Below are 255,383 nucleotides of genomic sequence, written 5' to 3' on the forward strand. Positions count from 1 at the left end.
TAGACCACCAAGAATTGGGCCTTGGTTCCAATGTAGAAAACAGCTAAGAAAGCAGAACATGAGCGATGAAAGGAGCTGAAGATTTTTTCACTCATAAACTTTTAATTTTTTAAAAAAAGATAAGAATATAATAATATAGGAGGAATACAGAAAAGGTTACACGTAACAATTCATGCTATTATTTAAAAATTACTATATATTAAAGGTAAAGGTAAAGGTATCCCCTGTGCAAGCACCAGGTCATGTCTGACCCTTGGGTCTGACCCTTGGGCCCTCCAGCGTTTTCGTGGCAGACTCCATACGGGGTGGTTTGCCAGTGCCTTCCCCAGTCATTACCGTTTTACCCCCCAGCAAGTTGGGTACTCATTTTACCAACCTTGGAAGGATGGAAGGCTGAGTCAACCTTGAGCCGGCTGCTGGGATCGAACTCCCAGCCTCATGGGCAGACAGCTTCAGACAGCATTTCTGCTGCCTTACCACCCTGCGCCACAAGAGGCTCTATCTATATTACACAATATATATATACTAGTAATTAAGCCCGCTGCAGTTTAGATACAGCGGGCGCTAGGGTGGCAATGGGGGTGGGGGGTGGCTGTGCGGGCTGGGGTGGGGTGTGCGCGGGCGGTAGGCTTTGGATGGGCCGGGGCGAGGCCGTCCCGCGCTGTCTGGCGGCTTCTTGGGATGTCTTTGCGGGGCAGGAGCTACCTGATGTGTCCGTGGTCGTGGAGCGCGGCCGTCAGCTGCAGAGTTGAAGGGGTGGATGTCGTGGCGGCGGCGGCTCCGGCGTGGCGGCGGCCTGTGGCAAGCCAGCGGCTGGCCGCAGAGGCGGAGGCCGTACCGTCGCGGCGGGCGACATTGGTTGCGGGGCCAGCGTTGGAGGTGCGGGGCTGGGCGGCTGCAACTGGAGGCTTCACGGGGCGCCGTGGAGGCGCTGTGTGTGGGCGAAAGTGGGCGCGGTGCTGGCGTGGCTGTCGGCAGGGCGAGTGCCGCGGGGGAAGGCGGCGCTGGGTCGGGCGCTGTTGCGGCTGTGGCCGGAGGCGGAGGCGCAGCCGCAGTAGGGAAGCGCATGGGGCGTGCGAGGCAGGCTGGCAAGGCAGGGAGGCCCCGGCAGCCGCGCTCCACGCGACTGCCGGGGTCTTTGTCTGGCAGCGGGCCGACGCAGCGAGAGGCGCTTTGCGCCTCTCGCCACGTCAGGCCGCCGGGCAGGGAGCCCCCAGCAGCCGCGCTCTGCGCGGCTGCCGGGGGCTCCCTCGGGTAGCCGGCTGACGCGGCGAGAGGCGCTTTGCGCCTCTCGCTGCGTCAGCCCGGGAGCAACTGCAAGCCACGCTGCCGATTGGTCCCTCCGATTGTCTGTCCTGAGGAAGGGTCCAATCCGGACCCTTCCTCATCACAGACAAATCCCACCTCAAGAGCCCTTAACCATTTATTTATTACTATATATATTACTATATATTACACAATGTATTAAACAGAAATGTTCTTCCCAATGTGTTCCTCATTATAATCTTCACAATGATCTTTACTTCAATTTTTTCCTTTTACTATCATTACTACCTATTATACCTCTCATCAAGCACGAACTAGGACCACTACCAAAATGCATTTAATGGGGGGAAAGGCCGTTAGATATCTTGCAATAAGAAATAGATCAGGAAGATTTAAGACAGGGGTAGTCAAACTGCGGCCCTCCAGATGTCCATGGACTACAATTCCCAGAAGCCCCTGCCAGCGAATCTGGAGGGCCGCAGTTTGACTACCCCTGATTTAAGAGATGCGGTGAACCACTAGCAGTCCAACAAGGACGGGGAAGGAGATGGCCCAGTTTGCTGAGACTCCACCTTTAGCATTGTTGCACGGTTTCCCCCCATTGTTATAAGGCTTGTAATTATAGCTCCCTCCAGTCCCATAATAGATTAATTCAGGTTTTGGCTTGGGTCTCCCCAGAGGTTTTAGGGGTTTATGCCATAAAGGAGGGCGTGGGGCAGGGTTGGGCTTGTTGCCAGGGCGGGCTGGGAAGGGACGGGATGGGACCCGACGAGGATGAGTTTGGTTCTGCTGCAACTGGGCTGACCCAGATCCCTGCCTATCCTCTTCTATTTGGATCCCATTCACTATTTCCTGCATGCTTATGTTTATGCCTGTTGTTACGGTGGGGCAGAGCATACTTCCAAAGCCTTCCAAATTGGGCCCAGGAGGAGACAACCCCTTTGCTTTCTGCACACTTTGAGCCAGGTTACTCCTTTGAGGATCCTCCAAAACTTGTGTCCTGAGAGTCTTCCAAAAGCACCCGTTGCCAATTGCTGGTCGGGGGACGGTGGGATGCACAGCACTGTTGGTCATCTCCCAGATGGTTTTGGGTGCTGTCTCCTCTTCCAGATTCTCCAGCTGCTTGGCTGTTCCAGATGAGACGTCATGCCTACTTTCCCTGGGCTGAAATTGTGCTGCTGGGTGCCCTTTTGCAGAGGCTGTAGCTGCAAGGAAAAGGCAAGCCTGAGTAACGCTTTCAAAAGAGAAGTTCAAGTCTGGTGGTCCAAATGTCCCTGTCCTAACAATTATTAATGTGGCATTCCATTCCTTACCCCAACTCTAAAGGCAATCTTGCATGACCATTCAACACTACCAGGTGGAATGAGCTCATGGAACATCTCTGAGCCCTGTTGGGACGAACACAGTTCTGTAGGGCAGTGGTCCCCAACCTGCGGGCCGCGAAGGCCACGGCACCGGGCTGCGGCTCCCTCTCCCCGCCCCCCCCCCACAGTAAAAAACATCCCAGGCCGCAAGCTTGCGGCCCGGGAAGCTTCTTACTGCGGGAGGGCGGGGAGAGGGAATCAGGGCTGCGCTGCGCACTGTAAATGCGCGGCCGGGCTGTGCATGCACACATGCGCCATGCATGACCGAAATCGCGCATGCGTGGCACTTTTGCACATGCGCGGTGTACGGGCAAGGCCTGCGCATGCGCGATGCGTTGGCAGGGCAGTTGCCCTGCCGGTCTCCAGCCTCAGAAAGGTTGGGGACCACTGCTGTAGGGCTTGTAAAATAGAGCTCTCCCACCAGTCTTTTGGTTGGGGACAAAGCTAAACAACATCTGCCTATTTCATGGCTCTACCCAGCCACCTCTCAGTTACCAATATTGAGTATCAGAGGGACCTTTTGCTTCTTTATGCCCCGTGCAGGGCTCTTTGCCCTGTGGGTGCTAATCTGCAGGGGATCCCCAGCCCCAGGGACGTTCGCCTGTCTTCAACCAGGGCCAGGGCCTCTTCAATCCTGGCCCTGACCTGATGGAATGAGCTCCCGGGTGAGCTGAGGGCTCTGTTGGAGCTGGCACAGTTCCGCAGGGCCTGTAAGGCAGAGCTCTTCTGCCAGGTCTTTGGTTGAGGCCAGAGCAAGTGAGATCGGAGGCCCCTCCTCCAGCTGGGCTAGTCTAACAGTCTGCGCCAGTCCATCAGGCGACTCGCCACCTCCTCCCATGGCTGGCTGCAGGACTGGGGTGTGGGGAGGGTTATTATTTGCCACCAATCTTGTCGTGTTCATATGCTGGACTTTTAATGTGGGATTTTATCGGGGATTTTATTTTACCATTGTTACCGACCACAAACCATTCTGGGAATATGGGACTAGAAGTCTAATAAATTAATAAATAATAAAATTAAAATAAAATCACTGCCAGACTCTTGCCTGGTCTGAGGATGAGAGGCCACGGCTGTTGTTAACCTGTTGTGCCAGTGACTTTTGAAAATTAATTTAAAGTTTCTTTGTTTTAACTTCTGTATTTAAACTTTTATATTGTTCACCACCTTGAGCCGTTTCTCCTGGATAGGGCGCTGTAGAAATTAAATAAATAAATACCACAGAGGTGTGCTAGAGATCGTAATCAGGAAGGAGGCAAGGTCTCAGAAAAACAGCATGGTTTATTTGGCCAAGAAGCTCTACTGGACGGTTCTTCTCTCCACCAAGAGCAGAGAGAAAATGCCATTCAGGACATAGACCACAACTTATGACAGACATGAGTATTAGGTACTGACAATGAAGAGAGGAGGTACAACCGAACTCCCTTGGCTCCCTTAGTCACAAGGAACATTTGAACTAACGATCAAAGACTTACCTTCTTTGTTCTGAGCACCAGCCGTGCCTAGAAGAGCCCAGAGAAAGAAAATGTTCCGTAGGGATAACATGACTATAAAAGATTCCCAATCAGGATTCGGTGCTCCAGCCCAATGAGGGGAGAGAATGACCTGTCGATAAATACAGAGCCACAGAAAGGCAGGCAATGTCAAATCACCCCTGAGCATCTCTTAACTTGAAAGGGCTATTACAAACTTTTCATACTGGAAGTGGGCTGTGACTTGACAGCCAATATATCTATATCTATCTAGCAAATGAGCCTCTTGTGGCGCAGAGTGGTAAGGCAGCCGTCTGAAAGCTTTGCCCATGAGGCTGGGAGTTCAATCCCAGCAGCCGGCTCAAGGTTGACTCAGCCTTCCATCCTTCTGAGGTCGGTAAAATGAGTACCCAGCTTGCTGGGGGGTAAATGGTAATGACTGGGGAAGGCACTGGCAAACCACCCCGTATTGAGTCTGCCATGAAAACGCTGGAGGGCGTCACCCCAAGGGTCAGACATGACTCGGTGCTTGCACAGGGGATACCTTTACCTTTACCTTTTTATCTGCAAAGATTCTGACAAGGCTGGGTTTTATACCTTGCTTTTCTCTGCCGCAAGGAATCTCAAAGCAGCTTACAATTGCCTTCCCTTCCCCGTCCCACAACAGGAATCTATGAAGTGGGAGGGGCTGAGGGACTTCTGAGAGAACTGGGACTGGCCCAAGGTCAACCTAACAAGCTTCACATAGAGGAAGAGTGGGGAATCATACCTAGCTCTCCATGTTAGAGGCTGCCAATTTTAAACACAATACCATACTGGGTACTTTCTGGTACCCTTCATGTAGTTCTTACAAGCCCCATCCCAGCAATTAAAACCTTGCTTCAATTGCTGTCTTGAAAGCAGCAAACTATGCCCAAAGGCATGAAATGAAGCCCCTTTTTCTTTTTCAGGACGCTAGAATTTTGAGCAGGCTGGAGAGGGATGGAATGCTTTGTTTTATAGGGTGAGTTGTTCATTGTAGAGCGGTTTCCAATGGATGTTCATTTGATTTGGTATTGTAGTTTTAATTTCATGTTAGTGTACATCTTGTAGAATTATCAACTGAGAAAGGTCATATCGACAGAAACAATGATTTTCCTGTGAACGCTTCAAGCAATGAAATGAAGTAAAAGACTTTGGATAACAGCATTCGTAGAAATTATTATACCTCGAGCCATTATTTGCAGAGGCATTTTTGGGTGTTCATATATCTCTATGCGAAGCCTTTTTCTAATTGTCCAGGGCAGGGGTAGTCAAACTGCGGCCCTCCAGATGTCCATGGACTACAATTCCCAGGAGCCCCTGCCAGCAAATGCTGGTAGGGGCTCCTGGGAATTGTAGTCCATGGACATCTGGAGGGCCGCAGTTTGACTACCCCTGGTCCAGGGCATTGTACTCCATTGAGTTTCCTGTCCTCCTGAAGCTCCACCCCCAAATCTCCAGAGTTTTCCCCACCTGGATCTGGCAAAGCTCCACCCACCCCCGCCATGACTAGGAGGGACTTGGCAATCCTATTACGCATTTATTTCTATTTATTTATTACATTTTTATACCACCTTCCCTTGTGGCTCAGGGCAGTTCACATGGAACATGAATCCCATTTGGCAGATACAACACATTCTGCAAATCAAATTCTGTAGCTGCACCAACACTATCCATCTATCCATCTATCATTTAAATGTATTGCCCGCCTCTCCCTGAAGGCTCAAGGCGGGTTACAACATCTGAATAAACCCCCCAATAAAACCCCCTTAAAACAGACATAAAAACCAAACCAATACAAATACAATCCAAAGCCCCAGGGGGATAAAGAGGCTGGGGCAAAACCTCATCCCAGTCCCAACAATCCCAGTAATGCGTTCTAGAGGGGAAGGGTGAACAGAGGGCGCAGATGGAAATCGCTACCATCAGTTCCCCCACTCACTGAACATTTAATCATTAACTTATTATAAAAGAAGAAGGGAAGTTTGGAAACACTGAAAATACATAAGGGTGCATTCATTTGTCTGCTGTACATTAAGCAGAGACTTCTGTTCATGTTTTAGAAACTTTTCAGGAGGGAGGGGGTTCTGCAGCAAGCGTCCTTCTTGAATTTGCTTTCATTCTTAATGTTTAAAACAGCATTTTAAGCAACATATGATAAACCGTTTATGCACTGGAGGTTTCATGCCGGGCTGCAGGCTGGAGTTTTAGTCGTGGCAGGTTGCCCCACCTCTTCCTGCACCCACACAGGGGAGCATTTGGCCTGGTGCACCTCATCTGCCCCTGATTTGTGCTCCTTCACAGGAGCTGGGGCAGTGAAGTTCCCAGTGCATAAATGGTCATAGTGAGGCTTGGCATTGGAGCATACTGAATCTGATGCTTAAGGTTGCAAATGTTAAATTCCATCTTAAGCTTAGATCTATTCACATTTGGCCCCTGAAATTTTCAAAACGGTTTGAAATGGCTGCCTCGTTTCAAATGCATACAAAATGACATCCCCATCTGCCAGAGGCAGGAGACCAGGCAAATTGGACCTAACTTCTACTTGTAACAAGATAGTCCCAAACCAAACAAAGACAAATTACCAGGCAGGTGCTCTTCAGAATGCCAAGGATTCACTCATTCTCAGGTAAGGCACTTGGAGTAGGCTTTCAATTCCATTCCCTCAGCTTCCTCTGTAACCCAAAATTCATCAACAGGAAAAGCTATGGCCTCTCAAGTAGATAAACAAGCACAGTAGACCTGGTATACCTTATATAGCACCAGAAGGGAAGTTAGGTGAGTTTAAAACAGATTCCTGGTGGATGAATTTTATTTACCAAACTGAAACAAAGGAATAAAGGGGAATCCCATGTGATGCACTACTCCCAGATGCACTACTTCCTGGATGGTAATTCATTCCTGACTTTAATTGTTTGCAAAGATATTTGACGTTTCCTTCTCAGCTGTGAGCTTGTTAGCGGATTAACTTGACAATAGTGAGTGGAAAAACAAAGCTCTTCATTCTCACAGTGTGAGGTGAGTGTTCTCGGGGAAACGTTACAAGTAAAGTTTGTGGGGACACATGAAAACACCGCAGCTTCCTTATACCCAGTCATAGTTTTGGTCTAGCAAGAGCCTGAGTGGGATTGTAGTAAGATAGATTCTAGCGGGTAGTCATGTTGTCATGAAATAGCAGGGAGAACAATTAGTTCAGTTTCCGTCTTCTAGTGCCGCCCCACATTGGGACTCGCCTGCCCCTGGGCCCAGCAGAAGGCCGCAAAGCCCCCTTTCAGGCCACCTACCTGACTCTGTTCCTGCCTTCCTCCCATCATTCCCTTTATCCTTTCCTTCCTTCCTTCCTTCCTTCCTTCCTTCCTTCCTTCCTTCCTTCCTTCCTTCCTTCCTTCCTTCCTTCCTTCCTTCCTTCCTCTCTCCTATCTGCCTCTTTCTCACTACCTGTTCCTCTTCTTCTGTCTCTATCTTCCTCCCTTTTTTTCTGTCTTTCTCTTTGTCTCTCCTTCTCCCTTTCCTCCTTCCTTCACCCCATCCCTCCACCCACCCACCATGCTAGAGCCCACTGTATTTTGGCCACAGCGGGCTTAATATCAAGTTCTCTATAATGGGGTTCCCCGCTGTTACCTGCAATGCATACACACATGTTCTGAAACATGTGAGTATGTAGCAACAGGGAATTGCTGAACGAGAGGTTGGTAACAGTGTTTGAGGATTGTTTACCAATGTTTACAAGGTGATTACGCCCTTAAGTGCTCAAGGCAGACAACAGATAGTTATAGTAAAATAATAACAATCTTTATTGGAAGGAAAATAATAAAAATATAGGGACTCAAAGGGGGGGGAGGGTTGAAGTCAGTATATTTACCAATCCTGGAGAGTGTGGGGGCAGAGATATGACACAGCCAGCCATTGGCATGAAGTGTGATCTGATTAGGTCCTGATCAGATGCACACTTTGGCTTGGGAAAGCCACTGTCCGTATAGGTTTTTGGGAGAGGGAGTATGTGACTGAGACCAGGTGAACACAGTATGGAGTTTTCCACAGGGCAGGATATTAGAAAAATGTCTCCTCTAGGTTAGGAGATAGGTGCTTCATGGGTAACCCATTTTGCCTCATTGTGTCTAGAAGTTGAGAAGTAATTTCCCTTGGCAGATAGACACAGAGTGGATTATAGATGAGAGATCGAGAATCTTGCCTAAGACGTTTTTAGGCAAACAGAACTCTGCCGGACTCCTTGCTCAGCAAATACAACAGGGTAGGGGGTCAGTGAGAGGTGAACTGGACATGTCTTGGATTGAGGCTGCTAGGTCGAACTTGTGGCAGAGAAGATGGAGTCTGGTTGTGGCAGATTTTAACAGTGCTTGGTTTGGCATAAGCCTAGACTACGGATGATAGCCACTGGTTGTTTATAAAAGCTAGCCAACCTGTAGGGCAGGGTCCTGCCATCCTTAACATGTGCCCCCCTTCTGGAGTGAACTACTGTGAACTTTCACATTTGTTTGCTCCGGACCACCGTATGCTGAGAATGGCAGAGCCTAGAACAGGGGTAGTCAAACTGCGGCCCTCCAGATGTCCATGGACTGGAGGTCGCTGCTGGTCTTGCTCCATACCACCCAGAAGAATGTTTTACAATGAGCAATGGACTTGACACCATCCTTAACACTACCCCTTGGAACTAGCACATGCATGCTTTTTCACGCTTCGTGCCATGGCCAAAGTTTGTTTTGGGGGGCATCCTGCACTCCCCTCTGCATTCAGGAGGACCCAGACGTCAGCATGCTGGGGTCACCAGGAGGGCCATCTCTCTAGCAAAACTCTATGGTAAGTTAGCTTCATTATCATACAGTTCCGCAAAAAGCCAGAGCATCATCCCCTGAGATCTCTGACATGCTGATGTCCCTTCTGTGTGATGTCAGCATGTTGGATGCTCTTTTGGAGTTCAGGTAAGTGCAGTCCCCCCGCAGCAGGTTAGTGACATCAGTGCATTTGGAGAGATCTCCCCCACCAGCATTGCCAGGCCATGAGTGGAGATGAGCAGCTGGGAAGAAGGCAAGGAGCACATGGAGAGTTGCCAGCTAGGTGACGGGTTGTTCTTTTTCTGCCTCTTTTAATTGAGGCTGCTCTCTCTCCCTCTCTCTCTCCCCCCCTTTGTGTGGGACACTCTGGGTGGGTGGTTTGTAGCTTTCTAGAGAGTGGTTTCCATTAAGTGTTGTTCTTTTATTTGTGGCTGATTGAGGAAGTATGCTGCTGAGGAAGTAAGCCCTGCTCTGTGCTGGGCTGTGACTCTGTGAGCTAAAAGGGTCCTCCTTGCCAGAGGTGTGAACCACTGGTTCACGCTGAAGTGTGAGAGCCAAAGGGCTTTTGGCCTGTGGGATGTCCCTTAACCCCTTAATCTTATAGACAAAGATAGAGTGAAGGAAACTGTTTGGGAGACAAGAGTGGATACTCAAGGTCCAGATCCAGTCACCTAAGAAGAAGACGACAAAGAAGAATTTTATATGCCACTTTTCTCTACCCAAGGAGTCTCAAAGCAGCTTACAGTCACCTTCCCTTCCTCTCCCCACAACACCCTGTAAGGTCGGTGGAGCTTAGAGAACGTCTAACAGGACTGCTCAGTCAGAACAGCACTATCAGGAATGTGATGAGACCAAGGTCATCCAGCTGGCTGCATGCGGAGGAGTGGGAAATCACACCCAGCTCACTAGATTAAAAGCCACCACTCTTAACCAGAACACCACACCACCCTGTGCCATGTTTGTTTTCCTCCCTGAAGACAAGATGGAATACCCTTATCATAAATGTGAATTTACATTTAAATAATTAAATAGTGATTTAGGATGGGAAAAGAAAAATCAAAACCTTGACTCCGATCTGGTCTCCAGCAGGGAGAGCACTGATGTGATATGTGCTCTCCATGAGGTTCTTGTTAGGAACCAAGCTGCCACCCCTTGGACCAGCTGGAACTTCTGCAACAACCTCATGGGTAGCCCTGCGCAGATCTAGTTACAGAGGTCTAGTCTGAAGGTGACAGTTGCATGGATCACCCTGACTAGGTTGGGTCATCGGGTATGCTGTAAGCCGCCATGCCTGGCACGGGTGGAAAACTCCCAGCATGCAACATCTGTCACCTGGGCCTCCATAGATAGGGAGGCATCCAGAAACACCCCTAGACAACTGATGGGGATTGCAGGTGTCAAATGCAACCCATCAAGGTGTACCATATCACCCTCCGTGTGTTGCAGGCTCATCCACAGGACCTCTGCCTTTGCCGGATTTAACTTCAACCAGCTCCACTTGAGCCAATCCACCATGGTCTCCAGGCACCTGCCTTGAGCCACGGCTGAAGAAGCCTTGGTTCTAGTTGACGCCAGAGACCACCAACAAGTTGGTGTTAGAAGACAGCCACCCAATGCCAGCTCTCAGTAGTTTGCTGCTCTGCTCCCAGCCTTGATGGGGAAAGTCTTCTCAGATTCAGTTGGGCCTCAGCCTGCATACTGAGTTATTGGATTCCTTCACTGCTGTTTGTGGGGCCTGCTGGGTGGCAATAGGTGTATGGATGAGTTCTGCTCCGTATTTACCAGAAGATAGTTGCAGAGAGCAGCTGTGTCGGCTTGCAACTAGATTTCCGCTCAGCAGAGCCCGAGAGATGAAAAAGCTCTTCACAGCCTGAGATTTAAAGATATCTGACAAAGGGAATTTTGAAAAACTTCTTGGTCTCTTAGGTACTGCTGGACTCGAATCTAACTGAGGTTGCCACCTGTGATTTGGGGGGTGGAGCTGGGGGCAGGTGGGACGAGAGGCAGGGAGGAAACTCAATGGAGTCTAAGACTACAAAGCAATGGTTTTCTCCTGGGGAACTGATTTCTGTCGCCTGGAGATGAGCTGCAAAACCAGGGGGTCTCCAGGTCCCAAATCTAGCTGTATTTCCAGAGAGAAATGATGTCTGGAGGCCAGGCACTGAGCAGCCCTCCCTCACTATGCCCATGATTTTGGTAGGCACACAGAAAGTTGCTTCCTTGTTTCACCATTGCTCCTCCATGAGTGCTAAGCCCAGGCCCATAGCAGGTGTGTGTGTGTGTGTGGGGGGAGGACATGAGTACATGGCTGATCAGCCAACATTATATTTCTCTGCTTTACTTCAACACCTGATGGGAGGCTGCCTCTGTGAGACTCAGATGTGGAAAGCATATCATGAATTTCAGCCTGGGAAACTTGGGGAGGAAATCCCAAATGTGGAAAGCCTAAAGTTGACTTGAAGCATCCAAAGTAAATCAAAAGTGAGGCTAGAACAACGTATGTTTCCTAATGCGGAAACGGTCTGAGAGAAATTTGGTTCTGGGCTGTATAAAGAGAAGCCAAGAGAACATTTAGTGTGGAAGGTCCTCTGGAACAGAAGGCAGCAGCACTTGGGAGGAGCATCCAGCTAGCAAAGCTGTTTGGAATCATATTGACGTGAGGGCTATTCTGAGATTATGGGGGGAGATATTAACCAGGTAGGAGGCTCTGGCACGGTCCCTTTTATTCAGTTTTCACAATGGGGAGAATTTAGACTGAGAAACTGTGTGCTGCAGCTTCACATTTCTTCTCTGAGTGTACTGGAAATGTTTCTGTGTATGTATGTGTTGATTTAGGAGCCTCTTGTGGCACAGAGTGGTAAGGCAGCAGACATGCAGTCTGAAAGCTCTGCCCATGAGGCTGGGAGTTCGATCCCAGCAGCCGGCTCAAGGTTGACACAACCTTCCATCCTTCCGAGGTTGGTAAAATGAGTATCCAGCTTGCTGTGGGGTAAATGATAATGACTGGGGAAGGCACTGACAAACCACCCGCCCATACTGAGTATGCCATGAAAACGCTAGAGGGTATCACCCCAAGGGTCAGACATGACCCGGTGCTTGCACAGGAGATACCTTTACCTGTACCTTTATGTGTTGATTTTTGTTTTACCTTATCTGATTATGTATTTTTATCCAGATCTGCTGGCCCCAAAATGGGTGCAAAGATGGGGTATAAATCTTGTTAATAAAATAAATGAATGAACCCTTGCCATGACAAAACAACCTACTGTTACTGCAATGATGACCCAAATGTCATTGGAAGAAATATTATATTTGAATCATCTCTTGTAAAGTCAACAGGCATACTACAATCAGAAAGGGGAAAAGAAAGCTGCTACAAATGTTACCAATAAAACTGAGAAATAAAGTCATGCCTGGTTTTTATAACATTTCCACATGCTTCTGTTTTTTTCTACACATTATTAAACAAAAATTCATAGGGGATGTTTTAACATCCATGCTCCTTTATTCTTTCTAAATAAGTAATTATTTATGAGGATCATATGATTGGGGGAGTTATTTGCATATTGTGGACATTCAGAAGTTGGATGGGGCAAACTGGGCCATGGAGGGTCTTTTCTCTCTAGTTGCAATAGCTTTCAAAAGCAGTATTTCTTTTATACTGCTCATCCCACCCTCAAATTAAATCCCAAATTCTAGATTTCACTGACTCACATCATTATTAGAAAATCCAGAACACAATTATGCAAAAAAGAGAAACTGTTCAAATATATTATCTGCTTGCATAATTTACATGGGTCACAGAAACAAGTTTTTTCTTAGCATCAAGTTGGGATCGGAAAATTAGCAAATCATTTATGAGGACTTTGACCCTGTTTTTAATCATGTGGTCTAGATACTTGGGTTTTTGTTTTAAACAGATGTGGAATTCTGTGCCTGACAACTGTGCCTGCCAGTTTAGTTTGCTAAATCTCAGTACCAAACCCTCACCCCAGATGAATCTGGGAGAAAGAAGACACACTCAAGTCTGTTGCTTACACAGCAAACAATTTTATGAAGAACATTATTCTTGATGGGAGCCTGAGAGTTCTCAAATTTCTCTCCCAAGCTGGCACACTGAACAGATACACAATTCCTTGTTATTTTATTTCACCATTACGAATTGGGCATAGATTTAAGAGAGCAAGCCGATGTTGACTCGATACATTTTGCAGATATTATATTCCTCCCTACCCCCTTTTAAATCTTTTCTTTCCCTCTGATCTCTTAGCACCATTACCCCCATCAAGGTTTGTGTCAGGGTCTCTCCCTGAGTAGATGGTTTATACCTTGTTTTCCTTTTCTCTCTGCTAGGAACGTGGATGTCCTCTAAGCAGAAGGGAGAATCAAGTATATTAGGGTTCAAATGAGGGAATGTTTTTCAAAACAACAGTAAAAGTCTTCGGTCTCCCAGATTGATCTTGGAGAAAAGGGGGGGGGGTGTGCTGGGTTTTAGCCAACTTCCTGACACTAGTAACTGTTTAAATCAATTCTAAATTTAATTTTACCTACTGTTATTGTATATTTTATATCTTTGTACACCACGCGGAGCCAGCTTGCAAAGAGGGCATCAACAACCCAGGCTCCTTCTTCCTGGACCTGATTGCAATTTCACCGAATGCCCCATGATGGCATCCGTTTCTAGATCAGCGTCCTCTAGACTGATGTCCTCTCTTTGCTTTCTAGAGCTCTGTCAAGGACATTTTTGGTGTCATTGCTCACATCTGTTAGGAATCTACGCAGCATGTAGTGGGTGGTGAAAAATGAACAGCCTCCTGACAACAAGGAGCCAGCAAAGGGGAAGCGATTCCACAAACAGTATTCTACGATCATCAGAATGGCTCCCATGAGGTCAGGAAGCTTCCAGAGCAACACGGGCACCAGCTTTCTGGATGTCATCACTTCTTGAAGTGTCGCCACCGGCTTCCCGACATCCCTCGCCAACACGGTGAGCGACAGGTCATCCAGGCCAAAGACTCTGTAGCACTGCGAGCGGAACTTCACAAAGGAGAACATTGCGATGACGAAGGAGAAACCTGGCACAGGCAGAAAACCCAAAAGCCCTGAGTAGAGGACATAGAGCCAAATCTTGTCCTTCATCATGGCCTTCTTCCTCTCTAAGACAGGCTCACAGAGGGAAGGCAGCCTGGAAATGAACGCTTGCCTCTTCAGCCACAAGAGGTCGCTCTTCAGCTTCTCCCACAGGAGGGGGAAATCAAACCTCTGGGAGTCCCAGTTGGACACCAAGAAGACTTGAGGGCCAATCACACTTTCGTCCTGCAGGCACGTCATGCAGTTCTCCCTGATGCGTTGGAGGACCTTCTCTTCATCGTAGCCAGAGGGCTGCCGTCTCTGAGATGCCTCCACGTCGAGATCTGTTTTGGCCCACACGAAATAGAATCTCTTGCCCATTGTCTGGATCTCATGGACCAGATCGGCGTGGACGGTCCGGAAGCGCTGGTAGCCGACGATGATAAAGAAGTCAAAGCGGTTCAGATCCACCCAATCAGTGTGGGAGACGAAAGAATCTTCCCGCCCAGGTAGGTCCCAGAGGGTGACCTGTGGGAGTGTTGGATGGGGGTAATCCTTGGCCTTTGTAGTCGTCATTTGGATGCCAGTCTCAGCGGCACCCGGTTCACCAGAGCGTTTGCCCAGCATGCTGTTGACGAAGGAGGATTTCCCCGAGCCTGGCTCACCCACCACGGCGACACTGAGCGGCACATCGGTAAAAAACTGCAGCGGTTTTGCCTGCACTATGGAGATGGCATCCGACAGCTTCCCCTGATGAATAGCGACCTGAAATTCTTCCATAGTCTTAAATCCGGATGTTCTGCAGTGAAAAGAAAGAGGGATGTTTCGGCTTCCCTGAGTCCTAATTCCATTTTAAAAATATAGAGACAAGTATCCAAAGATAGAAATACAGGTTAAGAAGTACAAACTGTTTCCACATAGAAGTGCCAAAACATATTTCGGCTAAAAGCCTTCCTCAGTAGTTAATTTCAAACTCAGCATTGCATAAAGTAAAACATAAAGATATATAAAAAACTCATCATGTGCAGATTGGACAAAAAAATCTTATAAAATGCAATGCAAATATTATACTCAGATGTTCAACCATGGAATAGGGTTATTTCTTAACCCCAAATTGCAATATGGGCAAATCATTCCGCTGTGCAATATTTCATATGGCCATGGATCTGTTTCAGCCTGATCTGCAATGGTCAAAATTATAATGGAGTGCTCAGATATGCTCTGAACAGACCAAAAAAGACCCCAGTTCCAGGTCTGGCTAGATCCCAGAGGAGTTAATGAGCCAAGAAGAGAAAGGAGCTGCTTTGGTGTGAGGCTTGTGCAATGCTACCTCCTTGGGTTGCCAACTGGCCTGGAGAGAAACAAAAACCATCTGCAACTTCAATGGGGACTCCAGGGCATGCCATTCAACGACCAAGGACAAGGGTTTTGTTTGTTTGACGTCTGCCACCTTGGGACCTTGACCGGGTAGAAAAGGGGCACAAAAACGTTTCTAATAAATGGAGGGATTTAATACCGTGCCTCAACTGGCCGTTTTCAAACTTTTTATTCGTGGGAGGGTAGTAAAAGGGAGGGGGGCATATTTCTCCCGGCCTGTTGGCTACCTGCCCATTCAGATCCCTATAGGGAAGCCCCAGTCCGGGCTTTCCTGTCTAAAATACCGCCGGACTGTGGGAACCACCCTTCTTTCTTTCTTTCGGCCCACCTCCCTATCTCCCTCGGCCGCGCTTGCAGCCACTTGGACGGGAATCGGGTCCCCTTGGCAGCCACGGGCGCATCGACGGGCGGGCATAAGCGATCCCTAGACTAGAGCACCCCACGCCCCGTATTGCACCGAAGCCCCCTCCCCGCAAACACACACAGAAGTCACCCAAACTCCTGCAACAAGTTGAGCCGCAGCCGCCGACTCGTGGGGCAAGGAAAGCGGCGGCTGGCCAGCCTTCGATCGCCCAGCCCCTTCGGGATCCCCCTGTTCAGGTCGGCAAAGGCGACACGGACCTGCCCTAAAACCAAACCGGAGGTCCTTATTTCTCAGCCCCCCTCCCCAGTGGGCGTCTGGGGCCCAACGGGCTTGAAGCGCCGCCGCTGCTGCTCCGCGCAGCCCGGCGAGGACACCCGGCGCCTTACCTGTCTCCCCAGGTGAGCGACTGCGGGCTGGACTCTCCGTTCCCGAGGCTTGCCTTCCTCCCGTTCCTCGCCGGCTCTTCCCCTCCTCCTCCGATCTTCAGCCTCCGCGCTGCCCTCCCGCCGCCTTCGGAAAGAGAAATCGGTTCGGCTCCGCCTCTGCGGAGAGCCACCAGGGGGCGCGAAAACGCCGGACGGATCTTGATCCCCCCCCCCCCCCCGGGCTCGGCAGTGGCCGGATCTGGTCACCGGATCGGACCGAGGAGGTTGGACAACACAACAGATTCCTGCAGTAGAGGGAGGGGGGGGGCGCATTCCGAAATTTTCCAACGTGGATTTGACGTAACGAAAGCGAAACCGCTGGGCTTCGAGCCCCTTGCGGGGAAATGGGCTGATTGAACGCCCCAGCGGCTTTCCTGCAGCCAGTGTGAAATGTCAATGGTGTCGCGCGGCCGCCTCTAGCGAAAAACAACCTTGTTTGGCAGCCTTGGAGAGTCTGCAGCTGGTCTGTTGGCACCGCTTGGATTTCTATTTCAGATCCGAATCCTTATCGCATTCATTTGCTGTTAGGTTCAGGTGGGTCCCCCTGTTGGAGCAATAGAATCTAGTTTCGATGTGATGCGAATATAGCATAATGCCAGGTACTATAGAGGAGGCGTAGTCAACCTGTGGTTCTCCAGATGTCCATGGACTACAATTCCCATGAGCCCCTGCCAGCAAATGCTGGCAGGGGCTCATGGGAACTGTAGTCCATGGACATCTGGAGGACCACAGGTTGACTAGCCCTGCTATAGAGTAATACCAGGAAATAGAAGCGAGAAGCAAATTAATGCAGGAGTCATGCAGTATTGAGAAAATATACTGAGATGTTATATATATATAGGCTACACATCTTTATTTTAAAAGAAAACCAGAATTTCTATTCGCTACTTAAATGGAACATAGGGTAAGTTGCTGTGACTGATCATTTCATTTATGGCTGTTGTGCGGAATTTGGCTATCTGCTTGCATAGAGTAGCACATTCTGCTGGATTTTCCTGTGTGGAACACAATAATCTACTTCTAAAGTGCACTGGAAGTACATTATCCAGTGTGTGCAGAATGGGTCCTAGTTTTTTCTTGGTCAATATGGCCCATTACATCCCTGAGCAGAAGAAATTCTGTATTAGAGCAAGGTGCCTCATAAAGAGAACATCTAAAGAAGACATGCTCTAGTGCAGAGGTGGCTAAGTGATGACTCTCCACATGCCTATGGACTACAATTCCCATGAGCCCCTGCCAGCAAAGGAAAGGGCTAATGGGAATTGTAGTCCACAGGCATGTGGAGAGCCACTGTTTGGCCCCCACTGCACTAGCAACTCCAGCTCCCCCTGCCACAAGGCAGAGCCTCTCAGCTCTTGGGATTTTCTTAAAGTGCCTTGCTGGCATATGGGAGGAGGTTGCCCCTTGTTTAAGGTGATCAGATTGTCCCACTTTGGAGGGACATCTGGCGGTACCTGGCAAATTGTACTTATGTTGAAATTAAAAAATATGCTTGCTAGCTTTGGCTTGTAGAACAAAGTTTTATTCCAGAGGTACCTTTAAGGCCAACAAAGCCTTATTCAGGGCAGAGGCTTTTGGGTGCATGGTCGTACATACATGTAGACTCCTTGAATAAAACTTTGTTGGCCTTAAAGGGACCACTGGGCACAGCATTCGTTCATTTGCTATTAGTTTTGGTTCTTCTTGCGATCAAGTTGTAGCTAGTTCATGGCGTTCCAGTGGGCTTTCCAAGGCAAGAGACGCTCAGAATTGGTTTGCTGTGCCCTGCCTCCAGGTCATGACGCTGGTATCTCATGACTCTCCATCCAAATACGCTTACAGTGTACATTTTATTTTCTTTTAAAGACAGGCCTACCCATTTTACAGTGCGCTTTTGACTATCTTGAGGTAGAGAACACAGGTATGTGTGCCGCTGGTTGTTCATAACAGCTTGCCAACCTGTAGGGCATGGTCCTGCCATCCTTAATGTGTCCCCCCCCCTTCTGGAGTGAACTACTGTGAACTTTCACATTTGTTTGCTCCAGACCACCGTATGCTGAGAATGGCAGAGCCTAGGTTAGAAATGTACAGAGAGAAGAGGGGCCATCTTCTGCCACTATAAAACCTAATACCTATTAAACTGTTGCCAATCAAAACCCAAAAAGGGGTGTGGGGAGAAAAGGGGTCGCTGGAGGTCGCTGCTGGTCTTGCTCCATACCACCCAGAAGAATGTTTTACAATGAGCAATGGACTTGACACCACCCTTAACACCACCCCTTGGAACTAGCACATGCATGCTTTTTCACGCTTCGTGCCATGGCCAAAGTTTGTTTTGGGGGGCATCCTGCACTCCCCTCTGCATTCACTAGGACCCAGACGTCAGCATGCTGGGGTCACCAGGAGGGCCATCTCTCTAGCAAAACTCTATGGTAAGTTAGCTTCATTATCATACAGTTCCGCAAAAAGCCAGAGCATCATCCCCTGAGGTCTCAGACATGCTGATGTCCCTTCTGTGTGACGTCAGCATGTTGGATGCTCTTTTGGGGTTCAGGTTCAGGTAAGTGCAGTCCCCCCACAGAAGGTTAGTGACATCAGTGCATTTGGAGAGATCTCCCCCACCAGCATTGCCAGGCCATGAGTGGAGATGAGCAGCTGGGAAGAAGGCAAGGAGCACATGGAGAGTTGCCAGCTAGGTGACGGGTTTTTCTTTTTCTGCCTTTTAATTCAGGCTGCTCTCTCTCTCTCTCTCTCTCTCTCCCCCCCCCCCCCCCGTGTTGGGCACACAGGGCCATTCCGCACTCGTCCAAAATAGCACAAAGGTTACAAATTGAAATCACTATTGTTTTGCAGTTATGCACAACGTCGTCGACAATCTGCAACATTCCTGAAACCGATCCGCAAAAAGTGCTTCGTTGTAGCGCTTTCAGGGAAATCTCAAAAAGTGGATTCACCCCCCCGGAAAGCGCTACACTCTTGCAACCAATCTGCAACACTAGCGGAAAAGTTCTGTGCGTTACCATTGTTGCGGTTTCTGCAAAGTCCCCCCCTGGCTCTCTCCTCTGATCTTCCGGTGAAGCGATCGCCATTTTTCTTTCTCTGAGTGAGCGGAGACCAACGCACCGACGAGCCTTCGTTTACCCAGCGAGGCTTCCAAAATAAGTCACCAAGCACGAAAGAACACACAGCCCCGTTTGCTGTTTTATTTTCCCTTTATTTTTCACTGTATTTTTGGCCGAAAATCGCGCCCGTTCTGGGGGGGGGGGGGTTAATTTTTTTTTCACTCGGGGAGAGCGTGGCAACGATGAAACGGCAGCTCAAACACCACCTGCTAGCTAGATGGGTCTCTCTGTGGCAACGAATCAACGCAGATTCGTTGCAATGTGTGTGTGTGTGTTTTTTTAAACTTCCTTAAAGGGAAAGGGGCTTTTTGGGAGCATGATAATGGCCACCCATTGGCTGCTTGACGGCCAGGGGCGGGACAAAGCTTGGCAATATCGCTTCCTGGCTAGCGATTTTTGCCGAGACTGGAAACCTGTGGGAAACAATAGAAACACAACTGGATTCCACTACAAAGCCAGGTATGCATAACGACGAAGGGTCCTCCTTGCCAGAGGGGTGAACCATTGGTGCACGCTGAAGTGTGAGAGCACGCTGAGGTTGGCCTGTGGGATGTCCCTAACCCCTTCATCCTATAGACAAAGATAGAGTGAAGGAAACTGTTTGGGAGACAATAATGGATACTCAAGGCCCAGATCCAGTCACCTAAGAAGAAGATGACAAAGAAGAATTTTATATGCCGCTTTTCTCTACCCAAGGAGTCTCAAAGCAGCTTACAGGCACCTTCCCTTCCTCTCCCCACAACAGACACCCTGTAAGGTCGGTGGAGCTTAGAGAACGTCTAACAGGATTGCTCAGTCAGAACAGCACTATCAGGAATGCGATGAGCCCAAGGTCATCCAGCTGGCTGCATGTGGAGGAGTGGGAAACCACACCCAGCTCACCAGATTAAAAGCCACCATCTTAACCAGAACACCACACCACCCTGTGCCATGCTTGTTTTCCTCCCTGAAGACAAGATGGAATACCCTTACCATAAATGTGCATTTACATTTAAATAATTAAAGAGTGATTTAGGATGGGATAAGAAAAATCAATGTAATATGTGCTCTCCATGAGGTTCTTTCTTGTAGAGCCTCTTCCATGCCAGCAGGCAATCTGTGCTTCTCATCGGCTGGCCTTTACCACCCCAGGCAGGCAGGAGAGAAGTGAATTGGTGAAAAGCCTCTTTCAGAAACAACGCTTAAAAGACGCTTAAAGCACCCAAGAGGCAGTTCACTATGCAGAGCAAAATCAGTTTTGTGGAGTAAAAATTCACTCTTCTGTGCAGAGATCAGAAAAACAACGATGTATTTAGTGAGTTTTCATCAGCGTATCCATCATGCAGAAGAGGCCCTGGTTGGGGATCCGTGACCCAGATCCTCACATTTGTGTTGGAGTCAACTGTCCTCCCTTCTCATGCCCTGTGGAAGTCCCCAAGCTCAGGAAATTTCTTTTGTTCTCTCTTGAGAGATGAATGGCCAGATTTTCTTCCCAGTGCTGTTTTCCTGTGTGGTCATGGAAGCAATGGCATAAGGATTTTCTCTGAGCTATGTAAACTACCTTGAATGTTATCCTCCTTCCCATGAGGATCATGGGGAAATAGGGTTGCCTACTGGATGGGGGATACGCTTCTAGGTAACACTGTGTGTGAACGAGACCTTGGGGTACTTGTGGATTGTAAACTAAACATGAGCAGGCAGTGTGATGCGGCCGTAAAAAAGGCAAATGCCATTTTGGGCTGTATCAACAGAGGCATCACATCAAAATCACAAGAATTCACAGTCCCATTGTATACGGCACTGGACAGACCACACTTGGAGTACTGTGTGCAGTTCTGGAGGCCTCACTTCAAGAAGGACGTAGATAAAATTGAAAGGGTACAGAGGAGAGCGACGAAGATGATCTGGGGCCAAGGGACCAAGCCCTATGAAGATAGGTTGAGGGACTTGGGAATGTTCAGCCTGGAGAAAAGGAGAGGGGACATGTTAGCCCTCTTTAAGTATTTGAAAGGTTGTCATTTGGAGGAGGGCAGGATGCTGTTTCCGTTGGCTGCAGAGGAGAGGACACGCAGTAATGGGTTTAAACTACAAGTACAACGATATAGGCTAGATATTAGGAAAAAAATTTCACAGTCAGAGTAGTTCAGCAGTGGAATAGGCTGCCTAAGGAGGTGGTGAGCTCCCCCTCACTGGCAGTCTTCAAGCAAAGGTTGGATACACACTTTTCTTGGATGCTTTAGGATGCTTAGGGCTAATCCTGCGTTGAGCAGGGGGTTGGACTAGATGGCCTGTATGGCCCCTTCCAACTCTATGATTCTATGATTCTAGGGTTCTTTTCCTCCCAAGTATGCCTGGGAGCAAAGGAGGATAACCACCTTGTGGCTGACTCCGCCTCTTCTGGCAGCCATTCTGTGGTTGGCTCCACCTCTTCCCACAGCCAATTTGTGTTTCCATTCACTATCCCATGTCACAATCCCAAAGGTGCCCACAAGCTCAAAAAAGGCTGGGGACCCCAGTTTAGACATGGGAAATGAGAGATAAAACCCAAGGATGGGATGCAGAGAGTGCAGGCAAACATGGCAGTGATGGGTATAACCGGACAAACGAACAAAAATAAATGTGATACAACTAAGTTTATTGCTTATTGCCAAATACAGTGAATCACAAGTACAAACATCAACATTAAAACAATCTAAAACATTAGGTAAAGGTAAAGGTATCCCCTGTGCAAGCACCGGGTCATGTCTGACCCTTGGGGTGACGCCCTCCAGCGTTTTCATGGCAGACTCAATACGGGGTGGTTTGCCAGTGCCTTCCCCAGTCATTACCATTTACCCCCCAGCAAGCTGGGTACTCATTTACCGACCTCGGAAAGATGGAAGGTTCAGTCAACCTTGAGCCGGCTGCTGGGATTGAACTCCCAGCCTCATGGGCAGAGCTTTCAGACTGCATGTCGCTGCCTTACCACTCTGCGCCACAAGAGGTTCTCTCTCATTAGAATAATCCAGCCCAAAGAGGACTATTCAAATAAATGTATTGCCCTCTTACCATTCTCCCTCCCCTCCTTACAATCTGTCTTAAAAAATACCTGGGGTGATTGCGCTACAAAGCTGTTTCTAACAAAAAAAAAAATTCCCCCAACAGTCTGACTCTCAGAGGGTATGTGGAATACATACCTGTTCTGGGGCTACTTGGTCATGGCCCACTCCCTCCCTTGCAAACACGCATACACACAGAGAGAGACTCTCTTCCCCCCATTCCTGTTCCCTTCGCCCCATTCCTGTTGGTTTCCCAACCTCATCCTTGGTTCCTCCCTCTCCCTCACTCGCAAACAAACACACACATACACAGACTCCCTTCCCTTCCTGTTTCCCCTCTTACCTGTTGGTTTCCCAACCTCCCCCTCCCTTCCATGCAAGAAAACCCAAACAAACACAATCTCTCTCCCTTTCCTTCTGCCCTTCCTCTTCCTCTTCCTGTTTACCTTCACCTTGGGCCTCCACCAGTGCTGCTGTGGCCTCCGACATTGCCTCGGTCCCCGCTGGTGGCATAGGAGCTAGCTAGGCCCCTGGGGGTGATGCGGCTGCTGACAAGGCCTTGGGGGCAGGCAGCCACTGCCACGGCTCCCACGGGTGGCACAACAGCTGGCAGGATGCTGCCAGCCTCCTCAGCTGCTTCAGCCTCCTCAACATCTTATGCCAGGGGTAGTCAACCTGCGGTCCTCCAGATGTTCATGGATTACAATTCCCATGACCCTCTGTCAGTGTTTGCTGGCAGGAGCTCATGGAAATTGTAGCCCACGAACATCTGGAGGGCCACAGGTTGACTACCCCTGTCTTATGCCATGCTCCATGGGCAGGACTATGGATGTTATGTCCACATTCGTATTCGTTTGAGGAGGCATGCCAGAATATGTTCCACATCAAAAATAGCGGCAGTCTTCCAGGTTGCACCGCAGCAGCGTTGTAACGCAATACCCCACTTGAAAAAAACTACACACATACTCGGTATACTTGGGGGGGGGGAGTGATTGAGGGCACAGAATGGTGGAACTAAGGGATGCGATAAAAAGGAAGGTGCAAGCAGGCACCAATGGGGGGGCGGATTTGAAAAAAGGGAGCAAAGCATGATGGGAGGCTGCCTCTGTCGGGCTCAGATGCGGAAAGCATATCATGAATTTCAGCCTGGGAAACTTGGGGAGTTCTGCTCCGTATTTACCAGAAGATAGTTGCAGAGAGCAGCTGTGTCGGCTTGCAACTAGATTTCAGCCCAGCAGAGCCCGAGAGATGAAAAAGCTTTTCACAGTCTGAGATTTAAAGATATCCGACAAAGGGAATTTTGAAAAACTTCTTGGTCTCTGAGGTACTGCTGGACTCGAATCTAACTGAGGTTGCCACCTGTGATTTGGGGGGTGGAGCTGGGGGCAGGTGGGACGAGAGGCAGGGAGGAAACTCAATGGAGTCTAAGACTACAAAGCAACGGTTTTCTCCTGGGGAACTGATTTCTGTCGCCTGGAGATGAGCTGCAAAACCAGGGGGTCTCCAGGTCCCACCTGAGACTGACATCCCTAAATCTAGCTGGATTTCCAGAGAGAAATGATGGCTGGAGGCCAGGCCCTGAGCAGCCCTCCCTCACTATGCCCATGATTTTGGTAGGCACACAGAATGTTGTTTCCTTGTTTCACCATTGTCTCTCCGTGAGTGCTAAGCCCAGGCCCATAGCGGGTGTGGGGGGGAGGAAAGGAGTACATGGGTGATCAGCCAACATTATATTTCTCTGCTTTACTTCAACACCTGATGGGAGGCTGCCTCTGTGAGACTCAGATGTGGAAAGCATATCATGAATTTCAGCCTGGGAAACTTGGGGAGGAAAGCCCAAAAGCGGAAAGCCTAAATTTGGTTCTGGGCTGTATAAAGAGAAGACATGAGAACATGAGAAGACATGAGACCTGATTGCAATTTCACCGAATGCCCCGTGATTGCATCTGTCTCTAGATCAGCGTCCTCTAGATTGATGTCCTCTCTTTGCTTTCTAGAGCTCTGGCAAGGACATTTTTGGTGTCATTGCTCACAGCTGTTAGGCATCTACGCAGCATGTAGTGGGTGGTGAAAAACGAACAGCCTCCTGACAACAAGGAGCCGGCAAAGGGGAAGCGATTCCACCAAAAATATTCCACAATCATAAGAATAGCACCGAAGAGGTCAGGAAGCCTCCAGAGCAACACGGGCACTAGCTTTCTGGATGTCATCACTTCTTGAAGTGTCGCCACCAGCTTCCCGACATCCCTCGCCAACACGGTGAGCGACAGGTCATCCAGGCCAAAGACTCTGTAGCAGTGCGAGCGGAACCTCACAAAGAAGAACATTGCAGTGACGAAGGAGAAACCTGGCACAGGCAGAAAACCCAAAAGCCCTGAGTAGAGGACTTTGAGCCAAATCTTCTCCTTCATCATGGCCTTCTTCCTCTCTAAGACAGGCTCACAGAGGGAAGGCAGCCTGGAAATGAACGCTTGCCTCTTCAGCCACAAGAGGTCGCTCTTCAGCTTCTCCCACAGGAGGGGGAAATCAAACCTCTGGGAGTCCCAGTTGGACACCAAGAAGACTTGAGGGCCAATCACCCTTTCGTCCTGCAAGCTCGTCATGCAGTTCTCCCTGATGCGTTGGAGGACCTTCTCTTCATCATAGCCCGAGGGCTGCCGTCTCTGAGATGCCTCCACGTCGAGATCTGTTTTGGCCCACACGAAATAGAATCTCTTGCCCATTGTCTGGATCTCATGGACCAGTTCGGCGTGGACGGTCCGGAAGCGCTGGTAGCCGACGATGATAAAGAAGTCAAAGCGGTTCAGATCCACCCAATCAGTGTGGGAGACGAAAGAATCTTCCCGCCCAGGTAGGTCCCAGAGGGTGACCTGTGGGAGTGTTGGATGGGGGTAATCCTTGGCCTTTGTAGTCGTCATTTGGATGCCAGTCTCAGCGGCACCCGGTTCACCAGAGCGTTTGCCCAGCATGCTGTTGACGAAGGAGGATTTCCCCGAGCCTGGCTCACCCACCACGGCGACACTGAGCGGCACATCGGTGAAAAACTGCAGCGGTTTTGCCTGCACTATGGAGATGGCATCCGACAGCTTCCCCTGATGAATAGCGACCTGAAATTCTTCCATAGTCATAAATCCGGATGTTCTGCGGTGAAAAGAAAGAAGGAAGTTTCGGCTTCCCTGAGTCCTAATTCCGTTTTAAAAATAAGAACCTGTTTTGCAATAGATTTTTTTTTTAAATTGAGTTATTGATAGCCTACCTTCCTTTCTGAGACTCGAGGATTATACAGGGTGAGTCAGTACGATCAACAGGGTGGGATGTCCGATAAGCAGTGCCACAGGATTAGGGTGGCAGAAATCCAGAAATCTAAAAACAGAATTGGAGCAAAGTATTAACGTGGCACATTAAATGATTCAGAAATACATAGCAGTCTCTGACTTTACAAGCAAGCTCTATGTATAGTATGTAGACTACTGTTGATCTAAGTAACACCATGGATCATTTGGGACACAAACTGAATGTGCATATGGTCAGAAGCCAGAACGGGCCACCTTTCTGCAGCCAAGCAGATCAGTGGAAGTTCAGGGGTTCACTTTGGGCCAAGCACACTCTCTCAGCATACCCTACCTCATAGGGTTGTTGTGAGTATAAAAGGAAGAAGAGGGAGCAACGGAATCCACTTTCAGTTCCAACTGGAAAGAAAAGCAGGCTACAAATTAACACGGGCCCTATTGGAGCTTACTCAGTTCCGCAGGGCCTCAGTTTCTGTAGGTGCTTTTCACCTGGCTATGCTGGGGATTGAACCTGGGACTTTCTGAGTGCCAAGCAGATGCTCTGCCACCAAGCCACAGTCCCTCTTGGTTTGTACTTAGTTGTGGCTCCCATGATGTATTCTCAGAATTCCAAATGTGCCTACAAGTTCAGCAAGGACTGATCTCTCATCTGAGGCATAAAACAGTGCCTGCCATTCTGGACTTGGGTGTGTGAAAATGACCCCCCCCACACACACACACAACTCAGTAGATGGGACCAACAGCCCTTTTCATCATAAAGACTAAATTGGGAAGGTAAGTTGTTTTATATGTGCCCCCCCTCCTACCAAAGAACTCTGATTCTTTTCTCAGCTTGTCCCGAAGCATTAATCACACAGGAAAACCAGTTACAAGTGGGTGGCTCTGTTGATCTGTTTGAGTCCAGTGGGACCTTCAAGGCCTACAAGATTTTTGGACTATAATTGCAAAGGGGAACTTTAAATTTCTAAAGTTGGTACCCTGAAACTCTTGTTAGCCTCTAAAATGCTACAAGGCTCAAATCTAACTTATTTGTTCTACTTAATATTTCTGGTAAGGCCTTGGAGGAAGAGCATATCTCATGTTTTAAGTGCCAGGGTGGCTGTCCCGCCCTTGAATGCCTCCTCCACCAACCGGCTTGCATGACTGTTCAGCGGCCAGCCAATTGCCTTCTGTCCCCCACCCCTGACCACACCCTCCTATTTCCACTTCCCACTGAGGCTCGGAGGCTGCAGATCCCTGCCGCATGAGAGCTACCCCTGCTGGTGAGTTCCCTAACAGCTGCCTGTAGCCTTTCCAGGTCCTGGGGAAAAGAAGAAACTGTCAGCAGAGTTCTTCTCCCCCCCCCCCAATCTAGCACCTGTGGTATTCCTGAATGCAATGGGCTTGGCCCCTAGTTCACCAATAATCCCAGTCTCAGGAAGAGTGTCAGGATCAGTCCCTGCTCTCTGCCATGTTTGAGTTTCCAGTGAACCTAAGAGACTCCATCTTGGAGTGCTGTGCCTTTACAGAAACATTCCCATGTAACCAGAATGCTAATGCCTGTAGTTTTCCTTTGATTCCCCCCCTCCTTTGATCCTTGCATTTTCACACTGCATAGTGTCCCAGCTGTGATACAATGTTGCCCAGTTCCTGTAAACATCTTATCTGCTATCCCGAGGCGCCAGCCTGACCAAGGCCGTGCTAACTTCAACACCTTGGCAGGAAGCCTGGGATGGCACCTGGGTGAGGGGTCTTCCCCCCTCCTTTGGGAATGCTTGGGTTTAGGCGGGAGAAATGTATTGATAACTGTTTGCTGTCCTAGTATCGAACAGTCTTGACTTCGAATGTTATAGTGTACAGATCTACTTCCAATTAAAGCTTTCTTTCTATAGAAGTTTGTTTGTGAATTTTGTCTGCGCTTGACAAAGAGAGGCACAGAGATCTGCAGTTTTGTTTGCAAGTTACATGAAGACATGGCCAATCTGTGCACACCGTATACTAGATACTTCTTTACACATGTGTTCATTCTTGTGTTCCATTAAATGTATGTACATACTCAACATTTGACTGAAACCTCCTGTTTCTCCAGGTATGAGCCCCTGGTTTCATTTGTGGAGCCAACACATAGAATCATAGAGTTGGAAGGGGCCATACAGGCCATCTAGTCCAACCCCCTGCTCAACACAGGATCGGCCCTAAGCATCCTAAAGCATCCAAGAAAAGTGTGTATCCAACCTTTGCTTGAAGACCGCCTGTGAGGGGGAGCTCACCACCTCCTTAGGCAGCCTATTCCACTGCTGAACTACTCTGACTGTGAAATTTTTTCCCCTGATATCTAGCCTATATTGTTGTACTTGCAGTTTAAACCCATTACTGCGTGTCCTTTCCTCTGCAGCCAATGGGAACAGCATCCTGCCCTCCTCCAAATGACCATCTTTCAAATACTTAAAGACGGCTATCATGTCCCCTCTCAACCTCCTTTTCTCCAGGCTGAACATTCCCAAGTCCCTCAACCTATCTTCATAGGGCTTGGTCCCTTAGCCCCAGATCACCTTCGTCACTCTCCTCTGTACCCTTTCAATTTTATCTACGTCCTTCTTGAAGTGAGGCCTCCAGAACTGCACACAGTACTCCAGGTGTGGTCTGACCAGTGCCATATACAATGGGACTATGACATCTTGTGATTTTGATGTGATGCCCCTGTTGATACAGCCCAACATGGCATTTGCCTTTTTTACCACATTTGCCTTTTTTACCACATGTGAACACAGGTTGGATAGATTTTTGACATGTGAACTGGGCTCATCTGTCATCATCTTCCTGGCGTTTTTTGAAGGTCAGCCACAGTTGCAATGTGGCAGGTGGGTTGAGAACAGTGTGGGGGGGGGCGGGAGAGGGGTTGATCAGAGTGTTACTTCAGTGGAGGAAGACCCTTTTCTCTCCCCACCCTGCAGTCTCAATAACCAGCTGCCATTTGCTTTTAGCATCCAGTGGTGGCAGTGCTTGTTCACTGTAGAAGAGCCAGCCTTTAGGCCCAGTGGGACCAAAAGAGGAAAGGAAAACAGAACCCTGCACAAGACAAGTAGCCAAAAGAGGCCGTGACCAAAACCCAAAATTAACATATAGCTAAGTATAAAGTGCGAATGTACAAAATATCAAGTATATTTTTATTATACATTCAAAAGTGTAAATGTCATTTAGAAGCCATATTCTAAAGGTTCTGCACATATACCTCCTTTACCTAATATAGAGACAAGTATCGAAAGATAGAAATACAGGTTAAGAAGTACAAACTGTTTCCACATAGAAGCGCCAAACATATTTCGGCTAAAAGCCTTCCACAGTAGTTAAATCCAAACTGAACACTGCATAAACTGAAACATATATATAAAAAACTCATCATGTACAGATTGGACAAAAAATCTCATAAAATGCAATGCAAATATTATACTCAGATGTTCAACCATGGAATAGGATTATTTCTTAACCCCAAATTGCAATCTGGGCAAATCATTCCGCTGTGCAATATTTCATATGGCCATGGATCTGTTTCAGCCTGATCTGCAATGGTCAAAATTATAATGGAGTGCTCAGATATGCTCTGAACAGACCAAAAAAGACCCCAGTGCCAGGTCTGGCTAGATCCCAGAGGAGTTAATTAGCCAAGAAGAGAAAGGAGCTGCTTTAGTGTGAGGCTTGTGCAATGCTACCTTCTTGGGTTGCCAACTGGCCTGGAGAGAAACAAAAAACGTCTGCAACATCAATGGGGACTTCAGGGCATGCCATTCAACAAGGAAGGACAAGGGTTTTGTTTGACGTTTGCCACCTTGGGACCGGGTAGAAAGGGGGCACAAAAACGTTTCTAATAAATGGAGGGATTTAATACCGTGCTTCAACTGGCCGTTTTCAAACTTTTTGTTCGTGGAAGGGTAGTAAAAGGGAGGGGGGGCATTCTTCTCCCGGCCTGTTGGCTACCTGCCCCTTCAGATCCCTCTATGGAAGCCCCAGTCCGCGCTTTCCTGTCTAAAATACCGCCGGACTGTGGGAACCACCCTTCTTGCTTTCTTTCGGCCCACCTCCCTATCTCCTTCGGCCGCGCTTGCAGCCACTTGGACGGGAATCGGGTCCCCTTGGCAGCCCCGGGCGCATCGACGGGCGGGCAGAAGCGATCCCTAGACTAGAGCACCCCACGCCCCGTACTACACCGAAGCCCCCTCCCCGCAAACACACACAGAAGTCACCCAAACTCCTGCAACAAGTTGAGCCGCAGCCGCCGACCCGCGGGGCAAGGAAAGCGGCGGCTGGCCAGCCCCCGATTGCCCAGCCCCTTCGGGATCCCCCTGTTCAGGTCGGCAAAGGCGACACGGACCTGCCCTAAAACCAAACTGGAGGTCCTTATTTTTCAGCCCGCCCCCTCCCCAGCGGGCGTCTGTTACCCATCGGGGTTGGAGCGGCGCCGCTGCTGCTCCGCGGAGCCCGGCGAGGGCAGGAGCGCCTTACCTGTCTCCCTAGGTGAGCAGCGCGGCTCCGGGCTGGCCTCTCCGCTCCGCTCTGGTCGCTCGCTGGCTCTTCCCCGCCTCCTCCAACCTTCAGCCTTCGCACTGCCCTCCCGCCGCCTGCGGAAAGCGAAACCGGTTCGGCCCTGCCTCTGCGGAGAGCCACCAGGGGGCGCGAAAAGGCCGGACGGATCTTGATTCCCCGCCCTTGCTCGGCAGTGGCCGGATCTGGTCACCGGATCGGACCGAGGAGGCTGGACAACACAACAGATTCCTGCAGTAGAGAGGGGGGCTCATTCCGGAATGTCCCAACGTGGATTTGGGATGCATGACCGGCGCACGCGCGGCTCCCCTTTCGCAGTGGGCGCTGGGAGAACGAAAGCGAAACCGCTGGGCTTCGAGCCCCTTGCGGGGAAATGGGCTGATTGAACGCCCCAGCGGCTTTCCTGCAGCCGGTGTGAAATGTCAACGGCGTCGCACGGCCACCTCTAGCGAAAAACAACCTTGTTTGGCAGCCTCGGAGAGTCTGCAGCAGGTCTGTTGGCACCGCTTGGATTTCTATTTCAGATCCGAATCCTCATCGCATTCATTTGCTGTTAGGTTCAGGTGGGTCCCCCTGTTGGAGCAGTAGAATTAAGTTTTGACGTGATGTGAATACAGCATAATGCCTGGTAGAATAGAGTAATACCAGCAAATAGAGGCTAGAAGCAAATTAATGCAGGAGCCATGCAGTATTGAGAAAATATATTCAGATGTTATATACATGGTCTATACCAGGGGTAGTCAAACTGTGGCCCTCCAGATGTCCATGGACTACAATTCCCAGAAGCCCCTGCCAGCAAACGCTGGCAGGGGCTTCTGGGAACTGTAGTTCATGGACATCTGGAGGGCTGCAGTTTGACTACCCCTGGTCTATATGTTTCAATTTTAAAACAAAACCAGAATTTCTATTCTCTACTTAAATGGAACATAGGGTAAGTTGCTGTGACTGATCATTTCATTTATTCCACAACCTAATGGCTGTTCCGCAGAATTTGGCTTGCATTTAGTAGCCTTTGCTGTTGGATTTTCCTGCGCGGAACACGATAATGTATTTCTAATGTGCATTGAAAGTACATTTATCCAATGTGTACAGAATGGGCCCCAGTTTTTTCTTGAACAGTATTTCAAGTTACATCCCTAAGCAGAGGAAATATTATATTAGAGCAAGGGGCCTCATAAAGAGAACATCTAAAAAAGACATGCTCTAGTGCAGATCTGGCTAAATGATGACTCTCCACATGCCTGTGGACTACAATTCCCATGAGCCCCTGCCAGCACTGGCAGGGGCTCATGGGAATTGTAGTCCGCATGCATGTGGAAAGCCACTGTTTGACCCCCACTGCACTAGTGACTCCAGCTCCCCCTGCCAAAAGGCAGAACCTCTCAGCTCTTGGATTTTCTTAAAGTGCCTTGCTGGCAGATGGGAGGAGGTTGCCCCTTGTTTAAGGTGATCAGATTGTCCCACTTTTAGAGGGACATCTGGGGGTACCTGGCAAATTGTACTTATGTTGAAATTAAAAAAAATATGTATTACAATATTATTTTTGCATTCTGTGCATTCTATGAAACTTTTTGTTGCTCCATATAGACCAAATTTCTAATCAAGAACCCCACACACACCGGTCAATGGTGTTCCGCTTTACCAATGTTAAAATCTGGTCACCTTACCCTTGCTAGCTTGCTAGCTTTGGCTTGTAGAACAAAGTTTTATTCCAGAGGTACCTTTAAGGCCAACGAAGTCTTATTCAGGGCAGAGGCTTTTGGGTGCATGATCGTACATACATGTAAAGGCATACTCCTTGAATAAAACTTTGTTGGCCTTAAAGGGACCACTGGGCCCAGCATTCGTTCATTTGTTTCGGTTCTTCTTGCAATCAAGTTGTAGCTAGTTCATGGTGTTCCAGTGGGCTTTCCAAGGCAAGAGATGCTCAGAATTGGTTTGCTGTGCCCTGCCTCCAGGTCATGATGCTGGTATTCCTTGGTGGTCTCCATCCAAATACACTTACAGTGCACATTTTATATTTTTTAAAGACAGGCCTGCCCACTTTTCAGTGCGGTTTTGAGTATCTCGAGGTAGAGAACACAGGCATGCAGGTTAGCAAGCAAGCAATATAAAGAAAAAAGAATCCTGTAGCTCAGAGCCAAATTCTCCCTCACTGTCCTGCCTGGAGTAAAAAGGACATAGAAGGCTTTAAAGCAGTGGTTCTCAACCTGGGGGTCGACTGACCCTTTCATAGGGGTTGTGGCAGGGCAAGCAGCTTGGCTGCGGGGAGGGGTGCTACCCACACAGCAGCCTTGTGGGGTAGATCGAGATAGAGCATTCATTTGTCTGGAGCAGTGGAATAGAGAGAGATTGGCATGTTGGGACAAGAGTCAGAACTGAACTGAGAAACCCCAGAAAAAAAACCAAAACATTTATATACAATCATGTACAATGGATCTTCGCGCCATTGGTCAGTTTCGGTTTAATTTCTGTGAAAGAACCCTTACATCATTTTATGGTTGGAGGTCACCACAACATGAGGAACTGTATTAAAGGGTTGCAGCATTAGGAAGGTTGAGAACCACTGCCTTAAAGGTTAAATCCGGAATCTTAAACCTTATCTGGAGCTCCATTGGCACCTGGTGTAGCTGTTGGAGAACTGGTTGTACGTGCGCCCTCCAGGGGGCCCTTCATAGGACCTGTGCAGCCATGTTCTGGACCAACAGTAGATTCTGGATCAGGGATATGGGAAGGCTCACATCAAGTGAGTTACAGTAATCTAATCCTGTAAAATGCACTTGAAAGCTCACACCTTGAATAAATCGTTGTTGGTCTTAAAGATGCTATTGGACTCTGTTTTTTTGTGCTACTTCAGACCAACACGGCTACTCACTTGAATCCATCCTGTACGATGGTCTTGTCACTTCGTTGCATCATTCTAGCCTGTCAGCTCCCAAGCTGCAAACATAAATAAAACCCTTTGCCAGTGTAATGTGACTATACCATCCCAAGCTGACAGCCTCTGGGATTAGGTGGGCTGGGAGACAACGGTGCCCCAAGACTGTGGAATGCCAACTGCAAGGGTGCTGAAAGGGACCTTATGGATTCAGGCCTTTATTTATTGAGTGATTTGTCTACATATGGTCAACGTTGACCTACCCACCTCATCCATAATGGCCAATGAGGGCCCTTGGGTGGGTGTGTCCACAGCTATGCCTCCCAATCATATCCTGCACAATCACATCACTTCTGGGATTTCTCAAAGCCTGAAGAATGTTTCAAGGGTCTCTCAATAGTAAAAAAGTTGAGAAAGACTGATCTAGGTTGTCAGAGGAAAATGATACACAAATAGAAGAAGAGTTGGTTCTTATATGCCGCTTTTCTCTATCAGGAGTCGCTTTCCCTTTCCTCTACCCACAACAGACACCCTGCGAGGGAGGTGAGGCTGAGAGAGCCCTGATATCGCTGCTCGGTCAGAACAGTTTTATCAGTGCTGTGGTGAGCCCAAGGTCACCCAGCTGGCTGCATGTGGAGGAGAGGGGAATCAATCCTAGGTCGCCCGATTATAAGCCTGCGCTCCTAACCATAGCAGCTGGAGTTAACAGTCACAATATTTGTGTTTATTTTTCAGAGCAGGTGAATGATCCAGAACAGCCATGGGTGGTAAAAGCTCAACTCAACCAAGTCTGGACGTTTTTGAAAAAAACACAATTGACATTGCTGTTGCAGGGATGTGGGGTACTGGTAAATCGTCCCTTGTCAATGCTCTGCGGGGTCTCTCAGATTTTGAGGAAGGTGCAGCCGAAACCGGTGTGATACAAACCACCCTAGAGCCAAGGCCTTATCCACACTCCATCTTTCCAGATGTAACAATATGGGACCTACCAGGATTTGGGACATCTATTTCAGAAGCTGAGGAATACCTCAGATGGGTAAATTACAGCCAATATGATATTTTCATAATTGTTTCCAGTACTCGTGTTACTGTCTATGACATCCAGTTGTCCTGTGCAATTCGGAAAATGAAGAAGCAGTTCTACTACGTGCAGTCCAAAATGGACGTCAGTATGACATATGAAAAATGGTGTCCAAACTTCAATGAGGTAGCAACCCTTCAACAAGTCAGGAAATATTGCCTCGATCGCTTGGCGAAAGCTGATATTTCTTCTTCACAAATTTTTCTTGTTTCCTCTTTCTACCCGAATAAGTACGATTTCCCTCTTCTCTGGTGCACCTTAGACAGTGACATCCATGAGCTCAGGAAATGTATCTCAAGACCAGCAATTCTACCAGACATGAGACACCATGACAGGTATGTTGAGCTTAGTTAAGGGTTTAATGTTTATGTTGATACTAGGGACGAAGCCCATTGTACCCAGGAATGCAATGGGTCCTAGCACACATGCCTGCACTGTGGCTTTCTTGGCTACTGACCCTCCCCCCTGTCCTGTTCCTGCTTGATCTTGAGATCCAACGTGTTGGACGTGATTAAACCGTTGTTGTTGCTGTTAGGTGCGAAGTCGTGTCTGACCCATCGCGACCCCATGGACAATGAAGCTCCAGGCCTAGATTTGCCATTGCTTTCCTCCCCAGGAGCAAGTGTCTTTTAATTTCTTTACTGCCGCCTCCACATGCAGTGATCTGGGAGCCCAGGAAAATAAAATCTGTCACTACCTCCATTTCTTCCCCATCTATTTGCCAGGAGATTAAACAGTAGGAGACTCTAATTTCAAGAACCCAATTTGATCCCCCACGCCTCCTCCATGTACAGCCAGTTGGATTGCCAACCTGTAGGTGGGGGCTTCAGGACTAACAATTGATTTCCAGGCACCAGTTCTTCTGGAGAAAACAGCTAGGAGGGAGGGAGCGCGTGAGAACAGAGGCTGCTCTGGGTTCCGTGGGGCTCCTTGCACCCACCCTCTTGACTCTTGAAGCCTCACCTCCAAATGGCAAAGAACATTCCTAACCCAGTGGTCACCAACCTCCAGGTGCGGCCTGAAGACCTCCTGGATTGATATGCAGACTATAGAGATCAGCTTCCCAGGGGGAAATGGCTGTTTTGGAGAGAGGATTTTGATATGATAGCTCATCTTCAGGCAACAGTCCTTCTGGTAAAAAAGGGCTGCTTGGGAGGGGGACTCTGTGGCCTGCTTCACAAAGGTCGAAGGATGCCAGCCACCAGGGGAGACCTGGGCATCCCTCGGAAGGAAAGCTGTTCATCAGATGCAGAGATTAATTCCCCTGGAGAAAAGGGCTGGTTGAGAGCAACACATTGGGGCTTCCTCTGTTTCCACACAACAAGTTCTGAGGGTGGCAGAAGGCTGGGGGCAGAGGGCTGACTCCTTATCAGCCATCCCTGGCCAAGGGCTCCCTCCCAATAGGAGCTAAGGTACAAGGGAGGGCCATTCCTGGCTGAGGACCTATCAGGTAGCAAGTGACCTGTCATTTTGGAAAATATATGGTTTATGATGGTATGTTTTTTAGATGAATAAAAGTTGGATTATTTTTTTAAAGAAGGCATTGGGGAGGGAACAGCATGGATCAGTTTTTTTTAATGTAGGATTTGGCTTCCCTGTCACCATTTCTCCAGGCACCTCCCCCCAAAAACAACATATAATTCAAAGGAATTATTTAAAAACAATTATTTAAAATATTTTTAAAATATTAAAATGCCCCTCAACATTTGAGTCCAATAGCATCTTTAAGACCCCAGTAATAGTTTTATTTGCAGATATATTTCTAAAAATTGTAAGTATTACAGGAAAACATTTCCCGTGTTTTATGACAATGCTAAAATTAAACATTAGAAGTTTTCCATTTGGCAACACTACATATTGGTATATATATCAATTAGGTATCTAGTGGGCATTCTGTTTTTCTCGGACAGCCTTTCTTAACATTCTTACCATTGAGAACCTCCTAAAATAGTGGTCCCCAACCTTTTTCTGGTTGAGGACCACCTCCGGGGTTGAGGGAAAGCTGCCGGCCCAGCCACGCACATGCACGTTTTCTCCAGCAGGTGGCACTAACTCACATGCGCAGAATAGCTGCACATGTGCGTTTTCGCCAGCAGGGGGGACTAATGCACATGCGCGGCAGCTCTGCCCGTGCACGATAGTGTCCGCTGGCATGCCGGAGGCGCACCTGCCTCTGTTGGTATAATGTACCAAGTGACAGCTAACAGCGTGAAGGTGATCAAACTGATCTAACTGACAGGTACTGATCATGTGAGAAGTGTCAGGTGCACAGGAATGACACAGCACAAATGCTTCTATTGGCTGGATAGAAAGCTGATGCAACATTAGAGAAGGTTGCATGTACATAGGTTGTGTATAAAAGGAATGATGGGAAAGCTGTTCTTCCCTCTCTGAAATGCCATTGTGCGCGCAGCACTCTGCTGGATAACATGTAAATATTCTGTACATAAAATAACTGCTAAGGAACCTACAAACCTGTGTTGTTTGTGTTCTTCTGTCACATTGAAGTGACACACCACTACAACGGTTTCCGCTTAACAGCAACGCTAACAGGGCTATGGGCCCAGAGGTTCCAGAGGTCCCAGAGGTTGCAGTGGTTGCAGTGGTGAGTTTGTGGCAGTGGTGTTATCCTGAGTGCTTGGATGTCTGCTGAGGAGAAGCAGTTGTCTGCCGGTACGGAAGGTACGGAGGCAGGCGGGAAGAGAGACGTGTTGGTGAGTTCTCCAGCTGCGATGATGAGCACAGCTGCTATCCCCGTGGAGAAGCTCAACTCGGAAAACTACAATGTGTGGGCGCTGCGGATGAAGCATTATCTAACCAGAGAAGGGCTCTGGAGGTATGTGGAGAATCCCCCTCCCAAACCGAGTTCACAGGAAGAGGTGGCAGATAAGAGGGCTCTTGCTACAATTGTGTTAGCTGTGGATGATCAACAATTGCTGCATATCTACAATGCCGACTCTGCGAGCGAGGCATGGACTGCTCTGAGCAATGTTTATCTCCAGGACTCGGCCGGTACGCTGATATCTCTGTCAAGGAGGTTGTATAGAACTCAGATGCTGCCAGGTCAGTCTGTGAGATCACATATTGATGCTCTGAGTGAGTGCTTTCGTAATTTGGAGCTTAGAGGAAAAGCTACCTCGAAATTGGATCGCATTTTCATTCTGCTTTCATCTCTGTTACCTGAGTTTGAACCAGTCGTTTCCAGCCTGGAGGGCTATGAAGCAAGTGATTTGGAATGGAGCCAAGTCACTGGGCGACTACAAGATTTTGAGTCCAGGCAAGTTGCCAAGGGAGTCTTATCTGTGTCTGGGCATATGGCCAAAGGAAAAGAGTATTCCGGCTCCCAGGTGGCTGCTGTCTATGTAAAACCAAGCAACTTTCAAAAGCAGGAGAAGGTGTCTGGGAGAGTGAGAAAGTGTTGGATTTGTCAGTCAACGGGACACATTGCTCGTTTCTGTTCAAAAGCTAATTCCCAATCGGTGAAGGATGTTACAAATAGTGCCCAAAGGATAATGGGTACTGCTACGATCAAGCTCGTGAACACAGCATTACCCTCAGGAGGGGACTGGGTGATCGACAGCGGAGCTACAGGGATCTTCTGCAATGACCAGAGGCTGCTGACAGACATTCAGACATCCCAGCTAAAGGAAGTGCGGCTGGCTGATGGACAAACAAGAGAAGTTGTCTGTATGGGTTCACTATATCTCCCACACCTTAATTGTACTTTTAAGAATGTAATGTGTGTTCCCTCACTTCGTTCCAATCTCCTAAGTGTGTCTGTCTTAACAAGTGAAATGTTTGATGTCATATTCACTAAGAAGGGGTGTTCAATTTGGAAAGAAGGAAAGGAGTTGGTGCAGGGGTGTTTGTCTGATGGTGTGTATCTGTTGAAGGAGACTTCAGAAAGTGCACAGGTTGTTGATAACACTCCCATTCACAATAATTGTATACATTTATTGCACCGAAGGACTGGGCATATAGGATACTCAGCATTGAAAAAAACCTTAGATATTCTTGGGGTTGGTGGCAATATCTCGGAGTGTACAAATTATTTGGATTGCCAGGTGTGTAAGGAAGTAAAAGCCAAGGCGTTTCCAGTGGCTAAAATAAGCACAAGAGTAACACATAGACCTCTTGAGCTAATACACATGGATCTTATGGGAAAGATGCCATCTAGTGTCTCAGGACGGCAGTACATGCTTTGTATAGTGGACGATTATAGCAGGTTCTGCTGGACACTGACTATGAGGCACAAGTCAGACACATTCAAACTATTTAAAACCTGGTGTCTTAAAACACAAAAGCAGTTGGGGTGTCAACTGTCCTCCATACAAACAGATTTTGGGGGTGAGTTTATTTCTCAAGATTTTGAGCAGTGGCTGGAGAAAAATGGCATCAGCCATAGGATAGGAAATCCTGGGTGTCCCAGTGAAAATGGAGTGGCTGAAAGACATATAGGCAGACTGCAGACAGTCATGTGGTGTATGTTAAAAGACACAAGGTCTTCTACGTGTCTGTGGGCAGAGGCTGTCAGTGCGGCCTGTTATGTATGTAACCGTGTGTGGTCAAGTTCTGTTAATCACATTCCATACTTCCTATTGTATGGAAAACTGCCTAAGTTGAATCACTTGCGAGTATTTGGGTCTGGGGCTTGGGTGTCCATTCCCAAAGCAAAGAGAACTAAGGCAGGGCCACGGTCAAAGTTTCTGAAATTCATTGGCTATCAGTCTGGAATGAAGGCATATCGTTTTCAAGAGGGACAAACTGGAGTGAGGTTCAGCCGTTCTGCTTCATTCAATGAGCAGAATAACTGGTCTCACATACAGAGTCCTGAAATGGCTATGCTGCCAGTTACTCCAGATGCTGGTGAAACAAATCACAATGACCAGGGAGGTCAAATGCCTGTTCCATCTCAGCAGATGCAGGCAAGCTCAGAGACTAAGCCAAGTGTCAGAGCAACTCTGAGAAAGACTGCAGGGGTTCCACCAAACCGCTTGCAGTATGAGACTCTGGGAACTCCAGTGATAAACTTTGTTGGCACACAGGAGCCAGAGAGTTTCAAGGAAATTCTGAGTTTTGCAGAACCAGAAAGGGGCGCCTGGCTAGGAGCCATGCAGGCGGAATTTGACTCACTGGTAAACAACGAAGTATTCACAGAGGCAGAATTGCCTGAAGGAAAAAAAGCCTATATCTTGTAAATGGGTTTATCGTCTGAAGCAAAAGGCAGACGGTTCTTCACAGGCAAAAGCTAGGCTTGTGGTGAGAGGTTTTTCACAAAAATTGCAGAACTGATGAGAATGTATCTGATGTATTCACAAAGCCTGTATGTATAAACAAACATGAACTGTTTAGTAGCATGTTAGGACTTCACTCTGTTATCTGAGGAGGGGTGTTGGTATAATGTACCAAGTGACAGCTAACAGCGTGAAGGTGATCAAACTGATCTAACTGACAGGTACTGATCATGTGAGAAGTGTCAGGTGCACAGGAATGACACAGCACAAATGCTTCTATTGGCTGGATAGAAAGCTGATGCAACATTAGAGAAGGTTGCATGTACATAGGTTGTGTATAAAAGGAATGATGGGAAAGCTGTTCTTCCCTCTCTGAAATGCCATTGTGCGCGCAGCACTCTGCTGGATAACATGTAAATATTCTGTACATAAAATAACTGCTAAGGAACCTACAAACCTGTGTTGTTTGTGTTCTTCTGTCACATTGAAGTGACACACCACTACAACGGTTTCCGCTTCACAAGCAACGCTAACAGCCTCTTCCCCCCACTCTCACAGCAAGAAGCTAGCCGGGCTGCGAGTGAAGTGGCCACTTTGGCAGCCGCTTCACTCGGGGCCTGGTGAACTTCTCGCAGCAGGAGGGTGGGGTGGAAAGAGGCAGGTATGGTTGCTGGCGGACCGGGGGTTGCCGACCCCTGTCCTAAAACATTCCTCAGGCTTTGAGAAATCCCAGAAGTGGCACAATCATGCAGAATAGGGTTGGGAAGCTGAGCTGTGTATGCACCCATCCAAGGCCCTGCCATTTCCCACCCCCTCCAGGCTCATCATTGGCCATGGAGGGGGGTGGGGGTTCAACATGGATATATATGGTCATATCACCTGATAAATGTTTGACAACCTTTATATATTTATATTTAACAACTAGCATCTAATATTTAATATTTAATTTTTTTTTGTATTTATATACCGCCACCTTCCATTCGGACCCACAGAGGTTCACAGTAAAATGATAAAAACAGTATGGCCCCATTAAAACCCATTAAAATTAACATTAAACACTAAATATTAAAAGATGGCATACAATGTTCTAACCCCTCACCCTCTCCCTCTGTCCAGCTATAGAAGGTCAAAAGCTCTTCCTTGTTGGGTGCGAGGGTCCAGATGTGCCAGTACAAATGGATAAAATTAACTCCCACGCATTCAGGAAACACTTCTAGGGCTGTCAAGAAACCCCAGGATTTCACAAAACCCCAGCTGAGAAAGCATATTCTAGGGGGTGAAGAGTCCACAGAATGGTGCCTTATGAAGTCAAGACATCATTTTTGGCATAGAATTGGAAATGATGTTACTGGGTTGCTGAATGTTCTAGGGTTCATTCAAAACTCTATGGTAAATCCATAGAGTTTGGGTTGAATCCTACAGTGCCTGTGGCTTTCATTTAATGACCTGAATTTTAACAAAACCGTAGACAAAACAGCAAATAGATAGCTGCTGCACTTCAACATCATATTGAAAAAATAAATATGGAATAGAGATAACTTTCATATTGCTGTCTTTTCTTGGATGAACGACCTATTGGCTTTAAGACTTAGATAGGAAAGTTTTAATATCTATTTTACCCTACCGCTAAATCCAGATTCTCAGGGGGAAATGATTCTGACCTAGCAAGAGAACTGTTGCAACATTGTCTGTCTGTTTGTTTATTAAATCAGATCAGCTCATCAAGGACTGAATGTGATGAAAAAAAATACATTTGACGTTGCCATCACAGGGGTCTCAGGTGCTGGAAAATCATCGCTGGTCAACGCCCTGAGAGGCCTGTCAGATTTTGCAGAGGGTGCGGCCCAAGCTGATGTCATAGAAAGAACAACTCCCCCGAAGGCCTATTTGTACCCTACGTTTCCACATGTAACTTTATGGGACCTACCAGGAATTGGAACATCGAGTTTTAAGGGAGAGGAATACTTAGAAAAGGTGAATTACCACCAGTATGACTTCTTCCTCATTGTGGCGTCGAATCGCTTCACTGTCTATGACATCCAGCTGTCCCGCGCAGTTCAGGCAATGGGGAAGAAGCTCTTTTACGTGTGCTCCAAAATGGACATCAGTATTCAGAATGAAAAAATGAACCCAGGCTTCAATGAGGAAACCACCTGTCAAAAAATCAGGAACTACTGCCTCAGTAATTTGGTGGAGGCTGGCATTTCCTTTCCAGAGGTTTTCCTCGTCTCCAGTTGGTATAGGGAGAAGTTTGATTTCCGCTTCCTGCAAAGGGCTTTAGAGAATGTAATGGAAGAATTCAGGAGACATGGCTCAGTGGCTTGAGAGACCTGAGAAGTACGTCCAGTTTAATCAAGGCACAAAGATGTTTTATTTGCTGACCTGTAATTGGGTAAAAGAACTCCGTCTTGTTTTTCCATCCCAGTTGTCAAGTGCTAAAAGAACTCACAGCAAAACTTCTGTAATAAGAAAGTTTTAATGGAAGTTTACTTCAGTCACTATAACTAGCGAAGCCAAATCTAACCTACAATACAAATGCAAGCCCTTTTCAAGACAATTCTCCTGCCCAAAACTTGAATGTTCCCGGGGGGAGGGTCCCCTCCTCTTTTCCAGGTGCCCAGCGAGGCACCCAGCCAGGGTGTGTTACATTTAGCGCGTCCTTGGACTGCCTGGCGCCTATTGACAAGATACACGGTTATTGTTACAATAAGCAGAGCTAGCTTACAAGGTTCAAAAGACAAACAGTTCACAGCGGGCACTACAAATCATGATAACATGAGGACAGCAGACAGGTTTCGGTTTTAGGCAGACAGCAAGAAATTGTGGGCTTGGGTTACACAGAGAGCCCAGCATTTAATACAGAGAATATAATAAAATGGAGGAACCCTTATGGCAGAGAACAGGCACTGATCCTGACACCAGTATCCCTAGTTTGACAGGGCTATGGGGGTGGCATTCGTAGATTTGCATGCCCAAATGGGCAGGCGGGGGGAGCTGGGGGGCTAGAGATTAAGATGGAACCATGCTTCCTAGGTGTGTAGCCTTAGCAAAGTTTGACAGATGTTAATATCATTGTGTACTCAATAAACAACTTTTTGTCAACAAAGTCTGCTTATTGGGAGCAATCAGCTGGACTGTCACACTATCATAATTTCATTGTCAGAGCCTGATTTGTCAATTAATGTGCTAGAGCAGGGGTAGTCAAACTGCGGCCCTCCAGATGTCCATGGACTACAATTCCCAGGAGGCCCCTGCCAGCGAATGCTGGCAGGGGGCTCCTGGGAATTGTAGTCCATGGACATCTGGAGGGCCGCAGTTTGACTACCCCTGCTCTAGCACATTAATTGTAGTCCATGGACATCTGGAGGGCCGCAGTTTGACTACCCCTGTGCTAGAGAGTCATTGATGCGCTAGAGCAGTGGTTCTTATCCTTTTCCTTGCCGCGACCCCAACTTCGTTGGCGTCATTGGTGTGCGCATGCAACAGTCAAGGCAGCATGGAGGCAGCCAGTGCCATGGCTCTGTCGCCTCCACTGGCTCCCGGCCGCCTCCAGCACCTGCCTCTGCCTGCTGCCACCACTCTCCTCCACCTGCTGTTGGTGCCTTCCGCTGCCAGGCAACTCCGCCACTGCCGTGGTCGCCAGCAACAGGGCAACTCCACGGAAGGGGCCAAAGGACCCCAAATGGGGTCGCAACTCCCTGTGCTAGAGAGTCTTTTGACTGTTGTCCTTTTAACCCTGTCACCTATTGCATCAGGGCTTCCTGCCCGGTCCCATGCCCTTCAGATGCAAAACTGGCTATAAAGGTAGACCAGAAACTCACCATTTTTGTTGTCACGTTCAAAGAAACCTACCCTGTAATACGGGCTGCCACTCCGGACCCCCCTCCCGCAGTTCTTCTGGATTAAGTAAATATTCATCTTCCACCTTTTATTTATTAGGAACCTGTATGTATGTGCTTGTGCGTGAACTCTGAATGTACCAGAAGGAGTCTCAAAGTGGCTTACATTCGCCTTCCCTTTCCTCTCTCCACGACAGACACCCTGTGAGGGAGGTGGGGCTGAGAGAGCCCCGAGATTACTGAAGAAGAGAATTGGTTCTTATATGCCGCCTTTCTCTACCTGAAGGAGTCTCAAAGTGGCTTCCAATCACCTTCCCTTTCCTCTCCCCACAACAAACACCCTGTGTGGGAGGTGAGGCTGAGAGAGCCCTGCTATTACTGAAGAAAAGTCGGTTATTACATACCGATTTTCTCTACCCCGAAGTATTCTCAAAGCAGCTTACATTCACCTTCCCTTTCCTCTCCCCACAACAGACACCCTGTGAGGTGGGCAATGCTGAGAGAGCCCTGATATTACTGATATTATATGCCCCTTTTCTCTACCCAAAGGAGGCTCAAAGTGGCTTACATTCGCCTTCCATTTCCTTTTCCAACAAAAGACACCCTGTGTGGGAGGTGAGGCTGAGAGAGCCCTGATATTACTGAAGAAGAAGAGTTGGTTCTTATATGCCCCTTTTCTCTACCCAAAGGAGGCTCAAAGTGGCTTCCATTCGCCTTCCATTTCCTTTTCCTACAAAAGACACCCTGTGTGGGAGGTGAGGCTGAGAGAGCCCTGATATTACTGAAGAAGAAGAGTTGGTTCTTATATGCCCCTTTTCTCTACCCAAAGGAGGCTCAAAGTGGCTTCCATTCGCCTTCCATTTCCTTTTCCTACAAAAGACACTCCGTGAGGGAGGTGAGGCTGAGAGAGCCCAGATATTCCTGCTCGGTCAGAACAGCTTTATCAGTGCTGTGGTGAGCTCAAGATCACCCAGGTGGCTGCATGTGGAAGAGGAGCAAAGAATCCTGCTTGGCTCGACAGATTAGAAGTCGGTGCTTCTAACTTCTACACCAAGCTGGAGGGGAGCTCCAGAAGGGGAAAATGGCTTCCGAAGCAGCTATTCCCCACAGGGGACATGACCTCTGACATCTGGAGATCAGTTGTAAGTCCAGGAGGTCTTCAGGACCCAGCTTGGGGTTGGGAGTCATAGCAGTGGATAATTTGGGATGTCTAGTTTGGGTCCTGATTTAGTGAGATATGTAGAGTCCAGTTCATGAGTCAGACTGTTTGTACAGTTCTTTATTACTTGCCACCACACACACAACCGGCACACACACACACAAGTTCTAGGAATGTCCCATTTTGAATACCATACCCAAATTCACCATTTTGAGTTCTAGTTCAGGTCCCAATCATGATCACATAGAACACATATATTTAAAAGTTGGACTATTTTAAAATGTACTTCTGAGTATCTTGAGATCGATTCTGCCACAACCACACCGTGGCTCTCATCTCCAGTCATTGGAAATCAGTTCACCCGGGAGTAATCTGCATTACAGAAAAATTGGGAAAACACCGCTAAAAATGACGTAGTAAACTCTGCGCATGAGTCATTTCCCCCCACTAAACCCACCGAGTTATAATTCCCTCTGCACAGTTAACTCTACCATGGGTGCTTTCAACATGTTACCACCGTAGTTTCCAAAATGCACTTTTCACCGACTGTTTTTCCTCTGGCCGCCTCGGATGCTCTGTTAGCAATGCAGAACTTCAAATGTGTTATTCAACTCCTCCCCAGTAACGACATGCGCCAATAGGCAATGGGATAACACCTAGTCTGTCCCTTGCCCAATGAGAAAACGGGAAGCTTTGCTCTGCCAACACAAAAATGCACAAAAATCAGGCTGCTGATTCCTGGCCTGAGAGATGTACGTTTGGGCTCAACCCAGGCCAGGGCCTTCTTGGTCCTGGCCCTCACCTAGTTGAATGAGATCCCGGAAGAGCTGCAAGCCGTGCAGTTCCAAAGAGCCTGCAAAACAGAGTTCTTCCAACCAGCATTCAGTTGGGGCCAATCACCATCACCAATAAGGGCCCTTTCCCATCCTAGACTGGATCCAAGCAGACTGACTGATTATTACACGTGGCAGCTATAGTGAGCGGATTCATTATTACAGCCTTTAAATTGTTTTTACTGTTTTCTTGAATTGTTTTATCAAATTGAAGAAGAGTTGGTTCTTATATGGCTCTTTTCTCTACCCGAAGGAATCTCAAAGCAGCTTACAGTCGCCTTCCCTTTCCTCTCCCCACAACAGACACCCTGTGAGGGAGGTGACGCTGGGAGAGCCCTGATACTACTGAAGAAGAAGAGAATTGGTTCTTATATGCCGCTTTTCTCTACCCGAAGGAGTCTCAAAGCAGCTTACATTCACCTTCCTTTTCCTCTCCCCACAACAGACACCCTGTGAGGCAGGTGAGGCTGAGAGAGCCCTGATACTACTGAAGAAGAAGAAGAATTAGTTCTTATATGCCGCTTTTCTCTACCCGAAGGAGTCAAAGCGTCTTACAGTCACCTTCCCTTTCCTTTCCCCTCCACAGGCACCCAGTGAGGGAGGTGAGGCTGAGAGAGCCCTGATATTATTGAAGAAGAAGAATGTAGAGATTCGGCCTGAGGGCGTTGGCAAACCACGCTCTCTAAGGCTGCACCTCTGCATCTAACCTAGACCAATCAGGATACTACAGCACAGCAATTACCTCATATGTTAAAAGGATTACTTGAAGCCTATCAGTTTGCTCCACGCTACCTCGCAGGATTACTTGAAGCCTATCAGTTTGCTCCACGCTACCTCGCGGGATTATTTGAAATGATTTACGTGTATGTATAAATAAAGGATTCCCCTCTGTTCGAGAGGTCTTTCGCAGGAAATCCTTCTCCGTGTCATTCTTCCTCATTGCTTCCCGACAAGTGGTGACCCCCGACGTGATTCCAGATCCTGTGCTCACTGCGACCAGAAAAAGAGTCTTCGTGCACGATCAGCTACGGCTCCCTGGTGAGTATGGGGGAATCATTGTCTAAGGAACAGGTAAAGCATGCTGACAAATTGAAACAGGCAGTGAGACAGTACACAGGAGAGGCGATTTCGGTGAAGGACCTCCGGGAACTGATACAAGAAGTATCTTGCCAGTGCCCGTGGTACCCTTTAGCAGGGACCAGAAGACTAGGAGACTGGGAAAAAATAGGGAGGGAGTTAAAGGCAGAGCCCTATGCTCCCATGCTGATCTTATTGACATGGCAGAAAGTACACAAAGCGCTGGAAGTCATGAATTCAGAAGCTGGAAATCTGCTATTGAAAAATATTGCACCTTCACACCTTCCCTATCCCACTCTCTTACCAGTGGCCGTTACACCGACCACTCCCAAACCTCTCGCCTCGCAGCCATTAAGGACTGGGGGCCACTCCCAGATCGCTAACGCGATTCAAGCTGCCCGTCAGGCCGGTCAGCTCCATCTCTCTGAGGACTGGGAGGGAGAAACCCCAGCGTGGGGAACCACGCGTGGGGAAGGGGAAAACAGGCAGATCCCGTTAACGTGGGAAGCCATTCCCTATTCAATTCTGCGTGAGTTGAACAAGGCTATAAAGGAAAATGGTTTACAATCCTCTTATTTTCAAGGAATGATAGAGGGGATCACTAATGTTAGGCAGAAAGTCTCTGAATTCTTTCTTGAGTTCATCAAGCACCTTACAGAGGCACAGATTAATAATCAGGAAGCCCAAGCTGAATTGCTCAAGAAATTAGCTAAAGAAAACTGTATTTCAGAAAATAGATGCATTATTCAGGGTTTGGGCCGTGATCCAGATATTGCAAGCATGATAAAATCTTGCTGGGATTTTGGCATAGGTGACTACCAAGCTTCTTTTGACTCAGGGTAAAGCCATCGGGAATATTGTTCATTCTCCAGATGCTTGCAACGATCTTTATCAGGGATCACTAATTCTTAGTCACCGACCTTATTAAAATTTTTGTTCCTCTTACAAAGTATGCATTTTCTCTAGTTTTTCAGCTTTCTTCTCTTCTACAACGTGCTTTGGAAAGATTTTGTAGAACAGGTTTTTTCCATCTCTCTACAGATTTATATGGTCTTGTTCTTATAAGCAAGCATTTTTAGAAGCTATATGCATTAAACCACAATCTGCATTAGTATTTTAGGGTACTTGCTCAAGCACCCTCACCTTCTGAGGTTAGATGGGTGGCAGCCTGAGAAAGGATCTTTTCAGTTGTGACACTACAATGATGGTATTCCATTCACAAAGAGATTTGCTTGTTTTTCTCAATCACTGCACATGCCAGTGGATTAGAACTGAACTGTTGTATTTGGCTTTGCATTAATGACCTCTTTTCTTATTTCTGTGTTTTACTCAGTTGTTTTCAATTGGCTTATATAATGTATCAAATAATGTTTTCATGGTTTTGATGATTAGCCACCTAAAGACATTTTAAAATTTAAAATTTGGCTGTAATTGATAGAGCCTCCAGCTGCAGTAGCAGGAGTGCTGTTTAGCGGTTTGGAATCAGGCTCTTTTTCCAGTTCCTACGCTAGGAGCTTAGTTAGAAACTTATCTTGCTTTCTTACCTATCACCCACTAATCTACACAACTAAAAGGTTTTCCGTAGCACAGGAATGATCCTTTGTTTACAGCCCAGGAAGAACTTTAGCTTTTGTTTCCTGACCCCCGCTTCAAGGAAGAAGGGGGGGAGTGGAGTTCTGTCTTAAAATTTTTGATCAGCAGTTAGGAAGTATGCTCACTGAAACGCTGCTATGCCTCAATAGAGCTTTATCAGTCAGAGCTGTCTAGCTGCATAATATTTATAAGTCAGGGTAATGCCTGGCTGCGATGGAGATAGAATTTTTTATATAAGACAAAATCCTTTTGTCTTTATTTTATGTTTTGCTACCTTTTGGGTAAAAGCAAGGCACAGAACCTCTTTGGGGAATGTGTCCACAGTTTTTATTACATCAATTTTTTTATGTGTAATTAGCAGTTAGAATATTTTCTTTTGGTCAATTTTTTTTGGGTTGTCTATTTAAAGGAGGACCTAAATTTTGTTTTTGACTCAGGCTACCTGATTTATATCAGACAGGCCTAATCTTTCACAGGTCAATTGTTTGTTTGGTCACTGGAATGTGTGGAGATTAGCTCTCTCTTGGAGCTCCAGCCATTCCAGCCCTCAACAGGAGATGAGACTGCCTCGTGGAGTCCCTCTCTTTCTTTGAATTTGTTTGGTCCAATGCTTGAGCACTATGAAAGCTCTAAGCCTCCAGGTTTCCTTCCAAATGAGTATTTGCTCTATCTTGTTTCTAACGTTTTCAGTTGTCATTTTCTTTGAAAAGGGTTATTACTGATGTCCCAGTAGACGGCCTAACGGTGTTTACGGATGGATCTCCCTCACCAGGAGTCTTAACCTGGCAACAACCAGATGGTATATGGTACAGTAAGTTTACAGGTCTGCAGATAATCAGCCACCGGTTGGAACTGGCAGCAGCAGTGTTGGCCCTGGTCTTTCTGAGTCTCAACTATTTAATTTAATTTAATTTAAATTCTGATAGTTTGTATCTCTGTAATCTTTTATCTGTAATTGAATATTCATATTTGTCTCCAGTATGTGATGAACAACTATTAAGTGTGTTTTTAGCTGTACAAAAATCACTGTAACAGTGAACAGCTCCAATGTATGTAGCTCATGTGAAAAGCCTTTTCCTGGTTTTCTCACTGAAGGAAATGCTTGAGCTGATTCTCTTGTTTCATTTGTTGTTCACTCTCCAATTGAGAGTCATGCCTTGCTTCATCAAAATGCAAAGGCATTAGCCAAGGAATCCCGCTTTCCTTTGGCAGAAGTTCAAGCTAATGTCCACTATGCGCTAATCAGGCCTCCTATCCGACTACTGGGGTGAACCCCCGTGGATTTGGAGCTAACCAAGTTTGGCAGATGGATGTCACTCTTTTTCCACCCTTTTCCCCTTGGAAGCATCTCCATGTAGTCATTGATACCTACTCTGGGTACATCTTTGCTACCATGCAAAAAGGAGAAAAAGAAAAACATTTCCATGCACATTTACTCTGAGCATTTTCAGTCATGGGTGTTCTAGGCACCCTAAAAACAGAGAATGCGCCTTCATATTGCTCTACAGCTTTTGCTCAGTTTTGCACGCAATGGAACATCAAACATGTCTTTGGAATTCCCTATAATTCCACGGGTCAAGCTATTGTAGAGCGTGCCAATGGGAAACGCATGCTCGACAAACTAAAACAAAAAGGGGGAATTGGGATTTCCCTTTTAGACAAGGAATCCCTGCTTTCAAGTACTTTGTTTACTCTAAATCATCTTAATCTTATTTCTTTTAATTAATCTTATTTCTTTTAATTCTCAATTTTTAGCTAAGACTCAGCATCATTTCCAGACCGGCGTCCCTCTTCCTCGGGCCCAGGATCAATACCGTCGTTTACCAGACCCGAGGTGGTACGGGCTAGTCCCATTGATTACCTGGGGCTGGGGCTACGCAGCAGTTGCCCTTCCCTCTGGGTGGGTTCCTGCTTGTTGTGTCCGCCCTGCACTTAATGGTTGGCATCAGGGGTTAAGCAACCCAATTCCTCAGTTCAACCTGCAGCTGCAGGAGATGGAGCCCGTGGTCAAGAGAAAACGGGGAGGGAAGACATCCAAACCCCCCAGTGACTTGGGGTGCAATAAAGGGTCTGTCTGATCAAGCCGAGCAGCAACTCAAGGACCAAGGACTTCCAGAAACTCTGGAAAACTTTCTTGCTGCTGTTATAACAGCTTTACATTTTAATTCTGTTGTTATTTGGTTATGTTGTATGTGTGGGTTTTTACCAAGTGGGGTTGCCACTCCGCATTATATGTCTGCGCCTAATCACTGGGTCCGCCATGCTGCTTATATGTTTCAATTTCATGGGAAAAATGTGTCTTTAATCTATGAATCCCGTCTGTCGGTAGCTTCTATGTCATTTATCCCCACTCCCTTTAATTCACCTGAGATGGTGCTGGCTGAATTACAAAATGTAGACAAATCAAAGTTATTTGCAGGGAACTTTTCACAAGTTAAGCGCTTTCAACAATTTCGATATCAGCACACAATGCCAGGTGTCTGTTTTTGTTGTCATGCAAAAAATTCGGCATTTCATAATCGGACACCCAAAAATCACAGTGATAAAATATGGGTAATGTGTTGCCAATCCCATGAAACTTTTCAGCGCCGAAACATGTATCGGGCTTATCATTGCCTTAAAACAAAAAAGGGGGAGATGTAGAGATTCGGCCTGAGGGCGTTGGCAAACCACGCTCTCTAAGGCTGCACCTCTGCATCTAACCTAGACCAATCAGGATACTACAGCACAGCAATTACCTCATATGTTAAAAGGATTACTTGAAGCCTATCAGTTTGCTCCACGCTACCTCGCAGGATTACTTGAAGCCTATCAGTTTGCTCCACGCTACCTCGCGGGATTATTTGAAATGATTTACGTGTATGTATAAATAAAGGATTCCCCTCTGTTCGAGAGGTCTTTCGCAGGAAATCCTTCTCCGTGTCATTCTTCCTCATTGCTTCCCGACAGAAGAAGAGTTGGTTCTTATATTCCACTTTTATCTACCTGAAGGAGTCTCAAAGCGTCTTAAAGTCACCTTCCCTTTCCTCTCCTCACCACAAGCACCCTGTGAGGGATTTGAGGCTGAGAGAGCCCTGATATTCCTGCTCGGTCAGAAGAGCTTTATCAGTGCTTTGGGGAGCCCAAGGTCACCCAGCTGGCTGCATGTGGGGGAGTGCAGAATCAAACCCGGCTCGCCAGATTAGAAGTATGAACTCCTAACCACTACACCAAACTGGTTCCCTAAGACAGCTATGCCAAGAGGGGCATTCACAGAAACTGAACTACAAGTAAATAAACCTAAGAAGCGAGCTACAATTCACAAAAGCTCACGTGGAAATTAATCTTATTGGTCTGGATTTTAACCTCAGTGAAGAATGACCTCCCTGTTTACTCTATCTCCCTGCTCCGCTGGTCAGGAAGAAAGGCCGAGGCTGAGTGGATTCGCTTTCTCTTTCCCGTCAGTGGCTGCCTTGACAAGAAAAAGGCTGTGGATATGGAGGGAAAGTGTATGCTATCTGGCTGATAGTAAAGAACTGCACAAACAGTCTGACTCATGAACTGGACTCTACATATCTCACTATGTCAGGACCCAAACTAGACAACACAGATTATCCATTGCTATGACTCCCAACTCCCAGGTGGGTCCTGAAGACCTCCTGGACTTACAACTGATCTCCAGATGTCAGAGGTCATGTCCCCTGTGGGGAATAGCTGCTTCGGAAGCCATTTCCCCCTTCTGAGCTCCCCTCCAGCTTGGTGTAGAAGTTAGAAGCACCGACTTCTAATCTGGCGAGCCAAGCAGGATTCTTTGCTCCTCTTCCCCATGCAGCCACCTGGGTGATCTTGAGCTCACCACAGCACTGAGAAAGCTGTTCTGAGTGAGCAGGAATATCTGGGCTCTCTCAGCCTCACTTCCCTCACGGGGAAATGGAAGGCGAATGTAAGCCACTTTGAGCCCCCTTTGGGTAGAGAAAAGGGGCATATAAGAACCAACTCTTCTTCTTCTTCTTCAGTAATATCAGGGCTCTGTCAGCCTTACCCACCTCACAGGGTGTCCCTTGTGGGGAGAGGAAAGGGAAGGTGAATGTAAGCTGCTTTGAGACTCCTTTGGGTAGAGAAAAGGGGCATATAAGAACCAACTCTTCTTCTTCTTCAGTAATATCAGGGCTCTCTCAGCATTACCCATCTCACAGGGTGTCTGTTGTGGGGAGAGGAAAGGGAAGGTGACTGTAAGCTGCTTTGAGACTACTTCGGGTAGAGAAAAGCGGAATAAAGGGATGAGCTTTTGTGTGCACACACACTTCCCCGGATATAACTGTGTGCACAGAAAAGCTTATACCCTGGATAAAACTTTGTTTTAACCAAGATGCAGAGTGCTCTTTGAATGCCACTCCTTATGGAGTCACAAGTTTTGATGCTTTTAAAAATTAATCTCATTCCTGATTTTTTTGGGGGAGTGCACTTTAAAGTGGCATGCTTTGTGTTACAACTTTGGGAGAAAAGTATTTTTGGCATCGCCTACACGCTTGTCCGCCTATTCGTTGCTCCAGGGAGGCAGTTGTGAGGGTGAGACATTGGAAGCAGAGGTAGCGCTTCTTCACCTCCACACATTTTTTTTGGCTGGTGGCCTGATGGTTGCTCTCCCTTAGCTCACACTAAATAGGTTGGGGAATCCACTGTATGACCGTTTATGCACTGGGAACTTCAGTGCCCCAGCTCCCATGCAAGAGCACAAATTGGGGGTGGATGAGGCACACCAGGCCAAATGCTCCCCCATGTGGGTACAGGAAGAAGTGGGGCAACCTGCCATGACTAAATCTCCAGCCTGCAGCTCGTCATGAAACCTCCAGTGCATGATCGGTCCATGTAATTCCCCAGGTAGCACTTTAAAATGGAGGATGTAGTGATCGGTTTTCTAGAGAGATATGGAATGTGGCCGACTTCATGCAGAGCGCCAGGAATATAGCGCCTTCAAAGGCTAAGTATTACGCTAAATTTATGATGTGCGGAAAGGGCCTCTTGCATAAAACAGTGTTGGTCTTAAAGGTGCCACTGGACTATTCGGCTGCTTCAGACCAACATGGCTACCCACTTGAATCTACCCTCTGTGGCCTATCTGTAGCTGCCAAACCAACTGATTTCCATATCAGGGCGTTTAGCTAAACATAATTTCCCAGTTGGAAAGCTGCTCTGTTTGCTCCCCTCCCAGTTCTGGCTGCTCAAAGACCTGATTTACAAGAAAGCGAAACTGAAGCCAGCCAGCTTGGCTTTTGATTTCTGGCTACTCCCCTGTTTGATCAGGAGATACTGTGAAAGGTATGTGTGTTTATATCTGTCCTCCAGGGAGATCTACAAGGGCAGAGCCTGGATTCAGTGCAGACTGGCTTGCCAATCTCCAGCCAAGACTTGGAAATCTCCAGGAATTACCAGTCTCCAGACACCGGTTTTCCTGGAGGAAATAGCTTAGGAGGGTTGGCTTTATGGCGTTATACCCCACTGATGTTCTCAAGCCGCATCCTCCCCAATCCAATTACTTACCTCAGCTTGTCCATCCCTCCCCATGACTGGGAGCAGGAGAAGCTACACATCACGTCTTCAGGGTTTCTCTGCTCAGTGGGGCTGCAAAGGAGAACAGCTCACCCATTGACGTCTCCACCCAAACTGGCAGTGGTGCAGAAGGCAACAATTTGTGAGCTGATACTAATTGCCATTGCCGATGAGCAGGTGGTGGCTGGATGTGTCTGGGATCAGAACTGATTTCCAGGCAACAAAGATCAGTTCCCGTGGGGAAAATGGAGGCTTTGGGGGGTGGGAATCTATGGCATTACACCCCCTTGAGGTCCCGCTACTCCCTAAACGCCACACTCTTCAGAGTTCAGACCCTGTCCCCAAATCTCGAGGTATTTCCCAACCCAAGTGAAGAGGACTGTGAGCCTCTGAAGCAAGTTAGCAAGGTGTGTGGCTTTGCTTGCCCCTGGCCTAAGGTGGCCAACCTCCAGGTGATGGCTGGAAATCTGGGTTTATAATTCATCTGCAGGTGACAGAGCCTGGTTTCCCTGGAGAAAACTGTCACCTTGGAAGGTGCACTCTATGGTATTATTCCCTTTTGAAGTCCCTCTCGCCATTTCATCTTGGTTTTATGAGGAAGGATATTTTTATATGTACTGGTTTTTATATTGTTTTTATTGGATTATATTTTGGCTTTTTATGGAGGGATGTAACCTGCCTCAAGCCTTTTTTTGGGGGGGCGGGTAATAAATAAAACAATATTAATAATTAATAAACAATAAATAATAATTAATAATATACCCTTCAGGCTCCATCCATAATATCTCCAGGTCTTTCTCAACTCAGAGCTTGTAACCAGTAGTCTTCTGGGCAGCCTCTCCTCCCCCCGGGAATTTCCCTGCAAGTTAAATGGCCTTTCCTTCCCTGCAGGGTTTAATTTTCCGCAGGAAGAACAAAAGAAGGGTGTGGAGCTGAAACGCCCAACAGATTTCCTTCTGCTGCCCGGCTGACTCTGGCTGTTCTTTCTCTTAAAAGGCAGCAAAGACCACAGAAGCATTTTACGGGGCAGAGGACTCTCTCTCCAATACCAAGCCTCTGTCCACCCTGTGAGTTTACAGGCTCTGCCAATTCGTCAAGCTCTCCAAGAAACTTTGATTAGGAACGGTAAGAAAGGCTCCCTTTGTGGTTCATCCTCCTCTCCGCTTCTCCTGTCTTTCAGTGGCTGCTCATTTGTGATCAAAACTGTTTCAGATAGTAAGTTTTCTTTTCTTTTTAAAAGGTGGCTGCAAAGCCTGATTTCACTGAGGGCTGCAAGGTCAAAGAAACAAGCAGTGTCTTTTGAAACAATGAATTCTTTTGTATTGATAAATCCAGTGGCAGAACAGCCCTGCAGTGAGATTCACAGCCAGTCTGTCTGTTGTGTCCAGGATTCAGTTTCAACAATGTGGTGTAATTTTAGTGTGTTTCTTACTATTACTTACTGTTTGTGGTTCATGAACTAGACATGCCATGAACCATGAACAGAACTGAAGCCCTTTCTCCCAGTTTGTGCCCATGCCTAACCATGTCTGGTTAGAAATAATTAGAAATGAAACACGGAACGACCAAAAACAACGGCTTTTCAGTAGGGTATTTCTGGGTATCTGTGCCCATTAGTGTTGATGCACACTTGAGGCAGGAACTTTCTGTTCTAATTTGTTTTTCAAACAGTTACAATATACCAAAAGATCACCAATTGTTTTGCGCTTACAGAATGATGTCTTATAGTAAGATTGCCTTCTGTTAAACTGCTTTGGGTGCAAGTTTCTTTCAGAAAAGTAGGGTAGACATACTATGAATAAAAATGGTACAGGCTTAATGCATTTGATAAAGGTTCGTTGTTCTACTCAGGGAGCCTAACTGAGTGAGGGGAGCATTATGTAGAGGCGTTAACGATCATGATATTTGTATTTATTTTTCAGGTGTACCTTGTAGACGAGCCATGGGTGGGGAAAGTTCAACACCACTGGTAAGAAGTGAACCTGAAGAGAGGTCTGCCAGGGAAGAAGGAAACCTCTCACTTCTGACTGCCTCAGGAAAAGCCACTCTTGACATTGCCATCACAGGGGTAACAGGTGCTGGCAAATCATCCCTTGTCAACGCCCTACGGGGTGTATCCGATTTTGATGAGGCAGCAGCCATAACTGACGTGATAGAAGTAAAAGCAGAGCCAATGTGTTATCCACACCCCATCATTCCAAATGTAACAATATGGGACCTACCTGGTACTGGGACATCTGATTTCAAAGCCAAGGAGTACCTAGAAAGAGTAAATTTCAGCCAATATGATTTCTTCATAATCGTCGCTTCGGAACGCTTCACCATCTATGACATCCAGCTGTCCCATGCAATTCAGAGAATGAAGAAGCAGTTCTACTACGTGAGGACCAAAATGGACATCAGCATTAGCAATGAAAAACTGAATCCCGCCTTCAATGAGAAAGCAACCATTCAACAAGTCAGAAAATATTGTTTTGGTAGTTTGGTGGAGGCTGGTATTCCTTCTCCGCAGATTTTCCTTGTCTCCAGTTGGTTTCAGAAAAAATACGATTTCCCCCGCCTGCAAAAGACCTTACAGAATGAATACAAGACTCTGAGGAGATGTACCTTAAGACCAACTGACAAGTATGCTGGGTTAAACCCTTGATTTGATTTTCTGTGAACAAAAAGTGTGTCTAAAAATTGTAGTCCTGGTACAGGATTGTGGCAGGCAACAACATGAATCAGTATTAACTACAAACACAATACCTTTATTGGCATAATGCAGGTTAGCAAGACAAGCAGAGATAGTTAAAACACATCAGTCAGTTTGAATTTAAAAACTGAAGATAGAAATTCTGCCATAATAAAAGTTGGCAGATCTCTTGAATGGTTTCTCCATTTGGGTAGAAGAGGTATAATATTCCTTCGCTGGACAATAAACAAGGGACTATCCAGTAAGATATGTTGAATAGTGTCAGGGGAATTTGATTCGCAAAGGCATCGTCTATTTTCGAAAGGAATCTTGGCAAATCTCCCTTGTAATACTTTGGATGGAAAGGTGTTGAGCCGAGCAGGTGAAAATGCCCTGCGATAAAGGGGATTTGCCAAGTTATAGAAATAAGCTGGCATGATCCCATGCTTCACTTGGAGACCAAGAGCATGGGTAGAACAAGTTGCCGGAACGGTTGGATGGATTTTTTGAAATTCCTGACCAAGAAGCCTTTGTTTAATTTGGCACATAACGGAAGACTCCTTCAGAGATAAGATGTAATCGTAGTAGAATTAACTATTTTTCTATCTTTATCCCAATTTAGAAAGCTGCACAATACTTTTAAACATAATAAAATATATCCTATATATATATTAAATATATATAAATGAACTAAATGAATTTAAGCTCTACTCCCATATGGCAAAATAAATGCACTATTTCACTTACTGTTTCCTCACCAGTGATACTTACGATTGCTGATTGGTGAAATGGCCATTGGTGGAGAGAACAGTGATGACTCTCTTTTCCAGGGTGTGGCTCCAATCCCCACTAGGGACACATTTTAGAGTTAGAAAGGACTTAAGGCAAGAGTTCCAGTTGCTGAATCTCATATCCTTATAGAGCAGAAAACTGACCAACAAATTTTCAAGTTTATCTTGGGACGCATTTCAGCATTATGCCGAACACGTCATCAACTGCAAAATCTCTGTAGATGTACCATCTGTATCTGTACATCTATATCTATATCTATCTATATCTATACATAGAAATAAAACAGTAAGAGGGTTCTGGGAGGAGTTGGCACTCATAGCCAACCAGTCAGGTACGTTGTTCCAGCTTTCCCATCCCTGATTGGCCATCCGTCCAACAAACGGGCAATCGGGAAGGGTGTCTCGCTCCTGGCTACATTCCTCTCCAGCTTCTCCCATATGGAAGAAGTGCCAGCTGGTGCGTGGGAGCTGGAGGGAGGGTGTGGGGCCTGGGATTGTGAGCCATGTGGAAGTGGGGATGGGGAGGGAGGGAGCCCCACACCACTGCTTACCCCTGCCCTGAGTAGCCCTGGCCGTGGCCTTGCCATGCATCGGTGGTGCTGCGGGGTCAAGCCAATCCCAGCCAGTGCTCCTGCCATCCCGTGCAGCTCCGGCTGCGTCCTTGCCAGTCTGTGGCGGGGCTGTCCAGGGCAGCCAGGGGAGGCATAGAGTCCCCTCCGTCCCCAAAATGCTCACCAAGCACTTCCCGCTGCCACCCTGAAAACGTCCACTGAAGCCTCAGTGAGACTTTTTGGTGTGGCAGGGGGAGGCCTGGAGTCCCCACCAGCGCCTCTTTCCCCCCCCCCATAAACGCCATCCGAAAACCTCTCCAGGCATTGGCTGGCCTCTCGGAGGGGGGGGGGCTCTAGCACCTGTTGTATTTTGAAACACAACAGGCTTCTTTGCTAGTAAATCTATAAAACCTATTCTATTTTGAAGGGCACCTGGCAGTTGCATTGGATAGTTCTCCTAGTAAAATTCCTACTTTTACTGACGGCTGCGGTTATTGTTAGATTTATTGGTGTTATCATTGACATCTGTCTTGTGCTCCTCCTATTTCAAGTGGTTCCCTGTTCTTTTTAAGGCTGGCATTCTCTTTCTATTTTTTTTTTTAAACCTTAATCTGTTTTTGCATAATAGGTGATGGTAGAGCTTTCTTAAAACTTCCTAAATATATTACACCTTTCTTTTTGTTTCTTAGATCAACCAAACCATCCCAAGGAATTGGAACGCATTTCAAACTTCTTCCAAAAACCTTAAAAACAGGCCTTGCAACACTGAAGGATACTCTGATGCATAGAAATCTTGAAGAGGTGACTGAGGAAGTTCGTCAAGAACTGGATGGATTACAAAACGTCAGGCTTGACATAGCCATCACAGGGGTCTCAGGGGCTGGCAAATCATCCCTTGTGAATGCCCTGAGGGGCATGACTGATTATGAAGAAGGTGCAGCCGAGGTTGGAATAACGCAAACAACGATGGAGTGTTGTGCCTATCCACATCCCTCATTTCCGAATGTAACTATCTGGGATCTGCCAGGAATTGGGACACCTGAATTTAGACCACAGAATTACCTAAAGAAGGTCAATTTTACCCAGTATGATTTCTTCATGATTGTCAGCTCAGAACGTTTCACTGAGAATGACGTCCTCCTGGCCCGTGAAATTCAGAACATGAAGAAGAAATTTTACTTTGTGCGCTCCAAAATGGATGCCAGTATAGCTGCTGAAATTAGGAACCCAAACTTCAATCTGGACAGATCCCTTGAGAAGATACGAGAAAATTGTTGTCATGAACTGACAGAGGCAGGAGAATCTAATTCAAGAGTTTTCCTCATCTCTAGGCGAGATTTGAATAGGTTTGATTTCCCGGATCTCCAAGAAACCTTAGAAGATGACCTAGATGAGCTCAAGAGACATGCTCTAATTCTGTCTATGCCACTTTTCTCAAGAAAAATCCTCAAAAAGAAAATGGCTGCTATGGAGTCCCATATATGGAAATTTGCTTTTCTATCCTGTGCTGTCGGGTTAATTCCTGTCCCAGGGCTTTCTACGGCTTGTGATCTTGGTATCCTGGTAATGGCATTGCTGTATTTCTACAAAGTCTTTGGCTTGGATGAAGAGTCCCTTCGCAGAGCTGCCAAAGTATTCGGCAAAGATTACCGAGTGCTGAAATCTGCAATAAAAAAGTCTCCGATGTCCAGCGAGATTACGCCTACACTTGTAGGTAGCCTCTTAGGCCGGTCAGTGCTTTGTGTAAGTCTGGCAGTAATAGAAGTGGTCTTCTATTTTGTACCAGTTTTGGGTTCTCTGTTTGGAGGAAGTAGTTCCTTCGTCACCACATTCTTCATGCTGAAGAGCTTCCTGAAGGACATTGTAGAAGATGCAGAGAATGTACGGGCAAAAGCTACTGAGCCTTAACCATCATGATGTCCAGGCACCAAGACACCGGTTCGGAAAAAGAGTCACAGGACCAGAACTCAAGAATGAACAAGCAAGGACACTGGATTAGAATTTCAGACTTCAGATCAGAAGCTTATTTTTCTTTTTATTGATAACCAAGATCATTGAACCTTCAGTATGAAATAACAAATAAAATAATTTCTGTCTGGTTAGTTCCAGACCTGAAGTGTCCTTTCCTGTCTTCCTGCTTTTCCAGAGAGCCAGTCAGGGCCTCTGAAGAATGGTAGAGTGCCAGCGTGGTGTAGCGGTTAGGAGTCCGGACTTGTAATCTGGAGAGCCGGGTTTGATTCCCCGCTCCCCCACATGCAGCCAGGTGGGTGACCTTGGGCTCGCCTCAGCACTGATAAAGCTGTTCTGACTGAAAAGTAGTATCAGGGCTCTCTCAGCCTCACCCACCTCACAGGATGTCAGTTGTGGGGAGAGGAAAGGGAAGGCAACTGTAAGCCATGTTGAGACTCCTTCAGGTAGAGAAAAGTGGCATATAAGAACCAAATTTTCTTCTTCTTCTAGTACTCAAATCCTAATTTTTAAATTAAAAAAATGCCTACTAGTAAATTGTATGTTCTTGTGACCTTACTTTACTTGTTTTCCACAACAACACTTAGTCTGTGACAAGCCTTTTAGCATAGGTCACCTAGAGCCATGACAAATGTAAGAAATGTTAGGCTTTTATTTCTTTGATTTCTATACCAGTCTTTTCATTTCACTAATAAATCTAACTTGCTATTCAAGTAAAGTGTGTGTTCTTCTGAACGGGCTTGACTTGAGACCCTCTCCTTCCTCACATTTAACGCCTGGGTTCTCTCAACTAAGAACGGCTCCCAGGATCATTAGGGAAGCTAGTGGTTGAAGACTCAAATCTCACCGAATGGCTTCTCAGTGGGATCTCCCCATTAATCAATGCCAGTCTGACAGTTCTGTAGCTCAGTAGTTGGAAGCAGGCTTCGGTTTAGGGTGGAATCAGGTAGATTCAGGTCCAGATGGAAAGCTGAAATGGTTAGATTCCCATCAAATCCTACCTCACACATTAATCCATGCAGTGCTGGGGAGAGGAGAGGGGTAAATATTCTTTGGCGAACCTCAGGGGCATGACAGATGTTTGCAGTAATTTACCTGGGGCAGGTATTAGTTTATCTGGCCTGTGATTTCCTGGGATGCTCCTGGATTAGCAACAACATTGGCAGGGGATGAGGGGTGTGGGTTGGGTTGGGTTGCCAGATCCAGGTTGGGAAACTCCTAGAGATTTGAGGATGGAGACTAGTAACAACAGAAAACTCAATAGAGTAAGGTGAAGGTAAAGGTATCCCCTGTGCAAGCACCGGGTCATGTCTGACCCTTAGGGTGACACCCTCTTGTGTTTTCATGGCAGACTCAATACGGGGTGGTTTGCCAGTGCCTTCCCCAGTCATGGACGGCTGAGTCAACCTTGAGCCGTCTGCTGGGATCGAACTCCCAGCCTCATGGGCAGAGCTTTCAGACTGCATGTCTGCTGCCTTACCACTCTGCACCACAAGAGGCTCTACTCAATAGAGTACAATAAGTCAAACCTCGAAAGCATCCATTTTCTCCTGGAGAATGAATCTTTTATCAGGAGGTGAGGTGTAATTCCAGCAGATCCCCAGGTCCCACCTGTAGGCTGGCATCCCTAGGAACCTCCCACCTTACCCACCTAACCCACCTTACAGTCAGATGTACTCTCAAGAACTCCCCTTAAAACCCACTTCTTGTGGCTTGGATTGCTATGAACTCCTCAGACTTCATGTGTTGTCGATCACATGATCCTGGTACACACGGAGACTGAAGAAGGGGCAAGCAGGGCCTTTGTAGCCATCTCCTCTAAGGAAAACAGCCTGAAAAACAAAAACAAAACTTCTGCTTTCCCAGGGAGGTGGAACGGCAGCAGCAGGGTAACAGGGGCAAGAGGATGCATTGAAAACTGCTGGGTTGATCTGGCTTTATTCTCCAGAGGGAAGAAACACAGAAAACCTTTGCTGAGTGGATGCTGCTACATCTGCTTGTCTTCCATGGCCATATCCTAATTAGGTACCCACCCATGGGTGCTTTAAAAAAATTACAAACATTGAGAGATAGCAGATCCTTCCTTAACTTAGATCACTCACCTGGTTATGCCCCCGCCCTCTCTCTGACTCTCTCTGTTGCAAAATTTGTTCATGGGGAACCAACTCTTGTTTGCAGTAGGAAACATGCTTGCTGGGGTTTTTGGACTTTTTTGCATGGTTCTACTGGGATTGCCAGATCCCTTGGTTGCCCAGTCTTTATGTGGGATTGCCCAGAAGCTATATGATGAACAGCTGCAATCCCAGGAGATCTCCAGGAACCACCTGAAGATCATATAAAGAAACACCATTGGTTTCTCGCAGAAATACACCCAAAAGCAAACGAAACCAAGAGGCAAAAAATGGTATCTTCTTGATCTTCTTGATACGGTATCTTCTTGAACGGGGTCCCGGGTATTCAATCCCGCTTTCTGTTACTTCTTCAGGGCTTGCAATTGTAGTCTTAATATAAAGATTTAACATCACCCATATGGTACCTGGTCCACGTGATGCCATAGCAGGCAGCCTTCTGGTGTCTCCACCTGGTAGGAGATGGGTCCTGTAGCTTGTGTGACCATACCCAGTACGCTTGCAGCCAAAGCAGGATGCGAGGACTATGGACACGCATCTCCTTTGTGTCTCTGGTGGCAGCCTTGGCCAACAGGGCTTCTTCAAGGACCATTTTAAATTTGGGATCCTTCTGGGCGAGGACGTAGCACTGCGTGCGTTCCTCTCAGAGTCCACAGAGTAGGCGGTCCCACAGCATTTCTTTTGTGTCGTGGAAATTGCAGAACTGCGATGCACTGTGCAGGGCAGCCATGAACTCAGCCACAATCTTACCTGAATCTGGACACTCCATGCTATTAGGAGTTCGTGTTCTTTGTAAATAATATTCATATGGACTCTCTATGACCTTTTATGCACAGTGGCACAATGCCCCGCTGTCCCCCATGTACGCATGGGGTCAGGGCATGCTGGGTTGCCCTGGGGACAGGAGGGCCGGATTGCTGTCGGCCGAGGTAAGCAAAACAGTGGTGTGTGTGTGTGTGGGGGGGGGGAGGATCGCCCCTGCCAGCTCCATGACTCCACAGAGCCCTGAAGGGACACTGCAGGTCGGGGCTGGGAGGACCAAAAGACCCGGTGCCAGTGATTATGCACAGCACCGGTCCGCCTCAGTCTCTGCCGGCCCCCGGAGTACCCAGGAACCTGTGGAAGTTACCGCGTTTCCTTAACGTGGGCCTTCTGTAGCCCTGGGCCGGGATGCGCCTGCACTGGCGGCAGCGGCGAGCATCATCGGGGATTTCCCCCCAAGCGCTGCCACCACCAGCACGGGCATTATGGCCCGTGCATAATGTGCCTATGTCATGCATTTGTGCAGGACTTGTAAACTACTGCAAGCATTCTCGTGGCAGAAAAGTGGTTAATAAATAGGACAGTTTTCAGTTGGGGAGCTGCAAGAATGACCCTGGTCATAGGGCCACACCCCCAGCAGAAGTATTAAAAGAGCAATAAAGCTGGGAACAGAGAGTCAGACACCAAATTCTGTTTTGGCACACAAAATACATTTTATATGGGAGCATGTCAGCATAGCCCACAGCTCAATAAACACAGAACCACACATCTAATCTATACCCTTCACCGATTGTAGAAAGTTCTCCCGTTTCCCCCTTTGGTTCGGGTACTCTGGGTTACACTCTGTCCGTCACACCTATTGTTACTTAACCCCCTTTCTTAATATTGGAAGGGGGCAATATATTTCTTAAAAATGGCAAGTTGAGGAGGAGATTCTAATATGTATTTCCTCAGTGTGCATGCCCAAATGGATGTCTATCTCATGATTTTTGTACTGCGGTCTGGATTTCCCCTAAAACTCCTTGCATTCCCGGTTCTAACCAGTGTTGGTCAACTGTCTGTTGTACAGGTGGGCTGTGGTTGGATGTTAGCACACCCTGTTCCAGATGTCAGGGGCTGTGTTGTGCAAAGACTGTTCCGGCCCCCCTCTGTGTGCACGGCAGTTAGCTTCCTCCTAGACACTTCAGATTAAATAAGCTCAAATCTTGGTGTTTGTTTGTCGATTCATCTATAAATGCCACAAGCAAAATGGATTTGACACTCTTATCCTGGCATTCTGATCTGCCCCAGAGGATCAACACTATCTGGAAAAGCCTCAAACGGCTGGATTGTTCCTGTAAATCCCTTTCGTTTCCTTTCCAGAGGGGTGGAGCAATGGGAGGGAGTGGAGCTGAAACTCTGAACAAACAGCTTTGTTTTTACTGCCTGGTTGCCTTGGACTGTCCTTTCTCAGAAAAGGCAGTAAAGACCACAGAGGCCTCCCCCTCCAGAAGCAAGCCTCTGCTTGCACTGGGGGTTTAGAGGTTCTGCAGAGTCTTCAACCCCTCCAAGCAAACCTTGATCAGGAACGGTAAGCCAGACTCTCTCTTTGCTATTCGTCCACCTCTCTGCTTCTGTGTTTCAATGACTGCTGGTTTGCGATCAGGGCTGACATTGTTTCAAATACTAAGGTTTTTTCCTTCAAAAATAAAGAAGAGTCATTTTTATACCCCACTTTTCTCCACCAGAAGGAGTCTTACAGGGGCTTGCAATTGCCACCCCTTCATTTCCCCACAACAGACACTCTGTGAAGTAAGTGAGAATGAGGGAGCTCTAAGGGAACTGCTCTTTGAGAACTGGCCTAAGTGAACTTTGAGTAGCCCAAGATTACTGAGCTGGCTGCATGAGGAGGAGTGGGGAATCAAACCCGGCTTGCCAGATTAGAAGCCATTGCTCTTAAATGTGAAAAGTAGAATTCAAATTTTTTTTTAATGGATGGAAGCACCAAGATAGGTTTTTGCCCAGCAAGGCTCTGATTGGCTATTGGAGGTTTGCGTGGCTAAGCAGATTTTTTTAAATTACTTTATCAGCCACTCCCACCACGGCTCAAACACTGAAGGTAAGCTGTGGCAGCCATTTTGTGACTGCCAATGTGGCAATTTTATGGCAGCCATTTTGCGACTGCCAATGTGGCAATTTTATGGCAGCCATTTTGCGACTGCTAATGTGGCTATTTTATGGAAGCCATTTTGTGACTGCCAATGTGGCAATTTTATGGCAGCCATTTTGTGACTGCCAATGTGGCTATTTTATGGCAGCCATTTTGTGACTGCCAATGTGGCTATTTTATGGAAGCCATTTTGTGGTTGCACCATCATAGTATGTCAGAATTCCGAAGGTTCCCACAAACTCAGAAGGGTTGGGCACTCCTGATCTGGATACTGGGAAAAAAGGAAATCACTAATGGATTTTTTGCTTATCATGAAGATAATATATCTTAGTTTTAACACTGATGCATCACCCTGCTGTCTACTTGTTATTCATGCTAGGCCAACATAGGTCCCATTCCTGCACCATCCCCAAAACCTTTTCTGTCTTTAAGAGGGGAAATATTTGACGGCTGACCCTTGGTGGATTTTTTACATCCTTTCATGCAAGTACTCTTTAAGCTGGAGGGGTGCATGATGCATGAATGAATAAATGCTTACAGCCAGGCTTCTCTGTTAATGGAATTTATTAGACAGCATGAATACTTCTGCTTAATTCTTCCTGTATGCCAGAGAAATAGTGAGTGTTTCAATAAGTAACTGTAACCAAAAGGAAGTGTATTATTACCAAATTTACCTCAGTCAGAACCAGTAATCATAGATTCATAGAGTTGGAAGGGACCACCAGGTTCATCTAGTCCAACCCCCGTAAAATGCAGGAAATTTGCAGCTACCTGCCCACCCACAGTGACTCCAATCTCATACTTTGATGACGCTCTCCATCTGTTTGTTGTTACAATTAACCCATTGAAGAGAAAAAGAAACCCGTCAGACGTGCATACGTTAAAAAAAAATTCTTCATCTAACTGTAATTAAATGTCTTTAATTATTATTCAAAGGAGATGGAACAATTACTCCAAGAGAAGAAAAACTATTCAAGGGAAAACATAAGTCCCACCTTTCCCTCTGGGATTTTGGTGCCTGGGATTTTGGTGAAAGCCTAACAGGTATCACATAGATTTTTCTCCTGTTTGACAAGCAAGGATATTGATTGAAAGCAAGAACCCAGCCTAAAACTCAGTTTTTACAACAACCCTTTATCTGTCCAAAGGGGCAAAAGTCCTATCAGAAAGAAACTTAGTGACTTTGAGCTTCTTATCCTGGAAGTTGTAAATGTAACAATGAGAATGTGAATGTCTGTATCTACCTTATGGCCCTTTACAGTGTATGTTGGTGAAAAGAATAAATGTAATATACAAGGCTGCTGAATACAGATTCCTAATATTGTCCATGTAGCTCATTCCTATATACTCTTAGAATCATAGAATCATAGAGCTGGAAGGGGCCAAACAGGACATCTAGTCCAACCCCCTGCTCAACGCAGGATCAGCCGTAGGCATCCTAAAGCATCCAAGAAAAGTGTGTATCCAACCTTTGCTTGAAGACTGCCAGTGAGGGGGAGCTCACCACCTCCTTAGGCAGCCTATTCCACTGCTGAATTACTCTCACTGTGAAATTTTTTTTCCTGATATCTAGCCTATATTGTTGTATTTGTAGTTTAAACCCATTACTGCGTGTCCTCTCCTCTGCAGCCAACAGAAACAGCATCCTGCCCTCCTCCAAGTGACAACCTTTCAAATACTTAAAGAGGGCTATCACGTCCCCTCTCAACCTCCTTTTCTCCAGGCTGAACATTCCCAAGTCCCTTAACCTATCTTCATAGGGCTTGGTCCCTTGGCCCCAGATCATCTTCGTCGCTCTCCTCTGTACCCTTTCAATTTTATCTACGTCCTTCTTGAAGTGAGGCCTCCAGAACTGCACACAGTACTCCAGGTGTGGTCTGACCAGTGCCGTATACAATGGGACTATGACATCTTGTAATTTTGATATGATGCCTCTGTTGATACAGCCCAAAATGGCATTTGCCTTTTTTATCGCTGCATCACACTGCCTGCTCATGTTTAGTTTACAATCCACAAGTACCCCAAGGTCTCGTTCACACACAGTGTTACCTAGAAGCGGATCCCCCATCCAGTAGGCATGCTTTGCATTTTTCTGACCCAGATGCAGAACTTTACACTTACCTTTATTAAATTGCATCTTGTTCTCATTTGCCCATTTTTCCATTGTGTTCAGATCTCGTTGAACTCTGTCTCTATCTTCCGGAGTATTTGCCAGTCCTCCCAATTTGGTGTCATCTGCAAACTAGATGAGTAGTCCCTCCACCCCCTCATCTAGATCATTAATAAATATGTTAAAAAGTACCGGGCCGAGCACCGAGCCCTGAGGTACCCCGCTACTCACCTCTCTCCAGTCTGATGAAACACCAAGTCAATAGGCTTCAACAAATAGGCTTCTTAGAGCTCCTGCAGTGTTTTCGTCGGTGGCAACTGCTTTCCAGGATCTCCATCAATGAAAGATCTTGAATCTTGAATGAAAGAAGCAGTGCCCTTCTGCTTCTTCCTCTTGTCACCCCCTTCAGTGAGAGTGTAATAGCCTTGGGAAAGGCAAAGCTCTGTTACTTGAATGTACTGTGTAGGGCCGTTTACGCACTAGGAACTTCACTGCCCCAGCTCCCATACAGGAGCACAAATCAGGAGCGGATGAGGTGCGCTGGGTACAGGAAGAGGTGGGACAACCTGCCAGGACTAAAATTACAGCTTGTAGCCCGACATGAAACCTACAGTGTGTAAACTGTCTAGGCGCAGCTAGCCAGAAGGGGAGATGCACTTAAATGAGCAGAAGGGGAGATCCACTTAAACTATCATATCCATGATAGTTAACTGGGCTCAGGAAAACATATTTTTTCTAAAATGTATTGTATGGAATGACAACATATAATTTACAAGCATGTCAAAGCATTCTCCTTGTCCATAATTCTCTCCTTCTCATAGTAGGCAACTGACAGAGGGTGGAGCAGCAGAGAAAACTAGCCTTCATATGGTGACCTGTCTCCATCATTATGCTGATGCCAGAACTGATGTCAACTGTTTTGGGATAGCAGTGTGACAATTTGGGCAAAACCTCTATGGTATATTTGGCTTCTACCACAGAGTTTTTGCCCAAATACCAGTGTTGCCCCCAATGCCCTGGAAGTGATGATATTACTTCCAGGACATGTGGGAAGGTGATATGCTGTATCTCTCTCTTTTTCTGGGTTAATTCCCCTGGCTGGCCATCTTACTGGCTGTGGGGAGGTGGGAGTCTGGGGTGGAGTGGGAGACCCCTGCCTTCATCATGGGATCTGGCGGCCTTATTTCATTGCTCTCCTCGCATTCTGGTCTTCATCAGAAGAGGCGGCGGGTGTGCTTGCCCGCCTGCAGGGAAGCCGCAGTGGGTGTTCTTGGCAGCTCGTGGGGAAGCTGTGGCGGCAGCGGGGGGGGGGGCCTTTCAAAGTCTGTTCTTATGAATGGGCTTTGTGCCTAGTAATATAATATTCTTATTAGCACGAACCAAAATTAAGCTTGCCCACCTGTGGGGAAGCTGCGAACTCACGGGGGGGGGGGGGAGGGGACCAGGGATGGCTTCCTCGTGGCCTGCCAAGCACACCCGCCGCCACTTTAAGGCGGCGGGTGTGCTTGCCCGCAGGCGGGGAAGCCACGGGGTCACTGGGGAGGAGGGGGCTGAGAAGGGCTTCTCTGTGAGCTGGCAAGCACAACCGCTGCCTTAAAGAGGCAGCGGGTATGCTTGGCAGCCTGTGGGGAAGCTGTGGGGTCACGGGGGGTTGGCAGCCTGTGGGGAAGCTGTGGGAAGCTGTGGGGTCACGGATTGCTTCGGCAGTGCTTCGCATGCCATGTTGATGCGGCTGCGGTGGCGGTGGGGGGCCCCTTTAAAGCCCGTTCTTGTGGCTAGTAATATAATGTTCTTATTAGCACCAACCAAAATTAAACTTGATTTCAGAGTACATTGAATTCATTTTCAAGTTGGGTGTGGGGAAGAATTATAAAGGGCAAATATTGTGTCTCAAAATGTTATGCTAACCTTTTAGCAGTCTCCTCGCAATTCCCATGGAATAGTAAAATCATTGGAAGAATCCAAACTCTCGGCCTCGATCCGAACCATCTAATAGAACTTGGCCTTAAAACAGCCAAAGCTGTCGTATGGCAACATCTTATTGATATAGATTCTCAGTAGGAATTCTCAATTCTATAGCACTCTGAAAGGATGGTCAGGAAATACTCCGGCTCCATATCTCATAAACACCTCAATAGTAAAATACCGTTGGGACTTCTCAAGAGCACGTTTTAACTCATTCCCTTCAGCTTCCCTCGAGGGCAGGTTTCTCAATCGTCCACTGGAGTTTATGCCCCTGTGATAATGCCCGACCTGAGACAATTTCACATATCTTACTATATTGTCCTTTTTATGAAAGCATCCGAAAATATCTAATCCGACCTTTACTATCCAACTACACTAGACATTCATCTTTACCATCCCACAATAGTGACACTCTAGTTAAATTTTTGCTAAGGGATAAAGGCCCACTTATTTCTAACATGGTAGCAAAATTCCTTTACATCTCTACTAGAATTAGATCAAAAAGAATGTCTGAATGATAGTAATGGATAGGCCATCTTATCACTTGGGTTAATGGACTGTTCAAGAAGATGTATTGATTCCTTGTCCCTGCAGTTAACTTCCTTGAGGTTTCTTCCCCCTTCTTCTTTATAGGTTATAACCCTTCCCTCCCCCCCCCCCCCAGAATAACATATTATTTGTTTCCAACAACAGCATTGTTTTTAGCATTCTTTTATTCTTAATACTAGTAATCAAGCCCATTGCAGTTCGAAATGCAATGGGCGCTAGCAGTGAGAGTGGGTTTGGGGGGGGGGACTACCTGCAGTCTTTGGGCGGGCTTTGAAAAGGGAGAAGGGGGAAGGGTAAGGGACACGCTCCCACCCACCCACCCACCCACCCACCCACCCCCTCTCTCAGAACCCCCCCCCCCGAAAAGCGCCGCCGCGGTCCTCCCTCCCAAGGCGAGTCAGAACCCCAGGTCCACTCACCGCCCTTGCGCTGGTCCTGGCTGGTCTCTGCTGTTTGTCTTCGGCCATCGCACTTCCTGGTTCGTGGGGCTCCGTTGGGTGGCGGGGCCTCCCCCGAGCGGCGGTTCTTTTTTTGTAGCTTGCAGGAGTCCGGGGGTTCCCCCAGGCGGCGGCCTGACGCGGCGAGAGGCACTTTGCGCCTCTCGCTGCGTCAGGCCGCCGGGCAGGGAGCCCCTGGCAGCCGCGCTCCGCGCGACTGCCGGGGGCTCCCTCAGGCAGCGGCATGACTCGGCGAGAGGCGCTTTGTGCCTCTCGCCGCGTCAGGCCGGAAGCAACTGTGCGCGGCTCACAGTTCCTGGGGCTGGGAATCGGAGGGACCAATCGGCAGGCGCAAAGCGCCTGCCGATTGGTCCCTCCGATTGTCTGTCATGAGGAAGGGTCCAATCTGGACCCTTCCTCATCCCGGACTCATCCTGCCCCAGACCCCCTTACTGTTTTATTTAGTCCGTGGCGCCTGCGGCGCCACGGGTGGTTTACAGATATTTATGTAGCAATACTCTTGTATTTTTTCACAACACATATCGATTAACTTTTATAATTGATTGCAGTTTCTATACATGTATTATTTATATGGGTCAATTGACCGAATAAACATACTGTCTCTCTGTTTGTCTGTCTGTCTGTCTGTCTGTCTGTCTGTTATGCAAAGCCCTTTCATAAGACCCCATGCAGCAGAGGAAAATTTTAAAGAATGTGATAGAGCAAACATTGTCACATGGTCACTGGGTTCTGCTGGACACTAGTACATTGTGCTAGTTCTGCTGGGCTTGCAAAAATACCTGTGCCCCCTTCAGTTTCTATGAAGAGATCCTTGGGAACTTTGATTCTTTTCTGCTGGACTTCTATTGCCATGGCTTTTGGGAGAGATTGTTTCACCCCTTTCACTGGAAACAATGGAGTGTGGGTACCTTCTTGGGGGAGCAGTAATTGATACCCTGTAAATCCAAAAACGGAGAGCAGGTAGAAGAAAGTCAGCAAGGGGAGTCTCATATACTGATGGAGGCAGGATTATATCACTTCACAAACCACAGGAACTACACTAGTTTGTTTAAACCCTAAATATTCATGAAAGTTTGTGGTTGATGAACTGGACACACCATGAACTATGAACTGAAGCACTTTCTCCCAGTTTGTGCCCATCCCTAGCCACATCTGGGTTACCTTTGCCCTTGGAATTTAAATAAGGGATGACCAAAGATATGACCTTTTCAGTAGTGGAACCAGGTAGTTGGTAGTTGATAGCAGGTTGTCTGCCTCTGTTAGTGTTCCTACACACTAGGGCGAAGGAACTTTCCTCCTGTATTTGAACCAAGTTTAGTGGAGTTTTTAAGCTCCAATTCGTTTTTAACCAGCTACAATTTCTTGTCCTTCTAAATAGTTGTTTTATAGGAAGATTGTCTCCTGGTAAGCTGCTTTGGATGCAAGTTTCTCTTAGAGAAATTGGATATACTTTTATAAATGAAAATTGTCAAGATCTGTATCTAATGAGGGTTTTTCCTCCCTCTACTGAGTGTAATCCAGATAGTGAGAGTAAAATGTGATGGGAGCATTATATATAGGAGTTAAGAATCACAATATTTGTATTTATTTTTCAGGTGAAAAAGCACCATGGGTGGGCAAAGTTCGACACCAGTGGTAAGGAGTGAACCTGAAAAGAAGCCTGAAAAAGCCACTCTTGACATTGCCATCACAGGGATATCAGGTGCTGGCAAATCATCCCTTGTCAACGCCCTGCGGGGTCTATGCGATTTTGATGAGGCAGCAGCCAGAACTGATGTGATAGAAGTAAAAGCAGAGCCTGTGGGTTATCCCCACCCCACCATTCCAGATGTAATAATATGGGACCTCCCAGGAATTGGGACCCCTAAATTTAAAGCCGAGCAGTACCTAGAAAGGGTAAATTACAGCCAATATGATTTCTTCCTAATCGTCGCTTCAAATCGCTTCACTGTCTATGACATCCAGCTGTCCCATGCAATTAAGAAACTGAAGAAGCTGTTCTACTACGTGATGACCAAAATGGACACCAGCATTAGCAATGAAAAACTGAATCCAGCTTTCAATGAGGAAACAGCCCTTCAACAAGTCAGGAAATACTGTGTTGATAACTTGGTGGAGGCTGGCATTTCTTCTCCAAAGATTTTCCTCATCTCCAGTTGGTATCCAGAAAAGTACGATTTCCCCCTCCTGCAAAGAACCTTAGAGAATGAAATGGAAGCTTTAAGGAAACATATGTTAAGACCGGCTGAAAAGTACGTTGTTTCATGAATCTTTTATTTGATTTTCTTTGCGTTTGAACAAAAGTGTGCCTAAAAATGCAGACCTCCCCACATGTCCCCCAAAGAGCCTTAAGATCAAGTAGTCAGAACCTACTCAGGGAGCCCGGCCCCAAAGAAATAAAATTGAGTGGGTTATGCATTCACAGTTTTTAATCGTCAGATCTCTGACACTGTTAAATCTCCCCTATTTAAAATGCCCCTTCCAAAAACACAGGGTTTTTTTTTTTTGGGGGGGGGTTACCTACCATAGTAGATCCAAGTCATGGATTCTGCACTTGAGAGCGCTTTCCAAAAGTGGGAGAGTACTTCATCCATTGTTCTCAGAGCTCATTGGTAGGCTGTGGTCAGCAGCGAAGTCACCTGACTGACACATGCTGCTGGCAGAGCCTCATGGGAATCGTAGTTCATGGGCTTTCCATTCAGGCATTGATGTAAACAGCTCAGGGGAGGAGTCAAAAAACACAATATGTTTATGCATGCCAGAAACAACGTCCCTGGGAGCAGCTTACAAGGACTGCCACCCCCTCCCGCCACTGCCTACCGCCTGCTGCTATCACCCACTGCTGCTTCTGGCGTCCGTCACCTTCCCCTGCAGGTACAGGCTGGGCCCACCTTGGCCTTCTCTGTAGGGAAAGGGGCTTCCCCAGGCAGACCCAGCTTGTACCTGCAGGGGAAGGTGACGGACGCCAGAAGCAGCAGTGGGCAGCGGCAGCAGGCAGCACCGGCAGGTGGCTAGCAGCAGGGGACTTATCGCAATGGCTGCCTCCATACCACCCGGACAATTTTGTGCTTGCTTGCGCGCCAACCCTGCCACCACTGCTGGGGTCACCATGGTTGAGAACCGCTGGGCTAGACCCTTCTCGGTCCTGGCCCCCATCTGGTGGAACCAGCTCCCAGAGGAGTTCAGAGCCTTGCCCGAACTTCCACAATTTGGCAGGACCTGCAAAAGGGAGCTCCTTCACTAGGCATTTCCTTGAGGCCGACCGACTCAGAGCATCTGCTGGGCCCCCCCTCAGATGCCCTTCCATGACTGAACCATTTGATCTGCCCAGGGATATGTCAGTGTTGTTATTCAGTGTTGTGTTGCGATTGTTATGCGAGAAATTGTTGTGATGTTCATTGAAATTTGTATAGTGTTATAGATTGTAATAAGTTTGCATGTGATATTATGCAACGTTCCATGTAAGCTGCCCAGAGCAGCAAAGAATGGGCAGTATAAAAAATCCAAATAAGTAAATAAATAAATAAACATTTCTTTTTGTTTTCTTAGATCAACCAAACTATCCAAAGGAAGTGAAATACTTTTCATCCTCTTTCAAAAGGCTTTAAAAATTGACCTTGCCAAACTCAAGGATGCCCTGATGAATAGAACTGTTGAAGAGGTGGCTGAGGAAATGCAACAAGAATTGGATGAATTACAAAACGTCAGGCTTGACATTGCCATCACAGGGGTCTCAGGGGCTGGCAAATCATCCCTTGTGAATGCCCTGAGGGGCATGACTGATTATGAAAAAGGTGCAGCTGAGGTTGGAATAACGCAAACAACGATGGAGTGTTGTGCCTATCCACATCCCTCATTTCCGAATGTAACTATCTGGGATCTGCCAGGAATTGGGACACCTGAATTTAGACCAGAGGATTACCTAAAGAAGGTCGGTTTTAACCGGTATGATTTCTTCATGATTGTGGGTTCAGAACGTTTCACAGAAAATGACGTCCTCCTGGCCCATGAAATTCAGAAAATGAAGAAGAAATTCTACTTTGTGCGCTCCAAAATGGATGACAGTATAGCTGCTGAAAGCAGGGACCCAAACTTTAATCTGGACAAATCCATTCAGAAGATACGTAAAGCTTGTTGTTATGAACTGACAGAGGCAGGAGAATCTGATCCAAGAGTTTTCCTAATCTCCAGGCGAGATTTGAGTAAATTTGATTTCTCAGATCTACAAGAAACCTTAGAAAACGACCTGGATGACCTCAAGAGACATGCCTTAATTCTGTCTATGCCACTTTTCTCAAGAAAAATCCTCAAAAAGAAAATGGCTGCTATGGAGGCCCTTATATGGAAACTTGCTTTTGTATCCTGTGCTATTGGAGTGGTTCCTGTTCCAGGACTTTCTTTGGCTTGTGATCTTGGCATCTTGGTAGGAGCATTGCTGTATTTCTACAAAGCTTTCGGCTTGGATGAGGAGTCCCTGCACAGAGTTGCCAAAGTATTTGGCAAAGATTACCGGGTGCTGAAATCTGCTATTAAAAAGTCTCCAATGTCCAGTGAGATTACATCCGAATTTATAATTGGCCTCTTAGCCCGGTCATTGGTTTGGGCAACCCTGACGTTAACAGAACTTGTCTTGGATTTTGTACCTGTATTGGGCTCTCTGTTTGGAGGAGTTAGTTCCTTTGTCACCACATTCTTCGTGCTGAGGAGCTTTCTGAAGGACATTGTAGAAGATGCGGAGAACGTTCGGAGAAAAGCTACTGAGCCTTGACTGTCATGATGCCCTGGCCAAGGACCCAAGTCACGAACTGGTAAAAAATCCCAGGTGCAAAATGCATGTTATTATTCACGGGACCAGAACTCAAAAATGAGCAAACAAGGAAACTGGATTTGAATTTTAGATTTGAAGCTTATTTTTTTCAATGGATTCCCAAGATCATTACAGTATGAAAAACAAACAAAAAAATCTGCTTAGATAGTTCCGGATTTGACTCCGCCTTTCTCCCTCCCTGCTGGTCCAAAGACCTCTGAAGAATCGCCAACTCAAATCAGAATTTTCTTTAAAAAATGTATACCAGCTAATAATCCATTCTTGTGATCTCACCTTGCTTACTTGGCATAGCAGCTCTTAGACTGTGACAAGCCTTTTATAATTGGTAGTCCATTTGGTTGGAAATGTAACCAATTTTGGTCTTTGAAGTCTTTGATTTCCTTTCCAGTATTTGCATTTCATGAATAAATCTGACTCAAGTAAAGTGTGTGTTCTTCTAAGGAGATTTGATTTAAAACCCTCTCCTGCCCCCACATTAACACCTGAGTTCCCCCAGCCAAGAAAGGCTTCCAGAGCCCTTATTAAAGGGGATGGTTGAAGACTCAAATCTCACAGAGTGGCTTCTCAGTAATCGATGCCAGTCTCTCTGTTCTGTAGCTCACTAGGTGGAAGAAAGCTTTAGTCTGGGGGTAGACTCAGGTCCAGAGGTAAAACTGAAATAGTTAGATACCCATCAAATCCCATGTCACCAATCAATCCATGGCACTCTGGGGGAAGGAGAGGGGTAAAGATTCTTTGGATAACCCCAACATGACAAATGTTCCACTAATTTACCTGGGGCAGACATTAGTCATCTGGCCAGAAATTTCTGGGATGCTCTACGTTCAACCCTTGGGAACAAGTATTATTATTGTTATTAATTTTCATAATATCACCACTACAATCGTCTTTTGCCAGTCTCTGACTGAGACTCTAGGCAGATTACAAAATATTACAAATTCAGTCAAATGGCACAGATCTTGGATTTATAAAAATGCCAGTGCAGTGGAGAAAGATTAAACAGCAGAAAAAAAATGCAAGTAAAGACTTAAAAAACCCATCTTATGTAAAACCAAAAACAAACAAAAGAACACAGCAGATTTAAGCAAAGGTCTACCTAAGGCAAACTTTCTCAACTAGGGTTTCCTGAAGCCATAGGTTTCTTGACAGTCCTGGAAGGGTTTGCTGATTGGGTGGGAGTTAATTAATTATTAATATATTTTTTAACATTTGTAAAGCATTTATGTGGTGCAGTGACCATATATGGTCATGTTGACCTGCCGCTGCCAATGGCAAATGATAGTGCTGGTGGGGATGGGAAGAAGAGGGGCCCTGGGGTGGATATGTACAGAGCCATGCTTCTCAATTATATTCAGTATGATTGAGCCACTTCTTGAAGCTTGAAGAATGTTTCAGGGGTTTCTCAGCAGTAAAGAAGTTGAGAAATGCTCACCTAAGGGGGCATATGGATGATACACGGACATGAAACAGTTTGGGGTTGCTAGGTCCCCTCTCGTGACTATTTGGGGGCTGCCCGGTCCTGGAGATTTGGGGATGGAGTCAGGGGAGGGCAGGGGACTCATTAGGGTGCAATTTGTTTTGTAATTCCAGGGGATTACCGGGACTCAACTGGAAACTGACATTGTTGGTGTGAGGATCTTCATTTACCAAGAAAAACAAACTCCTGACTTGAAGCTAAAATTTTCATTTATTGAGTAGGAAAGCACACTTGGCAAAGAAGAAACAAAGTTCCATGTATTGTTTATGTTCCATGTGAACTGCCCTGAGCCTCAGGGGAGGACAATATATAAATGAAAGAAAGAAAGAAAGAAAGAAAGAAAGAAAGAAAGAAAGAAAGAAAGAAAGAAAGAAAGAAAGAAAGAAAGAAAGACATAACTGTATATGATCATATTCTTAAAATTAATTAACACCCATGTAATCGGAGAAACCCTTCCAGGGTTGTCAGGTAACCCCAGGGTTTCATGAAACTCTGGTTGACTGTTGAGCCAGTTTGGTGTAGTGGTTAGGAGTGCGGACTTCTAATCTGGCATGCTGGGTTCGATTCTGCGCTCCCCCACATGCAACCAGCTGGGTGACCTTGGGCTCGCCATGGCACTGATAAAACTGTTCTGACCAGGCAGTGATATCAGCGCTCTCTCAGCCTCACCCACCTCACAGGGTGTCTGTTGTGGGGAGAGGAATAGGAAGGCGACTGTAAGCCGCTTTGAGCCTCCTTCGGGCAGGGAAAAGCGGCATATAAGTACCAACTCTTCTTCTTCTTCTTCTTCTTCTTCTACACACTGGAGGTTTCATGCCAGGCTGCAGGCTGAAGTTTTAGTCATGGCAGGTTGCCCCACCTCTTCCTGCACCCACACAGGGGAGCATTTGGCCTGGTCATCTCATCCGCCCCCAATTTGTGCTCCTGTATAGGAGCTGGGGCAGTGAAGTTCCCAGTGCGTAAATGGTCGTTGAGAAAACCTGCTCTAGGACATCTGTTCAGGCCTTCTGGGACTTATTGCTGCAGAAGAACAAGGAGGTACTTGTTTGCTCATGCCTCTGTTGGGTTTCTGGGTGCAACAAAGAAAGTTAACTGGGTTTGAGAAGGGCCATGGCCTTTTTGGCCCTGTTCCCGGCCTGGTGGGACACTGTCCCTGGGGTGATAGAGGCCATGAAGGACCTGAAGCAGTTCTGCCAAGCCTGTATGATAGAACTGTTCTACCAGGCCTATGGTTGAGGCCTTGGAAACACCTGATTTCAGCTGGCCCCCTCCCTATATCCATCAAGTCAACTCTGTTAGGAATATTTTTTTAAATATATACATACATACTGCCCCCCTTGGACTAACTGGCCCCATCTTTCCAGACAAACTGTGACATCAACATGGAGCAAACAACCTCGTCTCTTTTTTATATCTTGGCACTTATCCGAGATATATCTTAATGTATTTTCAATGTAAATTATTAATAGGATTTCATTTTTATTTTGGATGTACTTTGTAAAATACTATCACTTATATGGAATCTGTATATCATGCATTTGTGCAGGGCTTGTAAACTGCTGCAAGCAGCCTTGGAGCAGAAAAGTGGTTAATAGACTAAATTAGTAAATACTAAAAGGATGGTTTTCAGTTGGGGAGCTGCAAACCAGGGGTATTCTTGTTAAGAATGACCCTGGTCGTAGGGCCACAACCCTAGCTGAAGTATTCAACTCTGATGAAACTGGAAACAGAGAGTCAGACACCAAATTCTCTTTTGGCATACAAAATGCATTTTATATGGAAGCATATCAGCATAGCCGACAGCTCGATAAGCACAGAATCACACATCTAATTGATACCCTACTCCAGGAGTAATCAAACTGCGGCCCTCCAGATGTCCACGGACTACAATGCTGGCAGGGGCCCATGGGAATTGTAGTCCATGGACATCGGGAGGGCCGCAGTTTGACTACCCCTGCCCTACACCGACCGCAGAAAGTTCTTCCATTCTCCCTTTTGGTTCGGGTACTCTGGGTTACACTCTTTCTGTCACGCCTATTCTTATTTAACCCCCCTTTCTTGATACTGGGAGGGGGGAGGGGGCAGTACATTTCTTAAAAATGGCAAGTTGAGGAGGAGATTCTAATAAACATTTCCTCAGTGTGTGCACGCCCAAATGGATGTCCATCTGATGATCTTTGTACTGCGGTCTGGAGTTCCTCCGAGACTCCTTGCATTCCCGGTTCTAACCAGCCTTGGTCAACTGTCTGGGGCTGGATGTCAGCACACCCTGTGTCAGGGATCAGGCCAAGCCCTGTCAGCGAAGTCCGTGATAAATTAACATCCAGGATTCCCAGGCAGTTGAAATCCAAAGTATCGCCCTGTGCAAGCACTGAGTCATGTCTGACCCTTGGGGTGACGCCCTCCAGCGTTTGCATGGCAGACTCAATACGGGGTGGTTTGCCAGTGCCTTCCCCAGTCATTACCGTTTACCCCCCAGCAGCAAGTTGGGGACTCATTTTACCGACCTTGGAAGGATGGAAGGCTGAGTCGACCTTGAGCCGGCTGCTGGGATCGAACTCCCAGCCTCATGCGCAGACTGCATGTCTGCTGCCTTACCACTCTGCGCCACAAGAGGCTCGTGAAATCCAAAGTAGCTTTATTAAACAGACAACACGAAGGACACGAGTCAAGGTCTTGGCAGATACCAAGGCAGAATACACATTAGGTGATTCTTATAGAGGTGATCCAATAGGGGAGGGGTGGGTTAAGGTTTAGACGGGAGAGCATGAGATACCAAGAGGTGCAAAGTTTCCCAGCCGAGTCAGATGGCTCCCCTTTGATCGGAACAGTTACATTGCTATTTCATCTCCGCCGGCTCAACACGGTCCTTGGAATTACAGATGGCTGGGCCCCACTGGGAACATCAGTGAAATGCAGAGGAGGCTAGGAGTCAGGGAAGCATTTACAGCTTTACAAATCTAGTCCAGGAGGACCGCAGGAAACACCAGGGAGGGGGGCGTGAATCGGGGTTCATGACACCCTGTTTCAGATGTCAGGGGTTTTGTTGTGCAAAGACTGTGCAGGCCGCCCTCTGTGTGCACGGCAGTTAGCTTCGTCCTAGACACTTCAGATTAAATAAACTCAGATCTTGGTGTTCGTTTGTTGATTCATCTATAAATGCCACAAGCAAAATGGATTTGACACTCTTATCCTGGCATTCTGATCTGCCCCAGAGGATCAACACTATCTGGAAAAGACTCAAACGGCTGGATCGTTCCTGTAAATCCCTTTCATTCCAGAGGGATGGAAAAATGGGAGGGAGTGGAGCTGAAACTCTGAACAGACAGTTTTCCTTTTACCTCTGGTTGACTTGGGCTATTCTTAGAAAAGGCAGCAAAGACCACAGACGCTTTATAAAGGGAGGAAGGAGAGGCCTCCCCCTCCAGAAGCAAGCTTCTGCTCGCACTGGGAGTTTAGAGGCTCTGCAGATTCTTCCACCTCTCCGAGCAAACCTTGATCCGGAACAGTAAGCCAGACTCTCTCTTTGCTATTTGTCAACCTCTCTGCTTCTGTGTTTCAGTGACTGCTGGTTTGTGAACAGGACTGACATTGTTTCAAATACTAAGGTTTATTTCATTTAAAAAAAAGAAGAGTCATTTTTATAACCCACTTTCCTTTACCAGAAGGAGTCGAAAACAGGCTTGCAATAGCCTTCCCTTCCTTCCCCCACAACAGACACCCTGTGAGGTAGGTGGGACTGAGGAAGCTCTAAGTGAACTGGTCTTTGAGAACAGGTCTAACAGAACTTTGACTTGTTAGACTTTGTCTCTTAGCAAGAGTCAGCCACAGTCTGTCATTTAAAGGGTTAACTATTTGTTTACACTTGTTGCTAGTGGGGACAGAAGAGTGAGTCATGGGGTCTGTTTATAGATATGCAGATTTGCTTAAGGGCCATTGCCTCATGCTTGTTTACCACCTTTCCCCTATCCAGTTACCCCTATCCTGTTAGCTAATAAAATTGTCTTTTAATATGTATAGTATAACTGCCTTGTCTGGTCTCATCATTTATACATTAACTATGCAATTTTTCTTACAACATAAACTCCCAGATTACACCAACACGACTAACCCAAGGTCACCCAGCTGGCTGCATGTGGAGGAGTGGGGAATCAAACCAGGCTTGACAGATTAGAAGCTGCTGCTCTTAAATCTGCAAAGCAGATTTCTTTCTTAAAGAGAAACAAACAAACAAACAAAAAGAAAATGGATGGAACCATCAAGACAGGTTTTTGCCCAGCAAGGCTTTTGATTGGCTATTGGAGGTTTGATTGGCTATGCAGATTTTTTTTTTAATTAACATTATCAGCCACTCCCACCACAGCTCAAGCACTGGGTGACTGAAGGAAGCTTCGGCAGCATTTTGTGACTCCTCATGTGGCTATTTTATGGCAGCCATTTTGTGGTTGCACCATCATAATTCCGAAGGTTCCCACAGGCTCAGAAGGGTTGGGCACTCCTGATCTGGATACTGGAAATAAAGAAAATCACAAATGGATTGTTTGCTTATTATGAGGAGAATACATCTTAGTTTTTACACTTATTCATCACCTCCTGTCTTCTTCTTGTTATTCATCCTAGGTCAACATAGGCCCCATTCCTGCACCATCCCCGAAGCCTTTAAGTATGGAAATATTTGATGGCTGACCCTTGTTGGATTTTATACATCCTTTCATGGAAGCACTCTTTAAGCTGGAGGGGTGCATGATGCATGAATGAATAACTGCTTACAGCCAGTCTTCTCTGTTAATGGAATTTGTCAGTCAGACAATGTGGATACTTCTGCTTAAGTCTGCTTGTATGCCAGAGAAATAGTGAGTGCGTCAATAAGTAACTGTAACCAAAAGGAAGTGTATTATTACCAAATTTACCTCAGTCAGAAGAACCCATAATCATAGATTCATAGAGTTGGAAGGCAGGAAATTTGCAACTACCTGCCCAGCCATAGTGACCCCAATCCCATGCCCATGCTCCCCATCTATGTTTCTTGATACAATTAACCAATTGGAGAAGAAGCCCATCACTGTAAGTAAATGTATTTAATTATTATCGAAAGGAGACAGAGCCATTTTTTTCCAGGACCTGATCAATGTTGTTTGATGACCCAGTGTATTAGTAGATTTTCAGATTCCATATAATATTCTTATTAGTGTCAGAACTCCAAACTTGAAGACAAGAAAACTTCTATTTGGTAAGTTTCTTTATTCTCAAGCGGAAAGCATCACTTGAAGACAGAACTAAATGCATAAGCAGGGGTTCACATATATAAAACGCCAGAACACCCCCTTTCCCCTCCCTCCCATGGGAAGGTGATGACTCAGGTTTCAAAACAGAGTCAACATTCTCCTTAATCAAGGTACCATGCACAGAAGGGCAGTTGAGCTGAAGGGAGTACAGCCTTAGTGTGGGAAGCAACTAGAAATGCGGCCTTGAGATGTGAAGGGAACCAGCACTGTGATGCATCACATGTCAGGCAAACCATACAGTATCAATCATCATTTACAGAGACCAATTAAAATCACGTGACAGAATGCCCAGGCTTCTGACAATTAGCACCAACCAAAATTAAACTTGCTTTCAAAGTGCATATAATTATTTTGCAAGTTGGTTGTGGGGAAGAATTATAAAGGGAAAATAATGTGTCTCAAAATGTTATGCTAACCCCTTGCATACATCTCCATGCAGCAGCGGAAAATTTTAAAGAATGTGATATAGAGCAAACATTGCCATATTGTCACTGGGTTCTGCTGGACACTAGAACATTGTGCTAGTTCTGCTGGGCTTGCAAAAATACCCATGCCCCCTTCAGTTTCTAATGAAGAGATCCTTGGGAACTTTGATTCTTTTCTGCTGGACTTCTATTGCCATGGCTTTTGGGAGAGATCGTTTCATCCCCTTCCCTGGAAACAATGGAATGTGGGTACCTTCTTGGGGGAGCAGTAATTGATACCCTGTAAATCCAAAAATGGAGAGCAGGTAGAAGAAAGTCAGCAAGGGGGGGTCTCATATAATGATGGAGGCAGGATTATATCTTCACAAACCACAGGAACTACACTAGTTTGTTTACACCTTAAATGTTCATGGTTCACGAACTGGGCACATAATGAACTATGAACTGAACTGATGCACTTTCTCCCAGTTTCTCCCAGTATCTGGGTTGCTGTTACCCTTTTCAGTAGTGGAACCATGTCTCTGGTAGTTGATTGCAGGTTGTCTGCAGATTGTCATACACACTAGGAGGAAGGAACTTTCCCCCCTGTATTTGAACCGAGTTTAGTGGAGCTTTTAACTTCTAATTTCATTTTTAACCAGCTACAATTTCTTGTCCTTCCAAAAGGCTGTCTTATAGTAAAATTGTCTCCTGGTAAGCTGCTTTGGATATTTATTTATTTTTCACATTTATATACAGTCCTCCCCGAGGGCTCGGGGCGGTTTACATAAAACTGAGAACTATACAAGAAACCATATAAATAACTATAACATTATTATGCAACTTTAACAGCAGGGTAACATTATAACATTAAACAATAATAATACAAACAGGTCCAGGAATCTTGATGGACTTCTGGGGGGAGGGGGAGGGGGCAGGGGCCCTGCTGATGTTGTTGATCGATTGTGCCTGGCCTCAGCCAAAGGCCTGGCAGAAGAGCTCCCTTTTGCGGGCCCTGCGGAACTGCTTTAGTTCCGTCAGGACCCTGATCTCCTCTGGGAGCTCATTCCACCAGGTGGGGGCCAGGACAGAGAAGGCTCTGGCCCCTGTTGAAGCCAGGTGGACATCTTTAGGGCCAGGGACCACTAACCTGTCATCTGCATATTGATGACAACCCAGCCCAAACTTCCATAACAGTTCTGCAAGAGGGCGCATGAAAATGTTGAATAGATCAGAGGAGAGAGCCAGGGGGAGGGACTTTGCAGAAACCGCAACAATGGTAACGCACAGAACTGTCCCGCTAGTGTTGCAGATTGGTTGCAAGAGTGTAGAGCTTTCCGGAGGGTGAATCCACTTTTTGGGATTTCCCTGAAAGCGCTACAATGAAGCGCTTTTTGCGGATCGGTTTCAGGAGTGTGGCAGATTGTCAACGACGTTGTGCATAACAGCAAATCAGTAGCGATTTCAATTTGCAACCATTGTGCAATTTTGAACGAGTGCGGAATGGCCCTCACTTTTGGACCTGCAGCATGAAGTTGCAAGTCACAGAATTTGCTCGAGGCATTTGTAGGGCCATCTCTGGACCTTGCCTCTGCAGGAAAGCTTCCGGATTACATCAGTAATTACAAGTGCTTCTATCATAGCAAAGGTCATTTGAATGCAATTTGGGAAACTGCGGTTGCCTTTTCGCAGCTACAACCATCAATTCACAGAAGCTGTATGAACAGCCCCAGTTCTAACAAACTGTCTTCAGTCAATGCTGCTGGACAACAAGCCAATCAGCAGCCACCAATCAGTTCCTGAATGCATAGGTGGGGGGCTGTTGTTAGTGGAAAATACTCTAGGAAGGAATAACTTAGTTAAGGGCCTCTGGTTGAGATAAATATTTTAATAAATAAATATTGTAAAGATCTGCATCTAATGAGCGGTTTTCTACCTTGGGAGCCTAAAATAAATCCCCCCCTCCAAGTTGAATCCAGATAGTGAGAGTAAAATGTGATGGAGCAATATATAGAGGAGTTAAGGATCAAAATATTTATATTTATTTTTCAGGTGAACCGAATCTCCTAGAAGCACCATGGGTGGGCAAAGTTCGACACCAGTGGTAAGGAGTGAACCTGAAAAGAAGCCAGGAAAAGCCACTCTTGAGATTGCCATCACAGGGGTATCAGGTGCTGGCAAATCATCCCTTGTCAACGCCCTGCAGGGTCTATCCGATTTTGATGAGGCAGCAGCCTTAACTGATGTGATAGAAGGAACAACAGAGCCTGTGGGTTATCCCCACCCCACCATTCCAGATGTAATAATATGGGACCTCCCAGGAATTGGGACCCCTAATTTTAAAGCCGAGCAGTATCTTGAAAGGGTAAATTACAGCCAATATGATTTCTTCATAATCGTCGCTTCGAATCGCTTCACTGTCTATGACATCCAGCTGTCCCATGCCATTCAGAAAATGAAGAAGCTGTTCTACTTTGTGTGGTCTAAAATGGACGTCAGCATTAGCAATGAAAAACTGAATCCAGCTTTCAATGAGGAAGCAACCCTTCAACAGGTCAGGAAATACTGTGTTGATAACTTGGTGGAGGCTGGCATTTCTTCTCCAAAGATTTTCCTCACCTCCAGTTGGTTTCCGGAAAAGTACGATTTCCCCCTCCTGCAAAGAACCTTAGAGAATGAAACGGAAGCTTTAAGGAAACATATGTTAAGACTGGCTGAAAAGTACGTTGTTTCATGAATCTTTCATTTGATTTTCTTTGCGTATGAACAAAAAGTGTGTTTAAAAATGCATACCTCCCCATATCTCCCCCAAAGAGCACTAAGATCAAATAATCTGAACCTACTCAGGGACCCCGGCCCCAAAGAAATAAAATTGGGCAGGTTATGCGCTCACAGTTTTTAATCATCATCAGATTACTGACGCTTTTAAATGCCCCCTTTTACAACACAGTTTTTAATGTAATTTTGCTTACCATAGTAGATCGAAGTCATGGATTCTGCACTTGAGGAAGCTTTTGTCTAAATAAATAAATAAAACAAATTGTTCTGAAAATTCAATGGTAGGCGGGGGTCAGCAGCAAAATCAACTGACTGACACACGCTGCTGGCAGAGCCTCATGGGAATCGTAGTTCATGGGCTTTCCATCCAGGCATTGATGTAAGACAGCTCAAGGGAAGAGACAGAAAAGACAGTATGTTTATGCATGCCAGAAACAGCATCCCTGGGAGCAGCTTACAGGGATGAATCTGGCATAGCAAGTTTATAATGCTGCAAGGAAATGATTCAGAAAATGCCATGAAGGGTGAGTGCCATGCATATTCAAAAATACTCTGATGGCTTTTCCATGGCAAAACCACCATGATTAAACATTTGAAACATCTTTTTTTGCAGACTTTTAGTGAGTTTTCCTGTTGTGCATAACTGACCCTGGTCTCAACAAGGGCCAGGGCTTTTTCAGCTCTGTCCCTGGCCAGGTGGAACAATTTGCTTGATGAGATCAGGCCCTCCGAGACCTTCAACAGAGGTGAGGGCAGGATTTTCCTAAGACTCCCTAAATAAATTACCTATTTGTTTCTGTTTCCTAGATCAACCAGCATATCCAACGGAAGTGGAATACTTGGCTTCTTTCTTAATAAAGCTTTAAACATTAACATTGTCAAGATGAAGGATGTTCTGAGGAATAGAAAACCTGAAGTGGTGGCTAAGGAAATTCATCAAGAATTGAATGAATTACAAAAAGTCAGGCTTGACATTGCCATCACAGGGGTCTCAGGGGCTGGCAAATCATCCCTTGTGAATGCCCTGAGGGGCATGACCGATTATGAAGAAGGTGCAGCAGAGGTTGGAATAACGCAAACAACTATGGAGTGTTGTGCCTATCCACATCCCTTATTTCCGAATGTAACTATCTGGGATCTGCCAGGAATTGGGACACCTGAATTTAGACCAGAGGATTACCTAAAGAAGGTCCGTTTTAACCGGTATGATTTCTTTATGATTGTGGGTTCAGAACGTTTCACAGAAAATGATGTCCTCCTGGCCCATGAAATTCAGAAAATGAAGAAGAAATTCTACTTTGTGCGCTCCAAAATGGATGACAGTATAGCTGCTGAAAGCAGGGTCCCAAACTTTAATCTGGACAGATCCATTCAGAAGATACGTAAAGCTTGTTGTCATGAACTGACAAAGGCAGGAGAATCTGATCCAAGAGTTTTCCTAATCTCCAGCCGATATTTGAGTAAATTTGATTTCTCAGATCTCCAAGAAACCTTAGAAAACGACCTGGATGACCTCAAGAGACATGCTCTAATTCTGTCAATGCCACTTTTCTCAAGAAAAACCCTCCAAAAGAAAATGGCGGCTATGGAATCCCTTATATGGAAACTCGCTTTTTTATCCTGTGCTATTGGAGTGATTCCTGTTCCAGGACTTTCTTTGGCTTGTGATCTTGGCATCTTGGTAGATGCATTGCTTCATTTCAACAAAGTCTTTGGCTTGGATGAAGAGTCCCTCCACAGAGTTGCCAAAGTGTTTGGGAAAGATTACCAAGTGCTGAAATCTGTTATCAAAAAATCCCCAATGTCCAGTGAGATTACAATCCAATTGGTAATTGACCGCCTGACCCAGTCCCTTGTTTGGGCGACCTTGACGACAATAGAACTTGTCTTGGATTTTGTACCTGTATTGGGCTCTCTGTATGGAGGAGCTAGTTCCTTCATTACCACATTCTTCGTCCTGAGGAGATTTCTGAAGGACATTGTAGAAGATGCGGAGAACGTTCGGAGAAAAGCTACTGAGCCTTGATAGTCACGATGCCCTGCCCCAAAGACCCAAGATGCCAACTGGTAAAGAGTCCCAGGTGCAAAATGCATGGAATTGTTCATGGGACTAGAAATAAAAATGAGTAAACAAGGAAACTGGATTTGAATTTTAGATTTGAAGCTTATTTTTTTCAATAGAGTCCCAAGCTAATTCCAGCATGAAAAAACAAAAGAATTCTGCCTAGATAGTTCCGGATTTGAAGCCATCTTTCTCCCTCCCTGCTGGTCCAAAGACTACTGAAGAATCACAGAACTCAAATCAGAATTTTCGTTTAAAAAGCTAATTCCAGCATGAAAAAACAAAAAGAATTCTGCCTAGATAGTTCCGGATTTGAAGCCATCTTTCTCCCTCCCTGCTGGTCCAAAGACTACTGAAGAATCACAGAACTCAAATCAGAATTTTCATTTAAAAATGCATACCAATCTGTTCTTGTGATCTTACCTTGTTTATTGTGCATAGCATCTCTTATACTGTGACAAGCCTTTTACCTTATATTATTGGTACCTAATTTGGTAAGAAATATAACAAATTCTTTGATTTCTGTACCAGCATTTGCATTTCATGAATAAACCTGATACAAGTAAAATGTGTGTTCTTCTGAGGAGGTTTGATTTGAAACCCTCTCCTGCCCCCACGTTGACACCTGAGTTCCCCCAGCCAAGATACGCTTTTAGGGCCCTTAAGGAAGGGGATGGTTGAAGACTCATATCTCATAGAGTGGCTTCTCACTTGGATCTCTCCCCAGTAATCGATGCCAGTCTCACTGTTCTGTAGCTCCCATCTCACCAATCAATCCATGACATGCTGGGGAAAGGAGAGGGGTAAAGATTATTTGGATAACCCCAAGGACATGACAAATGTTCCACTAATTTACCAAAGATTTCTGGGAGGCTCTGAGTCCACTCCTTGGGAACAACTATTATTGTTATTCGTATTTGTAGTATCACTCATGAGAAAGGCAAGGTTAGATGAGTCACAAATTGGGATCAAGATTGCAGGGAGAAATATCAACAACCTCAGATATGCAGATGATACCAGATGATATGCAGAAAGTGAAGAGGAACTAAAGAGCCTGGGCAAAAGTTGGCTTGAAAGTCAACATCAAGAAAACAAAGATCATGGCATCCAGCCCTCTCAATTCCTGGCAAATAGATGGGGAAGAAATTGAGGTAGTGACAGATTTTATTTTCCTGGGCTCCAAGATGACTGCAAATGGGAACTGCAGCAAAGAAATTAAAAGACGCTTGCTCCTGGGGAGGAAAGCTATGGCAAATCTAGACAGCATTCTAAGAAGCAGAGACATCACCCTGCCAAAAACAGCACATCTAGTCAAGGCTATAGTCTTCCCGGTTGCAATGTATGGCTGTGAAAGTGGGACCATAAGGAAGGCTGAGCGTCAAATACTTGAGGCTTTTGAACTCTGGTGCTGGAGAAGACTCTTGTGAGTCCCTTGGACTGCAAGGCGAACAAACCGGTCAAGTCCTAGAGGAGATCAGCCCTGGCTGCTCCTTGGAAGGCCAGATCCTGAAGATAACACTCAAATACTTTGGCCACCTCATGAGAAGGAAGGACTCCCTGGGGAAGAGCCTAATGCTGGGAGCGACTGAGGGCAAAAGAAGAAGGGGACGACAGAGAATGAGGTGACTGGATGGAGTCACTGAAGCAGTCGGTGCAAACTTAAATGGACTCCGGGGAATTGTAGAGGACAGGAAGGCCTGGAGGATCATTGTCCATGGGGTCGCGATGGGTCGGACACGACTTCGCACCTAACAGCAACAACAACAAAGTATCACTACTACCACCACCATCGTTGTCTATAGCCACTCTCTGACTGAGATTCAAGGCAGATTACAAAATATTACAGATTCAATGCAACGGCACAGATGTTGGATTTAAAAAAATGCAGGTGCACCGGAGAAAAATTGAAAAGCTGGAAAAAATACAAACCCATCTAATGTAAAAACAAAAAACAAACAAAAGAACACAGTAGATTTAAGCAGAGTGTGGCGCAGAGTAGTAAGGCAGCAGACATGCTGTCTGAAAGCTCTGCCCAAGAGGCTGGGAGTTCGATCCCAGCAGTCGGCTCGAGGTTGACTCAGCCTTCCATCCTTCCGAGGTCAGTAAAATGAGTACCCAGCTTGCTGGGGGGGAAACGGTAATGACTGGGGAAGGCACTGGCAAACCGCCCCGTATTGAGTCTGCCATGAAAACGCTAGAGGGCGTCACCCCAAGGGTCAGACATGACCCGGTGCTTGCATAGGGGATACCTTTACCTTTACCTTAGGCAAGCTTTGTCCACTAGGGTTTCCAGAAGCCCTGGGGTTTCCTGATGGCCCTGGAAGGGATTGCTGAATCATTGGGAGTTAATTGATTTTTATGTATTTTTAACATTTGTAAAGCATTTATGTGATGTGATGATCATATATGGTCATGTTGACCTTCCCCTGCCAATGGCCGATGATGGGCTTGAAGGGGATTGGAAGGAGAGGGGCCCCGGGGTGTGTGTGGGGGGGGGGGGAATGTGTCCGCAGCCATGCTTCCTAGTCATATTCAGCATGATTGTACCACTTTTGGGGTTTCTTGATGCTTGAAGAATGTTTCAGGGGCTTCTCAACAGTAAAAGAGTTGAGAAAGTCTGACCTAAGGCAAATCATCTGTCTCAGGGGGCATCAGGATGATACATGGACATGAAAGAGTTTGTGGCTGCTATTCACTATTTGGGGGTGGAGTCAGGGGAGGACAGGGAACTCAATAGGGTATAATCTCTTTTGTCTTGTAATTCATAGAATCATAGAGTTGGAAGGGGCCATACTGGTCATCTAGTCCTACCCCCTGCTCAATGCAGGATTAGCCCTAAGCATCCTAAAGCATCCAAGAAAAGTGTGTATCCAGCCTTTGCTTGAAGACTGCCAGTGGATTCCAGGGGATTGCCAACTGGAAACTGACATTGTTGGGGTGAGGATCTTCAGTTACCCAGAAAAGCAAAAAATTTCATTTTTAGGAAGGAGCCTAAGGAAGCCCAGTGGGCTCCATAAGCAGTTGTGAAAAGATTTGAGGAATAAAAAAGAGTTGTTTAGGAAATGGAAGGAAGGCCTTATTACCAAGGATGAGTATAAACAAATAACCAATAATTGCAGGGGGGGGGGTGTTAGAAAAGCTAAAGCTCAATATGAGCTCAGGCTAGCAAGAATTGCAAAACATAACAAGAAGGAGAAGAAGAAGAGTTGGTTCTTATATGCCGCTTTTCCCTACCCAAAGGAGGCTCAAAGCGGCTTACATTCGCCTTCCCATTCCTCTCCCCACAACAGACACCCTGTGGGGTGGGTGAGGCTGAGAGAGCCCTGATATCACTGCTCGGCCAGAACAGTTTTATCAGTGCCGTGGCGAGCCCAAGGTCACCCAGCTGGCTGCATGTGGGGGAGCGCAGAATCGAACCCGGCATGCCAGATTAGAAGTCCGCACTCCTAACCACTACACCATACTGGCTTCTTTAATTATATTTCAAGCAAGAAAAAGAATAGGAACACCATAGGACCACTGCGAGGACAAGAAAGTGAAATGATAACAGATGATGAAGAGAGGGCTGAACTGCTTAACTCCTATTTCTCCTCAGCCTTCTCTTGTGAGGGAAATAGTGATCAGTGTGGCAAAAATGTAACACAGCATGGGGGACGGGATTGGTGGCCTAGGTCACTGTTGGAACAGTCCACAAACACCTAGTTTCTTTAAATGAAACAAAGTCTTCTTGGCCAGATGAACTACACCCAAGAACATACAGATGTCATCTCTGAACCTCTGTCCATTATTTTTGACACTTCTTGGAGAACAGGTGAGGTACCAGACGATTGGAGGTGGGCAAATGTTGTCCAAATCTTCAAGAAAGAGAAAAAGGGGGATCCAGGTAATTATCGACCCATCAGCTTGATATCTGTAGCTCGCAAAATTTTGGAACAAATAATCAAACATTCAGTCCTTGAGCAGCTGGAACTGAGAGCTGTGATTTCTAAGACTCAGCACAGGTTTCGCAAGAACAAGTCATGACAGACCAACCTTATCACTTTTTTCGAGAAAGTGAATAACTTGCTGGATCAGGGGAATGTTGTGGACATAGTTTATCTGGATTTCAGTAAAGCTTTTGATAAGGTTCCACATGATATTCTTGTTGACAAGTTGGTATAATGTGGTATGGATCCTAATTCTGTCAGGTGTTTCCCGGCCACGAAGGCTATGTCCCGGGGCCGAAGCGTCTCTGCTGGGCTCTCCCATCAACGGAGGCGACTTCGGGGCCGGGACAGAGTCAGGGTCAGCGCTGCCCCCCTGCCACCGCCTCCCCTTCCCTCCCCACCCCGGTGCCTACCTCTCTTCTTGGCGGGGAGGCAGCAAATGGCGGCGGTTGGCTGAATTCAGCCGATGTTTGAGGGGGGCGGATCAGGAGTTGTGAAGCGCCTCCCAATTCATTAGTCAGGCGCCAAGGGACAAATCATGAGCCGCGCTCTGCACAGTTCGCAATTGGTCCCTTGGTGCCGGACTGACAATTGGGGGGCCACGGATTGTCAGTCCAGGAGAAGGGGCCAATCGGCACCCTTCTTCATCCCGGACAGGGCCCGCCCTCGGGGCCTTTACTGTTTTATTTTATCCGCTCCACAGGAGCGGTTAAAGATTATTTGGATGAGGGATTAGAGGGGATATTTATTAAATTTGCAGACGATACTAAACTGGGAGGAGTAGCAAACACAACTGAAGGCAGTAACAGAATACAGGATGATCTTGATAGGCTTGAGAAGTGGGCTAAACTGAATAAAATGAAGTTCAATAGGGACAAATATAAAGTTCTGCATTTAGGTAGGAAAAACCAAATACACCAATATAAGATGGGGGAGACTTGTCTTGGCAGTAGTATGTGCGAAAAGGATCTAGGAGTCTTAGTAGACCATACATTGAACATGAGTCAGCAGTGTGACTCAGTGGCTAAAAAGGCAAATGTGATTTCGGGAGTATCGGCCCTCAGACCTCCGAGGCCCTCACGGAAGTGCCAGGCAGCCGCCCAGCCGTGGCATCCTTCCCATGGCCCTGGCAGCATGCTCACTCGCCCACTCTCCTCCTGTGCCCATCCCCCTCCACGCAGCTCACCTGCCCTCCCGCAGCCCGGGGAACATGCCGCTCGCCCGCCCTCCTCCCAAAAGGGAATGCCACCCTCAGGGGCGCTACAGGCTGTATTCTCTCCCAGTGATCCTCAGTATCTAAATGGAGGGGAGCTGTCTGATGTGTAGCTGCTCCCGGTTTGAGAAATGCCTGTTCTTTTCACTTTCTCCATGCCCACTCCTATTGCCCGGACCATCTCAGGGTTAATTAAAGTCCAGGTGCACCCTCAGTCCAGCACCCCTTGAACTCAGATCCTTACTGCTATCTCCAGGTCAGAAAGAGTCACGTGAGTTAGCAGGGGAGAGATGGGACTCACTGATCTCACACCCCTGGCCGAGACCTGCTGGTGGGACTGTCTCACAGCAAGTTGGCCTTGTATTTCACTAACTTGCGGCTCTCAGCTGCTTCCTCCTCGGACGATGGCGATGCCAGGTGTTCAACCAGTGGAGTCCGGAGCACACAAGCTGCTTAAAGAGGCATCTTTTAGCCCCCAAATGGGTGGATGGCTTCTTTGAGGCTGGCGAAGAGCCTGGCACAGCACCTCCCACAGGCAGCTTCACACCTTTCTTTGATGGACAGTCAGTGAGGAAGTGGCTGGTTCCCTAGCATCCCAAACACAGCAAAGAGAACAGAGCAGCAAAGAGAACAGAGAGGGCTAACCCTTCCCATATCATGACTTTGGGCTGGAAAGTCACCTTCTGTGAGGGGATAGATGAGCATTCTTGGGAGCTTCTAGAAACTTGCATTAAGCTTGCTAGCTCTTCTCCATGGCAGCCGGCTTTGCCAAAAGAGCTTTGAGTAGGCTTCGAGCCACTTTACAAAGCAAGAATATCTTGTCAGTTTTGTGACTTCTATAGCAGATCTATGAAAAGAAGAAATTGACCTTAAGGATTAACAAGTACATGGGATTCCTTGTCACTGATGAGTCCCAGCAGAACTAAGAGTGCTTTGGCAAGTCGTCTTATTGAAAGGAAAAGATTTCTTCACCGAAGACTTTGTGGCAGCATCAATTCCAGTTTTTTTTTCTTCTGTTCTTTGTATTTTCTAACTGGATGGTCATCATTGGTGTTACAATTTTGCCAAAAGATTTGGCAGGGTTCTTTTTGGATCTGGAGACCATGAACATACCAGCAGATAAGAGAAATGCTATCTTTGATTGATAACAGTTAGCAAGCAAATGAAATTAGCAGTTTAACATCTATACAACAATATGGCATCAATACATGCCAAGCAAATCTATTGGGAGTCCAGTTATGACAACACAGAGAGTGACCTTGGCCAAGGAGTGTGCAGCAGCTGGGCCCAGTATGCACTGAAGCTCCCCATGCTGAGACAGCACCCCACTTTTTATCCCTAGTCTTAAATCAGGTTGATTGATTACACCTGGCTCCAAATACCTTATTCCAAGGATGCATAGCACCTGGGCCAGGTGCCATTAGGAAAGATAACAGCAGATGAATCCAATCCAACTTGGGACCCTTCTTAATGTTCTACACTTGTAAGTCCTTCCCAATTACAAGGAATTTGAGAAATGTGTTTTTCACTTAAGAAGAAGAGTTGGTTCTTATATGCCGCTTTCCTCTACCCGAAGGAGGCTCAAAGCAGCTTACAGTCACCTTCCCTTTCCTCTCCCCACAACAGACACCCTGTGTGATGCGTGAGGATGAATGACAGAGCCCTGTTATTCCTGCTCGGTCAGAACAGCTTTATCAGCCCAAGGTCACCCAACTGGCTGCATGTGGGGAATCTAACCTGGCTTGCCAGATTACTTGTCCGCACGCCTAACCGCTACACCAAGCTGGCTCACTTAAGATACTGCATTTCTTCATGAATCAGCAAAAAAGGCAGAAGCGAAACATATATAAGATGTGAGGAAAGGCAAGATATGTCACTAGCTTCTAGGGACAATATCTTCCACATCGCTGCCACTACACAGCCCTGGAAAGACGCAGATTCATAGGGGACTGCACAGAAACCACAAAGAATATTTCCAAGGTTAGTAACTGCTCCCCTTCAGAAGATACCATGGCATGATGCTGACTCTGGGGCAGGTGGTTGGGGTTGGGTTGCCTGATCTGGGTTGGGGAACTCTTGGAGATTTGGGGATGGAGACTGGGGAGGACATTCTATGCCACAGAGTCCACATGCCAAAGAATCTGTTATTTCCAGAGGAACTGATTTCTGTAGATTGGAGGTGAGCTATAATCCCAGAGGATCCCTGGGTCCGAAGAGTAATGTAGTGGTCAGAAAATTGCCTTGGTAAAGAGTTAGGGTCTGGGACCTACTGTGGCCAATTGGGGCCTATCACTGTAAAAATGCTCTGGACTAGGTAGGTTCTACACCACACATCATATTTAAAAGATTATACTTTCTTTCTGCTTTGGTTAAGACTTGTTTCCTGATTTCTGTAGTCCAGACCCTTCTTGTATTGCTCATGGGGTGCCCCTTGGTTGGATCCTACTTGATTTGTACCCTGTGATCTGTCTTGAGTCTCAGCCAGAGAGGCAGTCCATAAATAACTACATCAGAAAAACAAATAAATTAAGAAACAAAATTCTGTACAGGGCAATCTCAATAAGAGGGATGAATGCTGGGGGGAGCTTATTTCTGGCTGTAAAGGGTCCCTTTCCTTATTCATGGTGATATGGACAATGCATGACACAGATGCATCACATGAGAAGACACAGGTATGAAGTTCTGGGCTTAGGGTTGGCAACCTCCAGATGTGGCCTGAAGTTGTCCCAGGACTGCTCTCCAGATGTCAGAGATCAGTTCCCCTGGAGAACCTAGCAGCTTCCAAGGGCAGACCAAACAGCCTCACATCCTCTACCCTCACAACTCCAATGGCCCCCAGGCACTGTCTCTAGTCCTCTAGGAAATCCTCAAGTCAGAGTTGGCAACTGGGCTATATCTGAACAAGCCATGGAACTAAAGGAGAAAGCTTTTGATTGGGGAAAGTTCTGGCTCACAATTGAGGTTGTTTGTGTCGTTCTGGGATGCTTATCAGGTGAGAAGTCATGCTGCCTACTGGGCTCACAGACTTTTCTTGTCAAGGCAGCCGCTGACAGGAAAACGAAAGCTAAGCAGCTCAGCCTAGGTTTCTGTTTTTTGTAAATCAGGCAACTGGGCAGTGAAAGCGTGCAGGAGGAGTAAACAAGGCAGCATTCCTGAGGGAGGGGTGAGCTGAATGTCCTTTTCCAGGAGCTGGCACTGGCCAGCCCTGATGTGCCATCTGTGCCTTCTAGATTCTGTTCCTGGCACCACTTTGCTATCTGTTTCAGATGCTTTGGAAGGGCCTGAGCAACCCCACGCAGAACATTCCCCCCCCCACCGCGCTTTTTCTCTGTTTTATACATTTCATTGTTTAACATGAATAACATAGACCAAATTGAAGAAATACAAGAAAGATTATCAGGTTGCTACAGCATCCACCTTATTATTATGGTACTTTATTAAACTGCTTCTTCACAAAGGCCATATACAGGTGCCAATTTTTCTGAAATTTTTCTGGCAGTCTTGTTTTTACAAAGCTTGTCAATTTTACTCTGTTTGCCAGTTTTGGCAAGCCAGCCAGTAAATCCTGGTGTGTGTGTGTGTTTTTTTTTAGTTAATATTTATTGATTAGATATATACACACACACATAAGATTGTCATTGATTAATTGGTTCTCTTGAGAGATTCATCCCCCCTCCCTCCCTCACCTCCATTCAGTCATTGGTTAGTTTGATAGTCCGCGAAGAGCTTCCATTGCTTCTGGAATTCATTTTCCGGTCGGCTATTGACTAATACTGTCAGTCTTGCCAATTTAGCAAAGTCAGATAGCTTTTCTAACCAAAGTTCCCCACACAGAACATTTTGATTTAGGATCACACGTTTATTCAAGGCATGAGCTTTCGAGTGCAGGCACTTCTACTCAGACTAAGACAGTGGAAATATAAAGTTAATTCTGTCAAATTAGTAAACTGTGTCACAACATCCAAAGACAGCCTTATGATAGTTGCCAGCTCAGCTTCTACTTCAGGAATGTTTCTCACTTTGGGGGAGACAGATGGGGCAAGCGACAAATGGTAAAGTGCAAGCCGTTTGTCACTTGCATGGACAGTTTTATTTCTCCTATGTTTTTGTGAACTACAACTGAATTCAAGGGGACTGATTGGCTGTTTTAGCAAAGAGTGATCATATGGCTGTATTTGGATGTTGTGACACAGCTTGCTAATGTAACAGGATTAACTTTATATTTCCTGTCATGATGGAAGTTCATAGTCTGAGGAAGAGTGCCTGGACTCGGAAGCTCACGCCTTGAATAAATCTTTGTTGGTCTTAAAGTCCTTGTGCGGAAACACCCTAGGTGAGAGTTTTTTCAGCTCTCTCCAGACTAGATCAGTTCCCTTGGAGAAAATGGTGCTTTGGAAGGTGAACTGTATGGTATTGTATGATACCCCACTGAGGTCTCTATCTTCCCCAAGCTCCATCCTCCCAATTTTTAGAAGTTTCCCAACTTTGTTTTGATGATTTCCTGGTTTGGAAAAATTAACAGCAGTTCATTCTCTCCCCCCCTCCCCAGCTCAGGAGGACAGTCGGGTAGATTCAGGAGGAAAGTCAAGGGAAGGAGGAGGCTGAATTTCATCCTCCCTACTGTCCGGGCTTGTCCTTGCTCTTAGCTATATTCTCATTTAACCTTTTAGGGCGCAGACGTCTAAGTTTCAGAATCCAGCCTGCTTTTTCTTCCAAAGAATTCTGTCATCCCGTCTGTCAGACCTGAATAAAACCCCAAAGTCCTCAAGTTTATGATTGTGCTCTAAGACAGAGGTAGTCAACCTGTGGTCCTCCAGATGTTCATGGACTACAATTCCCCCCTGCAGTGTTTGCTGGCAATGGCTCATGGGAATTGTAGTCCGTGAACATCTGGAGGACCACAGGTTTACTACCCCTGCTCTGAGAAATGTTCTACCAGAGGAGCATGAGTTTTTTAATGAGCTACATTGCCTGTACATTGCGAGTCCTCATCTAAGAGGCCTGCTTGTCTTGCCAGTATAAATTTTACGACATCCCCAGGATGTTGCATAGACCACAGGATCACCATTGTGTGTTGTGAATTCTTCAAGATAATATTTTTATTGTCGGTAGGGTTCATGAAATGTTTGGTAGATTTTGTGTTTTTGCAAGAGTAGCAATGCTTATAAGGAAAGTTAACCAATGGAAGGCTGGATCCTGGTAAATCAGATTGTGCATGAGTGTTGCAAAGAGATCTTTCTGACTCTGTTTTTTATAAGCAACAAGAGGTCTTTTCTTGGACATAGGAACATCATCCAGTATGTTCCAATTCTTATCCATGTTGTGCTTTTTTTTTTGAAGTCTGCACTTATCTGTCCCACTATATATTTCTGGTAAGGGCATGGAGATAGAGCGTGTTGGCTTAAGCACCAACGCCTACTCAGGGTGGCTGTCCCACGAGTGCCTCCTCCTCCAACCGGCTTGCCTGTCTATCCAGCGGCCAGCCAATCACCTTCCGTCCCCCACCCTTGACCACCCCCTCCTCCTTCCACTTCCCTCTGAGGCTCGGAGGCTGCAGATCCCTGCCGTGTGAGAGCTGCCCCTGCCGGTGAGTTCCCGGCAGCTGCCTGCAGCCTTTCCAGGTCCTGGAGGGACGGGCAGGCTGTTCACAGAGTTCTTCCACTCCACCCCCCTAACCTAGCACTTCTTGTATTCCTGAATGCAACAGGCTTGGCCCCTAGTAGAAATATAAGTTAAATTACATACAAGCCTTCCAAGGTCACCTTTTTCTCACCTCTTAAAATTTCACTTTTTTCTAAAGCTGTTGTTTTGGTGTTTCTTTGTTGAACTTGCTGTAGGTATGCTTTGTTTGTTTTTCCTTTCCTGAAGCCTCACTCTGAAAGTCCTGGGATCTAGTAACATTTCTCCTGATTCTAAGAAGTTGATCAAACGGTAAATTATTACTCACATATGGTGGGTTGTGGCTGTCATGTCTAAGAAGGGAATTTTTGTTAGTAGGTTTTCTGTGCAGGCTTGTAAAATGACCACAGTTTGGTCATTTTCCTTGAGAACAATAATGTCTAATGTGTATTTATAGAGAACCAAACCCAGGTATCTGTGTTTGCAATAGGGGTCCCCAGTGTGGTACCTATAGGGGCTGGCTCTTTCTCTTGATTTTGTAGGATCCATTTTGCAGCTGCTCCTGCCACCTTATGTTGGAATTCCAAAGATGCTTGTAGGCTCTAAAAGGATGGGGACCCTGGAATCCGACCACCGTAGGGACCATCTTTCTTGCTACATATGAAGTTTTAGAAAATCAAATTAATCTTCCAGTTTACATTCCACATCTGGATATACCATTCCCAGCTCTAGGTTGGGAAATATCTGTAGATTCTCCCCCTGAGCAGAGGATATCTTATTGTGTTTCCCACTCTGTTCTCCAGGGAGGCAGGAACAAACTCCTCCTCCTTCCCATCACCTGACACGTGTGCTTTTGATTCTGCCTTCTTCCTGCCTTTCAAAGGAGAGTGCTGGATCTCAGTCTATCCGTGCCATTATTCTTTAGCTTGCTACTTTCTTTCAATTTTAAGGTTGTTTCTTTCTCTAGGCTGTTTCCCTGATAGTTTTCTTCGTAGCTATTTTTTATTTCCTTTCTCTCTCTTTAGCTTATAGCCATTACTTCAACCCACCCTCCAAAGCAGCATTTTTATCCAGGGAAACTAATCTATATTGTCTGATGATCAATTGTAATAATAGGAGATCTCCAGGTTCTGTATAATATACTCTTCTTAGCACCAATCAGAATTAATTTTACTTTCAAAGTACATTTAATTCCTTTTCAAGTTGGGTGTGGGGAAGAATTATAAAGGGAAAACAATGTGCCTCAAAATGTTATGCTAACGCCGTGTATAAGAATCCTTGCAGTAGAACTGTGATAGAACTGGCATTGCCACATAGGCACTGGGTTCTGCTGGACACTAGTACATTGTGCTAGTTCTGCTGGGCTTGCTAAAATACTCCTGCCCCCTTCAGTTTCTACTGCAGAGATTTTTGGAGACTTTTATTATTTTCTGCTGGTCTTGTATTGTCATTGCTTTTGCAGGGGGATGTTTCCCCCCTTCTATTGGAAACAATGGAGTATGGGTACTTTCTTTAGGAAGCAATGACTTGTATCCCATAAATCGAATCCTCATCAAAAATTGAGTGCAGGTAGAGGAGCCTCTTGTGGCGAAGAGTGGTAAGGCAGCAGACATGCAGTCTGAAAGCTCTGCCCATGAGGCTGGGAGTTCAATCCCAGCAGCCGGCTCAAGGTTGACTCAGCCTTCCATCCTTCCGAGGTCGGTAAAATGAGTACCCAGCTTGCTGGGGGGTAAACGGTAATGACTGGGGAAGGCACTGGCAAACCACCCCGTATTGAGTCTGCCATGAAAACGCTGGAGGGCGTCACCCCAAGGGTCAGACATGACCCGGTGCTTGCACAGGGGATACCTTTACCTTTACCTAGAGGAGAGTCAGCAAGAGATTCCCTGTTTGGGGTCTCTAGTACACCAATGGAGGAGGGATTCTATCACTTCACAAACCATAGAAACGCCACCCATTTATTTAACTCCTCAATGTTCATGACTGTCTGTGGTTCATGAACCAGACACCTCACAAACCATGAAGTGAATTAAAACACATTCTCCCAGTTTGTGCCCATCTGTAGCCATGTCTGAGTATCTTTGTCCTTATAAATGAAACGAGTGATGGCCAAAGATACAGCTTTTTCAGTGGTGGCACCATGCCTCTGGAAGCTGTTTCCAGGTTGCCCGCCTCTGTTACAGTTCATGCATACCAGCAGGGAGGTACTCTCCCCCTGTGTTTGAAGTGAGCTTAGAGGGTTTTTAAAACTCTGATTTTTAACCAGTTACAACATACCAACAAATCACTTATTTTTCTGTCCTTACAAAAGGCGGTTTTATATTAAGACTAGCGGCAAAGCCTATTGCACCCAGGAATATAATGGGCGCTTAGAAACACACCTGCACTGTGTCCTTCCTGTGTGGTGGCCCTCCTCCCCCTGCTTGAACTTGAGATCCAGCATGGTGCTGTAGTTAAAGAGAATGAGACTAAATCTCAAGGACTAGGTCTGACACCCCCACTCCAAGTGCAGAAAGCTGGATTATTAACCTCTAGGTAGTGGCCTCGAAATCTTAAGGAATAACAACTGAACTCCAAAGAACCAGTTCGTCTGGAGGAAACAGCTGGAAGGAAGGCAGGCTCTCCCAGGTCCCCAATTGGGGGTAGGGCATGCTGAAGTGTGTTCAAAGGCTGCCCTGGTCCAATGGGGCTAGTGGGAGGAATTTCCTCCATGTTCTGCACACACACTGCCCCCCCCCCCCAGTATGTACAGAGGAGTGTTGAAAGGCCCCACTGGACCCTAAGGGTTGGTGGGCAGCTTTTCCTGAATCTCCCACCCCCTGACTCGGGAGAGTGCAAAGTCTACACTTGGTCCCATTGGGGTTGCAGGGGGCTGGACCCTTTCTTCCCCCTTCACCTCCAGGATCTTGGGCAGGCATAGAGGCCACGCTCAGTGTCTTGGGGCTGGATGGCAGGCCAAGCCTCTTCCTCTCTCCCAGCCACCCCACTCTCTGGTCCAGCTTACCTTTGGGAAGTAAGCCAGCAGAGGGGGCTGGCTTTTATTCCAGCTGGTAGAAGGATGAGGAGGTGGTGGAGGAGGCTGAGGGTGGGACAGACCTGCCATTGGCCCTTCATGAGAGAGTGGACACTCCTGAGGGCCAATCAGGTATGGTGTCTGTCACACAACTTGAACTTCATTATAGTTAAAGACTAATTAAAGATGGTTAAAGATAAACATAAAGATCCGCATCTAATAAGAGAGCCTTAAGTAAATTGACCCGCCCCCACCCCAGTTCTATCTAGTCTCAGAGTAAAATATGATGGCAGCATTATTTAATGGAGTTAAGAATCACAATATTTGTATTTATCTTTCAGGTGAACTGAATCTTGTAGAAGAGTCATGGGTGGGAAAAGTTCAAGACCAGGGGTAAGGAGTGAACCTGAAGAGAAGTTTGTGAGGGAAGAAGAAAATCTCTCACTTCTGACTGCATCGGGAAAAGCCACTCTTGACATTGCCATCACAGGGGTATCAGGTGCTGGCAAATCATCCCTTGTCAACGCCCTGCGGGGAGTATCCGATTTTGATGAGGCAGCAGCCAGAACTGACGTGATAGAAGTAAAAACAGAGCCTGTGGGTTATCCCCACCCCACCATTCCAGATGTAATAATATGGGACCTCCCAGGAATTGGGACCCCTAATTTTAAAGCCAAGCAGTACCTAGAAAGGGTAAATTACAGCCAATATGATTTCTTCATAATCGTCGCTTCGAATCGCTTCACTGCCCATGACATCCAGCTGTCCCATGCAATTAAGAAACTGAAGAAGCAGTTCTACTACGTGCGGTCTAAAATGGACGTCAGCATTAGCAATGAAAAACTGAATCCAGCTTTCAATGAGGAAGCAACCCTTCAACGAGTCAGGAAATACTGTGTTGATAACTTGGTGGAGGCTGGCATTTCTTCTCCAAAGATTTTCCTCATCTCCAGTTGGTTTCCAGAAACGTACGATTTCCCCCTCCTGAAAAGAAGCTTAGAGAATGAAATAGAGGCTCTAAGGAGACGTATGTTAAGACCGGCTGAAAAGTACGTTGTTTCACGAATTCCTTATTTGATTTTCTTTGCGGATGAACAAAAAGTGTGTTTAAAAATGCAGACCTCCCCATATGTCCCACAAACAGCATTAAGATCAAGTAGTCAGAACCAACTCCGTGGTCTCTGGGCCTACAGGAGTAAAACTGGTCTCAACCAAGTCTCAAAGGTTTTAAAATCTAAATTATCCAACCTCTCTCTATGACTGTTCTATCCTGTATATCCTATATTGGATTGTTTTAATACACGTTGTTACTTGCTCTAGGCTGCAGAGGGAAAGGTGATTTAGAAGAATAAAGTAATAATAATAATAATTTTGTAGCTTTACCCTAATTTTAAAAGCTTTACAATACTATTATTATATTATGACAATTAAAGAACTCATATATATTTAGTATATATAAATATACTAAATGCACTTCCACATGGCAAAATCAATGTACTTTGTTTTTCCTCTCTAGGATTTAAATTTAAGTGACGTGATTGCTGATTGGTGAAATTACTATGGGCCTGGCTGGAAATTGGAAGGGAGATTTCCAAAGCATACCACAGTCGTGACTCAGGGCAGGCCATGGCAAACCATCTCCGAATGTTTCTTGCCTGACAGCCAGACATTCTCAGAATCTCCTGGCACGCTCTTAGAATCTCCTTGCACGCATGCCATATGATAAATCATAGAGAGCTGGCATGGTGCAATGGAAGCTTCTAATTCTCTCTTCCACATGGAACCAGCTGAGTGATCATGGGTTCAACACAGCCCTGATAATGCTATTCTCACAGAGCAGTCCTGTCAGAGCTGTCTCAGCCTCACCTGAGTGCCATATAAGTACCAAGTCTTCTTCTGTTCTGACCAAACAGTAATATCAGGGCTCTCTCAGCCCTACCTCCCTCACAGAGTGTCTGTTGTTGGAAGAGGAAGGGAAGGTGACTGTAAGCTACTTTGAGATTCCTTCAAGCAGTGAAAAGCGGGATATAGAAAACCAACTTCTTCCAAATAAGTCAATCCTGTGGGTGGAGAGAACAATTATGATTCTCTTTCCCAGGGTGTGGCTCCAATATACCTTGGGGCTACATTTTAGGATTTATGTATTGATTGATTGATTATTGATTTATTGGATTTTAATACCGCCCTCCCATATGGCTCAGGGGGGTTCACATAAAACATTGTAGGGGTAACACATAGAACAGTCTAAGCATATAGCAGTCATAAAATAACATAACAATAATCCAATAATTACTGTTCTGGAGTAAAAGAATTTCAGTGTCTTTGGCTAACAATAATATGGGATGGGAAAGAACTTACAACTTGAGTTCAAGTTAAAGAATCACATCTCTTTTTGATGCTGAAAACAGATCAACAAATTATCACATTTATGTTTGAATGCATTTCAACATAATGCATAACACGTCAACAGTTTCAGCGGCTCTGTTTAGAAAGGCACCTGGTGGTTGCATTGGATTGTTCTCCCAATAAGATCCTTGTTCTGGTGGCTTTTCTGTTAACTGCTGATGGCTGCTGTTATCGCTAGATTTATTGCTCTTTCGTGCCATTGATATCTTTCCTGCACTGCTTCTACTTCCAATGTTTTCCTGTTCTTAGGCTTCTAAGGATGGCATTTTCTTTCAAGTTTTTAAAACTATAATCTATAAGCAGCCTTGAGTACTCACTTAAAAAAGAGATGAGGGCTGGAACTCCCTAAGACTTCCTCAATAAATTACATATTTCTTTTTGTTTCTTAGATCAACCAAACCATCTAAAAGAAATGATATTAGTTTCATTCTTCAAAAAACAGGAAAAGCCACTCTTGACATTGCCATCACAGGGGTATCAGGTGCTGGCAAATCATCCCTTGTCAACGCCCTGCGGGGTGTACCCGATTTTGATGAGGCAGCAGCCAGAACTGATGTGATAGAAGTAAAAGCAGAGCCTGTGGGTTATCCCCACCCCACCATTCCAGATGTAATAATATGGGACCTCCCAGGAATTGGGACCCCTAAATTTAAAGCCGAGCAGTACCTAGAAAGGGTAAATTACAGCCAATATGATTTCTTCCTAATCGTCGCTTCAAATCGCTTCACTGTCTATGACATCCAGCTGTCCCATGCAATTAAGAGACTGAAGAAGCAGTTCTACTTTGTGTGGTCTAAAATGGACGTCAGCATTAGCAATGAAAAACTGAATCCAGCTTTCAATGAGGAAACAGCCCTTCAACGAGTCAGGAAATACTGTGTTGATAACTTGGTGGAGGCTGGCATTTCTTCTCCAAAGATTTTCCTCACCTCCAGTTGGTATCCGGAAAAGTACGATTTCCCCCTCCTGCAAAGAACCTTAGAGAATGAAACGGAAGCTTTAAGGAAACATATGTTAAGACCGGCTGAAAAGTACGTTGTTTCATGAATCTTTTATTTGATTTTCTTTGCGTTTGAACAAAAGTGTGCTTAAAAATGCAGACCTCCCCACATGTCCCCCAAAGAGCCTTAAGATCAAGTAGTCAGAACCTACTCAGGGAGCCCGGCCCCAAAGAAATAAAATTGGGTGGGTTATGCATTCACAGTTTTTAATCGTCAGATCTCTGACACTGTTAAATCTCCCCTATTTAAAATGCCCCTTTCAAAAACACAGGTTTTCTTGGGGGGGGGGTTACCTACCATAGTAGATCCAAGTCATGGATTCTGCACTTGAGAGCGCTTTCCAAAAGTGGGAGAGTACTTCATCCATTGTTCTCAGAGCTCATTGGTAGGCTGTGGTCAGCAGCGAAGTCACCTGACTGACACATGCTGCTGGCAGAGCCTCATGGGAATCGTAGTTCATGGGCTTTCCATCCAGGCATTGATGTAAACAGCTCAGGGGAGGAGACAGAAAACACAATATGTTTATGCATGCCAGAAACAGCATCCCTGGGAGCAGCTTACAAGGATGAATCGTGGCATAGCAAGTTTACAATGGTGCGTGGTGCGTGGAAAGTTTACAATGGTGCTTCATGGTGCCATGAAGGATGAGTGCCATGCATAATGAAAAATACTCTGATGGCTTTTCCATGGCGAAACCACCGCCATAAGCAGTGCTGCAGCAGTGGACGGCGGGAAACAACTGTTGCGGGCAGTGGGCGGCAGGCAGCAGTGGTGAGGGGCCGGTGGCAGAGGAGACATGGCAATGGCGCAGGTGCAAACAGTTGGGGTGGCATGGAGGGTGCCATTGCCATGGCTCCTCTGCTGCCACTGACTGCCACCCCCTCCCGCCACTGCCTACCGCCTGCTGCTATCACCCACTGCTGCTTCTGGCCTCCTTCACCTTCCCCTGCAGGTACAGGCTGGGCCCACCCTGGCCTTCTCTGTGGGGAAAGGGGCTTTCCCAGGCAGACCCAGCCTGTACCTGCAGGGGAAGGTGACGGCAGCCAGAAGCAGCAGCGGGCAGCGGCAACAGGCAGCACCGGCAGGTGGCTAGCAGCAGAGGAGCTATCGCAATGGCTGCCTCCATACCACCCTGACTGTTGTGTGCTTGCTCGCGCATCAACCCTGCCACCACTGCTGGGGTCACCATGGTTGAGAACCGCTGGGCTAGACCCTTCTCGGTCCTGGCCCCCATCTGGTGGAACCAGCTCCCTGAGGAGTTCAGAGCCTTGCCCGAACTTCCACAATTCGGCAGGACCTGCAAAAGGGAGCTCCTCCGCCAGGCATTTCCTTGAGGCCGACCGACTCAGAGCATCTGCTGGGCCCCCCCTCAGATGCCCTTCCATGACTGAACCATTTGATCTGCCCAGGGATATGTCAGTGTTGTTATTCAGTGTTGTGTTGCGATTGTTACGCGAGAAATTGTTGTGATGTTTATTGAAATTTGTATAATGTTATAGATTGTAATAAGGTTGCATGTGATATTATGCAACGTTCCATGTAAGCTGCCCAGAGCCGCAAAGAATGGGCAGTATAAAAAATCCAAATAAATAAGTAAGTAAATAAATAAATAAACATTTCTTTTTGTTTTCTTAGATCAACCAAACTATCCAAAGGAAGTGAAATACTTTTCATCCTCCTTCAAAAGGCTTTAAAAATTGACCTTGCCAAGCTGAAGGATGCTCTGAGGGATAGAAATCCTGAAGTGGTGGCTGAGGAAATCGAACAAGAATTGGATGAATTACAAAACGTCAGGCTTGACATAGCCATCACAGGGGTCTCAGGGTCTGGCAAATCATCCCTTGTCAATGCCCTGAGGGGCATGACTGATTATGAAGAAGGTGCAGCTGAGGTTGGAATAACGCAAACAACGATGGAGTGTTGTGCCTACCCACATCCCTTATTTCCGAATGTAACTATCTGGGATCTGCCAGGAATTGGGACGCCTGAATTTAGACCACAGAATTACCTAAAGAAGGTCAATTTTACCCAGTATGATTTCTTCATGATTGTCAGCTCAGAACGTTTCACTGAGAATGACGTCCTCCTGGCCCATGAAATTCAGAAAATGAAGAAGAAATTCTACTTTGTGCGCTCCAAAATGGATGTCAGTATAGCTGCTGAAAGCAGGGACCCAAACTTTAATCTGGACAAATCCATTCAGAACATACGTAAAGCTTGTTGTCATGAACTGACAGAGGCAGGAGAATCTGATCCAAGAGTTTTCCTAATCTCCAGGCGAGATTTGAGTAAATTTGATTTCTCAGATCTACAAGAAACCTTAGAAAACGACCTGGATGACCTCAAGAGACATGCCTTAATTCTGTCTATGCCACTTTTCTCAAGAAAAATCCTCAAAAAGAAAATGGATGCTATGCAAGCCCTTATATAGAAACTTGCTTTTGTATCCTGTGCTATTGGAGTGGTTCCTGTTCCAGGACTTTCTTTGGCTTGTGATCTTGGCATCTTGGTAGGAGCATTGCAGTATTTCAACAAAGCTTTTGGCTTGGATGAGGAGTCCCTGCACAGAGTTGCCAAAGTGTTTGGGAAAGATTACCAAGTGCTGAAATCTGCTATTAAAAAGTCTCCAATGTCCAGTGAGATTACATCCAAATTTATAATTGGCCTCTTAGCCCGGTCATTGGTTTGGGCGACCCTGACGGCATTAGATCTTGTCTTGCATTTTGTACCAGGGTTGGGCTGTCTGTATGGAGGAGCTAGTTCCTTCGTTACCACATTCTTCATGTTGAGGAGCTTTCTGAAGCACATTGTAGAAGATGCGGAGAACGTTCGGAGAAAAGTTACTGAGCCTTGACTGTCATGATGCCCTGGCCAAGGACCCAAGACACGAACTGGTAAATAGTCCCAGGTGCAAAATATATGGAATTGTTCATGGGACCAGAACTCAAGAACAAGGAAACTAGTTTTGAATTTTAGATCTGAAGCTTATTTTTTCCAGTGGATTCCTGAAATCATTGAAGTTTCCAGTATGAAATTTTTAAAAATCTACCTTGATAGTTCCAGCTTTGAAGCTGTCTTTCCCCCTTCCTGCTGGCCCAAAAGGCCTTTCAGTGGCTGCTTTCCTTCCTACGGAACCGGACACAGAGGGTTGCGGTTGGGGAAGAGATGTCATGCCCCTATCAACTTCCTTGTGGACTTCCTCAGGTGCAGTCCTCTCCCCCACAGTTTTAAACATCTTTATGTGCCCTCTGGTCAGCTGGTCCAGAGTTTTGGGTTGGGCTGTCATCAATACACTGATGACACCCAGCTCTGTCTCCTCATGGACAGGCACCAGAACTCCACACACCCCCCGGATACATTTGCTAGGTGCTTGGAAGCCATAGCTGGGTGGTTAGAGAAGAGTCATCTGAAACTTATCTCCTCCAAGACGGAGGTCCTGTGGCTGGGAAGGAAGGGGTCAGAACAGGAAGCGTGATTGCCCAACCTAGCTGGGGTGCATCTTAATATCTTGTCCTGTGCTAGGAATCAGGGAGTGATCCAGGATACCTTCCTTATTATGGAGGTCACAGGTCACAAGAGTAGTGCACCTGGCATTCTTCCATCGTCACCAGGCAAAGCTACTAATACCCACAAAGCACTTGGCCACAGTGATCCATGTGACCATCACCTGCAGAATTGACTGCTGTAACTTGCTCTAGGCAGGCCTTCCGTTGTTCTTGACACAGAAATTGCAGCAGGTACAAAATGCAGCAGCTAGGGTCCTCACAGGAACATCTTGGAGGACCCACATCCAGCCAGTGATGAGGCAGCTGCATAGGTTATCAGTTGCAGCCCAAATCAAGTTCAAGGGTTTGGTCTTGACCTTTAAGGCCCTTCATGATCTGGGACCCACATACCTATTGCCTTGTTCTCCCTGCAGGTACTTTGCAGGTACTAATTTTTTGGTGGTTCTTAGCCCCCAAGAAGTTCACCTGGTCTCAACCAGGACCAGGGCCCTTTTGGTCTTGGCCCCAACCTGGTGGAATGGACTCCTGGAAGAGCTGAGGGCCCAGTAGTAGCTTTTGTGGTTCCTCAGGCCTGTAAAACGGAGTTCTTTGCCAGGTCAATTGGTTGAGTCCAAGGTCCAGAAGATCTACTTGGAGCCCTTTCTCAAATTAGAACAGTAGAAATGAGTTTGATTTTTTTTTTTGCTGTCAGAGTAGCTATCTTGTAAAGTTCATGTTTTTAATGTTGTTATTTGATGTGGGATTTTATTCTGTAACCCGCCACGAGACGTTTTACGAGAGTGCAGGTGATAAATAAACAAACAAATAAATACAATTAACCCCTGGGTCCTTTAAGCCAAGATAGGCTTTCAGGGTCCTTAGGGAAGGGGGTGGCTGAAGACTCAAATCTCACAGAATGGCTTGTTAGTTGGATCTCTCCCCAGTAATCGATGCCAGTCTCACTGTTCTATAGCTCACTAGGGAGAAAAAAGCTTTGGTTTGGGGGTAGAATCAGGTCCAGAGTTGAAACAGTTAGATATCTATCAAATCCCATTCACAGATCCATCCATGGCATGCTGGGGGAAGGAGAGAGGTAATGATTCTTTGGATAACCCCAAGGACAAAATATTCAACTAATTTACCTGGGGTAGACGTTAGTTCATCTGGTCTGAGATTTCTTGGATGCTCTCAGCTCATTCCTTGAGAACAACTATAATGTTATTGATATTCATATCAACAATCTATAGCCAGTCTCTTACCGAGAGATTCAATCAAACAGCACAAATCCGATTTAAAAAAAATGCTAGTACGGTGGAGAAGGATCGAAGAGCTGGAAAAGGAATTGATTTGAAAACCCTGCTAACGCAAAACCCCAAACCGAACCGAACACCACAGCAGATTTCAGCCAAGGACTCCATAAGGCAGGCTTTCTCTACCAGGGTTTTGTAAAGACAACATTGGTGGGAGAAGGGACATGACTTGAGATTTTTTGTGATACATCTATTCAAACAACACATTAAATCCAAGAGATCCTAGAACACTTTTGCCATTAGAATTTGCAAGTAGAATCTTTTAGACACAGTAGAAACACGTGGTTTAAATTCTTCTTTAGATCTATCTTGTTTTTAATGAGGTTTTTTGTGATTATCATTATCTGTGGGACCCCTGTTGCCTTATCCCCCCCACAGGGCTCTTCGCTCTCTGGGCACTAATCTATTGGTCGTTCCTGGCCCCAGGGAAGCTTGCCTGGCCGTGACCAGGGCCAGGGCCTTTTTGGTCCTGGCCCTGACCTGGTGGAATGAGCTCCCGGGTGAGCTACGGGCCCTGCGGGATCTTTTAGCATACCGCAGGGCCTGCAGAACAGAGCTCTTCTGCCAGGTCTACGGTTGATGCCAGGCGGCAAAAAGATCATGCCCCCCTCCCTACATAAGTAGCGGTAGCGATTTATATCAGTGCCCTCAGTTCACCCTCTCCCTGCTCGTATGTGTTTTATGGGATTGTTCGATTGGGTATGCATTTTCTGCTGCAGTATCTTTTCTGGTATTTTTTGACTCAGGCTTTTGTATTGTATTGAATGGATCTGTATGCCTGTTTTAAGGGGTTTTATGGGTTTTTTAATTGAACATTGTAACCTGCCTCGAGCCCTCATGGGGAGGCAGGCAATACATTTAAATATAATCATTAGTTTTGTAAGTTTTGGCAGGATCACACCTTCTTTCATTTTGTATATTTACTCTTATGCCAGTAATGAGCTTTGTATCCCTTCTAAGAAGTACTTTAGAGCAGTGGTCCCCAACCCCCGGGCCGTGGCCCCGTGCCGGGCTGTGAAGGCCTTGGCGCCGGGCCGCGGCTCCCTCTTCCTGCCCCCCCCACAGCAAGAAGCTCGCCAGACCGCGAGAAAATCGGCCGCCAAAGTGGTCGATTAGCTTGTGGCCCAGCAAGCTTCTTGCTTCGGGAGGGGGGGGGGAAGAGAAGCTTGCCGGGGGCGCAAACGCGTGCACAGCGTGTGCGCATTTGCACCCCCGCCAGATGCGTGTTTGTGCTGGGGCTGCCGCATGTGTGCAGGACCCCGGGTCGCCCTCTCCCCCCACCCCGGCACAGCGGTCCGCGGCCTGCAAAAGGTTGCGGACCGCTGCTTTAGAGCTATTTTCTAAACTTTGAATGGGTAAGTTCACTTTATTATTTCATGTGTGTACTGTTAATCGAGCCCTTAGCAGTTTTTCATTGTAATAAGGAATACTTTTAAAATTATGTTTCCTTCAGATATTTAGGATTAGAATATTTTGAATGGGATCAAAGAAGGTTTATTTCTCTTGTTGGTGTGTTGTGTATTTTTACATTTTATAATATACTAGAGGCAAAGCCCACTGCACTCAGGAATGCAACAGGTGCTAGCACATATACCTGCACTGTGACCTTCCTGGATTGTGGCTCTGCCTGCTCCCTGATGGATCTTGAGATCTGGTGTGGTGAAGTGCTTAAAGAGTAGCAGACTCTAATCTCAAGAGCTGGGTTTGATTCATGACTCCTCCTCCCTATATAACAAGCTAGGTTGCCAACTTCCAGGTGAGACCCTGGAAACCTTCAGGAATAACAACTGATCTCCAAGAAAGAAGGAGAACTAACCAGGAAGGAAGGAAGGGAGGGAGGGAGGGAGGGAGGGAGAAAAAGAGATAAAGAGAAAGAACAGATGAAAGGAAAGGAGAAAGGAAGGAAAAAAAGGGAGAAAGGATGGGTGAAAGAAAGGATGAAAGAAAAAGAAAAAAGAGTAAGAAAGAGGAAAAGTGGTAGGAGGTGTGGAAGGAAGAAGAGAAAGGAAGAAAGAAGGGAAGGGAGGAAAAAGGGAGAAAGGAGGAAATGAAGGAGAAAGGGAGACATGGAGGAAGGAGAAAGGAGGGAGGGAGGATGAAAGAAAAAGGATGCAGGGAGAAAGGATGAAAGGAAAGATGAAACAGAAAGACAGAAGTAAAGAGAAGGAAATAGCCAGAAAAAGAAATGAAGGAAGGAAGGAAGGAAGGAAGGAAGGAAGGAAGGAAGGAAGGAAGGAAGGAAGGAAGGAAGGAAGGAAGGAAGGAAGGAAGGAAGGAAGGAAGGAAGGAAGGAAGGAAGGAAGGAAGGAAGGGTTTAGTTCTGGAGAAAACAGCTGCTTTCGAGGGGCATTGGCCTTCCTACCTGCCAATCAGGTATGGCCAATCAGGTAGGGTCTGAGTTGTCTGCACACAACTAGAACTTTATCATGTTTAGTGCTACACGTGTGTTTTGTTTGGGGGGGAAAGCATGTAACTATTTACATATGTTATCATTTGGAACTAGAATAAGAGTTTTGAATAGAATTAAGGAAGGCTGAATCATCCTGTTGAGCGACACTCCCTTTGGTGAGTGGCTTGAAAAAGAAATTCTTGGAATGGGGCAATAGATATAGCTGGCTCCCCCATTGCCACAACCACCAACAGCCATCAACAGCCAGGATCTTCAACATCAGTTCTTCTCAGCGTCTTCAATCAAAACAAATCGGGGAGAGCCGTTGAAATGAAGGGACTTTGGTTGTTCATGTTTAATTTCGGAAGATAATCTCTGAATATAATCTCTGAATATAAATTTTGTTTGTAGAAATTGGAATATTTTGTTAACATAGGACATCGGATTCCAGATATTCTGGATTCCTTTTCTGATGTAGTTCTATTGCACACTCCCCTCTTTTTGGTTTCTGTCCAGATGTGTCCTGAAGTTCTTCCAGGGCTCCTCTCCAGGTGTCAGAGATCAGTTCCCCTGGAGAACTCAGCAGTTTCCAAGGGCAGATCAAACAGCCTCACATCCTCCATCCCCACAACCTCCACCCTCAAGACTCCCACGGCCCCCAGGCACTGTCTCCAGTCCTCCAGGAAATCCCCAAGGCAGAGTTGGCAACTGGGCTGTATCTGAACAAGCCATGGAACTAACGGAGAAAGCCTCCATTCCACGGGAGGGGAAGATTTGATTGGGGAAAGTTCTGGCTGAGGCTGTTTGTGTAGCTCTGTGATGCTTATCAGCCGGAAGGCATACTGCCAGCTTCTGGGTTCATTGACATTTCTTTTCAAGGCAGCCTCTGACAGGAAAACGAAAGCTAAGCAGCTCGGCCTAAGTTTCTGTTTCTTGTAAACCAGCCGACTGAGCAGTGGAAGCGTAGAGGAGGAGTAAACAAGGCAGCATTCGCAAGGGAGGGAACAAAAGGGCAAGCTGTCTGTCCTTTTCCACAGGAGCTGGCAACACACAGAGGTCATCCCAGGTTATCTCAGGGGAGGTCAGTTCAGAGTTTCCTCTGGCCAGCCCTCATGTGCAATCTGTGTCCTCCCAATTCCTGAAGGGCCCGAGCAACCCCAGAAACAAAATTTTGATTTAGGATCACACGTTTATTCCTTGGAGTATCTGCAAACTGAGTCACGGCTCACAAACACTGCTGTCGGGATACAATGTGTCAAGTCTTTAAGGCGCCTCTGGATTCATTTGTTTGGGGACGGGAAGTCAGCAGTGGACGTAGGGATGCCATCCTCCAGGTGGGACCTGTTGCAGCTCATCTGCAGCCTTGAGAGACCAGTTCTCTTGGAGAAAATGGTGTTTTGGATTGTATGGCATGGTATGTTACCCCATGAGGTCTCTTTCTTTTCCGAGCTCCATCCTACAATCCCAAACTGGACCTGCTGGTGGGCAGGGGGGAACTGACCACCCTAGGTGCATGCCCTCGGTCAAACACCCTGTAGAAACATGAAGCAAATCCCACCACTGATGACTAAATGCACACTTTGTGTAGACGTGGAGTTTTAAACCATCTCTCCTAAAGGCCTGTTTCTTTCCCAAAGACCACAACACCGCAACTCCTTTCCCACCATCCCAATCCCATCACTCTTCTACAGGGAAAAAATAATCCCTCTCCTCATCGCCATACACTTGGGACAGGGGGTGTCCACAATATTTCAAGTACTGAATTCCCATATCCTGAGGGCGTATTTTCCAAAAACAATTAAAATGCTTTGTTTTCTTTTTAACCGTTTTTCTCTGGTTTTTGGTGTGCATGGGGCTGCGGTGGGGTAAGTCTTGGCCAGCTTTGGGGTGGGAAACACCTGGAAACTTTGGGGGTGGCGCCAGGAGATGGGATTTAAAATGGGGAGGGACCTCAGCTGTCAGGGGCTCATGGGAATTGTAGTCCATGGACATCTGGAGGACCACAGGTTGACTACCCCTGATCTAGTCCATTCTCTCCTGCAGAATACAGGAATACAGGTGGAACACAACATGATAGTAGGGGTGCCAACCCCCAGGTTGCACCTGGAGATCTCCTGCTATTAAAATTAATCTGTAGATCAGTGGTCCCCAACTTTTTTATCACCGGGGACCACTCAACACTTGACAATTTTACTGAGGCCCGGGGGGGGCAGTTTACTCCTCTACTCTCAACCACTGCCCTAACGCTGTCTGATCGCTATGGTAATGTTTAAACATCCCTTCAAAATAAGATGCAGACACGCCACAACAATTTACATAAGGAACATTTTATTTTCATGGAAATTTTAACTCATGACAATGACAAATCAATGGGAACCCTGAGCTTGTTTCTCTGCAATGAGATAGTCCCATCTGGGAGTGATGGGAGACAATGACACCTGAAGTGTGTTGTAAAGGGCCGGAGGGGGGGGGGGGAGAAGGCGTCCTTTGCGGCCCACCTCCAATTAGTCGACAGACCGGGGATCGCTACTGTAGATGACGAAGATCAGTTCCTCTAGGGAAAAAAAGATTTCTTTGGAGGGTAGGCTGAAAGGCATTATTCTCTGCTGAAGCATGTCCCATCCCCCACCCCCCAGAATCTACTCCCCCCCCAAATCTCCAGGTATTTCCCAACCCACAGCTGATAAACCTGTGCCAAGGGGTCCACTCTCCAAAGCGCCCTTTTTCTCCAGGGAGACTCATCTTTGATGTCTGCAGAGGTGAAGTGGCATTTCAAGAGGGCCCCAGGGCCTGCCTGGAAGCTGGCAACCCTAGCTAGTCCATCCAGCCCACCAGCCTTTTGTCGATGAAGAACTTTCTGGCTTCCCTCCAGACAAAGACCAGCTGACTATGGCAGCATTGTTTGTTTATTGAATGCCACATGATGCCAGTTGTGCTAAAAAGACACAGGAGGTAAAAGGTAAGAAGGAAAAAAACATACTGGATACAAAATGACATCTTTAAACCGCTCTACAGGAGTGGTATAAATAAAATATTAAGGCCTGAAGGAGTGGGCGCTGTTTGGGATGTGGGGGGTAACGATTGGCACAAAGCCTCCTGATTCGACCCTCCGCTTGTCAGTCCGGAGCCAAGGGGCTGTCAGTCCGGGGCACAGTGCAGCTGCCAATCGCCCTTCGTGGGCGCAACAGGGCTATGAGGCCACAAGAGAGGACTTCGAGGGGTCCTAGCGACCGCTGTATACCAGGTACAGCGGGCTTAAGGACTAGTTGTTAATAAAATCCATTCTTAAAATGTTATATCTGGCACGTAAAATCATTGTCAAGCCATCTTAAAGCCATTTAAAGATCCCTGTTTAAAAGGGACAAGGTAGATGGATCAAGCACTTTATTTTGTTTTCACATGCGACTGAGGTAGCCCTATGGATGTTGCACAGGATTAGCTACGTTTGCAAACAATGGTGTTGCCTTGCCATAGGAGAAACCGGGGCTGATTGGGCACTTACTTTGTTCATTCTGTTGTGGATCCTGCTGAATCCAGATTGATTTGAACTCCTTCCCCCCCCCCTTCCCCATTGAAACAGAAAAATGTTCTGCATGTAGTTAGGGGAGTTCAGAAGGGGGGGGGAGTAAAGCACAGCTGGAGTCTTTTTCTTTTCTTGAAGGGGGGGGAGAGGATTGGAGGCAGCAGAGGAGGGAGAAAAAACCCACAAACGTTAGGGCTTCTTTAACAAAAGCTTACAGCTTATAGCCTTGGCTGTTTGGTGCTTCTCTACCACGGAGTCAGCCCTGGCCAATCAGGGCTTCTCTACCACAGACCTCAGCAGCAAAATGCGAAGCAGCTGGAGATCCACATGCTTTCTCAACCCGATTCTTCAAATATTGATGGTTATTTCCACTCCTAAATATTGCAGGATAAAGATAGGGTCACTCCGGATCAATCATGCTTGTTGATGAGGGAAAATTTAGATCGGACAAAATCAAAATGGAAATCACATTCAGTGGAGGTGGCAGGGACTGAATCAACCTGGGATTGGAATAAAAGCTCCGTGCAGACTCCACCCTAGTTTCCCCCTGGTTATCAATGTCATGGATTTCCTTAAGAAGTGTGTGTGGGGGGAGGTTATTAACTTAGAACGAAGTTCCATCTAAAAAGAACATCTAAAAACAATATGTTCTAATGATCCCAACTTGCCCTGCCCAGAGACAAAGCCTCCCAGTTCCTGGGATATTCTTGAAATGCCCTTCCAACACTGCAGGAGGGAGGGCATCACTCCTCGCTAGAGTAGGGGCCCAGCAGCATTGATTCCGATTTATTCATTAGGGTTGCCAACCTCCAGCTGGTGGCTGGAGATCTCCCAGCTTTACAAAGGGACTTCAAGCTTCAGAGGACAATTCTCCTGCAGCAAATGGCTATTGGGAAAGGTGAACTCTATACTATAAGGAGGTCTCTCTCCAGGCTTCTCTCCCCCCAAATCTCCAAGAATGCCCCTACCCAGGTCTGGCAATTCTATTTCATATGCACCTCTGCCCATTCCTGTGTATAGAAAATGATGCCATCTTCCAGGTGGGGAAAAACAGAACCTTTCCAAGGCAATTGGTACAATAAATTTTATATGTCAATAATTTTTTAAGGACCAACCAAAATGGTTTCTAGATATACTCCGTTTTCACAATCTTTCTTCAGTGGTTGATTCCTAAATACAAAATGTATAAATTAATAAAATTAAATTTAAGTTTTAACAATGCAGTAAAGAATTACTCCCGCATACCTCCATAACCAGTTTGTAGTATCACACCTTACCTTATACTCTTATCAAGCAATTTTTATATATATAAATCGACCACCGGCTCTGTAAAGTATTGTGGGGAATGTCAGTCTAGTGTCCCTTTAAGAACGTTGCTGTGGGGCCTGTTAAGATTTTGTATTTATACCTGGATAGTAGCCCTAGACCATTGGAAATGTTTTTTGACTGACATTCCCCGCAATACTTTACAGATCCAGTAGCAATTCCTTGGGTATATAAGGAAGAGACTTAAGAGACAAACACTGGCACATTCGTTCCTGCCCACCCACTCACAATCTGCCTAAGTTCAGTGGATGTCACATTTCCTCTTTGGGCTATCCCTCATCCCCCAAAAAACAAATTAAGAAGAATTGGTTTTTACACCCCTTTTTTTACAGCCCAAAAGAGTTGCAAGGCAACTTACAATGGCCTTCCCTTCCTCTCCCCACAATACACACCCTGCGAGGTAGGGGTGGCCGAGAGAGCTCCAGCAGAATAGCTCTAACAGGACTGTGACTGGCCCAAGTTTACCCAGTGGGCTGCACGTGGATGAGAAAAGAAATCAAACCGGCTCAGAAGCCGCTGTCCTTGACCACTACCCCAAGCCGGCTCTTGAGCCAGCCTCTTTGTTGTCAACGGAACGGTTATTACCATCGCTTTTCAAAGATTTCTCTCGCCTTTCTCCTGCAAAGAGTCCCCAAAGGAGCTGACGCATTTCCCTCCGGTTTATCCTCAACAACCACCCTGCGAGGGAGGCTCGGCCCCGCGTGCGAGAGAAGCTCAGGGACCCCCGGAGAGCTTCCATAGCGAAAGCGATCCCTGGGCTTTGGCCGGGCGCTCCGATGGCTGCGCCTCGCTCTCCCTCCTCCCTCTGGAGGACCGAAGCTGAAACTGACCAAGTCGCTTTCGGTTTCGCTCTTCGCTTGCTCGCTCTGGTTTTCACGGCTCCCCAGAGCGCAGAGAAAACAGAGGGGCTTCGGACAAGTGGAGAGAGAGAGAGAGAGAGAGGAGAGAGGAGATCTTCCCCGCCACCCCAAACCCACCGCCCGCCCGCTGCAGTCCTGTCCTCCCCGAGATCCTCCGGGCACGTTTTGCTGGTAAGCGGATTCCGCTTGCTCTCCTCCTCCGCCCGCCCTGCCTTCCCGCTGAGCCTGCAGCCGAGGTCCGGTGGCGCTTTTGGTAGACCGCAAGGACTCTGCCCCGCGGCCATCGCCTGCCCGGTTCGGGGCAAGCGGCAAGCCCCGGGCTCCTTTGGACGGGCAGGACGTTGTCGCCTCGGTGGGGAGAGACCCGGAGCGGAAGTGTTGGCGTCTTCTTGAGAAAGAGCATCCCAGTACGGCGAGGCAGCCTTTGGAAACCAGCCGCCACCTTTTAAAGAAGTCCGATATTTAGGAAAAACGGGAAGGGGAGTGGGGCAGAGTGCGCTTTGCAGGGTCTGAAAACCTGATAGCGACATATAAAGATCTATCTGCCAACAGGGGTGCTGTTTTCAGGAGCCAGGGGGGCCATGCTTAAGAGCCCCCCCTCCCCCCGTGTGAGGTAGCCATCTTTTTTACAAAATAGTATATTGTTAAGAGCATTTCTTAGCGGTATAAGGCCATGCCCACTGGATTAAAAGGTTTCCCTTTTGAAAATCAAAGTTCTTTGTGCCTTTGGGACACTCAAGAAGAATTGTGTGTGTGTGTGTGTGTATGTAGTTGAGTCACCTCTGACTTTATTATGTATTAATTTGATTTATTCGCCATCTATCTATCTATCTATCTATCTATCTATCTATCTATCTATCTATCTATCTATCTATCTATCTATCTATCTATCTATCTATCTATCTATCTATCATCTACCTACCTACCTACCTACCTACCTACCTACCTACCTATCAACTTACTTACTTACTTACTTACCACCACTCTCATAACTGCCTTGTGGCGGGTTACAGTTTGTCTGTGTTAAAAGCGCCATTAAAACCATTGCAGACGTTCAACCATATACAAAACGGACTCCTAAGACATTTAAAAAAACATGGCAGTCTACAACCCACTAACCCTGCCCCCCCCCCAATCTAGTACAGGAGTGGGAGGAGGGAACGCAGATCACATAGCGGGTGCTTGCGTTCTTGACACTGGGGGGGGGCATCTAATCTTCCTTGCCACACCGGTCTCAACCATAGACGTGCCAGAAGAGCTCCATTTTGCAAGCCCTGCAGAATGGTGAAAGCTACTACAGTGCCTGCAGCTCTTCCAGCTGCTCATTCCACCAGGGACCAGGACCTAGAAGGCCCTGGCCCTGGTTGTGGCCAGGCATGCTTCCCTGGGGTTGGGAAAGACCAATAAATTAGTAACCGCAGAGCGTAAAGCCCTGCGGGGGGCATAGAGCGAAAAGCAGTCCCTCAGATATGTGGGAACCAGACTGCGGAGGGCCTTGAAGGTCAAAAACAGAACTTTGAACTGGATCCGTGTGGCAACTGGCAACCAATACAGCTGCCTCAGGACAGGCTGGATATGGGCCCTCCAAGATGTCCCCATGAGCAGGGGTAGTCAACCTGTGGTCCTCCAGATGCCCATGGACTACAATTCCCATGAGCCCCTGTCAGCAAACGCTGGTGCATTTAGCACCAGCTGCAATTTCAGGATCAAGGCCTAGGGAAGGTCCGCATAGAGCCTTACAATACTAAAACAATAAAACACAACACAAATTGAATTCAAAAGCACCTATATTTATATTTGTATTCGTATTTGATTCATATTCATATTCATATTTATATACCACCCTCCCCCGAAAGCTCAGGGCGGTTTACAGGCAACAGGAAAAAGATACAGATAACATGAGGTAACACATGTAACAACAACAATAACAGTACAGCAACTATAATCCCAACATGATAACAGCAATGATAATATGATAGAACTGCAAAGGAGCCTTAGCTCAACTCTTACTGGGACCCAGTGGGTTAGGCAGATTAGTGGCGGTCGTAATGGGGGGGGGGGGCTGAGGGCCAAGTGGAAGCGACCAACAAAGATTTATTCAAGGTGCGAGCTTTCTAGTGCAGGCACTCTTCCTCAGACTAAATGGAACAAGGATCATAAGCATACAGATAGAAGGCAAACGTAAATTGCGGCAAATTAATAAACTGTGTCATAACATCCAAATTAAGCCATATGACAATTCTTTACTAAAACAGCTAATCAGTCCTTTTGAGTTCAGTTGTAGTTCACAAAAACATGGGAGAAACAAAACTGTCCATGTTAGTCATTAATGGCCGACACTTGTGAAAAGAAATAATTAAAAGAGATGAGTTGTTGGTCCCATCCGTCTCCACCCAAGCAGGCAAGTGACAAGCGCTGCCAGCAAGTTATCCTGTCCTGAGACTAGAGAGATTCGAAATCCAACGCTTACATCCACATTCCTTACAATCCCCTCTTCTTAAAATAAAAACGTTATTTGGGACAATGTGACTGTAATGTGGTGTTTGTAATATGTAATGTCCTTTCGAATCTAACTCTCTGGTCTCAGGACAAGAGAACTTGCCAGCATGGCTTGAAGAGAAGCTTCTATGCTTGGGTGGAGGCAGATGGGGCTTATATCTGTGCTCTCATGAACCTTGTTCCATTTAGTCTGAGGAAGAATGCCTACGCTCGAAAGCTCACGCCTTGGAGAGCCAGTTTGGTGTAGTGGTTAGGAGTGTGGACTTCTAATCCGGCATGCCAGGTTCGATTCTGCAACCCCCCACATGCAGCCAGCTGGGTGACCTTGGGCTCGCCAGGGTACTCATAAAGCTGTTCTGACCGAGTAGGAATATCAGGGCTCTCTCAGCCTCACCCACCCCACAGGGTGTCTGTTGTGGGGAGAGGAAAGGGAAGGCGACTGTAAGCCGCTTTGAGCCTCCTTCGGGTAGAGAAAGGCGGCATATATGAACCAACTCTTCTTCTTCCAAATCTTGGCTGGTCTTCAAAGGTGCTATTGGACTGAATTTTTGTTGGGCTGCTTCAGACCAACACGGCTACCCACTTGAACAATAAAACACAATAAAACATTTCTTACAAAATTACGGTTACCCAGCACATGAAAGCTTGTGCCTTGAATAAAACTTTGCTGCTCTTAAAGGTGCCCCTGGACTCTGTTCAATCACCCAGCATGGCAGCAACGGTAATCCCCCAAGAACTATACCCACCCAAACAAACCCCCTCCTGCCCAAACCCCATGCCTCGACGGAGATGGTGAAGGCATGTAGGTGTCTGGTTGTCTCCCTAAGTGGGGAGGGGGACACCCCACGATTTCCCTTGCCCTGGCCTCAACCAAATGTCTGGAGGAAGAGGCTCTGTCTTGCAGCCCCTGCAGAAATTATGGGGGATCCTATGAGCTATTAATAGCAGCCTTGCACGAGACTTGTGACTGTGACTTCCTTAACCGAATCAATCCATCTCAGCTTGAGTCTTCCTCTTTCTTCGCTGCCTTTGATTTTTCCTTGTTTTACAGTCTTTCCCAGTGGAGGTAGATTCAGGTGCGTGGCCATGTTGGGGTGAAGCAGCAGGAAAAGAGGGAACCATGGACCACCAAAAAGACCAAGAGCTCTAGGTCAAATCGAGCTTGATCTCTCCCTAGAAGCTAAAAGGACTTCATGGGGGCCGTCAGGAAACCCCAGGGTTTCACAAAATTCTGACTGAGAAAGCCAGATCTAAGGTCCTCAGGACCTTCCTCAGGAGGTGGTGGGTTCTCCATCTTGGAAATTTTTAAACAGAGTCTGGATAGCCATCTGACGGAGAGGCTGATTCTGTGAAGGTTCCAGGGGGTGGCAGGTGACAGTGGATGAGCGATAGGGTTGTGCGTGTCCTGCATAGTGCAGGGGGTTGGACTAGGTGACCCATGGGGTCCCTTCCAACTCTATGATTATGGGAAAGGCCCCATGTCCAAATAGGAATGATGAAATAAATAAATCCTGTGTTTCCAAAGAGCAGACTTCTGGTAGAACTGAATTTTAAATTGTCAACGATAAGAGTAAAATGAAAGGACTGGAGCCTTTTGAAAGTGCTCCTTATCAAGTTGCTGTGTTCCCTAGAGCAGGGGTAGTCAACCTGTGGTTCTCCAGATGTTCATGGACTACAATTCCCATGAGCCCCTGCTGGCATCTGAAGGACCACAGGTTGACTACTACCACCCTAGAGGACCCTGGGCTATTTGCCTACCCATAGAGCAGCCCTTCTCAACTTTTTTACTGAGGTATTCTTCAAGCTTCGAGAAACCCCAGTAGTAGCACGATTGTGCAGAATGTAGTTGGGAAGCTCACCTACCCGGGGCCCCTCCCCTTTCCAACCCCTCCAGGCCCATCAGTGGCCATTTTAGGAGGGTGGGAAGGTCAACATGACCGTACATGGTCATATCCCCCAATAAATGCTTAACCATTTTTTAAAATATATTAACATTAATTAATTTCCACGCATTTGGGAAACACTTCCAGGGCCTTCAGGAAATCCTGGCTGAGAAAGCCTGCCACAGAGGAACGTCCTAAAGAAAATCATCTCCCAAGAAACACCCAAACCCAGGGTATCAACAGGAAGTCCTGTCGTGAATGGCATCTAACCAAAGTAAACAATCCCAATGCTTGTGTTTATTTTTTAGGTCAACTGAAAAGCAGCCATGGAAGGTCAAAGTTCAACACTAGTGTCAAGTCCTGCATTCAAAGAGATGAAGACTGAGACAGAAGATTTTGAAGACTTGACAATTGAAGTTAATCGCGGATTGAGTAAATTGGTGAACATTGCCATCGCAGGGGTGCAGGGCGCCGGTAAATCGTCCCTCATCAACGCTTTGCGGCGCCTGTCAGATTTCGATGAGGGTGCAGCCCCAATTGATGTGACCCAGGTCACAGATGATCCACAGAGTTATCCACACCCTGTGTATCCAAATGTCGCATTATGGGACCTGCCAGGAATCGGGACATCTAATTTTAAAGTTGAGGAATACCTAGAAAGGATAAATTACGGCCAGCATGATTTCTTCATCCTTGTGTTCTCTGAGCGCTTCACCACACAAGACTTCCAGTTGTCCCGAGTGATTCAGAAAATGGGGAAACGCCTCTGCTACGTGCGCTCCAAAATGGACACCAGCCTTGAGAATGAAAGAAACAAGCCAGACTTCAATGAGGAAGCCACCCTTCAAAAAATCAGGAAATATTGCTATGATAATTTGATGGCGGACGGCAATTCTTCCCCCAAGGTTTACCTCGTCTCTAGTTGGTACTGGGATAAGTTTGATTTCCCCCTCCTGCGAAAGACCTTGGAGAATGAAATTGAAGAACTCAAGAGATGTGCCTCAATGTCAGAGGAGGAGGAACCCAAGAGGTATGTTGGATCTAGCTAAGGTTCAACAATATTTTCTTGGCTGATGTGTTGGCTCAGTGGGGCTCTTGGCTCAGTGGGTTTGAGAGCCCTGACCTGGAGGGCCCAGTCTAGTTACATTTTATCGTATTTCAGAATCTAGGCAGGAGTGGCCCTGGTTAGTATCTGGTTAGAATCTAGGGAGGAGTGGCCCTGGGAGATCACCAAGGAAATCCAGGGTTGCTATGCAGAGGCAGGCAACGGCAGCTAGTTCTGGATGAGTGTTTCCTTGAAAACCCTCAGATTGCCATAGACTGGGGACCTGTTTGATTGAAAACCCAATCTAGTTAGCCTCTCTTTCCCCCTTTTCGGTATGGCCTTTGGTGCATTCTTCAGTGATGCTTTGCAGATTGTGTCTCCGTGTGTCTGCTTCTTTTATAACATTAATTAATTCATTCAGTTTATAGCCCATGTAAAGGAAGGTTTACGGGATCCCCCTTCAAATCTCTGTGGCTTCACCGATTGCAGAGGGCCAGGAACCATGCTGGGACCAGCCAGTTGAAAGAGAGAAAGGATTTTACTTGAGAAATCATTCCGGAGTTACATAAAATCAGAGGGCCAGTACAGGCACACAGTGTGACAGAAAGCAAAAGGAGACCATCTAATGCAGGGGTAGTCAAACTGTGGCCCTCCAGATGTCCACGGACTACAATTCCCACAAGCCCCTGCTAGCGAATGCTGGCAGGGGCTTGTGGGAATTGTAGTCCGTGGACATCTGGAGGGCCGCAGTTTGACGACCCCTGATCTAATCCCATCTCCCCCTACAGCTGGGAGATGGGCGAGGATTAGACATGTTGTTCTCTAGCAAGATCCCTCCTGATGGAAATTAGGATCTGCGAGAATGAGGCTGGCTGTCTGAAGAGCCATTGCCATTTCTATCCCGTGGGGCCCCTTTTTGAAGTGTTGAAATAAAGCAATAGAAAAGATGTGTTGCCCTGTCCATTTGACTTAGTGTTGTTTTGACTTGACCCGCACAGGAAGAGACTGGCCTTTAAATCAGGGGTAGTCAACCTGTGGTCCTCCAGATGTCCATGGACTACAGTTCCCGTGAGCCCCTGCCAGCATGCTGGCAGGGGCTCATGGGAACTGTAGTCCATGGACATCTGGAGGACCACAGGTTGACTATCCCTGCTTTAGATGATACACTGTTTGAGTTGGCGTCATGGAGTGTTTGTGTTGGGGAAATTAGATGCGAGCTAGCTAGTGTGTTTGCAAACTTAAATGGTCTCCGGGGAATGGTAGAGGACAGGAATGCCTGGAGGATCATTGTCCATGGGGTCGCGATGGGTCGGACACGACTTCGCACCTAACAACAACAAAGCCAGTGTGTTTGTCTTGGGGACCTAGAGGCGCATGGTGGGTAACATCATAAGAAAACGCACAATAAAACCCCAAATAAAACAGAGTAAGATGCATATAGTGGAATCACTGAAAGATCTTGATTATGGCCTGATTGTCCAAAGGTAGGGCTAGCTTGGCTGCTCCCTTCAATAAGTAGGTTGATGCCCCAACTTCTTCTGCTAGTTCGCTGTCTTTTAGTGTGACAGTGGATTTGTCCATTTAGCCTGTTGAGACTTGCAGAAAGAAACTCATCCTGCATCAAAATGGAAGGAAGAGAAAGCCAAATCACAAATGGAGGCTGGATGGCAACAGAGTGGGAATTTCAACCCAAGACTTCCCAGTCCGACACTTAGTTATTCTGATCCATGTGCAGACTTGGCATCCGTGTCTGGTTTCTCAGTCTATGGAAAAAGCAGAATATTGAAGCTTTGTCCAATGCTGTCATACATAAGTTCTGAATGTTCTATGTTTATCAGGGATAGTCCTTCCTTCCTGGTCCCTTTGAAAAGGTCAGCACTTGGACATTCATCAAGATCCAGATTCTGCTCCACCCATCCATCCACCCATCCACCCACCATCCATCAGATTTCTATACTGCCCTCCCCTAAGGCTCAGAGCGGTTCACATACAACATTGCAGGGGTAATACATGGAACTGTCTGAACATATAACACAGTCACAATATAGATCTTGGATCTGCAGTGTAAAACCACACACATTCATACATACATGAACACTGTGTGCTGTGCAGTGCACGGCATGCCCTTTCGAGTACTTTGTAGCTGCCAGGGTATATTTTGCACAAATGATAGCTTTCTGACAAATTATTTCCTTTCTCCAGTATCTCCCAAGATCAAAACCTATGTTGGTTTTCAAATGAATGGAGGACTATTTCTCACGGAGGAAATTCATGGATTGTACATCAGATCCACTAAAGCCTATCGCTAGGTAGAAGTTACGAAAGTGGGGGAGGAACGCGCTGAATAAATAACTGTCTTCCTTTCTAGGTTTAAAGCAGCATCCGTGATGAGTGGAATTGCTGGTTACTTCTCAGGGTTTCCCTTTGCCAAGCTGAAGGATGCAATGGCGCAAAAAAGTCTTGAAGAGGTGGTTGAGGAAGTTCACCAAGAATTGGATGCATTAGAAAATGCCAGACTTGACATAGCCATCACAGGGGCATCAGGTGCTGGTAAATCATCCCTTGTCAACGCCCTGAGGGGCATGACCGATTATGAAGAAGGTGCAGCTGGGGTTGGAGTAATTCAAACAACTATGGATATCCACGGCTATCCTCATCCCTTATTTCCGAACGTAACCATATGGGATCTACCAGGTATCGGGACGCCTGAATTTACACCGCAGAATTACCTAAAGAAGGTCAATTTTAGCCAATATGATTTCTTCATGATTGTCAGCTCAGAACGTTTCACTGAGAACGACGTCCTCCTGGCCCAGGGGATTAAGAAAATGCAGAAGAACTATTATTATGTGCGTTCCAAGATGGATCTCTGTATGGATTCCGAGAAAAGGAGACCCAACTTCAATGAGAACAAGACCCTTGAGAAGATAAAGAACTATTGCTGTGAGAATCTGAGAATGGCAGGAGAGCCTTCGCCAAGGGTTTTCCTCATCTCCAGGAGGCACGTGAATATGTACGATTTCCCTGTCTTGCAGGAGACCTTGGAAATGGAACTAGATGGACTCAAGAGGCAGGCGCTTATTCTGGCTATGCCTATTTTCTCAAGAGAAATCCTGGAAAAGAAGGAGGCTGCTATGGAGGCCCATATCTGGAAAATAGCCCTTGCATCTTGTGCTGCTGGGGTCGTTCCTGTCCCAGGGCTTTCTTTGGCCTGCGATCTTAGCCTCTTGGTAGGAGCGCTGCTTAGGTTCTACAAGGCCTTTGGGTTGAATGAAGATTCCCTCCGAAGAACTGCAAAGCAGGTCGGCAAAGATTACCAAGTGCTGAAATCCGCCGTCAAGAAATCTCCAATGTCCAACGAGATCACTCCAGAATTTGTAGCTGGTCTCATGGCCAAGTCGCTGGTATGTGGGACCCTGATGGTGATAGAACTGGTCTTTAATCTTGTGCCAGTATTGGGCTCTCTGGTTGGAGGAGCTAGTTCCTTTGTCACCACTTTCTACATGCTGAAGAACTTCCTGAAAGATATTGTGGAAGATGCGGAGAACGTTCGGGCAAAAGCTGCCGAGCCTTCTGAGCCCGGCAACACAGGATCAAAGACCCTCATTCGGGAAGTGAGTCCCGGAAACGAAAAATATGAATGAGCGCACAGGATCAGAACCTGAGCACAAGAAAGACTTGCATTTCTGGCTGGTTTTTTCCCCCTTATAATCGACACCCAAAGAGAACAATAGAACCGAACAACCTTGTGTGAAATGAAATTTTCTCTGCACGCATTTCAAGAAGAGGACTTTTCCAAGTGTGCCGGTTCAATCAATCTGACATCCGGAAGCCCTTTGAAGCATCTTTGCTAATCCACATGGCAGATCTGGGGCTATGTAGAGCAGCACGAGCCACAAAGCTCTGAAGAGAGGGTTCTTGCATCACTGCGTGCTGGCTGATAGCTCATTCTTGTGATACTTTTTCCAACTAGGTATGGCCTGGCAACGGTGGTAAATGGGAGGAGGTGTGGGAACTTACTGGGGAAGGGGGTTGGGATCATAACTTCTATGCAGTGATGCAGATTCTGGCAAGACTTCCGTTGTGACCCAGAAGTGGTAGTGCATCAGGGCAAGGGTTTAGCACTCACCCCTACGGCAGTGGTTTAGCACTTGCCCCCAAATTCCATGGTTTTTATGGAGTTTCAGGCCATGTGTTAGAGCAGTCTTCCCCAAACCCCGGGCCCTCGGAACTGGGCCAACGGGGGGAGGAGGGAGGTGCTGGCACCAATGCGCCAGCAGGCGCGCCTCCCTCCCCCTGCAGTGCTCGCTGCGCTGGGAGCGATCGGCCGCTTCGGCAAATGAATAACCCAAGCCTAGCCGCGCTGCGGGAGGGGGAAGGTCTGAGCACAAGCGCGCAGGCACGGCAGCTCCGCGTATTTGTGCCTGCCAGTGAACGCCACGCTGCACGGGGGAGGCGCCGGCACCGGCTCACCAGCAGACGCAAACGTGCAGGCGTGGCAGCTCCGCACCTGCGTGTTTGTGTCTGCCGGTGTGCCGGCGCCCGGGCCCCTCTCTCCCCTCCCGGTCCCCAGGCCTCCCTCTCCTCCTTCCCCCCCCCGGTCCCCAGCCCGAAAAAGGTTGGGGACCACTGTGTTAGAAGGTCACTGCAGTGCCACAGCAACTCTTCTGGTTTGTGCTGGAATTTGCACCAAGTCTAACCACCTGAGCATCAGGTCTCCCACCATGTGGGTAAGTGCTAGGCCCGTTTCCATCTGTTAGCAGGGTAAATAAGTCATAGATATGCACACACTGTATTTTAGGATAAAGGAGATAAAAGGATTTATTTATACTCTGATATTTATACTCTGATTTATACTCTGATATTTATACTCTGATAGTGCAAAGGGGAGATATGAACAAGTGTCTGTCTATATGGCTACCTAAGAAGAGAGAGAGGAGAACTTTCCGAGAAGAAGGGAGATATTGTCCTAAGAGTAGCAATCTAGGAACAGACAAGAAGGCACACTTACCAGATAGAAAGGTCCTGACTCCTGAACTCTCTGACCTATCTAACAGTCTTCTTGCTGCCCCCTTCAGGGTCTTCTCTTCTTCTCTTTGTACACCAGACATGGTCTATTCCGACATCATCAAGGAGCATGACTGCCCTCAACATGCAAAGTGGCCCTGGATGCTTGAAATGATGTTTTGTTTATTGTAGTGAGCAGCTTAGATCCACTTAATGAAGGAACTCAACATATTTATTTACAAATTGCACATCGTAGTCCTACAGGCCCGAACTGTATTATCTCCAGATCTTACAGCATCAACTCCTAGTTCTTCCAGATTCTTCCAGGAGCCAGATGGCCTCTATTCTAAACATTCACTATTCATTAGCTGTATTTTTAATTTTATTTTTATGGAAAACATAGAAAAAATGTATAGCTAATACCCATACCTATGCAAACAGAATAAATATCTAGTCCACTCAAATATTTTCTAAAACATGCACCGAGATATAGATTTGAGGACTCAAGGGGGGATTATGCATTTGAAAAAGAGATGGATTTTTTTTGTTTATAATTTTAGAATATTAAGTTTATGATTTTACATATAGAACCATAGGATCATAGGACGTGGCCATATCCTGGCTCAATATGGATAAGCCTAAAGTAGCAATCCCCAACCTGTGGGCTGCGGACCACATGTGGTCCGTCGACTAATTGGAGGTGGGCCCCCCCCCCCCGGCCCTTTACAACACACTTCGGGTGTCATTGTCTCCCATCACTCCCAGATGGGACTATCTCGTTGCAGAGAAACAAGCTCAGGGTTCCCATTGATTTGTCATTGTCATGAGTTAAAATTTCCATGAAAATAAAATGTTCCTTATGTTCATTGTTGTGGCGTGTCTGTATCTCATTTTGAAGGGATGTTTAAACATTACAATAGCGATCAGAGGGCGTTAGGGCAGTGGTTGAGAGTAGAGGAGTAAACTGTTCTTCAAGCTTTGAGAAACCCCAGAAGTGATGCCAGTAGGTCACACCTCCCTGCCAAGCTCCCAAAAATCACATCACCAGAAGTGACAATATCCAGACACTCCCACTGGATGTGACATTGTGCTCCGTGATCCCCCCCCCCCAATGCCAGAAATGGCCCAGCAGCCAGCTCCACTGGACCAGAAACAGGGCTGAGGCAGGCATGCATCACTCTGTCATTCCCCGCCACCCCACCCCTCTCACTCAGTTAAGTTAAAATGAGAGTACTGACCTCTCTAGACTCAATTCACTATCATGTGTGACAAGCCTTAGCCAGCAAGGTTTTTTTGTGTGACTAGGGCCCTTATGCTTTCCACCCCATCCAGGCCCATCATTGGCCATTCATTCATTCATTCATTCATTCATTCATTCATTCATTCATTCATTCATTCATTCATTCATTTTATGCCGCTGCTCTCCCATTGGACTTGCAGTTGTTTACACAAGATAAAAACAGTCAAAATACAATACAACCCCATAAGACACCCCTTACAGCACAATAGCAAATAGCAAAATAAGATGGCGACCTCTGATTCAACTTGTCTAATATCCATCCCCTCCCCGTTCAGCCGGGTGGGGGGGGGTAGGTTGGCATAACCATATATGGCAGGGGTAGTCAAACTGCGGCCCTCCAGATGTCCATGGACTACAATTCCCAGGAGCCCCTGCCAGCAAATGCTGGCAGGGGCTCCTGGGAACTGTAGTCCATGGACATCTGGAGGGCCGCAGTTTGACTACCCCTGCCATATATAGTCATATCACCTGATATATCTGTAGAAAGTGGGTGGGGCCAGATATGGCATTTGTCCAGCAGGCCTTGTGATTGGGCATTGAAGATCTGATGAGCCATGCAGATTTTTACAAAGTTGCTCTTGCAAAGCTGCCGCCTCAGTATAAGGTGCTTCACTGTGAATGAAGGCAAGCCAGAAAACCTCTTCTAAACAGCATATTGGTTTGACAAGATATCCCTTTAAGCACAACTTCTACCTGAAAGGTTAGTTACTATTGCAGTTTTGCATGTCATCACTCCCTGATGCTTTGTGGACAGTTCTGCTTCTTGTGACATCATTTTATAGCTGGCTCCTCCCTCGGCATCCATTTTGTACTTATGACCAACACCCTGTATCAGATTTCAAAAGATGGCCACAGGCTCAGTAGGGTTGTGAACCTTGGCTTGAGGCCAATAACAGCACAATATCGCAGGGAATCCCAATTAGGGTTCTGTGAGCACTCCCTTATATGCTGTTTTAATGACCACAAGATAGCCCCAACATTGTGAAAACGGAACCAACCACTTCTATTGACATGGGACTGGCATTCTCATACAGCTACTCTGCCTGGGAAAGAGGGGCGGAGCCTAGACACGTACTCCTGCCTCAAACTTCATCCTTTCTCTCGATTCTAGTCCTCCTTGGGCATGGCAGGGAGGTGTAGGCAGCTGATATCACTTCCGGCAAAGTTCCAGGGCTCCTCAAAGTCTGAAAAAGACTTCAGGGGCTTCTCCACAGTCAAAATGTAGGAAAAGGCAGATCTAACAATATGTGGATGTGTCCCTTGACTTCACTCTTGACCATTCTCAGGACACATCTTCATTCAGTGGCAGGGTTAGGGGAGCCCTGGTGAAGAGCCAGACTGAGCATGGGTGGGATGTGGACTGAGAGGCCATGTGGCACAGGACTTGCCAGGTAGAGGTAACTGGCAAAGGGTATCAGGGGTAGAGCGGGGCCAGCCAAAACCTTCCTGTGGGTCAGATCTGGCCATACAGGCAATGGGTGGACACTGGCCATGGAGCAGGGTTGCTAACTGTGGATTGGAAAATACCTGGAGATGTTGACCGTGGAGGCTGGGGACATCGGCAGGTTATAGTGTCATAGAGTCTACTCTCCAGGAGAACTGATCTCAGTCATCTGGCAGTCAACTGTAATAGCAGATTTCCAGGTGCCACCTGGAGGATGGCAACCCTCAGAGGGGAGAGAGAGTGTCCCTGGCCAGGACTCAAGACACCTTTATTGGCAAGGTAATTCACATAACTCAAGAGTAACATGACTAAATACCAAAAAAACTGAGTTATTCTATACATAACTAAATTTGTCCCTTCTGAATGAGCAAATAATGACTGTTTACTCACGTACATCAGTAACTTTAACAAGCTTTATGAGATTCACATAGCATAGATTTTTAATAAGGAACTTAGAACTGTGTCTTAAATTTAAATCTGACAAATAATCCTGAATGACAGCTTGTTGGTTTGAAAAAACTGGACAATCTAGTACAATATGAAGGAGGAGGAGCTGGTTCTTATATGCCGCTTTTCTCTACAAGAAGGAGTCTCAAGATGGCCACAACAGACACCCTGTGAGGAAAGTGAGGCTGAGAGAGCCCTGATATTCCTGCTCGGTCAGAGCAGCTCTGTCAGTGCTGTGGTGAGCCCAAGGTCACCCAGCTGGCTGTATGTGGGGGAGTGCAGAATCAAACCCAGCTCGCCAGATTAGAAGTCCATACACCAAACCACTACACTAAGCTGGCTCTCAGGAGGGACTGATAACAGGATGTAAAATTGTGCCTTGGATGGGAGACCGTCCCAATACCAGCTGCTGATGGAGGAGAATTGTGACCTTATTCCCTCTCCCATTGCCCTTTCTTCATTGACTGGAGCCCCTAAAGTGGGTGGGCTGCCCCTTTTAAATGGGTTGTGTTATTAAGGCTCTCTGTGCTGGCCGGTGCCTTGCTGGTACAGCCCCTTTAAACAGGCACCACAAGGGAGCCTTCACCCCCTTCCTCCAAACATTGCCTAGAGCCCTTCACACTCTCATCTGGCTCCAGAATCAACAAGATCATCAGCACATTTTTTGGGGGTGGGGGGATGCATTCATGATGAACTGGTAGATTGTGAGACCCAACCTGTTCTTTTTTTTTTTTTAAGATAACTTTAAATGCCTAGCAGTACTGAATAGTGGAAAAGAACTAAAAGTTCAGCAAAGATGGGTACATGACAGTAAACACAGCAGGGAGAATCTCTCTACAATTTTCACAATCATGCCCAGTGTAAACGTGACCAATAAGGAGGGACCAACGATGGGCATAAACTCCCCTCCTGCCCCCAGTGCTGCCACAGTGTCCTCTTTTTTCTCATGCTCCACCATTCGAAATAGAAATTCAGATTTTTTTTTAAGGGAGCAGAATGCAGGCACAGAATGTGAATTAAAGGAACACCTGGGGCCATTCCGCACACATAGGATAATGCACTTGCAATGTGCTTTGGCAGCTGGATTTTCCTATGCGGAACAGGAAAATCTACTTCTAAGGTGCATTGAAAGTGCATTATCTATTGTGTGCAAAATAGGCCCAACTCAAGTTCAGTGATAATTGAAAGTAAGTTTTGCCTCCAGGGCCCTAGTTCCACCCAATTGTTCGTCGCCTCACATCACACCTAGTTAGGTTTTGCAACCCCTAGGGAGGGAGGGGGGACTTGAAATCTCCTGGAATTACAACTGACCTCTGGATTACACAGCTCAGTTCACTTGGGAAAGACTTCTGCTTTGGAGGGTGGACGCTACCAAGGTCCCTGGCCTCCCTAGGCACTATCCCAAAATCTCCAGAAGCTTCCCACTCCGGATCTAACAAGCCTATTTCTTATCCCCTGCTAGTGGCCAGATGTGACCTGGTAACCCTAGGATGGGCTCTATGGCATTATACCCCACTGAAATCCCTCCCACCCTAGGCTCAATCTCCAGGAATTTCTCATCATGGGATTGGCAACTCTATACCTTGTCAAGCAGCTGATGTACGGGAAAGTGAATCTTCACCCACAAAGAACAACATCTGGGCTTCCAAGGGAAATTTTTGCTCCTCTGCTTTCAGTTGCAGCTTAGTGTGTTGCAATAAGGAGAGTGAAGAAATTGGGGCTGCATGCTCTTTGAGTTCCGTTTTCATTATCTTATGAATTATTAATATTTATATATGCCACTGCTCTTGGCCAGGCCAGCTTGTGGAGGCTCACAACAGTTTAAACGATGCAAAATAAAATATACAATACAACTTCCCAGTTTCCCCAAAAATCCCACCCTGCAGCTGCCAAACCATCTATGCAGGAAGATGTAGCTGGATACCATTGGAGGATATCAGCAGAAGGACCCAAGATTTCCTCCTTAAGCTGGCCTCAACCAAAACCCTGGCAGAAGAGCTCCGTCTTGCAGGCCCTGGTCGGTCTTAGAAGATCATGCTCCAAAGACCAAACGATTCAGTTTATGGAACAAGAGACAACGTTTTGATTTCCATCTCCATCAAGAAGCTACCGAGGGTATCTTTTCAAAAATTGCTCCAGGAACATGAACCTTAATGCACTGTGCAGTTAGTAATGTCCTTCCACTTTATTTGGCAAAGGGGGGAGCCCGTTGCCAAGGGAAGAGCCTCTTTCTCTCATCCCAACAGGTCTTTCTGTGGGAAAAGACCCTTCTCCTCAATACCTCAAACGTGGCTTTCTCTTAGGGTATGGCAAGCCATGGCAACATTTTGTGAAATGTTTTTAGAAAATTAACCCACCTCCCTGGAAGAGAAATACCGGTGGATTAACAAACTCTACTTCGGGAGATGATGACTCCACTATCTTGCCACACCTTGTGGATGGATCAGTCATGGGCGTTGCCTGAAATGTTCTTAAAACCAGTCTGCTTTCTTCTCTTCCTGCCATTGTTCGACGAGCTCTGGAAATGCAGGAAAGGTGAGAGCAGAGGAAAAGCCCGGCAACCATCTACCCAGCTATTATTTTCTGCTTCTTCTTCTGAGCTTCAACAGCGAGTCCATTCCTCTTCAAATCGACTCTCCCTACTTGCTCTCCTCCACCCTAGTGCCTTTTGCTTTGTGTTTTGTACTGGAAATATTTTTCAGTTGAACACACATGACGCTGCCTCATAAGGAATTAGACTTTTGGTCCTTCTGAAGGATATAAATTGGTAGACTTGTGGCAAAGTTTTAATAATCTGAATGTCGGCAGAGTTTGGCTGTTAAGCACAGCATGCAGCTGAGTGCATGTAGCCAGAAAACAAAAACAAAGAAAAACACATTCTCCAAGGTTCTGCTTAAATAATATAGAAACTGTTTATTAGTAGACTTAATTCTACACATGAATTAAGTGATGAGGAGATTCCTATTCTAATCTAAATAGCTGGATGGAGAGAAATGCTGGGGGCATCTCTGCACCCACCATGTTGTAGGCTTGAAGGATGGAGAAGGGGGAAGCAGGCCAGTGTGGTAAGAAAGTGTTCCTATCTCTCACTAACTCTATGGTAAAAACAGCTTTCCAGGGGAGCTTTCCAGGCTCCACGGGGATGTTGAATATGAAGAACAAGGAGCAACCAACATGCTGTCCAATAACATATTTTTAATAGGACAAAAGTCTACAGTCTCTCCATAGCCATACATAATGGTTAACCATAGCCTGGTTATTTGAGCTCGAAATTCATGCTCTCTGCTCTGCTTCCCTGCCCCCATCGTCCACTATTGAGCAAACAAAATTTGTTCTAGTTCTCCAGCTCCAGATAGGAAAAGTTGGCCTCAGCGGGAATTTTTCAGCCCTGGCCTTGGTCCAGTGGAATGCTCTTCCAAGTGAGTCCAGGACTTTTGGGGACATTAAGCAATTCTGCAGAGCGGCCTTTGTTGACTGTTATTAAAATCTCTGCCAAAACTAACACTGAGAATCCACTTTATGTTCCCTCTCTCCCACCAGAGAGAAGGTAGAGACTTGATATAGCTATCAATTAAATTTAGTGGACTGATCTTAAAATGTTTTTAATGTATTTATAGGGATGTATTTAATATTATATGTTCTATAAAACGAAGTGAGCCACCCTAAGCCTTTGGGGAATGGCTGCTTAAAAATCAGAATATCTGTTTCACATAATATATCTCTGGTAAGGCCTGGGCTCATGGCTTAAGTGCCACTCAGTGCTTAACAGCCACTCAGGGCGGATGTCCTACCCCTGAGTGCCTCCTCCTCCAACCAGCTTGCCTGTCTGTCCAGTGGCCAGCCAATTGCTTTCCATACCCCACTCCTGACCACCCCTCCTCCTTCCACTTCTCTCTGAGGCTCGGAGGCTGCAGATCTCTGCCGTATGAGAGCTGCCCCTGCCGGTGAGTTCCCTAACAGCTGCCTGCAGCCTGGGGGGAGGGGAAGGTCATCTGCAGAGTTCTTCACCTCCCTAATCTAGCACCCGTTGTATTACTGAATACAAAAGGCTTGGCCCCTAGTAAATAAATAAAATAAAGCCTCCCTTACTCCATCTGTCTTATCAGATCACATTTTGTTATTATTTACAAACCATGTTTTGTAGGATCACTGGGCCATTAACCCAATAAACTGCCTGGAGAGAGAGGCAACACAGGCAGCTACAAGGTATATCTTGTTTTTGTTAGATATTGGAAGTGAACCTGCAAGGGGATCTGGGAGCGAAAGGGTTAAGATAATTCTCTCTCTCTCTCTCTCTCTCTCTCTCTCTCTCTCTCTCTCTCCATCTGTTTCATTTTACATTTTTCTTCTCTCTGTTACCTGGGGCTTGGAGCTGTAGCAAATTAATCTTTTTGGAAGTTAATCTGTTCACAATAAGTTAAAAGTCTCTTCTATGTTTTAAAGTAAAATTTCTTTTTCTTGTTACCCTTGAGTTCAGGTCATCTTTGTCATTTGTTCAAAGAACATTTTCCCCTTAACTAGGAAATGTGGAGGATTGGGAATACTGCATAAAGTTTCTGTGCTTTCAAGTCAAATGTGTTTTTTTCCCACATTTGACCCAATAAAACCTTGTTCCTATTTTCATGGGAGGAATTCAATTGGGACAGGACAGGAACATGGAAGAGTTTCTTCTGCCAAAACTCCTGTCCCTTTAACAGCAGCTTGAAGGAGGAAATTCAGCTATTATTTAGCCCATTTTGAAAGCCTATCTGCTATGTCCCAAGTTTCCCCCTCTTCCTTCAGTGTACTTCATAGTTGATGTAGCTGCTCCCAACATCACATGAACTCTATGACAAAAGAAAGAAAACCTCAGCAAACCATCACTGCAGTTTCTCATTCATTTGCAAGTTCATGCAACCTTTTACCTGCTAGCTCTGACTCAGTCTTTTTCTCCCTTACTGTAGCAGCTAGTGTTGCTAACACTAGATTGTGGGTGGAACCTGGGGAGGGTGGCGATTGGGGAGGGGAGCGACTTCAAAGGGATATAATGTCAGTGAGTCCAAAAGCAGCCATTTTCTCCGGGGGAAACTGATCTCTGTTTCATGGAAATCAGTTGTAATAGCAGGAGATCTCCAGCCACTATCTGGAGGCTGGCAACGTTAGCTGCTGGGCAGGCTCTGGGAAGCACTGGCAGTTGGCAGTGTGACCCTCTTGCTTCTGATGTACTTCTCCGTTCTCCTCTTTCACAAGCAGGAGCCAATACATCCTGTGATCCTTACCCCACCCTGGTTATTCACATGCCCCTTTGGGCCAGCCACCCTCCTTCTTTTTCAGGGCTCCTTAGAGGAGCATTTGGAGACAGGACGCTATTCTGGGGGCCCAGATGGGTGCCAGAGTCCAGGGGCAGCTGGCATCCTTCTGGAATTACATCTCTAGGAGACTGGGGTCAGTTTCCCTGGAAAACTGGCCTCTTTGAAGGGTGGACTCTATGGCATCCAATCATGGATGAGCTCTCTCATCAGGCCAAACTGTGGCTCTCCACATGTCCATGAACTACAGTTCCCATGAGCCCCTGCCAGGATGTGGCCACCCACTCTGCTCAGAAATTTGTAAGAATTTTCCAGGATGAAGTTGGCAAACCTAAGCTGCACAACCCATGGACTCTGTTGTCATACAAGGTTGGGGTTGGATTTGAGACCAACAAGTTGACAGAGAGGACATCTTTGCTTGAGGACTTCTGATGGCTCTCAACCATCTTTCTTCCTCTGCGGACTTGGCTTCCATTACCACTAAAAATGGTATAACTGTTGGTAGAGTCCAAATATGCAAAGAGGAGTACAGGAACAGAGAGAAAGCAGAAAGGCTCAGTACCTAATTTATCCTTTCATTAGACTTTGACCGTAAATAAATATAGCCCTACTAAAATATTCTACTCTTTTGTCTCTGTTAGGAATGGTAGTAGGCGATGTATAATGTCTGGGTGGAGGATTGACATGGAGAGACAGGTGGTTGAGAGGCTGCACTCAAATCCCCTGTGCCGGAGAGCGTGATCTGCAAACATCTGAAGGACAGTCTGATGACCCCAGCCTTGGAAATCAAGCCCTGTGAGGAAAGGCTGAGGGACTTGGGAATATTCAACCTGGAGAAGAGAAGGTTGAGAGGGGACATGATTGCTCTCTTGGAGTATTTGAAAGCTTGTTTCATAGACAAAGTCAGGAAGCTCTTCTTGTTGACAGCCGAGAATAGGACCTGCAGTAATGGGTTTAAACTATATGTAGAACAGTACTGGCTAGGTTTCAGGAATCCCCCCCCCCCACACACACAGATAGTTCAGCAGTGGAATAGGTATTTTGACTCTCAAAAGCTTATGCCCTCAAAATCTTGTTGGTACCTCTAAGGCAGTGGTTCTCAACCTTCCTAATGGCACGACCCTTTAATACAATTCCTCATATTGTGGTGACCCCCACAACTGAAGATCCATTGTTCATGATTGTATATAAATTGGGTTCAGTTCTGCCTCTTGTCCCGCCATGCCGATCTCGCTCTTTTCCGCTGCTCCAGACAGATGAACGCTCTATCTTGATCTATCCCACAAGGCTGTTGTGCGGATGGGGACCCCCGCCAAGCTGTTTGCCCTGCCACAACCCCTGTGAAATTCAACCCCCAAAGGGGTCCCGATCTCAGGCTGAGAACCACTGCTCTAAGGTGTTACTGGACTTGAATCTAGCTACTACAGATCTAGTTTTCTACAGATGGTGAAATGGCCAAAGAAAGATTTCCTACACTGGGAAATCCTGCCAGAAGAAAATATAATTGGAACATTATCTGGCAGGATGAATGAACAATCAACATTACCTCCTTGTTTTTCAGATGAATTGAATCATCAGCATCCATGGGTCTTACCATCTCAAGAAAATTTGTGGGAAAAGAACTGGATGAGCTGAAGGCTGCTTTGAACCCAGGAAATATCCAAGAGGTAGAAAGTGAAATCCATCAAGAGTTGAGTTTATTAAAGAACACCAGACTTGACATTGCCATAACAGGAGAACCAGGTTCAGGTAAATCATCCCTTGTCAATGCGCTGCGGGGCATGACAGATTCTGAAGAGGGTGCAGCTGAAACTGGGGTCACATTAACAACAATGGAGACAAAAGGATATCCACACCCTAGGTTCCCTAAAATAACACTATGGGATCTCCCAGGAATTGGGATGTCCACATTAAAACCAGAGGAATACCCCAAGCAGGTGAACTTGAGCAGGTATGATTTCTTCATAATTGTCGCTGCAGAACGTTTCACTGCCAATCACACCAAACTGGCCCAGGAAATTCAAGAAATGAAGAAGTTTTACTTTGTGCGTTCCAAAGTGGATCTATGTATGAATTCTGAAAGCTGGAAACCCAATTTCAGTGAAGAAAAAACTCTTGAGAAGATAAGGAGATACTGCTGTGATAATTTGATGGAAATACTGGAGACTTCTCCAAGGGTATTCCTCATCTCCACCTGGCATTTGGACAAGTATGACTTCTCCCTCCTGCAAGATGCTCTAAATAATGAAATTGAATATCTTAGGAAGCGTGTATTGATCCTGGCTTTACCCAGTTTCTCAAGAAAAGCCCTGGAAAAGAACAAGGTTGCTTTGGAGCGTCTTATTTGGAAAACAGCTCTTGTGTCTTGCGCCGCCGGTACTACTCCTGTCCCAGGCCTTTCCCTTTTTTCTAGCACCATTATGTTGGTAACCATCCTGAAGCAGTTCTGCTTCTCATTCGGCTTGGATGAAGCTTCCCTCACTAGCCTTGCAAGCCGGGTTGACAAACAGGTGGAAACGTTGAGAGCTGCTATCAAGAAGTCTCCACTCGCTAGTGAGGTCACCACACTATTTGTAATCAACATTTTATGCAGGTCAAAGTTGTGTTTGACTCTGTCCACCGTTGAGCTGGTTTCAGACATGGTACCCTCGGTGAACTGTCTATTTGGTGGAGGACTTTCTTTTGTAACTACTTTCTGCCTGCTGAAGAGCTTTCTGAAGAATGTTGAGGGAGATGCAGAGAATGTCTTGGCAAAAGCTGCTGAGCCATAAAGAGTCCCATCTAAAGATCCAAAACAGTCGTCCGGGATGGGAGGCCTGACTGTATAGTAGATGCATGCCAGATGAACCTGGCAACGAGTGGCTGGCATGGGGCAGGGATATAGGAGGTTATGTAACATTGGTAAAGTCACCATTGCATCTCTTCCAGGAAGAACAAGAAGTGCCAGTGGGGAATGGGAATGGGAAGGTGACTGTAAGCCGCTTTGAGCCTCCTTCAGGTAGGGAAAGGTGGCATATAAGAACCAACTCTTCTTCTTCTTCTTCTTCTTCTTCTTCTTCTTCTTCTTCTTCTTCTTCTTCTTCTTCTTCTTCTTCTTCTTCTAGCTCTAAGAAAAAGCTTTTTGAGATAAAGAATACCTTGGAAAACCTGTAGATTCAAAGGAGTAGCCATGTTGGTCTGAAGTAGCACCTTTAAGATCAACAAAGATTTATTCAAGGCGTGAGCTTTCGAGTGCAAGCACTCTTCGTCAGACTATGAACTGACCATCATGACCTGTGTTTGATATTCTGCCCCAAATCCATAAAAATAAAATTCCCCCACCAGGAAGATTTATAATTTCAGGTTATAATTCAGTCCTTCAACCCTCAGTTGGCAAGTGCACAGCTCTGCTTCCCAACCATATTCTGCACAATCAATACCCTTCTGGGGGTTCTTGAAGCCTGAAGAACATTTCAGGGGGTTCTCAATGATTTAAAAAAATTGATAAAGGCTGCCTTAGTCCATGTGTACCAATCTTACCACCATATATTAAGGATACTACTAATCTCATTAATAAATTTGGCCAATTGAAATATGTGAGTGCCAATTTTCTTTGAGTAACTCTAGATGTGGTCTCTCTATATACAAACATTCCACAACAAGAAGCACTGTCAGCTGTAGGAAATAGATTGATGAAGAGACATGATTCCCATCCGCCTTCTTTTTTTTCTTGTGGCACTGGCCACACTAATATTAAGCAAGAACTATTTTTTAAAGAGCCTCTTGTGGCGCAGAGCGGTAAGGCAGCAGAAATGCTGTCTGAAGCTGTCTGCCCATGAGGCTGGGAGTTCGATCCCAGCAGCTGGCTCAAGGTTGACTCAGCCTTCCATCCTTCCGAGGTCGGTAAAATGAGTACCCAGCTTGCTGGGGGGTAAATGGTAATGACTGGGGAAGGCACTGGCAAACCACCCCGTATTGAGTCTGCCATGAAAATGCCAGAGGGCGTCACCCCAAGGGTCAGACATGACTTGGTGCTTGCACAGGGGATACCTTTACCTTTACCTTATTTTTGATTTAATACCATTTTTTAAAGCAGATTTCAAGATATTGCCATGGGTTCCTTGATGGCTCTGGAAATTGCTAACATGTTCATGGGTCAATTTGCGGAGAAATTGATATAGCTCTAGGAATTGCCAGAATTCACATCTTGGCTTGACCTGAAAATGATGTACCAACATCATGATGTTGTTGCAGGTTTGTCTCCTAATGCCACGGTGAGTGGGGGGTGGGAAATGAGGCTCGTCCGCAGTAGGCCTGGTGACCCTATGGATGAATTATACATAGTATAAGAAATGGAAGTTTACAGATGAGAAAAGGGGGGAGAGAGAATTTCTGTTTGAAACTCTTCCCAGAAAGAACCAATATGGACAGTGAACAACAGGATAATTGTGTGTGTGTGTGTGTGTGGGGTGGGAATGGGTGTTACTAGATGCAAACTCTTGGAAGGGGGGAGTGGAGCAGAGTGCAGATGAAATGTCTTTCATATTCTAGTTGAGTTCTTATTGGGGAACCCTTTATTAAAGGGTTAACAAAGTAGGTACATGAAAGCTCTTTGCTGAAACTCAAATTAGCAGAAACCCCTGTGGCTTTAAGGTTACTCCCAACCTGAGGTGCTCCTTGCCACCAAACCCCAGGTGTGAACTGTCACTTTCCCATGTAACAACCCTGCTAAAGTAAAGAGGAGAGGAGCACTATCTTCTACCCAAAGTCAGGAGAAAGTAGAGACATGAGGAGACTTTGGGAAAGTTACAAAATTAAAATAACATAGTCCACATTTTTAATCTACCTGTCATTATATGCTATTAAAGGCTTGTTGTTGTTGTTGATCTACCTGTCAGAATCCATGTTCTTCATGTTGATTCTGGCATACATCTAATCACTTTCTATATTTGCTGTTTGTATTCCTATACAGAATTGCCTGTTTGCATTGCTTGGGATAAAGGATTAGGTTATTATAGAGTTGGAAGGGGGCATACATGCCATCTAGTCAAATCCTCTACTCAATGCGTGATCAGCCTATAGCATTCTTGATATCTATCCACTGCCTAAAGACTGCCAGTGTGTGGGAACTCTCCACCTCTTTAGGCAGCTGATTCTACTGCTGCACTACTCAGAATATGAAATCCCCTCTCCATCCAATATGCAGCCAGCTGGGTTGCCAACCTCCAGTTGGGGGCCTGGAGACCCTCAGGGAGAAGGGGATCTTCAAGGAAGAAGGACAATAGACCAGGGCCCATTCCGCACACATAGGATAATGCATTTTCAATGTGCTTTGGCAGCTGGATTTTCCTGTGCAGAACAGGATAATCTACTTCTAAAGTGCATTGAAAGTGCATTATCCATTGTATGCAGAATAGGCCCTGGATGGAAGAAAGGAGGCGGGGAAAGAGTATGAAAGGAAGGAAGGGGAAAAAAGAGAAAGAAAAAGAGGAACAGAAACAGGAAAGAAAGGGAAGGAAGGAAGGAAAAGATGAAAGAGAAAAAGGGGAAGCAATGGAGAAAGGAAGAGAGAGAGGAAAAAAAGAAAAAGAAAAAGGAGAGAGAAAGGATGAAAGAGAAAAAGAATGAGAAAGAGAGAAAGCAGGGGAGGGTGGATCTCCGGCCTTCCCCCCAGTGCCCAAAAAGTGTCCTTTCCCCCTCCCCCCTTTCTAGTGCCCGTTATATTTAAAAGTACAATGGACTTTAAATCTAGTCTCTAAATAATAATGACCAGCTCTGCAGGCAAAAATGGCTTCTTTGAAGTCCGGACTCTGAGACATTGTACTATTTTGATGTCCCATCTCCAAACCTCCAAGAATATTTCCAATCCAGTGGTAGCCAACTAACACGTGGGGTCTGGAGAGCTCCTGGAATGACAGCTCATCTGCAGCGTAGAAAGATCAGCTCCCAGGCAGAAAGCTTTAGATCAGTGTTGTTGTGGAGAAGAAACATGTAAGGCCTCCCATACAGGTTGTTGTTGAATTTAAAGGCCTGCTGCACAGGGTTGTTGTGCAGATGAAACAGGAGACAAAAGAACATCCACAACAGCATCCAGTTTCATCTGCAGAATAACGCTGTGCAGTAGGTCTCAAATCTGTAGAGAGTTGCAAAGAAGAAATTCACATGGCTTGGCTCTATCTAACCTCCGGCCAGAGCAGTATTTTAAGTGAGAAGGGGCTTTTCTGTGGCCTCCTTGTCAGCCAACTGTTTGGCAGAAGTGAAAGCTTCCCCCCCCAAAAAAAAAGGAATGCCCACACCCATGCCCTTAGACCTCTTCATTGCTCTCAGAAATGCCTCCCTCCCCTCATTCAGGGGTTGTTAGAAACTCCTTCGCAGCAGGCTTGAAGGTAGGGAGGGGGGAGGGAGAGTACTCACCAGCCACCTGCCACGTCTGTCAATGCTCTTAGCCAAAGTGAGGGAAGTTGTTGGGCGTGACAGTTAGGACAGTCTTGGTGTGAAAAGGGCTGGTGCGGCCTGTCCAAGCCTCTGTTCTCATCCCTCTCGGCAGCCCTACCAACGTCCACTCCCTGCGGTGGTCAGGGGCAGACTGGCAGCGATGTCTCCATATGGCCCCTGGCTGGGCTAGGTGAGCACGCCCTGACAGAACTTCTGAGTGGGCATGACCTGTCTGGGGCTGGGCAAAGCATGTCCCGATTGGCCCCTGCCTCTGACAGGCCACGCCCACTCTCTGCCCACTTAGCCCTTAGCAATTTGTTATAACAGCGAGCCCGCTGTTACAGATAACCAATCACGAGGGCAAGAAATGATATGAAATGTATAAAGAGAGCTTAATCGTTGTTTTTTCTAATAAATTGTATGTTTCGTCTGACAGAAGACATGGTTTTCTTCCTTTTGCCAGCAAAATAAATGTTTAACCCTTGGCTCTTTAGTGGTTTTGTCCCTCTGTTTGGCTGGGTGAGCAGGGGGCACCCCTTTTTGCATGGAACAGACAAAAAAGGATAAAGCATGAGAGCCAGTTGTAGAGGATGGTAAACACTCTGTATTAGTGAAAAAAGGGGTATCACATGTGTGTTTTAAATGCTTTTAAAAATGTCTTGATGTTTTAATGTAGATATGTTTTGATGCTTTGATGTTTGCTGACTTAGGAACTCCATTTGAGTGGAAAGGAGGAACAGTCATGTTCCCGTGAGCTTTTGGTTGAGGCCAATGATCTTGTAGCATCTATGTAAAGTTCTGCATCTGGGTCAGAAAAATGAAAAACATGCCTACTGGATGGGGGATACGCTTCTAGGTAACACTGTGAACGAGACCTTGAGGTACTTGTGGATTGTAAACTAAACATGAGCAGGCAGTGTGATGCAGTGGTAAAAAAGGTGAATGCCATTTTGGGCTGTATCAACAGGTGCATCACATCAAAATCACAAGATGTCATAGTCCCATTGTATACGGCACTGGTCAGACCACACCTGGAGTACTGTGTACAGTTCTGGGGGCCTCACTTCAAGAAGGACGTAGATAAAATTGCAAGGGTACAGAGGAGAGCGACGAAGATGATCTGGGGCCAAGGGACCAAGCCCTATGAAGATAGGTTGAGGGACATGGGAATGTTCAGCCTAGTGAAAAGGAGGTTGAGAGGGGACATGATAGCCCTCTTTAAGTATTTGAAAGGTTGTCACTTGGAGGAGGGCAGGATGCTGTTTCCGTTGGCTGCAGAGGAGAGGACACGCAGTAATGGGTTTAAACTACAACGATATAGGCTTGATATCAGGAAAAAATTTTTCACAGTCAGAGTAGTTCAGCAGTGGAATAGGCTGCCTAAAGAGGTGGTGAACTCCCTCTCACTGGCAGTCTTCAAGCAAAGGCTGGATACACACTTTTCTTGGATGCTTTAGGATGCTCTGGGCTGATCCTGCATAGAGCAGGGGGTTGGACTAGATGGCCTGTATGGCCCCTTCCAACTCTATGATTCTATGATTCTATCCCCCCCGAAACCCCTCCCCCACCCCTGTTAGTAATATCTGGCTTGGGAGAAACTTATTGGCAGGGATGAACCTTCTGGCTGACAATGATACCAGTTGCTGCTTTTAACTTATTCCTTGGTTTTAGGTGTTAATGTATTAATGTATTTTTAATATCTAATTTTTAAATTATTTTAATTGTATGGATTATTATGTGTGTTCACCGCCCAGAGCGGGTCTAGAAATTTGATAAACCAATAAATAAAATATTACTCATATGTGCTTCGGAGATGGCTTATTAATGGAATGAAAGTCACTGTATGAAATCCCTGTCCCTGCATTGCTTTACTTAGAAACAGGCCAGTGGTGGATACAATGCCACCGAGTCCATTTTCCAAAGTATCTACTTTCTGCAGGGGAACCTCTCACTCATTTGGAGATGAGCTCAAATTCTGGCTGAATTCCCAGGCCCCATATGGAGGCTGGCATCCCTAGTATGTGTAGATAGTTTATGATGTGTTTTCGTTGAAACTATCCAGCCAGTTTACATTCAAGAAACCATGTGATTTATTTTCTCTCCGTTGCCTGACACCACTGAAGGCTATATAAAGTGCTATATAAAGAGGAGCTTGCTTTCTTGTCCAGGGCAAGTGGGAGTAGCAAGGAGAAGAGAAGGCAGGAGCCCTCACCCAACAGCTGGTCATCCCCAGCATCTGAAATCACCTCTAGGCTATAAAGGGTAAGCAGATTTCTCCTAATATAAAATTTCTTGATAGGCTTGGGGGTCTTTCACAAGCCTCTGTGCTGGGCTTCAAAATCTCTGTGAATGTGTTTTAAGAACTCTTTCAACAAAGGAACACCAAGCCCCTTTTGCGTGATTGGAAGGTCTGGTGGTTACAAAAACGTGCATACTTAAACTGAACAATAAGATCAGAGTTCAGCAGCATCTTTAAGACCAACGAAGATTTATTCAGATCATGATCTTTCGAGTGCAAGCACTCTTCCTCAGACTATGAACTCCCTGCATGACATTAGGCTCCACAATATCCAGCGTTGATATTCTAAATAATTGATACCACAAAAAACACCAGGGCGAATCCGCTGCTTTCAGGTAAGTGAAAATTGGGGTGGGAGGGAAGAGCCTCATTAGAACCACCATTTTGTATATGAGTCGGGGGCAGCAGGAGCCCAGATTGCTAGAAGGTGTGAAAAGGAAAATGAGGTTGTACCTTTGAAGAGCGTTTGTTCTCATTAGTTTTCTCCTTGTGGTAACTATAGTAAGGTTCTCTTTATATATAAAAAAGAGAAGCTTATTTTGTAGTTGAAGGCTTTCACGGCCTGAATCAACTGACTATTGTAGTTTTCTCAGGATGCCGGAGAGTGTTCTGGCACCACCCTCCCCAATCTCCACCCACAAATCTCCAAGAATACCTCCATCCGGGGCAGTAACCCTATCAGAGAAAGATGTGCTCTTGAGCTCTTGTTCCTCAGACCGTTTCTGCATTAGGAGACACCCCCTCTTTTAGCCTCCCTTTGCATTTCCTTTGGAAATTGCAAGTGGATTCCAGTGTAGATGCATGTGGGCTTTCCTCCCATTGTTTCCCAGGCTGAAATTCACAACATGCTTTTTACACTGAGTCTGATGGAGGCAGCTTCCCATCATGCTTTGCTTCCTTCCCCTTTTGAAAAAAACATTGTTTTTGCAAAATGGTGCCTGCTTGCACCTTTGTTTTCATTGCGCCTCTTAATCCAACCATTCTGCACCCTTGATTTCCTCCCCCTCTTCCTCCCAAAGTGTCCTGAATGTAATTTTTAAAAATCTAGGGCTATAATGGTATCCAATATAATAAAACATGCAGGATACTTCTCAAAATGTGCCGGCCCACTGATTGGCTGTCAGGGGGAGGGCCCTCCTCCTCAGGGTCAATCAGAGGGCTGACACACCGTTGAGGCCATGTCTTCCTCCTAGCTGATGCTGGGGTCTGGGTGGCTACCCGTTGCTGCCATGCACATGTCTCCGTGGCTGCTGCCTGCCTCCTGACCATGCCCTGTGCCCTTATGTCCATGCAGAGACAGCCCACAGATACTGCCAGGAGGCCACCTGCTGCATCCAGGGTTGCTTTTAATGTGGCCTGGGAGTGGTCCCCGCCACCCCTGCCCAAGTTCCAGTTTCCACTCAGCCATGAAAGACACGTGGGCTCAATACATTTGCATGAGTGATGGAAAAGCCAAAGGAAACACCAACCCTGCAGTGTGCTTTAAAAACAACAATACTATCCCCTCTATTTCTTACTTTTCTGTATTTATATACTGCCCTTCTTCCAGCATGAAAATCAAATGCATCAAGTGCAGATCTAAATATTCACCTGTGGAGGAATGCTTTTTTTAATGTAAGAAAAGACAATTCCCCACACAATTAAATCTAGAATTTCAAGGGGGAAATGTCCTTTCATCTTTATCCTTCATGAGGTAACAAACATTATCCTTCTGATCTTATTCAGGTCAACTGAACCGTCCCGAAGAGCAGCTATGGCTGGGAGCAACTCTAAAGAATCCATAAAAGTGGATTTCGCTGAGATGAAGGCCTTTTTGGGACAAAGAGATCTCCAAAGTGCATTAGCAAGTGTTGAGAAAGAGTTAAGATTATTGAAGAACACAAGACTTGATATTGCTTTCACAGGGGTTTCAGGGGCCGGTAAATCTTCCCTTGTGAACGCCTTTCGGAATATCTCAGATTATGAAGAAGGTGCAGCTAAAACTGGGGTGAACCAGACTACTATGGATCCAGAAAGATATCCCCATCCTCAGTTCCCAGAACTAACATTATGGGATCTACCAGGAATAGGGACCCGTGAATTTAAACCAAAAGAATACCTAGAAAAGGTAAATTTTAACAGGTACGACTTCTTCATCATTGTTGCCTCAGTACGCTTCACCGACAATGATGCAATGCTGGCCTCAGAAATTCAGAAGATGAATAAGAGATTTTACTTTGTTCGCACCAAAGTGGATCACGATATAGAGTCTGAAAGAAGGAAGCCAAACTTCTGTGAGAAGCAGACTCTGGAAGTGATACGTAAAAACTGCCTTTGCAATTTGAGAAAAGAAGGGGCGGTCAATCCAAGGGTTTTTCTCGTATCCAGCTGGCATTTGAATATGTACGATTTCCCTCTCCTGCAGAAGACCCTAGCAGATGAACTGAATGATCTCAAGAGACCTCTTCTAATTATGGCAATGCCTGCTTTCTCAAGAGAACACCTGCAAGAGAAAAAGGCTGCTATGGAATCCCTTATCTGGAAAAAAGCCCTTTTGTCTTGTGGCATTGGGGCCATTCCTATCCCTGGCCTCTCTCTTATTTTTGATATCACTCTCCTGGTGTCAACATTGAAGGATTTCTGCAAGGCCTTTGGCTTGGATGAAGATTCCCTCCGTAACCTTGCCCAACGGGTTGGCAAACCTGTCGACGTTCTGAAATCTGCTGTCAAGAAGACTCCTCTGGCCAACCAGATCAACCCAGAATTAGTGCAGTCTCTGTCGTGCAAGTCACCGTTGGTTGTCTCTGCAATGGCGCTGGAAGAGCTTTCAGATTTCATACCTGTCATTGGCTCTCTAGTTGGTGCAGCTAATTCTTTTGCCACCACATTCTACATGCTGAAGCGCTTCCTGGAAGATGCAGTGGAAGATGCTGAGAGTCTTCTGGCAAAATTGGCTGAGTAAAGTTCCTGCTGAGAAGATTCTGCAAATAACCTTCTCTCTCCTGTAGCTAGCAAAGAAAATATGTGCTTTTTAGTGCAAATAATAATCGTCACTACCTTTTGCTGCCACATTTTGCATGCTGAAGATGCAAATGCTAAGAATGTTCTTGGAAAAGTTGCTGAATAAACATCCTGCTGAACAGTCTAAAGAAGCAAGTGACCCTCCTGAAAAGCTTCTCCAATTAAACTTCATTCTCACATGGCTACCAAAGAAAATACAGGTTCTCTGAAACAATATTCTTCACCTCCTTCTAGGGAAAGCTGACTGTTCTTGTTGAACTCTTGAATGGTGTTTCTGTATCTGACCAGAATCAAAGTGTAGGCCTTTAAAGGAAGTAGAGTTTCACTGGGGTCTGTAGTTCATTGTACGATAGCGGTGGGTTTTTAAATATGTAACCCTTAAGGGTACTAGAATCCTCTCAACCGCTGAATCTGTCCACTCATTCGGAAAAGTGGAGTTTTAGGGTGTGTTTCTTTGGGGGCGGGAACACAAGGGTCTACACCTCACGATTATGTGGTTGTGCATTTTTAGCAATTGTTTTAAAAACTCATTCACAATCTGAATCATTCTTAATCAGTTGGTGACGCTCTCTTTTGTTTGAGTTCTGTGCCACCTTCAAGACCAGGGGTAGTCAAACTGCGGCCCTCCAGATGTCCATGGACTACAATTCCCAGGAGCCCTTGCCAGCATTCACCAGCGAATGCTGGCAAGGGCTCCTGGGAATTGTAGTCCATGGACATCTGGAGGGCCGCAGTTTGACTACCCCTGTATCAAGACGAACAAAGTTTTATTACCACTATAAGCTTTTGTGCATGCACATGTATCTGAAGATAGGCAACTAGATAGGAGAGGGTGGCATCCCACACATGTAGAAGACCCCAGAAAGGTTTACCAGCAGAATCATTAATTTATTTTAATTTATTCTTGTTATTATTATTAGAAGATTTCTATCCCGCCACTCTCGAATGGAGGGTTACAAAGATAAAACCCATAAAACCCAGTAAACCCTCCCCCCCCCACACACACTAACAATACCCTCCCTTCAACAGCAACCAAAAGATTGGTGGCAAAACATAACTCCATAACCCACAGCAGCCACCCTAGGGGCGAGATGCACATATATCAATACAGCACCCGATCCTATATGGGAAGGCGACTGTAAGCCGCTTTGAGCCTCCCTTAGGTAGGGAAAAGCGGCATATAAGAACCAACTCTTCTTCTTCTTCTTCTTCTTCTTCTTCTTCTTCTATAGAGGGGCCCAGTTGATCTTAACCTTGGTCTCTATCAAAGACCTGCTGGCAGATCATGCTTCACTGTGGTACACTGTTTCAGATCCCAGTTTGAAATTACCCATCTGAAGTCTCCACACTGAAGAAGAAGAAGAAGAAGAAGAAGAAGAAGAAGAAGAAGAAGAAGAAGAAGAAGAAGAAGAAGAGTTGGTTCTTATATGCCGCTTTTCCCTACCCGAAGGAGGCTCAAAGTGGCTTACAGTCGCCTTCCCATTCCTCTCCCCACAACAGACACCCTGTGAGGTGGGTGAGGCTGAGAGAGCCCTGATATCGCTGCTCAGTCAGAACAGTTTTATCAGTGCCGTGGCCAGCCCAAGGTCACCCAGCTGGCTGCATGTGGGGGAGCGCAGAATCGAACCTGGCATGCCAGATTAGAAGTCCGCACTCCTAACCACTGCACCAAACTGGCTCTGGTATGGTCCAATGTCCCCAGGATAGAGGCTTGCACCTGCATTTCTGACAAAGGAGATGAAGAAGAGGAGAAGGTGGTTTTTATATCCTGCTTTGCTCTTCCAGAAATAGTCACCTTCCCTTCCTCTCCCCACAACAGATGCCTTGTGAGGCAGGTGAAATCTGAGAGAGCTTCTGACAGGACTACTCTGTGAGAACAATACTAGAAGGGCTATGATGAGCCCAAGTCAACCCAGCTGGCTGCCTGTGGAGGAGCAGGGAGTCATATCCGGCTCACCAGATTAGAAGCTGCCCCTCTTAACCGCTACACCAAGCTGGCTCTCATGAGCTCCAACTGGCATCTTGTTCTGGGCAACTGGAAGGCATTATGGGGAATGGGGATTTCCAGTCCCCTGGGTGCCAAAGTGAGCAATAAACAATGGAAGAATTAAGTCCATGCATGGTACCACCAACCAATGGAAATGAAGAAAAAATTCAGGAGGAAGGGAATTGGGCAGCAGCATCTACCTTATAGGGTCCACCTGCCTGAAAGATGTTTTTCTCCAATGACTTTTTCTCACCTTGTCCTTCTTCCTCCTCAATTTTCAGGAGACCGATAACCATAAGCCTGATGGAAAATCCTGTCCTACCAACCACTATAGATCCTTGCATAGGCCGTTTTGCTAGGGAACAGGGCAGGGCAGGAGGGTGGTGGAGTGGCAGCTGGAATTTTTAGGATTTAGACTGACTAACAGGCTTTCCAGTCATTCAGGAAGCTCTCATAGTTGTAACCTTTCGTTTCAAGAGTATTAGCAATGCATGCATGTTTCTGGTTCATGTTTTGACTGCCCAATGTGTTTTCCATGGAGGATGAGTTGAAAACTGTACTGTAGATCCATAGTTATGTATACCTATATACTCCTACCATATACATATCTTTCTGGGCTTTCTCTATCCTCCTGACAGTTGCATACTGTGTTATACCTACCGACAATGATACAATGCTGGCCTCATAAATTCAAAAGATGAATAAGAGATTTTACTTTGTTCGCCAAAGTGGATCAGGCTATAGATAATGAAAGAGAGAAGCCAAACTTTAGTGAGAAACAGACTCTGGAAGAGATATGTAAATACTGCCTTGGCAATTTGGGAGAAGGATGGGTGGTCAATCCAAGAGTTTTTCTCATATCCAGGAAGCGCTTGAATATGTACGATTTCCCTCTCCTGCAGAAGACCCTAGCAGAAGACCCTAGTGTGTTTGTGTGTGTGTTGCTAAAGTGAACTGCTGAACACGCTGTTATCGCAATGCAAGTAGAAAGCACAAAGAACAATAGCTGCTTGTACGCTTACATGCAAGAAGCTTCTGGGTTTGAGTACCGGCCTGAAGGCCAAAAGAGATACATGTTATGTGCAAGTGACGTTAATAAAAGGTGCCGTTCTTCGGGGGGAGCGTGGCTGAAAGTCAGCAGACTTCCCTTACACTCGGATACCTGTGTGTGTCTGAATCTCTCTCATCCCAACCGCAAATAAATGTAATTAATTAATAAATAAGAAAGACCAGCCTGAGACAGGGGTACTTTCAGCTGCAGAGAACAGACTGCCTATGGCACTTGAGGGCACCACCACATTTGGAGATGAAGCACCATTGCCCCATGCAGTTGTTTCGGTGTCCCAGCCTCATGGGAATCTCTGTCTGATTCAACAGGACTGTGCCTCTTCTTCTAAGGGGAAGATTGTTTGCTCAAGAGGTCAAAAACTACAGTTTTGCTTGCACACTGTGACTTAGCAAAGCTGTGAGTTTTTTACAGCTTTATAGATCTGTATTACAGAATTAATTTGTATACTGCTTTATATTATGGATATAATATATTATGGATGCCATTAAAGGTTTTTGTATTGCATTGACTTAGCAAAGCTCTTGTCGATTCTTAAAAACAGCATTTAAAACACGTGTCATACCCCTTTCTTCACTAACATAGAATGCTTACCATCCTCTATAACTCCATGCTTTATCCATGTGCATTTCCCTCCCTTCTACTCTGGGAAGTTTTTACAACTTTATACATATGTGCTTTTTCCCACTCTGGGAGGAATGCTATCCATGATCTTACATCCCATAAATTCCCACAGAAGGCTCCTACACTCTTTGCTGAGGATGAGGAATTTAAGAATAGTTGGGTGGCGGTACTTAATAAGTGTTCTCGTGGTTTGATGTTGCTTATGATCGAGAAGTCTGTAGCAAAAATGCCTAAGTTGAAGGCAGAATATCCATCTAAATTAGACGGCATTAAATCCCAGGTGACATCTGAAAGCTTTGAAAGATCTTTAGAATTAGAACTGACTGTTAAGAAGATTTCAGATCAAATTCTAGAGGTAAAGAAAAATAAATTTCTGCAGGACACCCATGATTATTCAAGCACAAATACATTCCGTTGGTTGTCTGGAATTCGTCCTATTAAAACAAATAAGAGGGTTACTTGTCCTGATACTAGTACTGAGCTTGACTCTACCAAGGAGTCTACAGGCACTTCAGGGGATGGAAGTGGACAGTGAAGACCATACCTTGAGAGGAAATTTACAATATCCTCTGGACCATTTATAATGTAATGACGGGAATTTTGGGAATGTCACAACAGGGGGAAAAGGAGAATTTAGTAGTTAATCTTTCTGATACAAGTCTAACTAGAGAGGAATTAGAAGTGTTACAATATGGTATTAATTTTGTTCCTACACCTAAATATCATGCTTTCAATACTCAAGTTGATTTATATAAATTGATTAGACAACTCAAGCTCAGAGTACATTTTGGATGAAGTGGAACAATCTCCATTTAGACCTTATACCACCTGTTGACTTACCAGCTATAAATAATTTCTGTCGATGCTTTCAAAATGAAATGAAGACCATTTAACAAGAACAACCTTTGCCCGTTTTGAACAATGTATCCCAAGAACGCAGGGAAATTATTTCAGAGTTATCCAAAAGAGAGGACATCGTTTTTAAACAGGCAGATAAAGGGGGCACACTAGTAGTTATAAATATGGAAGATTACATAAAGATGGTGGATGAACTTTTAAGTGATTCCACTGCATATACTCCCTTGGATAAGGATCCAACCCCTGAGGTATCACATCTTATTAGAATAGTTATTGATGGAGCAGTGGGGTCTGGAAAAATAGACAGACAGCACTGTTCCTTATTTGCAGATGCCATGGGGTACCATTATTCTATGCCCTCCATAAGATCCACCAGGAAGGGTTCCCTCCTCCCGACCTCCTGCAGGGTGACTTTTGAAGCCACTAGTGCAATTTTTGGACTCTTTTTTGTTGCCCTTTACTGCTGGAATTCCATCATGAATTAGGGATTCTTCGTATCTTATAAAGATACTTGAGGTGATGACAGTTTCTGTGGATAAGTATATCTGCCCAGCAGATATTCTGTCATTATATACTTCTATTCCATTAGAACAAGATAGCGTAGTGATTGAAGACACTTTGAATTCTAGACAGGTGATTGATCCCCTACAGATTTTTTGATGGATTTGACTGATATTATTTTGGAGCATAAGTTTTTTCCATTTTCAAGACCGTTCTTTTCTCCAGAAAAAAAGGTGTTAGGATGGGATGTTCAACAGCTCCACCCATTGCAATTCTCTTTATGGCTAATATAGAAAGGGAGTTCATCTTTAATCCTGAAAAAAATATTTATAAATGAAATGATTTACTTTGGGAAATTTATTGATGATCTGTTTAGTATGGTTCATAATCGGGATCAGATTCCTTTGATTCTTCAGTGGGTTAATTGTTTTCATCCCAATATTCGATTTACTGGATATTTTGGTAAACAAAACATGCCTTTTTTGGACCTGGCCTTGATTGTTGTACCAAATGGAAATATTGTTTTGAACTGTATAGAAAATCTACATATAGGAATTCTTTATTGCATTATAGCTCTTTTCACCCCAGGCATTTGAAACAGAATTTACCCTTCAGCCCATTTCTGAGGCTTAAACAAAATGATTCATCAGCTAATATGTATGAAGTTCAGGCTAATGATCTTTGCAGGAGATTTAAGGACATATAGAGTCATCTTATCTTCTAAGTAATGAGGTGGTGATAATGCCATTTATAATTTTTGGAGATTGATTGAAGACCTTTTTGTGTGTTCTGAACCACCCCTAATAGCCTTAAAGAGACCTAAAATATTACAGATATTTTAATCCATATTGATTTAAGAAACATACAAAGTGATTCTGAGAGTTCTCTCAGAGTCACAGAGTTCTCTCAGCTCCACCTTCCTCACAAGTATCTGTTAAGCTTCTGCTGAGAGAGGTTAGGGCTTCTCCTTTAAGGGAAGCTTTGCAACATGGGAACCAGGAACTGATGCCCTGGTCAGTCAGGGCTTTTCTACATCATTGGAGGCTCGGCAGCAAGTTATTTCAGGGAAAGCAGAGACAGCTGCATGCTTACTCATGCTGGTCTTTCAAATATCGAGGGTGATATCCACTCCAGAATATCGCATGTTGAAGATGAAAAATTTAAATTGCCCAAAATAAAAATGGAAATCACATTCTGTGTAGACAGCACATACTGAATCAACCTGGGATTAGAATAAATCTCTGTGCAGATTCAGCCCTAGTCAGCCTTGTGTCACAAACAATGGCATTGACGCATTTGCAATACTTCATCAGGAGCCACTAAGCAAGAGTTTAGTGTTACTCCACCCTGATGGGTACATGTCCGTCAATAGAAAAACACAGAATGCAAGGTGTTACTGATACAAATCAAAAGATTTATTGGAAAGCAGTGTGGTACAATATACTGCACAAGCAATCTCACACTCTACAAATAAATGGTCTAAGGCACAGAGAAAATCAAGAAAGATGCAGATATGGGACATATGTACACCAGTCACCATCTGGAAATGAAGATTAAATGAAGAAGAAGAATAGTTGGTTCTTATATGCCGCTTTTCCCTACCCAAGGGAGGTTCAAAACGATTTTTCAGTGGGATTTTGATTCAGCAAATTTTTGCCAGAACCCCCCCCCCACATGGCTTTAAACTACTTGTTAAAAGGCTTGATATCAGGAAAGAAATGTTCACAGTCAGAGTCCAGCAGTGGAATCGGCTGCCCAAGGAGGTATTGAGCTCCCCCTCAGAGGCAGTCTTCAATTGGTGGCTGGACAGATACATTTAATGGATGCTTTAGGCTGTTCCTACATTGAACAGGGGAATGGACTAGATGGCCTTTTTGGGAACAGATTTCCCAGCCCACAGCAAGATTACTGAGGGATTCTTCATCTAAGCCAAAGGCCTTGCAGAACGTTTTCATCATGTCCACCAAGAGGCCAATGACAAAAATAAGAGGGACCTGAGATTGGAAGCACCTCTAAGAAGCAGAACTTTTCCTTGCTGGCCACAGGGAAATGAAGGTTAATGGCAGAATCTTTTGAAGAGGAACTTTACTCAGCCAATTTTGCCAGAAGACTCTCAGCATCTTCCACTGCATCTTCCAGGAAGCGCTTCAGCATGTAGAATGTGGTGGCAAAAGAATTAGCTGCACCAACTACAGAGCCAATGACAGGTATGAAATCTGAAAGCTCTTCCAGCACCATTGCAGAGGAAACCAACAGTGACTTGGACGACAGAGACTGCACTAATTCTGGGTTGATCTGGTTGGCCAGAGGAGTCTTCTTGACAGCAGATTTCAGAACGTCGACAGGTTTGCCAACCCGTTGGGCAAGGTTACAGAGGGAATCTTCATCCAAGCCAAAGGCCTTGCAGAAATCCTTCAATGTTGACACCAGGAGAGCGATATCAAAAAGAAGAGAGAGACCTGGGACAGAAATGCCCCCAATGCCACAAGACAAAAGGGCTTTTTTCCAGATAAGGGACTCCATAGCAGCCTTTTTCTCTTGCAGGTGTTCTCTTGAGAAAGCAGGCATTGCCATAATTAGAAGAGGTCTCTTGAGATCATTCAGTTCATCTGCTAGGGTCTTCTGCAGGAGAGGGAAATCGTACATATTCAAATGCCAGCTGGATACGAGAAAAACCCTTGGATTGACTGCCCCTTCTTCTTTCAAATTGCCAAGGCAGTATTTACGTATCACTTCCAGCGTCTGCTTCTCACAGAAGTTTGGCTTCCTTCTTTCAGACTCTATAGCCTGATCCACTTTGGTGCGAACAAAGTAAAATCTCTTATTCGTCTTCTGAATTTCTGAGGCCAGCATTGAGTCATTTATGGTGAAGCGTTCTGAGGCAACAATGATGAAGAAGTCATACCTGTTAAAATTTACCTTTTCTAGGTATTCTTTTGGTTTAAATTCACGGGTCCCTATTCCTGGTAGATCCCATAATGTTAGTTCTGGGAACTGAGGATGGGGATATCCTTCTGGATCCATAGTAGTCTGGTTCACCCCAGTTTTAGCTGCACCTTCTTCATAATCTGAGATATTCCGAAATGCGTTCACAAGGGAAGATTTACCGGCCCCTGAAACCCCTGTGAAAGCAATATCAAGTCTTGTGTCCTTCAATAATCTTAACTCTTTCTCAACACTTGCTAATGCACTTTGGAGATCTCTTTGTCCCAAAAAGGCCTTCATCTCAGCAAGATCCTTTGTTATGAATTCTTTAGAGTTGCTCCCAGCCATAGCTGCTCTTCGGGATGGTTCAGTTGACCTGAATAAGATCAGAAGGATAATGTTTGTTACCTCATGAAGGATAAAGATGAAAGGACATTTCCCCCCCCCCTGAAATTCTAGATTTCATTGTGTGGGGAATTGTCTTTTCTTACATTAAAAAAAGCATTCCTCCACTGGTGAAAATTTAGATCTGTACTTGATGCATTTGATTTTCATGCCAGAAGAAGGGCAGCATATAAATACAGAAAAGTAAGAAATAGAGGGGATATAGTGTTGTCGTTTTTAAAGCACACTGCAAGACTGGTATTTCCTTTGGCTTTTCCATCACTCATCCAAAAGTATTGAGTTACTTGGGGCAAAGCCCGTTTTAGAAACTGGCTAGAAGCAGGGGGTAAAGGATACCTTAAAACTGGGTTAGAAGCAGGGATGGTCTCCCTGCAGCTGGAGCCGCATTTGTGAGGTCGGGGAGAGGGGGTCGGAGGTCAAATGTTGTAGCATGCCCCAAGGCAGCCTGTAAAGTGGCACTTAGAATTGCATCCCACACGGCGCTCTCCCCATGCTGGTCTTGGGAGCACGGGAGGAAGGGCGGAGGCCACTCCTAGTCTACATTTAAAGCAACCCTGGAGGTAGAAGGTGCCCTCCAGGCTGTGGGGGGGGGGGGGCTGGAGGCCACACAGGTCCCATGCTGGGTGCCGGAAAAGCATGAGTTTCCACTGGCTCTAGCTGCCAGTTCTCCATGCAGGTGCAGCCCCCAGCATCCACCATCACCACAGGAGCAGGGGGACCCAGGCAGCTGCCCGACATGGAGGAAGCAGGTCAGTGTGGAAAGCACTATCTTGCGGTCTTGACTGGAGGGCAGGTGGCAGTAGGGGCGGAGGAGATGGGTGGGCTGTCTCTGCATGGGCAAGAGGAGTAAAGGGCATGGTCAGGAGGCAGGCAGCATCCACAGAGACATGTGTGTGGTGGCAATGGGCAGCCTCCCAGACCCCAGCAGCAGCTAGAAGAAAGGGATGGCCACACTGTGAGAAGTACCCTGCACATCTTTACACAGCCCGCAGCGCCACGGGCGCCGCGGACTGAATAAAGCTGTAAGGGCTTAGGGGAAGGAGTTAGGGCAGGCTCTGTCCAGGATGAGGAAGGGTGCCGATTGGCCCCTTCCTCCGGACAGACCATCGGCTGGGCCAATCGGCAGGCGCTTCGTGGCCGATTCCCGCCCTGCCGACAAGGGAGCAACTGCGAGCCGCAAGGAGCGCTGCTCGCAGTTGCTCCCTTGTCGGTGGCCTGACGTCAGGCCGCCAGCCAAGGGAGCCCCCGCCAGCTGCGCGGCAGGGCTCCCTGCAGGGAAAGGTTAGCGCCCATTATATTTCTGCATACAATGGGCTTTGCCTCTAGTTTTATTATATTAGATACCATTATAGCCCTGGATTTTTTAAAAATTACATTCAGGACACTTTGGGGGGAAGAGGGCAAAGAGAGCAAGGGTGCAGAATGGTTGGATTAAGGGATGCAATGACAACAAAGGTGCACGCAGGCAACGTTTTGCAAAAACCAAGCATGATGGGAGGCTGCCTCCATCAGACTCAGTGCAAAAAGCATGTTGTGAATTTCGGCCTGGGAAAACCCAATTTCAGCCTGAGGAAAGCCCAAATGCAGCTATACTGAAGCCCAATTGCAGTTTTCAAATGAAATCCAAAGGGAGGCTAAAAGAGGGGGTGTCTCCTAATGCAGAAATGGTCTGAGGAACAAGAGCTCAAGAGTAGATCTTTCTTTGACAGAGTTACTGCCCCGGAGGGAGGAATGCTTGGAGCTCTGTGGGTGGAGTTTGGGGAGGGTGGTGCCAGAACAGGCCCCAGCATCCTGAGAAAACTACAAAAGCCAGTTGATTCCAGCCGTGAAGACCTTCGACTGCAAAATAAACTGTGTCTTTTTCATCTATAGAGACAACCTTACTATAGTTATCACAAGGGAAAAACAAATGATGACAAACACTCTTCAAAGGCACCACCTCATTGGCCTTTTCACACGCCTCCCACACCTTCTAGCAATCTGGGCTCCTCCTGCCCCCGACTCAAATACAAAATGGTGGTTCTAATGAGGGCCCTTCCCTCCCACCCCAATTTCCACTTTCCTGAAAGGAGTTGCATGACCTTGTTTTTTTGTGGAATTAATTATTTGGAATATCAGCACTGGAGATAGCGGGTTCCCTCCCAACCTACCGAAGCAGCTACAAGAATATTCTTTTATGCCACAGCTGCTGCAAGACTAATTGTTGCGACCAGATGGAGTCAACCGTCCCCACCTGGACCAGAAGAATGGATAGACAATTTGAATACGTTCGTATCAACAGCGAAACCGATGAGCATTTTAAATCAAGTCATCAAAAGAGTTTCAGCAATGCTGGGAATGTCTACCTAAAGTGCTAAGATTCATAAAGAACACTGTGTTGTAACTTAAGGACGAGACTGTAAAGGGAAAAAATCGTGAACCTCCCCCTACCTTCCCCCTTCCATATCTGACATTCGATCCCTGCATCTTCTACCTTTTTCCGTATAAAAATAAAACAAATATTTAATTAAAAAAAAACAACCACTGGATATTGCAGGTTCTGATAAACTGCATGGCCTGTGAAGAAGTTTGGTATCAAGAGAGACTGGCTTACTGGTTTTAGCTAAGGGATGTCTTCTTCTTCTTCTTTAATTTTTTTTTCTTAAGAAACAGGAGAATCTGTGGCCGTTAGGTATTTGTCTGGGTGGACTTTCTGAGAAATGGTCTCCTGTCTCTTCTGTGTTACTTAATAAATAAGAGTCTGGCGTCTGGATGAAAAGGAAAAAGAAAATACATACGTTTACAACCCAAAGCCCTGTGTGGCCCAGCCAAGAACAGAGCGATGATTTCCTGGAAGTAGCTTAACTTTTTGTCAGCCGCTATATTTATCTTTTGGGAATGCAGGTTAGAAACGTTATTGACTTTCTGATCCCGAGCACAAATATTCATTACTAAAGATACGAATTTCAGATAGGAGTGCCAGCCTCCAGGTGGGAACTAGGGATTTCCCAAAATTACCCCTCATCTCCAGACTACAGAGCTTGGGTTCCCTGAAGAAAATTAATGCCTTGGAAGCTGGACTCCCACTGAAGTCCCTGTCCTCCCCTGGGTCTATCCCCAAATCTCCAAGAGTTTCCCCACCTGGAACTAGCAACTGCATCCCAGCCTGCCCAGCCCTGCTGCCAGCCAGGGGGGATTTTGCAACCATCATTTCAAGGATGAAAAACAGCCTTACAAGAAAAGCACCCAGAGTGGCCAAGCCTATTAATAAACAGAACTACAATCCTTCAGAAAGCTTTTAAACTCTTAGTAAGATTGCCGTGCTAACTCTTCATACTAGGCCTGTCAGTCTGCCCCACATATTTAAAAAGCCCAAATTGCGCGGAAGGAACAAACGGGCAGGATGGAGAACTGAGGAAGCAAAGAGATCGAAGGTGCTGCCAACATTCTGCGTGGCATTTTGAAACTGGGCTGCCATAGGTACCAAAAATGGTGTGGAGATGGCCCAAAAATCAGAGAGATACTCTTGGCTTGAGGATGGAGGCCATGAAGAGAAAGGATATGCAGAGACACATGTCATGAAGGGAACATGCACTGTCAGGTGGGAGGGAGATCAGCAATGAAGTTGCACCCCTGGGACCTCCTCTCTAATTAGCAATTTGGGCGGGGGGAACTACTCTGGCTTGCAACATTCCTAAGGTTTTTGGGCATGGATCCTGAGAAGGGGCCTCAGCAAGACATAATGCTTCAGCAACCATCCTCCAAAGGGTGCCTTTACTCCAGAGGAGCTGACAAATGTCATCAGGAATTCCCTTGTAGAAGAAGAAGAAGAAGAAGAAGAAGAAGAAGAAGAAGAAGAAGAAGAGTTTGTTCTTATATCCTGCTTTTTTCTACCAGAAAGAGTCTCAAAGCAGCTTACATTCGCCTTCCCTTTCCTCTCCCCACAACAGACACCCTGTGAGGGAGGTGAGGCTGAGAGAGCCCTGATATTCCTGCTCAGTCAGAACAGCTTTATCAGCGCCGTGGGGAGCCCAAGGTCACCCAGCTGGCTGCATTTGGGGGAGCACAGAATCAAACCCGGCTCACCAGATTAGCAGTCCGCACTCCTAACTACTACACCAAACTGTAATTCTGGGAGATCTCCAGATCCTTCCTGGCACCCTTAGCTGTGCATAAATGGAGCAGTAGGGATCCCTGCCAAAGGGATAAGTAGCCCCCTTTAATTGTCTGAGGAAGTGTGCATGCACACGAAAGCTTGCACCAAGAGTATAATTTAGTGGTCTTAAGGGTGCCCTTGGACGCATACTGTGTTCAGTAAATCCCTTTGTCTGTTTCCTTTTGAGCAAAACCAGAAGCTTCCTGTTTTGAAGACCTATTATTATTATTATTATTGTTGTTGTTGTTGTTGTTGTTGTATTTATACCCCGCCTCCCCCCCGAAGGCTCAAGGCAGCTTACATAACCCCATCCCCTAAAAACCATAAAATAACAATAAGTTCCAGTAAATTTACAATAGTTGGTAACCATTGGTCACAGTGGCAACAATGATGGCTTAATCTTACTCATTTAGTCTCCGCATCCTCAACTATGGGAGGGGGGGGTGACACTCTCTACTGCCAGTTTGTTGGGGGGGGGGCCTGATCTTCTTACTTAACTATAAGCCTGGCGGAAGAGCTCAGTCTTACAGGCCCTGCGTAAGTGTGGAAGTTCACTGCCTTTACAATTGAGCTTGCCATTTGCCCTCCCTGTGAGTCTTCCTTCTGCCCTCCCCCCCACCCCCAATATAAAATGTTGCCTGGGTTTAAGTACTGCACTGTTTTTTTTAACCAGCAAACCTTCCGAGCATGTGAAAGGGGCATGGCATGCCTTTGTTGAAAGAGTTCTTAAAATACGTTCACAGAGATTTTAAATCCCAGAACAGAGAGGCTTGTGAAGGACCCCCCTCCCCTGAGCCTACCAAGAAATTGGATAGCAGGAGAACTCTACTTACCCTTACAGCCCAGAGATGATTTTGGATGCTGGGGATGAGGGTTTCTGCTTTCACTGCTCCTTGCAACTCTCACGAACACCGAAAAAGAAAGCAAGCGCTTTATATAGCACCAGAAGCCTTCTGTGGTGTCAGGCAACTTAGAGAGAATAAATCACATGGTTTCTTGAATGTAAACTGGCTGGATAGTTTCAACAAAAACACATCATAAACTTGATTGGGCATCCTAGGGATGCCAGCCTCCACATGGGGTCAGGGGATTCAGCCAGAATTTCAGCTCATCTCCAAGAGTGAGAAGTTCCCCTGCAGAAAGTGGATACTTTGGAATATGAATTCAGTGGCATTGTCCCCCGTCCTCCCCAGATCTCCAGGAACAGCCCTATTCTACCCCCCCCCCACTGGTGGCCGAAGGAGGGCACCTGGCAATCCTAACACACACATGTCTGCTCCTTGCTGGGACACTTTTGCTCCCTCTGAGCACCAGTGAGAAACAGGAAGTCGGGTGTAAATGGCTCGAGACATTTCAAGGCTGCAATCCGCAGAACAGGAAGAGTTGGTTCTTACATGCCGCTTTTCTCTACCTGAAGGGGTCTCAAAGCAGCTTACGATCGCCTTCCCTTCCCTCTCCCCACAACAGACCCCCTGTGAGGTGGGTGATACTGAGAGAGCTCTGAAATCACTGCTCAGTCAGAACAGTTTTATCAGTGCGGTGGTGAGCGGAAGGTCACCCAGCGGGCTGCATGTGGGGGAGTGCAGAATCGAACCTGGCATGCCAGATGAGAAATCTGCAGTCCTAACCACTACACCAGACTGGGCTGAGTGTCTGCCTGTGGGGATGACCCTTTTCCCGGCAAGTAGAGGTGGGGATCAGAAAGTGAATAGTAAATGGCTCCAGCCATTGGAATCCTGCAGCCTGGGCCAAATCACTGATTGCAGAGACCGTTTACGCACAGGGGACTTTACTGCCCCAGCTCCCATGCAGGAGCACAAATTGGGGGGCGGATGAGGTGCACCAGGCCAAATGCTCCTTCATGTCGGTGCAGGAAGAGGTGGGGCAACCTTCCACAACTAAAACTCCAGGCTGGAGCCCGGCATGAAACCTCCAGCGTGTAAAGAGTCAGAGAGCAGATTCTTCTGCTGCAAAAGAGCTCAGAGAGATTTAAACCATCAGGTGGATCAATTTGCAAACCACCCTACTGGTTCATGGTTCGGCCATAAGCCACGGAAATATGGTTTTTGTGCATCCCTTGTTGACACTGCAGGTAAAGTAGTAAAGTAGTAAAGTAGTAAAGTAGTAAAGCGGGATTTTTTGTCCGCTAGCTCTCACCAGGCTCAATGGTTTAGTGCAGCTGTCCCTAGCCCGGGGACCGGTACTGGTCCGTGGAACAGTTGGTACCGAGCCGCGGCTCCTCCTCGCCTCCTCAGGGGCTGCCCTGCCACTCTGCCGCTGGCTCACCTTTGGTGCTCTCCGGCGGCCACCATGGTTGGGACTCCCCCTCAGCGTGGCACTGCACAGCTGCTGCTGGCAGCACCCCCCAGTGGGTGGCGGAAAGTCAGGGGGGCTGGCGGGAAAGCCAGCGGAGCAGGGACTCAGGCAGCGGCAATGTCCCTTGGCAAAAGACTACCCCTCCCCAGGCCTTAGTAACATTGCCAAGCGTTGACCGATCCCCAGTGATAAAAAGGTTGGGGACCACTGGTTTAGGGTATTCGGTCTCTTGTCACTTGGCTGGGATCTTCCGACTATGGTTGATACAATAAATGAATTGGAGGCCTGTGTGCTGCCTTTGGAGGTGACGTTTGATGGCTTCAAATGGCTCTCTTTACCCGAAGTGGACATGTTTCTGGGGTCAGTCAAGGCTTCCACTTGTCCCCTTGATCAGTGCCCATCTTGGCTACTCAAAAGCGTGTGGCCAGTGGATAGGAAGTCAGCTCAGGGATATTATAATCTCTCCCTGGTTACTGGGGAGTTCCCTGAGCTGTTAAAGTGGGCAGTGGTGCGCCCTCTCCTGAAGAAGCCATCACAGGACTGGCAAAATCCGGCCAGCTACAACCTGGTTTTGCATCTGGTGTTCCTGGGCAAGGTAGTTGAAAGGGCTGTGGTGGACCAGCTCCTGGCATTCTTGGAGGAAATTTCAGCTCTTAATCCATATCAGTCTGGCTTCCATCCTGGCCATGGGGTGGAGATGGTACTGGTCGCCCTGATGGATGACCTATGTTGCAAGCTGGATCAGGGTGAGTCACCCATGCTCATTTTGTTAGATCTGTCAGCCCCCTTTGATGTGGTTGATCATGAGTTACTGGCCCACCAACTCTCTGGGACGGGGATACGGGGCACAGCTCTCTGCTGGTTATGCTCCTTTCTCCATAACTGGACCCATAGGGTGGCTGTGTCACATTCATATCTACTCGCTTGTGGAATTCCCCAGGATGCAGTGCTCTCCCCCATGCTCTTTAACATCTTCATGCATCTTCAGCTGGTACAGAGTTTTGGGCTGGGCTGTCATCAATATGCTGATGACACCCTGCTACATCTCCTCAAGGATGGCCACCCGGAATCCCCCCTGGAACCAATTGCTAGATGTTGTCATGAACCCCGATTCATTCCATCTAGGTTTCGTTTCCAGCGCCCTCTCAGATCTCTCCGGCCGGTTCTGGCCAAGGCCATAAAGCAATAAACCTATCGCCGAGTTCTCAGCCTCCCTTCCTTTCCCAGCAGGAGATGCTCCATGCGAATGTATCAATCTTACTGTAAGTGTCCTTGTGGAGACAACTCTAAGTCTGCTTGATAAGATTCCGGGCCATCTGGTCGCTTGGGAATCTACCTACCTCTGCTGTTCCCTCGCTCTCCCGCCGAAATGCTTCCGTGCCCCCTCCCTTATTAGGTGGGCACTATAACTGCTTTGCTCATTTGTACTTTGTTATTATCAAGATCTTTGCTTAGGAAGATCTTGGCTTGCTTTAGCGTTCTGTGGACTCTGTCAAATAAAGCTCATCTTGGATTTGCAACTACCCGTTGGGTCTTGGATGTGTCTCTATCGCGGACTCAGTGGGCAGGGCTCAGCCTGATTCCTGACAGATGTTTGGAAGCCATGGCTGAATGGCTAGAGAAGAGATGTCTGCAACTCAACCCCTCCAAGATGGAGATCCTATGGCTAGAGAACTGGAAGGTGTCATGAAACTCATAATTCCTGACCCGCATCCTTTGTTTACCTTGTTCATTCATGCTCCCGGATCTCCCACTGGGTTGTGGCACCTCCTTGGGTCCTCTCCACAGTGCCCCTCCCAACCTTTCCCTGCATTTCAAAGGCTTATCTTGCTGTACTTTCTTATCACTCAACTTCAAAGCTGCCTTCTCCTTCTAAATAGATGACCAACTGAGTGGACTTTTGCACCTCTGAAATCAGAGAACACTATTGCTCTTTTCCTGTGTGAACCCAGGTTCCCAGCAAAAGCCAATTCCCTGCTCCCCTCTCCATGCCCAGGTATATATTCTATGTGAACCCCATCCTGGTGTCTCTGCCAAGATTCCTGTCTGCGAGTACAGATGATGTGTAGAGCCTGAATTCTTCCAAATAAAGACTTTTACTTAAAGCTTCAACCCAGTGGCCAAGAGTGGTGTCTGGGGAATAATTCTGTGAGGCGTCAACCGCTTGGTTCCTGACAGAGGACAGGAAAGGAAGCAGGTTTACCCGCCCTGTCCAGGATGTAACTTACTACCGCATTCCAGGCCAGGAACTTGGGAGTGACCTTAGATGCTTCCCTGACTTTGGAGGCACAGGTCAAGAGTGTAGCCCGCCAGGCAATTTCCCACTTTTACCAGGCACGGCTACTAGCGGCCTACTTGTCTTCTGATCACCTGGCCATGGTGATCCATGCAACAGTCACCTCCAGACTAGATTTCTGTAACTGGCTCGACACAGGCCTGCCCTTGTCCTTGATCCAGAAATGGCAGCTGGTGTAAAATGTAGCTGCTAGGGTCCTCACACCTTGGAGGGCTCATATCCAGCTTGTGCTGAGGCAGCTGCACTGGTTGCCAGTTGTGATTTTATGTCCTTGTTTTGATTTTATTTTAATGGGATTTTATTGGGGATTTCAGTTACGAACTAGGTTGTAACCCACTATGAGCCGGTTCCGGGTGTGGCCGGAAATAAAAATCTGAGTAAATTGTGGTGCAGGCCTAGTGAAGCTTCAGAAGCCCTAACTTCTCTTGGCGGGGATTTGCCTCTTGGATTTATTTCCCCTCTTCTGCTGACTCCAATCCTCTCCTGCCCCCGCTTCAAGAAAAGAAAGAAAGAGACTCCTGCTGAGCTTGGCTCCCCCCTTCTGAGCTTCCCTAATCATGTGCAGAACACTTTTCTGTTTCAATGGGGGGGGGGGGGGATAGAGGAAGACCCAAGTTCAAATCAATCTGAATTCAGAAGGATCCACAATGGAATAAATAAAGTAAGTACAGAATCAGGCTTTCTGGAGACAGCATGGAGATTCGCTTCCTGTTTTCATGTAATGGGAAGGGTGGAAGAGCTGTATCTACAATCAAGCCAAGCAAATACTGAAAGGGAGGTGAGCTAATCTTTTTCAAGATACAGTTTGCCGACCAGACCTTTTAACCAAGAGTAACAAACAAGATTTACTGCAGAACCCCTCCAGTATTTAGTGATTGCTTAGTTACTTCTGTATGGGCCTCTTGTGGTGCAGAGTGGTAAGGCAGCAGGTCCTAGTTTGACAGTCTAACCATGCTGGGAGTAAAGCGGTAACATCACCTTGCATGATCTGGACACTATAGTTCTTTTAATACAGTCCAAAATCCCTTTTCACCACCGAGTCACACTGCTGACTCATGTTCACTGTATTGTCTACTAAAGACCCCCAGATCATAGAATCATAGAATCATAGAGTTGGAAGGGGCCATGCAGGCCATCTAGTCCAACCCCCTGCTCAACGCAGGATCAGCCCTAAGCATCGTAAAGCATCCAAGAAAAGTGTGTATCCAACCTTTGCTTGAAAACTGCCAGTGAGGGGGAGCTCACCACCTCCTTAGGCAGCCTATTCCACTGCTGAACTACTCTGACTGTGAAAAACTTTTTCCTGGTATCTAGCCTATATCGTTGTACTTGAAGTTTAAACCCATTACTGCGCGTCCTCTCCTCTGCAGCCAACAGAAACAGCATCCTGCCCTCCTCCAAGTGACAACCTTTCAAATACTTAAAGAGGGCTATCATGTCCCCTCTCAACCTCCTTTTCTCCAGGCTGAACATTCCCAAGTCCCTCAACCTATCTTCATAGGGCTTGGTCCCTTGGCCCCAGATCATCTTCGTCGCTCTCCTCTGTACCCTTGCAATTTTATCTACGTCCTTCTTGAAGTGAGGCCTCCAGAACTGCACACAGTACTCCAAGTGTGGTCTGACCACAGTACTCCAAGTGTGGTCTGATTCTTTGCACACGTACTACTGCAAAGACAAGTCTCTCCCATCCTATAGTGATGCATATGATTCTTCCTACCTAAATGGAGAACTTTACATTTATCATTATTAAAAATCATTTTTGCCCAGTTTTCTAGCCTGTCAAGATCATCTTGTATTCTGATTCTTCTGTCTTCTGGTGTGTTTGTTGCCTCTCCCAGTTTAGTGTTATCATAAAATGTTTTATAGACTTTATCTGACACCAAGGAAACTATAATTGATGTATAAGTCGATTTCTCTGATCTGCTGGAAATATAATTGTAAAAAAGGATCTTTATTCCATCTGTGAAGGCTATGCAAATCCACTAAAACAGTGGTCCCCAACCTTTTTATCACCAGGGACCGGTCAGTGCTTGACAATTTTACTGAAGCCCGGGGGGTGGGGAGTAGTCTTTTGCCACTGCCTGAGCCCCTGCTCCACTTGCTTTCCTGCCGGTGCCCCTGACTTCCCGCCGCCCACTGGGGGGCGCTGCCAGCAGCAACTGTACAGTGCCACACCAAGGGGGAGCCCCAGCCATGGTGGCCCCTGGAGAGCACCAAAGGTGAGCCGGCAGCAAAGTGTCAGGGCTGCCCCCGAGGCAGCAGCCGGGGAGGAGGACAAGGAGGAGCCGCGGCCCGGTACCGAATGATCCACGAGCCGGTACTGGTCCTTGAACCAGGGTTGGGGACCAATGGGCCAGAGCAGTGCCAACTGGATGTTTCTGTTTATTGTTACTTTAAGCAGAGAGGAGTCTGAGAAATGATATTGACCAAATAACATGAAACCTACCTGCAGGTAAAAGAGGGAACAATGTTCCACCAATGGTACAAGTGGCAAAAGGGTTTGGTACCAGTTCTGCAAGCTGGGCTTCAACCCAGTCCTATTCTCTTGATGATCAGTACGGAGACAATCCCACACTCTGGCTAAAAATGGTGACTCAATGACATTTTATTAGTATATACGTATAACTGTGCCTGTTCTAACACACTTTCATGGGCCACTTTGCTGTACAGCTAAAGAACTGACTAATAGCACAAGCCTCTGTAGGTTTACTCAGCTGAAAGTCTCACGCATCCCACATGGTTTACTCCCAAATAAGCCTACACCAAATTGCAATGACCAACGTATGATGTAGCACAGTGGTCCCCAACCTTTCTGAGGCTGGGGACCGGCAGGGCAACTGCCCCGCCCGTGCATCGTGCATGCACGGGCTGTGCCTGTGCATAGCGCATGCGCGGCCAAAATCGTGCATGCGTGGCACTTTCGCGCATGTGCAAAAGAGCAGCGCATGCGCAATTTCGGCAGCGCATGGCGCATTCGTGCATGCACGGCCCGGCCGCACATGCGCGATGGGCGGCGCGACCCTGATTCCCTCTCCCCGCCCTCCCGCAGTAAGAAGCTTCCCGGGTCGCAAGCTGGGGCCTGGGAAGTATTTTACTGAAGGGGGGCAGGGAGAGGGAGCCGCGGCCCGGCGCCATGGCCTTCGCGGCCCGGCACCGGCCTGCGGCCCGCAGGTTGGGGACCACTGCACTAAAACATTTTAGCAAACGATACACACTAAGACCCTTTATGCATGGTGGCAGCTTCCCTGTGCTGGTGCCGTGCTGTTGCGGCGGGGCATGATACCCCCTGTTTCCCATGTACACACGGGAGTGGGGCATGCTGGGTTGCCCTGACGTAGCACGTGCACGCGCTTTACACCGGAGCCAGGAGGGTCGGATCGCTGCCGGACGAGATAAGTGAAGCAGCAGGGGTGTGGGAGGTGGGGAGGGGCCAGGCCCCCTCCACACACACTTGTGGGGCCAGGGGGCTGCCCCTGCCAGCTCCGTGGCTCCACGGAGCCCACAGGGGCATGCAGTGTCCCTTAAGGGACACCGTAGGGTCGGGCCTGGGCGGGCTGACAGGCCTGGTGCTGGTGATTATGCACAGTGCTGGCCTGCCACAGCCCCGGCTTACCCAGGAAGCTACGGAAGATCCCGTGTTTGCTTAATGCGGGCCTTCCGTAGCCCTGGGCACACTGGTGGCGGCGGCAAGCATTATTGGGGATTTTCCCCGAAGTGCTGCCACCGCCAATGCGGGCAGTACAGCCCGTGCATAATGGGCCTAAGATAGTTTCCATAACTAAAATAGAGATTCCTCTCACCCCAGAATTATTTGTATTGTACATGGTGAAAACAAATAACCAGATAAATTGATTCTGTTCATGATATCGGCTACTAGGTTACCTTTTGCGCAAAAATGGAAGGGAAAGGATATCCCTCCAATAGATCAGTGGTCCCCAACCCCCAGTCCGGAGACTGGTGCCGGTCCCTAGATCAGTCGGTACTGGGCCGCGGCTCTTCCTTGTCCTCCTTCCCAGCTGCTGCCTCGGGGGCTGCCCTGCCACTCTGCCGCCGGCTCACCTTTGGTGCTCTCCGGCGGCCACCATGGCTGGGGCTCCCCCTCAGCATAGCACTGCGTAGCTGCTGCTGGCAACGCCCCCCCCCAGAGGGTGGCGGGAAGTCAGGGGTGCCAGCGGGAAAGCAAGTGGAGCAGGGGCTCAGGCGACCGTGTTGTACCTCAGTCCTCAGTAAAATTGTCAAGGGTTGACCGGTCCCCGGTGATAAAAAAGTTGGGGACCACTTCAATAGATGATTGGCTCCTAAGAGCAATTTCAATGGCAGAGTTGGATAAGCTGTGAAATATCATGAAGGATCAAAATACAGACTCTTTTTTACAGACTTGGAACTCTTTTCTAAAGTTTATGGAACTAACCATGCCTGGAACAGTCTTGGCAGCTTTTAGATTCCAGGTTAAGAGATGGCAAAGATAGATTTGAAATAATATGTTATTTTTCTTCTTTTTTTTAAATTCTGCGTAGACACAAGAATCTGTTCTTCTTTCTTAGAGACTGAAGCACTCCCAATGCTTATTATAGATGATACTTTGAAGACTTAGTGGAGGGGGGAGGTCTTAACTAGGTTTTTGAAATTAGATACATTTCCTGTTTACTGTTCTGTATTCACATTTGTATATAACCACACTTTGCAATCGAAATTTATATCAGTTTGTTTCTTGATTGATTCAACATAACATGAAATATTTTGAAATAAAGGAAACTTGAAATTACATAACCTCCCCCAAAACAGTAAGACACATAACAGTAAGACTTCAGTTGCTTGGAAGGTTTGGTTGGTGGTAAAAATAGTGTGGTATTTAAACAGAGGCAGCATTTCCTGTTTGAGTTGAGGTCAGGCAGGAAACTCACCGAAAGCGTAAAAGGCAGTGTCTCTGTTTCACAGCAAGTTATCAAAACAACACAATACAACAAACTGGTTTTTTTTTAAAGCAAATGGGTTTGGCGTGGATCCCGTCGGCCCAGTCAGAATAATAGAATCATAGAGGTGGAAGGGACCTCCAGGGTCATCTAGGCCAACCCCCTTCAGAATACAGGAAACTACCTGCCTAACCACAGTGACACCAATTCCAAGCCCAGATGATCCCTCGCCCCCAATCAGAATCCTTGGCCAGTCTGGCCTGGAAGGAATTCACCTCCTGATTCCAAAGTGGTGATTGGCATTTCCCCGGGCATGCAAGGAAGGGCCACAAGAGCCAAGCACCATCCCTCCTGCCCATCCACTTACAATCTGCCTAAGTTGAAACGTAGAAGTTTGAGAAGTGTGAATTATTTTATGCACTTGTATTACACACTTTATTGCTCGATGGCCAGCCTCCAATTGTGCTATTGCTTTAAAAGTGGTCCCTGTGACATTATGCCCTTGTGAAGCATAATGTCACTTTATTGCTTTATTGTCAGCCTCCAGGGAGGGACCAGAGATCTCTTAGAATTACAACTCAGATCCAGACTACAGAGGTCTGTTCCCTCCAGAGAACACAATTGCTTTAGAGGGGGTCCCTGTGAGGTTATGTCCTTCTGAGGTCCCTCCCATCACCAAAATTGTTTTCTCCTACGCTCCAACCCCAGATCACCAGGAATTCCCCAACCCAGAGTTGGCAACGCTACCAGAGAAGGAAGTGCTCTTGGGAAATGTTCTTAGAGATGGGAAGAATCTCTGCAGGATATAATGCCACGAAAGACCATTTCTAAAGCAGATTCAAGTGGGTAGGCGTGTTGGTCTGAATTGGCACAGTAAAATCAGTCCAGGAGCATCTTTGAGACCAACAAAGATGTATTCAGGGTCTGAGGAAGAGTGCTTGCACTCGAAAGCTCACGCCTTGAATGAATCTTCATTGGTCTTAGAGGTGCTACTGGACTCTGATTTTATACTTCTTAAGCAGTTATTCAGAGGCACAACAGGCGGTTTCTACTGGCCTCCTCTCTGCAGGACAGCTCTTTCTTGTGCCTATTTCCAGAGAAGGAATTCATCATCAACAGTTGGCACCTTGCATTCCAGCAGGGCTCCTGCTTTGCCTTCATACAGTGTTGACCAGAGGAAGGTTATACTGTGTCCAGTCCACTGACCTCAATGATCTGAGAAGGGTCTAAGACAGCTTTTCTCAACTTTTTTGCCATTGAGAAACCCTCATTCTTCAGGCTTCGAGAAACCCCAGAAGTGGTGCAATTGTGCAGAATATGGTTGGGAAGCAGAGCTGTGGACACGCCCACCCGGGGTCCATCCTATTCCCACCCCCTCTAGGTTCATCATTGGCCATGATGGGAGGTCTACATGGCCATAAATGGCTATAAACACCTGAATAACATTTAATAAATTTTAGAAATGTATATAAAAAAATCAACTCCTACCCATTTGGGAAACCCTTTCAAAGCTATCAAAAAAATTATTATAGTTCCTAACACTGCCAAATTATATTATAGTGACAAATATATTTAAAAGCAAGCCAGGTTTCAGGCATTAGTCTCCCTGCTTTGAGGGATTATCCAAAAGCTTAACCACTTCTGCACGGAGGGCCAAATCACACTATATCTCCTACCCGCAATGGTGGGATAGTACATTGCACTATTTCTCCCCTCTACACTCTGCCGCCCCTCTTGCCTTTTCACCTTCTCACTAGCAAGGAAAAAGGTTCAAGTGAGAGCAATGTGCTGTTGACTCACTGCTCATCCGCCTGTCCATCACTGGAGAGAACCAATCAGAAGTGTGTTTGTCTCCAAAGTTCCCCCAGCATGATCATTTAAATATATATATATGTATATTGACACCTAAGCGTGGCAATGTGTATGTGATGCAATGGATACACGTTGCCACAGAAAATACAGACAAAAAGATCCAAATGCATTAGCAGTGGCTTGGGTGGGCTGGCTGGCTCAGGAAAGCATCCTGCCTGCTCCCAGTGAGAAGAGGCATTCTCACGCCCTCCCCCCCCCATGCCGGGATTTCCATGATCCTTCCTCCTCCCCTTGATGCCTCTGACCACCGCCTCCTTCATATTGCCAGAAGCCCAAGAGGAAGGAGGAGGAGGAAGCCCTCTCCTATCTGTGTTTACTCCAAAACCATGGGGGGGGGGGCTCAAGCATTTCCCCCTCCATATAGTCTAATCCCTTCTTGCTAACTCCTTGCTCAGTGCTGGGACAGACAATAAAGGTCAAGGTAAAGGTATCCCCTGTGCAAGCACCGAGTCATGTCTGACCCTTGGGGTGACGCCCTCTAGCGTTTTCCTGGCAGACTCAATACGGGGTGGTTTGCCACTGCCTTCCCCAGTCATTACCGTTTACCCCCCAGCAAGCTGGGTACTCATTTTACCGACCTCGGAAGGATGGAAGGCTGAGTCAACCTTGAGCCGGCTGCTGGGATTGAACTCCAAGCCTCATGGGCAGAGCTTTCAGACTGCATGTCTGCTGCCTTAACACCCTGCGCCACAAGAGGCTCTGGGACACACAATAAAGGGTGGTAAATCCCCTTTCTTGGATTTACCGCATGGAGGTTTAAAAATGGCCAAATCGTGACATGCCCTCCAAATGTTGTTGACGTCATTTGGAGGGGCTCAATAAGTTGACAACATTAGGAGGCTGCGATGTGAGAAATTCCTTGTGCGGAAGTTGTCCTTGAGTCACAGGGACTCAGAAATCTCACCTCATTTTCTTGAGGGACTTTCGTCCAGAGAAATCTGATTTGCTTATATTATTAGAAAAATGAGTAGAAAAAAATATCAGTCTTATCTTTTTTTCCAATCTGTTCTACCATAATATTTTATTTATTTATATTTATATACAGCTGGTCTCAAATGTCTCGTGGCGGTTTACAAAAATCCATATATACAATAAAATCCCATTAAAACATAGTTAAAACACAATATCAAGATGGGGGATAATAAATATATAACCCACTCCCCTCCCCCTGTTCAGCAAGGCTCATCACTCTCTATCTGGGAGTGAGGTTGGTCTCAGCTAGAGACAATAGCTATTAGTAAAGCCTGTTGCATTCTGTAATACAATGGGCACTAGCTCATGGTTTGGTGTGGGTTTAGTGCCTGACTTGGAAGCTGGAAACCCTAAGAGGAGGCCTCTCTGTGCACAGCAGTCCTGACCCAAGACAGGTTCAATTCCACACCTAGGAAGTGTGGAATTCCAGAACATGAACCTACACCTATCTGGCAACCTTACCTCTTCTCTTCAATGCTTTCTTGACCAGCAAAGCATGGTCAAAGCACGCATTACCTTGTGGGGGGAGTGAGGGTTAATGATGAGAGCCCCTTCTCAGTTCAAGCAAAGAGTGTGATTGTTGTCTCTTCAATGTTACCTGGTAAAGAACTTGATTTCTTCAACTATGACTTCTTAGTGTCTGGGGGGGGGGGCTATCCTCAGAACAGCTATGCTCGTGCCTACTTTCCTTGAATATGAGCCTCAACAGCCAAAAGTGCTGACTCTTACTGCTGAGACTGTGATGTATGTGGCAAACAGATCATCTACATTCAACCTTTAGAACAAAGGGTCTAGCCAAACATTATATGAGTCTGCCTAGGTCTTGCCAAATCAGCCAATTTTCAAAGCTAAATCTTGGGATTCCCTCTCCTGGCCTTCCTGGTCCTAGTATCACATCCCCAACTTGGAGCAGCTTCAGGGAGCTGCTGTCAGGATTCAAGCTGAGCCCTGCCAGTAAAGTCTGTGATAAAGACACATCCGAGATCGAACAGGTAGTTGAAAAGACAAGGGAGAACTTTATTGAACAGACGTGACAGAAATGCTAGACCTCCTAAGCAAGGGTCTTGGCAATAACGAAGAACAATGGACACTGCAGAGATATTATAGAATATTCTCGATAGGGGAGGGGGAACAGGCATTTTTGCGGGAGAGCAGAGGGCAGCAAAGGTGATGGAATTCAGAGGTGGCCAGATTGCCAGGATCTCATCTCTACAGCTATATTTCTGTTGAGTCTTTGCTGTCCATGCAAGGTCGCAGGAACAGCCCGATAAAGAAAAGGAAGGAGGACGCCCAACTGGGAAAGCAGGGAGAGTCTTGGATCCAAAGGACAGATTTACAGGTTTATGACAGCTGGCCTTGCCAGAGTCCAGGAAATGAAAAAGTCATGAATCGGGGCTCATGACAGCTGCTATTTGGCATATTAGGGAAATGTATGTACAGCCTGTCAGCCTACATAAGTTTCTCCAACAGGCAAATATCAGTTCTTTGAGGCAGTTTAGGAAAACAGTATGTGAGAACTTAGACCCTTTCTCCTCACTTAGGGTTACAAAGCTGACCCTGGCAACCAGTGGGATGATTGGAGAGAGGAAAATTGTGATGCCACCTACATCAATATGTTGTTTCTGGGGGGAAACCAAAAGTGATACAGGGATCTAGGAATCACTGGATGTAGAATGTTGCCATTGACTCTCATTGGTGCTGAAACGCTTCGGCCAGTCTGGCTGAGGCCGAAGCAGTCCAAGGCAGCTGCAGCCGCAGCCACAGCGGTCCAGATCGGGACCACTGTGAACAACCCTTCTCCCAATTTGCTGTTTTCTGCAAATTTAATTATTTCCTCCACCCCCTCATTCAGATCACTGATAAAAAATGTTGAAAAGTACCAGAGCCCTGTGGCACCCCACTGCTCACATATCTCGAATCCAATGAAACACCATTGACAACTACTCTTTGGGTGTGGTTTTCTTACCATTTCCCTGGCCACCTAACATCCCAAAATCCAGTCTGCAGTCTCCCAATTTGCCCATCAGAACATCATGGGGAAGCCTTGTCAGAAGCCTTAAGGGAATCCAGGTAAACAACATCAACTGAGTTTCCACGATTGTGTAAGCCCGTCACTCGGTCAAAGAAGGAAACCAGGTTGGTTTGGCTGGACCTGTTGGAGACAAATCCATGCTGACTTTCCCATATCAACAAACTGTTCTTCAGATCGTTGCCGATTAAAATCTGCTTCATTATCTTCCCTGCAACTGAAATCCGTGTCCTGGGTTATCTCTCTTCCCTTTTCTGAAGAAGAAACATTCATTCTCAGCTCACTCCCAGCTTTGGTGTCTCAGATGGCCGACCTACAGTGCCTAGTAACAAAAAAGACATGGGGGCCAAGAGTGATTTACCCTCCTCCATACCACACCCACATCGCACAAGGTTTAAATTATGGGTGTCACTGTCAGGTTTCTTGCCATTCTGATTGTTTGGCTCTTAAGTTTTAGACCTGATGTAAAACCACTGAACTGCTGGAATTCCAGGCTAGAATTCCCCTTTCTCTTTGCTACAGTGAATTTGGTCAATCAGTAAGTCAGTCAGTCAGTGTGTTTTCATAGATGGTTTGACCAGCTTGTTGCGGTTTCTGTTCTCAAGGTTTCGACCACCCAACCAACCCCGGAATCAATATTTGCACAGGGGACAGTAAATATGGCAACTTTAACCCTGAGAGATAAATCCAGGAGATGACCCAAGAAGTCCTGTAATTTATGCAAAACTCCCTCCACCACAGCAGTAGGGTAGGACTTCTGATTGGCACTTCAAGGCCTGATCAGGTAATATAGAGGGGGAACAGGGAAGACAGGACACCCGTTTGAAGCAAACCAGCCACTGCTGATCTCCAGCTTCTGAAAGTGGCATTTGGCCATAAACGGTAAGCACATTTCCCTTGGTTTTGTATCCTTCCCAGATTGAGCGTGGATGTTTTAAATAACTGTGTATAGCTCTTTCCCTCAAATGTGTAATACATAATTGTACAGGAGGACAATTTTATAAAGGCAATGGGGCCGGCTACAACGGAACGGTACATGAAGGTTCTTTTCACAAGGGTTGGACTGCTTGGACATATTAGATATTTTATCCCTGGCATTGCAAGTGGTTGAAGGCACGAGAGCCTTGCAAAAAGAAGAAAAGGTAGAGGATCAATAGAACACAAATTGTGGTGCCAAATGCATGGGTCTTGGTAAAGCATCCAGCATCCCCCTCCCCTGGTCACTAGCAGGGGATAGGGGTAACATTATCTGGTCCAGTTTGAGAAATCCTTGGAGATTTGGGGATGGAGCCTTGGGAGGACAGGGGCCTCAGCGGGGTACAATGCCACAGAGTTTACCAGGGGAACTGATCTCTGTAGTCTGGAGTAGAGAGGTCTCCAGCAGGTAGGTTCCGGGTGACTGCAGGGTTCATCCAAGGATCTCCAGAAGGCTCAGGGAAAAAAAAAAGATCTGTTCTGGGTCCCCCCCCCCCATGAGGTTTTTCTGTGTGCTGCTTAGTCTTTCTGGTGCTCTTCTGAGTCCAGCTCCTCCTTCTCCTTCTCCTTCTCCTTCTCCTTCTCCTTCTCCTTCTTCTTTGCTGCTTTTCTCTACCCAAAGGAGTAGTGGCTTCAAGTGGCTTAAATTTGCCTTCCCTTTTCTCTCCCCACAACAGACACCCTGTAAAGGAAGTGAGGCTGAGGGAGATCTGAAGAAGATCTGGTTCTTATATGCTGCTTTTCTCTCCCAAAAGGAGTCTCAAAGTGGCTTAAATTTGCCTTCCCTTTCCTCTCCCCACAACAGACACCCTGTGAGGGAGGTGAGGCTGAGAGAGCCCTGATATTCCTGCTCGGTCAGAACAATTTTATCAGTGCTGTGTCTAGCCCAAGGTCTCCTTCTTGCCTGTACATAATTCATTCCACTCCCCCTCACAGTGGAAAGGCTGCCGGGCTTCCAGTCTTTCCCTAGAGATGTTGACTTTGAAAAGTGTCAGGTCAATAACTCAGTTTCTGTATCCTTAATAACCTGAGGGGTTTGGTGTCTGCTGCACACCACTCAAAAGGGGATGTTTAGCAGGGACAAGAGAGGGAGCAGGAGAGCTTGGAGGTAGAGTTGCCACCTTTCCTTCTGGCTCCTGCTCCTGTGTCTGCCAGCAGTTTGATCTGCAGATGAGGTTGTCCCACTCCTCTTCCCACAACAAGCAATGGCATCTGCTGAATCTTGCCGATCACACTGTTAAAGGCCCAAGAGCGAGGCCGGATGTTTCCCTGTGCTGGTGGTAACTTCTCCTGCGACCCCACAAAGTCTGCCATAACCTCCTAGTTTGTGCAGATGAAAAAAGAGGGAGATGTTTGCAGAAATGATGAATGATTACTGCCTGGGCTTCCTCTGTGACAGGGACTAGCCATGTGTGATTCATTTTGGATAGTTCAAAAAGTACCTGAATCAGTGTCGATTCAGATACTTTTTGGATAAATCTGGTCCGAATCATGCTTCCCCTTAAGTTAAACTGGCCAATTCAGCCTTGGTTGAATCATCAAATCACAATTTGAGCACAATTAGGCCATTGGTTAGTTTAAAAGGGTAAAATAACTTGAAGAGCTGGAACTTTTTACTAGCCGAAGAAGTCACAGCTTAAAATCTGACTACACACCAAGAAATTGGCATGGACTACGATTACATCTTATCTCTGAATGAGTCTACCATTATTTACCAAATTAAACAAAGGCTCCTTGATCAGGTATTTCAAAAAATCCACCCAACTGTTCCGGCGACTTGTTCTCCCTGTAGTCTCCAAAACCATTTATGCACTGGAAACTTCACTGTTCCACCTCCTGTGCAGGAGCACAAATCAGGGGCGGATGAGGTACACAAGGCCAAATGCTCCCCCATGTGGGTGCAGGAAGAGGTGGGACAGCCTGCCACGACTAAAACTCCAGCCTGCAGCCCAGCATGAAACCTCTAGTGCATAAACGGTCCAAGTGAAGCCTGGAATAATGCCGGCTTATTTCTATAACTTGGCAAATCCTCTTTATCGCAGAGCATTTTTGCTTGCTCGGCTCAACGCCTTTCCATCCAAAGTATTACAAGGGAGATTTGCAAAGATTTCTTTCGAAAACAGACTATGCACTTGTGAATCAAATTCTCCTGACACCATCCAACATATCTTACTGGATTGTCCCTTGTTCATTGTCCAGCGAAGGCATATTATACCTCTTATACCAAAATGGAGAAACCATTCAAGAGACCTGATCTGCCAGTTTTTATTGAATGATAAGGAAGCCGATGTCACTTTTATTATGGCTGAATTTCTGTCTTCAGTTTTTAAATTCAAACTGACTGATGTATCTTGACTTTCTCTGCTTATTTTGTTAATCTGCTTTATGCCAATAAAGGTATTGTGTGTGTTTGACTAAAATGTCCCTTTTATGACTATTCCATGGTAGGGGGAGGTGGGGACGTGAGGTAGAAGCTCCATATTTGAAGCGTAGCTGTGGGAGTCTCTCCTCAAAAGAACCCCCAGGTTTCAAAAAGATTGGGCCAGGGGGTCCAATTCTACAGACACCCAAAGGGAATTCCCATGTCTGACCTCCCGTTTTTCCAATGGTGAGGAGAAAAGACAAGAACACAGAATCTTTTCCCTATGCCATTGGAAACAATGGAGGTTGGATGGGGGCATCCTTTTTAGGGGTCCATAGAATTGGACCCCATAGCCCAATCTTTTTTAAAACTTGAGGGATTCTTTTGAGTAGAGGCTCCTATAGCTACACTGCTAATTTGGTGCCTCTACCTCAAACCCTGCCCTCCAAGACCACAGTATAGACAGAAAGGGAAAAAGTTCTATCTATCTATCTATCTATCTGTCTGTCTGTCTGTCTGTCTGTCTGTCTGTCTGTCTGTCTGTCTGTCTGTCTGTCTGTCTGTCTATCTATCTGTCTGTCTGTCTGTCTGTCTGTCTGTCTGTCTGTCTGTCTGTCTGTCTGTCTGTCTGTCTGTCTATCTATCTATCTATCTATCCATCTATCCATCCATCCATCCATCCATCCATCCATCCATCCAATTTCTAGCCCGCCATTCTCGGTAACCGGTTTGCGGTGAGTTGCATAAAAAGTTAAACAATAAAAACCCATTTGACTGGATACAGGCAAATTGATTCAGCCGAATCCAAGCCAGGGAAGGGTGCTTTGGGTCCTTAAAATTTGGGTCAGATCTGAAATAGTATGAATTTGTTGTTGTTATTGCTCATGCCTAGTCATGATACGGAGGAAGGCAATGGCAAGCCACCTCTGGATGTCTCCTGCCTTGAAAACCCTCTGGGGCCACTTTAAGTCAGCTGTGACTTGACGGCACTCTCCACCCCCACCACATGGTCAGACCATATGGAGGTGGGATGGCATTTGGGGTATGAGGAGAGCAATCACAGGAGACCAACAAATCTTAAAATCTTTTCCGCCAACTTTTCCACCATTAGAAATATCTCACATGGATTTTGTTCTCCAGCTCTGAAGAGCTTCTCTTAATGAATCCATGCCAAATCCATCCTTTCAAAGAAAATGTTTCAACAATGTTTAAAATTTCGTTAACCGTTGGCTTTTTTTTTCTCTCCCTGATCAGTATGCACGAAGAATCAACATGGGATCGGCAATCTCACAAGAAATCGTAAGAGATGAGCTGGGAAAGATGAAGGAAGCTTTGGATAATAACAGTCTCTCAGATGTCATAAAACAAAGTAACATTAACTTGAATTTGTTGAAGAATACCACCCTAGACGTTGCCATCACAGGGGTGTCAGGTGTTGGGAAATCGTCTCTTGTGAATGCCCTGAGAGGAATGACAGACTTTGAAGAAGGTGCAGCTGAGACTGGAACAGTGGAAACAACAATGAATGCAAAGGGATATCCACACCCCACATTCCCCAAAGTAACAATATGGGACCTTCCAGGGATTGGGACACCTTGCTTTAAAGCTGAGGAATACCTGCGGAAGGTGAATTTTGAGAGGTATGATTTCTTCATGATCCTTTCCTCAGAACGTTTCACCACAAATGACATCCTCCTGGCCCGTGAAATTTGTAATATGAACAAAAAGTTTTACTACGTGTGCACCAAAGTGGATCGCAGGGTAAACTCTGCAAGAAGGCAACAAAGCTTCAATGAGGAGAGAACCCTTGAGACGATAAGAAAATACTACTGCGCTAATTTGGCAAAGGCAGGGGAATTCTGGCCAAGGGTTTTCCTCATCTGCAGTTGGGATTTGAATAAGTACGATTTCCCACTCCTGCAAAAGACCTTAGAAAATGACCTGGATGATCTCAAGAGGTATGCTTTAATTACAACGATGCCAAATTTATCAAGAGAAGTCCTGAAAAGGAAGAAGGATGCTATGGAGGGCCTTATATGGACACTGTCCCTTGTGTCCGGTGCTGTTGGTGTCATTCCTATCCCAGGGCTGTCTACTGTCTGTGATTTTGGCATCTTGGTAGGAACAATGATAGATTTTTGCAAGGTCTTTGGCTTGGATGAGGATTCTCTCCATAGGCTTGCGAGCCGCGTTGGGAAACCTGTTCCAGTGTTGAGATCAGCTATCAAGAAGTCTGAAGTGGCCAACAGGATCACACGTGAATTTGTCACTCGTCTTTGGCGGAGGTCAACTGTATGTAGAACAATGACAACAGCAGAAATTTTTCTTGATTTTATACCTGTATTGGGCTCTGTATTTGGTGGAATTGGTTCATTTGCCACTACATTCTACATGCTGAAGAGCTTTCTGAATGATGTTGAGGAAGATGCTGCGAATGTTCTGGCCATAGCTACTGCTCCATACCCATCTTTGCCCCCACAGAGGAAATTCAGACGGGGGGAACTCAAGGTGAAATGATGGAGGGGGCCTGAATTACACAGAAGTAGCACTTGCCCTCAAGGCCAATCTCCCATTTACTTCTATTCTTACCTTTTCTACTTCTCTTCTAAGATCTTGTACGATCTCTAATGCTAGGATAAGTAGTAGAGGTTACAAAGGACCTCCCTGTTATGTTTTACATGCCAGAACTTATTGAGTCCTTCAAACTTTCTGCTTATGCCCTCATGCTAACATGATAAATGCTCATGGGGAAATCAAGATATTAAAGATAAAGCAATAAATATTCAATGTTTGCTATTTTATCAATCACTTTCAAAACTAAAGAAGATCATTAACATGGAAGGTGGAGCTCTAAGAGATGCAACTGAGTTCAAATCGTTGATTGCAAAACTAAAAGACCATTAACTATAATGGATATATAAGATGAATCTTCAACTTGTAACAGAAGAAGTGAAAAATGTATTATCAAATCTATGCAGAATTTTAGAGAGCAGATAACTATAAATCAATGGGAATTCTTATGGGAGAAATAAATCAGGTTTACAGCTAGCTAGGAATTAAGACAAAAATTGGTACAAAATGCTTTTTAGATGGTATAACCTCAAAGGAGATTGAAAAAAATACAGTTAAATGTACAAAGGAAAATGCTGGAAATGCCAAGATGCAGATGGAATTTTTAAAAAATATGTGCTGGACTTGTAAAACAACAACAACAACAACAACAAAAATTGTAAGGACATAGATGGATGTTAGATGGTGGTACTGCCTAGAATTATCTACACAGCTAAATGGAAACTGCATGTCTATCCCTGCCTAGGAGAACGGGAAAATGAACTCATTGAATATACAGCAATGGCAAAATTAACATCTTATTTGAGAAATAGATGAATCAAAATATTTGAGGAGAGATGCAAATAGGAGACAAATTTAGGATGAGAAGTAGTTCAAATAAGATGTACACAAATGTATTAAAATGTTGGTGCAGACCAAGCATATAAATGTATTTAAAAAGTGGATCCTGAGCAGAAATACCCTCTACTTATTATGAGACTAGGCAAAAAGCCCACTGCAGTAGTAAATGCAGTGGGCACTAGTGGCGCATTGGGTGGGGGTTGGGGGGAGGCAGCATGCACGAGGAGAGGTAGGACTCTCGAGGCACGGAGCGGTTTCCCTTCTGTGCCCTGTGTCTTGTACTCTGAGGGCGGCGGGGTGAGCATGTGGTAGCCTTGAGGCTGGGGCTCCGTGGCCTGGGTTCGGCTGCCACTGCCTCACTGCCATGACCGCTCCTGCATGGCTGCCACTTGGCTGCTGTCTTCTTGGCCACCGCTGCACTGCCTGCTGCTGGGCGGGGCTCGGTGGCTGTTGGGGAATGTGTTGCGTGGGCGTTGGTGGGGTGGCCGATGCACAGGAGTGTCTGGCTGTGAAGCTGCGAACGCGCCTCGTGGCTGGCTCCTGGGGGTGGGCACTGTGCAGACCGGCACAATCTGTGTGCACCAAGCTTCGCTGGGCATGCCCGGATTGGCCCAAGCAGCCGGAAGTAGCATCTGGACATGCGGACATGTCCTGGACACCGGTCCGCCCTTAGTGGCTCTTCCAAAATATTAGAGAGCCACTAACGGTTAAGATATATAACAGATTTTCTTTCAGTACTCTGATAGATTCCTTATGGCAAATATATATAATACCAATATGCAGTAAAGATGAAATCAATAATGTAGATGTAAAAAAGATTATTATGGAATTTGAAACCAAAAATGTTGAATATAAACGTACCCCAATAATAGTAAGTGATGATATATTTTATGGGTAGTGTTTTAGAAGAAGAGTTGTTTTTTATACCTTGCTTTTCCCTACCCGAAGGAGTTTCAAAGCGGCTTACAATCAACTTCCTTTCCTCTCCCTACAACAGACAACCTATGAGATAGGTGGGGCTTAGAGAGCTCTGACAGTACTGCTCTGTGAAAACAGCTTTAACTGGACTGTGACTAGCCCAAGGTCACCAGGGAATCAAACCCAGCTTGCCATATTAGAAGCTGCTCTTTTTAACTACACCAATCTAGCTCTCAAAATTAAAAATTACAATGAAGGCGGTTTTGGGAAGGAATGCTTTTTTCCCTTTCATACATCCTGTGTTACATTTTTAAAATAAGGTGACCAGATTTTAACATTGGTAAAGCGGGACACCATGTTACACCTTCATGCACAGAAGCCCATGGCTGGACTCTGAGCAGGTGGCACACACAGAAACCAGCCTGGCAGAGATTGACTATGGAGTCAGTAGGGCCTCTCAACAAACCTAGGAAGCCAGGGCGTAAACTGCACGGAGCTTTTATTCCACTCCCAGGTCGATTCAGTCCCTCCCGTCTGCACTGAAATCGATTTCCAATTTGATTTCCATCGATGGAAATTTTCCATCTGCCACCGTCATGCCTGGACCCGCATTCACCGTACCTTTGCCTCGGAATATCAGAAAGCGCTTATTTTCCGGAATATCCCCCAATTCGCGCCGGATGCACCAAAGGATCCACGTGTAGATGTCCTCGGCACTCGGATTAACCGGCATTCCTCCCCCCGCTCCTCCCCAATGGTGACATTACGGAACTGTCTTTTGCTGATTGGTCAGCCAACCCCCGCGTTTCCAATGCTGACACTGCGTGGTTCTCTCTTGCTGATTGGTCGACAACCCCCCCCTTTCCAATGCTGACTGAACGTGTTTATCTCCTGCTGATTGGTCGACTTGCAGAGTCGAAAGAAAGGGCCATCCTTTGGGTTTATAATAATTGTTTCACGGGTAAATATGCTGTTCAGCTCTGTTTTGAGAGCTTAGATTGTTTGAGACAGCACAGAAATGGAAAAGTGTACAAATACGGTAATAAAAAAAACATATCCAGGCGCACTCTGGTGGGAAGTAGAGCACATAGCAGGGCAGTACATTGCGTGAAACAAAATAAATCTTGGGCTCCACCTTGTGGTTGTTGAGACTGCTCACAATCTCTAGTCTCACGAAATATCACGAGAGCAAACATGGCGACACGTCTGAACGTCAGGAATCGATTTAAACTAACATGATGCAGATGACGCAAGTATGTTAAAGCTGTTTCGTTTCGGAAATAATGTTTGTTGCAGATCACTCATAATGCCCGAGCCCGAATTGGGCGGAGATCGGCAAGAATAAAAGCGGGAAAATCAAGAGATGCAGAATAGGCCCAGACTAGGTCTCCATTTTGTTTGGGCTTCACTAGATGCGAGTCCCTTGGACTGCAAGGCGAACAAACCGGTCAGTCCTAGAGGAGATCAGCCCTAACTGCTCTTTAGAAGGCCAGATCCTGAAGATGAAACTCAAATACTTTGGCCACCTCATGAGAAGGAAGGACTCCCTGGAGAAGAGCCTAATGCTGGGAGCGATCGAGGGCAAAAGAAGAAGGGGACGACAGAGAATGAGGTGGATGGATGGAGTCACTGAAGCAGTAGGTGCAAACCTAAATGGACTCCGGGGAATGGTAGAGGACAGGAAGGCCTGGAGGATCATTGTCCATGGGGCCGCGATGGGTCGGACACGACTTCGCACATAACAACAACAAGATTTCTTACATTTCCTCCTTGCCCAACTGACTGAGCTAAATATGCATGTTATCTAAATCACACCCCCACCCCCAGCCAAAGACCATTAGACTATCTACAGGAAAGGAATATCCCTTCAAGATGCTAACTGCAACTTCTTTTGTCTCTCTTGCCCAGTGTAATTTCTGCCTAGCAGCATCTTTTATCCCCAAATGTCTTCCCCCAGTTCTTCCTGATAAAACAAAGACAGGGCAATTAGCGACACATTATACCTAGCCAAGGTATTGTTCTACTTGATGAGATCACTCCACACCTCCCACTCTACTGACATCACAGTTCAAACCCACCTATCAGGTACTCATACTATCAGAGACCAATCAACAATCACGGACCTCCTAGTGGGCAGTCTCTGGGGCTGGCCCGGGAATTTCAAACACTATATCAAGCCTTGCGCACACTGTGTGTGTGTGTGTTGTGTTGTCCACACCCGGCATCCTGTCCACCCCCTGATGTTGTCAACCCTGTGTCTGGGCTGCTTGGATCCAAGAAAGGTGCAGTATCTTGAACTTGTCCCCCTGTAGAACTTAGTGTAAGTATGTTTCTGCTTCTGTGTGTGTTTTGAATGTACCCTGATATTTTCCCCAAATAAATCCCCTGAGTGTAAGCTTAATTGTCTTCTTCATTTAAAAAGGGTTTCTTCCAGGGAAAGGACCCCGTAAAAAATTGGTAGTAAAGATCCTGCGTTACCCAGCCTCTTGCTATATTAAAAATTCCCCAGCAATTTGGGTAACAACCATTGATCGGGGGGGGGGTTCTTGATTAAAATTTGGTCTATATGGAGCAACAAAATTTTTCATAGAACGTGTAGAACGCAAAAATAAAATTGTACTATATATATTTTTTAATTTCATCATAGCTACAATTTGCCAGGTGCCCCCAGATGTGCCTCCAAAAGTGGGAAAATCTGGTCACCTTATTTTAAAATATACTTAACTGTGATATCCAACTCCTTTTTCATTTCTGTATCCCCTTTTCCTCTTTATTTTGTTTTTTTTGTTTTTTTTAAAATAAACTTATATCTGAAAACGGCAATGACGATACACATGATCTAACTATTGGAAACAATTGGAAGCAAAACTTGAATTTCTGATTGAAAGCTCCAGACTTTTAAGTCATGTATGTGTTCTATAATGGAGTACAATTGTGACTATAGTTCCTCAATGGATGCCCTTTCACAAGTGCTGACGGAATGTTAATGGGTCCGTAGAGAACTTCAAGGGCCAGATGTGCATGATGTGTTCCACAGTTAATTCAGAATTAGTCCCTGCAGCCTTCCATCATGCATCTCATAATTCACATGGATTTTGTTTTTTTACCCATGGGGCCTGTCTGCTTTAGGAGAAAGGGCAGCCAGGAGGATTGCAAAAAGAAGGCAGCTGTGGCCTGTTGGCCGAAGTATTGGCTGACCAAGATCATCAGTCAAGAGCTCTGCTGCATCTACTGCCCCTTCTGCTGGGGAACCTGGTAGCAGAAAGTCTCCCAAGTCCCACCAGCCTTGATGTGGAGATGTTTCCTCCCTGAGTCATCCCCTTCTTCCCTTCCTGATGGGACTCTCACCCCAAGCTGGGCAGCTCCATTCCAAGTCAGCTTTTGTGCTTGAACGAAAGAGCAGTGCAAGGTAACATCTCTTTTCTTGCCATCTTCCCCTCCCGGTTCAACTTTCTCCCCAAGTGGAGCAGTTCTTTCAAGCCCCTTTACTCAAAAGTAAATCTCGACAGAGTCATGTGGGATGCACTGACACAGGTGAGCTTCCAAAAAACGCTCATGTGGAGGATCTGTCCGCTGCAGCCCTCCCTTCAGAAACTTTCTTTTGGAAGAAAACTTTGTTGGTCTTAAAGGTGGCCCTGGACCCAAGCGACACTCCTGAAACCTTAGGAGAAACCATTGCCTTTTGCAAACTGCATGAACTGTGATAGCTTCTGGGTTAGAATCATAGAATCATAGAGTTCGAAGGGGCCATACAGGCCATCTAGTCCAACCCCCTGTTCAACGCAGGATCAGCCCAGAGCATCCTAAAGCATCCAAGAAAAGTGTGTATCCAGCCTTTGCTTGAAGACTGCCAGTGGGGGGGAGCTCACCACGTCCTTAGGCAGCCTATTCCACTGCTGAACTACTCTGACTGTGAAAATTTTTTCCTGATATCTAGCCTATATTGTTGTACTTGAAGTTTAAACCCATTACTGCGTGTCCTCTCCTCTGCAGCCAGCAGAAACAGCGTCCTGCCCTCCTCCAAATGACAACCTTTCAAATACTTAAAGAGGGCTATCATGTCCCCTCTCAACCTCCTTTTCTCCAGGCTGAACATTCCCAAGTCCCTCAACCTATCTTCATAGGGCTTGGTCCCTTGGCCCCAGATCATCTTCGTCGCTCTCCCCTGTACCCTTTCAATTTTATCTACGTCCTTCTTGAAGTGAGGCCTCCAGAACTGCACACAGTACTCCAGGTGTGGTCTGACTAGTGCCGTATACAATGGGACTATGACATCTTGTGATTTTGATGTGATGCCCCTGTTGATACAGCCCAAAATGGCATTTGCCTTTTTTACCGCTGCATCACACTCCCTGCTCATGTTTAGTTTACAATCCACAAGTACCCCAAGGTCTCGTTCACACACAGTGTTACCTAGAAGCGTATCCCCCATCCATTAGGCATGCTTTTCATTTTTCTGACCCAGATGCAGAACTTTACATTTATCTTTATTAAATTGCATCTTGTTCTCATTTGCCCATTTTTCCATTGTGTTCAGATCTCGTTGAACTCTGTCTCTATCTTCCGGAGTATTTGCCAGTCCTCCCAATTTGGTGTCATCTGCAAACTTGATGATTAGTCCCTCCACCCCCTTATCTAGATCATTAATAAATATGTTAAAAAGTACCGGGCCGATCACCGAGCCCTGAGGTACCCCGCTACTCACCTCTCTCCAGTCTGATGAAACACCATTGACAATAACTCTTTGAGTGCGGTTCTCTAACCAATTCCCTATCCACTTAACTATCTGAAAATCCAGATTGCAGTCCTTCAACTTATCCATCAGAACATCATGGGGAACCTTGTCAAAAGCTTTACTAAAATCCAAGTAAACGACACCAACCGAATTTCCTCGATCCAGCAAACCTGTTACTTGGTCAAAAAAGGAAACCAGGTTGGTCTGGCAGGACCTGTTGGAGACAAATCCATGCTGACTTCCTGGATTTGGATCACCTGGATCACCAAATTGTCCTCCAGATGTTTGCAGATCACTCCCTTTAATATCTGTTCCATTATCTTCCCCACAACAGAGGTCAGACTCACTGGTCTGTAGTTTCCCAGTCATCCTTCCTCCCTTTTTTGAAGATCGGAATAACGTTTGCTCTCTTCCAGTCCTCCGGGACATCTCCAGTCCTTAAAGAGGTTCCGAAGATGATGGACAAGGGCTGTGCAAGTTCTCTGAAAAGTTCTTTGAGCACTCTCGGGTGCATTTCATCCGGACCAGGGGATTTGAACTCATCCAGTGCAGCTAAATGCCTCTCGACAACCTCTCTATCCATGTTAACCTGCCACTCAGACACTATCCTTTGGCTACGGCCATCTCTAGATGTGCCTAAACACTTTGACCTGTGGGAAAAAACAGATGTAAAATAGGCACTAAGCCTTTCTGCTTTTTCTGCATCCTCCGTTAAAGTTTGTCCATCCGCACCCAACAGTGGGCCTATTGCCTCCTTTACTTTACGTTTGCTCCTCACATAACTGAAAAATCTTTTTTTGTTATAATGGGCTTCCCTGGCCAATCTTAGCTCACTCTCAGCTTTGGCCTTTCTGATGATTGATCTACAGTGCCTAGTAACCTGTAGGTACACTTCTTTAGAGCTCTGTCTTTCCCTCCATTTCCTGAACATTTTCCTTTTCTTTCTTAGTTCCTCTTGAAGTTCTCTGTTCATCCAAATAGGCTCGTTAGAGCTCCTGCAGTGTTTTCATCTTTCTGGGATAGTCATTGATTGAGCATGCAATAGCTCCTGTTTGAGTAGCGCCCACCCTTCACATGCTCCCTTCCCTTCCAGCATTGTCGTCCATGGTATGACACTCATCATGTCTCTGAGTTTATTAAAGTTTGCCCTACGAAAATCCAACATCCGCGTCTGGCTACAAGCTTCCTTGGCTCCCCATCTCAAAAGGAATTCTATGAGGACATGGTCACTTCCCCCTAGGGTCCCCACCTCCTTCACCTCATCCACCAACTCTTGCCTGTTGGTCAGTATTAAGTCCAGTATGGCTGAACCTCTTGTGGGTTCATCTACCATTTGATAAATGAAATTGTCAGCCAGGCAGGTCAGAAACTTGCATGACTGAGGAATAGGCAGCTATGCTCTGTTTCCTTTCGATAACAGTTTATGCACTGGAGGTTTCATGCTGGGCTTCAGGCTGGAGTTTAAGTTGTGGCAGGTTGCCCCACCTCTTTCTGTATCCACACAGGGGAGCATTTGGCCCGATGCACCTCATCCGCCCCTGATTTGTGCTCCTGCACTGGGGTAGTGAAATTCCCAGTGCATAAACGGTCTTTGACAATCTTTTGTGTCCCTCTTGGAGAAGACTATTCATCTTTGAGAGCAAGGACGCAAACATGAAGTTGCATCTTCCTCCGTCGTAGACAGCTTAGTCTGGATTAGCTCATTCCCTGCCTATACCCCCAGAAGAGCCACCTGCAAATGGCTACGGATCCCTGGCCCTAAAGAAGCACGTCGGGCCTCAACAAGGGCCAGGGCCTTTTCAGTCCTGGCCCCCACCTGGTGGAAAGAGATCAGGGCCCTGCCGGAACTTCCACAATTCCACAGGGCCTGCAAAAAGGAGCTCTTCCACCAGGCATTTGGTGGGGCCGACTGAGCCATAACACCTACAGGTGCCCCCCAGACTGAGGGACCAAACCTACTGAGGGATTGTCAAGTTATTGTTGAAGTGCCGTTCTAATTGTTCCAGTTGATGTGTTGGTGTTATTGTTATACTGTTATATTGATTTTGATAGTGTTCTATGTGAATGTTCAAAAATGTTTTATGTAAACCGCCCAGAGCCGTAGGGAAGGGCGGTATAAAAATAGAAATACAAACAAACAAACAAACAAATACCCTTTCTATCCATCTTGGATTTCCAATAATAAAGCAGATATATTGTAAAAGTGCTACATGGAGGGCGGTATGTGAATATACTAAATAAGCAAACAAATAAATAGAACATGTTTGTTTCCTTCTGTTTTGTAGATAGCCCTCTGCTATCTACAAGCAAGGACTTTTCTGTGTGCGTATTGCAATAGGTTTATTGGCAGAGACAATATTCCAAGAAGAACATCCTCACCATCTTCTGCAGCATCTTGCAGGAAGCCCTTCAGCATGTCATCTCTTTTGTCTTCATTCAAAAACATTCCGTTCTCATTTTAGGGTTTAGTTCCACTATAAGGAACTCTCAGATCCTAAGGTAGTATGTGAGAGTTTTTAACTAGATTTAACGAGAGCCAGTTTGGTGTAGTGGTGAGGAGTGCGGACTTCTAATCTGGCATGCCGGGTTCGATTCTGCACTCCCCCACATGCAACCAGCTGGGTGACCTTGGGCTCCCCACGGCACTGATAAAACTGTTCTGACCGAGCAGTGATATCAGGGCTCTCTCAGCCTCACCCACCCTACAGGGTGTCTGTTGTGGGGAGAGGAATGGGAAGGCGACTGTAAGCCGCTTTGAGCCTCCTTCGGGTAGGGAAAAGCAGCATATAAGAACCAACTCTTCTTCTTCTTCTTCTAGATTCCGGTTCCAAGAGATGTCTTTATTATTGTTCTTGGCTGGCTGCCCGAGATAAGGGTGTGTTGTGTGTTGGATTGACACAGCTTCCTGACTGCCCTCTGTTTTTGTGCTCTTAGAAGCCCTGTGGCAGGGACATCTGTGGTATCTGCTGGAGACCTCGGTTTAACCACGGAAGCCTCCAGAAAAGGTGCGGTGTTTGAACTGTCTTGACCTCTCAGAAATGACATCTGGCACTTGGCAAGGTCTGTTCAGAAAAACAATGCAATGACTTTCTGGAAAACAAATGTGCTTTCTCTTTCCAGGTGCATGAGAATTCAGACTCTTATCAGGTCTCACAGCACATAAGAAGAGGGAGTTTCAGTGGAAGTGGAGGAGGAAACACCCTTGATCGCACAACTGATCACTGCGGATACTGTAGTTCTTCAAGAGGTCCCTTGGCCAAATCCCTTAAGGAAGGACTGCCCCAGGCCAAACAGCCCCTGAACAAAACATAATGGAGTCAGTCAACAGAGACCCTGTGGGTCATACTGAGGACGTGTAAATATCAGAGGGGTGGAGGGCTCAAGCCAGTATTCCTTGTGCCCTGTGCTCACAAAGAGAAAAGAGCGGGTGTGCATCCGGGGGCATAAAGGCCTTGTCTAGGTTACCAACTCAGGCTTTGGAAATTCCTGGAGGTTTGGGGGCATTGCCTGGGGAAGGCAGGATTGGGGGAAGACAGAGAGCCCCATGGGGAAATGATGCCATAGAGCAGACTTTTTCAACCTTTTGAAACTATTGCCTGTAAGGGTCATTGTATGCCCTTGAGTTCTAGTATTTGGGAAGAGGGGGGGAAATTCCCTTGTCATCTCTCCCTGCACCATGCAGAATTCTTAAAATCTCTATCATGTCACACATTAAAATTAAAACTCCCAGACTCTTCAGCTTTTCCTCATAGGTGGTCCAAGCTGATCTAGCCACCGTGATTCATGCAGCATTCATCTTCAGCTTAGACTCTGGATTTTAAGGAACACAAAACCAATGGTTTTCAGTATCTTTCTGGACTTTCATCTGTGCCATAAGATGTGGACTGTTTTATGGTCATTAGTTACTAGGGGCAAAGCCCATTGTATTTTCAAATATAGTGGGCACTAGCATGGGCGCTGGTGGGGCTGGGGGGCTCGCAGGGCTCCTTACATGCCCCCCAGCCAGGCCTTTCCACCCCCCTGGCCTCGGCGCAGTGAAAAGAGCAGGCCCGACGTATCTCCGACATGTCGGGCCTGGTCTTTGCATCACGCTGATGCCTTTCCCCCCCCCTTCCCCCTCCCCCTCGAGGTCCCAGCTTTGGCGGGCCCAGAAGAACAGGCCTGCCACGTCTCTGGGCACATCAAAGCCTCCCCCCCCCCCAAGGTCCCTGGCTTGTCACTGGGAAAGGAGCAGGGCTGCCACGGCTTCGACAGGGCGGTCCTGCTCCTTTTCCGGCGGCAAAACGTCTTCCCCTGGCCCACTCACCTTTTTGTCCAGGACGGGAAAAGTGGCCATTGGGGAGCCTCGCTGCACACAGCTCCCAATTGGCCACTTGGCCAAAAAGTGACACTCGGATGGGCCAATCGGGAGACATTTCACAGCTTCCGATTGGCCCATCTGAATTTTTATAATGGACTCACCCCGCCCCTTTCTCCTCCCACCTAGTCCTTACTGTTTTATTTTTACAGAATAGAAATATAGCCCATTGAACTTTGTAATGCAATGGGTGCTAGCAGGGGGCTGGAAGGGGCCGGGGCAGGCGGACCTCCCTCCCCCGGCCTCCAGTGAGGGGCTGGCATGGGCGTGGGCGCTAGAGGGGACAGGGAAGGCATTGGGGAGGGCAGGCCGGCTCGGGCGCATACCTGAGGAGTTGTAGCAGCAGTGAAGTTTGGTCCAGGTGTGGCTGCATGTCGGGGCGGCGAGGAGCAGCCAGAGGGAGGCGCAAGCAGCGTGGCGGCAATCTCGGGGCGATCTTCAGGCGAAGGTGGGTTGTTCACTGCGGCCAGGGAGGCGGATGGAGGGAGCAAGACAATGGGGGGGGAGGCGCGTTGGAAGTGGGCTTGCGCTTGGGCACCGCCGCATTCGTGCCAGTAGCTGGGGGTGTCAGCACTGTGTGAGGAGGGTAGGAATGGAGGCAGCAGTGGCATTGATCCTGGGGAGAGGGCCAGAGGAAGGTGGGGTCCTGTCACTGCGTGTGGAGGCAGCTCGAGGGAGTCAAGGCATGGGGGGGAAGTGGGCACGCGGGCATCCATGCATTCAGGGCAATGGCTGGGGTAGTCGGCTCTGTGCGCTGATGGAGAATGCAAGGGGGGACCACGAGGGGCAGACTGACATGCTTCGCTCCTCCCAATTGGCCTCTCTGAGTGTCAGTCAGTGGGCAAGGGCCGAATCCATAAGTTTTGATCACTGACTTGGCCCATCCCAACACCTCTTACTGCTTTATTAATAGAGGAAGATGTGAACTTTAAAACATTCCAGAGAATATTATGTGGGGGTTCTAAGAGTCGTGCTTAACTCTGCAGAAGAGCTACTTGTCCACTTGAATAGACTTTCCAGAAGGTAAGAAGATCTGGTTTTTAAATTGTTTCACGTTATTTGTTAGATTCAATTGATCTTCCCACTCTTCATTGGAGCCCTTGGCCCTTAAGGATCCACAGCCTCTGGTAGAACACACCTAAAATTCACCATAGCACCAAGAGGGACTCCGTGGGTCAGTCTGAAGCCATGAAAATTGTAGTGAATAATTGAGTTTGCGGCTGGGTTCTTGATTTTAATCAATATCCTTGTTAAATTTCAGAAAAATCTATGTGATAACTATCAGGCTTTCACTGAAATCCCAGGCAGAGTAAGCAGGGAAAGTAAGACAATGTAACTCTATCATTTAAGATTGGCTTGTTTTCACCTGGGTAGTTATTCTTTTCTTGAAATAACTATGCAGTCTAGAGATGGGCATGAGCCAATCCATGGGTCTCCGCGGACCCAAGAAATGGAGTACTTCGTGGTTCATGAACTGGGCTTATATATCCACGTCCTCAATGACCGTGCACAACCACATACTGGTCTTACCCTTCTGTGCGTGTTCGCGGGCTTTCTCGAGGGTGGAGTTTCTTCCTTTGGTGCACACGTGTGAGCTTGTGAAGTGTGCAAAAATCTATCTTCCAGCATAGATGGGACTTCGGAGGGTTGTCCTTTGGTTTCCGTGGCTACTCCAATGTTTTCCCATCTAGCTTGATTGACATCCTCGTTAGCTTCCCTTGGTTTCAGTGGGTGAGCCTTGGTATATATAGAGCCTGGGGCCATGTGAGAGATGCCATGGAGTCCATCCTCCAAAGCCTCTCCAGGGAAACTGATCTCCATTGTCTAGCCCAATAATTCCAGGGCATCCCCCGGTTTCTCCAGAGATCCTAAGTACTTGTGCCTGCTTAACTGACAGAAGAATCAGTTAAGTGGGCACAAGTACCTAAGATAGCTGGTCTAGCAAACTAGTGTGTACTTTTGAGGAATAATACCTCAGGGTCTACAACACCAAAGACGGATTCTTCACCACCATCATCCCTCTGCCCTGCAGGGCCTTTCACCTCTTTTTTGTCCCTGAGGAATTCAGATACAAATGGGCAGAAAACAGAAGATGCCAACATTTCTTCTGGCAGAACTTTTGGACCCTTACAGCACAATCCTAAGATCTCCACCTAAGGTTGGCTGTTCCCAGGTGAGACCTGAAGATCCCCTGGAAGTTTAGCTCAACTCCAAGAGGCAGAGATCAGTCCCCCTGGGAAAGAGGGCTGCGTGGGAGCATGGATTTAGGGATGCCAACCTCCAGGTAGGACGTGGAGATTCCTTGGAAGTTTAGCTCATCTCCAAGAGGCAGAGATCAGTCCCCCTGGGAAAGAGGGCTGCGTGGGAGCGTGGATTTAGGGATGCCAAACTCCAGGTGGGACGTGGAGATTCCTTGGAATTTTAGCTCATCTCCAAGAGGCAGAGATCAGTTCTCCTGAGGAACATGGCTGCTTGGGAGGTTAGATTTAGGGATGCCAGTCCCAGAGATCCTGTGCTTTGGAGGTGGAGCAAGGAGAGGGCAGGATTTGGGGCAGGAAGGGACCCTGCTGGAGTATAATGCTATGGCATCCACCTTCCAAAGCAGCCATTTTCTCCAGGTGAATGGATCTCTTTGGTCTAGAGATCAGCTGTCATTCCAGGGGATCTGACATTCCCACCAGGGTCTGATATCCAGCATCATTGCCAGTATTAAAGAGTGGGTTAAATCAGGCATGGAGAAACTTGAGATTAAAACTGTTAAGGAGGTAAAGACAAAAGCGTTTTGACTTCTTCATGTTGTTCTAACACCATGAATTCACTTAGCTCTTCTGAGATCATCTCAGACACTAGGGTGACCTGCCCCTCCTTAGTATGGAAAGTGTCAAAGGTCACACCCAAGCTCCATGGCCCTCCATCTTCAGAGGACTGCACCTCAGGCAGCTCTGCTGGAGCCACTCTGTCAAGGCCTCCAGGCATTCGCCCAAATTTGTATAGACAAAGCCTGTTGACACCAGATTACAGCAGTTGTGCCTTACACGATAAGGGTAATACCCTTAATATTGTTCAGCAGCATCTCACTAAACTTGATCACAATGCCATAGTAAATAGTCCCATAAATTTATGCAAATGTCTTTCACAGAAATTAAACCAAAACTGACCAAATGGCATGAAGATCCATTGTTTGTGATTGTACATAAATTGTTTTTCCCCCCGGGGTTTCTCAGTTCAGTTCTGCCTCTTGTCCCACCATGCTGATCTCGCTCTATTCCACTGCTCCAGACAGATGAACGCTCTATCTTGATCTACCCCCGCAGTGGATGAAATGGGAGTGATGTCGGCCACTTTGAAACCCATTTGGAGAGAAGGGGGGTATGAACTGAGTAACAAAAACCAATGATTTGGAAGAACAAGAATTTAGTCCAGGGGCACCTTTAAGACCAACAAAGGTTTATTCAAGGTGTGAGCTTTCGTGTGCAGGCACCCTCTCTCAGAGAAAACTGATTTGGAGGCATCAGTTAAGGGATGTGGGCCACTTTGGGTCCCCCTTGGAAAGAAGGGTGGGGGAGAAGCCAAGAAAACCCATGATTTGGGGGAGGCAACAGTGCCCCCCCAAACTGCTAGCCCTGTGAAAGGGTCATTTGACCCCCAAAGGGGTCCTGACCCCCAAGTTGAGAACCACTGCTGTAGACTTTGTTCAACCTAATCATTTGGTATTCTAACACCTTGTTCCTTGCCATTCCTTATGGTGTTGGGGTATTGCAGTGTAGAAATTTTTATCTAGCAGTCCTAGAAGATACAGGCGGTGGCTGACAAGAACTCACTCTTCTTACCGGAAATCATGCTGGGTTTACCAAGGCAAGATATTTGCTCCTACAAGCAGGCTCATTTTCTCTTTCAATACCAGTGAGGCTTCAGGGTCTTATCAAGCAACACAAACGGGACAAAAGGGAGTTTCTGAGAGCCAGTTGGAAAAGCTCACTCAGCCAAAGAACTAGCAGCCACCGATCCTCCAGTCTCTTAAAGTAGGCTGTGGTTACATCCGGTAAGCCAGTCTCTTTATTCTTTCTTGGTATCAAGTTTCTGCATAGGCTTTGCGGGGTGTTGGCAGCTATTATACCCGACATTCATATTACAAAATATTGTTTCACAAAAACCACAGGGGACGTCCGTTGGGTCCTGTCCGGAACTCAACCAGTGTGGAGGGGAAGAAGGGGCAGGTTAAAAAAAGAGGCACCACTTCATACTGGATTCGGGGGAAGGAGGAAGTGAGATTCACAGAAGGGCTAAAAGGTGTGCTGAATTGCAAAGGGGAAACGGTCTTTGAAGAGTTTACAATAATTGCATCATGCGGTCAACACAGGGCAAAAAGGAAACTTTTAAGAAAGGTCTCCGGTGGAGATTAGGGTTGCCAGATCTGGGTTGGGAAGGACCTGGAGACTTTGGGGCTGGAGATGGGAGCAGGCTGGCAGGGACCTCAGTGGAGTATAATGCCATGGAATACACCCTTCCAAAGCTGCTGTTTGTTTTCTTCAGGACAACTGATCTCCATTGTCTGGACCTGTAATTCCAGGGGATGCCCAGGTCTCTCCAGACACCTTTAGTACCTGTGCCCACTTAACTGATAAAAGAATAAATTAAGTGGGCGCAAGTACCTAAGATAGCTGGTCTAGCAAACTAGTGTGTGCTTTAGAGGAATGATCCCTCAGGGTCTGCAATACCAAAGGTGGATTATTCACCACCACCATGCCTCTGCCCTGCAGGGCCATTCCTGCCTTTCAGCTCTTTCTCGTCCTTGAGGAATTCAGATACAAATGGGCAGAAAACAGGAGATGCCAACATATCTTCTGGCAGAGCTTATGGCCCCTTACAGCACAGTCCTAAGAAGATCTCCACCTAGGGTTGCCTGCTCCCAGGTGAGACCTGGGGATCCCCTGTAATTTTAGATCATCTCCAAGTGGCATTGATCATTTCCCCTTGGGGCAAAGGGCTGCGTGGGAGGGTATATTAAGAGATGCCAGCCTCCAGGTGGGACCTGGGATTCCTTGGAATTTTAGCTCATATATTTGTAATTTAACATCATGATTTATCTGGGATGCATTGTAAAATTTCCTCTGTTATATGTCTGGTGCAAACCGTAATAAAATTTCTATCTATCTGGCTGCTTGGGAGGGTGGATTTAGGGATGCCAGCCTCCAGGTGGCACCTGGAGATTCCTTGGAATTTTAGCTCAACTTCAAGAGACAGAGATCAGTTCCCCTGGGAATAGTGGCAGTTTAGCAGTTTAACAACAGCCCCTTGGGGTTGACTTCACCAAATTAGTTGCTGATTGCAATTCTAGCACATCTGTCTTCATTAAAATCCAGTAACTTAGAAGTCAGTCCATGAAGCCAGTGAACTGAGAGGGGTGAGAAATCTGTTCACATTTGCAGTCAGTTGGGGAGCTGTGCTGGTTTGTAGTAGGCGTGCAAGACTGAAGTGCCGTATAGGGTTGCCAGATCTGGATTGGGACATATCTGGAGACTTTGGGGGTGGAGCCAGGAGTGGGTGGGATATGGGGCAGGAAGGATCCTCCAACCCAGCCATTTTCTCCAGAGGAACTGGCCTCTTTTGTCTAGAGCAGGGGTAGTCAAACTGCGGCCCTCCAGATGTCCATGGACTACAATTCCAAGGATCCCCTACCAGCATTCCACTATTATAAATTCTCAGTGAATGAAGTATATATTGAATAGCAGGTTCAATAAGGTGCAGAGTCGCTCGTGGAGTGAAGGATCAGCTCCTTATTACATCACACCAGCTGAACTAGCCAGCTTGGTGTAGTGTTTAGGAGTGCGGACTTCTAACCTGGCGAGCCAGGTTTGGTTTCGTGCTCCCCTGCATGCAGCCAGCTGGGTGACCTTGGGCTCACCATGGCACTGATAAAACTGTTCTGACCGAGCAGTGATATCAGGGCTCTCTCAGCCTCACTTCCCTCACAAGGTGTCTGTTGTGGGGAGAGGAAAGGGAAGGCAACTGTATGCTGCTTTGAGACTCATTCGGGTACAGAAAAGTGGCATATAAGTACCAATTCTTATAAGTACCAACAGGTAGCAGTCTACAGGCATGGCATAGGATTCCCACTTGGCTGGGAAGACTGGGTCACATTCCTTGATATGGCCACTGGTTGCCGTGGTGAGGACTGGCATGCAGATCCCACTGTAGGCAGATGAGATAAATCAGCAGCAGGGGATGATGTGCAGACCACCTCAGATGATGAGAGATGTGTGATTTAGCACTCCCCCCTGGATGGCAGAGGATAGTTCCCCCTGGAAGGCAGGATGGGTTGACCTCTGCAGTTTCTCCTCAGGAGACAGGAGTAATTTCAGAAGTCCCTCCTCCGAAGGCCAGGAGCCAGTGATTCAGGGGATACTAGCTGGGGCTGCATACACATCTCAGAATCCCACACCCACCCCCTGTATTAAATAGTGGGTTCAATCAGGTGCAGAGTCACTTGTGGAATGAAAGATCAGCTCTTTCTTAGATCACACCAACTGAACTAGAAAACAGCAGCTCATCACTCAAACTTATATACAGTCCCGAGTTCCCACCACAGTTCTGCATGTTGAACAATGATATTAAAAGACCCCACTCTTCGGTGGGTCTGTTTCCCTGCATACACAACAGTATAGATATAGTCTAGAAATCCCTCCCGGAATTAGATTTCTCATATATGCTACATTTATATTGTCGGAGGAAAAGTATTCCTCGGGTGTTATCTGATATTAAATTCTCACTTTCCCCCTTTTTCTTTTTGCTCAAGCGACGCTCAAGCGGACACTCAAGAAGAACAAACATGGGTGGTTCCATCACAAAAGCTCTCATCAGAGAAGAACTTCAAAAACTGAAGGATGAGATGCAAAATAAGAATTTCGCAGATGTGATCGAAGAAAGTAAAAGCAACTTGAAGTTATTAAATAACACCACTCTTGACATTGCCATTACAGGCGTGTCAGGTGCTGGCAAATCATCGCTTGTCAATGCCCTGATGGGCATGACTGATTATGAAAAAGATGCAGCAAAAGTTGGGGTAATAGAAACCACACTGACTAGGAAGAAATACACACATCCCACATTCCCCAAAGTAACATTATGGGATCTTCCAGGAACTGGGACCCCCCAGTTTGTACCAAAGAAATACCTGAAGGACGTACATTTCGAGGAGTATGATTTCTTCATTATCGTTGCATCAGATCGCTTCACTTCATATGATGTTCTCCTGGCCCATGAAATTCAGAAGTTGAAGAAGAAGTTCTACTACGTGCGCACCAAAGTGGATGTGAGCATAGATTCTGAAAGACAAAACCCAAACTACAATGAGGAGAAAAGCCTGGAGAAGATGAGGACCTACTGCTGTGATAACCTGAGAGATGTCAAACCTATCCCAATGGTTTTTCTTATCTCTAGGAGGGATTTGAAACTATATGATTTCCCCCTCTTTCTACAGACCTTGGTGAGTGACTTGGATGGCCTCAAGAGAGATGTCTTAATTGCAGCTCTTCCAGCTTTCTCCAGAGAAGTCCTGGGGGAAAAAAAGGCTGCAATGGAGGCCCGCATATGGAAAATAGCCCTTGTGTCTTGTGCTATTGGAGCAATTCCTGTCCCTGGCCTCTCTCTTGCCTGCGATATTGGCATCTTGGTTGGAACAATGAGATATTTTTGCAACATCTTTGGCTTGGATGCAGGTTCCCTCAATAGACTTTCAAACCGGGTTGGCAAACCTGTTGATGTGTTGCAATCAGCCATCAAAAAGTCCCCAATGGTCAGTCAAGTTACTGCAGAATTTGTGATTGATCTCTTATCCAAGTCACTATTGTGTGGAACGATGGTGGCAATGGAGTTTGCTCTTGATTTTATACCCGTCTTGGGCTCTCTAACTGGCGGAGGGCTTTCTTTTGTAACAACATTCTACATACTGAAGACCTTTCTGCATGATGTTGTGGAAGATGCTGAGAATGTCCTGGCAAAAGCTGCAGAGTAAAGGGCTAAGGCACCCTTTGATAACTGACAATAATTGACAATTACCCTAAGATAATTGACTGAGGCAAACAGCATGTATTGCCTCTGCTGTAATGCCACTTGACCTCCGAAAAATCTCAATGCTGATGTGGAAAGACATAATAAAATATAAATATCAACTAAAGGTTAAAAAAATCTCAGCATTTATTTTATCACCAGCACACGAACGTATCTGGTCGAAATGGCATGACGTTATAGACGCCAAAATGAGGCACTTGAGTCTACACAAAACAGAAAATCTAACTCAAAAGGGACAATCATTACCAACGAGAAACTGTTTAAATATGAATAGATCCCTCTCCAAGGAGATGTTAGGTGGAAATGCTCTCCACTTTATCTTGAAATGAAAAATTCCACTGAATTTGATCTGCCCCTTGATTTCAGCACATTAACAGTTCCTAAATTGAGACTTTCATGTATGATTGTGTAGTGCAACACACTCACAACAGCGCAGATGAAAGGTCATTTTCTCCGAATACCTCCAAACCAATGTTATGGTGACTCCCAAATGGCGGAACTGGAGGAACCATTTTTCCTCCTATTGTCCAAAATATGAAGTAGAGGCAATTTTTTTGGAGAAAATAGATGCTGAAATATTCATCCTTTTCTGATATTAAAAAATTAAGACTGTTTTCGATCAGGGTATATCATAACTGCGTGGCAAATTTTTGTTTTTACATTTAAAAAAAAATCCCGAATTTTTAGTTGTATGATTTATGAGCAAATAAGCCTTAAGAAACTGAAAACTTTCATGCAGAGGACAAGGAACCCAAACATCAGAACTGCTTCTAGATATCATGCCCACATACCCTCCTGAGGAAAAAACAATTCCCTGAAAGGCAATTTCCAGAACGTTCAAGAAATCTGCTGACTATGACGAGTCCCGACTAAGAAGCCATCTGAATAGAAAAGCTCAGGCACTGAATTGCTGAATGATGATCATGTACTATATATTGGAAATGGAAGGAAAGAGGATTTCCATTTCTGATTGGAAGCCCAACCTCCACACATTGAACTGAAACTTCAGTGAACTATGGCCGAGTACCATAGTGGCAAATAAAGGCAATTTCCAGCTTTCTTAAAGGAAGCTCTTCCAGGTGCACTGTCTCAATGTCACAAACTCCCAAAGGGTCCCTGAGGAACTGCGAACATCCTGTGTTGGTTTCTCCTAGTTCTCACTGCAGATCAAGGACCAGGAAGAACAACACATGTGAGCCAGCTCAAAATAGATTGTTTCTCCACAAGTCAATGATGGCTAGAACCTCTTCCTGTTGTGGTATCTTTTTCTCTTTTTAGCACTGCAGTACTAAATCTGGAGCCTCTTGTGGTGCAGAGTGATAAGGCAGCCGTCTGAAAACTTTGCCCATAAGGCTGGGAGTTCAAGCCCAGCAGCCGGCTCAAGGTCGACTCAGCCTTCCATCCTTCCGAGGTCGGTAAAATGAGTACCCAGCTTGCTGGGGGGTAAACGGTCATGACTGGGGAAGGCACTGGCAAACCACCCCGTATTGAGTCTGCCATGAAAACGCTAGAGGGCGTCACCCCAAGGGTCAGACATGACTCGGTGCTTGCACAGGGGATACCTTTACCTTTACCTTTACTAAATCTGGGTGGATCAATAATTGTGAAGTTGCCCATACTGATCCTCCTCAGCAATGTTATTTCCTAAGGGGAAGTGATTTTGGAAGTGACAATATTTGCCGGGGTGATTCTTTTTTAGGTATCAGTTCTCTCTTCTGCCTTTCTAATTTCTTCTAATCATGAGAACAGTTTCCTGGAAATAAGCTCCAATCAATAGATCGGAACAGGATTCTGAGTACCAGCCCTTCGGACTGCTCTGTTTGCCTAGCAACCTCCTAGATCAGCCTTTCTCCACTTTTTTACCATCAAGAAAACTCGGAAACATTCTTCACACTTTGAGAAACCCCAGAAGTAGTGTAATGTTGCAATATATGATTGGAGAGCAGAGTTGTGTACACGCTCATCCAAGGCCCCTCCCATTTCCATCCCCTCCAGGCCCATCATTGGCCATTGGGGGGGGGGGGGAAACAGGTCAACATGACTATATATGGTCATATCACCCAATCAATCAATGTTTAACAGATTTTTTAAAAGAATGAATTAACTCCTACTCATTCGGGAACCCTTTCCAGGGCCGACAAGAGAAAGCGTGTCCCAGACTAACAGCTCATACCACCTAGAAGTAATTATGAGTACAGTTAGGGCTTGGCTTTGCTTTATACTAGGTGGTCTGGAGGACACCAGGAGAAAGCTTGACTTCTAGAACACTTTGACTATTTGCTGTGATGTTATTAGCTTTGAATTGTTTGCACTGCTTTCTTCCTGCTATGTCTTGAAATGTCTTTGCTGTTCACCTGTAGTTATTGGCTTTAATCTTTTAACCTTCATTAATATGGTCCCCATAACACTTCTAAGCACCTTATTCATTGTAACCATTTGATGACTTGTCCATATTTTGGCTTTCTTCTTCTTCTTCTTCTTCTTCTTCTTCTTCTTCTTCTTCTTCTTCTTCTTCTTCTTCTTCTTCTTCTTCGTATTCGTATTCGTATTCGTATTCGTATTCGTATTCGTATTCGTATTCGTATTATTCATATTCATTTTCGTATTGAATTTATTGCCCACCACTCTCATTTCTGGCTTGTGGCAGGTTACAGATTTGTCCAAAATTAAAACCCCCTTAAAAAGGTAAAGGTATCCCCTGTGCAAGCACTGGGTCATGTCTGACCCTTGGGATGACGCCCTCCAACATTTTCATGGCAGACTCAATATGGGGTGGTTTGCCAGTGTCTTCCCCAGTCATTACCGTTTACCCCCCAGCAAGCAAGCTGGGTACTCATTTTACCGACCTCGGAAGGATGGAAGGCTGAGTCAACCTTGAGCCGGCTGCTGGGATCGAACTCCCAGCCTCATGGGCAAAGCTTTCAAACGGCTGCTTTACCACTCTGCGCCACAAGAGGCTCCTAAAACCCCCTTAAAACCCCCTTAAAACTATTCGGACAAACAATATACATATATATGCATATCAGCTCCAACAATAAAAATCGTAACGAAACACCCCTCTGACCCCACCAGAACTAATAAAGGAGTGGGAGGAGGAACGCAGATCTTCAATAAGTATGTGCTCTTAATCCTAGGAGGGGATCCCATCAGATCTTCCTTGCCATGCTGGCCTCAGCCATAGACCTGGTGGAAGAGCTCCATTTTGCAGGCCCTGCAGAAAGCCGAAAGCTCCCACTTGTGTGACCATTGCGTTTATCTCTACTGCTCTACATATTTGGTATGGGCAGACATTTCATTTTATCTGTTCATTGATACTGTGCTTTAATAAACCAGTATGATTATTTCAAGAACCCTTGAATTGGCTTGTTGGCTAACACTGGGTGATAAAGGACCCAGCTATATCTGGTCTTGAACAGGACAAATAGAAGATTTAGAGCATGTCCTTTTGAGTTGCCCCTTCCATGGTAAGGCCCATGCCAAGTTTCCCCTTTCTTTGGTGACAGTAATGCTGGGGCCAATAGCTGTAACCATCACAGCCACAGTGAACCAACTGCTGTCAGACAAATCACCAGCAATTACTAAAACAGTAGCCAGTTTTTGTCTCATAGTTCTTAGAGTTTGTTTAACTAGCTGGGTGCATCTTGTGAACTTAGAATTTCTCTATATCAATCTTAAGGCCTACTAAATTTGGCAAGATCAATGTTTAGATGTTTTCCAGATGTTCTTAAGTATGTATTTTTGTTAGTCTAGGGGCACCCTTAAGACCAACAAAGATTTATTCAAGGTGTGAACTTTTGTGTGTAGGAACTCTTCCACAGACAATGGGATAGGGATCATAAGAGTACAGATATAAGGAGAAAATAAGTTAGTAGCAAATTAGTACGGAGCATCATACGTCTGAATATCCAGTATGATAATTCTTTGCTAGAAAAGCCAATCGGTCCTATTCTATTTCTATTATTAATTAATCCATTTTCAACATTTTTAAACAAAGTTATAACAGGTATTCATTGTATCCTACTTCTCCTGTTTTACTTTGGTGTGAACAAGTTTATTTTGTATTTTTATTATTCTGGTGTAATTCCATAAATAAATTACTACTACTACTACCCAGTCATGAAAGAACTTATTGAGCCAGCGGTAGGAATGCTCTCTCTCTCTTATTTCAACTCAAAACAGTCCATATCCAACTGGGAGCCATCAAATGATATACACACACCTGTGAACCACTGTTTCATAAATCTCCATGCTGACAATACTGTATATCTTGCTGTATATCAGAATCAAATGAGTACCCAGCTTGCTGGGGGGTAAACGGTCATGACTGGGGAAGGCACTGGCAAACCACCCCGTATTGAGTCTGCCATGAAAATGCTAGAGGGCGTCACCCCAAGGGTCAGACATGACTCGGTGCTTGCACAGGGGATACCTTTACCTTTACCTTTATATCAGAATCAATTACCCATAAAATCTGTATTTACGGAGGGTAATTTACATGACTGAATTTCTCAGATTTCTTCTTTTTCATTTGAGGTAAAAAAGGTAAAGGTAAAGGTATCCCCTGTGCAAGCACCGGGTAATGTCTGACCCTTTGGGTGACGCCCTCTAGCGTTTTCATGGCAGACTCAATAGGGGGTGGTTTGCCATTCCCTTCCCCAGTCATTACCGTTTACCCCCCAGCAAGCTGGGTACTCATTTTACCGACCTCAGAAGGATGGAAGGCTGAGTCAACCTTGAGCCGGCTGCTGGGATCGAACTCCCAACCTCATGGGCAGACAGCTTCAGACATCATTTCTGCTGCACAAAAGGGACCTAGGCATTTGTGTTTCTGTCCATGACATTCACCAGAACATGTAACAAGAGCACATACTTCCATGCATATAGGATGTTTGGATCTTAGCTTGTCTTATATATATACATTTGAATTGAATTTTCGCACACTCTCATATTGCAATTGGGCAGAGAGACCCAACCTGGATTTCCACCATTCCTACAATGCTCTCATTTGCAGCTGGTGTGGCTGTCTTGAACTTTCCATTATGTACATCTTAGAAAATTTATGAACATTTAGGGAGTTGGGTGTCTGGGGAGGATGAAATTTGGGAAAGGGGCCTGGGGAAGGGGGGGGTAGAGTGAGGGATGCAGTGCCACTTTGTGATGTCACATCCTGTGAACCCATTTCCAGGTCAATGTCCTGTGCGAGCATGTGCCCCATGAGGAGTATGCACTTTGAATATACCCCAGCCTGAATCTGATTCCCAAATTAGCTATTTCAAGCCAGCTCAGAGACACCTCAAATGAAGAAAAACTATACATATTTCCAGACAAAGGGAAATAGATCTCCCAGAATTTGAGGTTGTTTTGGGAAGGCACAGAAGTGAAGAAGGAAAGAGAAGAAGCAACTGAAGTCAGTGTCCTGAGTCATCTCTGTTCCCTTTTTTGAAGATTGCACTAATCCACCACCCCAACACTATTGCTTGCCTAATACTATCCTTAGAGGTGTAGATATTTTTCTGAGAAAACACAGAGGCAAAATTGGTATGGAGCCCTGGATCCCACCTGGATGTTGGCATCTCTAGGTCTCCAACAGGTAAGTCACTGGCTATTACAGAATCATTCAAGGATCTCCAGAAGGCTCAGGGGGAAAGATCTGTTCTGGGCATTCAGTTTTTTTTGAGGTGGAAACACATCTACTGGTGTGGTCAGGGAAACGGAAGTAAATAAAGGTATGACATCCATTACTCCCAACGCCCTGACAGGAGGCCCGAAAATAACCCACAGGATTGTGGAACCGATCACAGAAGATGGGCAGAGGTAGCAGCAGCACAGTGAGCAGGCCTCAGCACCAACTCTGGCCAGCCACCACCTTGCCCATTATGTGGGACGTGTTTCCACATAAAGGGCGAAAATCAGATTATCGCTTTTTTCCCATAAGATTTTTCTCTGTGCTGCTTAGTCCTTCTAGTGCTCTTCTGAGTCCATACTTGGTTTCTAGGACAGGACAAAAAATATTGCATGTCAAGGCTTGGGACCAATTTAGGATATTATTCATCAGTGAAATGTAACTCTGCTTAAAGGAAAGTGTGCAGACCCCTGATCTAACAGCTGTCATTCCAGGGGAACTGACATTACCACCAGGGTCTGATATCCAGCATCATTGCCAGTATTAAAGAGTGGGTTATATCAGGCACAGAAAAACTTGAGATTATAGCTGTTAAGAAGGTAAAGACAAAAGCCTTTTGACTTCTTCATGTTGTTCCACCAGCATGAATTCACTTAGCTCTTCTGAGACCATCTCAGACACTAGGGTGACCTGCCCCTCCTTAGTATGGAAAGTGTCTAAGGTCACACCCAAGCTCCATGGGCCTCCATCTTCAGAGGACTGCGCCTCAGGCAGCTGTGTTGTTGCCACTCTGTCAAGGCCTCCAGGCATTCGCCCAGATTACCCTTATCATGTAAAACAGACTGCTGTAATCTGGTGTCAACAGGCTTTGCATAGACAAAGCCTGTTGACACCAGATTACAGCAGATCTGTCTTACACGATAATACACGATACATTGGCCATTTCCAGCAAATTGACTGTACAGTACAAAAGTCAGTTAAAAGTCAGTTAAAATGGATTAATTAATAATAGAAATAGAATAGGACCTTAATATTGTTCAGTAGCATCTCACTAAGCTCGATCACAATGCCACAGTAAATAGTCCCATAAATTTATGCAAGTGTCTTTCACAGAAATTAAACCAAAACTGACCAAATGGCTTGAAGATCCATTATTCATGATTGTACATAAATTGTTTTCCCCCCGGGGTTTCTCAGTTCAGTTCTGCCTCTTGTCCCACCATGCTGATCTCGCTCTATTCCACTGCTCCAGACAGATGAACGCTCTATCTCGATCTACCCCCGCAGTGGATGAAATGGGAGTGATGTCGGCCACTTTGAAACCCATTTGGAGAGAAGGGGGGGGGGGGTACGAACTGAGTAACAAAAACCAATGATTTGGAAGAACAAGAATTTAGTCCAGGGGCACCTTTAAGACCAACAACGGTATATTCAAGGTGTGATCTTTCGTGTGCAGGCACCCTCTCTCAGAGAAAACTGATTTGGAGGCATCAGTTAAGGGATGTGGGCCACTTTGGGTCCCCCTTGGAAAGAAGGGTGGGGGAGAAGCCAAGAAAACCCATGATTTGGGGGAGGCAACAGTGCCCCCCCAAACTGCTAGCCCTGTGAAAGGGTCATTTGACTCCCAAAGGGGTCCTGACCCCCAAGTTGAGAACCACTGCTGTAGACTTTGTTCAACCTAATCATTTGGTATTCTAACATCTTGTTCCTTGCCATTCCTTATTGTGTTGGGGTATTGCAGTGTAGAAATTTTTATCTAGCAGTCCTAGAAGATACAGGCGGTGGCTGACAAGAACTCACTCTTCTTACCGGAAATCATGCTGGGTTTACCAAGGCAAGATATTTGCTCCTACAAGCAGGCACATTTTCTCTTTCAATACCAGTGAGGCTTCAGGGTCTTATCAAGCAACACAAACGGGACAAAAGGGAGTTTCTGAGAGCCAGTTGGAAAAGCTCACTCAGCCAAAGAACTAGCAGCCACCGATCCTCCAGTCTCTTAAAGTAGGCTGTGGTTACATCCGGTAAGCCAGTCTCTTTATTCTTTCTTGGTATCAAGTTTCTGCATAGGCTTTGCGGGGTGTTGGCAGCTATTATACCCGACATTCATATTACAAACGATTGTTTCACAAAAACCACAGGGGACGTCCGTTGGGTCCTGTCCGGAACTCAACCAGTGTGGAGGGGAAGAAGGGGCAGGTTAAAAAAAGAGGCACCATTTCATACTGGATTCGGGGGAAGGAGGAAGTGAGATTCACAGAAGGGCTAAAAGGTGTGCTGAATTGCAAAGGGGAAACGGTCTTTGAAGAGTTTACAATAATTGCATCATGCGGTCAACACAGGGCAAAAAGGAAACTTTTAAGAAAGGTCTCCGGTGGAGATTAGGGTTGCCAGATCTGGGTTGGGAAGGACCTGGAGACTTTGGGGCTGGAGATGGGAGCAGGCTGGCAGGGACCTCAGTGGAGTATAATGCCATGGAATACACCCTTCCAAAGCTGCTGTTTGTTTTCTTCAGGACAACTGATCTCCATTGTCTGGACCTGTAATTCCAGGGGATGCCCAGGTCTCTCCAGACACCTTTAGTACCTGTGCCCACTTAACTGATAAAAGAATAAATTAAGTGGGCGCAAGTACCTAAGATAGCTGGTCTAGCAAACTAGTGTGTGCTTTAGAGGAATGATCCCTCAGGGTCTGCAATACCAAAGGTGGATTATTCACCACCACCATGCCTCTGCCCTGCAGGGCCATTCCTGCCTTTCAGCTCTTTCTCGTCCTTGAGGAATTCAGATACAAATGGGCAGAAAACAGGAGATGCCAACATATCTTCTGGCAGAGCTTATGGCCCCTTACAGCACAGTCCTAAGAAGATCTCCACCTAGGGTTGCCTGCTCCCAGGTGAGACCTGGGGATCCCCTGTAATTTTAGATCATCTCCAAGTGGCATTGATCATTTCCCCTTGGGGCAAAGGGCTGCGTGGGAGGGTAGATTAAGAGATGCCAGCCTCCAGGTGGGACCTGGGATTCCTTGGAATTTTAGCTCATATATTTGTAATTTAACATCATGATTTATCTGGGATGCATTGTAAAATTTCCTCTGTTATATGTCTGGTGCAAACCGTAATAAAATTTCTATCTATCTGGCTGCTTGGGAGGGTGGATTTAGGGATGCCAGCCTCCAGGTGGCACCTGGAGATTCCTTGGAATTTTAGCTCAACTTCAAGAGACAGAGATCAGTTCCCCTGGGAATAGTGGCAGTTTAGCAGTTTAACAACAGCCCCTTGGGGTTGACTTCACCAAATTAGTTGCTGATTGCAATTCTAGCACATCTGTCTTCATTAAAATCCAGTAACTTAGAAGTCAGTCCATGAAGCCAGTGAACTGAGAGGGGTGAGAAATCTGTTCACATTTGCAGTCAGTTGGGGAGCTGTGCTGGTTTGTAGTAGGCGTGCAAGACTGAAGTGCCGTATAGGGTTGCCAGATCTGGATTGGGACATATCTGGAGACTTTGGGGGTGGAGCCAGGAGTGGGTGGGATATGGGGCAGGAAGGATCCTCCAACCCAGCCATTTTCTCCAGAGGAACTGGCCTCTTTTGTCTAGAGCAGGGGTAGTCAAACTGCGGCCCTCCAGATGTCCATGGACTACAATTCCAAGGATCCCCTACCAGCATTCCACTATTATAAATTCTCAGTGAATGAAGTATATATTGAATAGCAGGTTCAATAAGGTGCAGAGTCGCTCGTGGAGTGAAGGATCAGCTCCTTATTACATCACACCAGCTGAACTAGCCAGCTTGGTGTAGTGTTTAGGAGTGCGGACTTCTAACCTGGCGAGCCAGGTTTGGTTTCGTGCTCCCCTGCATGCAGCCAGCTGGGTGACCTTGGGCTCACCACAGCACTGATAAAACTGTTCTGACCGAGCAGTGATATCAGGGCTCTCTCAGCCTCACTTCCCTCACAAGGTGTCTGTTGTGGGGAGAGGAAAGGGAAGGCAACTGTATGCTGCTTTGAGACTCATTCGGGTACAGAAAAGTGGCATATAAGTACCAGTTCTCTTCTTTTTCAGTAATATCAGTTCTCTCTCAGCCTCACCTATTTCTCAGACAATCTGCTGTGGGGAGTGGAAAGGGGAAGGCGATTGTAAGCTGCTTTGAGACTCCTTCAGGTAGCGAAAAGTGAAATATGAGAACCCACTCTTCTTCTTTTTCTTCTAAACCAATGGGACCATTCAAACCATCCAGAGGCATGAGGGATCCTGCGCATTAACAAATGGGATTATATGTCCCCACTGTTCTAACAGTGGCCAACAGGTAGCAGTCTACAGGCATGGCATAGGATTCCCACTTGGCTGGGAAGACTGGGTCACGTTCCTTGATATGGCCACTGGTTGCCGTGGTGAGGACTGGCATGCAGATCCCACTGTAGGCAGATGAGATAAATCAGCAGCAAGGGATGATGTGCAGACCACCTCAGATGATGGGAGATGTGTGATTTAGCACGCCCCCCTGGGTGGCAGAGGATAGTTCCCCTTGGAAGGCAGGATGGGTTGACTGAGAGCCAGTTTGTTGTAGTGGTTAGGAGTGCAGACTTCTAATCTGGCATGCCAGGTTCGATTCTGCGCTCCCCCACATGCAACCAGCTGGGTGACCTTGGGCTCACCACGGCACTGATAAAACTGTTCTGACCGGGCAGTGATATCAGGGCTCTCTCAGCCTCACCCACCCCACGGGGTGTCTGTTGTGGGGAGAGGAAAGGGAAGGCGACTGTGAGCCGCTTTGAGCCTCCTTCGGGTACGGGAAAGCGGCATATAAGAACCAACTCTTCTTCTTCTTCTTCTCTGCAGTTTCTCCTCAGGAGACAGGAGTAAGTTCAGAAGTCCCTCCTCCAAAGGCCAGGAGCCAGTGATTCAGGGGATACTAGCTGGGGCTGCATACAAATCTCAGAATCCCACCTCCATCCCCAGTATTAAATTGTGGGTTCAATCAGGCGCGGAGTCACTTGTGGAGTGAAAGATCAGCTCTTTCTTAGATCACACCAACTGAACTAGAAAACAGCAGCTCATCACTCAAACCTATATACAGTCCCGAGTTCCCACCACAGCTCTGCATGTTGAACAATGATATTAAAAGACCCCACTCTTCGGTGGGTCTGTTTCCCTGCATACACAACAGTATAGATATAGTCTAGAAATCCCTCAAGGAATTAGATTTCTCATATATGCTACATTTATATTGTCGGAGGAAAAGTATTGCTCGGGTGTTATCTGATATTAAATTAAGAGTCACGGCTAACTGTTCCATTACCCATCTAAACCGTTTTTTCATCCTTAAAGGCAATAAGTTTGTCCCAGCTGTCTGTCGTGTGTTTGACTCTAAAATTCTTCCCCAAATTTTATATGGTATCCCTCTGTGGATTTCAGGTTTTAACAAAAACATAGAGAGGTTACAGTCTGCCTTTCTCCGGCAGATTTTGAGAACTCCAAATTGCGTCCCTTACTCCTCTTTATGTCTTGAAACTGGACACAATCTTCTCGAAACTAAGGCCTGGATTTTCACCTTTAAATATTGGCTAAAACTGCATTTTAGGGTTCAATCAGATAGTCTATTGGCCTGTTTACTGAGAGACACTTTTAAATTTAAATGGTTCTCTACCATCCTGACTACACTCCAACAAATTGGCATTGACTACGATTACATCTTATCTCTGAATGAATCCTCCATTATGTACCAGATCAAACAAAGGCTACTTGATCAGGAATTTCAAAAAATCCATCCCACTGTGCCAGCAATCTGCTCTCCCTGTGCGCTTGGTCTCCAAGTGAAGCACGGGATAATGCCGGCTTACATCTATAACTTGGCAAATCCCCTCCATCGCAGAGCGTTTTCGCTTGCTCAGCTTAATGCCTTTCCATCTAAAGTATTACAAGGGAGATTTGCCAAGATCCCCTTCGAAAACAGACTATGCACCTGTGAATCAAGTTCTCCTGACACCATCCAACATATCTTACTGGATTGTCCCTTGTTCACTGAACAGAGAAGGCATATCATACCTCTCATACCAAAATGGAGAAACCATTCAAGAGACCTGATTTGCCAATTTTTACTGAGTGATAAGGATGCCGACGTCACCTTTATTATGGCTGAATTTCTGTCCTCAGTTTTTAAATTTAAACTGTCTGACATATCCTGACGTTTATCCTGCTTATCTGCTTTATGCCAATAAAGGTATTGTATTGTATTGTAAATTAAGAGTCTCACTTTTCCCCTTTTTCTTTTTGCTCAAGCGACACTCAAGTGGACACTCAAGAAGAACAAACATGGGTGGTTCCATCACAAAAGCTCTCATCGGAGAAGAACTTCAAAAACTGAAGGATGAGATGCAAAATCAGAACCTCGCAGATGTGATCAAAGAAAGTGAAAGCAACTTGAAGTTATTAAATAACACCACTCTTGACATTGCCATTACAGGCGTGTCAGGTGTTGGCAAATCATCGCTTGTCAATGCCCTGAGGGGCATGACTGATTATGAAAAAGATGCAGCAGAGACTGGGGTAACAGAAACCACACTGACTAGGAAGAAATACACACATCCCAGATTCCCCAAAGTAACATTATGGGATCTTCCAGGAACTGGGACCCCCCTGTTTGTACCAAAGAAATACCTGAAGGACGTACATTTTGAGGAGTATGATTTCTTCATTATCGTTGCATCACATCGCTTCACTTCAAATGATGTTCTCCTGGCCCATGAAATTCAGAAGTTGAAGAAGAAGTTCTACTACGTGCGCACCAAAGTGGATGTGAGCATAGATTCTGAAAGAAAAAAACCAAACTTCAATGAGGAGAAATACCTAGAGAAGATGAGGACCAACTGCTGTGATAACCTGAGAGATGTCAAACCGATCCCAATGGTTTTTCTTATCTCTAGGTGGGATTTGGAACTATATGATTTCCCCCTCCTTCTACAGACCTTGGAGAGTGACATGGGTGGCCTCAAGAGAGATGACTTAATTACAGCTCTTCCAGCTTTCTCCAGAGAAGTCCTGGAGAAGAAAAAGGCTGCAATGGAGGCCCACATACGGAAAATAGCCCGTGTGTCTTGTGTTATTGGAGCAATTCCTGTCCCTGGCCTCTCTGTTAACTGCAATATTGGCATCTTGGTTGAAACAATGAGATATTTTTGCAACATCTTTGGCTTGGATGCAGGGTCCCTCAATAGACTTTCAAACCGGGTTGGCAAACCTGTTGATGTGTTGCGATCAGCTATCAAAAAGTCCCCAATGGTCAGTCAAGTTACCGCAGAATTTGTGATTGATCTCTTATCCAAGTCACTATTGTGTGGAACAATGATGGTAGTGGAGATGGCTCTTGATTTTATACCCGTCTTGGGCTCTCTAACTGGCGGAGGGCTTTCTTTTGTAACAACATTCTACATACTGAAGACCTTTCTGCATGATGTTGTGGAAGATGCTGAGAATGTCCTGGCAAAAGCTGCAGAGTAAAGGGCTAAGGCACCCTTTGATAACTGACAATAATTGACAATTACCCTAAGATAATTGACTGAGGCAAACAGCATGTATTGCCTCTGCTGTAATGCCACTTGACCTCCGAAAAATCTCAATGCTGATGTGGAAAGACATAATAAAATATAAATATCAACTAAAAGTTAAAAACTTCTCAGCATTTATTGTATCACCAGCACATGAACGTAGCTGGTCGAAATGGCATGATGTTATAGACGCCAAAATGAGGCACTTGAGTCTACACAAAACAGAAAATCTAACTCAAAAGGGACAATCATTACCAACGAGAAACTGTTTAAATATGAATAGATCCCTCTCCAAGGAGATGTTAGGTGGAAATGCTCTCCACTTTATCTTGAAATGAAAAATTCCACTGAATTTGATCTGCCCCTTGATTTCAGCACATTAACAGTTCCTAAATTGAGACTTTCATGTATGATTGTGTAGTGCAACACACTCACAACAGCGCAGATGAAAGGTCATCTTCTCTGAATACCTCCAAACCAATGTTATGGTGACTCCCAAATGGAGGAACTGGAGGAACCATTTTTCCTCCTATTGTCCAAAATATGAAGTAGAGGCAATTTTTTGGAGAAAACAGATGCTGAAATATTCATCCTTTTCTGATATTACAAAATTAAGACTGTTTTCGATCAGGGTATACTATAACTGCGTGGCAAATTTTTGTTTTTACATTAAAAAAAAATCCCGAATTTTTAGTTGTATGATTTATGAGCAAATAAGCCTTAAGAAACTGAAAACTTTCATACAGAGGACAAGGAACCCAAACATCAGAACTGATTCTAGATATCATGCCCACATACCCTCCTGAGGAAAAAACAATTCCCTGAAAGGCAATTTCCAGAACGTTCAAGAAATCTGCTGACTATGACGAGTCCCGACTAAGAAGCCATCTGAATAGAAAAGCTCAGGCACTGAATTGCTGAATGATGATCATGTACTATATATTGGAAATGGAAGGAAAGAGGATTTCCATTTCTGATTGGAAGCCCAACCTCCACACATTGAACTGAAACTTCAGTGAACTATGGCCGAGTACCATAGTGGCAAATAAAGGCAATTTCCAGTTTTATTAAAGGAAGCTCTTCCAGGTGCACTCTCTCAATGTCACAAACTCCCAAAGGGTCCCTGAGGAACTGCGAACATCCTGTGTTGGTTTCTCCTAGTTCTCACTGCAGATCAAGGACCAGGAAGAACAACACATGTGAGCCAGCTCAAAATAGACTGTTTCTCCACAATGATGGCTAGAACCTCTTCCTCTTGTGGTATCTTTTTCTCTTTTTAGCACTGCAGTACTAAATCTGGGTGGATCAATAATTGTGAAGTTGCCCATACTGATCCTCCTCAGCAATGATATCTCCTAAGGGGAAGTGATTTTGGAAGTGACAATATTTGCCGGGGTGATTCTTTTTTAGGTATCAGTTCTCTCTTCTGCCTTTCTAATTTCTTCTAATCATGAGAACAGTTTCCTGGAAATAAGTTCCAATCCACAGATCGGAACAGGATTCTGAGTACCCTTCGGACTGCTCTGTTTGCCTAGCAACCTCCTAGATCAGCCTTTCTACACTTTTTTACCATCAAGAAAACTCGGAAACATTCTTCACACTATGAGAAACCCCAGAAGTAGTGTAATGTTGCAATATATGATTGGAGAGCAGAGTTGTGTACACGCTCATCCAGGGCCCCACTCCTTCCCATCCCCTCCAGGCCCATCATTGGCCATTGGGGGGCGGGGACAAGTCAACATGACTATATATGGTCATATCATCCAATCAATCAATGTTTAACAGATTTTTTAAAAAATGAATTAATTCCTACTCATTCAGGAACCCTTTCCAGGGCCGACAAGAGAAAGCATGTCCCAGACTAACAGCTCATACCACCTAGCAGTAATTATGAGTACAGTTAGGGCTTGGTTTTGCTTTATACTAGGCTTTGCTTTATACTAGGCTTTGCTTTATACACCAGGAGAAAGCTTGACTTCTAGAACACTTTGACTATTTGCTGTCATGTTATTAGCTTTGAATAGTTTGCATTGCTTTCTTCCTGCTATGTCTTGAAATGTCTTTGCTGTTCACCTGTAGTTATTGGCTTTAACCTTTTAACCTTAATTACTATGGTCCCCATAACACTTCTAAGCACCTTATTCATTGTAACCATTTGATGACTTGCCCATTGATGCCTTGTAACCATTTGATGACTTGTCCATATTTTGGCTTTCTTCTTCTTCTTCTTCTTCTTCTTCTTCTTCTTCTTCTTCTTCTTCTTCTTCTTCTTCTTCTTCTTCTTCTTCTTCTTCTTCTTCTTCTTCGTATTTGTATTCGTATTCGTATTCGTATTGAATTTATTGCCTGCCACTCTCATTTCTGGTTTGTGGCAGGTTACAGATTTGTCCAAAATTAAAACCCCCCTTAAAACCCCATTAAAACTATTCGGACAAACAATATACATAAATATACATATCAGCTCCAACAATAAAAATCGTAACGGAACACCCCTCTGACCCCACCAGAACTAATAAAGGAGTGGGAGGAGGAACGCAGATCTTCAATAAGTATATGCTCTTAATCCTAGGAGGGGATCCCGTCAGATTTTCCTTGCCATGCTGGCCTCAACCATAGACCTGGCCGAAGAGCTCCATTTTGCAGGCCCTGCAGAAAGCCGAAAGCTCCCAATTGTGTGACCATTGCGTTTATCTCTACTGCTCTACATATTTGGTCTGGGAAGACATTTCATTTTATCTGTTCATTGATACTGTGCTTTAATAAACCAGTATGATTATTTCAAGAACCCTTGAACTGGCTTGTTGGCTAACACTGGGTGATAAAGGACCCAGCTATATCTGGCCTTGGACAGGACAAGTAGAAGATTTAGAGCATGTCCTTTTGAGTTGCCCCTTCCATGGTAAGGCCCATGCCAAGTTTCACCTTTCTTTGGTGACAGTAATGCTGGGGCCAATAGCTGTAACCATCACAGCCACAGTGAACCAACTGCTGTCAGACAAATCACCAGCAATTACTAAAACAGTAGCCAGTTTTTGTCTCATAGTTCTAAGAGTTTGTGGAACTAGCTGGGTGCATCTTGTGAACTTGGAATTTCTCTATATCAATCTTAAGGCCTATTAAATTTGGCAAGATCAACGTTTAGATGTTTTTAGATGTTCTTAAGTATGTATTTTTGTTAGTCTAGGGGCACCCTTAAGACCAACTAAGATTTATTCAAGGTGTGAACTTTTGTGTGTAGGCACACTTACTCAGACAATGGAACAGGGATCATAAGAGTACCGATATAAGGAGAAAATTAAAAAGTAGCAAATTAGTACGCAGCATTATAAGTCCAAATATGCAGTATGATAATTCTTTGCTAGAAAAGCCAATCGGTCCTATTCTATTTCTATTATTAATTAATCCGTTTTTCAACATTTTAAAACAAAGTTATAACAAGTATACATTGTATCCTACTTCTCCTGTTTTACTTTGGTGTGAACAAGTTTATTTTGTATTTTTATTATTCTGGTGTGATTCCATAATAAACTTACTTCTACTACTACCCAGTCATGAATGAACTTATTCAGCCAGTGGTAGGAATGCTCTCTCTCTCTTATTTCAACTCAAAACAGTCCATATCCAACTGGGAGCCATCAAATGATATACACACACCTGTGAACCACTGTTTCATAAATCTCCATGCTGACAATACTGTATATTTTGCTGTATATCAGAATCATTTACCCATAAAATCTGTATGTACAGAGGGTAATTTACATGACTGAATTTCTCAGATTTCTTCTTTTTCATTTGAGGTAAAAAAGGTAAAGGTAAAGGTATCCCCTGTGCAAGCACTGGGTCATGTCTGACCCTTTGAGTGACGCCCTCTAGCGTTTTCATGGCAGACTCTATAGGGGGTGGTTTCCATTCCCTTCCCCAGTCATTACCGTTTACCCCCCAGCAAGCTGGGTACTCATTTTACCGACCTCAGAAGGATGGAAGGCTGAGTCGACCTTGAGCTGGCTGCTGGGATTGAACTCCCAACCTCATGGGCAGACAGCTTCAGACAGCATTTCTGCTGCACAAAAGAGACCTAGGCATTTGTGTTTCTGTCCATGACATTCACCAGAACATGTAACAAGAGCACATACTTCCATGCATATAGGATGTTTGGATCTTAGCTTGTCTTATATATATAAATTTGAATTGAATTTTCACACACTCTCATGTTGTAGTTGGGCAGAGAGACCCAACCTGGACTTCCACCATTGCTACAATGCTCTCATTTGCAGCTGGTGTGGCTGTCTTGAACTTTCCACCAAGTACATCTTAGAAAATTTAGGGAGTTGGGTGTCTGGGGAGTATGAAGTTTGGGAAAGGGGCCTGGGGAAGGGGGGTAGAGTGAGGGATGCAGTGCCACTTCGTGATGTCTCATCCTGTGAACCCATTTCCAGGTCAATGTCAAGGTCTCAGATACCTCCATCCTGTGCGAGCACTTTGAATATACCCCAGCCTGAATCTGATTCCCAAATTAGCTATTTCAAGCCAGCTCAGAGACACCTCAAATGAAGGAAAACAATACACATTTCCAGACAAAGGGAAATAGATCTCCCAGAATTTGAGGTTGTTTTGGGAAGGCACAGAAGTGAAGAAGGAAAGAGAAGAAGCAACTGAAGTCAGTGTCCTGAGTCATCTCTGTTCCCTTTTTTGAAGATTGCACCACTCCAACCACCTAATCCACCACCCCAACACTATAGCTTGCCTAATACCATCCTTTTCTGAGAAAACACAGAGGCAAATTTGGTATGGAGGTATGGAGCCCTGGATCCCACCTGGATGTTGGCATCTCTAGGTCTCCAACAGGTAGGTCACTGACTATTACAGAATCATTCAAAGATCTCCAGAAGGCTCAGGGGGAAAGATCTGTTCTGGGTATTCAGTTTTTTTGAGGTGGAAACACATCTACTGGTGTGGTCAGGGATATGGAAGTAAATAAGGGTATGACATCCATTGCTCCCAATGCCCTGACAGGAGGCCCGAAAACAACCCACAGGAGTGTGGGATTGATCACAGAAGATGGGCAGAGGTAGCAGCACAGTGAGCAGGCCTCAGCACCAACTCTGGCCAGCCACCACCTTGCCCATTATGTGGGACGTATTTCCACATAATGGGCGAAAATCAGATTCTCGCTTTTTTCCCATAAGATTTTTCTCTGTGCTGCTTAGTCCTTCTAGTGCTCTTCTGAGTCCACACTTGGTTTCTAGGACAGGACAAAAAATATTGCATGTCAAGGGGGTGGGACCAACTTAGGGTATTATTCATCAGTGAAATGTAACTCTGCTTAAAGGAAAGCAGATCTAGCAGCTGCTGGGGGCAAGAAGATGTCTTTCTTGCTTGTGCAGAATTCAGTCCACCCCCACCCACTCACTTTAGAAAGGCTGCATAGCTTCAAGTGTTTCCCTTGAGAAGTTTACTTTGCAAATTAATTATTTCCCATCCATTCAGGAATCCCTTCTAGGGCCATCAAGAAACCACAAGGGTTTATGAAACCCTGGTTGAGAAAGCCTGGCATAGGCAATATGCAATCCAAAGAGGAAACACACACTATACCCATCTGTAACATAAGTAAAGCCGGAAAGGTGGGAAGAATTTGATCTCATTGTTTATTGGCCACTTAGGTCACTTGTTCCACCCCTGACTGCCTCCTCCTCGAGCCTGATCGGTTATCTGTCCAATGGGCATCTAATCACATTGCGTGTCCTGACCCTTCTTCAACTTCTCAACCTCAGTGGCTGTTGTCCAACGGACGTCCAGTCATGTTGCATGTCCCACACCGATTGTCTCCTCCTCCAACTTCTCTCACATCAAGGTGCCTGCCCACTCACAAGTATCCTGGCCGGTGAGTGGCCTTGGAGGGAGGGTTGGGAGTCCTTGGGGTCCATTGTTTGCATTGCTCCCTGCCTTTGCACTTCAAGACACTCCCCACTCTCTGCTGCGATCCAGAACGGGTGATCTGAGTGGCCGGTAAACGATGATGTCAAACTCCTCCTACCACCCCTTAATAGCTTTATTTAGGTTACGGGCAGGAGACCAAAACCTTAACATGTGTTTCAAAGACCACCACCTTTTTCACCATTAGAAATACCTAACATGAATTTTATTATCCAGCTCTGAAGCGCTTCTCTTAATGAATCCATTTCCCCCCATACACCTAAATTCGTCCTGTCAAAGGAAGTGTTGTTTCAACCGTGTTTAAAATTTAGTTAACCTTTGTATTTTCTTTCTCTGATCAATACACACGAAGAAGCAACATGGAATCTGCCACCTCACAAAAATTGGTGAAAAAGTTGAAGGCAGCTTTGCACAATAACAGTCTCTCAGATATGGTGAGCTAAAGTTACATTAAGTTGAATTTGTTGAAGAATGCCACCCTAGACGTTGCCATCACAGGGGTGTCAGGTGTTGGGAAATCATCTCTTGTGAATGCCCTGAGAGGAATGACAGACTTTGAAGAAGGTGCAGCTAAGACTGGAATAGTAGAAACAACTATGGAGACAAAGGGACATCCCACATTCCCCAGTGTAACAATATGGGATCTTCCAGGAATTGGGACAGCTCACTTTAAAGCTGAATACCTGCGGAGGGTGAATTTTGTGACATATTTCATCATAATCCATTCCTTAGAACGTTTCACTACAAACGATGTTCATCTTGCCCATGAAATTTGTAAAATGAGCAAAAAGTTTTACCGTGTGTGCACCAAACTGGCTCCACCACCCCTTCTATCATGATAAAAGCCTCTCATGATAAATACACAAGGAAAAAAAAATGACTTTTTAACACGGCCTTTTGTGACACGGAAATGAGTCTTTCTCTTCTTTGGACCGCGACCGGAATGTGAACCGAATTGACTCGAATAAACATATCTACTTTTTGCAGTATACATCTTGAGAGACTTATTCATCAGGCTTCCGTGAGCGGGCAAACTGCTGTATTAAATATCCCCATTAAAAAGAAGTCAGTTCTTAAATTTCAGTCTAAATAGCATTGCTCCTCTTTACTTTCCCCCTTGCTACAGTGAATCCATTCAATCAGTAAGCGCCTTTAGATTTCTCTTTTTCCTAAGAGGTTTGAGCAGCCCCACAGGAATAAATATTTGCACAGGAAACAGTAAACACGGCAGCTGTTTCCCTGCAAATCCAGGAGGTAGCTCACAATTTGTTATTTGGCTGGAAATCTCCTCACTCTGTGGCAGGAGACTGGCAACTACTCTGGCAAACAAACTTGTTCATTCTGATTAGAACTTCAAAGTCTGATCAGGGAACACTGGATATAAGTGGCATTCCGGAGGGGTTGGAATACTTTCCTTATAAGGACAGGCTGAAAAGTTCTGGGGTTTATAGTTTAGAAAAGAGATGTCTGGGCAGGGGCATGATAGAGGTTGATAAAATTATGCAGGGAGAATTGACAAAGGGAACATTTTCTCTCTCTCCCCCAATAAGAAAAATGGAGGCTTCCAAATGAACCTGATGGGCAGTAGGTTCAAGGCAGACAAAAGGAAATACTTCTTTACACAGTGAATTATTAAAACATGGAATCTGCTGCAGTAGTACTGACCACAGGCATTGACAGCTTTCAAAAACCCTCCTCTATAAATGGCTGCTAGCCGTTCACGTGTGCCATCTTTAGAGGAAGACGATACCTGAAGTGCACTTGCAGCAATCTGCAAATCAGGATTCAGGCTACCCCCTCTCCTGGGTGTAAACTGGATGGAGCTTTTATTCCAACCCCAGTTCGATTCAGTCCCTGCCCTCTACACAGAATGCGATTTCCATTTGGATTTTGGGCGATTTAAATTTTCCTTCTGCAGCAAGAAGGATTGATCTGGAGTGATCCTACCTTTACTGTGCAATATCCCAGAGTGCTGTTAATCCTCAATATCCAGTTTGGGAAAGAAAGCTCCGTGGTAGAGAACCTCTGATAGGCTACACCTGGTCATGTGACATGCTTGCCTTAAAGGAGAAGCCCCTAATTTCTCTCAACTTCTGTCGGTCCTGGATTTTTCCTCCCTCCTCTGCCTTTTTCGATCCTCTCCCCTCCAAGAAAAGAAAGAGGCTCCCTGCCTGGCTCCTCCCCCCTTCAAGAAAAGAAAGAAAGAGGCTTGGTTCCCCCCCACACCTTCTGAGCCTCCTAACCACGTGCAGAAGACTTTCCTGTTTCAATGGGGAGGAGGGGGGGGAGAGGAAGACCCAAGTTCAAAGTGATTTGAATTCAACAGGATCGACAATGGAATAAACAAAGTAATTGCAGACTCTGTCCTAGTTTCCAGGTACTTTGAACTAGGAGCTAGAAACCCTAAAAGGGCTGTACTAGGTGCAGCCAACTGAGAGGCCCAGCAACAGTCAGTCAGTCAGTCAGTCAGTCAGTCAGTCGGTCCTTCCTTCCTTCCTTCCTTCCTTCCTTCCTTCCTTCCTTCCTTCCTTCCTTCCTTCCTTCCTTCTCTCTCCTTCCCACCTGTAGCTTGGCAACCCAGCTGCTCAAAGTGTCCCGTCCCCCCCGCCCCAGTAATGATGTTCCCACATAGATTTTCTGTGAAAATCAAATCCTCACATCCATGTACTTTCTGTATTAGAGTGTCAGACTAGAATCTGGGAGACCCAGGTTCAAATGTTCATTCTGCCAAAAAACTGCGTGGAGTGATTGTGGGCTAGTCTCTCCCAGCCTGATCTTCTCCCTGGGAAATTGTGAGGATACAACAGAAGAGAGCAGAATGACATAAGCCACGTTGGGTCCCCACTAGGCGCGTGTGCACACACATACCTTTTTGCATGAATATACCATCACTTTTTCAGATTCAGCCAAACTGAATTCTGAAAAGCTTCTTCTCCCCAAGCAGTAGAGAACATCCCTGATAACGGGGGGGGGGGGGGGGGGGATGGGGGGGAGAGATATGTCAACCTATAAGCTGATAATTGGGACTGTTTAAATGCAAGGTTCAGTTCAGATAGGTCTGAAAAGTACCCAGATCAGCATTGATTCGGGTCCTTTTTGGCTTATCCAATCCAAACTGCCCATGCCTAGTCCCCACTGTGGAGAAAGGTGGAGGTATTATGCATAATTTGTTATGGGGAAGGTGGCTCAGATTGTAGATACTTATTATTTGGTCCTATCCCCTGCTTCCAACAGGAACCTTTTCCTGCCCTCCTCTAAATGACAACCTTTCAAATAATTAAAGGCAGCAATCATGTCCCTTCTCAACCTCCTGTTCTCCAGGCTGAACATTCCAAAGTTTTCCTCCTAGGGCTTGGTCCCCAGGCCCTGCATCACTTTCTTTGCTCTCCTCTTAACCCTCTCAATGTTGTCCATGTCCTTTCTGAAGTGAGGCCTCTAGAACTGTGCACAAAGTACTCCAGGTGGGGTCTGACCAAAGAGGTATTTAGTGGGACTCTGATTTATTGTATACAGCCATTCAAACAGGCAAAACTGGAGGAGAAAACTCATTTTCGACCATGATCTTCATCAGTGGCTCTGTAATAAATTGTGAAGTACATCTGAAAAATGTTGTACATTTGATCAATGCAAACCTTACAATGCCTACCTTAACGTTGAACTCATCAAAAAGAATAAGTTGTTGTATTACTTTGTATGCTGGGAGTGATCGAGGGCAAAAGAAGAAGGGGACGACAGAGAATGAGGTGGCTCGATGGAGTCACTGAAGCAGTAGGTGCAAACTTAAATAGACTCCGGGGAATGGTAGAGGACAGGAAGGCCTGGAGGATCATTGTCCATGGGGTCGCGGTGGGTCAGACACAACTTCGCACCTAACAACAACAACATTACTTTGAATGGTAGAACACCTATGATACAATATAAGATCAGTATAAGAACCAAATTAAATACAAAACATTCATTTTTAATTAGATACAACACCAATAATGATAGACACTCCATACGTACCTCAAAATATCCACTGGACCTGTAAAAGATTCTTAATTTTTAATTGTGTGTTAGGGATCCTGCAGTCATAGACCTACAAGTATGGTCTCAACATGCCCAAATAAATACAGTAACTTATTAACCTCATTAATTAACTTCCATTAATCTTAAAGAGAACAGAGCCCAATTGTCAGGGGCTTTTCGCACGCCTTCAAAATCGCACAATGGTTGCCAATTGAAAACACTACTGATTTGCCATTATACACAACGTCGTTGACAATCTGCCACACACCTGAAAACGATCTGCAAAAAGCGCTTCCTTGTAGCGCTTTCAGGAAAATCCCCAAAAGTGGATTCACCCTCCGGAAAGCGATACAGTCCTGCAACCAATCTGCAACACTAGCGAAAAAGACCTGTGCATTAACATTGTTGTGGTTTCTACAAAGTCCCTCCCCCTGGCTCTCTCCTCTGATCTTCCGGCGAAACGATCGCCATTTTTTTTCTCTGAGCGAGCGGGGATAAACGCACCAGCGAGCCTCTGTTTAGAGGCTTCCCCGGCTTCAGTCCCTCCCCTTCAGTCACTAAGCACAAACAAGAGAAGCCCGTTTGCTGATGTATTTTCCCTTTATTTTTTACACATTCATTCAGCCGAAAATCGGGCCCGTGAGAGGGGGGGGGGTTCACTCGGAGGGAGCGTGGCAACGAATAAATGACAGCTCAAACACACAAGGCAGCTGGATGGGTCTCTCCGTTGCAACGAATCAACACAGATTCGTTGCAATGGGTCTGGTTTTTTTTTTTTTAAACTTTCTAAAAGGGAAAGGGGCTGTTTGGGAGCATGCTAACGGCTGCCCATTGGCTGCTTGACGGCCAGGGGCGGGACGAGCTTGGCAAGAGCGCTTCCTTTCTAGCGATTTTTGCCGAGACCGGAAGCCTGTGGGAAACGCTACAAAACGCAACTGGATTCCACTACAAAGGCAGGTATGCATAAGGACGAATTCCACTATTTTAAATGGCGATTTTTCATTCAGCAACCAATTTGCTACAAAGATCCCGGTGCGAAAAGCCCCTCAAAGTCTTCCACAAAAAACAAGATGAATGCAATGACTGATTTAGTCCAGCAGGTGTCAGTGTTCCCATTTTGAAGATCAGTTGGGATTCCCATTGTAACCGTCTCTATGTTATGTTGGCTTTCAGAAGTCCATGTTCTACCAGCCTTTCAAGCCTGCAAAATCTTAAATCCTCAGGATTATGATTCATCTCCAGAAGATCAGGGAGGCATCCAAAACAGCGTTTCTTTTTATTCGTGAGATGTGCTCAAGAACTGTAACCTTCGGTATGCGCCATATCATGGGCCAAAAAGACTTTATGCTTCATGCCTGCATTCCAGGTACAACCTGGACAATGGGACAACTCTTTTCCTTCACAATCTACTGTGGTAAATGGGGCACAGTCACTTTAAGAGAATTAGAATCTTAAGAGAGCCTGGAAACCCTTGGCGACAAGTTGGAACACTGTTTCTTTGTGCTCAGTGTCGGTTAAGATGAGGGCATTTCTCAAAAAGCTGCTGAGCATTCCTTGCTTTTGAAGGTAACAATTCAGCCCCCAAACTTCTCCTACTGGACATTCCTATGGAGAGACAGCAAGAAAAGGGTATACATGAAAACAGTAATAAGAATGATCATAATAATAATATTCCTTCCTCAAACTTCTCCATCTTTCATCCGACGGAGTCACCTGCCCATCTCCCCACAATTCTCTCCCACCCTCCAGCTCCCACTGTCCTATCTTGGTGGAGAGACCTTCGCCAAATCTCACCCCCTTTGACTTTCCCTAGAGGATTTGTGTCTCTCTTGTCCTCTTGACCACATTCTAGGTCATCTAGGGATGAAGCTAGAAGGCTGTTGATCCAAAGGTAAGTGACCACAGCATGCACGCGCTCACATAGTTAGTCTACTAAAGAACAAGGAGAGTTTTGAATTTTGGGAGCAAAATTATTTTTGCAGTTCTGAAGGAGGTGGTAGATTTCCAGCTCCTTATCTAGTTGCATGAACCACATGGAAAGTCACCCGATGGGATTTTGTTACAGATCCTGAGAAACTGCCTCATCAACAAGAGCTTTGACATCTGCTCTCATACTGTCCACCACCATCGAGATGCTCCCAAGGCTCTTAGTCTTCTCTGTGCTTCTCACAACAGGTAAGGGAGGGGGTGAGTAGCCCCTTGGGTAAAGCTTCCGATGGCTTCTCTTGGGTCACATCCCACTGGTGTCTCTTGGCTGAAATTCCCAAGATCTGTCTCCTTCCCAAGCCCCTTCTCAGAACCCATGAGCTTAACCTTCTTGTGGTTATCACCAAAAGGAAGCCTAGTTATGGACAGGCGAAAGCCTAGTATGTGGGTCCTTAGCACGGATATGGAGCTCCAGACCACAAATCTGTGTTTGATTTGCCCTTGAAGAGCTCCAGCTGTCCATTGGGAGAAACACCAAGCAAAACTAGCACTGCCACGGCTCTCCTTTTCACAAATTTGTGCTTGGTCTGCCTTGGAGAGCTCCAGCTTTCCATGGGAAGAACCATCAAGAAAGACTAGCACTGTTGTGAGGCTCCATTTTTACAAATCTTTGCTTGATCTGCCCTTGGAGAGCTCTAGTTTTCTATGGGGAGAAACACCCTCCAAAACTAGCTCTGCTAGGGAGCTCCATATCGCATATCTGTGCTTGATCCGCCCTCGGAGAGCTCCGACTTCCCATTGGGGGAAACACCAAGAAAAACTAGCGATGGTAAGAAAGAGAGCAAGAACCCCCAGTCTGCCCTGAAACTCCTTGGGTGACCTTGGGCCAGTCACTCCCTGTCAGTCCCATCAACCTCGGGGCGGGCGGAGTGAGGGTAAAGCAGAGGAGAGAAGCATGCCCTTCGATATGCTGCCCTTTCTTTCTGTCTCTAGGAGCTTTTCTGGAGTGTGAGGTTTGTTCGAGCCCTGGCAGCAGCTGTAGTGGTGAGCCCGAACTCTGTGACGCTAATGAAGACACCTGTGCCATCATCTCTATAGAGAATTCTCTAGGTGGGTGTGAGGGACCACAGGTTGATCCAAGGTGGTAGACAGGCTGCAGATCCAGGCAAGGGGAGTTCTGCTTGGATAGAGAGTGAGGTTCCACCCAATCCACCTTCAGGCACTTAGGTCATTGTCCTTGCATGAGCCCCAATTTGGATCAGTCCTGTTCCTGCTCAGGGCTCATCACATCTGCATTTGCAGGGAGCCAGCATGGTGGAGTAGTTAAGAGGGTGAAGAGGAGTGAATGCTAATCTGGAGAACTGGGTTTGATTCCCCTCTCCTCCACATCTGGGTGACCTTGGGCCTGTCAACAGTTCTCGTGGGGCTCTCTCAGCCCCCACCTATTTTAATTTATTTAGGTGATTTTTAGGCCACCTCTTGGGTGAGCGGTAGGTGAGAGCAGTCAAATCCAAAACCCTTAAAAACAACACAATTCCATTTTAGACACTTTACAATATTTCCTATCGTCTAATTGCTTCGTCCCGAAATCAAACCCTAATGGGCCAGGTGTACGTTTCATGATGTACTGCTATATGGCCTGGCTCAAGATGGGAGCAAATAGCCCTACCTCACAGGATGTCTGTTGGCAGGAGAAGAAGGGAAGACCATTGTAAGCCGCTTTGAGACTCCTCCAGGTAGTGAAAAGTAGGATGTAAAAACGAATTCTTCTTCGTCAAAAGGGACAATTCAAGGGCCAATACAAATGCAGCTGTCTCCTGCATCAAACTGTTCCTAAATGTGTGCCCCCCAGTCTGCATAGAATAAAATAAAATTAAAATATCATTATTAGTATCATTATAACATTCATATTTGTATAACACCCTACCCTGAGTATACTGCCCTCCCCATGGCAGTACATGGTGCTTTTTCCCTATATAACATATAAAATGGACTGCAACAATAATAACAGTAATAATAGCAATCGTAACCGAAGGGAACAGTCTAAGCAGAATAATGGTTCAAACAGGTTCAGTTGGGCATATGGATTCTTGGGAGGAGGCTTTAAGGGCTCTGCAGATGTTGCTGATTCTGGTTGACCTCAACCAATTGCCTGGCGGAAGAGCTCCCTTTTGCAGGCTCTGCGGAACTGCTTTAGTTCCGTCAGGGCCCTGATCTCCTCCCGGAGCTCATTCCACAAGGTGGGGGCAAGAACAAAGTACCCAGGTGGGCTGAGGTGTTTTAGAAACATCCGGAAGACAGCGTTGGCAGCTGGATTCTCATTAGCCCTGTCCAGAAGTTTAGAACAGTGGTCCCCAACCCCCGGTCCAGGGACCGGTGCCGGTCCGTAGATCAGTCAGTACCGGGCCGCAGCTCCTCCTCCCTGGCTGCTGCCTCGGGGGCTGCCGGCTCACCTTTGGTGCTCTCCAGCGGCCGCCATGGCTGGGGCTCCCCCTTGGCCTGGCACTGCACAGCTGCTGCTGGCAGCGCCCCCCAGCGGGCAGCGGGAAGTCAGGGGCACCAGAGGGAAAGCAAGTGGAGCAGGGGCTCAGTCGACGGCTGCGACGTCCCTTTGCAAAAGACTACTCCCCCGGGCCTCGGCAAAATTGTCAAGCGTTTACCGGTCCTCGGTGACAAAAAGGTTGGGGACCACTGGTTTAGAATACTACAGATGCACTGGGAAATCAATATGGCAATAAAATATCCGAATTAGACTTATATAGTGTCGTCTCTCTTCAGTTTCGATAATTCTTTTATTCTTATTTCACACAAGTCCCGACACGTTTCGCCTTACAGGGACGGTTTTTATATTTAACAACCTACTTCAACTTATTAAGGAATCTCTTGACAGAGTATAAGGTCATACAATAGCTTAGCTTGTGGCGCTTCAGACGCCATATTGGTTTCCCAGTGCGTCTGTATTATTCTATATTTGTTTCTTCACTGGGACCCACCCCTCCCAGTTCATTATTTTTGCTGTCCAGAAGTTTGGCTATCAGCTTGAACACTGAAGAATGTAGTAAGAGTCTGTAGTAGCGAGAAGGGAAGTTAAATTCCGTTGGATCTAGAATATGGTTCATTGGGCTAAGCTGTTTTCTTTCCAATTATTTTGGTCAAGCCCAGTACTGAGGACTGACCTCCTTAGTGATACCCATGTGATACTATTCCCCAAATTATGATCCACACACATGACTAATTTTCAAAGATCAGACCTAAGCAGGCCTGTTCATTGGTAAATCCCACCCCCTCGTTGTTGTGCCCTAAGACTGAGGAATGTGTTGCTTTCAGTTGGGTTCACCAGTCTAGATCAGCCAAATCCACCATGGTGTTCAATGGGGTGACAGATGTGGCAGCCAGACCACCCTCACATCCATGTTGGGTTCCAAGAAGGTTAGGGTGGATACTTTATGTATGGGACAGTAGATGTGGAGAATGGCCTTAGACCCTCTCCAGTGCTGTGTATTCCTCCACAAGTGGAGCATTGCCATTCATTGCTATGGGAGAACAGCTATGCTGCACTTGTGGACAGAGTTTTGGCCCATCTCTGACCAGGTGTGGTTCTTGAGAAAGTGCTCTGAGGGATCCTTGTGACCCCCATGGCAACCCCAGGGCAGCCCACCCTCCTCACCCCAGGGACAGTGGCCTTCCTGGTCACTACGCAACTGTCTTGCTTTCTGTCCTTACTGCAGAAGACGTCACGGTTCAGACAATAGCGAAAGACTGTGAATCTGCCGAGGCCTGCATGACGCCTGGGAAGTCCATGAACATGGGGAATGGAAGAACCATCCAGTCCTACTCTATCTGTTGCATCGATGATTCCTGTTTGATGGAGACACCACAATGTAGGAGAACCTTTTATTTATATATTTATTTGGTTCCACCCTCGTCTTGTTCCACCCTCTGCTTTGTCCTTTCATCTGTTGTGTCTGATGCAGCACATTCCATGGGCTCCTTTCTGCAACTGAGGCTGCATCCCTGGTGGGTGATACAGGCATGGTTGTATGCCTTGAGACCAGCGCAGTGTGATGACAAAGAGTGTCAGCTATGATCTTGGAGGCCCAGGTTCAAATCCCTGCTTGTGCCATGGAAACTTAGAATCATAGAGTTGGGATTGGGTTATCTAGTCCAACCCACTGCACTATGCAGGACACTCACAACCCTATCGCTCCTCCATTGTAACCTGACAGCTGCTTGAACCTTCACAGAATCTTCATCAGATGGCTCTCCAGCCTCTGTTTAAAAATCTCCAAAGATGGAGAACCCACCACCTCCCGAGGAAGCCTGTTCCCCTGAGAAACTGCTCTCACTGTCTGGGACTTCTTCCGGATGTTTAGATGGAATATCTTTTGAATTAATTCCATCCCATTGGTTCCGGTCTGTCCCTCTGGGACAAGAGAGAACAACTCTGCTCCGCACTCTACAAGGCAGCCTTTTAAATACTTGAAGATGGTTATCAGATCCCATCTCAGTCATCTCCTCTCCAGGCTAAACAGACCAAGCTCCCCCAACCTTTCCCCCAACCTTTCCTTGGTCTCCAAACCCCTCACCATCTTTGTTGCCCTCCTCTGGACATGCTCCAGTTTGTCTACATCCCTTCTTTACTGCGGTGCCCAAAACTGAACACAGTACTCCAAGTGGGGCCGAACTAAAGCAGAGTAAAATGGTACCATCACCTCCCGTGATCTGGACACGATACTCCTTTTGATACAGCCCAAAATCCCATTTGCCTTTTTAGCCACTGAGTCACACTGCTGACTCATGTACATTGTATGGCCTACTACTAGATCTTTTATGCAGATGCTACTGCCAAGACAAGTCTCCCCCATCCTATATTGGTGTATATGGTTTTTTCTACCTAAATGCAGAAAGAACTTTACATTTGTCCCTTTTGAATTTCATTTTATTCAATTTAGCCAACTTCTCAAGCCTATTAAGATTATCCTGTATTCCGATTCAGTCTTCTGTTGTGTTTGCTACCCCTCCCAGTTTAGTATTGTCTGCAAATTTAATAAGTATCCCCTCTAAACCCTCATCCAAATCATTTATAAATATGTTGAACAACACAGGCCCCAGGGCAGATCCCTGAGGTACTCCACTTGTCACTCTTCTCCAAGAGGATGCTGAACCATTTACAAGTACCCTTTGGGTATGATCAGTCAACCAGTTATCGATCCACCTGACAGAATTAGGATCCATACCACATTTTACCAACTTTCAACAAGAATATCATGTTGCATGCTCTTAGGCTAAGCTACCTCACAGGGTTGTTGTGAAGGTAAAATGGAGGTGATGAGAATGACACAAGCCGCTTTAGGTCCCCCTTGAGGAGAAAAGTGGTCCTTCTCTGCTCTCTTGGCTCCCCCAGTAAGGTGTAGGGCAGCGGTAGTCAAACTGTGGCCCTCCAGATGTCCATGGACTACAATTCCCATGAGCCCCTGCCAGAGAATACATGAACATTTGGAGGACCACAAGTTGACTACCCCTGGTTTAAGCCACCTTGATCCTGCTGTGCAGGGAGGGGCATCTAGAAATTAAATTAATAATAATATTTTTTTGGGGGGAGATTTGGGTTTCTGAGCTGCCCCTCACCATAAAGGTCTTGGGGCAGCTTACAACAGATTATTAATCATACCAAAAATCATAACCATAATCATGGGAGATTCTGTGATGAGTAATAAATAAATGAGGATAGCAAGAAGAGCATCAAGCCTTCTCTTTCCTCCTTTGGGATTTCTTTGGCAAGATGGAATGAGGCATGGGATCCCATCAGGGGTCCTGATAAAGTTTTGAGATAATGCTACAGGGTCATTTCCTCTAAGACCTTCATACAAGGCAGAAAACAAAACAGGTTTTGCAGAATGTCATGAGCTGTGATAACTGGGACATGCATTTTTTTAAAAAGTCACCCTGACCATTAAATAGTGCCGTGGTTAGGAGTGTGGACTTCTAATCTGGCATGCAGGTTCTATTCTGCACTCCCCCACATGGAGCCAGCTGGGTGACCTTGGGCTCACCACGGCACTGACCAAACTGTTCTGACAGAGCAGTAATATCAGGGTGTGAATGGCCTCAGCTTCCCCTCCCTCACAGGGTGTATGTTGTGGAGAGAGGAAGGGGAAGGCGAATGTAAGCCGCTTTGAGCCTCCATCGGGTAGAGAAAAGCAGCATATAAGAACCAACTCTTCTTCTTCTTCTGTAATCTCAGGGCTCTCTCAGCCTCACCTCCCTCACAGGGTGTCTGTTGTGGGGAGAGGAAAGGGAAGGTGACTGTAAGCCGCTTTGAGCCTCCTTCGGGTAGAGAAAAGCAGCATATAAGAACCAACTCTTCTTCTTCTTCTTCTGTAATCTCAGGGCTCTCTCAGCCTCACCTCCCTCACAGGGTGTCTGTTGTGGGGAGAGGGAAGGGAAGGCGATTGTAAGCCGCTTTGAGACTCTTTGGGTAGAGAAAAGCGGCATATAAGAACCAATTCTCTTCTTCAGTAATATCAAGGCTCTCTCAGCCTCCCCTCCCTCATAGGATGTCTGTTATGGGGCAAGGAAAGGGAAGGCAGATGTAAGCTCCTTTGAGACTCCTTCACATAGAGCAGGGATAGTCATGGGAATTGTAGTCCATGGACATCTGGAGGACCACAGGTTGACTACCCCTGGCGTAGAGAAGTCACTATATGCCAAAACCTGGCAGATGCACTGTCTATAAATAATTAAAGAATAATGGAATCCTGTGCTTTGTTTAGCCCTCAAGCTTGGCTGTTCAAATGAAGACGGAAGCGCAAAGTGCCAAGAAGAAAGATTCTTGGATTGAAATGTATTGCTCAACACCTCAATACCTCTGCTCCATGTTCTGCACTGCTCATTTTTGCTCCATTTTTCATTCTGCATGCAGTAGCCCCAGCGGAAAACGTCACGAATGGAATACAATGCCCGGCCTGCTTCTCTACCAATGGAACCTGTGATCCCCAAAAGATCAATTGTACTGGAGATGAGGATTTTTGCTTTGAGATGGTCTCATCCACACGTGTTGGTAAGTCTGATTTTGCATGCAATGAATGAGCTTGGGGAGCACTTCCCTCTTTCTTAGTCAGGTTGACTTTTGGGCAATGATTTTTATTTATAGGGACATTTAGATGGCATTTTTTCCCTCCCCGGATCACTTTGCCCCACTTCCATGTTATCTTCACAACAACCTTGTGAGGTTGGTTAGGCTGGGGGTGTGTGAATGGCCTCAGGTCACTCACCCAGTGAACTTCCATGGCAGAATGGGACTTTGAAGTTGTGCTCACAGGTCTTGGGGCTTTCCCACACTCTTGTTTTCATTGCTTGTGAGTCCCTGTTTCTTCAAAGTGGGTTTCTGTTCCACACATGTCTTGCTTCCCCTAATGGAAATTAGATTTTTCACTGCAGGTTTTTATGCTGGACATGCACTGCTCTAACATAGAATTGACCACTAGGGGGAGAAATTGAAGAAGAATGAGAGCCATTCCGCATTCGTCCAAAATAGCACAATGGTTACTAATTGAAATCGCTACAGTTTTGCCATTATGCACGTTGTTGACAATCTGCAACACTCCTGAAACTGATCTGCAAAAAGTGCTTCGTTGTAGCGCTTTCAGGAAAATCCCAAAAAGTGGATTCACCCTCCGGAAAGCGCTACACTCCTGCAACCAATCAGCAACACTAGCGGGAAAGTTCTGTGCGTTACCATTGTTGCGGTTTCTGCAAAGTCCCTCCCCCTGGCTCTCTCCTCTGATCTTCCGGCGAAGCGATCGCCATTTTTTTTCCTCCGAGCGAGTGGAGATCAACGCACCAGTGAGCCTTCGTTTACCCAGTGAGGCTTCCCTGGCTGCAGCCCCTCTGTTTAAAGACACCAAACACAAGCATCAAAGAGGCCCGTTTGCTGGTTTATTTTCACTTTATTTTTCACACTGTTTTTGGCCGAAAATCGCGCAAGTGAGGGGGGGGGGTTTACTCGGGGGGAGCGTGGCAACGATGAAACGGCAGCTCAAACACCACCTGCTAGCTGGATGGGTCTCTCTGTTGCAACGAATCAATGCATATTCGTTGCAACGGGTGTGTGTGTGTTTTTAAACTTTCCTTAAAGGGAAAGGGGTTGTTTGGGAGCATGATAACGGCCACTTATTGGCTGCTTGATGGCCAGGGGTGGGACACAGCTTAGCAATAGCGCTTCCTGGCTAGCGATTTTTGCAGAGACCGGAACCCTGTGGGAAACGATAGAAACGCAACTGGATTCCACTACAAAGGCAGGTATGCGTTACGCCTAATTCCACTATTTTAAATGGCGATTTTTCGTTCAGCAAACAATTTGCCACATGGATCCCGGTGCGGAATGGCTCTGAGAATAGGAAAGCCCCTAGCCAGGGGTGGCCAAACTGTGGCTCCCTAGATATTCATGGACTACCATTCCCATGAGCCCCTACCAGTGTTAGCTGCTATTGAATCAACTCTCTAAAAAAATCTACACGGATGATCAAACCACCAGTGGCCAATTAGACACCTTGCTGGGCAAATTCCAAACCAAGTCCCACCCACTTCCTCAGAACATTTGGTAGGTACTAGGAAAGGGTGAGTGGGTGGTTGCTCTGGCTTTCACAGTTGCCATGCTGGGGACCCCTGGACTGGGTTAATGGACTTCAGAATCAGAGCAGACACTCCCCCCCCCCCAGTGTGATAGGCCATTCTATTTTCTTATATGTTTATGATCTTCAGGAAGCAGTTCCTGGGAATGGAGGGAGGCCTTGACTTTTCACCTTGTCTTCTGTATCCAGGTGAGAAAATCATTGATACCATCATGAAGGGCTGCGCCACCAGGCATATTTGCTTAGCAATAGAAGAAGGACGGTCTTCCCCTATCCGAGGGGCCGGTCTGGCTTTCAAAGAGGGCAAGTGTAGCCCTAAAGCTTCTAGGGGATTTCAGACCACCGGGCTCCTCTTCCCAACCTTCACTGGACTTCTGCTGATGAAGATTATCTTGTAGGAAGGCGCCTGTCGGAGCTTGTGTCACCTGCTCTCAGTCAGATCTTCCTCCCACCTGCACACGTATCTCTCCAAAGGCAACATCAGCAGTACATGCAACGGCTCTTTTCTTTGTAGTGGCCAGGGAAAATAAACATCTGCTATAAAAAAAGAATGTCAATCTAATCCGTGTCCTGTCTACAGGGAGGGAAATGTGTTTGTGTGCGTGAAGTACAGTCAGGTTGCCTTCAGATTATGGCAACCTGACTGCAGTTCATTACTATTACTATTACTATTACTATTACTATTACTATTACTATTACTATTACTATTACTATTACTATTACTATTACTATTACTATTACTATTACTATTACTATTACTATTACTATTACTATTACTAAACTAGAAATTAAGCCCGCTGTAGGGTAAATACAGCGGGCGCTAGCGGGCCTGGTGAGTTGGGTGGGGCATCTCTTGGGTTTTCGCACCCTGCACCTGCACCTGAGGCTGGCCATAGGGGGTCGTGTGAGGCAGCAGCGGCTCCCCCGTCCCCCCCGGCTTGCCTGCGTTGCATGTGCTCTGGAGGCCAGGACACACGCGATGGGCCCGGTCTTCTTTGGCCGGTGTCTCCTCCATTGCTGCGGCTGCGGGAGCTGGCTGCGCCACGGCTAGTCCTTGAGCCGTCGCCGCCGGCCGCACCTGCCAGTGTGGGGCAGTGGGCAATGTGTGGTGTCAGTGGGCGGGGCGGCGGGTGGGGCGGTGGGCAGCAGTGGCGCCGCTGGAGCGTGCATGGCCGCCGGCTGCTGCTGCCGCTCCCAGAGCTGGGGCCGCAGGCCGCTGCTGGCTGTGTGGGGCGGTGGCAAGGTGTCTTGTTGGTGGTCGTGGCCGCACCCGCCGCCGCCGTCGCTGGGTCCTCCAAGCTGGTGACCTGCCCTCTCCAAGACGAGACAGGTAATGGCGGCAGGGGGCCGCATGCGGCCGAACTCGAAGGGGGGGAAGATCAGGAGGCGCTTCATGCCTCCTGATTTGTCAGTCCGGCGGCAAGGGACCAATTATGAGCCGCATGCAATTGGTCCCTTGCCGCCGGACTGACAATCGGAGGGCCCAGTTGGCAGGTGCTTTGCATGTGCTGATTGGGTCCTCCGATTGTCACTCCAGGGGAAGGGGCCTATCGGCACCCTTCCTCATCCCGGACAGGGCCCGCCGACGGAGCCCTTACTGTTTTATTTTATCTGCTCTGCAAGGAGCGATTAAAGATTTGTTACAGATGTCCAGTTAAAATCTCCCATTAAAACCCCATTAAAATGGACAGAAAAATACAGATACAGTAGACCAACAACCCAACAACATGGCGGAGAAACCCCCCTAACCCAAACTCCAAACCCTCCTCCTACCTCTAGAGGGAGGAGGAAGGAGAGACGAGGTAACCAAAGTTGAAGCTTGACATTAGGGTGGCCCCATCAATCTTCCCTCACTGCCCCAGCCTCAACTGTAGACCTGGTGGAAGGGCTCTGTTTTGCAGGTCCTATGGCATGCTGAAAGGTCCCACAGGGCCCACAGCTCACCCGGGAGCTCATTCCACCAGATCAGGCCCAGGACTGATGACTTCCCTTATCATCAACAGACTTGCTCAGTTCTTGCAAACTGGTGGCCATGACTTCTTCAGTGGAGTCAACCCATCTCATGTTAGTCTTTTCCAGCTGCCTTCAACTTTTCCTTGTGTTATTGTCTTTTCCAGACCCGACAGCTTGTCTTCCTATCATATTCCTAAAATATGATAGTCTCAGTTTGGCCCTTTAAGCTGCCAGGGAGGGTCCATGCTCTAGAACCTGCTTATTTGTCTTTCTGGTGGTCCACAGTATCCATAAAACTCTTCCGAAGCCACATTTCAAATGAATCAACTTTCTCCCTGGCAGATTTCTTCATTGTCCATCTTCCACACAGTCATAAGGAATCTCTATTTTTCCCCCCTTGAACGGTTTCTGCACAGCCAATTAGGCTCTGATCGCTATTTATTTGTGTCCATTTTTTTTCTTGGTTCTACATCAAATTGGGCCCCTGCTGGCAGGGTCCCAGAGCTGGCCCAACTTGCCCCCTCGGTTGCTGCACATCAAGGGAACATGGAGAAATCCACATTCCGTTTTCTGCTGTGGGATCCAACGGGGTGTCTGTTGGGACAGGGCTCTCCCCAGTAGTGCTTTCCCACCCTTGCACAGGGCTCTTAAGCCCCTGATTGGTTTGGGGTTCCCTGACCACCCCAGGAGTCTGGCAAGCTCATGCCCAAGTCCCCAGAGGCAGGCGGAATGGAATGGTGAGCGAGAGGTTTCGTTTTCCTAATTCACACAAATAAAATATTTCTATTTATTTGCCAGCTCTCACTTGGAAAATTGCTGGAGATTTTTGAGGAGAGAAAGCTTGTGGAGGGGAGGGACTTTAGCGGGGCATAATGCTGATGGCCTGGTGGTAAATAAAAGGACAGCAACCTTCTGATTGATCATACGGTTATTACGGATTGGCTCTAATTCTACATCCTGTCCTGGTTCAAGTCATTGGTTCTTAGCAGGGAGAGAAAACAGCCTGTTCCTCTCCAGAATGTAGTTTTTGATAAGCTCTCTCACAAGACCAAAGTTTATGTCATAGCCGAGAGAGTCCTTAAGGCTAGAGAAATGGAAGTAGAATGTGCCTCTACCATTTATGTAAAAAATGGAGGCTGTGTGGGGGGCGGGGAGCATGTGAGCATCTTTTTGGACCTGTCAGCAGTTCCTGGAAGGCTGGCGTAAGGGCTGTAGGGTGTTCCCGGGAGGTGGAGTGGGGAGGTAGAGACCCCAGGCTATTGGCTCATCCTGCAAGCTCAACCTCCAAGGGAAAGGTATTTAATATGATGTGATTCTAGTGTTCTCCGCACAGATTTGGGAACTCCCCTGTGTCTATATTTCTTCTGCAGTAAAAATATAAAAAGGTTTTTCTCTCAGTGTGATTCACTGAGGCGGGGCAAAAGAACCTTAATTTAACAAATTGGCTACCAATGCCTTAGAATCCACCTTGCAAAGCTGTTCTTTTTTCCAGGTGAATATTCGAGTTGTAATTCCAGAAAAATGCAAGAGTACACTCCTGGAGATTTCCCCATCACTATGGCCATTTTTCGAAAAAATGTAACATTGAAGAAGAAGAAGAGAATTGGTTCTTCTATGCCACTTTCTCTACCCAAAGGAGGCTCAAAGTGGCTTACAATCACCTTCCCTTTCCTCTCCCCACAACAGACACCCTGTGAGGGAGGTGAGGCTGAGAGAGCCCTGATATTATAGAAGAAGAAATAGAGAATTGGTTCTTATATGCTGCTTTTCTCTACCCGAAGGTGTCTCAAAGCGGCTTACAATCACCTTCCTTTCCTCTCCCCACAACAGACACCCTGTGAGGGAGGTGAGGCCGAGAGAGCCCTGATATTACTGAAGAAGAAGAATTGGTTCTTTCATGCCGCTTTTCTCTACCCAAAGGAATCTCAAAGTGGCTACATTCACTTTCACTTTCCTCTTCCCACAAAAGATACCCTGTGAGGGAGGTGAGGCTGAGAGAGCCCTGATATTACTGAAGAAGAGAATTGGTTCTTATATGCCACTTTTCACTACCCAAAGAAGTCTCAAAGTGGCTTACATTCGCCTTCCCTTTCCTCTCCCCACAACAGACCCCCTGTGAGGGAGGTGAGGCTGAGAGAGAGTCCTGATATTACTGAAGAAGAAGAGAATTGGCTCTTATAGGTTCTTATATGCCACTTTTCTCTACCCAAAGGAGTCTCAAAGTGGCTTACAATCACCTTCCCATTCCTCTCCCCACAACAGACACCCTGTGGGGTGGGTGAGGCTGAGAGAGCCCTGATATCACTGCTCGGTCAGAACAGCTTTATCAGTGCTGTGGTGAGCCCAAGGTCACCCAGCTGGTTGCATGTGGGGGAGTGCAGAATCGAACCCGGCGTGCCAGATTAGAAGTCCGCAATCCTAACCACTACACCAAACTGGCTCTCATTAAAAGAATGTGTTATTTGTTTATATCTGCTGGTTTTGTGTTTAATAATGTAAACTCACTGTATTGATATTTGAAATATTTGAAATATTAGGTAATGACTATTGGATTACTATATATCTCACAGGGTTTGTTTCTTGTTTTATTGGTAAAACAACAGAAAAATAACATTTTTGACATGAGCTTGGTTTGCTATAAGGGGGCTTAAAGAGACATTGGGCTAGTGTTTGCAAATTGCAAATCTCATGAGAACTTTTTATGCAACATAAATTCATAACATGCCTCAGTATATGGATGGCTTATCACAATAATGATCAGCTTCATAGGCAACTGCTCAATTGTAGTGGCATCCGTTTATATGAGTCCCCAATGAAAGCGTGAAGTCAAAAATATACAAATTAAGAAAAATATTTCAAACGTTCTCATGAGATTTATAATTTTATATAGTTAAGATTATATATATTTGCTTTACGATTTGCGGAAGTAATCACTGAGGAAGCTCCTGGAAAATGGGTTTATTATCGGGGACTCAATTTTGCTTGCTCGTGATATTGCTGTAAATCAAACAGGTTTGTACTTTGAGGTTTGTATAATTTATTCATCAGCCTTTCGATTTCCTTTGTTTCTTCGCCTTTGACAATGTGAGAAATCGTTGGTTCTTTTTTAGCTAGCCTGATCTTGACAGACCTTGGAAACTCAGCAGGGTGAACTCTGGCTAGTATTCAGATGGGAGACCAGCAAGGAAGTTTGCCATGCAGAGGCAGGCAAGATCAAACAATCTTTGAATGTCTCTTGGCTTTCAAGCTCTAGAGGAGGGGTGGCCCAGGTGGGTGTGTACACCGCTATGCTTCCCAACCATATTCTGCACAATCATGCCACTTCTGGAATTTCTCAAAGCCGAAAGAATGTTTCAGAGATCTCAATGGTAAAATAACGGAAAAAAGCTGAAAAGAGAGAGAGAGAGAGAGAGAGAGAGAGAAAACTATCTAGGTAGCTGTTGTCTGCAGTCATTCTTTTATTCAACTGCTATTCTGGAGGCAAACAAGGAGGAATTGTGGTCAAGTGAGCAGGAAGTGCCCTGTGGAGCCAATCAGATCACTGGAAGAGATCAATTGAAATAACCAGGAAGTCCTGTTTTATCTATGCTAAATCGGCATCTCCTCTGACACACTTTATATTCTACTTAATTATGCACATTGCAGATTTTGCATATTCCAGCACATTTCCTCTACGGATTATGCATTTTAAATTAGCCAAGATGTCCCCCTCCCCCTTGATGTTACGATTACTGAATTTGGATTGCAGAAAGAGAAGGGCAAAGACCATTTCCTTAAAATGGAAGGAGCTGCAGGCAACGCGAAACTGGATTTCTGCCTGCTCGGTCCGGCGTCCTGTGGACATGAAATATTCTTCTGTAAGGAAGCGCAGAAATTGTATGTAGAGTTGTGAAAAGCTAACAGGGTTTTAGCCAAACTAAATTGTCCTGTGGTGCACAGATGCCAAGTTATTTTCAAACAGGCTCTTTCACATGCTTCAGAGTTAAGGCAGAATATTGGGAATCGGTCTGATTCCAATATCCCTTTCTCAAAAGCAACTATTGTCTTCCCAGGAAAAAAAAAAAAACCTCTCCCCCAGCCCCTCTTCTTGCCAAATATCACATAGAAGCAAGGACGTCGGTGCATTCAGGCTTTCAAACCCAGCTCTGATATTGGCTTTAGGACACATCTGGACTTAGGAAAAGCCTTCTTGACATCTCTTTTTGTGCTTGTGTTGCACTGGAGGTGAGTGTTCTAGGCAGAGGAGAAAGGAGACTTTGGGTTCTAAGAGGGGGAATTGAGGTGTCCCACTTTGAGATTCTAAGAGGAAGGGTGGGATCAAAGTGTAAGAGACAAATATATCTCCTTTCAGGTTATGAAATGCCTTTCCTGTTTTTATAGAATTGCGTCTTTAGTGAAACGAAAAGAGAGAACAACGGAACGTGTGTGTTGTGTTTATCCCCAGCTCACCCTGCCCGGCATGTCGCCATGCAGACTTTCTTGGCTCTCTTCATCTTTTCCGCACTTCTGGCTCGAGGTAAGAAATGCCTGATAGCTGCTTCAAAGAAGGAAAGGGGAATTGATCCATTAAGACAGGGGTAGTCAACCTGTGGCCCTCCAGATGTTCATGGACTACAATTCCCATGAGCCCCTGCCAGCGTTTGCTGGCAGGGGCTCATGGGAATTGTAGTCCATGAACATCTGGAGGGCCACAGGTTGACTACCCCTGCATTAAGGTCAAGGGGTAGGGTTGCTAATTTGGGGTTGGGAAATAACTAGAGAATTTGGGGGCGGGGGTGAGTCTGGGGGTATGGGAAGGGGAGGGAACTCAGGAGTGTATAATGCCATCAAGTCCTCCCTCTAGAGCCATTTTCTCTGGAAGAACTGTTTTTGGTCACCTGGAGGTCATTGGTAATAGTGGGAAGATCTCCAGGTGCTATCTGGATGTTGGCAACCCATCTATGGGGCTGAGTAGGCTCCAAGCCATTGTTTAGTGATGACTGATGGATGCTTACACAGCTCTTCAAATCCACAGAAAGTCATTTTGTCTCAGGCAGGCAGAGAAGCAGAAGGGATTGACCGGGGAATTCTCAAGGGTCCCATGAAGGGTTCCAATAGAGACAGTGGAATATAGCAGAAAAGAATTTATTTAAGTAGCACGAACTACAAAGGGATCCTGACCAAGACACAACGTTCTCCAGAGTTCTAACAGACACATCATGCATTATATAGTAGGATCTTTAATCTTTAATCTCAAATTACCCTATGCCCTATTCAGAATGCGTCTACCATGTTTTCATGATCATCTACTATGTTGCCCAATTACATTTCTTTAACTCACATTTCAGCAACCTAACCGGCAGATAAGATGCAATTACTCACAGCAGGCAACTGTTCATGGTTTCTCTCTTCGTCATCTAACTTCTGCATCTTGTTTCTGAGGCTAGCTCGGGACAGGCATCACCTGGCAGTTATTTGTCGTATTGAGCACAGCTCTAGATCAGACACCTGCATTCTGAATGTTGTTGTTGTTGTTGTTAGGTGCGAAGTCATGTCCAACCCATTGCGACCCCATGGACAATGATCCTCCAGGCCTTCCTGCCTTCTACCATTCCCTGGAGTCCATTTAAGTTTGTACCGACTGCTTCAGTGATTCCATCCAGTCACCTCATTCTCTGTCGTCCCCTTCTGCTTTTGCCCTCAATCGCTCCCAGCATTAGGCTCTTCTCCAGGGAGTCCTTCCTTCTCATGAGGTGGCCAAGTATTTGAGTTTCATCTTCAGGATCTGGCCTTCTAAGGAGCAGTCAGGGCTGATCTCCTCTAGGACTGACCGGTTTGTTTGCCTTGCAGTCCAAGGGACTCGCAAGAGTCTTCTCCAGCACCAGAGTTCAAAAGCCTCAATTCATTGACGCTCGGCCTTCCTTATGGTCCAACCTTCACAGCCATACATTTCAACTGGGAAGACTATAGCCTTGACTAGACACAATTTAGTTGGCAGGGTGATGTCTCTACTTTTTAGGATGCTGTCTAGATTTTATGGTTGGGTGTTCACCAAAACATGAGGAACTGTATTAAAGGATCATGACATTAGGAAGGTTGAGAACCACTGCCCTAAATGATGCTAACAGCATTTCGGACATTAACAGAATTCAGACGGAGTTCAGGAATTCAAGACATACAAAGATTTGAGGTTTTAAGTTACAGGACATGGATCCTCTTTTGTTCATTTCTCCATCAGGATCAAAGATCCTCTGGTTCTACCCCCGGAAATAAGAAGGAGCCTTGGATTATTTATTGATTTATTGTATGGCATGTGTGTAGTATAGTCGGGAGATCCTAACATTGCCTGGATGCCAGGCAAGAGATGCTCAGAGTAAGAGTGGTTGAAGGATTTGTGGGGCCCATAGCACCAGAGCCAGTTTAAGGATTTGCAGGGCCTAAAGGTAAAGGTAAAGGTATCCCCTGTGCAAGCACTGAGTCATGTCTGACCCTTGGGGTGACGCCCTCTAGCGTTTTCATGGCAGACTCGATACAGGGTGGTTTGCCAGTGCCTTCCCCAGTCATGACCGTTTACCCCCCAGCAAGCTGGGTTCTCATTTTACTGACCTCGGAAGGATGGAAGGCTGAGTCAACCTTGAGCCGGCTGCTGGGATTGAACTCCCAGCCTCATGGGCAAAGCTTTCAGACAGCTGCCTTACCACTCTGCGCCACAAGAGGCTATTATATTTGCAGGGCCTAGCAGAGTGCAATTGCATGAGGATCAACCAGTTTGGGAGTGGAGGTCCCCCAACAGTGGAACAGGGTATCACTCTGAGGGTACTTCCATACCTGATAAATATAGTGAAATGCTTACCTTATGAAGACACCATATTTTTGGCATTTTGCATGACGTCACCAACCTCCTGTGTCCATCCAGCAAACCTCAAGCAACATCTGCCATTTTAAAGCGCTAGTAGGGGAATCGCATAAAGTGGATTCCCAATCCTAAAAAGTGTGAGCTACAGGAGAGCAACCAGCAGGCCACCAGCAAAAGAAATGCATGGAGGCGAAGAAGTGCCATCTCCGCCTCCAATGTCCTGTCCTCACATGTGCCTCCTTCTCCCCTATCCCGGGGAGGTTTTTTTTCTTCTTTTTTTAAAGAGCAAATTGCCTGGAGCAACAAATTGGCATGCAATTGTGCAGGCAAAGCCAAAAAGAATTCTTCCCTAAACTTTTTACACAAATCATGCTTCTCTAAAGTCACTCCCCCCCCCAAAAAAAATCCAGAGCCAGAAGGTGAGGAATGGCCAGAGGCACGATAATTTTTAGCACTTCCCTATTTTGCTGGTGTAACTCTATTTTATTTCAGTGTGTCTATAGACAGGGGGAAAGGAGGGAGTCCACAACCCTGATCCATAGGGGGGAAGGCACTGTGTGGGGCCCTTGGAAACACGGGGCCTGTAGCGTGTGCCAAGTAGATAAACTGGCCCTGATTCAGAGGTGGTTTGCCACTGCCTGTCCCCATGTCATGACCTTGATCTTCTTTGGACGCCACCCTTCCAAATGCTAGCAAGGGACATGGCTGCTTAGCTTCTGAGATCTGTCAGGATCAGACTTGCCTGGGCTTGTTTGGTTTTTAGCATGGGAAATGCTAGTGGTAAAAGAAAAAGAAAAGATCCAGGTAGTTTAAAAGAGAGATCAGGCAGCTTTGGCCCTTTACCCTGCCAGCTGAATTAGAAATCTTTCTCATTCAATATATATTTTGTGATAATCCTATTTCTTTCCTTTGCAGGTTCCTCTTGGAAGTGTGAAACCTGCACCGCTCAAGGCAAGAGCTGCTCCGGCCGGAATGTGACTTGCCTCAGTGGGGAAGATCACTGTGTGAACATAGGGGTGGAGCTCACAGTGGGTGAGTAGAGCAATGAGCCAAATCAGGCCGGTGAATGGGCTGGAGGATTGTTCAAGCGCATACGAAATACCTGAAGCAGCCCAGGACGACTCCTGAATCAATCTGACCACCAGCAGCCTGAGTCCTAACCAGCAGTTTTGCTACCTTAGAGCTGTTGGATTGCAGCAGGACTGGGATTTAAAAGGAGAGATGAATGTAGAAAGAGGGAGACTCTTATTATTATTATTATTATTATTATTATTTATTATTATTATTTTATTATTTTATTATTATTTTATTATTATTTTATTATTATTATTATTATTATTATTATTATTATTATTATTATTATTATTATTAAATTTATTCCCCGCCACTCCCTTGCGGCTCGCGGCGGGTTACAGCATCTTAAAACCCCATTAAAAGCCCATTAAAACAATAATTACAGTTTCACATTATTAGCTAACTAACTAACTAACTAAGATGGCAAGATCGGCTAATCAACTTCCCCCTCCTACTACTGGCAGGTGGAGAGGGGATAGTGATGGTTCCTAATTCTAGATCCCAATCCCAAGTCCCGAATCCCGAATCCCGGGGGGGGCATAGGTGTCAGCCTTGGCCTCAACCATAAACCTGGCGGAAGAGCTTCGTTTTGCAGGCCCTGCGGAACGATGGAAGGTCCTGCAAGGCCTGCAGCTCTCCTGGGAGCTCATTCCACCAGGCAGGGGCCAGGACCGAAAAGGCCCTGGCCCTGGCCGAGGCCAGGCATGCTTCCCTAGGGCCAGGAACGACCAACAGATTTTCACCCGCAGAACGCAAGGCCCTGCGGGGGGCATAGGGCGATAGGCGGTCCCTCAGGTATGTGGGTCCCAACTCACGTAAAGCCTTGAAGGTTAGAACCAAAACCTTGAACTGGATCCGGGCAGCAATTGGCAACCAGTGCAGCTGCCTCAGCACTGGCTGAATGTGGGCCCTCCAAGGTGTATCAGTGAGGACCCTAGCAGCTGCGTTTTGCACTAGCTGAAGTTTCCGGATCAAGTACAAGGGAAGGCCCGCGTAGAGCGAGTTACAGAAATCTGTTCTGGAGGTGACCGTTGCATGGATCACTTTGGCTAAGTGTTCGGGGGACAGGTAGGGCGCTAGTAATCGGGCCTGGCGCAGGTGGAAAAATGCCTGGCCTGCTACTTTTTTGACCTGCGCCTCCAAGGTCAGGGAGGTGTCAATGATCACACCCAGATTCCTGGCCTGGAATGCGATGGTAAGGTGCGTCCCTCCCAGGGTGGGTAAGCGCGCTTCCTGGACCCGCCCCCTACGTCCCAGCCACAGGACCTCCGTCTTGGAAGGGTTGAGTTTCAGGCGACTCTGCTCGAACCATTCTGTCACCGCTTCCAAACATCTGGCAAATGGTTCCGGGGGAGAGTCCAGGCGGCCGTCCATGAGGAGATAGAGCTGGGCGTCATCAGCCCAAAACTCCGCACCAGCTGGGCCAGAGGGCGCATAAAGACGTTGAACAGTGTGGGGGAGAGGACCGCGCCCTGGGGGCCTCCACAAGGAAGTCTGTAGGAGCATGAGAGCTCATCCCCCACTGCTACCCTCTTGGTCCGGTCCTGTAGAAAGGAGCATATCCAGCGTAAAGCTGTGCCCTGTATCCCCGTACCGGCGAGGCGGTGGACCAACAGTTCATGGTCCACGGTGTCAAAAGCGGCCGACAAGTCCAGAAGAACCAGCACTGCCTACCCGCCCCTATCCAGCTGGCGACGGAGGTTGTCCAACAAAGGCGACCAGCACCGTCTCTACCCCGTGACCAGGTCGAAAGCCAGACTGATATGGATCGAGTGCCGAAGTTTCTTCCAAGAATGCCAGGAGCTGGTCTGCCGCGGCCCTTTCAACCACCTTGCCCAGGAATGCCAAATGCGATACTGGGCGGTAGCTGGCTGGGTCCCGCGGGTCCAGCATAGATCTTTTCAGAAGAGGGTGAACCACTGCCCCCTTCAGCTGCTCAGGGAACTCCCCGGAATCCAGGGAGAGGTTGATAATGTCCCTGAGCTGGCCTCCTATACTCTGGCCACCTCCCTTGAGGAGCCATGATGGACAGGGATCAAGGGGGCAAGTGGTCGCCCTAACCGAACCTAGCAACTTGTCCACTTCGGGTAAGGAGAGCCATCTGAAGCCATCGAACATCATCCCCAAAGGCGGCCAGCAGGTCTCCAGTTCGTTTACTGTATTAACTGTGGTGGGAAGATCATGGCGGAGTGACGAGACTTTGTCCGCAAAATGGCTCGCTAAAGCCTCACAGCCTAGTTCCAATTTGCTACTATTTTGGTGCCCCTCAAGGGCGGTAAGAGATCTAACTACCCTAAATAGTTGGTCCGGGCGAGAGCTTGCGGACGCGATTTCCGCGGCAAAAAATTCACGTTTTGCCACTTTCACAGCCATCTCATACGCCCTCATAAGCATGCGATAAGATGTTCTTGTAGCTTCGTCGCGAGTCTTCCGCCACACTCGCTCCAGTCATCTCACTTCCCTTTTCTTCTCCCGAAGCTCCCTGGTGTACCAGGGAGCCCGTTTGAGTCGAGGGCAGAGAGGACGTTTAGGGGCAATCTCATCTATAGCAGCCGATAGACGGGACTACCAGTCCGCTACCAAGGCTGCTAGTGAGTCGCCAGGAGGCATCGGGTCCTGCAGAGCATTCCAGAATCCAGTTGGATCCATAAGTCTCCGCGGGCGGGCTAAAATGTGCCCGCCGCCCAACTGGGGAGGGGGTGGCATCCTGAGCCGGGCCCGCAGGGCATAGTGGTCTAACCACGGCACAGCTAAAGCTGTATCCAGATCCACTTCTATCCCAGCACCGAAAATCAAGTTGAGCGTGTGGCCGGCGTGATGGGTGGGCCCAGCAACAAATCGCGAAAGTCCTAGTGTCACCATGGATGACACCAGGTCTCCGCCATGGACTGAAGGGGGCACATCTGTGTGGACGTTGAAGTCACCCAGGACCAGAAGCCTGGGGTACTGCAACGCCCAGGCGGCCGCCGCCTCCAGCAGGTGGGGCAGGACATCTGACGGCGCGTTGGGCAGACGGTATACCAACCAGATAGCCACACTCTTGACCGAGTCCCATCCAATACCGACACACTCCACCCCGTCGATTTCCAGCGCCGGGAGAGCCCTGTAGGTGAGAACCTCCCGGACCACGATAGCCACTCCCCCTCCCCTCTTGTGGGTCCGAGATTGGTGGAGGACCGAGTAACCTTGTGGGGCTAGTTCTTTCAGGGCCGCTGACGCACCTTCCCTTACCCAGGGCTCGGTCATGCAAGCAAGGTCCGCCTTCGACTCCGCGATGAAATGTTGCAGGGTCGAGGCCTTGTTCTTAATCGACCTTGCATTGCACAAGACCAATGTTGGACCCTGTACCCTAGCCTCCACCCTCACATTCCTAGGGATGGGCTGGAGGTTAGAAGGGGATTGAGCACACCCAGGGCGCCGGTTGTGTCTCCACGGCCGGGTCCTATACGGGACACCAGTGCTCCCACCCCTTCTCTTGTCCAACCTCCTCCCCCAGCCATAATGCCCCTGGCCAGTGATCATTGAAATTCCGGCCCCAGTACAAGCCTCCCCCACTGGTTGGGCCTCCCTCTCCATAATCCTGCTCCCCAGAGAGAACAACCAACTAATCTCCTATCTTCTCCTCCCACCTAGCTGCACTAACCCGCCCTAACCCCCCTGCCCTAATTTAGCTATCACCACCCAACCCTCCCTCCCCCCACCCTAATCTGTACTAGCAGCTGGTGAGGTACGGGCTAAGCTGCAAGGGTGAGATCCCACCTATGAGGGGTTCTCTCAACCCTTCCTGTTCGCTCCCCAACACCGCTGAGCTTGCCCTAATGTCTAATCCTCTCTGGGTAAAAAATCCCTATCCACTAACCCACCCTGATACCAAGGAGGGCCAATCCAGACAACCACAGGCAAAGGAAAATTAAAAAAAATTGGTGGCAATTCTTCACTTGGCCACCAGATGGTGCAGAAGGGCGATTCTCAAGCAAGACCAACTGTAATCCTTGCAGTTCTTCCGGTCGTCACTAGGTGGTGTTCAAGGCCAACTCTTCACTCCAAGTCGAGGTCATAAAGTGGAAGCACCGATGTCTTCGCTCTCCTCAAGGCAGCAGCTCCACTGGTGAAGATGGAAAGGTGGAGAGCAGGCCTCGGAGCGTTGCTGGCAGCAGGGGCCCATAAAAGCCATCCACCACCAGTCGATGGATTTTGGGCCGTAAGCCCCGTGTGCCGCTCCAGGGCCACGCGGCAGGGGCTGGGCTTCAGGCGAAGGCTCCCACCATCGCCGCACTCCGCCACAACTCGCTGCCTCGGCCGGATCAGCTGCCGTGAGCCCAGGAGAGCCCCACAAGCCCAGGGAAGCCTCGCACAATGAGAAACCCCAGCAAGCCGAGCCCAAGGACCTGCGGAGGGCCGGGAAGGGCCGAACATGGGAACAAAGCCAGCCCCAACGCCCCACGCTACCGTGCCGAGTCTCCCGGTGAGCTGTCGGTCTTTTTCTCTCCCCTATCGGGGGGGGGAGGGGTGCGCTGAAGACATTTCAGCTTCCAGGAGGAGGGTAACAGTCTGAGGGGGGGGGCTGAGAGGGGGTGGGTCTTCTGCGGGTGTTCCCGCTGCGGCCTCTCTTTGTTGCGCCTCAGGATTCGCATAGGTTCCCTTTTCCTCCGCCACAATGTCTTCTGCTGGAAGGCTTCCATACGCGAGTCCGGTAGTAAAACCGGCGCCCTGGGCCGCTGTTCTCCCCCTCTTTCTGTTGCTTGTTCTTTTGCCCTGTTGTGCTGGAGGTGGTCCAGTCCCATGGTAAAAAGAGGGGAGGGGGATGGAGCTAACTCCCGGTCCCCCAAAACCGCGTTGGGGCAAAAACCCCAAGACTCAGGGGCTCTCATAGCCCAAAGGCCGGGTGGGAGCTCTAAATCCCAGCGTCCGGCCGCGCCGCCATCTTGCCATTAGCTCTCTCTTCCTTGCTTCACTGCTGCACTGTACACTGCTTTTAGGAAGGTTAGGAGGCAACGGTACAATGCAAAATTGATAATAATGTATTAAAAAGAGACATTTAATAAGCACAGTGTCGGTTTATACAATCAGTGTCAAGAGACATCAAGTGAGCCATGTGTGTGACGGAACTACAAATCCAGGGACTGGCACATTGTGCCCAACTACCCCTCTTCATCAATCCAAGCTTATGCTGAAGCCTCCCTCTTCCCTCTAGCTTGACCCAAGCCATAGTATCAACATGACAGCTGCAGCCTGTGACTATGTCCTGCCTCCCCCCCCCCCCCCGCCCTATCTCAAGTGGCCAGCAGAGTCAAGTTTGCCTAGAGGCTTCTAGGTGATCTCTTTTGTCTACACAACGCTGACTCATCCTAAGGCAATATGCCAGGGGAAATCTCTCTCCCACCCCAAAGATCTAGTCTATAGAAATCCTTGAATACCTATTGAGACATGATGGTTTCCTGTCTTTAAGCCCATTATCATCTATCTTGTCACCCAACCAGGTCATTCCCCCAGCATCTCACTCTTGGAAAATTCCATCATACTCCCATCCTGCTTCCATCACACCCCCATCATGTGCCAAGCATGACCCCCTCCTCTCAGAAGGGTACAAAGACCCTTGCTTTGCCAAGCCAAATTGTGCTTGTGATCCAGGATCTATTCAGATCGCCCTTCACGCTGCTGACAGGTTATATTGCCTCTCTGCCTCTCTACTCTCCAGGACTGGTAAATATCTCCCTGATTCACTGCAACTCTTTTCTCTGTTGATTTCCCTATCTAATAGTCTGTTAGTGTGCCTGATATATGTTTGTCTATTTCTGTCACTATTTTCTTATAAATAAAGATAGCTCATTATTGCACTACTATTTGTTGCCTGCCTTGAGTTCGTATGGGTTCAATTACCTCCTAAAACATAAGCATTTGATCCTTTCGCTACGTTACCAACCACTTGCAAGCCATCCCTTACTTTGCACGTGTCCTTGACATACACAATTTTGTTAACAGAACTGGTGTTGAATGCAGGCATCTGAGAGTGTGTGATGCAGACCGGGAGAGAAGGTTCCACTGCACGGGTGGGGTGTGTGTGTGTGTGTGTGAGGCTGCAGTTTGTTTTTTTTTTGGGATTGCATTAGAATCAATCCCACCTTCCAGGGAACCCCCCACCCCAAAATGTCCCAATATGCACTGTGGCACTGCAAAGCACCATGGAGCTGAATGGAGCATTTTCTACCCCCCCCCCCCAGGGGAGGCCCATCCATATGGGCCTCTGCCAGGGTAGGCACCATTGGCTCTAGCAGCACTTCAGGGAACATAGAAAATATCCATGTCCCCTTAAAGCATGGCAATGGGAGCCTAACACACTCTAGGACCAGTAGAGGGCCAGCCTAGTGGCCATGTCACGTGGAAGTGAGGATTAGCCCCACTTCTATATGGCTGCCCTCCTGGTGTTTTCCACTCATGCGGAATCTGTCCTTGTGTCATTTATTTGCTATCATTCTTTAGCTTGCATTCTTGGTATTTCAAGGGAAGTTTGCTTTATCACTTCCCTATGGCAGGTTTGTGGCATGGGAATGCTTAATGATAGCATCTGGGTTTTTGGCCCTGAAGGGTGCTTTGGGGAGTCCCTTTGAAGCAGCAGTATAGCCATGAGGACTTGTGCTCATTTTAATTTCAGCAAAGGGCATCAAGTACCTGTTTCATTAACTCTTCAATAAAGAGAATTCTTCAACCAAAAGTCTGTTTATTTGGGAAAAACTGACTGGCACCTGACAGCGATCTCTTACCCTGAAGCTTGTCCATGGAATGATCTGATATAAATCCAAGATGAATGAACCCATTTGGATAATGGTTATTAGAAATGTCAGACTTCCCAGAACTCTCATCTTTGTTTTTCAGCTCCGGAAGGGAGGCCAGCCGAAATCATGACCAAAGGTTGCTCCACAAAGTCTGCCTGTGATGATATAAAGTCTAAAATGCAAAAGGTCCTTCTGCGCACCGGGTCAGTGATTACCAAGGTGGAATGTCACTTAGTTGATGCAGCATCCAGATCTCGCCTTCCTCCCCTCCAGCTGACCGTCCCTGGGCTCCTTCTCCTGAAGTTACTTTTCGAATGCAGCTTTTGAAGAAAGGAAAGATGCATCCTTCTCACCTCCATACAGTCTTCTGTCACTTGATCCTGTCACTTGGCCCTTCAGAGAGAACTGCTGTCCCTCCTATTAGTTCAGTTCCGTTTCACAGAGGGCTGCCAAAATTGGATTGGGAAATTCCAGGAGACTTTGGATGTTAAGCTTGGGGATAAATCTCAGGAGGGTATACTGTTCTAGGGTCCTTCCTCCAAAGTAGTTATTTTGGAGCTGGGGCATCAGTTGTCATATTGAGGGATCTCCAGGCCCCAACCCTCGTTCCATGCGCACAGCAGAATTCTGGTTCTCCTCAAGGTTGGCCAAATTGTGGCTCTCCAGATGTCCATGGACTACAATTCCCACGAGCCCTTGCCAACACATGTGCTGGAAAGGGCTCATGGGAATTGTAGTCCATGGACATCTGGAGACCCACAGTTTGGCCACCCCTGAGATGCAGACTGCAAAGTCCATAATGCAAAAGAAAACAACAGAAAACCAACAGCAAACATTTCTATGTGCAATCCTACCAAACATCAATAAACTATCGCTTCTTGCAGATTTTAATGTTATTTTCACTTGGGGCGTATGACTTTCCAGTCAGGAATACTTAGATACTCAGTATTCCGATTTGGATTTAAACCTGAGGGGAGTATGTTACTTACCATCTTTAAAACTCTGTATTTTCACTTTGTGCCTAAACCAGGCACCACACCAATAGCTTCATATCAGACGTACTCAAGGACTTTATTGAAAGGCATTCATGATTAGAGGTGAGCATGTAGATATCCCTGAAATGAAAATACATCTGAAAAATAATGATAAGGTATTTTGGGATATATTCAGCTTCCTAAATACCAGTCTGGCTTCCATCCTGGCCATGGGGTTGAGACGGTGCTGTTCGCCCTGATGGATCATCTCTAGCACCAGCAGGATAGGGGCGGTTTGGCTATCCTCATGATGTTAGATCTGTTACCCGTGTTTCACATGGTCAGCCAGGAGTTTTTCACTCACCGCTTTGCCAGGGCTAGGATACGTGTGACAGCCCTCCAGTGTCTGATCTCCTTCATTCAGAACTGGAGGGTCACAGTGAGGGAAGAGTTATCACATCCTTTTCAATTCCCTTGTGGAGTTCCACAGGGGGCGGTTGTCTTCCCCACACTTTTTAACATCTCTATGCACCCTCTGGCCCAGCTGGTCTGGAGTTCTGGGCTGGGTTGTCACCAATATGCAGAAGACACCTAGTTCTACCTCCTGATGGGTGGCTGCCTAGACTCCCCTCCGGAAACATTTGCCAGATGTTTGGAAGCTATAGCAGAGTCACCTGACACTCAACCCCTCCAAGATGGAGGTTCTGTGGCTGAGTAGGAAGGAGTCAGATCAGGAGGAGAGCTTATCCAGTCTGCCCGGGGTGTAACTTAACGTCTTGCCCTCTGCCAAGGGTCTCTCTCACGATGGAGATACATCTGGTATTTCCCCACCTATGCCAGGTGAGGCTACTAGTGCCCTACCTGTCCTCAGAGCACCTAGCGACAATGATCCATGTGATTGTCACCTCCAGGATAGATTTCTGTAACTGGCTTTATGAGATCTTCCCCTTCTCCTTGACCCATAAATTTAATCTGGTGCAGAAAGCAGCTGTTAGAGTCCTCACTGGAACACCCTGGAGGGTGTATTGAAGGTTCTGGTATTAACCTTGAAGGCCCTCCATGGTCTTGGCCCCATATATCTGAGGGACCACGTATTACCGTTTGTCCCCTGCAGGGTGTTGTGCTCTGAGGGTGCAAATCTGTTTGGGGTGCCCACCCCTGAGAAGTATGTCTGGCCTCGACCAGTGCCAGGGCCTTTTTGGTTCTGGCCTCGACCTGGTAGAATGAGCTCCTGGAAGAACTGAGGCTCCTGATGGAGTGTTCAGATTTCTACAGGGCCTGCAAGATGAAAATCTTCCATGACACATTTGTCTAAGGCCAGGGCAGTTGAAGAAGAACAAGAGTTGGTTCTTATATGCTACTTTTCTCTACCTGAAGGAGACTCAAAGCGGCTTATATTCGCCTTCCCTTTCCTCTCCCCACAACAGACACCCTGTGAGGTGGGTGAGGCTGAGAGAGCCCTGATATTACTGAAGAAGAGAATTGGTTCTTATATGCCACTTTTCTCTACCCGATGGAGCCTTCAATCACCTTCCCTTTCCTCTCCCCACAACAGATACCCTATGAAGGTGGGTGAGGCTGAGAGAGCCCTGATATTCCTACTCGGTCAGAACAGCTTTATCAGTGCCGTGGTGAGCCCAAGGTCACCCAGCAGGCTTTATGTGGGGGAGCGCAGAATTGAACCCAGCATGCCAGATTAGAAGTCCGCACTCCACTACACCAAACGGGCTCTTTATCAGTGCTGTGGCGAGCCCAAGGTCTCCCAGCTGGTTGCATCTGGAGAAGGAGTGGGGAATCTATCCCGGCTCACCAGATTAGAAATCTGCATTCCTAACCACTATATTACGCTGGACCAATCATTTTGAAATTTTGAGGGAAGTCAGAGAAGAGCCTCCCAGATCTACCCTGAAAGTTTGGAGGTTGAACCTCAATCTCCCCCCCCCACAGGCTCCAGGAAATGTGGGAATGCCGACATTCCCATTATAGTTTATGGCGCCATTGACTTCCATAGGTGCCAAAGCCAAAGCAGCCCAGCCCTTTGATAAATGAGTAAATTAATATCGTTCCTGATTTTGGGGCAGGGGAGAAAACTTTCGAGAGCCACACCTTGTTGAATGAAATATTCTTTTATTTCTGGCATTGCCTACATGCGGATCCACCTATTCGTTTCTCCAGGAAGTTCACCGTTGTTTAAAAAGTAATTCCCATCCCTGGGAACAAGGGAGAGGGAGGCAGGAGTGAGGACGGGATGCTGCAGACGACTTTAGCGTGTTTGAGCCTCCATGCCTTTCTTCTGCTGGTTGCCTGCTGGTTGCTCTCTGATCGCTAGCGCTTTTTAGGGTGGTCAATCCACTTTTGGGAATTCCCAGAGAAGTGCTTTAAAATGGAGGATGTAGCAAGCAATCAGCAGGCTAGACAATGGATGTAAGCTATGTCATGTGAAGGGGCTAGAATAGTCAGCTTGGATTTGACTGGCACAACGCTACATTTAAAGCGTGCGGAAATCCCCAGCGTGTTGGACTGGAAGGGCCACTGGCCTGATCCAACATGGCTTCCCTAATGTTCTTCCAGCCTCACAGGTGATAAGTGGTATATAAATGAGGCAAAGGACATCTGTGTCATTTTTGTTTAAAATTTCACTAGCAGGGACTTGAAATTTCACAAATCCTTACTTCTTCTTTCTTTTAACAATGACTTGTGTCATATATAGTTCCTCTCTTTGCATTATTGCAGTTACTTCCTGGTAGAGACTGTTGTTTTATCAGAAGGGTTCCCCGCGCCTTCCCTCCTGGGGCCCGAAGGCATGACTGTGTCCCCTATGAAGGTGGAGAAACATTCCTGGCAAAGTCTGGCTTTATTTGAAGCAAAGTTCAATACTGCTGCTGGGGGAGCCAAGCATTTGTAGTGCAAGTGGAACTCTGCTATATAAAAGGAAAATGTCTCACTTCGCTGTGAAATCTTCCTCAGCATCATGGGTCCCTTGGGAGGAACACGGCAGTCAAACAGATGCCTGCAATGAGGAAGTGTTGACAGCTGTCCCCCAGTTTGTTGGGTGGGGGAACATTTCACAAGGGCAAAAGGTGGTTATGATCCAAGATGATGAGGCTGGTGAGGCTTCTCCTTTTCAGTTTTTTAAAACGGTACTTGGATATCTTTGCAGATAAATAGAATATTTCAAACTGTGTACCCTTCTTCATTAAATCCTTTTCTAAGAGCCAGTTTGGTGTAGTGGTTAGGAGTGACTTCTTATCTGGCATGCCAGGTTCGATTCTGCACTCCTCCACATGCAGCCAGCTGGGTGACCTTGGGCTCGCCACGGCACTGATAAAGCTGTTCTGACTGAGCAGTGACATCGGGGCTCTCTCAGCCTCACTCACCTCACAGGGGTTCTGTTGTGGGGAGAGGAAAGGAAAGGCGACTGTAAGCCGCTTTGAGCCTCCTTCGGGTAGAGAAAAGTGGCATATAAGAACCAACTCTTCTTGTTCTTGTTCTTGTTCTTGTTCTTGTTCTTGTTCTTGTTCTTGTTCTTGTTCTTGTTCTTGTTCTTGTTCTTGTTCTTCTTCTTCTTCTTCTTCTTCTTCTTCTTCTTCTTCTTCTTCTTCTTCTTCTTCTTCTTCTTCTTCTTCTTCTTCTTCTTCACCTGGTTGTCACCTGGTTATCACCTGGAGGAGGACAGGATGCTGTTTCCGTTGGCTGCAGAGGAGAGGACGCGCAGTAATGGGTTTAAACTTCAAATACAACGATATAGGTTAGATATCAGGAAAAAATGTTCACAGTCAGAGTAGTTCAGCAGTGGAATAGGCTGCCTAAGGAGGTGGTGAACTCCCCCTCACTGGCAGTCTTCAAGCAGACCAGCGACTCCCTCTCCCTGAGGGTCCAAAGTTGGCCCATCCTGCACGATTCCATCTGGCAAGCCCTGCATGCTCTGCAGCAGAGCCGCCGCAGAACCCCCCGTGGTTAAAAGAAGGAAGGAGAGAAGCAGTGAGCCAAGGGAGCAAGACACGTGCCGAAGCCTAACCCGGAACAGCAAGCAATGTGGACACCATGGCGACAGCAGACCCCTCACCCGGGCAGGGCCCTCACCCCCTGTGGCCACGTCTGGGGGGGGGGGGGTAGCGCTATACTGGCAGTTCCTCCAGCTGGGTCCCCGCTGGGCTTTAGCGCCAAAGTTGGGGTCGCGGCAAAGAAAAGGTTGAGAACTGCTGCCTTAGACTATCTGCAGAGGCTCTGCCACGGAGCCACAGCCCTCCCCACGTAGAAACCTCCTGTCCTAAGTATTGCAATCTTAAAAAAGAGATTTTAAAAATCCAGTTGTGCAATAGGAAGAAAAGTTTACGAGGCCTTGCCACCACCGCTGCCCCCCCCCCCACGCTCACCTCGTGGATGGCGTGGAGGCTACGTGGGAGGGATGCAGACAGCGCCCAGCTTACAAAGTACTTGGGAAGGAAAGAAAGGGACTTGTTAAATGACAGGGGGGGGGTCTGCCTCCTTTGCTCTGCAGGGAAAGGTGGGGGAGAGGGCAGGAGCGAGGCTAGGGCAAAGCTGATAGGCTACAGTGTGTTTCCCCCTCCGTACCTTCCTACTGCTGCATGAAGGCTGGTTGTATGCTGGGGGATCGTGCCTTTTAGGGTGGTGAATCCTCTTTTGGGGATTTATCAAGTTGTGAAATAAAATGGAGGACTTCGTGAGCTGGATGCTCGCCAGCCTCTGGAGGTGTGCAAGGTCTTGTGAAGTGGCCGTAATATACCGCCTGCCTCCGGGGGCTCTACGGCTACGTTTTCAAGGTGCGGAAACGTCATATGTGTCCATTAGTCCTCCTGTTTTAACTAAAAAAATGGCTCATGGAAGGCAAATCTCCCTTAGGCCTTAAGCGTTGCAAGGCAGGTAAAAGGAAGATGCTAAGTTTTCTTAATTGCGAAAGTGTTTGATGATGGAACAATTCAGTATGGATATAAGGAAATCCTGGATTGTTATTACTGTGCTTTCATGCTTCAGTTACAAACATAGGAGCCCTGCTCAGCAGGCTACCCACCCAAAACCACTTCCCTATAACTTCCTGCACAGACCAGCTTTCTTCACCAGAGAGACCAGCTTGTTTTGCCTGCATTCAATGCTTGGGTGATACCATGGCAGCTCCTGTGTCCTTCTTCACCTTGGCTGTCCTACTTGCTATAGCTAGAACAGGTACGTGGTACATGTGTGCAAAGGTTGACGTTTATTCCAATTTATCCCTCAAATTGTTTTCTTTTTAAATCTCTTTTGTTTCTCCTCCTACTTGCTCTCGCTTTCCTTGGAATTCAATAGGAAGGAGATGTCTTGATGCAGCTCAGTTCGAAGGAGAAGAAATCATAGCCCTATGGCAAGGGAGTTCCCTGTCAGATCTGAGGTAGAAGGGAGCCCTTGGGTGAGGCATACAGTTTGATCCCAACAGGATGGAAACAAAACACAGC

General features: G+C 46.5%; 13 protein-coding genes and 2 long non-coding RNA genes across 21 annotated transcripts; 10 read left to right on the forward strand and 5 right to left on the reverse strand.

The window, feature by feature from the left end:
• Window positions 1-1,731: 1,731 nt before the first annotated feature.
• On the reverse strand, window positions 1,732-6,882 carry LOC143838950 (uncharacterized). The gene is made up of 3 exons (XR_013231490.1): window positions 6,706-6,882; window positions 4,103-4,232; window positions 1,732-2,471 (listed from the first exon to the last, which is right to left on the reverse strand). It is a non-coding gene; the product is annotated as an uncharacterized LOC143838950 (long non-coding RNA).
• Window positions 6,883-12,205: 5,323 nt separating this feature from the next.
• LOC143837023 (interferon-inducible GTPase 5-like) lies at window positions 12,206-16,269 on the reverse strand. The gene is made up of 2 exons (XM_077336431.1): window positions 16,111-16,269; window positions 12,206-14,782 (listed from the first exon to the last, which is right to left on the reverse strand). The coding sequence occupies exon 2, from the start codon at window positions 14,761-14,763 to the stop codon at window positions 13,609-13,611; it is 1,155 nt and encodes a 384-aa protein (XP_077192546.1). The 5' UTR covers window positions 14,764-14,782; window positions 16,111-16,269; the 3' UTR covers window positions 12,206-13,608.
• Window positions 16,270-21,844: 5,575 nt separating this feature from the next.
• Window positions 21,845-30,173, reverse strand: LOC143837025 (interferon-inducible GTPase 5-like). Its single transcript, XM_077336437.1, has 3 exons — window positions 30,034-30,173; window positions 25,521-25,627; window positions 21,845-25,405 (listed from the first exon to the last, which is right to left on the reverse strand). Exon 3 carries the CDS (start codon window positions 25,390-25,392, stop codon window positions 24,232-24,234), a length of 1,161 nt encoding a protein of 386 aa, XP_077192552.1. The 5' UTR covers window positions 25,393-25,405; window positions 25,521-25,627; window positions 30,034-30,173; the 3' UTR covers window positions 21,845-24,231.
• A 90-nt stretch (window positions 30,174-30,263) lies between these two features.
• Window positions 30,264-50,708, forward strand: LOC143837024 (uncharacterized). 5 transcript variants are annotated; one of them, XM_077336434.1, is made up of 4 exons: window positions 30,266-30,635; window positions 33,686-34,366; window positions 40,978-41,602; window positions 45,683-50,708. In XM_077336434.1, the coding sequence occupies exons 2-3, from the start codon at window positions 33,711-33,713 to the stop codon at window positions 41,588-41,590; spliced, it is 1,269 nt and encodes a 422-aa protein (XP_077192549.1). In that variant the 5' UTR covers window positions 30,266-30,635; window positions 33,686-33,710; the 3' UTR covers window positions 41,591-41,602; window positions 45,683-50,708. The 5 variants fall into 5 exon arrangements, with proteins under 5 accessions (XP_077192550.1, XP_077192551.1, XP_077192549.1 ...); XM_077336435.1 differs by lacking the exon at window positions 45,683-50,708 and having other exon boundaries at window positions 30,264-30,635; window positions 33,691-34,366; window positions 40,978-42,438; XM_077336436.1 differs by lacking the exon at window positions 45,683-50,708 and having other exon boundaries at window positions 30,264-30,564; window positions 33,691-34,366; window positions 40,978-42,438.
• Window positions 50,709-54,217: 3,509 nt separating this feature from the next.
• On the forward strand, window positions 54,218-59,427 carry LOC143837026 (interferon-inducible GTPase 5-like). Its single transcript, XM_077336438.1, has 3 exons — window positions 54,218-54,420; window positions 55,218-55,920; window positions 58,001-59,427. The coding sequence occupies exons 2-3, from the start codon at window positions 55,238-55,240 to the stop codon at window positions 59,217-59,219; spliced, it is 1,902 nt and encodes a 633-aa protein (XP_077192553.1). The 5' UTR covers window positions 54,218-54,420; window positions 55,218-55,237; the 3' UTR covers window positions 59,220-59,427.
• Window positions 59,428-63,557: 4,130 nt separating this feature from the next.
• On the forward strand, window positions 63,558-74,653 carry LOC143837027 (interferon-inducible GTPase 5-like). 2 transcript variants are annotated; one of them, XM_077336441.1, is made up of 4 exons: window positions 63,558-63,740; window positions 65,256-65,363; window positions 70,997-71,653; window positions 72,951-74,653. In XM_077336441.1, the coding sequence occupies exons 3-4, from the start codon at window positions 71,010-71,012 to the stop codon at window positions 74,167-74,169; spliced, it is 1,863 nt and encodes a 620-aa protein (XP_077192556.1). In that variant the 5' UTR covers window positions 63,558-63,740; window positions 65,256-65,363; window positions 70,997-71,009; the 3' UTR covers window positions 74,170-74,653. The 2 variants fall into 2 exon arrangements, with proteins under 2 accessions (XP_077192556.1, XP_077192555.1); XM_077336440.1 differs by lacking the exon at window positions 65,256-65,363 and having other exon boundaries at window positions 63,559-63,740.
• Window positions 74,654-79,057: 4,404 nt separating this feature from the next.
• Window positions 79,058-86,792, forward strand: LOC143837028 (interferon-inducible GTPase 5-like). Its single transcript, XM_077336442.1, has 3 exons — window positions 79,058-79,214; window positions 83,448-84,116; window positions 84,981-86,792. The coding sequence occupies exons 2-3, from the start codon at window positions 83,473-83,475 to the stop codon at window positions 86,197-86,199; spliced, it is 1,863 nt and encodes a 620-aa protein (XP_077192557.1). The 5' UTR covers window positions 79,058-79,214; window positions 83,448-83,472; the 3' UTR covers window positions 86,200-86,792.
• Window positions 86,793-93,208: 6,416 nt separating this feature from the next.
• LOC143837029 (uncharacterized) lies at window positions 93,209-112,420 on the forward strand. The gene is made up of 4 exons (XM_077336443.1): window positions 93,209-93,354; window positions 100,348-101,055; window positions 102,802-103,443; window positions 105,049-112,420. Exons 2-4 carry the CDS (start codon window positions 100,373-100,375, stop codon window positions 105,842-105,844), a joined length of 2,121 nt encoding a protein of 706 aa, XP_077192558.1. The 5' UTR covers window positions 93,209-93,354; window positions 100,348-100,372; the 3' UTR covers window positions 105,845-112,420.
• A 2,769-nt stretch (window positions 112,421-115,189) lies between these two features.
• LOC143837032 (uncharacterized) lies at window positions 115,190-116,307 on the reverse strand. Its single transcript, XR_013230890.1, has 2 exons — window positions 116,032-116,307; window positions 115,190-115,290 (listed from the first exon to the last, which is right to left on the reverse strand). It is a non-coding gene; the product is annotated as an uncharacterized LOC143837032 (long non-coding RNA).
• LOC143837031 (interferon-inducible GTPase 5-like) lies at window positions 116,275-127,606 on the forward strand. The gene is made up of 3 exons (XM_077336444.1): window positions 116,275-116,477; window positions 120,997-121,718; window positions 124,102-127,606. Exons 2-3 carry the CDS (start codon window positions 121,015-121,017, stop codon window positions 125,375-125,377), a joined length of 1,980 nt encoding a protein of 659 aa, XP_077192559.1. The 5' UTR covers window positions 116,275-116,477; window positions 120,997-121,014; the 3' UTR covers window positions 125,378-127,606.
• Window positions 127,607-136,802: 9,196 nt separating this feature from the next.
• On the forward strand, window positions 136,803-146,873 carry LOC143838834 (interferon-inducible GTPase 5-like). The gene is made up of 2 exons (XM_077340742.1): window positions 136,803-137,489; window positions 145,626-146,873. The coding sequence occupies exons 1-2, from the start codon at window positions 136,803-136,805 to the stop codon at window positions 146,871-146,873; spliced, it is 1,935 nt and encodes a 644-aa protein (XP_077196857.1).
• A 6,488-nt stretch (window positions 146,874-153,361) lies between these two features.
• On the reverse strand, window positions 153,362-160,410 carry LOC143837036 (interferon-inducible GTPase 5-like). 2 transcript variants are annotated; one of them, XM_077336451.1, is made up of 3 exons: window positions 160,267-160,410; window positions 157,892-158,045; window positions 153,362-155,269 (listed from the first exon to the last, which is right to left on the reverse strand). In XM_077336451.1, exon 3 carries the CDS (start codon window positions 155,239-155,241, stop codon window positions 154,054-154,056), a length of 1,188 nt encoding a protein of 395 aa, XP_077192566.1. In that variant the 5' UTR covers window positions 155,242-155,269; window positions 157,892-158,045; window positions 160,267-160,410; the 3' UTR covers window positions 153,362-154,053. The 2 variants fall into 2 exon arrangements, with proteins under 2 accessions (XP_077192566.1, XP_077192567.1); XM_077336452.1 differs by lacking the exon at window positions 157,892-158,045 and having other exon boundaries at window positions 160,267-160,376.
• Window positions 160,411-174,550: 14,140 nt separating this feature from the next.
• Window positions 174,551-180,681, forward strand: LOC143837034 (interferon-inducible GTPase 5-like). Its single transcript, XM_077336448.1, has 2 exons — window positions 174,551-174,713; window positions 178,423-180,681. Exon 2 carries the CDS (start codon window positions 178,441-178,443, stop codon window positions 179,683-179,685), a length of 1,245 nt encoding a protein of 414 aa, XP_077192563.1. The 5' UTR covers window positions 174,551-174,713; window positions 178,423-178,440; the 3' UTR covers window positions 179,686-180,681.
• Window positions 180,682-195,101: 14,420 nt separating this feature from the next.
• On the forward strand, window positions 195,102-215,367 carry LOC143837052 (interferon-inducible GTPase 5-like). The gene is made up of 4 exons (XM_077336475.1): window positions 195,102-195,502; window positions 197,386-198,117; window positions 201,345-201,359; window positions 210,559-215,367. Exons 1-4 carry the CDS (start codon window positions 195,401-195,403, stop codon window positions 211,774-211,776), a joined length of 2,067 nt encoding a protein of 688 aa, XP_077192590.1. The 5' UTR covers window positions 195,102-195,400; the 3' UTR covers window positions 211,777-215,367.
• Window positions 215,368-223,239: 7,872 nt separating this feature from the next.
• LOC143837041 (phospholipase A2 inhibitor gamma subunit B-like) lies at window positions 223,240-232,875 on the forward strand. The gene is made up of 6 exons (XM_077336461.1): window positions 223,240-223,331; window positions 223,831-223,940; window positions 224,685-224,801; window positions 227,420-227,572; window positions 230,614-230,751; window positions 232,514-232,875. Exons 2-6 carry the CDS (start codon window positions 223,898-223,900, stop codon window positions 232,720-232,722), a joined length of 660 nt encoding a protein of 219 aa, XP_077192576.1. The 5' UTR covers window positions 223,240-223,331; window positions 223,831-223,897; the 3' UTR covers window positions 232,723-232,875.
• Window positions 232,876-255,383: the final 22,508 nt, after the last annotated feature.

Source organism: Paroedura picta, chromosome 5, assembly GCF_049243985.1.
Source record: "Paroedura picta isolate Pp20150507F chromosome 5, Ppicta_v3.0, whole genome shotgun sequence".
NCBI classification, from domain to species: Eukaryota; Metazoa; Chordata; class Lepidosauria; order Squamata; family Gekkonidae; genus Paroedura; species Paroedura picta.

Bases quoted from the DNA above. Each gene is read 5' to 3' on its own strand.
- LOC143837029 (XM_077336443.1), top strand. From the start codon at position 100,373: ATGGGTGGGAAAAGTTCAAGACCAGGGGTAAGGAGTGAACCTGAAGAG. The intron at 101,056-102,801 runs GTACGTTGTTTC...TTTGTTTCTTAG, and splicing joins ATGTTAAGACCGGCTGAAAA to ATCAACCAAACCATCTAAAA. The intron at 103,444-105,048 runs GTACGTTGTTTC...TTGTTTTCTTAG, and splicing joins ATGTTAAGACCGGCTGAAAA to ATCAACCAAACTATCCAAAG.
- LOC143837034 (XM_077336448.1), top strand. From the start codon at position 178,441: ATGGGATCGGCAATCTCACAAGAAATCGTAAGAGATGAGCTGGGAAAG.
- LOC143837023 (XM_077336431.1), bottom strand. From the start codon at position 14,763: ATGGAAGAATTTCAGGTCGCTATTCATCAGGGGAAGCTGTCGGATGCC.
- LOC143837027 (XM_077336441.1), top strand. From the start codon at position 71,010: ATGGGTGGGCAAAGTTCGACACCAGTGGTAAGGAGTGAACCTGAAAAG. The intron at 71,654-72,950 runs GTACGTTGTTTC...TTGTTTTCTTAG, and splicing joins ATGTTAAGACCGGCTGAAAA to ATCAACCAAACTATCCAAAG.
- LOC143837036 (XM_077336451.1), bottom strand. From the start codon at position 155,241: ATGGCTGGGAGCAACTCTAAAGAATTCATAACAAAGGATCTTGCTGAG.
- LOC143837028 (XM_077336442.1), top strand. From the start codon at position 83,473: ATGGGTGGGCAAAGTTCGACACCAGTGGTAAGGAGTGAACCTGAAAAG. The intron at 84,117-84,980 runs GTACGTTGTTTC...TCTGTTTCCTAG, and splicing joins ATGTTAAGACTGGCTGAAAA to ATCAACCAGCATATCCAACG.
- LOC143838834 (XM_077340742.1), top strand. From the start codon at position 136,803: ATGGGTCTTACCATCTCAAGAAAATTTGTGGGAAAAGAACTGGATGAG. The intron at 137,490-145,625 runs GTATTGATCCTG...ATCCTTCATGAG, and splicing joins TTGAATATCTTAGGAAGCGT to GTAACAAACATTATCCTTCT.
- LOC143837041 (XM_077336461.1), top strand. From the start codon at position 223,898: ATGCTCCCAAGGCTCTTAGTCTTCTCTGTGCTTCTCACAACAG. The intron at 223,941-224,684 runs GTAAGGGAGGGG...TTCTGTCTCTAG, and splicing joins CTCTGTGCTTCTCACAACAG to GAGCTTTTCTGGAGTGTGAG. The intron at 224,802-227,419 runs GTGGGTGTGAGG...TCCTTACTGCAG, and splicing joins CTCTATAGAGAATTCTCTAG to AAGACGTCACGGTTCAGACA.
- LOC143837024 (XM_077336435.1), top strand. From the start codon at position 33,711: ATGGGTGGTAAAAGCTCAACTCAACCAAGTCTGGACGTTTTTGAAAAA. The intron at 34,367-40,977 runs GTATGTTGAGCT...TTATTAAATCAG, and splicing joins GACATGAGACACCATGACAG to ATCAGCTCATCAAGGACTGA.
- LOC143837025 (XM_077336437.1), bottom strand. From the start codon at position 25,392: ATGACTATGGAAGAATTTCAGGTCGCTATTCATCAGGGGAAGCTGTCG.
- LOC143837026 (XM_077336438.1), top strand. From the start codon at position 55,238: ATGGGTGGGGAAAGTTCAACACCACTGGTAAGAAGTGAACCTGAAGAG. The intron at 55,921-58,000 runs GTATGCTGGGTT...TTTGTTTCTTAG, and splicing joins ACCTTAAGACCAACTGACAA to ATCAACCAAACCATCCCAAG.
- LOC143837052 (XM_077336475.1), top strand. From the start codon at position 195,401: ATGGGCAGAAAACAGGAGATGCCAACATATCTTCTGGCAGAGCTTATG. The intron at 195,503-197,385 runs GTGAGACCTGGG...TTTTTGCTCAAG, and splicing joins CTAGGGTTGCCTGCTCCCAG to CGACGCTCAAGCGGACACTC.
- LOC143837031 (XM_077336444.1), top strand. From the start codon at position 121,015: ATGGAAGGTCAAAGTTCAACACTAGTGTCAAGTCCTGCATTCAAAGAG. The intron at 121,719-124,101 runs GTATGTTGGATC...CTTCCTTTCTAG, and splicing joins GAGGAGGAGGAACCCAAGAG to GTTTAAAGCAGCATCCGTGA.